General features: G+C 36.4%; 1 protein-coding gene and 1 pseudogene across 7 annotated transcripts; one reads left to right on the forward strand and one right to left on the reverse strand.

The window, feature by feature from the left end:
• Positions 1-9,819: 9,819 nt before the first annotated feature.
• Positions 9,820-215,287, reverse strand: NUBPL (NUBP iron-sulfur cluster assembly factor, mitochondrial). 7 transcript variants are annotated; one of them, XM_055309318.1, is made up of 11 exons: positions 214,931-214,995; positions 214,147-214,294; positions 210,515-210,549; positions 157,923-158,013; positions 131,869-131,908; positions 131,688-131,778; positions 54,573-54,666; positions 38,637-38,722; positions 22,176-22,296; positions 18,517-18,599; positions 9,824-11,867 (listed from the first exon to the last, which is right to left on the reverse strand). In XM_055309318.1, the coding sequence occupies exons 2-11, from the start codon at positions 214,244-214,246 to the stop codon at positions 11,805-11,807; spliced, it is 804 nt and encodes a 267-aa protein (XP_055165293.1). In that variant the 5' UTR covers positions 214,247-214,294; positions 214,931-214,995; the 3' UTR covers positions 9,824-11,804. The 7 variants fall into 7 exon arrangements, with proteins under 7 accessions (XP_055165299.1, XP_055165298.1, XP_055165296.1 ...); XM_055309317.1 differs by having other exon boundaries at positions 214,854-214,982; XM_055309319.1 differs by lacking the exon at positions 214,931-214,995 and adding an exon at positions 215,178-215,287 and having other exon boundaries at positions 9,825-11,867.
• LOC129499543 (cell division cycle-associated protein 3-like) lies at positions 70,793-71,568 on the forward strand (annotated as a pseudogene).
• Positions 215,288-279,069: the final 63,782 nt, after the last annotated feature.

The raw sequence follows: 279,069 nt of genomic DNA on the forward strand, positions 1-279,069 counted from the left end.
TTCAAAACATCAGCTTTTGATTTCACCGATTTTCTCTACTGCTTTTCTTCTCAATTTCATTTGTTGCTTCTTTTTTTCTGTTTGTTCTAGATTTCACATACTTTTTTTTATCTCGTTTCTTTTTCTAAAAATTAGTTTTTTAATTGAAGTTTGATTTGCCAGTATACAGTATAACACCCAGTGCTCATCCCATCAAGTGCCCTCCTTAGTGCCCGTCACCCAGTTATCCCACCCCACCCCACCCACCTCCCCTTCCACTACCCTTTGCTTGGTTCCCAGTGTTAGGAGTCTCTCATGTTTTGTCACCCTAATTTTTCCCACTCATTTTTCCTCCTTTCCCTTATAATTCCTTTCATTATTTTTTATATTCCTTGTATGAGTGAAACCTTATGAAGATTGTCCTTCTCCAACTGACTTACTTCACTCAGCATAATACCCTCCAGTTCCATCCACGTCAAAGCAAATGGTGGGTATTCGTCATTTCTAATGGCTGAGTAATATTCCATTGTATATATAGACCACATCTTCTTTATCCATTCATCTGTAGATGGACACTGAGGCTCCTTCCACAGTTTGACTATTGTGAACATCGCTGCTATCAACATTGGGGTGCAGGTGTCCCAGCGTTTCACTGCATCTGTATCTTTGGGGTAAGTCCCCAGCAGTGCAATTGCTGGGTTGTAGGGTAGCTCTAGTTTTAACTCTTTGAGGAACCTCCACACAGTTTTCCAGAGTGGCTGTACCAGTTCACATTCCCACCAACAGTGTAAGAGGGTTCCCCTTTCTCCACATCTTTTCCAACATTTGTTGTTTCCTGTCTTGTTAATTTTCGCCATTCTCACTGGTGTGAGGTGGTATCTCATTGTGGTTTTGATTTGTATTTCCCTGATGACAAGTGGTGTGGAGCATTTTCTCATATGCTTGTTGGCCATGTCTATGTCTTCCTCTGTGAAATTTCTGTTCAAAAAAAAAAAAGAAATGTAATCTCTGTTCATGTTTTTGCCAGGTTCTTAATAGAGATTATTTCATGATAGAAGATTTCTTCTTTTCTAGTATAGGTATTTAATGCTATAAGTTTTCCTGTAAGCACTATTTTAGGCACACCCCACAAATTTTGATGTTTTACTTCCCTTTCCATTCAGTTGAAATATTTAATTTCTCTTGTTCCTTCCTCTTTGGCATACGGGTAACTTAGAATTGTTTTATTTCCAAATTTTTGGAGGTTTCCAGATATCTTTTTGCTATTGAATTCTAATTCTTACAGTAAAAGAACACATTTTATGTGATTTTAGTTACTTTAAATGTTGATGTATGTTTTATGACTCAGAATATGGTATATTTTGGTGAATATCCCATGTGCACTTGAAAAATAATATACCTTCTGTTGTTTTGGGGAGAAGTGGTCTATAAATGTTGATCATTGTTTAGGTCTTTTAATACTGTATCTGTCCTTGTTCTATCAATTACTGAGAGAGGAGTATTGAAATCTCTTTGACTATGGATTTGTCTGCTTTTACGTTCAGTTTCATCAATTTTTGCTTCCTGTATTTTAAAGCTATTTTGTTAGGTGAACACATATTTAGGATTGTTACATCTTCTTGCCTACTTAACACCTTTACCATTATGTAATATGGATTTTCAGTTGTGGCAATGTGTCTTGTTCTGAAGTCTACTGTGTGTGATAATACTATAGCCATTCTACTTTTCTTTCTTGCTTGCTTGCTTTTTTTCCATTCTACTTTTCTTTAGAAAAGTAGATTAATGTTTACGTTATATGTCTTTTCCATTTTTTAATTTAGCTTACTTACCTTTATATTTATATTTAAAATGGATTCTTTATATTTATTTAAAAAATTTTATTAGAGTTCAATTTGCTAACATACAGCATAACACCCAGTGCTCACCCGCCAAGCCCCCCCCAGTGCCCATCACCCAGTCACCCCAACCCCCTGCCCACTTCCCCTTCCACTACCCCTTGTTCATTTCCCAGAGTTAGGTGTCTCTCATGTTTTGTCACCCTCACTGATATTTTCACTCCTTTCCCCCCCTTTTTTTTTTTTTAAGATTTTTTAAGACAGACAGAGAGGCAGAGACACAGGCAGAGGGAGAAGCGGGCTCCATGCAGGGAGCCCGACGTGGGACTCGATCCCGGGTCTCCAGGATCACGCCCCGGGCCGAAAGTGGCGCTAAACCGCTGAACTACCCGGGCTGCCCTCTCTCCCTTCCCTTTATTCGTTTTCACTAATTTTTATATTCCCCAAATGAAAGAGACCATATAATGTTTGTCCTTCTCCGATTGACTTACTTCACTCAGCATAATACGCTCCAGGTCCCTCCACGTTGAAGCAAATGGTGGGTATTTGTCGTTTCTAAAGGCTGAGGAATATTCCATTGTATACATAAACCACATCTTCTTTATCCATCATCTTTCGATGGACACCGAGGCTGTTTCCACAGTTTGGCTATTGTGGACATTGCTGCTATAAACATTGGGGTGCAGGTGTCCCGGCGTTTCACTGCATCTGTATGGGATTCTTTATATTTAAAATGGATTTCTTTTAGATAGCATATAGTAGGGTCTCACTTTTTTTTTATCAATTTGATAATCTGTCTTTTGATTTGTATGTTTTGAACATTTTCATTCATTGTACTTATCCATATGTTTAGATAAAAGTCTGCCATCTTGCAAGCTGTTTTTTTTTTTTAAGATTTTATTTATTTATTCATGAAAGACACACAGAGAGAGAGGCAGAGACCAGACAGAGAGAGATGCAGGCTCCCTGCAGGGACCCTGATATGAGACTCAATCCCAGGACCCTGAAATCACAACCTGAGCCAAAGGCAGACGCCACCCAGGCATCTCTTGCAAGCTGTTTTCTATTTGTTCTATCTGCTCTTTGTTCCTTTTATACTTCTATTTCTGCTTGCATTTGGATTAAGGATTTATGATTCAAATTTATCTCCATTACTGGCTTTTAAACTCCATCTTTTAAAAAAGTTAGTAATTGTTTAAAATTTACAGTGTTTGGCTTTAATTAATATTTCAAATAGTATTATATCTTTTCTCATATAGTATAAGAATCTTATAACAGTATACTCCAAATATATCCCCCTCATTTTTGTTATTGTTTTCATATATTTTATTTTTATATATGCTATAAGTCCATAATGTATTGCTATTATTTGGTATTTAGATAATTTTCTTTTAAGATGATTAAAATCAAGGCAATAAGAACTTTTTAAAAAGATTTTAATTTTTTTGAGAGACAGCACAAATGGAGGAGAGGGGCAGAGGGAGAGGGAGAAGCAGGCTCCCAGCTGAGCATGGAACTTGATGTGGGGCTTGATCCCAGGACTCTGGGATCATAACCTGAGTCAAAGTTAGATGGCTAATTGACTAAGCTACCCAGGCACCTCAAGACAATAACTACTTTTTAATGTTTATCTTTATTTTAACCATTTTTCAGAGATCTTTAGTTCTTTGTATAGATCAAAGTTTCCATCTGGTGTTCTAATTCCCTCTGCCTAAAGAATTTCCTATGGCATTTATTGTAGTATATGCTGTTAATGAATTCCCTCAGCTTTTGTCCAAAAAAAAGTTTTCCTTTTTCTTTTTAAAAAGATTTATTTGAGAGAGATGAGAGCGAGCATGAGTAGAGGGAAGGGCAGAGGGAGAGAATCTTCAAGCAGATTCTCTGCTGATAACAGAGCACAGCATAGGGCTACATCCCAAAGCCCATGAGATCATGACCTGAGCCAAACCCAAGGGTCAGATGTTTAATCAACTGAGTCACCTACATGTCCCAAGTTTTTCCCTTGTGAATATTATTTTCACTGGCAGAGGTTTCTGGATTGGTAGTTTTTTCCCCTAATTTCAGCACTTTAAAAATCTCCCTTTGTTGTTATATGCCTTACACAGGGCTACTATATATTCATATTTTTGTTTCTGTATGTAATGTGAATTTTTCCATTTACTGACTTCAAGACTTTCTTTTTATCTTTATTTTTCCTGCAGTTTCAAACTGTTATTTGTTTTAAAAATTCCACTTGGGGCCTTCTGAGTTCTGTGAATTTTCCAGTTTGATACTACTCATTTTATCAAGAGAATTCTTAGCAGTCATCTCTTCAAATATTTTGTCTGTCCCAGTGATCCTTTCTTCTTATGAGGTGAGATGCCAATTTATTCCCAACTTTTGCTCATACATGTGGCATATGTGTATAATTCTTTATTCTCTTTGTCCTTCAATTGGATAAATAAGAACTACCTATATCTAGGTTCATTGATTCATCTGTCAAGTTTTACTGATGAGTCCAAAGACATTCTTGATCTCTGTTAGTTTTCTTTTTCTTCTAGTATTTCTATTTTATTTGTTCTCATGCTTTCCATCTATCTGTGAAATTCCCCATGTGCTCAAGCATGTTTCCACCTTTTCCTTAGACCCTTTAACACAGTAATCACAGACATTCCTTATTTGATAGTACAAACATCTGAGTCATCTCTCTGTCTGGTTCTGTTGAGTGCTTTGTCTTTTGTTAAGGGATTGATTTTTCTTGTTATGTATTATAATTTTTAAAATGTTGGTTTTTAAAACAATTATTGAAGTATAGTTAAAATACGACATATTAGTTTTAGGGGTACACCATGATGATCCAACAATTCTATACATTACTCAATGATCATCATAAGTGTAGTCACCATACAAAATTATTACAATACTATTGACTATATTCTCTATGCCACACTTTTCATCTCTGTGATTATTTATTAACTGGAAATTTTTATCTCTTACCTTTACCTATTTCACCCAACCCCCACTCCCAAGCCCCTCTGGAAATCACCAGTTTGATCTTTTTATCTATGAGTCAGTTTTCTTTTTTGTTACTTTGTTTTTCAGATTCCACATATAAGTAAAATTACCTAGTATTTGTCTTTCTCTGACTTATTTCACTTAGCATAATACCTTCTACATCTATCCATGTTACCACAAATGGCAAAAAAAAAAAAATTCATTCTTTTTTATGACTGAGAAATAGCCCAACTCACACACACATACACCCACATCATATCTTCTTTCTCCATTCAGATATCAGGGGACACAAGTTGCTTCCATATTTTGGCTATTTTAAATAATGCTACAATAAACATAGCAGTACATGTATCTTTTTAAGTTAATGTTTTCTTTTTTTTTTTTCAGGTAAATATCCAGTAGTGGAATTACTGGATCATTTAACATTTCTATTTTTCATTTTTTGAGGAACCTCAGTTTTTCATGGTGGCTGCACCAATGTGCATTCTCAACAGTGCACAAAGGTTCCCTTTTCTCCACATCTTTGCCAACATTTGTTATTTTTTTTGTTTTTGATACTAGCCATTGTGACAGGTGTGAGTTGTTATGTTGAGCATCTTTTCATGTGCCTATTGGCCATCTCTAAGTCTTCTTTGGAAAAGTGTCTATTCAGGTCCTTTGCTCATTTATAATCAATTTTTTTTGGAGGCTGAGTTATATATGTTTTGGATATTAATCTCTTATTGAATGTATCATTTGCAAATATTTTCTCCTATTTAGTAGGTTGCTTTTTTTGTTTTGTTGATGGCTTCCTTTACCATGCAAGAACTTTTAATTTGGTGTGGTCCCATTAGTTTATTTTTGCCTTTGTTTCTCTTGTCTGGGGAGATATATCCATAAATACATTACTAAGACCAATGTCCAAGAAATTATTGCCTATGTCTTCTTTTAGTTTATGGCTTGAGTTCACATTTCAGTTGTTAATCCATTTTGAGTTTATTTTTGTGCGTGGTGTAAGAAAATGATCCAGTTTTCCCAACACCATTTATTGAAAAAAACTTTCTTTTTGTCATTGTATATTTTTTCCTTCTTTACCATAGATGAATTGACCATATAAGTATGGATTTATTTCTGGGCTCTTTATCCTGTTCCATTGATCTATGTGTCTATTTTTGTGCCAGTACCATACTGTTTTGATAACTATAACTTTGTAGTCTATCTTAAAATCTGGGAATGTGATACCTCCAGCTTTGTTCTTCTTTCTCAAGATTTCTTTGGCTATTTAGGATCTTTTGTGGTTCCATAAGAATTTTAGGATTAGGGGGATCCCTGGGTGGCTCAGCGGTTTGGCTCCTCCTTCAGGCCAGGGCCTGATCCTGGAGTCCCGGGATCGAGTCCCACATCAGGCTTCCTGCATGGAGCCTGCTTCTCCTGTCTGTCTCTCTGCCTCTCTCTCTGTGTGTGTCTCTCATGAATAAATAAATAAAATATTTAAAAAATCGTTAAAAAAAGAATTTTAGGATTATTTGTTCTAGTTCTCTTATAATTGTTTACATTGAATGCTGGACATCATGTGTAGGGCAGCAGAAATGGAGGTAAATAGTATTACGGCTGAAAATGTGCATGACTTTTGTTAGAAACAATGTACAGTTCTGAGTTAATTTAGTCAGGAGTTCATCTTATTTAGGTTTTGTTGTTATGATTACCTTCAGTACACTACTGGCTTCAGATCCCTCTGTTATTACCTTGTGCTTAAGTTGAAGGATAGGTTGCTCTACTCTTAGCTTTTGATCTCTCTATTCATATTCTTTACCCTCCTCCACCAGTGGACACTGCTAATATTTGATACTTAGTGCTTGCTAGCTTGCTACGAGGCAGGGGATTCTCTGTTGTCTGATCCAGCCTTAGCTTAGGTAAGCCCTATGTCCCTGAGTCTTGGTGAATGGGCTTTCTCAGTGATACCACCCTCCCTCAGTGATAGGATGTCTTTAATGGCCAGGGTCAGGATGACCTCCTGTTCTCCTCCATAATTAGAGGGTTTTTCTATTTCCTCTCTGGCAGTCATAATGGGTTTTCATCTGAGGACAGGTTTACTATCCTCCCCTAGTGACTTATTGGTGTTTGTACCATAGGGAAGGAGAGTTAGGCAAGGTTTGTGCTTTCCTCAAAACATCAGCTACTCTCCTTCTCCAGGCCTGTACTACTTAGGGCTGTCTCTAGTCCCTTGCCCTAACTAAGCTCAATTCTTCTCTTGGGCACCTTGTAAGATCCATAGAGAAAAGCTTATAAGTGGGTGCAAACTCACCTCCATTAGCAGTTTCCAGAGGTTGTGTTTTCTCTGTTATCCCACACTCAACTTTTAGCAATTTGTTAAAAATTTTCACTGGATTTTTCTAACCTGTTTGTAGGGAGCTTGTCATCTCTTCTGTGTTTTGCCAAAGGTATACTTGCATCCTGTCTCTCCTTGAAGGAGTCTGTCTTTTCATACATGTCAGATGACTTGGTTGCAATGTAACTTAAGATCTCTGGTGGGTTTAAGAAAATCTATGATTTTGTAGATTATACAGTTTTTTTCTTTTTCTAAGAGTAGTATGATGCTCTTCCTAGTCTTCTCCATCCTAAACAAAATTGAAACTCTCTAGTAGTTTGTTGTTGTTTTGAATGTCACAAGCTGGCCCCAAATTTATATGAAAATGAAAAATATCAAGAATTGCCAAAGCATTCTTGAAGAACAACAAGGTGATGGTGAACAAAACAGTAAGTTACTGATGCAAAGGCAGACAAATAAACCAATGAGACAGAATAAAAGGCCATAAACAGAGTAACAGAAACACAGACATTTAGTTTACAACAAAGGTGGTACTGCAGAAGAGTAGAGGAAACAGAGAGTCCCACCGGACAATTAGATAACCATAAGAAAACAAAACAAAACAAAACAAAATACTTAAAGGGTACCTCACCTAATAACAAAAAAATAATTCCAGCTGGATTTAAAAACGAAATATAGAAGGCAAAACAACGTTAAAACTTCTAGAAATTAATATAGGATAATATCTTCATGACCTTGGGGCACTGCATAAAAATCAATATCATAAAGGAAAATAATAAATTTGAGTATGTTCAAATTAAGGTTATTTGGTTGTCAAAAGACACCATTAAGAGAGTGAAAAGCAAATCATAATACAGTGGGAAAGACTTCAACATAAAACTGACAAGGATTCATAAAGTGCTCCAACAGCATAATAGAGAGATGGGCAAGAGATTTGACTGGGCAGTACACAAAAGAGGAAATATAATTAGCCAATAAATATATGTAAAGGTACTCAATTTCACTTGTAACACGGAAATGCAAGTTAAAATCACAATGAGATACCACTAAACAACTACCAATAATTCTAGTCTCATAAATAACTCAATAGAAATGGAACACCAAGAAGTATGTATAAGAATGCTCATAGCAGCACTATTTCTAAGAATAAAACATTGGAATCAATCCAAATATCCATCTACAGTGGAATGGGTAAGTTTGGTATATTCAAACAACATAATATTCTACAGCATATAATATGAACTGCTATATGCAGTTAGAGGTGGAACTCAGAAACAATAAAGAGCAATTATATAGAGCAAAATAAAAGCAATTAATACACAGCAAAATAATGTATCATTCCATTTAATATAAGTTGCAAAAAATAGGCAAAACTATAATGTTGAAGGTGTTAAGACATCAGTAAATAGTTAACTTTGTAAGGGAAGAAGAGGGCAGCAATTGTGAGAGAAAGTACTGAGGCTTCTGTGATGTTGATGTTCCTTCTGTGATGTTCCTTCTTAACCTAGTGTTGGGTGTCCACTTTGCAGATAATTGACCTATATGTTTCCCATGCTTTACTGTATATACCGTATACATTATATACAGTATAACTTCCTCCCATTGTTCCCCATCCCCCCACCCCCCACCCAGAAAGCTTCTGGCCATTGGTGAACTTATTTTTTTAATTAGAAGTGTTTCCAATGGAGTGATGCAAGTCTCTGAACTCTAATGTACTCTTTGGTTCTGATTTTCTAGGATTCTAGAAAGGTATTGGTATGTTTTTTGGAGTGTGGTGTTTAAGGGAGAAAATTCTTTTCCTATTTGGAACTGAGAGGCACAATTCAGATAATGGTAAAAAATATTAGCTCTATTACTGACAAAAAGCTGGAGTAGAGGGTATGTGACTCCAGTGGACTACCAAATACCCAACCCTCAAATTAGATGAACTTGCCCACCCATGTCCAGGGCAGGGATGGACAGGCTTCCCTGTAGCCTGCCTCAGGAAGCTCAGGATCTGGCTGAAATCAAAGAAATGCAGACAGGAAGAAATTTACCCATAAGATGTATTACTCCTGCTTCCCTGGCATGGAGTGAGTGGGGCAGCTTGCCTTCATCTCCTGGAGATTGGAATGGAAATTCTCTATACTCTAGGGACATGTGAAGAATAAGGAACAAATATTACCCCTAACAACAGGTGGACTAGCTGTGCTTGACAGTCTATCTTTAAAGTCAGCTCTTTGAGACTTAGCAAAGGCTGCCATAGGCTAAATTTTAGAATAAGCTTCATTCTAGCTATTACGGTTACTTTTTCTTCTTCCACTTATGAACCTGTATATATACTCCAACCACCATCTTTTCTGTGGCTTTCCTGGAAGCATCTGCAGAGACTTGTACACAAGAATAAAGGAGAAGAGAGCGGGTAATTCTATGTGTAGCGCTAAGCCATGTATTTATGAGAAAAAATGAACTTTCGCCTTTCTCTACGAGATGCATAAATTGGCACACAACTTTTAAGTGTCTCTGGAGCTTATTTAAATCATTCTTTTTCTAGGTAAAGCTAAGCCTGGTTCAAGTACCTGCTTTTTGGTATTTAGAAGTGCTCAATGATTATTTATACCTGTCTTCTCTCAAAAAAATGATAAAAACACTAGTATAAATCTACAACTTAAAGTCATTACTTCCTTCTCACAATGATGATGATTACTGTGTGTTCACAAATACTTTTATTCATGATTTTAATTAGCATGGATAATTTGGCTCAAGTCCTTTTAGTGCAGTCACAGCAGTGTGTGTTTAATTAAACTTTTATTTTTATTTTGAAGTAATTGTAGACTCACATGCAGTGTAAGAAACAATGCAGATTTCACTGTGCCCTTTTATCCAATTTCCTCCAACAATAACATCTTGCAAAATTATAGTACAATTATCTCCCAAGATACTGACATTGATATAGTCACAATATAGAACATTTCCATCATCACAAGGATTCCTTATGTTGCCGTTTTATAGTCACACAACTCTCCCCCTTAAACTCTGGAAACCACTAATCTGTTATCCAGTTCTATAATTTTATAATTTCAAGAATGTTCCATAAATGGAGCCAGATGGCATAAAACCTTGTAGGAGTGGCTTTTTCATTCAGCATAGTTCTCTGGAATTCATACGCACTGTTGCATATGTCCATAGTTTGTTCTTTTGTATTGCTAGGTAGTATTCTATGGTATGGATATATCACAGTTTGACTATTTGCCCATTGAAAAACTCTGCATTGTTTTTTACTATTACAAATAAAACCTCTATGAACACTCATGTAGTTTTTTATGTGAACATAAGTGTGTGAAAACATGTTTATAATGACATGCAACTCTTTGACTAATTTTCTGGCTATTTAAGCCAGACACAAAACAAAAGATGTCAAGGTATTTGCCAAAGGTCATAGACTGCTTCTTTATCAACTACTGATTCTTATCAGTATTTGCAGCTTTGTAACTATCTTGCTACCTAAACTTGGAAAGCCCTCTGAATTTCTCTGAGCCTCAACTAGACAAGACAAGTGTTTTTCAAAGTGTATCATTTGAAATATGAACTCCACAAAATGGTCCTAAATGGGGAAAGGGTCAGTTTCATGGTCTCAGAAGTTTTAAGAAATGCTGAATACCATGTTTCTCTCTTTTGAAACAAATGAATGTTCTTTGTGTAAAAAAGGAAGGATCCAGTATCCTACCACTCAAGTTCAAATTCCAGCTCCATCACTTGCTGAAATAGTAACCTTCAGCAAGACACTTAACACTCCCATATCTCAGTATTCTCATCTATATAGCAGAGATAACACATTACCTCACTCATATGAATGGAAGATTAATTATAAGGACATAAGAAAACACTTGATAAATGTTACCTATTATTCTATTTCTATCAGAATCAGAATCAAAATCATTATGATCTTGTTAAAAATACACATGTCCAGGCCCCACCCCAGCAGATTATATTTAGTAAGTCTAGGGTAAACTTGGTCCAGATGAAGTAAAGGTTTATTTATATTATGAATGTGTCCAAGATAGTCCAAGGCAGGATTTAAATCCAGACCAAACTGACAGAGTGTTGTCATACTTTTCTTTTTAATTTTTATTTATTTATGATAGTCATCAGAGAAAGAGAGAGAGAGGCAGAGACATAGGCAGAGGGAGAAGCAGGCTCCATGCACCGGGAGCCCGACGTGGGACTCGATCCCGGGTCTCCAGGATTGCGCCCTGGGCCAAAGGCAGGCGCTAAACCGCTGCGCCACCCAGGGTTCCCGAGTGTTGTCATACTTATATCAGCACACGAATTTAGTAAATCCTTTAAATGACTACTCTGTAGTCCCGTAAAAAGAACACAGTTCTTTCCTGACTGGAAGATTGGGCTTCTAACACAAACTCCTGATTCCCCAAGAGGTAATTCATTAAAATAAAATGCAGTCTGTGCAGTTGGTACACACCAGCTTTCAGTAAATTCCTAAATGTAGTGGTTAGCATTGATATATAAAAATTTTATTTGTGAGTTACTGCTTAGCAAATCAAATCTGAACATAAGACATTATTTCCTTAGAAGTACAAGAAAACAACTATGATTACTACTATTCCTGTACGTTTCATAACCACATTGCTGACTTCCAAAGGTCTTCTTATTGTTAAGCACCAGGCAAAATTCCAGAACACTTGCGGAACTCACTTTAGAGGTGGCGGCAATCTTTTTACTACTTCTGCAGCAATCCTCAGGTAAGCTTTGGCCTGGAAAAGAAGAGACTCATTTGTTCTGTATTTCTCCCCAGCAGACATCAAATGACTCATGAACTGTTTGCCAGAGCTGTCTACTGAACTGAATAGTGAAAAGCCTGAGTGAGATGAGGAAATTCAGCAGTGAGAGGATGCTGTTGTATACACTGCAGGTGTACACAGAGGGAAGAAAGAATTTTATTGAGGGGGCAGATACTTAGAAGGTGACTTTCTGAAAAAATATTTAATACCAGCAATTACTGTTTTTAAGCTCTAATTCCAAGTCAGCAAACTAGCAAACCCAATCTAGTTGTAGAAAAATTATATCTTCCTCTTCTGACAAATTGATATCTTGAGTTAGACACTGCCAAAACTTTTGTGGCATAAGAGCTGTTAGTCATTTTAAATAGGACTGTTTATTATCACCCTATGGTTTATCTTTGGAAAGCATTTTCCTCATCTCTCTGAGAATGGCATCCAGTACCAGCAGCGAGCACCCTGTAAGGCTCCTTCATCTGCTGAATTTTGGGTACCAGGCAAGAATTTCTGGGATCAGTTGTTACACTCTTCATCTGTGGGCTCCCCAGTGCAGCCAAATAATAAGAACAACAAGCCACTGTGGGCCACAAACTAACCAATGCCTACATGGTCCAGTTAGAATGAGGGTCATGACATTTGCATTCTATCAGTTTTAAATAACTGCAGTGCAAATCTTATTTATTTACCCTATCTAATCTATGAAACCTGTAAGATACAATAGTGGATCTTCTAAAACCATTAATCTATACATTTATATACTTAGACTTATGAATATCTGCTACTTTAACTACTACAGCTACTATGACTGATAATAGCTAAAATTTACTTGAGTATTTAATATTTACCAAGCATTGTTTCATCTAAATTCACAGCCACCCTAAGGGAGAAATTCTGTCAGAAACCCCACTTTATAGATAAGGAAACCAAGAACCAGAAAGGTGAAGAGTCTTGCCCAAAGCATTACAGCTGAATGGGATGAGCTAGTCTTTGAACCTAGACTGACCAACTCTCTGCACGGTAAAAGAACAATTTGAGGTCTGTTTATTGCAACTTGATGAGTGTCTTAAGTGTTTCGCTCATTTTCACTTTTAAAAATCATGCTTGAGCCCTAACAGCTGAATTCTTTTGTTTTACCAGAAAAATGTTAAAAAGCTCACCTGAGTCCATAAAAAAAAGTTTCAAAATATGAATAAAGCCCTAAATTTTTTTAAATTTAGTACCAACTATACCAAGTATTTGGCATAAGTAATTTCACTTATGTAAAACAAGCATCATCAACTCAACTTGGATAAGGTCACAAAGGCAGTAAGCTGGAGAATATTCAAACCTGGGTCCATCTAACTGCAAAGCGTAGATCCTTCTACTACATATTAAACAGTAAATCCAAAGTACCAGCAATTTTAATCATAATGCTTGATCTAAAAATGGTTTCAGGGCAGCCCAGATGGCTCAGCGGTTTAGCGCTGCCTTCAGTCCAGGGCCTGATCCTGGAGACCTGGGATCGAGTCCCATGTCGGGCTTCCTGCATGGAGCCTGCTTCTCCTTCTGCCTGTGTCTCTGCGCCTCTCTCTCTGTCTCTCATAAATATTAAAAAAAAAAAAAAAAAAAAAAACCTTAAAAAAATAAAAATAAAAATGGTTTCACTCTCTGTAGTTAACAGAAACAATTTTGCTTAAAAATGGAAATAGCATGTACTTTGTAAATAAATATTTCTCTTAAACCTAGTGTGCTGATTTTCACCCATGCATCTTTGTAAATACCTTTTATCTCTATTAGCTTTTCTGAGTATTTAAGCCTAAAATTATTGTGATGAAAATTTAAAGTTCACTAAGGCAAGCTGAGAGAAGGCCATCATTCTCTCATCTTTACATTCTTACTTATGTTAAATTAGAGACATAAACCTATCAGACTACACAAAATACCGAATGATTCCAGAATAATCAAATTTGCTACATTTAACCTTTGCTTTTTAATGGACTATCTCCAAGCTTAAACTTTCAATATATCACACTCAAAGTAATGCTTAGATTGTCATTTGCTAAGAAATCACTAAAAGTGCTTAGTTTCACAGTTTCGATTTCTACAGAACTGTTGAGATAGAATTTTTTCAGCCAATGCAGTATCACTTCAACAAATATGTTTTGATTTTTATCACGTGCAAGTCACTGTTTTGGGAAATTTCTAGGATGTAACAATATAAAAAGGAAGCCAGAATAGCTCATTTGTGAAGACCTGGGGCTCTGAAGTTGGACAAGCATGGTTTAAAACTTAGCTCCATCACTTATTAGTATGAGGCCTTGAGCCAGTTACTTAACCCTTCTAAGACTCAATTTCCACATCTCTAAAATGGCTGAAGTAATAGTATCTACCTCAAAGAGTATGGGGTAATATTAAGTAATAATAAAGTATGTGTCGTACTGGCACAAAAGAAGTAAATATTAGTGGCTGCTATTATTCCTATTATATCCTTAAGTACTTTACAATCTCATTGAAAAGCTCACATGAACATGTATTCATAGATACTTCTGGCTGAGGAAATAGTAAACTAAATCCCTCCCTTTCATTTAATCCATAACTAGCAAAAAGGCAAATATGTGTATCATATACCAAAAAATGATTTATATTTCTCAAACTATTAATACTCTTTTTTCATCACCTCAAATATACATAGAATAACACTTCTACCGGAGATTTTTTATTGGGTCATCCAGAAGCATGGTTAAGATAGCTGGATCCTATTTACTCTATATTAACAAGTTAAAGGAAATGGACGGCAATCAAAGTGCAAGCAGTTTTATGGAGAACTTTTTTCCTTTGTCTTTGTTTTTAAAGATTTGAAGTTCTACTTTATCATACACGGTGATTTCATATTAAGATTATGTGGTAATAATTTAGAAATTATAAGATAATAAAATTTCCACTTATATTTGAAAGTCTTTACCAGGAATAACTTATAGTACACCTTTCTGTATGTCAATATTAACATTCTTATTTGGCAACAAAAGGATGAAAATTATTAGTCAGTCATGGGTCCATTACTTGTGTCCTGAACTAAAGCAAAGGCAAAAAGTAGATAAAATTGAATTACAATTATAATCACACAAACAAGAGGCAATGCTATTGAATTTAAGAGTTCTGAATCCTAAGTGTCTACTTCCTCTCCCCTCCTCTGTGGCTTTCTCTAGCTATTATCTACTACTATATTTGGAGTTTCAATTATTCCCCTTTTGTCAGCAGTGCACATGTTCAGAGAGTTGCCCAATGACTGGGAAGGCAGCAGCTTGATGGTGCTTTTTAACTGGTACTGCAACTCTTTCCATCTTTTCTGATGATGCCTTAAATTCAGCATGAACCATATTTTAAATTAATCACTGAAGCATTTGTGTCCTCCAAAAGTTAAATGTTACTGGGAGAGTGAAGTCTCTAATGTCCAATTTTAAAAGTTCTGATGCACAAAGAATGACAGCCCTGGAATCTGGTGTTGAGAGGAGGGAGTGATGGGAGATGGTGAAGGTGGAGTTAGAAAGAAAACAAAAAGCTTGGGATGCCTGGGTGGCTCAGGGTTGAGGGTCTGCCTTTGGCCGAGGGCGTGATCCTGGGGTCCATGATGGAGCCTGCTTCTCCTTCTGCCTATGTCTCTGCCTCTCTCTCTTTCTCTCTCTGTCTCTCATGAATAAATAAATAAAATCTTAAAAAAAAAAAAGAAAAAGAAAACTTCATTAAAAAAAAAAAACAACTGAAGATGAAACCTTTACTGATTAATAATTTTACCTTAGGTCAACCCCTAAAAGCAAACAATAAAAAGTGTTGATCTAAGGGGCTATTGATTAACAAATAATTTTAAAGGTTCAGTCCCATTAACTTTTGCAGAAGTTTACCATGTTGGCAAGTATAAACTTTATTCTTTAAATGAAGACACGCAAGTAGAATGGGCATTAAGCTTCCACAAATACAACAGAATTCGCTGAGAGGGCTGTTACTAGCTATTTCCATTGGAGTTCACAGGGGAAAAGAGAAGGGGGCTATCAGAGGAAATATTCATCACAAGGGTTAACAGAAGGATACTGTGATATGAACAGAGGTGAACTAAATTCCAATCTAAATATACATCATAGAAACTGAGCTAATCTTGCAATTTATTAGGAAGGGAAGCAGGTATTGCATTGGGAGGAGAATGAATAGAATATGGTGTCACAGTTGTGAGGGGAAATAGCCTCTAGCACTATCTTGGATAGTTCCTTTCTTTAAATAAACTTCTGCTTCTTCATCTGAAAAATGGGAGATTATTGTATTTTATTATTATACATTATTATTATACATATCTTATACATATACATACAATTATTATATATGTCTCACAAATGTGTTATGGGAATCAAATAAGATAATGTATTTAATGTACCCAAGTATTGTACTACTTCTTAAAACAAGTTAAAGAAAGCATAGCTATTAGTATAGGACCTGGAGTGATATAATGGAAGGAGGCCAATGTTTGCAAGGAAGACTTGTCTATTAATCACATTTTACTATTTATCAGTTCTGTAACCTTGGGAAAATTAACTTCTCTGAACCTCAGTTTCCTCATCTGTAAAATGGGGACTTTTTATACATTGTACTAAGTTGTGAGCACAGAAATTATGTAAGTAAAATGTCTGGCAGTGTCTGGTACACTATAATTGCCATTATTATTAGGAGGATATTTAATGAATGTCTGCAATCTAAGAGTCGGAAGTAATAATTTCCATGGAAACAGAATAAATACAAGGCACTATTTTTCCCCCCTTTTCATGGCCATGTCTAAATCTTAAAATTGCTCAGAAGTCTTCAGTTTAAGGTTGGCAATCTGGTACACGAAATTCTCACTACTTTTGCCAAGACCTCACCAAATCAAATCTAGCACAAACTATAATGGGTCAGGCTGTTCTCATTCAGCCAGCAACAGTGAAATGATAGGTCTAATGTTTATGTAAATGTAAATGATATTTTAAAAAACAATTAACTCCAAAAATTAAGATAATGGATAGGTGGAGAAAATACTTAAAAAATCTAAACTTGTAATTGATATAATCTAGTAAGTAATTATTCTTAGTCACTAGAAATCACCATAGAATGTTTTTAGTTTATTCTCAGGAGACATCTAAAAGTGTGTAATTAAAATACGCTTTATTTTCATAGAATTTTCATCCACTGCATAACATAAAGTACACCTATGGTAGCTAGGTTGCTAGACTTAAATTATGAGAGTAATAACTTGTTTTTGCTTATCTGAAAGATTTCTAAGAAAAGATTGAAAAGGAAATTTAACATTACTTACTTACTACCTTACTACCTAAAACACAGAAAAAAGAAACACAACGATATGCTACATACTATACTCTATTTTCTCAGAGATCATATCCCCAACAACTCAATCACCTATACTGTAACTACTCTTAATAAAGGCTAAAAGAACTTGGGCCCCTTGAAAGAAAGAACTCGAAATACTTTATTTATCCAAGATTCCTGACTGTCGATTTACCCTTACTTTTTTTTTTTTTTTTACAGCTCTAAGCTTGGCTCTTTTATTTTCCATTTCACGTAAGATAAAAGAAAAGAAAGAATGAGAATAGTAGTACTAATTATAGATAGCCAAAATAATAGTACTAAGAAGTATATCCATTAGCTAAGGAAGAACAAAAAGGAATAACCATCTGAAGGCTGACCGGGGCTTTTCGGCCAAGGAGCACAAAACTACATCAAAACTGATGCACTCAGATGATAGCTGAGCTTCTAGCTTACATAGCAAGTGTTACTTAGGACAAAAGAGATATACATGATTGATTTTATTCCTATCTAAAAAAGAAAGTAAAATAAAAGATTTTATTCTTGAAGTTGTAAAGCTTCAGCAATCCTGAAAATCAATCAACTGCATCCCCAATGACATTGGCTAATGAAACACAACTAGTTTTCGACCTTACTTCCTCAATCATAGTTATTAAAATAAATGTAGTGAAAATCCCATCTCTAAAGCATTATAACAATTTCCCTATATCCAACTCAATTCTTTAAAAAAATAAAGATTTATTTATATATTTTAGAAAGAGAAAGAGCATGAGTGGGAGGGGTCGAAGAGGAGGGAGAGAAAATTTCAAGCAGGCTCTGTACTCAGTGTAGAGCCCAATGTAGGGCTGGATCTCATGACCCTGAATCACAACTTAACCTGAACCAAGAGTCAGATTGTCAACCGACTGTGCCACCCAGGCACCTCCAACTCAATACTTCTTTACATTAGTCTCCCTTTTCCTAATAATCAGCTGAACTTCTAATACTGAAATATGGTAACCTGGGGCAGTTAGGTATGGCTAGCCAGGAAAATAGGAATTTTACAAACACTCATTGTTTGTGTTCTTCATGAGAAAACTGGCTAGGTTTTCATAGGTTTATCTATTCAGCTGATAATTCAGAGATAGCACTGATATGCTTACCATATAAAATAGTTATTTAAGGATGCTTTAAATAAGTTAACTAATCTTTGTTTAACACACGCACTGCAAATGAACTTGATCTTCCCAATTTTCTAAGTATCAAAAAGTAAATATCTTTACTTTTAAAGATACAAAAATACATATTTAAAAACATCACTTACCTCATCACTTTCAGGCTGTGAAAACACAATCGGCTGGCCTGTATCTGAAGTTTCCCTTATATTAAGATGTAAGGGAATGTCTCCTAAAAGAGTCCACCAGACATCCATTAACACTACAAAAATTTATATAGGCATTTGGAATTTCACTATTTGAACTTCAGAAAAAAACCCTAAAATATCAATTAAATTCATTCAAATCAACTTGAATTATGACTATCCTCAAGTGGTTAAATCTCTAAAAAAGGAATTTCAAATAAAAATCAGGGGTAATATATTCCATTGAGGGCAGTCCAGTGATTGTATATGTACATATGAAAGCTATGTGGCAGCCAATCAAGGGATAAGGCCCCTGATTTATTCTTTGCTGGAGGTCTTCCAGCAAGAAATGGCTTGGAAGATATTTGTAAAATTATTTCTCCCTATAATGCCTGACATAAAAATACCATACCAAATAACAACAGGAAAATGAAGAGGAAAAGATGAGGAGACAAAGTTGTCCAAAAAAAAGTATAATAAAATTATCTTCCTGATGTTGGCAGATGAGTGAGCTAAGAGAACTTCTGAAAAGTAAGGCAGATATGCTATCTCCACTACCTGCCTCTCTATCAGACAGAACTATTTCTCTTTAATTTTTTAAAAGATTATTCATTTGAGAGAGAGAGCGAGCGTATGCACACAGGCAGGGTGGAGGGGCAGAGGGAGAAGACAACACCTGGATGAGCTGGGAACCTAATGTGGGACTCGATCCCAAGCCCGAGATCCTGATCTGAGCAGAAGGCTGATACTTAACGGACTAGGCCACTCAGGCGCCTCAGTTTTATTAGGTGTCAATCTATATAGCATTACATATAACTTGTAAACTTTGATGAGATCTCAGGAAGTATATAAGAACCTCCACTATTTAGACAGGAGGTTGGAAAGGTTGTGTGTCTTTCCTGAGAATGTGTTACTATTAGGTGGTAGAATTGAGGGGAAAAGTGCTCTGATCTGTCATCCAATTGACTCCACCATCCCTTCACAAATGAAACCTTTCAAAAGGTTAAGACTTAAAATGCAGTAAATGGAGTCATAGGTAGGAGAGTTGATTTATCATAGTACTGAGCATTCTTAGAACTACTTCAAATTCATGCAACGGTTACTGAATGTGTGTATGTATGGGTTTATAGAAATAAGTCATGTAAATAAAGCAGAAGTATATGTTACAAAATTACAAACCTATTACAAGTTACATTATAAAGTACATAGAGGAACATATTTCAATCTCCTCTTGTCAGCAAATTTGGGGATTTTAATCAACTCTTTAAATCTTTTCTAAAGGTTCAATAGCCAACTGACAAAATACCTGGATATTTCAGTAGTCATTTAAAGAGTAGCTTTTGGGGTGTCTGGGTGGCTCAGTGGTTGAGCATCTGCCTTTGGCTCAGGTCATGATCCCAGAGTCCTGGGATCAAGTCCAGCATCAGGCTCCCCTGAAGGGAGCCTGCTTCTCCCTTTGCCTGTGTCTCTGACTCTCTATGTCTCTCATGAATAAATACACAAATCTTAAAAAAAAAAATTAAGATTAGCTTTTCAGTAAATTTGAGGATCTATTCTATAGATCAACAAGACTATAAAAAACTGTCACAGGAGTAAGGGAAAATATGTTAAAGAGAATTCTTAGAAACCTATAAAGGTTTTTCTTTGATTTATGCCATTATAGTAAGGAATCCTGAATGCTTTAATTTCTACTGCAGTAATGGAAGAAAAAAAAGCAAAACCTTCTCCTTTCCATAGCCACCTACCAATATAGTTTCTGCCTTCTAGAGACTCCTAATCCTATATATAAAAGCACAGAAAAGCTGATCAAGAAAGAGGAAAACCTTTTTAGAAAATAGGTGGCACACCATAGTAAGGGTGGTAATGGGCTAACAGCTGTATGACAGAGAAGGATAAAAAGGAGTAATGATACGGAGAGTGGGTAAAGTGCTGCCTGGACTTGAAAAGTATCTCTGAGGGGCTAGGTCTGAAGGAAGCAAGGGCGTATTTCAGAGACATAACTACTACATACAATCTGTGTCTATAGGTAATATGGAGAAAGTTCTGAGAGCCATTTTATCAAATAATTATTTAACATAGCCAAATGGATGAAAATAAATTAAGAGACAGCCAGGGAGTCAGTAATGGACATATAAGCCTTCCTAGGGAGTTCAACCAGCCAGGAGGCCATAACTGGGAAGCTCTTACTCTGATTTCAGGTCCTCCTTCCTGACTCCAACTTCTTTGTTATTGGAGCCCCTGCTTCAGATCATGAGATGTCTCACAGGGCCCCATGACTACATTAAAAAGAGGAGACGTGCCCTGAGTTGAAACTCTGAATTATTTTTCCCATAACACTGTTAGTTACAGCAATCTACAGGCACTATCCATTTTTTGTGATCAATAATCTGTTTCTGACACATTTTTAAAGTAACTATACATTTGTGAGCTGTTGGCTAAAATGTAACTTCCATATGTGAGATTGTTTCTCCAGGAGATATATTTCAAATTCTAAATAAGTTATTTGCAATATCATACCATCCATTTATAAATCAGGAAATTATAATATTGTCAGCATAATTCAATAATGCCATTATAATTATACATTTACTTTATTATAGAAGTGAATGTCAATCTGTTGTTGCTATGCATATTTGGGAAATTGAACTTTCTAGGTTAGTTAAACAAAAAACAGTTGCAGAATATAATTAGTGGCTATAATTATAGCAATGTATCAAAATATATCATTAGTATTCACCTGGTGTGGTGGCTGCTATAGTGCAAATGCATAATAACAATAATGCATTTAACATCAACTTTTAGAAATTTAATTATAATAAAGAATGTTTTAAAATTCCTTTATTTCTAAGGGATCTTAATTGTTAACTACCTAAAACTAATAATTCACTCTATTCTTCCCTATTCAGCTTTTAACATCTGCCTTTGCCCAGAACAGACACTCATTCATAAGGAAAATACCAACACATGTTTCCTAAAATGTCCATTAAGTTGCTTGTGGATTTTTCAAAAATTATGTTTTATCTAAAATCTGTGTTTTGCTCACTCACCACATGATTTTACTTCTCATAATACTAATTAATCCTTCAGTTCAGTAATGTGAACAGTATACACAATATAAATTTCAGGTGCCAAAGCTCAAAGACATGGCAAAAATATATAAAAAATTACAGAAAAAAGAATATTATTTTTCTAGAGCAAGGCATTTTTTTCATATGTACCAAGAACTGACACTTTCAAAGGTTGCTACAACATATTAACCAGGTGTTTTCACATATCTGTTTATACTGAGATATGTGCTCCCAACTTAGCAAACAGACAACCGTTATTTAAAATAAGGACTTAAATTACAGTAATCAGACCATGAAACTCTTCTCAAATTCAAGTTATAGGCAGTTTTTACCTACAGTAAAAGTTATAATTGGCAGAATAGGTCTCCTCTTCAAAAGCTTTCCACTAGTGAAATATTATAAAAAGCAAAGAAAGGTTAACATGTACAACTCCCTATCTTAATTTAAAATACAAAACTGAAGACAATCATCATTTTCTGAGACACTTCATCATCATGCCTTATCCCCACCTTCCCTTCTGCCATTTCCTCTGCAAAGGAATATCTTATGGTTTACCTAGAATATCAAGATCAAGGGTCTGTGCTAGTCTTCTTGCACCATCAGCACCAAAAATATGAGTTCTGTGTTTACATTTTGGACACTGGAAAACACTCATATTTTGGATAAGGCCCAAAACCTAGAATAACAAGAAACACTGAAATTAAAACAAAGTTAAAACCAAATCTCAATCCATTATTTCAACAAGTTTTTACTGAGTGCCCACTGGGTTCTAGTGATACAATGATGAATAAGTTATGGTCTCTGCTCTAAGGGGAACTCACAAGCTAGTGGAAGAGCGAGACACACGTAATTAACTTTAATAATGTGATAAATGCTAAAGATAAAGAAATGACAGGGATCAAAAAAATTCTGTCTGGGAAGAATAAGAGGTTATCTCTGGGCTGCCCATATTACCCAGAATTGCTTCTTCGAGTTGAGGGTGAGAAGAAGGGTTAAAGCCTATAACAGGAATTCTAGGCGGAAAGAGGAACACAAGCCAAGGCAGTTAAATATAACTGTACACAGACTATTAGGGCTGCACACTAATGGGGGGCCAAGGCAGAAGCTCATTGGATAAGGAGGTCAGTGTCAGATGGTAAGGTACTAAATGCCATTCATGACTTATTCTTGTGACAACAGAAAACCACAAAAGGTTTTAAAGTTGAAAAGATGGTCTCAAGAGGTAATGTTACACAATCAGATCTGTTTTAGAAATTTAGCTCTGATAGCAATACAGAAAAAAATAAACAGAAACAAACACAGGAAAATAAATTGTTAAGAGGCTATTGTGTTACGAAGTCTCATAGTAAATGACAGCTAACAAACACTGAGTGCTTCTTATTATATATCAGGCACTGGGGTAAGTGTTTTAAATGAACTATCTTATTCACTCCTATCAAAAACTTTACGAGATGGGTCTTTTATCATCCCCATTCCATAGCTGGGATAAAGGACAAAGCTAATAAAAACTAAAACTAAAAACTAAACTAAAACTCACCTCTTATCAGAATGTTACCACTTGAAACAAAAATTTCAAGTCTTATAGAAAGTGTCCATCTATTTCTGAGTTTCCCTAGCTTCTGGCACAAAGTATGTACTTTATGAACATCTGCTGAATAAACAGGCTCTGCAAATATAATCCTTATTCATGTTTCTTTTAATCCTATTTTCTTATTAATGCAAAGCAGTGCATCTCTTCTAGAACAAAAATAAGAAATACAATTATCAGAGGCCTAGAGATAACATGTCTATATCATCCCATCAATTCCACCAAAAAGATCATCATTATAGGAGGTATCTCTATCAGAACATTTTCATTTTAAATGAAGAATGGCACTGACAGTCCACAATGAAACATACAGACATGAAGGTGATGAAATTTGTTATTTTTTTCTGAAAAGAGAAACAGAACAGACTAAAATTTCCCAGAACATATGCAAATGAAGATAAATTGTGAGGGACATAAATTTGTAGCTAAGCATTTTCCAAGCATCTAATATATGCTTTTTGCTGATGCAAAGTATTATAAAAATAAATCATATTGTACTTTGGTAATTCAACAGAATCTCCAAAAAGGCAGAAGAAAACACAGCTAAAGATCACATACCTTATTTGTTATTCAGCATGTCTATATCATACACCCATTGCTTGGTCAAGTTTTACTGCCATTTATGTTAAATGTGATATATTCTCTTCACTGTAGAGCTTTCAACTTACACATAAAAATATCACTCAAGAGGGATGCCTGAGTGGCTCAGTGATTAAGCATTTGCCTCCCGCTCAGGGCATGATCCTGGAACCCCGGGATCCAGTCCCGCATTGGGCTCCCTGCATGGAGCCTGCTTCTCCCTCTGCCAATGACTCTGTCTCTGTGTGTGTGTGTCTCTCGTGAATAAAAAAAGAAAATCTTAAAAAAAAGAAAATCACTCAAGAAATGGGAAAAGGAAAAACACTTAAATGTTGTGAAAATCTAGGTGAGGGTATATTCTAATCCAGAGAAAACCGGAAAAGCATCCCTATTCCAGAATTTCTTAGACTCCCAAAGACATAGAAAAGTATGGAGCATAATGTATTTTCAACATATATGATTGACTTATTATCAATATCTTATTATTGTTCTCCATGGCTTATATAAATGTCTCAGACATGGTAATGCCTGGGTGGCTCAGTTTGAGCATCGGCCTTTAGCTCAGGGCATGATCCCGGGGTCCTGGGATTGAGTCCTACATTGGGCTCCCTGCAGGAAGCCTGCTTCTCCCTCTGCCTAAGTCTGCCTCTCACTCTGTGTCTCTCATGAATAAATAAATAAAATCTTTAAAAAAATTTTTTTTAAATCTCAGACATGTTCTCTATATAGACTGCAAAATGTCACCAACATAAAACTGTAAGCAAGCTCAGTATTTAATGAGTTCCTATTATATGCCAGTAACTGAGCTAAACAAAAGGAGTAGGATACAGTGGTAAGCAAACAGACTTGATCCTTGCCTTCCTGAAGCTTGCACACTAATTAGAGAAACAGACTGAATAAGTAATAGAACAAAAATCTACTTTAAAAATGGAAGAGTTTCTCTGGAAGCAAAGCACAGAGGATTATGAGAGCACAGAACAGAGAGGACTACATCTACCCTGAGAGTCACAGAGGAGTGCCTTGAGGAAATATGTGACCTAAAAGTTAAAGAATCAGCAGGTAAAAACAAGAAAAAAAAAAAAAGAGAGACAGAAGTAGGGAGCACAAGTCTCCTTTAAGGAATTGAAAGACCAACATGGGTGAGGTATGGTGTGAGTGATGTGAGATTTTTCTAGCAGGACACAAAGAAATAAAAACATAAATAAAAAATTATTTTGTTAAACTGGACTACATTAAAATTAATAACATAATTGGAAGACACAAGAGAGTGAAAAGGAAAGCTAAAAATCGGAGATGGTATTTACAATACACATCCACAACAAACGGCTTTTATCTGGAATATGTGAAGAACTCCATAAACCAGTAAGAGAACATCAGAAATTTAAAAATAGGCAAGACCTAACAGGCATTCCTTAAAAGAGGATATCCAAAGACCAACAAACTTGAGAAAAAAGTTTTCAACTTCACTAATCATCAGAGGAATGCAAAACAGAACCACAATGAGATACCACACATTTATGTTTAAGAACTGATTAGAACAAATGAATGTCCATACAATTATAACAACGACAACAAAAACAACAAATACCAAATCTTGGTGAGGACACAGAGCATGTAAAACTCACAGTTTTAGCTGAGTGTAAACCGGTACAATCATTTTAAATTGATACAACCATTTTGGAAAACTGGCAGTTAATGTAATTAAATGGATATATGTTCAATTTATACTATGGCACAATAATTCTGCTCTAAGTTATATATTAAAAGAAATGCAAACATAATATTCAACAAAAGACATGTACAAAAGTATCCATAAACAACACTAATTATCCCCAAATAGAAACTGACCCAAAGACCATCAAGAGTGAAATAGACAAATAAATTGTGGCATTTTCACATGATGGAATGCTACACAATAATGAAAATGAAAAAACTTTAGCTACAATCAACAGTAGGAATGAATCTCTCAAACATAATTTTAAGCAAAATAAGCAACACAAAGTATATACTTATTATTCCATTTACAAAAATTTATAAACAAGCAAAACTGATCTATGGTGTTAAAATTTGGGTTCCACTTTGGAGAAACCATTATAAATAATACTTCTATGAACATTTTTACACGTTTCTCTCTCTCTCTCTCGCTGAATATTTAGGTTGTGCATATTTAAGAAAATGCTAAGAAGCTTTCCAATAAAGTTTACCAATTTATACTTGCATGAGCAATGTATGAGAATTCGAGCTGTGCCATGCTTCACCAACATTTGATATCATCAGTCTCTTATTTTAGAAAGTTTGGTGAGCAAGTAGTGGTATCTCATTGTGCTAGGCTGTTCAGACCATCAATCTATTTATACTGGGAACTAAATTTCCTAGAATCTTCCTTCCTTCCTTCCTTCCTTCCTTCCTTCCTTCCTTCCTTCCTTCCTTCCTTCCTTCCTTCTTTCCTTTCTTTATTTATTTTTAAAGATTTTATGTATTTATTCATGAGAGACACAGACACAGGCAGAGGGAGAAGTGGGCTCCATGCAGGGAGCCCGATGTGGGACTCGATCCTGGGTCTCCAAGATCACACCCTGGACTGAAGGCAGCGCTAAACCACTGAGCCACCCAGGCTGCCCCCGAATCTTCCTTCCTTTATTATTCCCTGTTAAAGTTCCCTAAAAGTAAAGTGACATGAGATTTGGGAGGTGGAAGTGAAGCTATGGGTATTATACTCTAAAGTTTACTTTGGTTACAAGTGGGGAAAGAAACTTGCAGGAATGCAGATGTATTTCAGTTTGTCCTCTTTCTTCCTGATACTAGGCCCATCTCCCCTCTGCACTGTGGCTTTAAATTGCATTGCCATAATTACTAATGAAGTCGAGCATATTTTAACATATTTATTGGTCATTTGTATAATCTTCTCCGTAAAGTGGTCAGTTCTCTTTGTCTATTTTTCCACTGATTATGTGTTTTTTAATTGAATTTTAAGAATTCCTAGTGTTTTTAATATAATTCTTTTGTTGAATGATTAACTTTGCTAATGATTTTGTACTAAAATAATATTTTTTAAAGATTTTATTTATTTATTCATGAGAGATACAGAGAGAGAGATAGGCAGAGACACAGGCAGAGGGAGAAGCAGGCTCCATGCAGGGAGCCTGATGTGGGACTCGATCCCGGGTCTCCAGGATCGCGCCCTGGGCCAAAGGCAAGCGCTAAACCGCTGCGCCACCCAGGGATCCCCACATTTCCTTTCTATTAGACAGCACTTTGTAGACAATTGAAGTGTGACTATAGAACTAATTTTGGTAATTACCTTATTTAATGCTGTTTCAAGGTCCTAAAGATGCACAAAAACATTTATGAGGGCCAGTGATTTATGAGTACTTTTAAAAATTGAAGAAACATTTACCTTCAAGACTATATAGGAAAGATAAACTGTCAAGTCTCTGCTTTTAGTTGAAATTATATCAACTGAGTGTGATTAACATACATATATTTATTTGATTAATTAGAAAACAAATTATTAAATTATGCAGAGTATGTGTCAGACAACTTTTTCAAACCACAGGGTTAGCTGGAAGAAAGTTTAGAAGAGAACCTTGAGTATTAAAAAGATTAGAAAACACTATACTAGTTTTTAAAAGAGTTCTATAACCAATACTATAGTTTTAAAAGTGTTCTATAATCAATGAGTTTTGAATAGGAGCCAATAATAAGAACATCAGAATATCCATATGACAGTTTTATTCATAAAAATTTTCTTAAATATGAAAGAGTTCATGTCCACGTGACCATGTCCACATGTCACCTCCCAAATGTTTTATGCTGTATGAATACTTTATGTGTTGTTAAGCTGTTTGTTTATTATAGAGCTATTTTGTATATCTTTGATAGTAGAAACATTAGAAAACAGATGCTTTGCCAGAGCCTAATTTACATAATACTATTGAGATGCAGCTGTAAGCATGCTCAATCATTTTTTAATGTCTCATCAAAATATAAGATCCTTTTTTGTGTCAACGAAACTAAAAAAAAATTTTTTAGAGAGGAAAACATGTATAAGATCCTTATCTCTTTTTACTTCAGCTATTTTACTCAAAGAATGTAAATGCCAAATGCCTGCTTAACATCAGCCACCACAAACCTTTTACATGTTATTTTTACGTTATTCCAATCCATCATTGGCTCAGAAAGGTACTTCTTTTATTAACTTTAAAAAAACTGACTCTCTTGAAATATCAACATTGCTCCGAAATATTGGATTTTTGTGTCCAACTGAATTGAATTATGCAAGCTCAAATGGCCCCAATTTTAATTTCTTCTTGGCATTTAAATCCAGATTCAGGTAAGTAACAAGCAAGATTTTCAGATTACTATATAATTCAATTTCTCAAGGTTAAATTCTTGTTGGTTGGAATTTGTCACAAGGACTAAAACTATGATTTAAGAAAAAATGAGGAGAAATTGTTAAATAGAAAATGAATAATAACAGAAATAGATTAGATTCTTAAATGTTATTCAGTTCTCCATTAGCCTTGAACCTGTTTTCAGTATATTCCTTGAAGCAAGTGTCCAAATACTATAATTTTTTTAAAGATTTATTTTCATTTATTTTAGAGAGCATGTGCAATTGTGAGTGCAGTGGGAAGGGACAGAGGGAGAGAGTGAGAAAAGGCCCAAGCATACTATGCACTGTGGAGTCTAAGGTGGAGCTGGATGCCATGACTGAATCACCACCTGAGCCGAAATCAAGAGTCAGATGCTTAAATTGACTGCACCAGCCACGTGCCCCCAAATATTGTAATTTTTAAAACTGAGATGGTGCTGGGAAAATTGGACATCCACATGCAGAAGAATGAAACTGGACCACTCTCTTGCACCATACACAAAGATAAACTCAAAATAGATGAAAGATCTAAATGTGAGACAAGATTCCATCAAAATCCCAGAGGAGAACTCAGGCAACACCCTTTTTGAACTTGGCCACAGTAACCGGAGAAGGACAAACAGTGTATGTTCTCATTCATTTGGGGAATATGAATAATAGTGAAAGGGAATATAAGGGAAGGGAGAAGAAATGTGTGAGAAATATCAGAAAGGGAGACAGAACATAAAGACTTTTAACTCTGGGAAATGAACTAGGGGTGGTGGAGGGGGAGGAGGGCGGGGGGTGGGGGTGAATGGGTGACGGGCACTGAGGGGTACACTTGACGGGATGAGCACTGGGTGTTATTCTGTATGTTGGTAAATTGAACACCAATAAACATTAATTTATAAATTTAAAAAAAAACTGAGATGGGTGTTTCTGTTTTCTCTTTCAGAAGAAGTAGTCTGGCATGGAAAAAACAATGAATGGGGAAACCTGCGTTCATATTCCTCTCAGGGACCAAGTAAACAGCTGTGGGTCCATGAGGTGCAGCTTCACTTCTTTATGTCTTGAATTCTGAAATGAGGGTTTACAACAAATGATGATTTCATAATTATGACCCCTAAAATCTACCACTAAAACAATAACATTCAGAGCCACCCTTTACAGTACTTGGTGCTAAGGTCTATCTATGCTAAGTACTGTATATATAATCTTATTTAACTGCCCTAATGACCTATGAGATGGTTCACAAAACACTGAAGCTATATTATTTGCTCAAGATCGCAGTTAGTATAAAACATAGCCACAATTCAAACCGGCTAGGTCACTGGTTTGTATGTGGAAGTCACTAAACAAGATGACAAGTAAAAGGACTCAAAAGGATTTTGTTCATGGGAACTAGGTGGCCCGAAACAATGAGTCAATATGGGTTAGTAGAGGGGTTTAGCATAGTAATTAAGAGCACAGTTATAAGGGAAGGCCTAATTTGAACCATCTTCACACTAATTGCAGCAATCAAGGCTTTAGACTTCACTTCCTTCCCCTGGTTATGGAGCTCCACTTCCCCAAAACACCTCATTATACTTCTCTTGACTACACCTGAACCTATGGCCCCTTAACTCCTTATTTTTCAATACACCCATTTCCTGTTTCACTTGCCCACCTGGACAATCAGAACCCTAACGGTAAGCAAATTTAAAGGAGACTCCTCTTGTTCCCTAAAAATTATCACCGTGTGGTATATTCTACTGTGTTCACATTACTAAATTCTGGACTACTCAGTTTTGGATAATCTACAGAAACAGCCGTTAAAATGTAGGCTCTGGAAAGCAAACTGCTTGGGATAGGAGCCCAGATGCCCACTAAACAGATAGGTGACCTTATGTGAGTTATTTAATCTCTATACTACAGTTTCCTCATCTGTAAAATGAGAAAAACAATGTTATCTATCCCACAGAGTTGTTAGGGTTATATTACTTTAATTCATGTAAATCACATGTAATTCATGTAAATAGAACTGCATTCTAGTTAAAAGCATTCATAGACTTATGAGAGATTCCAAGGAAAGACACACCTGAGCATACAAATTGGTCTCTGAGATGTAACTATGGCCAAGATGCAGCATGCTACCCAGTTTTATAAAGAAAAGCCACTTTTCTAAAAGTGGAAAAGCTAACCAATTGTGAAGTAGGAAGCCACATGTGATGTCATGGGCATACTAATTAGTGTGTTCCTAGAAAGAATTCAAACAGGACTTCATAAGGCCTCTATAGCCAAAAATGAAAGATTCTTCAAATACATCAAAGGTATGAAACTTCCCAGAGAACCAAATGAGACTGGTTGATAATCACAGAGTAAAAACTATGCTCAAGGAGGAAAGTAGAAAATAAATATGTCACTTGCCTCAATTTTCATGTAAGATCATCTTTTTCTAAATTGTTTTTTAAGGTAGGTCAGCTTGAGGTATTACATATAGGACTTTTGGGGTCTAAGAGACAAACCAGACAGATGCTAAAACAGATCTAAGACAGGTATCATGAATACTTGGGTTTTGAAGACATTCAGGGGTGAAGATATGGAACTCTGAGTCTAAATGGTTAACCAAACTACCATAAATGGCTACTCTGTCAGAAAAATAATAAACCACAACTCTGATCCTCATTGCTCAGAACATTACAATCTGTGACAATGAAAATGAAAAGCAATGGAACATGGAAAGAAAACATTGATAAGAATCCTCTATTTTAGGTTCTAAGATCATCTAACTTTTCTTAGAAGAAAATATAATGATTAACCCTTTATAAATAAATATTTAAAAGCTCCACACAACAGTAGTATCTTTTTCTTTTACTTTTTTGTTTTTAACCAGCAGGAAAAGTAAACCACAGGAAGAACAAGATTCCTATTTCCTTTTTTAAAATACTTGCAAGGCTAAAACAGTTACAGAATTTTCAGAATTATTTACACAGAAAAAAAAAGTAAGTTCAATGACTAGCATTAGGCTTTAATCTATACTTTTGTTTCCAGATCAGCTGTAGCAGACATGCAGCTGTTGACCTAAGTCCACGGTCTCATCTTCCTTGGCACATAGCTAACCTACATTTCTTGGGCTCCTTGAGAAATGTGACATATGACCATACATGAGTTTAGGTGAAGTGTGAACAGAGATGTATGTATGTTTGGTTCATAAAAATCTCCACATGCATGCCTCTGTGCTGTGTTTTCCCTTCTGGCTGGCTCAAATGAGGATGGCCCCAAAGGTGGGCTGATACTCACATGTGAACATGGCAGAGACTACAGTGGCCTAAGTAACTTCCTGGAAGATCACCCTGCTCACCTGTTCATCTATGAATACTATTACATGAGCAAGAAATAAACTGCTATTCCATTTACATCATTATGTATTTTGAGATTTACTTGTGACAGCAATTAACTGTATTAAATAATGCATATTTTAAATAATTTTAGATTCTATATACTTAGCAATTTAATCTATATTAAGAGAATGGTTTAGGCTCAAGTAAAGTACTCAAGGAAATCTCACAATATTCATATAAATTTTTAACAATTTCTTGTTAAAATTCTTTTTTTTTAAGATTTTATTTATTTATTCATGAGAGAGACAGAGAGAGAGGCAGAGACACAGGCAGAGGGAGAAGCAGGCTCCATGCAGGGAGCCCAATGTGGGACTCAATCCCAGGATCCCAGATCATGACCAGAGCAAAAGGCAGATGCTCAACCACTGAGCCACCCAGGTGCTCCTCTTGTTAAAATTCTTTTTAGCAAATATGGACTAGTCAAAATATGTAGGCCAAATACATAAATATCTATAAATTATAAATTTATCTGTTTCACAATATTCTAAAAGTTTGTAATAAGCAACATTAATTACATTGACATTATTGGTTATTCAGTTTGTGCCAAACACTGTGCTACTAAGCCCTTTGTGGGCATTATCTCATTTATTTCTCACCTCAACCATATGAGGGAAACAGTAATGTAATTTCTACCTTATGAATTAAGTAACTTGCTTAGGTTATACAGCTACCAAGTGACAGAGCTAGGATTTGAACTCTAGCCTTCAGACTCCTGAACTCACTCTCTTCACCACTACATAAGAATGCTTGTGCCAGTAGCACCCTATTGCTTAAAAAATTATTATAAAATTTCTGAAGTAATATAATTTGCAACCATGAGAGGTTATATACTTACTAAAGAATATAGCTTTCTCAGTGCTAAAAAGATCAATCTGGGTATAAAAGGCTACAAATAGGGCAGCCCTGGTGGCACAGCGGTTTAGTGCCGCCTGCAGCTCGGGGCGTGATCCTGGAAACCCTGGATCGAGTCCCATGTCAGGCTCTCTGCATGGAGCCTGCTTCTCCCTCTGCCTGTGTCTCTGCCTCTCATTCTCTCTCTGTGTCTCTATGAATAAATAAATAAAATCTTAAAAAAAAGGCTACAAATATACAGATTAATAAATCTGTTTCTGTGCGGAGATGGTCACATACATCATGTGATGTGAATAGTACTAAAAAGGCCAACACAAAATCATTTTCTCTACCAGTCTCTTCCTTGCCAAACAGTTTTAAATCATAATCCTCATAGAGAATAAGGGCAGGGATTTGTGATTGAGGATCTAACCTCTTATTTCTACTCATTGTCAACCTGAGCAAAAAACTAGCACCTGGTAGATTTATTAATGGCAGCCTAACTCTCAAAATCCCTTAGATTTTTGTCATTTTTTTTCTAACCACCCCTACCCTATGTAATCAATTGCCAAGCCTGTCAATTCTTCCTTCAAAATGTCAACTATATTTATTCCCTTTTCCATTTTCAATGCTGTCAGATCCCTATTCCCTATCACCTACATCAGTGTTGTTCCAAATTATTAAAACTGTCTTACCATAAGAGAAATATTTTAAATCTTGATCCAACACAAAAGCCCACTTTATGTACGTATAACTGAGACCAAATCTTTATAAAGCAATACTTTGTCTTCCTGAGAGTAATTTACCCTATATTGTTTACAGGGTTTCATTTCTCACTGTATTGGTTTCATGACTCATTGGTGGGTCACAACCTGCAGCGTGAGTAACTCTGAGCATTGCAAATCCTTCCTTAATGTTTTCACTCTCCCAGCTCCTGCCCTTTCTATTAATTTCCACCAAATTAAGTATTTTTAAAGCTCCATTCTAATTAAGTCTATTTCTCAACCAACATTTTTTATGGACTCCTCTAAATCTCAAGAAGAAAGTCCAAATCCTTAGCTCAGTGGTTAAAACTCTACCAAATCTGGGCCTAGCAGAGCTACACCAAAGCATATTACTTCAACTATAGACAAACTGAACAACCCTGAACACAACTTGTGATAAATTCTGTCCCTACTCAAGTCTCTGGATATGCCTATGAAAATCCTACTCCATTCATTCATTCTGTATTTATTTAGTGAGCCACTGTATGTTCTTGGCACAGAGGGAGGTAAGGGGTCCCTTCACTCAAAGCTTATAGCATGGCATGCACAAATGTGAAAAGTACTGACAAATATGAAAACAGCTACAAAAGGGGAATTAGAGTCTTACTTGATTATGCACCAGAACAAGCCCACCTAGTTAACAGGGACAGGGCAGTCTCCCAGAGAAACAATCATTCAATCTAAGTACCAAAGGATAAAAAGGAGCTACCAAGTGAAAAATGAAGGTAAAGGGATCTCATGCGGAGAAACAGCATGCTCAAGGCCATGAAGAAAGAAAGTCTGTGGAAGTCTAAAAGAAGTGGAACATGACCAGTTTCACTGTGGCAGAGAGAATGCAAGGCAGAGTGGCCTATGAGCTGGGGATAAAGACAACAGCAGATTGTGGCTGCCATTATATACCAGGCAAATGTCTATATAATAGGTACTTATATGCCTGCTATATACCAGGTAACTGAGCATTTAAGAATATTTAAAGCATGTTTTCTTACCTTCCAGGATTCTTCTTCTGTGGAGACTGACAGGTAAACTATAGTGGGATAAGGGCCAAACCAGACATATGTTCAAGTAGTTCAGAGAAAGATTAACCTTTTCCGGGAGTTTGATAAAAGCTTCCTAGGAAAAGTAAAGCTGAGCAGGGATTTGAAATGTGAATATGAGTTCCCAAGCTAACGATGGTTTATCAGGAAAGGGACTATATATACAAAATAACAGGGATGTGAAAAAAATCATGACTTTTCCATGACAGCCCTACTTATTAGCACAAAGAAGAAAGCGTCCTCATGTTCTTCAGAAATTAGGGCCCCTTGACCATAATGGAGCCAGTCTATAGGATGATAAGGTATTTGGCAAAACAAAAACAAAAACCTTCATCCTTCTTTTTTTTTTTCTTCTAATTAATAAGAGAAACTTATCACAGTACTTTGCTTATGGAAGGCACTCAATAGGAGTAAATATATATTTGTAAAATAAACTACTTATTGAATTAAAATTAACTAATGGATCCCTATGTATAGATGCTGTAAGAGGGGAAATATACTTTAATACACTTTTCAGGAACTGGGAAGGAGATTGCCCAAGAAGTTGGGGCTGGATAGTGAAATCCCTGAAACTCTAAGTTCAAATGGTAGAAGGACTCCAAGTTGAGGTGCCTGGGCCTCCTTTGAAGAAGAAGCAATAAAAATGGTTAAGAGTGACAATGCAAAAAGTACTCACAGTTCAAAATGTGTAAGATTGAAAAAAAATTATTATTTAAAAAAAAAAACAGTCTGTAAACACTGAGATAATCAAGGATTTGGCAGAGCTGATATGATTTCAGGCAGAGAACAAAGAATTTAATAGTTCATCTCTTCTCCTTCCCCTAACCAAGCCTTAAGTTTTATTTATTTATTTATTTATTTATTTAGATTTTATTTATTTATTTGAGAGAGAGAAAGTGAGTGAGAGAGAGAGCATGAGCAGGGAGAGGGCAGAGGGAGAAGAAGGCTCCCTGGATGAGCAGGAAGCCTGATGATGGATGAGGAGGTCTGATTCCGGGACACCGGGATCTTGACCTGAGCAGAAGGCAGACATTTAACCGACTGAGCCACCCAGGTCCCACAAGCCTTGAGTTTTAGGAAACCATTTAAATTAACTTCAAAATATTCTTGTAGATATTACTAAACTCTGTTCAAACCAATGAATTCCAATGACATCATTGTTTCCATGGGAACTAATGCACTTCAAAAGGGGAAAAAACAGAAAGCAAGACTAAAAACTAGGAAAAAAATGAAATATAAATGGCATCAACAAAGCATAAATTACTCCTTTGCATTTATGGAACACTTTCTAATTTCAAATGCTTTGCCTTCACTTAGATTCCAAGGCTCTTAAGTGTCAGAAGGATCTCAGAGGTCATCAAATCCACATCCTACTTATAGCCAGGATTCCCTTTACAATGTAGCTAGCTGTACCATGGTTGCCCAATTGTTTCTAGAGCTCATTGTTGGAAAATTCTCTCATTCACTTGCAAACATTACTGAGCACGGATCTTGTTCTGCAGGCTTAAGAGATGATTAAGATATTCTACCTCCTTTAAAAATTTTTGCTGTTTAGAGAGCAAATAATTGAAACATAGGAGTGAAAAAAAGAGGGTTATAATAAGGATGATGTCAAAAGAACCAATTTGGAGGGATTATGCATTTCCAATGACTTTTACTTCTATTCCACTTCAGCCCCACACACCCATGACCAATCACATTCTGGTGCAAACTTAAACTTCAACATTAACTTTCTGGATCACAAACAGCTCTTTCATTCCAAAACTAATCTTGCACTAGTCTATGAGCTTTATGCAGCCCAAGATCCTTCACTTGAAATATTTCCTCACTGTATTTCCTTGCTGGTATCTTCAACTTTCATTTTCAGTGGCACCCACCTAGTGACCATCCCTCTTTCCCACTGTTATGTTCCATAGGAGTCTCTGTCTCACCTTTTGTCCCTTTGTCCTACCTAAAGTGTAGAGAAAAATCTGTCAGAACAATTATAAGATTGCCTCTTTACTTAGATGGCAGTACCTATCAGGTGCTGCAGGTAAATGAAAATAACCTAGAGACTAAAAAGGTGCATGGCTGAATTTGCCATCTATGGTCATTAGACTCCCAACTAGCAAAGTGCATGTAAAACCCGCCCCATAGCCATAGTCACATCAAGTGACAGCATTCGTTAAAATAGTCTCTTGGTGTACAAAATGGTAATTTACAGAATGGGAAATAAAAAAATGTTGGTTTCTGCTTTTTACCTTTTTTTTTTTTTTAATTTATGATAGTCACAGAGAGAGGGAGAGAGAGAGGCAGAGACACAGGCAGAGGGAGAAGCAGGCTCCATGCACCGGGAGCCCGACGTGGGATTCGATCCCGGGTCTCCAGGATCGCGCCCTGGGCCAAAGGCAGGCGCCAAACTGCTGCGCCACCCAGGATCCCTGGTTTCTGCTTTTTAAAAAACTTTTTCCTCAATAATTTCATGATACTTTAAAGTAAACTGGACATATGCCTCTTACCCTCATCTTACAGAATGAGAACTTAAGCATTCACTTGTTTGTATGCTGATAGGATGACGATTAACCTTGAAGTGGCAGGAACAGACAACTGGCTCTGTCACCTAATTTCTGCTAGAAAGAAGGATTATGTATTACTTGCTCTCATAATTTTTGGTAGATAGACGTCTCTCTTACTTTTTGCTGATTTATATTTTAAAATCCCATGTAAGTATTCTTACTTAGTTATTTGGGTGGGTAAGTATTACTTGTACCTAGTTTATTTTGGAGGGCATAATTGCTCAAACTATGTGCTTTGAAGATTTTATTTATTTAATTTTATTTATTTACTTATTTGAGAGAGAGTGAGTGAGCGAGTGAGAGAGTGAACACAAGCAGGAGGGAGAGACAGAGAGAGAAGCAGACTCCCTGCTGAGCAGGGAGTCCGATGTGGGGCTCAATCTCCAGACTCTAGGATCATGACCTGAGCTGAATTGACTGAGCTACCCAGGCGCCCTGCAAACTATGTGCTTTAATGAGACATTTTTCTGAGGTGTGCACTTGATTACCATTGCTTTCAAAATTTTCCAAGCTAAAATTCACAACACATAATACCATGGGGGTTTTATCATTCATTTATCCATATATAAAGATAGGCCTTAAATATTTCTGATTGTGGGAATACCCTCAGATCATCCTTATTAGGCTCCTCAATTTTCCTAAGTCAATCTGGACCCAGTCCAGAGCTCCACAGCTTGTTAATGCATACAGCTCTGCACTAACTGGCAAGGGAGAAGAGGTACTTGTCAAAGAGGATCATCTCAAGTCCACTACTCTATTATTTTATACTTTTCAGATGTGCTCCCCTGGGAGAAAAATATTTGTGAAAGAGCCCATTCATGCTAGTACATCACTGGCTCTTATACTGTGTTAGTTTCATTGAAGAATTCAATGAAAGTTATGAATTCTCTCCATACTAAAACAAACTCAAGTGAACATATGATTTGGGAGTGGGGGAGGGGTGGAGGGAGAAAGAATCATGAGATTCCTGAAGCTAATTTATGGGCTGAAGACTAAAAAACTCTGCTCTATAAGCTCTAAAATCTATCCCTGAATTAAGCAAAGCCACTAGATAATCATATGGATGGAGGCATCACATTGGCTTTGTACAAAAATGCTTGTTCTAAACTATACTCTGGCCTAAGTCCGCTTGCTTTTGCTGATGCAGGCTAGGAGGATGAACCCTCTACTTATAGTTTTAAAAAAAGGCAATCAGTGTGTTCATTATATAAACAGTCTTTTCTAAGAACCTAGGGGAGATTTATGCCTCTCTGGTCTCAGTTCTTCTTCTCTTGAATATCATGTTCTTTCTAATCTCATGGAAATGGACAGTTTTATAAAGGCTCTATGTGATTGCTAAAAAATTCATGGATTACTTCTAGCATGTATTTAAGTTCCTTAATGGCATGTAGTTTGTTTACAGATTTGCTTCTCATTCTGATTTTAATTATCCTTTTTCTTAATATTACTACATTTTAGATTTATTTTATTTCATCATATGGTGTAGAAAATCCTTAGATACTTTTTAGGAGATGGTGAGCTACAAATGACTTAAATTGGAGACAGAGGAAAAAAGTCATCTTTTTCACCTTGTCTTCCTATCAGTGCTCTATTCTAGTACCTCCACCTAAACACTCATGGGGGGATTTTCTGTTGGTAATATCTCCAAGTATTTGGAGAGATAGTACTTGGTCATAGAACTCATACCTGATGTTTTAGAATTCTTTAAAAAAATATTTTAATGCAGTTAGAATTTTTCCTGATTAATATATATATAACATATACACATTAGCACCTATGTGTGTTGTTAAAGTAACCATAAAGATGAAGTAGTGTTTTCATATAGGTTTCTGCACAGAAATAAATTAAGATTTGGACTGTATTTCTCCATGACTTGCTTCTTCAGTTAGAGTGTTCCATATTGTAACAATGAAGCCGGAAATGCTTACAGGCACATGGACTTTCCGAAACATCTCAGCACCCTTATGTGCGTCCACCAATGCAATGTCCTGGGGCGTAGAGACGATCACAGCACCTAACCAATAGAAATGACACCATCATTTAATTCTTTATGGAAAGATTACTTCCAAAATTATATTGCTTACATGCTAAAAGAGCCTACTACTACATTAACTATTTAGGTCATTTGTACAAATTTTACATACATGAATGGGAGAGATGAGGAAATGTCTACTTTGTTCTTGACTATTTTTGACTCCTCACTTCTAAAATAACAACTGACTGACCAATGATTCAAGATCACAGCTATGTCATCAAGACTTTCTTCCTATTCAGATAATGTGCTAGTTAGAAGATGCACAAGGTAAGCTCTGCTTTCAAGAAGCTAATAATCTACTTGGAAAATCCAAAAAAAATTAAAGATTACAACACAATGTGCTAATAAGCATTGTAACAGAAGTATGCCTCTTCAATATTATGGAATTAAAAAGGAGAAATAAAGGAAAGATAACTAACTCATTCTAGGGGTCAGAATGGTGAAGGTGATAATGGATGGAGTGAAAAAGCAGGAGACAAGGAGAAACAATAGGGGAAAGGTTTCAGAAAGGGGTGATTCCTGAGCTGAGTCCTAAAAATCTATATTATAGAAACTCACTAGTACAGAATGCACCATAAAGTACAGTTTGGTGGGGGTAAAACTAGAGGCTGTGGTAGAAACTGAGATGCAAAATAGTGGTGGCCTAAATGAAGGCAGCAACAAAGGTAGGTGAAGATAGATGCTTTCCTGGGTCTCCACTATGACCCTGCAGAAACCAGATGGTCCTATGATATAGCATTTTGAGAGAAAGTGCAGTGTAAATTTTTAAGTGGAAATATCAGAGGGCTGGTTATGATCTGCAGTTTGTGATTTCCTAAATTTTGTGGGTTTTTCTAGATGATAACCTGAAAAATAATTAATATAAACCTATCCTACATTACCTAGATAACCATCATCTTCTAACTAAATATACACTGACATGACATTTCAGAGCTCCAAACTATTAAACTGGCACTAAAAGGTAGTATTTCATCACAACTAATGGAAACAGATGTAGGATCAACAATAAATAATGGACTGCTTCCAAATGAAGGTCAAACGGTACTACAAAGTATAGTTGAAGGGGCATTTTGAAGCAGTCCAAATAAAGACAAGTGGCAGGGAAACCAAGTCATCACAAAGCACATGGCAATATAGGCATACCAAATTTAAAAGAACCTGCGCCATAGGAGCTAGCTACAAATTCATCTTGCAATCAATATTTTCATTTCAGCAAAAAAACACTTCATCTTTCACATTAAATTAATGTCATTAATTTGAATTGTATTGATTTTTTTAAGTTTTGCTTGTATTTCCTCTAATATTTTTTAGTTTTTAAAAAATTACATAAGGCCTATAAGCTTAAGGAATTTATATTTACACCTAGCTAAGAAGTCTTATAATAAGAGTAAGTCAATATGGGGTATGGGACAGATTATTTTTCCTTTAGAAGGAGGGCCTATTCATTACTCAAGTTTGAGAAACACTAGCTTTGGAATTCCAACAGAATCAGAAATCAAATTTTCATTCCATAGCCAACTTCCTATGTTAGTAGGGCAATAATCTCTCTGAAGTTGCTGTTACTATGCCATTTTATAGATGAGGAAACTAAATCTCAGAAATAATTAAATGAAACTAATGTATGTAAGGTGCTTGACATGATGCCTAGACACAGGGTAAACATTCAGTAAAAGGTAGCTGATGTCGTTGTTGCTCATATTATCACATTATTTTATTACTGTTATTAATAAAATGTCTTAGAAGTTGCTGGAAAAGTCACTTTTATATGTACCACCAGGCAGCTCACCCTACTTTTCAAACTGTTTCATGGGTCACCACAACCTTCTATTTCTATTTGCTCTGCCCAAGGAACCAAAAACTAGTTGACTGTTTTCTTTCCTGTCTTTCAAAGATTGATGGAAATCACATCTTTGAAAAAAATTATACTCGATTCTACTCCACAGAGCTAATATACATCTACAATTTGCCACCTTCTAGGTTCTATTATCAATCTATTTCACTGCTTTTTCATATCTAGGCATTTGGAAGGAATCTGATTCCAGTTCTGTGCCCATCTAGCTGTGTGATTGACCTCCAGCAAGTAACTCAGAATCACTCTAGGTCTGTTTCCTTAGCTACAAAGTTAATGCAAAGACTAGATAGTCTCCAAGGTCTCAGGTAGCTCAGATTATATGCTTTAGCACTGCTTCTAAACTATAGTTTCCAAAACCACTCCTGTTCATCCTGACCACTCAGTAAACCTATTTAAGTGAATGTGAAATGCTACCCTACTCTAAGAATAATGACTGTTCAATCTCAGAGCCACTCTCTTCACATGTAAATAAAACCTCCTTGGCTATTTCTACCAAATTCTCTCTTAATTATATAACAGTATACAGGGGGTTTTCTATTGCATTAGCCCTAAAAAGCACTTTCAGCTTTCACATGATACAATCATTTTATTATTTTAAATAGACTTTGTTTACTATTTGTATTACCACTATATGATATAATTTCATGGGCAGTTATGATTTTTCTCATTTGTTACTCAAATAAAACAGACACAATGTCACGCACAAAATAGGCACTTAACAAAAAATAACAATTTCTTATATTTTCAAATCATCTATCCTGGACTACTGCTACATGAGTTCTTAGTTGGTAACTCCTTGAATTAGCAGTTAAGAGCTCTGAATTCTGGCTATGTTTACTACGTTTTTGTAACTATATAACCTTGAATAGCTCACTAAATCTCAATACATCTCAAGATGTATTATACAGAACTCTTCTGTTAAATGCACCAATATCCATTGTTCCTATTTAACTCAAAGAGATGTTCCATTAAAAAATGTATAAGTGTTACAAAAATGTTTGGCAATATTATTTTGATAGCTATAAGACCCTAGAGAGAAGGCTGAAGTACCTTGGTTTTTGCTGTACTTAACCCTAACATAGTATCACAAGTAAACATCTACATCATCTGAGTTTCTTTGTAATCTAAATAGCATCATTCATAAATCAATTAATAACAACTTTTTTTTAATTTTTTTTTGTTTTATTTATTTATGATAGGCACACAGTGAGAGAGAGAGAGGCAGAGACACAGGCAGAGGGAGAAGCAGGCTCCATACACCGGAAGCCCGACGTGGGATTCGATCACGGGTCTCCAGGATCGCGCCCCGGGCCAAAGGCAGGCGCCAAACCGCTGCGCCACCCAGGGATCCCAATTAATAACAACTTTTTGACAAGGACACTGATCATTTTCTATCATCAAATGCTTACAAAATGTAAACATTCCATTAGAACTACCAGCCACATTTATAAAAGATTTTTGGGGAGTAGCCTGGGGTGGCTCAGATGGTTAAGTGTCTGCCTTTGGCTCAGGTCATGATCCTGGGGTTCTGGGATAGAACCCCATCAGACTCTCTGCTCAGTGGGGAGCCTGCTTCTCCCTCTCCTTTCCACCTACCACCCCTCACGCTTGCACATGGTGCTCTCTCTCTCTCACTCTCAAATACATAAAATATTTTTTAAAAAAGATTTTTTCGTGTAAGAGTTCTTTTGCTGAAGTACATGTTCTTTTTTTTTTTAATTTTTATTTATTTATGATAGTCACACAGAATGAGAGAGAGAGGCAGAGACATAGGCAGAGGGAGAAGCAGGCTCCATGCACCGGGAGCCCGATGTGGGATTCGATCCTGGGTCTCCAGGATTGCGCCCTGGGCCAAAGGCAGGCGCTAAACCGCTGCGCCACCCAGGGATCCCTGAAGTACATGTTCTTAAATAATTAAATTCTTAATCACAATGTAATCAGTCTTTAGGACTATTCTGAGAAAAATTTTCTAGCCTTCTTTAAAGAATACAAAAACATAACTAGCCCACACAGAAATCACTACTTCTTTTGTCATACCAAATTTTAATACATCAAATAAGTAACCATTTCAGACAGCCCTACAATGACCTTTAGCATGTATAAGGAAATAAAACAAAACCTCCATTAAAATTAAATCAATATTAATCAATCTATACATTATAATCTAGAGTTTTAAATTTTAAAAGATTTATATCAAGCTTTTTCTTGTTACTGTATCTCTTTTCTGAAAACATGGTTTCCAAATCTGCTATTACATTTATCTTTATTATTTTTGGCTATCTACCTAATAAATTTTCATTTTTATCAGGGCATGAATAAATATAAACTAACTCAAAATTTTCCCCTTTAATACCATCACTGATGATGCCACTTTAGTTTTCTGATGGAGGGTTAGTTCGGAAACTTGTGCTCCCTCTACTGATCACAAGGAATGCTAGTGCGACAAAGAGAATTTTCAATTTGCAATAAATAAGAATATTTTCTAGGGGTAAAATATAGTATTATAAAAGAATAGTATCTCAAGAATTCCAGGGATAATTTGATAGAAAATAAATGTCCAAGTCCAAACAATTAAACAATATTTTTAAACGTTATTTTCCAAGTTGTAATCTTTTAAAAAGGCTTTTTATCAATGGAGATTTACTAAAATATTATCTGGCAGATTCTGGCAAATATGTAAACATTCTAAACAATACTTATTTAGAGTATTGTTTTAATTGCTAATTCTCTTGACTATTAAAAATAAATTCTATAACTGCATATATGAATTTGGGTCAGAGTTCAGAGTAGTTAAACATTTAAAACTGATTATTCCAGATGTTAGGCTGATCATAATTATACCAGTGTGGAACTACTCAACTATGTCATTGTGCATCTCAGGGCATAAATTGGATCTAATTCCCATGTCTGATTGAGAATTTCAGTGTAGGAAACTACTATGTGCAACAAAAACTGCTCATAATTATATCTAGATAAGTAACTCCATACCTTACAACTCTTGAGTACATCAATGTAAAGTCAACTAAGACTTAAAAGAACAAATTAACTGCTATTCTCTCTTTTTAAAAAGTAGGCTCCATGCCCAACACAGAGCTCAGTGTGGGGCTTGAACTCATGACCTGGGCTGAAATCAAGAGTTGGATGCTTAACCAACTGAGCCACCCACGTGCCTCAAATTAACTGCTCTTCTTAATGTTCATAGTACTCTAATAAAAAGTGCTGCTGATTCTCCTAGATTTAAAGATACTTGCAGTAAAATAATCATTCAACTTCTGCTAGCTTAACATAAATAAATACCAAATGTATCATTGTTTAGTAACTATACAATATAGATTGGTTTTGGTATTTTTTAGTTCTTCCTGTCTTTCTCCTCTGTAGCCCTGAAATTTCCTTAATTATAAAAATTATTTGCTATAAGATGAAGAAATGTCCACTAATATTAGTATATGACTAAGCAAAACTAAATATTTAAAAAGGTAAATCTATCTCAAATGTACCCTCAGACTGTGTTTCAACAGAAAATATAGATAATTCTTTCATGAGTCATAGTTTTGGACTCTGCACCATTCCAACAGAGAACTGACTATAGTCACAAAAGGGATATGTTTATTAATTTAAAGATCAATCATTATTTTCACTTTAGAAATGAATTACAGTACAGGAAATTTGTCAATGGCTAACAAAAATTATACAAACACAATAATTAGTGGAAACCACAGTATTTCAAATTCACTAGTTAGAGAAAGAGCGTGCACTCTGGAACTTTAATGAGAATTCAAGTTTGTCAAAGGAATCTAGATGTGTATCTGCTACTTAGGGACAAAGACTGGCTCTTCAATAATGGAGTTAACAGGTAATGGGCTTCTAATCACTTCACCTTATTGATGCTGATAAAGAATTCACCAGGGCTATCCAGACAGCTGGTTACCAAGGAACCACTCGGGACAAGTGAGACTTTCAGAGATTTTAAAGAGCTTGAGCTGGAAACAAATAGCTCATATTCTTCACTCATGCTTGCTTGCTCTCTTATTCTCTTCCTCCTCTCACCTCTGATGTTTCCAGTAAAGTTAAAATACTTGCTTCTTTGCAGTCTTGATTCCATCTTTAATGTTGATCAGTAAACACCTTGGGGAGCCTACTTGTAGTATACCTATGTCTCTACAACTCAGAAAGAAAGCTCTTTTGCTCTTCTATGAGAGTCTGTTCATGTTGTATTCTTAGATTTAATATTTTGCATTTCATATTCTGTTAGATGCATATATAGCTCAACCTGCCCAGGCTCACAGTGAGTCACCACCAAAGGCCGTTTTGTTTAATAATGAAACACATTCCTTTTATATATATTCTTTCTCTAATATGAACTCCAGAGAGAAGAATTACTACTCCCTGACTACCCTAACTTTAGTTAACCAGATATGTCTTAGGAAATAGAGACTGAGATTTTATATGGAAAAAGTTTACTACATTTCCAAATACTATCATACTTAAGATGTGAAAACATTCTTCAGAGCTAAACTTCTGATTCAGATCAAATTTCTAAAATCTATGATCAAGAGCAAAAATTTTTAAATGACAGACTGTGGGACTTGTACTTTTCTACATACAAGTGCTTAATGAATTTAAAGTAGTTTTTAATATGAATTTGACTACCCACTGGCCATTATACTAGTCACTGAATTTTAAGACATTAAGGAATTTTAGCTGTCAGGCATATATCATGAAGTAAGTGCCCAGAAATTCTCAAACAATGAAACTGAATGAACTACTTCCCATCCAAACATAAGCTAAATGATCAAGGAATTCAAATGTCAGATAGGTTGGTAGAGACAAAGTGATTCTGAAAGCTGATTATATAAGAATCATTTGAAAAAGGTTTTAGAATCCTGGGTCTTAAAAAAAAAAAATCCTGGGTCTTTCCATGTCATAGTTCAGAATTTGTTAATTCTCAGGCTATTTCTTTAAACTTGTTAATTGATTGCTATAAATTCAACCTATAAAATACAGTAACTCAAATACAAGAGCCCAAAAAGCTTATTTCTTTAAAATTTAGATTAGAAAATACTGTTGTTCATTAACCAGTTGATATTATATTTAGTTTTATAATTTGATTCCCAATGTAACAAAGACTGAAGTTTCAGACTGAGTACCAGGAATGCCCTAAGTGATAAAACCCTGGAATACAGTTTCTAGCCTTTAACACCTGGCTACAATTTATATAACAAGACAAATTTATTCTGAAAAGAATTTTTATAATTTGATAAATAAAACAATAATTCTTTTCTACACAATGCAATTCTCGCCAAAAAGCCGTTAATTATAATGCTGCCTAGTTTTTGCATAGAAACACAGTACATATGGAAGTCGTCCAAAATTGACAGTCTCCTTCAAAGTTCCATTCTGCAAGGTGAAAACATAAATGAAGATTTAGTATCTTTGAATACTAGGAATAGCTATGACCTAAGTCTTCTATCTTTAAAGTATCAGAATGTTTCTAGCTTTACAGTTTGAGGTCATTGTAAACTATAAAACTGTAGGGGAAACAAAGCACTAAAATCCAAAATAGCCAAATGTTTTTCTTTGAGTTATCAATGGTTTTCCAAAGGATTAGTACTGTATCTTTAAAAAATTACTCTTTTAAATTTCAAAACAATTCTAAGGGGAAAAAATAGCTATTCAAAAAAAAATTAAAGACTTCATTTAGGTTATCTAAGTGAAACCACTATGTTCCTTTTGTTTTGAGAGAGAAAATTCCAGATAACAAGGTAACTATTTCAAAGGATGGCCTAAGGTAATTCACTTATTCAATAATAGCAACAATAAGCTTCTGATCCTTCAAAACCCAATAGGTTTTCATATTATCAAAACTACTGTCCAAATTAGCAATCAAAGAGTATTACCTGAAAAGAGATCACTGATTAGGCCAAATAAACTGCTGGTGGAGGGGAAAACACTAGTATGGAATTGTACAGCTTTTCCTCCTGTATCTTTGATGAATGGAGTTCAGTTACTGTAGCAATAGGCCCAATGCCTTTCACAAGCAATAAATGCTTTTCATTTTAAACAATGACTGAAATATTCAAGTGGCATAATTTCAAATTCCTACCTTGACTCATTTAAATGAATGAGAGGCAAAAAGGCCTCTGGCTTTCCTTCTAACCACAGGGTCCAGACAGAAAGTGTCATAGACAGGAAGAAAGGGCATCACCTCATTTTTGTAATGTCATACCAGTCTGCTAGTGTAGCTTCTCTTGGAGTCCATATTTAGCATATCATCTAGCTGACTACTCTACCATATACAGTAACTCCTTCTCTAGGAGAAAGGAATCAAAGCAGGACCAACACTAAGACTGTTTTCTGTTCCATTTCTGCCCTTCCCTGAAAGAAAAAGAGAGAAAACCAAGAAGGGATCATGATGGCTCCCCTCTCAACTTTGTCCCTTCTATCAGAAAAATAGTTTCCAAGTTTCACTCCTATATCAATTTTACTTAACAAAGGGCAACTTTTTTCATAACTCTATCCTATCAAAATAAATTCTTCCATCCATTACTCCACACTATACAAAATGTACTTATTTCATTACTTATCTACAAATAAATTTTCTGTTCATAAATTTGATGACTGTACAATTTTGCCTTGTGATAGTATGGATTTTCACTACTTTGTACTACTACTGGTATCTGTATTAGCTCGCAAACTTTTAGAGGGCACAGGTCTTTGCTTTGTATTTCAGCTACTGCAAGTTACTAATTCACAATTATAATGAGGACCAGAAGAAGAAAAGAAGCTGTTTTAGTTATTTTCCACTTGCTGCACTTCACTTCCTTCCCCCCACCAAGCTCTGCTTCATTTTCCACCCCTCTCTATCCTGATCAATGCCTGGGTAGCTGACCTCTGTGGACTAAACCACCTGAGTTTTCTTACTGGCTTTCAATGGGGATCTGCCAGTAGGAAGAACCTGCAGGATATGAGACTCAGAGGAAAAAGAGGCTGCAGGTTTATTACCTACCTCGTACACCACTCACTCCCTAACTTGCAACCATTCTGGCCTTGGCTAAGTTCCTCTGTGGCCACCATTCCCAAATGGCAAACCCTTTTTATGGCTCTAGCGGTTACCAGGTTCTACTGCCACAGTTCATTCCCAGGCCCCGTTAGGCAGAAGGGACAGTAATAACTTCCTACGCCACTAGTTTGTAGGTACTTCACCCTCTCTTGCTGGTTTCCTTAATGCTGCCCATCTCTCTATTACCAGCCCCCTCACTAACTTCATTCTGTTAATTCCTTTTAAGGTATGTCATCTATTTCCTGCCAGGACCCTGACTAATATAGAATCTTAATACAAATAAGTTACTAAAATTCTCCAGTCTCATGAAAAAGCACTGACTCTTCATATTCTAAGAGTTAAAGTCAAAGTCAGATAGTCTATATAGTCATACAGAGGACTTTAGTTAAGGCAAAGGAGGAGAGAAAAAAATTTAAGTAACATCTATTAGAATTCAAATACCAGCACAGTGCATATATTTTCAAAATATTCAAGGTATTCATGATGTTCCTCAAAGAAATATTAATCCTCTTCCATTATGGAAGAGCAGATAAGTGTTCAAAAATTCCCAAGAGCTCATTGCTATGTCTTAAAAAACCCAGAAGTCAACCCTAGGATTTACCTGACTCAGTATATGGCAACAACTAATTTAAAAGCTTAACAAGCAACAAGCAAAAACTCAGCAAACTGTATCACTTGGGGGGGGGGGCGGAAAGAGTAAGAAAAATAAAACCAGCACTGATAACTCTGCCTCTGTTCCTTGGCAAGTTCAACAAGAGCAAATCCAAAGGCCATAATTGGTTATTTCCCATCCTTTATCCTGTCCTTTTCCCACTAGCAATTACTACAACTACTAGCTATTTGTAGCATGTAATGATTCAATAGCCCATGTATGCTCAAATTTAAATCATTAGCCACTAATACTGCTATCAACATATTTATTACTATTGTTGGTACACAACACTTTTAACACATATAAAAGGATGATTTTTTTTCTTTAAAGTTTCTTCTTATGAGCTTGTCATTCATTTAATGGAATAAAAAAATGTAACACACACAAAGAGCTGCTAATTAGCATTCAGAAGAAGGATTGTTTTGTTTATACAGGTCTGCCTCCATAAATTTTCCAAAAGGAGGTCCCTTTCCAAATACAAAGCATTTCACTTCATTCTCAACATGCCTTGGATAGATGCAAAGTTGATACAAAGGCTCTTTCTAATTGACGACATATCACCACCAAAACCTCACCAAAAAACTCAAAGTAGTTTCTAAAAAAATATAATACATTTAGATAGAGGTTTTACATGATCCTTTAATTGATCCTTACAAGTCTGTGGGGTAGACAGTTACTCCACAGGTAAGAATAAATAGAGAGCGAGTTAAGCACCTTGCGTAGCATCCCTGGAAGTAAATGAGAAAATTTATTATTGTCTTACAATGGAGCAATGCTAGTGATTCTCTCTACTAACTTGGTGGAGTCTGTATGTAACCAAATAGCAAGTGTCCACATGCACATTATTTCCCAGACACCAAAACAAAGTTAATACTAAAAGGTATCATCTAACCACAAGGACATGATATACAGAACAGGAAAATGGATAGCATAAATAAACCCCTAAAATGAAAGTATTTTTCCCTCAAAGGGAGAGTGAAATAAAATGTGTGTTTTTAATAAATACTTTTTTAAACTTATACAGTAAAAACACCTGGGGAAAAGCATTTAGGGTGGAGGAGATCACAGGAATGAGTTAGTAGATGGTAAGAAAATAAGGAGGCACAAATTTCTTTATATAAACAGTGATAACTAGTCAACTAGCTTTGTTATTTATTCAATCAATATTAATTGCATAAGCCACTGTCCAAGGTACTCTAAGAAATATCATGATAAATAGGAAAAAGTTCTTGCATTCATGTAACTTACATCCTAGTTGAGAAGATAATACGGACACATAGATAAAACTCATTCACTGATTCAACATTTCCTGAATGGTTACAGGAAGGCACGGAGTTTGGCACTGTGAAAAATACAAGGATGAATTAAACAAATCCTTAGCCCTCCAGGGAGTAACAGTCTGGTAAGAAAATAGTTTTGCAGGCTGTAAAGGGAGAACATAAGGAGTGCTGTTAAGAGTGGTCTGAATGAAACGCTATGTGAATTCCAAAAGAGGGAGAAATGATTCTCAACTAGGGATTTGAGGAAGATGACAGAAAATAGACATTTGAAATAAAGGGTATGCAGGATTTGGGTACCCACTGATTAGAGAAAAAAGATAGTCTAAGTAAGGGTGAAATGCATATAAAGACAGAAACTTTGGAAAGTAAAGGGAAGATGGAGGGGGCAGTAAGCACCTAAGGGTTTGGGGAGGGGATTCCAGATTATGTATAGGAGTTTAGGGGGAAGGCGAGGGAAGTCAAATCACAGGGGGGCTCAAATGGGAGTCTAAAAAGCTTATATGGTTTATGGGATATAGGACATAAGAAAAGGTAGAACAGAATATCTTAAGAGAGTTCTAAAGATATTAAAGTTAAGAGGAAAGGAAAATTAGGTTCGTAACTAGAGATCATTCATTTAGGCTTAGAAAGGCTGATATGAATCTGATAGGCTGTTCCAGATAATATAAATTGATGAAAGCCATGATTCAAGCAAGTTCAGCAACTCCTTGGTCAGTACCCTTCCTGGGAGAGAGCTCAATTTTGATTTCTTCAGAAATATTGACTAAAATGACATTGGCCTGAATAAAACCAAACCTCAGGAACTAAGCCTTTTTAATACACATGGGCACACCATGCACACACAATCCCCCCCCCCCCCCCACACACACACACATCATTTCGGTAGGATACTTTTATTGCTGGATTTTTTTTCTAAGTTTAAAATTAAGAGATGTTCAGTGTAGAAAATCTAGGCTTTTCATTGCTGCTAATTTTAATACTGACATAATAACTGAGAGTACGAATGTACTAACACTGGCAGCTACAATTCTGTATTGGGAGCCAGTGTACCTGGAAACTAGCCAACTGTCCAAGACCAGTATGATTAGCCCAAAGATGACAATGGTCTTTCCAAGAATCATTTGGAGCTCTACTCCTAAAGGTCAAAGGAGACTGCTTCTAGTATCTCCAGATCTTCCCTTGAATATATGAGTCAAAGAAGCCCAAAGCAATCTCTCAGGAATCAAAACAGAAACAAGACTAAACATAGTAAACACTAGCACAGACTGTTGGTTGGACACTTATCATATAGGGGTGTACAGGTTTAAGCATATATTCTTAAAAGATTTTATTTATTTATTCATGAGAGACACACAGAGAGAGAAGCAGGGACACAGGCAGAGGGAGAAGCAGGCTCCATGCAAGGAGCCCAATGTGGGATTTGAACCTGGGAATCCAGGATTACGTCCTGAGCCAAAGGCTGACGCTCAACTACTGAGCCACTCAGGTGTCCCAGATTTAGGCATATTCATGAATAAGTTTATTTTTTATCAGAAATCATCTAGATCAGAATAATTTCAATCTAACAAGTTTGAGTGAATTAGAACTAAACTCAGAAAATAAGTGAGTCAAATGCTGTTGGGCTTTGTGTTAGAATAGCTTTATGTAGAGGGTGAAAGCATGAGCTTTTTTTTTAATTTTTATTTATTTATGATAGTCACAGAGAGAGAGAGAGAGAGAGAGAGAGAGAGAGAGAGACATAGGCAGAGGGAGAAGCAGGCTCCATGCACCAGGAGCCTGACGTGGGATTCGATCCCGGGTCTCCAGGATCGCGCCCTGGGTCAAAGGCAGGTGCTAAACCACTGCGACACCCAGGGATCCCCGAAAGCATGAGCTTTAAACTCAATCAGAACTGATATAAGCCTCAGCTATGAACTACTGTAACAGTGTGACCTTGGGAAAGCTGCTTAACTCTTCAAAGATATAAGAAAATAAGGATAATATCTGTGATAATTAAATATAAAAATTAATATATGAGATACTGTCCTTAAATGCCAGTTTATTAATAATGGGTAATTATCATGGTACCAATTTATACAGAAATCTGTCCTTAAAGAATCAATGCTTTCTATTTAGTTTTTAAATTATAAATATATACATGCTCATTCAAGAAAATTTAGAAAATACTGATAAATCATAACTTTACTTCCACAGTCCAGAAATCACTAAATTTATGAATTTTCAAAAACATTTTTTTGGCACTTGGCTCTATTTTTTTTAATGGATCAGACTTGGGAAGTAAAATAAATGTTATGTTTCTATAACAGAATTATATAAACACCCAAAGTTTCATTTTTTTTTATTTCTTCCCCTTAGGCTGAAAAAATGCAAAGCAAACAAGGTATGGTGCTATATATATATATTTTTAAGAGACAGAGAGAGAGTATTCAAGGGAAAGGCAAAGGGAGAGGAGAGAGAATCTTAAGCAGACTCCATGCCCAGCATGGAGGCCCAATATGGGGCTCAATTTGCGACTCTGAGATCATGACCTGAGCTGAAATTAAGAGCCAGATACTTAGCCAACTGAACTACCCAGGTATCCTCATATTTATTCTTTAAAACCTCATCTCTAGGGATCCCTGGGTGGCGCAGCGGTTTGGCGCCTGCCTTTGGCCCAGGGCGCGATCCTGGAGACCCGGGATCGAATCCCACATCGGGCTCCCGATGCATGGAGCCTGCTTCTCCTTCTGCCTATGCCTCTGCCTCTCTCTCTCTCTTGATCTGTGCGTGTGTGTGTGACTATCATAAATAAATAAAAATTAAAAAAAAACTCATCTCTATTAAGTGTTTTACAATTCGATCTCTTTGTCCTGTGATCTCTGATATCATGGGGTTTATTAGATTTCTCATACAGCAGGTTTTCACACTGAATTGTAGTTCTTTTCTTAGCAGCCACTTGTTCCCCATGCCCTTCCCCTTGGCTCTATCTTCTAGAGCTGGGGCTTTTAACCTAAGAACTGTGAATCTCCTAAAATGCACATTAAAATAGTGTTTCTGTAAATACAAATACATCTTCCTGGGGAGAATCCATATATTAATTAAATCTCAAAAAAGTTCTGAGTATCAAAAAAGGTACAGAACTCTGGTCTAGAGAAAACATTTGTGATTTAATTATCCTTGGATCCTCTACAGTGCTTATCATCTATCTTTATATGCATAAATATTTGTTGATTTAAAATTTTATTAATAAAGTAAATTGTAGATACATAAAAATTTACCTATTCTTCAAAATATATTTCCTCATATATTTTTCTCATTCATTTCCTCATCTTAACATAAAAAATACTGCTTCTGAAAGAATGGTGGTTACCAGAGTTTAGGGAAAGGAGGAAATGAAGAGTTACTGTTTAACAGATACAGAGTTTCAGTCTGAGAAAATGAAAAAGTTCTGGAGTTGTATTGTGGTGATGGCTGCACAACAATATGCATGTACTCAATATTACTGAATGCCATGTTTTACATGACACTACAACAAAAAAATACTGCTTTGTATTACCATATGATATTAATGACTTATTTATTTAGGGCAGACTCTTCATCAAAGTAAAGGAATAAAGAAATATTACTGGTTAAATTTTAGCATATAAGAAAGAAATCTTCAAAGGAGAAGCAAATCTTAACCTCAATCTACATATTTTTGGTTTTAAGTACAAATAAAAATAGGGTGATATAATCATAAATCCTATACAAATAGAGGGGCTGTTATCTTAGTAAACAAAGGTAAATTGCTTGGGGCTATCAGTTTTATCTGTGTGAAGTAAATTAAACTTTTCAAGGTACTAAATCACAATTCAGGGAATACATGATAATTTAGCCCAACTGTATCAACGAATTATCCATATAAATAATATAAACATTTTGGGAGTCTGCAACAGACATTTCAAGATGCCAGGAGCACATTTTATTCAATAAACATCTAGCAAGTATTCCTAAGATTCAGAAATACACAAGTCCCATAAATATTTAAAAATACCAAGAACAGACTATCTAGTACACTGATTACAAAACAGATGTATCCAACTATTTTCCTATGCCACTTCACTTTACTCCCATCTCATATTGTCTAGATTGCTTCACCAAAGAAAGAGTCTCTGACTCAGTAAGGTAGCAAATATATTTAAATATCAAAAATATTCATGTTACTGCCCTTTGGGGCAATCTCAAAAAAATTCATTTTAATGATGCTATGTTGATATTTCCAACCAATGTGTATGACTTATCAAAAATCTAGATTCTAAACCTTTTGGTGATTAAATGTCAGTAGTATTTCTTGGTTATTTATTACCAATACATAACTGATTTCTAATGACATTCTAAAATTCAATTATTTTCCTAATGCCCTTATGCATAAGAGAGATTTACAATTATTTCTCCACTGGAATTTAGGAAAATCCTTGGAAACAGATTCAACATAAAAGCCAACTACTTATATTTAAATTCTCTACCATAGACAAGATAGCTACTATCATAATGAAATATTGTATAGTTGATGTAAGCTAATATGCTATTGCCCTCTTAAGGTTAACATTAAATAATTAGCTGAATATAAATTTTCCCATACTTGCATACACCAAAAAAGCCAAACTTTCCTTATATCTATTTATATTCAGTATTTGCTCAATAAATATTTGCTGAGCGCTACTATGCTGTCACTGCAGGACAGCTATGAACCAAACAGCCACATTCTACCTAAACAATATTTGTTATTGTTTTTCTAGAATACAGATTTATATCACCTCCTTTTCAAAGTGTCTTTATGTTTTTGTAAACACAGTCATTTTGGTAATATTTTGAAAAATTCAATTTATGAATCTGATCTCTAAAGAAAAATTTATAAATGACTGTTTTGAAGACATAAAAATGTTTGCCTATCACAGAGTTTCTTTTTCTGTATGGGAATAGCATACACCAAAGACAGCACAAATTACTTTAAAGTTTAAGATTACCTGAAATGGGAATATTCTGTGAGATGGATAACTGCACATCTCCAGTTCCTGGTGGTGTGTCAACAACTAAATAGTCAAGTGGACCCCAATCTACCTAAAAACCAAGATGACACAAATATCATTGTATGACAATTACAGTGAATAGTGATACAAATAAAAACGAATGTATTAATAACAAATCCAAAGTAACAGCTTTCACTTAAGCCATTACACTAATTGTCAGGGATTGTGCTGAACGCTAAGGATAAGCGAATAAGTAAGAGACTTCCTAGCTTTAACAGACCTATGAATGAAAAGGTTAAATTTCCAAATGAACCCTCCTCTTACCCCACCCTCCAACACACACACACACACACACACACACACACACACACACACACACACACAAAGGTGAACCTATTCCACAGTGGGCTTCTTCTATTCAGGACCAATAATTTATTTTCGTTGGGGATAGCCTATACCTAGGAAGGCCTCAGTTCTGTGCTCTTTGGTTTTTCGGTACAGCATTTTCTATGGCAGATCCTAATATAATTTTTTAAAGTTTATTATTTTTCCTTCTTAAAACACACTAATAATGAAAACTGAAATGTATGAAGAAAAATTCAGAAACATAACTAGACTTCCAATACTATTAATATTTTTATTATTTCTTTCCAGGCACCTCTCTAAGTATCTATACCTAGAAAATATCAGCTATGTTACCAAGTTCTTAAGGCTCAGCCTCAATTTAGACAGGTCTTAAGGGTTCCTCACACTCTTTAGTCCTTGGATGGCTCCCCGCTCTGAGTACACAGTTTCAGTGAATACCCCTATGATCTTCTCATTTGCCTAAAGTGGAAGCTTGGAATCATCTTTAACTCTTCCCTTACCCTCACTAGCCTTGGTCACTTATTTTGCCTTCTAAAAAGCATATATCCACTTCTCTCTTTTCTCATTGCTGAGAACCCAATGGAGATCACAGGCATCTATCACTAAAGCCTTCTAACCAGTCTCTGCTCTGACACTTCCCATCCTGTCTGTTCCTAACACTACTGGAAAAGGTCTCCTCTAAAATATAAGTCTAATAGTGTCGCTTTTTTGTTTAGAATTATTCTATTGCTTTTAGGATAAAGTCTGAGCTTCAGCTCTAGAACATTCTGTCTGGTCTTCTTCATCTGCTAATTCATCCTCATGCTTCATAATCCAGCTTGAAATTCACTTCCCCTTATTCCCATTAGATTAGATTTGGTGTTCCTAGTAGGTACTTCTCCTAATTGTTCATTCATTCGTTCACTTGTAGAATGTTTTAGTGTCTCCTACATATTAAGTATCGAGCTAGGTATTGATAATTAAATGGTACCATGGTCCTTAGCCTCACAGAATTTATAATATAGGAGGAGACAGAGTAAGCATATAATGAAATAACCTTTGCAAAGGAAAGAGTTTAGTAAATGTAAGCAAGTGAAAGAAGATCAACATAGCTAAAGAGCAATTATTCATTCACCTATTAACACATATATTCAACACATATTTACTGAGAACTGATTAAGTACTAGGCACTGTTCCAGGGGATGGGGATAGAGCAGTGGACAAAACAAAGTCCCAGCCCTTCCCAGCCACTGTGAAACTAATATTTTAGCATTAGGCAGACAAACAGATAGTAAGACAAATCAGAGTGTAAAAAGGGCTATGAAGAAAACACGTATCCTTTACTATACAAATTACTTGGTTCCTAATTCAGATATCTAGGTCAAATAATAGCAAGAGATATTTTAAAAATCTCTTCAATTTTTGAATTTCTGAGAGCAAGTAGTAAGAGCTCATATAGCAAAGGATTTATCAAAGAATTTTTTTTTTTTTTTAGGATTTTATTTGAGAGAGACAGACGGATAAGCAGACTTCCTGCTGAGTGGAGGGGCTGACATGGGGGTTCATTTCCAAAATCCTGAGATCATGACCTGAACTGAAGGCAGATGCTTAACTGACTGAACCACCCTAGTGCCCCAAGAATTTCTTTTAATCTCTTTGATTCCCAAAGTCAAATGGTAAAGGATATTTGTAGAGTAGGGAAAAAGAATAGCACGGTAGAAGGTACTACTTTAAACTGAGTGAAGTCAAAAAATAACTGCAGCAGTCATCTGAAGGAAACAAAGCTCTTCAGGAAGAAGCAACAGCAAGTGCAAGAAAGGTTCTAACCAATGGGGATATGCTTGGCAAATTTGAGGAATAGCTAGGAAGTCAGTATAGCATTTCTAAAATAGCATCCCACCTCCCACCATCAATCTCTCTCCTTCTCTGACTTTGTTTTGTTTTTCTTTTTTCAAAATACTTATCAGTACCTGACATTATACATTAACTTGTCTTTTAGGAATTTTATGATATTTCTCAAACACAAGTACTTGATACTGATTGAATGACACATTTTAAAAGAATGATGAAATGATGAACATAAAGCAGTTCATTTTCAATTTAGGGTTCCTTGGTTTGAAAAATAGTTACCCCAAACTTACCCAGGGCCATCATCTATGAAACTATCTACAGAAAAGATCAAAGATACTTTTCATTTTGTATCCTCTGCACTGAAACTCCTAGCACTGGCATACTGACAAGTCTCTTTGTTTCAGAGAACATCAAAGGATTGCTGCCAACAATTTATCATTGTTGTTCCCTGGCATTTAATCATATTTATCACATTGGCTCCAATTTCTTATTTATTTAAAGAGAACTGCTATTAGGTTTCCAAGGAACTAAAAATACTTCACTGTTAAGACAATTTCAAATGACTCTTAAATTGCATTTAAACTAAAAAATGGTTCTGGCCCAGCACCTTGATCACACACAGTAGGCATTCCACAAAAGCCTGCTGACTTAAAATGAACTAAAGTCGTCAGTATCTGAGTTCTAGTCTTACAGCATTCACTAATATTAACACTGAAATATACTGGCTGCCAGCAAGTTACAGATCTTTTGTAAAACAGTCAGTAAAGCATTGATTTTAGAGTGATTTGGGTATTCTCTAGATTCTACTTAGTGTTTGTTTATTCTTATAAATAGTGCAGATAAATAAGGACTAGCAAAACACCCACGGTCCTCATTTAGTAAAAACCAGTGATAGATCCCACTGGGATTTTATGTGGCCAGAAGCATATACAATTTGTGTGATCCTTTCTAAAAATAAGAATACAAAATTATGAAGGCAAAATTAGGCACAAAAAGTAAATATTAAAACAAGTAAATATTAATTTAGACTGTGAAAAGAAATCACCCTAAAATGCTGGAGCTTTAGAGATTCAAGTTCCTTTCTCTGAGATCTCTTGAATAACATAAATGCTTACAATGAAATGCTGCTTGACTGCAGCTTGTTTCCTTTTTCCACCTGGAACATTCTACAACTCCCACGACATCACAGGAACCCATGTGAGCACAGAATCTGGAGTTTAAACTTCATTAGCGTCATGGTAACCTCACCTCTGGTAAAACCCTCTCAATCTCCACACTATAAGGACAGACTAAATCCGTCTAGAAGTAGAGTTACCAAGGTAGTTCAGAGATGCTCTGTGGATAAAGAGACAGCACTACAGCAGAGAATTCACTAATATATTTAGGAAGTCAAACATGTGCATCAAATCTGAAGTGGAAGGTGCCTGGGTGGCTCAGTTGGTAAGGCTTCTGACACTCAGTTTTGGCTCAGGTTATGATCTCATTCAGGGTCATGGGATTGAGCTCCACATGCGTCTCAGCAATAAGCTTGCTCGAGATTCTTTCCACTCCCTCTCCATCCCCCTCTGCTCCTCTCCCTGCTCATGCTTATGTGCTCCATCGCTCTCTTTCTCTCTCTCAAATAAATAATAAATACATAATAAATAAATAAATAAATAAATAAATAAATAAATAAATAAATAAATAAATAAAACCTTTAACAAGTAATCTGAAGGGGAATATACAACAGCATAAAGGGAGGATCAAAAACAAATGCCACTGGTTAGAAAGATGGGATGAGGTACAGATCCAGGGGAAGAATTCAGACCAGAGTGTGTTGAGAGAGGCTCTGTGCAGTACTTTTTTTTTTTTTTTACACATAACATATAACCTTTATTTTCCTCTAAAGGGTTTGAGATAATAGGATTTTTGGTATCCAAATATAATACAGTCACTGAGCTTTTGTCCAAAGCCATTTAAATAACATTAGAACATTGTTTTTTCATCTGTCCTATAGACACATATGCATTTGTGAATTGCTATAACATCACCATTTAAGCAATTGTCTTTCTATTATTGCTCTTTCACTTTGTGAAAGATATCCAAAACATGAAAGTTATGCCACCAGGAATAATGACTAAATCTGTGTTTTATTTATTTATTTATTTATTTATTTATTTATTTATTTATTTATTTATTTTTGGTCAACCTTATGAAGGGAAACTACTCCCAACTAGCACCGATTGGGTCATTTTCAAAATAATGCCCAATAATTTGAAAGTAACTAAAAAACTAAATGAAGGCAAATCCCTTCTTTCGGAGGAGATAAAAGTGTATCTTCTATCTAGGCAGACAAAGTAAGTTATCTTTTCCAGGACATTAGTTATGAAGATGTGGTGCTATGTATGGGAAAAGAACATGGGCCAGTTTCTTCCATGGACACTCCTGTTAAGAAGCTGACTAAAGCAGCAGCAGTCAGGCCTCACTCTAGAGGATACTGGGAGCACAAGTGCAGGCAGGCTGAGCTGTAAGTGTGAAAAGAAAGGCCCAGAGATGCATTCCATTTTTCGCTTCACAGCTGGCTCAAGTAGTTTATCACAGTCAGTCTCTAGGGTAGCAGTTTCCATCAGCATCACTACACAGGCCACATTTAAGCATATAGGGTCAATATATGCTTCTCCAAAGCAAAGGTAAAGAGTCCCAGAAACCTTAGGTCTCCTAGCAAGGCCAATATGAGCCAGATGAAAATAACATCAGTGGGGTAGGTCCTGGGCCTGTGGAATCAAGAAGAAAATCACTGCCAAGAAAGAGGCAGAGCTACAGCCTGCTGGAGGCAAAGTAGTAGCCAAGAAGAATTAAACTCCTAAAGGCAAGAAAAGGGGGTAACTAAAGAATAAATAGAGAAATCATGAAACAGGAGAAATGGTGCTTGTTCCATCAGTGATAAGGCCAATTCTTAAAGGAAGTTGAGTTGGGCCTAAGATACTGCCTCTTTCATTCCAGTTTATTCTTAATTACTGACTGAAGAGTTGGTTTTGACTCTTATGCCTTTAATTCATAATTAGTAGATCTCAAGGTAGTGTCCCTGGGTCTGATTCTGGCCATGTATCTGTTGCTACTTCTGTCCTATGGCTACGTTCTGCCATCTGTCTCTGATTTCCTGGTCCTCCAACTCTAGTTAGGCACAGTCCTACCCAAATAGCAAACAGAACAGTACTTGTGCTTTGCTTGGAATCCCAGACATAAAACCATGCCACTATGAGGAGATGCAGCTAACTTTGTCCCAAGCCCATTGACAAATTTGACAGGCAAATTACCAAGCTCCTAGGATTTTCAATTCAACTAACTTCCAGGTTTTTAATGGGTCTTTGAGTTCTAAATATTCTAGGGTACTTATTTTTTTATATGTAACTATCCGCCCAACTTCAATGTAAGAAAGTCTATTTATTAATCTCTGGACTCCCTCTCCATATCTAGACTCCTCCCTAATGCCTAGCCAGTGTTCCATCAACATCCACTGAGTGCTTCTATAAGTCAAGTTGCCCCTTACAACTTTATACTACTAAAATTAAAATTTTGCCATGTGAGGCATTTTTTTGTATACAATATAAATCTAAAACAGAACATAAAGTGGTTCTCTTTAAATGTGAACCATATTTTTGCTCTGCCTAGTGGCCTATTCATCAAATCATAAATTATTTTATTTTGGTTACAAGAAGAATGCTACAAAAGTGAAATTATTTATATATAAATATACAATTTGAATAGCAAAAGATTTCTACTCGAGTTGCTGGTTTACTGAATTGTGGAAAGAAATGATAAGACAAAATATAATAAATTTAACCATGAAGACTGTTTGATGAGACAGTGACCCAATTATAAAATGAGAACAAATTATTCAAGTTATCATGATATATTTTCTCTGATATACTCATCTTTGAGATGATAAAGTTCTCTAATCCATTTTCAAATATGTTACTTTCTATAGGAAGAAGTATGTATGTATGTGCGGGGGAGCTGGGGTGGGAACCCTGAATAAATCCCTCCAAAGGTACTACCAACCCAAGTGATAGTAATGTTCTGAGAGTGAAAAGAAGAGAAACTCAACTCTTTATTTTTCCCTTTATCATCATCTCCCGTTTCCTCAGTTGTTCTAGCAGAGGTAGACTGGCCCTAACAACCTGGAGATAGCCTCAATTCACAGAGGACTTCTCATCTAAAAGTTGATATATGGATGAACCTTTGGTAACTCTGTATCTAATTTCTGAACTAATATTTAAAAGATTATTCAATTCCCAGGTCAGCCTATACATTTAGACATGTAGTGCTTTCTTTAATATGGAAAACTATAAAACTATAATATTCTTTAAAAGAATATCCTTAGGAAAAAAATATTGTATTGGGGAGAATTCAGGGTCCTGAAGAAGCAGGGTTATAGCTGTCATAAAGGCTGAATGGAGCCTCACTAAGAGAATCCACAGTCATTGTCCAAGGGTTCTAATGCTATTAAGGGTATTACAGAACTTAAGAGATACTTGCTCCAGGAGACCAGCCTACCCAATCGCACCAGCCAGGAATGATGTGAAGAGCTGGCCAAGTTGCCATTTATTTAGTTCTAGCTACTTGCCATATGAAGTCTTACTTTAGAGCTTTAGGGCTTTAGGTCCATCAGGTGGAATAGGACTAGTGAAGAGGGAAGAGGTAGAGAGTGGGTCCACAGGTAACAGGTAAAGGAGAGCAGGAAGAAAAGAACTATTAGTAAGGTAGGCACTAAACACTTTTTATATACATGATTACATCACATTGTAAAACAGGCATTATGATCACTATTTTACAGATAAGAATACTGAGAACTAGAGAAGTTAAGGAAGTTGCTCAAGGTCAGGCTGTTGGTAAATGGTGGAGCAGTGATATAAATCTTGGTCTGTGTGACTCAAGTCATATTCCCAATCTCCCAGAATAGGGAGTGTACCATCACTCTTCTCCAATCCCCTGAAGAGTTCTGCTAGCAAACTTCATTACCACAAGAACATATGAGCTTTACTATATTACATTTTCAGTCTAAAATAAAATCTCTGCGTCTACAGACCCAGAGAAAATTATTTACTTAGATAATATAAATAAGAAATAGAAGAATTCATTCACTTCCCTTATTTTTTCCTTTTCTGGTTAATTATAATGTTTCTTTTACTTCTGAGAATTTTTTATGGTATGTCATAGTTGGTATTCTTTCCTTATATGATCCTTTAAAAGTCTTTTATATTGCAGAGCAAGAATCCTGGTAACCATGGAAATGTTAACTGTCAATTTCCTGACTTTGTGCTGTTAAAGAATATTTTAGTTTTCAATAATCTACTATTAAATTCTGGTTTTGTTTTAAATCAATAACCATAATTCTACCAACCACTTCTACAAAAGAATTATCTGGAATTATTATTTTAATCAAAGTAAATAACTTATAAAGACTAAGAATAGAAAATAAATACCTTAAGGATTTTTTAAAATATCTATAGCTTTTGAACATAATATTTTTGAAACTGGCTCAGATTTTATTCTAAAAATTTAAAGATCTAAATCATATCAAATAGGAAACCAACTGTGAGAAACTATAATTCCATATGCCGTTACATTTTAAGTGTGAGCTATTATAATGCAGCTTTTGGATTTTAAATTCTGGTTCAGAAATTACCGTTGTTGTTTTTTTTTTTTAAATATAAAAACAGCACAGGAAAAAGAGAGCTTGGCAAAAATCTAGACTATGACTCTAGCTGAATACAGACAAGAATCCAGATACCTATTCATCAAATAGAAGAGTTTTACTCAGAAATTGCATATCTAAATTCCAATCATTATTGTCACAATTAGCTATATAACCATGGGTCAGAGAATTAACCTCACCGGACCTCCGTTTTCTCAAGTGTAAAATAAAGTATTTTAGATAAGATGATCACTTTCTTTCCAACTACCTAAAAAACAAAAGTGTGACTATGATTTCTTTGTGTCAACTGAAAAATATTTGTGAAGAATTTTACAGGAAAAACTGAATAAAAGCTATTTTTATACAAAAGCACCAAAGTAGGGATCCCTGGGTGGCGCAGCGGTTTGGCGCCTGCCTTTGGCCCAGGGCACGATCCTGGAGACCCGGGATCGAATCCCACGTCGGGCTCCCGGTGCATGGAGCCTGCTTCTCCCTCTGCCTGTGTCTCTGCCTCTCTCTCTCTCTCTCTGTGACTATCATAAATAAATAAAAATTTTAAAAAAAAGCACCAAAGTAAAACAAGCTCCTTTATTTTCCAAAATGGGGATACTTTATGTTAAAACAAAAAAACTAAAAGTTGGGCAGCACAGGTGGCTCAGCGGTATAGAGCCGCCTTCCGCCCAAGGAGACTGCTTCTCCCTCTGCCTGTGTCTCTGCCTCTCTGCCTCTCTCTCTCTCTCTCACGAATAAATAAATAAAATCCTTAAATAAAAAAACCCTAAAAGTTGATTTGGTATATTGAATAAATTTTATAGAGTGATCAGATTTCCTTTCAAAAATTTAGCTTTTTTTTTAGAATTTTTCAAAGAGCTTATATTTAAATTTGTATTGAACTACAATCTACTCTGACTACCATCTTAAAATGCCTCATCCTAGCTCATCTAGAAATTAATGTGTTATATCTATATAAAATGTCATAATTTGCAAGATTGATATAATCCTGAAAAGTTATTGAAGGGATTGCCACTGAGGTGAGGAATAGGAAGGAATTCAATCACAAACCCTTAAAGGTTGAGAAGTCTAATCTAACTTTCCAACTAATATAAAACATCTTTCTATAAACAGTCATGACAGGGATATATATACTCAGCCAACAAAAGAAAGCTCAAATCATTCCAATGCTTATCAAACACTCAAATACAAATTTTGGATCAAGAAAAGGATGGAAGAAAATTGTCACTTAAGAACCTTTCCTGTCCACTGACAGACAAACAGATAAGGAAGACAATATTGTGCAGCTAGAAAAAAAAAAAGATATTGTACCATTTGAGACAACATGGATGGGCCTAGAGGGTATTAATGCTAAGTGAAATAAGTCAGACTGAGAATCACAAATACCATATGATCTCACTCATATGTGGAATCCAAAAACAAAACCAAAATAAAATACAAAAAATAAAAACAAATGAATAAACAAAAAACAGAATCAGACTTATAAATACAGGGAACAAATGATTGACAGAGGGGAGGAAGGTGGAGGGCTGAGCAAAATAGGTAAAGGGGATGGGGGTTACAGGTTTCCAGTTATGGAATAAATAAGTCATGGAAATAAAAAGCATAGCATAAAGAATATAGTCAATAATAAGTAATATGATGCATAAAGACAGATGGTAACTATACTTGTGAACGTAGCATAATGTATAAATTTATTGAATTATTATGTTGTACACCTAAAAGTAATGTACGTAACATTTTATATCAATTATAATAAAATTTTTTTAAAGAATATTTCTGGGGTGCCTGGGTGGCTCAGTCAGTTAAGTGTCTGCTTTCAGTTCAGGTCATGATCCTGGGGTGGAGCCCCACATCAGACTCCCTGCTCAGTGGGGAGTCTGTTTCTCCCTTCTTCTGCCCTTCTCCCCCACTCATGTTCTCTATCACTCGCTTGCTCTCTCTCTCAAGTAAAAATATTTTTAAAATCCTTTTTAAAAAAGTATCTTTTCTATTTATTTCTTTTGCTACAGGTGAGACTGCTCTACTTCTGACCTACTTATTATACCATACTACAAAATTTCAGATATGCTTTTCTGACTTGTCTTTAGTTGCTATGGGAATTGATATTTATAAGACCTTCTCCTTTTAAAAATATGAATGAGCACCTACTAAACTATATAAATTTAACTTGAAAATTATAGAATATATTTGAGTTTTTAAAAAATATTAAATCTATAGCATAATTTTTATAAACTGCTGAATTTTCAATAAGAAGTCAGCAAAACTTCAGTAATAGGCATAAGGACTGTGTGAAAGTGTCATTTCATAGTATATCAGAAAGTCAGATGTGAAGATTTCATTATTAATTCATTATTTGCACTTATTTGAACAAACATTATTTAACGCGTCTGTGTTTCCGTTCCCTCATTTTACAATGGTATAAACAGAGAACTGTAGAGCTCAAAAGGACCTCAGAGATTATCCTCCCCAATATTCTTATTTTACAGATAAAGAACTGAAACTCAGAAGTCAAATGACTTGCCCAAAACTCACTCTGCAAAATAGGGATAATAAAAACAACCGTTGTCTGCTTTATAGGGGTTTTTACCCAAAAAGGAAATGAGATCATGGATTTTTAAAAAAAGGCACTAGGTAATCAAGCCATAATATTAACACTGAAAAAATCACTTCAAATACAAGCCTGAAAACAAAAACAAATACAAGCCTGTCCTGTCATATAAGTCAAAATTAAAATTTCTCTCAATTAGCATACCACGTTTATTCTTCTAACCAAATGCTAAGAAAATATTTGCCCATTTTTGAGGTCACCACATTCCAAAATGATCGAAACAAGTAACTTAAAAATATCTTTGCCATATGCCTACATGACACAAGCAAAGTTAAATGGCTTTTTGCAAATTAAAGGGAAATTTCTCATGAGTAAAACTAAGTATGAAAATATTCAATCAGAATATAATTTAATGACTAAAAATAAGGGCTAAGAAGTGAGAAGTCACACATTTTGGTTGAATGTATTACTTAGATTTCTACATTTTAGTGATGTGTACCTTGTTCAAACTTATAAGTAGACCAGTCATCCACAAAACTAAAGAAAAAACAATAAATTTACTGTTATAAGTGACTTCCTAATAAAAACTAAATAATGCAGCAGGTTTTAACTATAACTACTTTTAACACAAAGGATTTTGAGAAAGATTAAGGAATACATACATCTATGAGAATAGAGATGGAGGTGATACAGATAATATATGGGAAACAGATTTGAAGACTGGGTAAAAATAAACACATAAAACCACCTAATTCCCATCACATCAACTTCAGCAATTTCCAACTTCCTAAACTACATAATTACTTCAGAAGTACCCAAAAGACATCTAAGAAACCTGAGATCACAAAATTGCAAAGAAATAGAAAAATGGACTGAATTTTATGCATCTCATTAAAAGACCATTAAATGAGCAGCTGTTCCTTCATTCTCATTTAAGCACATTGGTCATTATAACTAGGCTTGTTCACAATAGTCTTGTACCCTGAAGAGCAAGTGAACGTGGTAATGTATCTAGAAGTTGTTCTTGCCTGAAGAGGTATCTAGTGTGTTCATATTTATTTTAATATTACAGATCACACATTAATGTACATGCTTAAAGCCAGACTGTACAGAGGACAATCATTACAAAGTTTAATTACATAGAAACTAATACCAACATTTACATGTGCCAACCACCATTCTAGACACTGAGAATATAGCAATGAACAAAACATCTGAAGTTCCTGCCCTCATGAAGCTGGGAAAATAAGACAATAAACAAAACACTTAGTACATTACTTGTAATCTTCATGAAAGTCATCTTTCTAGACCTCACTTTGCTCTCTATACAACTAGAAGAGTAATATTACTTAGGTAAGTATCATCATAACCTTCTCAAACAAAAATTATGCCAAAAACCTATGGATCAATAGGACTTGTACTCCAATTTTCCCTGATCTATCCCTCCCTCTAGTGGCACATACATAACAGAATGTAGGCTAGAGTAGGGGCCATAAGCCATGCCATGAAACAGAAAAAAAATAATTGGATCATAATGAGACCCAACACAAACCCATGTTCTATATATAAACTAGCTACTTTGTAAGCTATGGTTTCTCAAATAAGATAATAATAATAAATATAGACTATTTGGAACATATTTTCGCAGCCTCAGTTTCAGTACCAATGTCCAGAGAAGTAATTTTTATTCCAAATATAATGGCTGCCAGTTTAAAAAACCTTTATTATCAATTAGACTAATATTAATAGACTGATTTTTTTAAAATATTATCTTTATTTATTCATGAGAGGCAGAGAGAGAGAGAGAGAGAGGCAGAGACACAGGCAGAGAGAGAAGTAGGCTCCATGCAGGGAGACGGATGTGGGACTTGATCCCGGGACTCCAGGATCACACTGAAGGCAGACGCTCAACCACTGAAGGCAGACGCTCAACCACTAAGCCACCCACCTGTCCCCAGACTATGATTTTTAAGTCACATTTTAATATAATTCTTTTTCTCTTCCAGTAGAAGAAATAATTTTATTTCATATGATGAATGCACACTTTTGCAGAATTGCATCAAAACAGTCCAATGCTTGAGTCTTATATTTAAAACAGTAAACTAGAGGGTTGGTTCAATCAGTTAAGTGACTCCTGGTTTTGGCTCAGGTCATGATCTCATGGTCGTGAGACAAAGCTCTGCATCAGGCTCCACATTCAACATGGAGCCTGTTGGAGATTCTCTTTCTCCCTCTCTCTCCCTCTGCCCCTCCCTCCACTCATGTGTGCATGCTTGCTCTCTCTCCTCTAAATAAATCTTTAAAAAAAAAACAATAAAATAGTCAACTAGTTATGAATAAACAAACAAAATTAAAGGTTGAAGTTCTAACCAAGCTATTTTGGTACCAGCAAGGAAGATATACACAATTAACTCCTTGAATCAAGTATACTCTCAGTAATTCTGCAATATTAATGTATAGGACAATAAATCAGAGTAAAGAAATATATATAGATTGTCAACATATGTTAGCTAATGGCTTAAATCAATCAATCAATCACTACCCCTTCTCTTTCTCTCAATTCCCCAGTCAATACATGAAAAAACAGATAGGGGGTAGGGGACGTGCGCACACTCACTCACACACACACACACACACACACACACACACACACACCCTACAATGAGAAAACTAAAGCTAAATCTTGGATACAAAAGAAAAAAAAAACTGAAAGAAATGTGGATTAGCAATAGGGTCATGCTGCTGTCTTATTATTAAAATATTGAATCAGTCTTTTAAGGGAAGAGGACAAGTCTTACTTACTTTTGTACGTTCAGGCCAACCAAAATGCCAGGAACATATTGATCTAATAAATGTCTTATTTTGTTGGAAAACACAGAGACAATTAAAAGAGACTTTCTACATACTCCCACCATCAGAATTACTAACCTCTGACACCAGAGCCCATATTCCTTTCATATAATGTACTGCCTTTCAATGTTACCTCTATCCTGTCTATTCCTCTTCCACCACTCTCCAAAAGAAGTACAGATGTAGATGTTTCTTACACAGACTCTTGATGAAAACTCATAGTATAAATTTCATGGTTTTGTGAAGGGGAGCTACATAAGTGATTCATGAAGGAAACTCAAGAATAACCAGTTAAACATTCCTCAGCCAGATTCTTTCAATCAGCAATCATCTTAAGCTTGTGACAGATATCTAGCCAAACACTATATATATAAACTAAGCTCAGCAGCAAATATCTATAAACCAAAAAATCATGCGTTCCAAAATCAGATGTTAAAATGCAAAAATTTTTGCAGTAAAAATAAAATATTGACTGATATTCTTGCCTTCGTGGAGAGCTATCCACACCCATTAGCAGTAGAGGTCACAGATGTTCCTATACACAGAATCAACACATCTGTAAAAACTGAATTTGGTTGCATTTAAATTACCAAATAATTGTGGCAAAAAAGTTCTGCACATAAACTTCCATCAATACTCTAAATTTGTCCTCTTCTTTTCAAAACAAAGGAAACCATTAAAATCTGTCATCTGACATATCATTCACAGAAATACAAAGCACTCAAAATCAACACTGACAGTTATTGGGTGGTTTGCAGGCTCTGGGTTCCACACTAGGAGGTGCTATAGGCATGGCCACCATAGGAGAAGCAGCCTTGTCTACTGATGGCCATCAAACTGAAAGAAAAACCAACTACTAATAAAGCTAAAAGTAAGGTGTCTGACTCTTTCAAGAACTACTCACTCAAAGATTTTTTATACTCAATTTCATAGGTCCTGTCACATCTTAAGAACCATTCAGAGTTCAGTTAAGTTAGAAACTTCCTTAAACATGAAATATTAAGCAATTATCTTTGCCTAAAGGCCTATGCATAACTTATGTTCTAATATACTTAGGAAACACTTTTACAAAATACTTTCACCCTTTATTTTGAAAACACAGGGCCTCTGTTCTCTAAAAAAACTATGGCAACAATTCAATTTTATTCTTGGTAATTATAGGATGACTAAACTTTCTGATATGTTTGGCAAAAAAGAAAAGAAAGCAAAGCAAGAAACTGGTTCCCCAAGAATAAACAATAGGGAAAGGATAGTTTCTTTAATAAAAGGTGCTGGGAAAACTGGATGGCCACATGCAGAAGAATGAACCTAGACCACTATCTTAGAGTCAATTTAAGATAGATTAAAGAATTGAAAATAGATCTGAAACTATAAAACTCCTAGAAGAAAACAGGGGTATTAAGCGCATTCACACTATCTGTATTTAACACCAAATGCAAAGGAAACAAAGGCAAAAATAAACAAGTAGGAGTACATCAAATTAAAAAGCTTCTGCACAGAAGCACCTGGGTGGCTCAGTTGGTTAAGCCTCCAACTCTTGATTTCAGCTCAGGTCATGATCTCAAGGTTGGGAAAGCCTCAGCTTTGGGTCCATGCTGGGCATACAGCCTGCTTAAGACACTCTCCCTCTCCCACTGCCCCCTACCCCATTCCATGCCCTCTGTCTCTAAAAAAAAGTAAAAAATAAAAAGCTTCTGCACAGCAAAGAAAACAATCAACAAAATGAAAAGATAACCTATTGAATGGGAGAAAGTATCTGATAGTCATCTCTAATAAGGGGTTACTATCCAAAATATATAAAGGGCTCATATAACTCAACAGCAAAAACAATCCAATTAAAAACTGGACAGAAAAAAAAAACTGGACAGAAGAACTGAAAAGATATTTTTCCAAACAAGACATAATAAATGGCCAAAAAGTTCATGTACTAAAAATAGAATTACCATATGATCCAGCAATCCCACTTCTGGGTATATATTTTCCAAAGAAAACGAAAACAGGGTATCAAAGAGATATCTGAACTTCCATGTTTATTGCAACATTATCCACAAGAGCCAGGTCAACCTAAATGTCTGTCAATAAACAAAAGGATAAAGAAAATGTGGTATGAATTATATATATATATATATGCAATAAAATACTACTCAGCTATGAGAAACAAGAAGACCCTGCCATTTGTGACAAAATGGATGGATCCTGAGGGTATTCTGTTAAGTGAAAATAAGTCACACAGAGAACGACAAATACTGTATGGTATCGTATATGTAAAATTTGAAAAAAGTCAAACTCAGAGAAATAGTAGTAAAGTAGTTGTGAGAGGCTGGAATGTGGGGGAAATAAGGAGTGGTTATTAAAAGGATAAAAACTTTCAGCTATAAGATGAATAAGGTATGAGGAACTATTGTGAAACATGGTGATCATAGTTGGTAACACTGTACTGTGTAATTGAAATTTGCTAAGAGAGTAGAACTTAAATATTCTCACTAAAAAGGGAGGAAGGAAGAAAGGAAGGAAGGGAGGGAAGGAGGGAAGTGGGATGGAGGGAGGGAGAAAGGAAGTAAAGAAGAGAAACTGGCTCTCAAAAAACTTGGTACAATGTAAAGGCACCTAGGAGAACATCAAACTAGCAAAGACAAGAATTTGGTTCACTTAGCCCCCACACACATCTATGTATACCATAATCTGTGCTTTAACAGGTTAATAAACACAAACCATATATCCAAAAACAGTACTATCTCATATATAAAGATGCTCAGTACAATATTTTTCAAAATGAAGAAATGGCTCAAACAGCAATATCCTTTAATGAGACAATAGCTAAATTATCAACCAACAAACTGGAGTTGTTATGTACGCAAAGACAGAAGTGGAGTCCAGTATCCTCTCCTCACCCAGGCTGGACCTGGCCCCACACTATTCCTCCTGGTTGAGATGGGCTCACCAAAGAGCATCCCAGTCACTTCAGTGCAGCCTCCACAGCACAAGTATCTGGCTGGGATGGCAGATCTTCATACACTTAGTGCAGGCATCCTGTGCACCCTCATCCAGATGCAAACCCCACAGCCCAACCTACCCACAGAGGAGCACCTCAAAAGTCCTATTCAGGCCCAGGATTCAAATCCCCATTCTCCTATCCTGCATGGATACCATGAAGACTAGTAGTGGAGCCCACCCCCTCCCCCAAGCCCTCTGGTAAAAGAGCTGAATAAAGTATATGAGACAGAAGCCCACAAATCAAATCTTCCCCGAGGGCCTGTTATAACCTCAGAGGCACCTTCATCTGAATTGGACTTGCCTCCGAACACCCAGTTATTCCAGATGACACACTGAAGCCAGACTGAGCTTCCATCCAAGCAAGTGTTTTCCAAGGAGGAAACAAGACAGCTCACAGAAAGCCCTATGGCCAGCCAGGGCTCCAACAACTTAAGAGATCTGAGACTCCTCAATCTTCAGGTTCTAAGCTCAACAGAAAGAAATCAAATGGCAAGGTACTAGAGAGATCTCATTTCACCATCCAGCAAGATGACAATGCCTCTGGGATCCTAACACAAGAGGGTAAGCAGTCTTCTTCCCTAAGTGGAAATGTTAGGGAACTAAAGGAAGGGGGCATTCTGGGAACTGCACTTCTAAAAACTAGAGGCTGAGCAGAGGAGCAAAGCTGGGACCATGACAAGAAAAATCAGCACTTTTCCTTGGTAGAAAACTAGGCCCCTGAGACTCCAGCATTGGGTTCATACGGGGCCTAGTGTAATTCTCTCTTCTCACCCTTCTGTTCCTAGGAGACTCTAAGGAAAGGCTCATTTTCTCTGACTCCTCCTAAACTAAGATAAATGTGTGGGCATTTAAATAACTTAGAGATTCATTCTAAAGGCAATTCCAGAAGAGAAGTTCCAAAAGGGAAACTACCAAAGGAAATAGCCCTGGAGTAAATATATTATGCTTTGTTCAATCTCTATAATTCCTTACAATCTCTAAGCTCGTGTTTTCCACATGACAAGCTACAATAAACCTGTGTTGAAAACAGACTTAAATGAGGAAATGAGTAAAAGAACAAACAAGCAAATCCACTTAAAAGAAAATGTGTCTTGGCACAGAGCCAAATCTGAAGAAGTTCCCAGATTTGTACCATTTAATAGAATGCAGTGAAGAAGAGAAGCAGATAATGGCATATTTCTGGTGGAAAGGCCATGATCTACAATTCCCATATGCCACATGGATAATGATGAAAGGAACAACCTCTGCCATGGCCCAAATGAGCCCAACTCTGCAGCACATACTATGCTGTGGAGAGAAAGCTTCCTGAGGACACATGGAGGGAATCTACCAGCCTGCATCACATATGTATCTCTAATAAATATTATAGTAAAATTATTTTGTCAGTGAAACATATCATTTTATTCTAATAAACATTATAAACAACTTCCCAAAAGCCATTAAGTTGAATGACAATACTTACTTAGATTTATTTATGTATTTATATATCATACATACATATATTTGTTTATATATCTTACATACATTTGAAAACAAATATATTATTTCTTTGGGGTTTTTTTTTTTGTTTTGTTTTAAAGATTTTATTTACTTATTTTAGAGAGAGACCAAGAGAGAGTTGAAGAGGGGGAGGGAAGGAGGCAGAAGGAGAGAGAGAATATCAAGTAGACACTGTGCTGATCATGGAGCCCAATGTGGGCTCAATCTCATGACCCCGAGATCATGACGTGAGACAAAATCAAGAGTCAGATGTTTAACCAACTGAGCCACCCAGGTGCCCCTTCTATGTTTTTTTTTTCTATAAAGAGAAGATCTCAATAATTTTATAGTTTCATCTCTTCTAATGCATTTATCTATAAAGTAATTCTCAGTTCCTTCTTGATGGAAGATATAATTATAAGTGTTTCATTATCATTCACATGAACCAAGAAATGTATGCCAAATTTTCATATCACATATATAAACATATCACAAATTTTAACCTCTACTTATGTAGATACAAAAAACAGCTCTTAGACAAAATGTGACATTACCCAAAATACAAATATTTTTAAACAAATGCTAACAGAAAATTTGACATTTTGTGAATTTTCAAAAATCTTTCTGAAGCTTTGCTACAAAGCTAATTCTCTTGCACATGAGCCTTTGAAAACACTTATAAATGAAAATGCCAGTTGAATTTTAAATACTTTCACTAAGCAACAATATACTGTTGATATTCTAAAAGTAAAAGATTAATAATGTTAATCTTCTTAGCATTCAACAGCTTCATAAACATTTAATTGATTCACCCTAAAAAAATTTTTTTATTTTTTTAAGATTTTATTTATTTATTCATAAGAGACAGAGAGAGAGAGAGAGAGAGAGAGAGAGAGAGAGAAAGGGAGAGAGGCAGAGACAGGCAGAGGGAGAAGCAGGCTCCATGCAGGGAGCCTGATGTGGGACTCAATCCTGGGACTCCAGGATCACGCCTGGGCTGAAGGTGGCGCTAAACCACTGAGCCACTTGGGCTGCCCTCAAAAAAACATTTATTGAGTACCAATCATATTTGCCACCTATTTGTTGGTAAAGTCCTGGAAACTTAAAAGTGAACAAGAGAGTCAAGTCTTACCACCACCCACCTGTAGTTTATACTCTAATGGGTGGAAACAATGAATAAACAAATAAATACAAAAGAAAATGTCAAATCAGGGTAAGTGCTCCAATGAAAATAAAACTAGATTAAATGATTGTCACAGGTAGCTGTTCTAGGGTGACATTAAAATGAAGCCTGAAAAAAATAAAAATAAAATGAGACCTGAATGCCAACAGGGGACAGACACTGAAGATCTAGGGGACGAAGGGTCCAGATAGAACATCAAGTTCAAAGGCTCTAAGGTAGGAATGAATTTGGGGTATCTGAGGAAAAGGAAAAAAGCAAATGTAATGAGAGCAAGGGTGAACATGCTAGATATGGGCTAAGTAGAGGTCAGATTGGGTAGAATCTGTTAAAATAAAGAGTTTGAATTAGAATCTAAGTGCAAAGGCTTTTTGTTTTAAATTTAATTATAGGAAGTTTAAATGTGTATGAAAAAAGAGAACGGAGCAAAATAGATCCATATATATTTATCATTCAGTTTCAACAATTATCAATTCATGGCCAGTCTTGTTTAATTTGTACCTTTACTCATTCTTATCTATTCCTCAGATATCGTATCACTCCATCATATACATTTCATCGTATACATTTTACTATATATCACTAAAAAATAAGGACTCTTCTTGCAAATATAACCCCTATCAACATTACTATCATTAAATCTAAAGATTTAATGTTCAAGAATAATTCATTAAAATTACCAACTCCCTAGCCAGTGTCCAAATTTTCCTGTGTATTAATTTTTTCTAAAGCTCACTAGTTCAAATCAAACCCAAATAAGGTCCAGATGTTGCAAATAATAAGTTTCTTGGTCTTTTAATCTATAGATTATGATTCCTTCACTTTTTTCTTCTTACAATTTGTTGGGAAAAAAGAAACTGGGTTATTTGTCCTATAGGATTTTCCACACTCCAGATTTCCTGATGGTATCCTTATAGTGTCATTTAACATGTTCCTCTGTCTTCTGTATTTCCTATAAACTGATAGGTAGATCTGAATGTTTAACCAGACTCAAGTTCAAATTTCTAGCAAAACTACTCCATAGTTCATGTTATGTACTCCAACTGGGAGGCATATAATATGTTCTCTCTACATGGCACATATTAGCAGTTAGCAATAATTAACCTACTATAATACTTAATGAGAGGGGTATAAAATATTGATACTATAATTCTATAATTCCTTCTTTACCTATCAACTGAAATACTTCAGTAAAGGAAAAACCTCACTTGTCAACCATATGCTCCACAGTGTAAGAAAAGGATAAATACTTGATTCTCTTTATTTTCAAGTTTATCAAGTAATAAATTGGCTGCTTAGTATACTGGTTAGTTTTATTAGCAGGGAAGTTTTTAAAGATCATTCCGAATACTGTCAGGATAATCCAGTGGTATATAAGAAAGCAAGAGTGAAAGCATAGACACCACTTATGAGGCTCTTGCAGTCATCTAAATAAATGATAATGGGTTATACTAGGATGGTAGAGAAGATGAAGAGAAGCAGATAGATTAAAGACATGTTTGGAATGTAAAGTCCAGAAGACTTAGTTGATAGATTATATATACGTGGTAAGGAAAAAAAAATCAAGAACAAGTCCCAGGGTTTCAATCGAAGATTCTTGGTTTATGGGAAACACTAAAGGAGGAGCAGATTTAGGGGGAAAAAATCATCTAGGTAATGGAAAATTAAGTAAATATTTACCAAAGCCTTACTTACTTACTGGTTTTCTTTTTCTTTATCCTGACTGAAAATAATTAAAAATTTCAGGAAGTAGAAATAAAATAGTTTTATGATATTTTTCAATAATAATTTTTTCCCCAAGAATAAAAATAACACAAATAAGATAAATTTCTACTTTCCTTCTTAGAAAATTAATTTTCTCATCTTTTCCCTCAAATATATTAACAAAGGATATGGTAGGTAAAAAGTTTTACACTTTATCTTAGCCAAAAGGCCGAGAAGCAATACTGGGTAAAGAATTTTAAGATAGTAATAAATATTATTTTTTTAAAGACTTTATTTATTTGAGAGAGAGAGAGAGAGCGTGTGCAAATGGGAGAGAGGGGCAGAGAGAGAGAGAGAGAAGCAGACTCCCTGAGATCATGACCTGGGCTGAAGGCAGATGCTTATTAACTGAGCCACCCAAGCACTCCAGTAATAAATATCATTTTAACTCAGATTGATTCTCAATCTCTCACATCAGCTAACAGATCACTACAAATACAATGGATATACAAACAGCTGGGGTACAGGAAAATTAGAAAAACAGCTTAAAAACATTAACCAGCTAGTTGTTACTAGCCAATTAATTTTGGAGGAAGATGGGAACTCCAATTCATCTATTAGAAGCTAATTTTCCATTCTCTCATTTCTAAGTGAGTACTAATCATTTAAATTGTCCTGTTGGGTCCCTTGTCTCTCCCTACAAAGTAAAAGGGAGAATATGGAAGGTTTACAACCAGAAGGAGCCTAACCCGCAACCTATTATTAACAGCAATAAAAACAGTTAATATCACTTTCTGAATGACAAGATTTCTAAAGACATAATACTTATATTTTCATATTCAAAATGAATATCAGATCATCTCTGCATAGAAAAATTTCATGTTACCCTATTTTGATAATATATATTTACAAAATATCTTATTAACTGGTAAGATAACAATGACAAATGAATCATTTTTATATGTATTATACTTATGGGTAACAGCTAAACAAATGCTACTCATCACCATTAGGTCTTATAACTATACTTATGTATAAGTATAGCTTATTTAATAGTAACCGGGTTCTAGGACACAATGTCCTTTTAATATGCAATGATAGCTCTGGGTTACATTACCCTACATCAACACTGCCCCTGTTAATTGGACTCTACTAAACTACTCAAAGCAAAAGAAGTACTTCTGCCACCTAAAAAACCCTGGGTGGCTCAGCGGTTTAGCGCCTGCCTTTGGCCCAGGGCGCAATCCGGGAGTCCCGAGATCAAGTCCCGCGTCGGGCTCCGGCATGGAGCCTGCTTCTCCCTCTGCCTGTGTCTCTGCCTCTCTCTGCACCGCCCCCTGCCCCGTCTATCATGAATAAATAAATAAATCTTTAAAAAACAAAACTACAAAGTGAAAAAATAAGATAAACACAAATAAATTCTAAATATCACAAATACAGATCAAATATTTTAATAGATATCCTAGACCTATAGGAAACTGTTGAAAGAAAGAAGTCTGAGTTCATTTGAAAAAGCAATTATGTCTGAAGAATTTTTTTAAAAAAGATTCCATAATATCTTTAACATATACATTAAAATATATAAAATTACATTACCCTGTGTATAATTATAAAATATTTTGAATTCTGAGATAGAACTTTCTTTAAGCACTATATTTTATCTTACTTTAAATGTTTCTCTTGACATTTATTTTAAAAGAAAGATAATTAACTGTTTTGTGCATCTGTGTATTTCTCTTACTGAGAATCAAGAATGTTTTAATGCAAATCAGCTCCACCAAACATCTTCATAGATAACAAAATGTATTCTGAATATCAATTATTCAAAAGTGCATAGTCAGAAGATTTCCAAATCGTTTGTTTAAACACAGAATGTACAAACATCAAACACTTTATCTATTAACATTCTCTGTAATACAAAATAGATCCTTTATATTTATATATATGACATAAGGCTGACCGACTCTTAGCCTTAAATCCTTTTGCTAATCTACATTCTCCATACAAAATAGCACATTTTTATTCTCATTTCCACTTCATTCCCACTGCCTTCCTGTACCCTTGATAAAATTTTCCCTATTTCTCCTTTCTCATTCTCCCTATCTAGATGCTAAGCAATCCCCAAAATAAATGACAGTTTGTTTCTCCACCAATCTTCTAATATACTATCCTTACCCTGCATATGAGGTGAGAAATAGAGCTATGGCTTAGCCTGACAATAGCAAAGCACATATTTTCATTCCCTTAACCTTTCTCATTGCTATTTCTGTGACCTCCTCTCAAAAACACTTTGTCCTACACTCAACTATAAAAACTAGTGTAATATAGTTTATAAAGAGTTGGTTAGAATGTCACTTTAATTACTTTAAATGAGTTAGAGATATGCAGACCCAGAATTTCAAGGATTATCTGGTCCTGAAGAAAACTGTTCTTGCTGTTTCAGGCTGATTAGTACCAAGACAGCAATGTATTCTCATGAGGTATACACCTTCCAAGCAAACCAGACATTACACCATCAATGAAACAGGATATTCACTCATCGGAAGTATTTCATATTCTTAAATTGCATAGTAAATTCAAAATTGAAACAAAGGAGCTGACTGAAAGAAGATATTAACATAACCTGTATTTAGAGTCACATGCTTGTACAAGAGCCACATAAACCATCCACCACTAATTACTTAGGCCATAGGCCTCTCTGGAGAATCAATGAAAACTTTTAGCAAGACATTAGTACTTTTCATTTTACTTTATTCAGCATATTTTCACAATAGTTTATAATTTCCAAACAAACACCTTAAATTATGTCAATTATACTTTAACAATTTCTATACACTTATGGAAATATTACTGTGATCAATAAGATATGTATAAATTAGATTTTAGGATGAGAAGGAATTCTGTTCTGTATGCAGAAATTCTCACTTAAGTACGTAGTCTTACTAAACTTAAGACAATGACTTTTCTAACTTTTCTTTCTCATACCTTTTCCCCATTTTTAATGTCAAAGCAATGAAAGGAGGTTATCAACCACTGGAAGATATTGGAGAAATGAGGAAGATATGAGATTACGAAAACAAAAATTGAGCTCTTAATAAGAAAAGGAACCAGGAATTGAGAACTGGTGCAGATACGCAGGCAAGTGTTGAGGTGGGTGGGGGGAAACTTAGTTTTCTGCCATTCTCACTCTTGATACTCTGGATACCCTGAGGAACAGCATTGCAGAGGAGTCTGGGTTCTTGTATTTGTTAACTACTCTGACACACCAAACAAGAGTGTCTCCTTTCAGGAAAACTCTATCCTTATTCCTATATGGGCTCTCACAAAAAAATCCTTTTCCAGTTCTTCAAGGTGTTTTTCTCTAAACTTTGTAGGCCCAGGCAAAAGAATGCCTTCCTCAGGCAGGAAATCATTGGATCATTAAAGAGCAGCACTGAGGGTGCCTGGCCGGCTCAGTCAGTGGAATATGCAACTTTTGATCTCAGAGCTATGGGGCTGAGCCCCATGTTAAGTGTAGAGATTATGTAAAAATACATTCTTAGAAGGAAAAGGAAAAGAAAAAGAAGAAGAAAAAAGAGAAGGAAAAAGAAAAAACAGGAAAGAAAACAGCAACATTAAGAGCCCGGAGGAGTATGGGTACCATAAATATGAAATGGCACCAATCTAGATAATATGTCATTTCCTTCAGGTAGATTCAGCAACTTGACCATGGAAACATAGAAACTGCAATTCTGATACAGGGATGGGCATCTGAAAGACAAAGAGGACAATGGTGAGAAAATCTTTTAAAGAGTGATGATGAACTTCGGGTTCAGCAAAGAAAGGACTGATAGAGAAAATAAAGAGGTCAAGATTTAAAGGTCTTGGTGAGATTAAACAGAGAACAAGGTGTACTAAGTTAGGGAGTGAGAAAGCTAGAAGGTTAAAGTCAGAGTAGGACACTGAAATATAATATTCAGAGGTATAAAAGTTCTCATAATAACAAAAGACTATGAAAGGATTGCTGAAAGAGAATGGAGTCAGAATAAAATTTATAGAAGTTGAAATGGAAGAATTAAAACAGATGACCCAGGATGATGTCCTAAGTCAATGTGGAAAGAATGCAAGCCAAATGCCAAAGCTCTTGATAGGTAATGAGGACTGGTCTAAATTCTTGGTGGTACTTCCTATATGGTCCACTGATATGTACACTCTTGTACATCTCTTTCTCTAATCTAATTTCTTGACCAACTTATTTTAAAAAATTCTATGGATATCTACCCAATCTTGTTAACATATCAGCTCCATAGAAATATTCTTTGCCTAACCGCCAAAGTTTTAAAAATGAACATAACTGACCAAATATTATATAACAGAGTTTCCCCTCACTTTCTCCCTGAAACTTTACTTTCTGAGACCAGGAATGGATATACCTACATAACAAAACACAATTCTGAAAATTCATAAATCACAACAAAAAACTGAAAAGCATAGTTAATTTTAAGACACTTCTTCACATAGGAAATTAGAAAAACCAGGCAGCCCAGGTGGCTCAGCTGTTTAGCGCCGCCTTCAGCCCAGGGCGTGATCCTGGAGACCCAGGATTGAGTCCCACGTTGAGCTCTCTGCATGGAGCCTGCTTCTCCCTCTGCCTGTGTCTCTCATGAATAAATAAACAAAATGTTTTTTTAAGAAAAGGAAATTAGAAAAACCTTACTCCCAATCAACTAATCAACTAACAAATACCTTGTTACCAGAAATATTAAAATTTGAAGGTAATTCCTCTCCTCAGACATCAGGTGACACATTCTTGCCTTGGGCTGTCCAGATTATCATTACCTTTTTGGCAGAAAGAAAATACATGGAGACCTATTTAAATATATTCCTCAAAGTACCTAGAAGCATACCAAATAACACAGTATAAAATTAAAACAAGAGTGGGAAGATAAGGAACTGATGAGAGCTCATCCCAATCATCTGAATCTGAGAATCAAGCTCACAAAATTTAGTCTATAAAAAAGCAAAACTCACATGACAAAATCCCTTATCACAAGCTCTGTAAGGTTGTAGCCTCTGGTGAAAAAGACACCCAATGATTGAACAAACCATCCAACTGGCCGTCTCTTATCTCAGTTCTTCAAATAATTTTATTTTCAAATTATTTTTTCCTGAGTAATTAAGCTCCTGTTGCATTTGTGACATATATAGCCTGGAGGTAAAACAAATCACAATAATTTAGGTGAAACTGAGCATATCAAATACCTTGTTCAAAATATGTGAGTTACAAAGAATTAAAAATAGACCTGCCCTACGACCCAGCAATTGCACTGTTAGGGATTTACCCCAAAGATTCAGATGCAATGAAACGCTGGGACACCTGCACCCCGATGTTTCTAGCAGCCATGTCCACAATAGCCAAACTGTGGAAGGAGCCTCGGTGCCCATCGAAAGATGAATGGATAAAGAAGATGTGGTTTATGTATACAATGGAATATTACTCAGCCATTAGAAACGACAAATACCCACCATTTGCTTCAACGTGGATGGAACTGGAGGGTATTATGCTGAGTGAAGTAAGTCAATCGGAGAAGGACAAACAGTGTATGTTCTCATTCATTTGGGGAATATGAATAATAGTGAAGGGGAATATAAGGGAAGGGAGAAGAAATGTGTGGGAAATATCAGAAAGGGAGACAGAACATAAAGACTTTTAACTCTGGGAAATGAACTAGGGGTGGTGGAAGGGGAGGAGGGCGGGGGGTGGGGGTGAATGGGTGACGGGCACAGAGGGGGACACTTGACGGGATGAGCACTGGGTGTTATTCTGTATGTTGGTAAATTGAACACCAATAAAAATTAATTTATTTAAAAAAATAAAATAAATAAAATGAAAAAAAATATGTGAGTTATGACATAAGTAGTAACAGTACTTTTAAAGTTGGTATTGAAAACTTAAAAACACTCAAATTCTCAAGTTTTGTATTTAAATATAAAAGTAACCATGTAAAATTTATAGAAGGCCAGCAGTGAACCATTATTTTTATTTATTAAGTAAAAAGTGAGCTTCCAAATGAAAAATGAACAATTTCAAAGAAAAAAATTAATAAAACAGAAAGGTCAGAGATAGAAGGGTTATGGGTTCAAACTGCCTATACTCTTTTCTATTAAGAAAGAAAGAAGTAATTCAACTATTAAGTTCAACTAGCAAGACCAGAAAATTTTACTCATTATTGTAGTCCTGCATATATACCCTAATGAAAAGATGTATAAGTAGGATATATATGGAGATCACTGTCAAATCTGAGGGTAGTGATAATATATATGGTCACTTGATTTACAACCAAAGTGCCACTATAATTAAGTATTGGAACAACTGGATATCCATATGAAAAATATAATTAGGGTCACCTGGGTGGCTCAGCGGCTGAGTGTCTGCCTTTGGCCCGGGGCGTGATCCCGGTCTGGGGATCAAGTCCTACATCAGACTCCCTGCTGGAAGCCTGCTTCTCCCTCTGCCTATGTCTCTGCCTCTCTCTCTCTTATCTCTCATGAATAAATAAATAAAATCTTGAAAAAAAATAAATATAATTAACTTCACTCTTATTTCACACCATATTAAATATTAATTTGAGAGGGATCATAGACCTAAATGTGAAAGCTGAAATAACTAAGCTTCCAGAAGAAAATATAGAAGATTATTTTTGTGAGTAGGGTAGGAGAAATTTCTTAAATAATACGTAAATCTACAAGAAAAACATTTGATAAATTATATTTTATCAAAATATTTTATATCAAAAGTCACTACTAAAGAAGTAAAGATACAAGCACAGATTAAGAGATTATTGCAATACATCTAACAAAGGGCTCATATGCAAAATATATAATGAATTCCTATTAGTAAGAGACAAACAATGCAATTTAAAAATGGACAGAAAACATAAATAGATCCTTCATAAAAAAGGAGATACAAAGAGCCAAAGAGTTTCATTTCCTCAATGAGGAAATGAATATTAAAGCCACAATGAGATACCACAACATATCCAAGAGAATTGCAAAGAGAGAAATCATACCAAGTGTTGACAAGGATGTAGAACAACTAGAACTCCCCTATATTAAAGGTTGGAGATTAAATTGAAACAACTACTCTGTAAAATCCCTTGGCAGAAAAAAAACTAAAATTTAACATATATTTACTCCAAAACCCAGCAATCTCACATCTAAATATATACCAAAAATGAAATTAATGCATCTGTATACCATAAAGCATGCATAAGAATGTGTATTGCGGCATTACTCATAATAGCCCCAAACTAAAAACAATCCAAATAGCAAAGAGAAAGGATATATTGTGGAAAACTATATAGCAACAAAAAGAACAAAGGAACCACCAGACAGATCTGGAAACATTGAAGGCTCCTGAACTTCCTGCCTGCCATCAGCACACCAAGTGTATAGCAACACACAAGGCAGTTCCTTCTGAGTGAAATCCACAAAGTAGTTCGGTGATATGGTTTCACTTACATGTAGAATCTAAAAACAAATTAACAAACAAACAAAATAAACAGAAACAGATGTACAAATACAGAGAACTGATTGTTGCCAGAAGGAAGGGTAGTGGAAAAATAGGCTAAAGCAGGTAAAAGGGATTAAGAAGTACACACTTAGAATAAGTCACAGGGATGAAAAGTACAGCACAGGGAATATAGTCATTACACTGTATGACGTGTATACCGTGACAGATGGTAACTACACTTATAGTGTTAAGTACTGCATAATGTATAGAATTACTGAATCATCATGTTGTACACTTGAAACTAATATAACATTGTATGTCAACTACACTTCAATAATAAAAATTTAAAAACATATTCCAATGGTATTTTTTTCTTTCAAGATTTTATTTAAATTCTAATTAGTTAACATATAGTGTAGTATGTTTTAGGGGTCCAAGAAATAGAATAAACAATCCTAAAATTTGTATAAAACCATAAAGACCCTGAATAGCCAAAGCAATCTCAAGAAAAAAAGAACAAAGCTAAAGGCATCATACCTCCTGATTTCAAACTGTACTATCAAGTTAAAGTTATCAAAACAGTATGACATTGGCAAAAAACAGATGCATAGATTAGCGGAACAAAATAGAGGCCAGGAAAAAATTCAAGTATATATGTCCATAAATTTTCAACAAAGGAGACAAGAGGATGCCTGAGTGGCTCAGTGGTTGAGGGTCTGCCTTTAGCTCAGGGCGTGATCCCAGAGTCCCAGAGTATGTCTCTCATGAATAAATAAATAAAATCTTACAAAAGAATCAAAGGAGACGAATATAGAACAGGGAAAAGATAGTGTCTTTAATAAACGGTGCTGAAAAAACTGGAAAGCCACATACAAAAGAATGAAGTGGGGCCTCTATCTTACACCATATACAAAAATCAACTCCAACTGTATTAAAGAATTGAAAGTAGACTTGAAACTATAAAACTACTAGAAGAAAACACGGGGTAAATTCCTCAAGTCAGTCTTGGCAATGATTTTTTTGGATGTGACACCAAAAGCAGAGGAAACAAAAACAAAAGTAAACAAGTGGGACTACATCAAACTAAAACACTTTTAAAAAAAATATATATTTATTTATTTATTCATGAGAGACAGGGAGAGAGAGAGGCAGAGACACAGAGGCAGAGGCAGAATCAGGCTCCCCGTAGGGAGCCCGATGTGGGACTCAATCCCGGACCTCAGATTACACCTTGAGCTAAAGGCAGATGCTCAACCACTGAGCCACCCAGACATCCCAAAACACTTCTGCTCAGCAAGGGAAATCATCAACAAAACAAAAATGCAACCTATAGAATGGTAAAAAATATTTACAAACCACATATCTGACAAAGGGGTTAATATCTAAAATACACACACATATAATTCAATAGCAAAAAAACAAAAACAAAAACAAACACCCACAATCCTCATTTAAAAATAGAAAAAGGATAAATCTTTAAAAAAAAAAAAAAAAAGAGGTGGCTCAGTTGGTTGAGCATCTGCCTTTAGCTCAGGTGTAATCTGGGGCCCGGGATCGAGTGCTCGATCTTGGTTTTGGATCAGGTCATGCTCGGGCTCTTGGTTTTGGATCAGGTCATGATCTCATGAGTTAGGAGATGGAGTCTCGTGTCAGGCTTCATGCTCAGCAGGTATCTTCTTGAAGATTCTCTACCTCTGCCCCTTTCTCTCCTCGCTTTCTCTCTCTCTCAAACAAATCTTAAAATAAATAAATTACTTAAATAAAATGGGGAAAGGGCTTGAACAGACACTTTTCCAAAGAAGATATACTAATAGGCAATAGGTACATGAAAAGGCACTCAACATCACTATTACCAGGGAAATCAAACGATTTTGCATTTTGCATTTCCACCTGTCAAGATGTTTATTATACAAAAGATAAAAGATAAATGCTGGCAAGGATGTGGAGTAAAGGGAAATCTTATAAAATGTTGGTAGAAATGTAAATTGGTATAGACATTATGGAAAACAGTATGAAGGTTCCTCAAGAAATTAAAAACAGAACTACTATCACTTTTATGTGGAAATATTTGGGGAAAAAAAGATGAATTAATAAAACAGAGTAGAATGGTGGTTACTAGGGGCAGAGGGATAGAGAAAATAGGGAAAGGGCAGTAAAAGTATCCAAACTTTCAGTTACATGATAAATAAGGTCTGAGATGTAATGTATAACATGGTGACTACTATTGATAATATTGTATAATTGAGATTTGCTAAGGAAGAACTTATGGGTGCACACACAGAAATATGTGAGGTGATGGATATGTTAATTAACTTGGTGGGAATTCTTTCACAATGTATATACATATCAAACTATCATGCTGTACACTATAAACACATTTTAATTCTATTTATCAATTTGCCTCAAAAAAAGCTGAAAATGAAGAAAACAACAAGAATTCATGTAAAAACATGGACGGGTCTCACAGCATTATGTCAAAAGAAAAAAGTAAAACATAGAAGATTCTATTACATGAAGTTTAAGGACAAGTAAAACTTATATTTAAGAAAGTAATATACTAAAGTAGACCTCAGGTTCTCGCCACACGCAAAATAAAGAATTCTTAACTATGTAGGGCAATGCATGCATTAACTAACCTGTTTGTAATAAACATTTAAAAGTATATGTATGCCACCTCATCACATTGTGCACTTTATACAATTCTATTCGTCAATTATAACGCTAAAAAATAAACATGCACATATAAATAAATAACATTCAATCATATACTAGTTACCTCTAAAGCAAGCACTGAGTGGAAAGGCACGAGAGGGTATACCATGGGGAATTAAAAATGTTCTAGATCTTGATCTGGATAGCAGTTACTCAGATGTGTATAATATATTAATACTAGTGCATCCTATACACTTCACTGTTAAATAGTTTTTAAATGGTGATTTTAAAGTTAGGGAGTTGGAAAAAAGGCAAAAATAAGTGTCAAAAAAATCTGAAGGGAAAAGTAACATCACAAACGGCTTGCCCAGTCCTTTGGGGAAGTAATATGGTTTTTTATACATACATATATGTATATTCATAAAAGAAAAAGTCTCTGCCATATACCGAAAATATTTTTCACACAAATACTTATAATGGGGAAGGCAAACACAACACGAAATTTCTAGTTATGAGGAAAAGTTGGGAAGATTGAGTCATATATACTCACTCTGAAATACACAGGTATCATAATGGTGTCACCATTTATTAAAAGGAGGTTTTACCTGCCACTGTAACAGTTTGTAAAGCAGACTTCACCTATTCATCACACAGGTGAAATATAAACAAGTGTTATACTTGTCTGACTGTTGAAGATTATGAATGGATACTTACTCTAGCTTTAAAACCAAGGAAGCAGTTCTGCTTCTCAGTTAAAAGAATTAGTAGGAGACATCTAAAGAAAAGGCACAGACTAGAGAGATACTGTTCTCCCAGTCTCGAACCATACATTCAAATGCTCTTAGTCCCTGGTTCACATAACATTCGTGAAAGCAAACAAGGTAGAAGTCACAGCATATATTCCATAATTTTCCTGCTGTTTGAAATAGCTGCCTTTGCCTTGTATTCATTCTGCATGGAAAGCTAGCTCTACAACAATAACAAAATGAAACAAAGAAACTGACCTGAGCAATAGTTCTTAACCAGGTGCAATTTTGACCTCATCCCCACCACAGGACATTGGTAATGTCTAGAGAAAATTTTAATTGTCACAAAGGAGGCTGCTATGGACATTTAACAGACAGATGTCAGATGCTCTTCCAGTGCCCAAGCCAGCCCTATGCTTCCCCAATAAAAAAAATCACCCAGTCTAAAATGTCAGTAGCAAAAACTGTGAGTTGCCTGACTATAAAATGTCATCAGATTACCCCGACTCATATTCTTGCCTATAATCTGGAGGTCAATGGCCAGATTTAGAGACAATACTGCATTCACAGAAGACAGGCAGAAAAAAGAAAAAAAAAAAGAAGAAGAAGAAGACAGGCAGCTAGTAGAAACACTGAGTAGATACAAAATCATTCTTAGAACCTATCTGTGACTGAAGTACATGGTATTCCTGCTGCAACATTTCATATCCTCTATTATAAATAAAATCCAACATCTATTTAAAATGTGGTAGCTTGGGATGCTTGGGTGGCTCAGCGGTTGAGCACCTATCTTCGGCTCAGGGAGTGATCCCAGGATCAAGGATCGAGTCCCGCATAGGGCTCCCTGCGAGGAGCCTGCTTCTCCCTCTGCCTGTGTCTCTGCCTCTCTCTCTGTTGTCTCTCATGAATAAATAAATAAATATTTTTTAAAAAAATAAATAAAATGTGGTAGCCAAAGCAATAGTCAGAGAAATATTTATACTATATTTGTGATTCAAAATGATATTCGATTAAAAATTTAGAAAATAATAATAAACCTTGAGAAAACAGAAGAGGAAAGTAATTTAAAACTGAAGAAATTCATGCTCTACAAACCAAAAGCTGGAGATTTAACCTTGACAGTAAACCATTACAAAACTATATTTAACAGAAGAGAATTATAGACCAGCATTCTTCATGAGCGCTGAAAGAAAACCCTTTAAGTATTAGAAAAAGAAATCCAACAAAATATAAAAGTGAAATACATCATGACAAAGTAGGATTTAATCTCAGGAATACAAGGCTGGTTTAATTTACAAAAACCAACATAGTTTATCAATTGGCAGAATAAAGAAAAACTATTTGATCATCTCAACAAATGCAGAAAAAGCATCAAATACCCGTTATTAATAACTTTTCAGTCAAATACGAACAGAACTATCTGAAGCAGATGGATAGTATCCATGAAAAAAGTACAACTAACAATATATTTAATGGTGAGATACTAAATGCTTTTCCCCAAAGATCAGGAACAAGGTGAAGAAATCCATTCTCATCATTTCTATTCTATTATGTACTGGAAAATCTTAGTGCATTACAACAAGAAAAAGAAACAAAAGCCATAAATATTGAATTTCTAACAATGAGGAAAGCTGGAAGATTGAATTATATATTCTCACTTTATTTTTTAAAAGATTTTATTTATTTATTCATGAGAAACATAGAGACAGGCAAAGAAAGGGAGAAGCAGGCTCCCTATAAGGAGCCCGATGCAGAACTTGATCCTAGGACCCCAGGATCATGACCTGAGCTGAAGGCAGACGCCATTGAGCTACCCAGGTGCCTCTATACTCACTTTAAAAAGTACAGCTATTGTAATGAGTTTCCATTTGCTGAGAGGATGTTTTATGTGCCCCTGTAGCAGTTTGTGAAGCATGCTTCAGATATTTATCACACAAGTGAAATACACACAAGTAATATGCTTTTCTGACCAAGATTCTTTATTCCTAGATGACACAAATGTATGCAGAAGACTGTATGAAATATACAAAAGTTACCAGGTTAAATAATTTAGTTATGTAGTAAGATGCAAGATCAATATATAAAACTGGATTGTGTTTCTACATACTGGCAGAATGAAATTAAAAACAAAACTACTGTTTTAAATATTTTTAAAGTCTAACAAATGCAAGAAATGCAAGTTTACTAAACTACAAAATATTACCAAAATTTTTTTACAAACCTAAATAAATGACAAGGTATATGATGTTTAGAAGATTAGAAGATTCAATGTCATTATGTTAGCAATTCAATCCAAACTGAGCTAGAGATTCCACACAATCCCTAGCAAAATTCCAGCAAATGTTTATTTTGAAGATTTTGACAGGCTAATTCTAAAATTTCTATGGAACTGCACGTGATCTAAAATTTCCAAAACAATCTAAAAAGAAAACAAATCTAGAAGTTTTATATCACAGCACTCAAGAACACACAGCATTGGTGTGAGGCAGATAACAGAATAAAGAATCCAAAAACAGATCCCACCACATACTCACATGTCTGTCTGTCTATCCATCCATCCATCCACCCACACATGGACAATGTGGAGGTTAAGCACAATGACTCCTTTATCCACGCAGCCAAAAATCCACATATAATTTGTGACTCCCCAAAATGTAACTACTAATAGCTACCACTGTTTGGAAGCCTTAATTATAACATAAACAGTCAATTAACACATATTTTGTATGCTATATAATGCATTCTCACAATAAAGTACGCTAGAGAAAAAAATTGTATTAAGAAAATCATGAGGAAGAGAAAATTTAGTACTGTACTGTATTTACAAAAAAAAAAAAAACATGTATAAGTGGACCCATGTGGTTCATGAGCCAATATATTGTAAATATATTAAATAAAAATCTTTAAAAATATATATCCTGGTTTACTTCTCCAGTTGAAACCTAATACAGATTTTAAAAGATGTTAGAAACATATGAACCAGTTGCAATTTATTTATTTGGGTATAGGCTTGAACAAAATGTAAAAAAAACTTCATAAAACCATTGAGAAAATTTAAACACAGACTAAATATTTGATAATATTAAGGGGTTTTTGCTGATTATTTTCAATGTAATAATGGTATTTTGGGTATTCTTTAGAAGTCTGTAAGATGCAAATGTAAAACATAAGATATTCCTATATTCTTTACAGAATGGCTAAAATAAAAAAGAATGACAATATCAACTACTGACAAGATTGTAAAGCAAATGGAAACCCATACTGGAGAGGACTAGTATAGAATGTTTTTAATAGCAGCTTTATTCATAATAACCACACAGAAGAAAAACAGACAATCCAGCTGTCCATCACTTGTCCATCAACAAGACAGTAAATAAACAAGTTGTGGCAATTCATATAATGAAACATTACTCAGCAATAAAAAAGACCAGTTTACTAATACGCATGGCATTGACAAATCTCAAAAACTTTATATTGAACAAAGGCAAAACTAATCTGTGATTTAAAAAATTCAGAAAGTGATTGTCTTCAGGGGTAGGGGGAGAACTGAAAAGGAACACTAGGGAAGTTTCTGTTGTTATGGAAATGCTGTTTCATTTTGGATATTGAATACATGGATGTACTCAATATCCAAAATTCACCAAAGTGTTCACTTATTCTGGCATCTTATTATATGTCAAGTATACTTCAATACTTACAAATACCTACAAATTTTGTCAATAAAACCAGAAGCTGGGATGCCTGGGTGGCTAAGCAGTTGAGCATCTGCCTTCAGCCTAGGGTGTGATCCTGGGGTTCCAGGATCGATTCCCACATCGGGCTTCCTGCAGAGAGCCTGCTTCACCCTTTGCCCGTGTCTCTGCCTCTCTCCCTCTCTGTGTCTCTCATGAATAAATAACTAAAATCTTTAAAAACAAAAAAACCAGAAGCTTTTTTTCTCAAAAAAGACCAGTAAAACAAAATAACATCCTGACAAACCTCATTACAAAAGCATTAGAAATAAGAAAAGGGATTTAACAGCTATGAAAGAAAGTTTTGATGTTGTAATAGAAGTACAACATACCAATAAAATTTTCAAACTACATAAAATGGATCATTTCCTAAGAAACTAGAAATTAATAAAACTGACACAAGAAGAGGTAGAAAACCTGAATGAATAAATAAATAATACAAGAAAATAGAAAACAGTCAAAGATCAATTCATAAACCTGTGAAAATAAATAAAGGAAATCTCATTTAAAATGGAGTTGGGAAGCCCTGAAGAAAGAGCTTTTGTGCATTTACCATCCATTGTAGCCTACATAACCAGCAGGAAGAAGGAAGTTAAGAATTATTGGAAGCAAAAAAAAAAAAGGAACCAAAAAAAAAAAAAAAGAATTATTGGAACAAAGAAGTATGGTTTTCACACAGTAATTTTATCTCCTGCCTTTAAGGAAGGAAGACCCCTCCTTGCCCTAGCAACAACATAAAACCACTGATTGCCGCCAATGAGAAACCATCACTACCTCAAACTCTTGTTTTTCATCAATAAACCTTTGTTCAAACAACTTTCCCCAATTTCCTCCTAAAACCTAATAAAAGCTGATCTTTCCATTGTCTCTTTGAACCTGGCTATGGTTCACTACAGCTTGCTTGTCCTGAATTGCAATTCCTCTCCTACTCTTGAATAAATTCATTTTTTATTTAAATAAAACTTACTCCCTGCTCTATTTAAAGTTAACTCCCCAAAAGGCATTTGATGCAGAGTTTTGAGGAAGAATTCTTCCAATAAGGAAACTAATACTCCAAAAAAAAAAATTATTGTAATCCTACATTTAAAAACTGGTACACTTAATCCAGCAGTGCATTAAAGGAATATGATCCTAAAACTATAAAATTTGTTGAATACCAAAAATTTATTAATGTAGTTCATTAAATTAAGCAATTAAAAAATGTTTAAGGGGTGCCTGGGTGGCTACGTCAGTTAACATCTGTCTTTGGCTCAGGTCACAATTCTGGAGTTCCAGGATCAAGACCTGAATTGGGCTTCTTGCTCAGCAGAGGAGTCTGTTTCTCTCTCTATTCCTCCCCACTGCTCGTGTACTCTTTCTCTCTCTCAAATAAATAAAAATCTAAAACAAATGTTTAAAAATCATTACCATTAGTGTCAAACGAAGGGCTTGATAACTCTCATTCCTCAGTTTTTTAGAATTTGCAATATACAGCTAACCCTTGAACAATGTGGAAATGAGGGACACCCATCCTCCATACAGTCAAAAATCCATGTGTAACTTTTGACTCCATAAAAATTTAACTACAAATAGTCTACTGCTGACTAGAAGTTTTACTGATAATATGAACAGTTGATTAACATATATTTTGTATATGTATTGTATACTGTATTCTTAAAGTAAGCTAAAGAAAGGAAAATGTTAAGAAAATCATATAGAACTTTTAATTGGTGGAGCCTGAGCCAGTATGGTGGTGCCCATGTAACCCAGTTGGTACCAGGAGTGCCCACACCTCCCTCTGACCAGTGGGTCCTTCCCTCACCTCCTTGTGGTATCATCCTCCTGATCATTTTTGGACATGCCTTCTAGAAACCAGTCTGGCCCAGTAAAGATGGTGATCCACCCCTTTCTACACTGGAATTTAGAAGGTTGAGGATGTCATAAAAAGACTTTTGTCTTTGGAAATGGCCAGTGAGAAGAAGTAGCTAAAAACTGAGCAAGGGCAGTTATTGAACAAGATCGTGGCAAAGTATGTGAGAGTATGTGAGAACACCATTTCCCTGGTGGCTCGAATTGTTGCCTTTAACTGTCAAGCTCTGCAATTATAAAGGACACATGCACAAATATTGAAAGAACAAGCCCACAAACACTATCCACCGACGAGCATTGATCAGAGGAAAAACATGCTCAGAAACTCCAGAAGACCAACTATAATGTCTTTGAGAAGACATGCAAGGAGCTGGAGATTGAGTGCACCTTTCCCCTCTGTACTACTGAAAAGCCCACCACTGCTGGTGACCAAAAAGGCTCTGGGCATTTAGGTTTTCCAGGAGGCCAAAAGCTGAGAAAGCAGGGGGGGGATAAAAGGCCTTAAAAGCTGAAGCAGAAACCTGGAAACAAGGTCTGAAGAATCTAGAGTGACAATCAAAACAAACAAACAAACAAACAAAAAAACCCAGTGAGTTTTATTAGAGTTTTAGAAAAAATCATAAGGTCAAGAAAATACATTTACAGTACTGCATTTATTAGAAAAAAAAATCCACGTATAAGCAGACCCATGCAGTTTAAACCATGTTGTTCAAGGGCCATCTGTACTTCAAGTTTTTAAATACAGTAAAGCTTTGAGAGTATGTGAAGAAGGTGCTATCTGTTTGTGATAGGAAGAATCTGAAATATAGAATAATTAAATGAGTTGCACAGAGCCTAATCCAACTTCTTAAACTAAGAAAGTTAAATAAGGAATGAAATAAAGTCAGCATAAGTAATAAAAGAACTACAACTGGGGTTCAGCTTCCTTTCAATACAAACAACCAGAAATCTGGAATCAGCTTGAATTTCAAATCCCATCCTTAATTTATATTATGAATCTGACTAAATTAAGACTCAGATTATCTACCAGTGATGTTTTTTTCTAAGTTTTTTCTAAGAAGGTCTCAAAAAGGAGGTAGTGCCATTCCTGAATGTTACAACAATGGATAGTTGCCACAGTGCTGAGTATTTGACTCTGGGTTTCAGAGCACAGGGCATTTCCAGGAATCAGTCTCTCAGCTATCCACATTGAGACTTGAAAGTACTCTTTGAGCATCTCATGAGCAAAGTGTTCTTTGATTCCATTCCTGACACCTAAGTGTACTGACATTAGTACTTAGTAAATGTTTTTGTTAAATGATTGAATAGAGGGAGGGAGAAGTTATAGCAAAAAAATGAGCACTCCATGGACTAAAGTAAGTGAAAATTGCATTAGCATAATAGTATCCATTTTAGAAGTAATAATAAAATCCATAGGTACAAAAAAAACTAATGTATCTAAGTCAAACTTATTATATATACTAAGTATGGAATTTTTAATTCAAGGTGGCTCTCAATTTCCTGTTATCTGTGTTGAATGTCTATGTCTCTTACCTTCTTTGTATTTTCCATTTCTCACATTCATTTCACTGTGGATTGTTTCTTCAACCTATCTTCTGGTTCACTAATTCTCTTTTCAGTTTTATCTAATCTGATGTTAAAATTAAAGATGAAGTTTTAAATACTATTTTTTCAGTTTTAGAATTATCTAGTTCTTTTTCAAATCTGCTAGGTAATTTTTTCTAGCTTCCAGGCCCTTGCTGAATTTTCATTCTGGGCTTTAGTTCTTTGAACGTAGCAAGCTTAGTTGTTTCTATTTTCTGTTATATCTGCTAATTATTCTTACTCATATGCTTTTTCTCCTTTTATGCCTGATTATTTTGCTTGCATTTTGGACAATGTAACTGAAAAAAATTATTTCAAAAAAATAACCTGATACATTGGATATCATGCTCTTCAACAAAGAATTTTCATTTACTTACTTCTCTATCCATCCAAGACCATTACAACCCAAGTTCTAGACTCAAAATTCCCTGATCTAGCAGATGTTTAAAAGTTGTGTTGCAAGTTTTTAGGAGGGCAAATTATCATCAATTCACTCCTACTCTGAGACCAGTATTTTGCAGTTCCAGCTCAGAGTAAGGGCAGATGGCTCTTAGCAGACTGCATTCAGTTTTTACTTATATCCCTCAGTTTTGTGAAACACCTGAAAGCAGAAATCAGTTTCGAAGCTGGTAGGCTCTGATCAAAATATGCTTAGGAAAGAAAAGTACTTTTGAGAAAATGGGGTTATTCATCCTCTCCCAGATTCTTCTAAGAACTTATGTTTCATATTTTACCCAGCTTCTTTAGTTGTCTTTAGCAGGAGTTAGTCCAAATTACCTAGACTGCCATAATATAGACAGAATCTTGTTCTAAATCATTAAATCTATATAAACTAAGAATAAAAGGAAATGTCCTTAACTTGATAAAAAACATGCAGCAAACCCTACATACTAGTGAAAGAGGAGAAATACTGCCGTCAATATATGTGAGACAGGATGACTACTGACACTATTATTACTTAGAATTTAACTAGGGATGCTAGGCAATCAATTAAGAAATATAAACATTATGAAAGAAAGGACCACCTATCTAGAAATTCTTTTTTTTTTTAAGATTTTATTTATTTATTCATAGAGACACAGCTAGAGAGAGAGAGAGGCAGAGACACAGGCAGAGGGAGAAGCAGGCTCCATGCAAGGAGCCCGATGTGGGACTCGATCCCGGGTCTCCAGGATCACTCTCTGGGCTGCAGGCGGTGCTAAACCGCTGCGCCACCGGGGTGGCCCTAGAAATTCTTTTTTTAAAGATTTTTAAGATTTATTTATTTTAGAGAGAGCGCAAGCAGGGGGAGGAACAGAGGGAGGAGGAGAGAGAGAGAGAATCTCAAGCAGACTTCCTGCTAATCACAGAGCCTAACACAGAACTTACTGTCATGACTCCAAGATCCTGACCTGAAACGAAATCAGGAGTTGGATGCTCAACCAACTGAACCACCCAGGTGTCCCTACCTAGAAATTCTGTTGAAAAGCTATTACAATAAATAATACTGTTCAGATGGGCAAGTACTGGAAAAATACACAAAATGAATTTCCTAGACAAGAGCAATTACTAATTAAAATATACACACAAGCAAAAAGGTTCCATTTGTTTAGAAATAATGAGTTTAATTTTTTTTAAGATTTTATTTATTCATGAGAGACCAGAGAGAGAGAGACAGAGGCAGAGACACAGTCAGAAGGAAAAGTAGGCTCCATGCAGAGAGCCTGACATGGGACTCGATTCCGGGTCTCCAGGATCAGGCCCTGGGCTGAAGGCGGTGCTAAACCGCTGAGCCACCCGGGCTGCCCTAGAAATAATAAGAGTTTAGATGTAAGTTAAGTAATATGATGCTTTCATCTTTATGTTCCAACAACAAAAAACTTGTACATTTAAATATAGGTTTCTGTGTTATGGATCATTTATAAATAGGTAAGAGATTTGGAATATAAACTTCACTGAAATAAATTGGTCCTTTTTTACTTTTATTTTTTATTTGCTTATTATCTAACTCCCTTACTAGATTATGCAAGGCAGAATGGACTGTGCCTGATTTGCTCATTATTATATATTCTGGATATAGTAAGATATATGTACTTGTTGAATAATTATAAGTGAATAAACTCAATTTTTGATAAACTCTTTAATGCTTTTAATTTTTTTTATAAAGTTTACATTAACTAAAGCTGACCTTTTATACAGGTAATCAGTTTCAGAGGATACTAAAATCTCAAGTTCAAAATCAGATGATAAATAAGTCATACTTTTGGCTTCCAAGTATTTAAAAGCAATTTGAAAGAACGATATTATACAAACATCTACTCAAAGCAACAGTAATATCTCATAAAAAATAGGGAGGAGCAGAAATAAACCAGGTTACTGACTGCAAAATAATACCACTTGCGAATTCCACAAGGAGAGTAAGAATCTCAATTCTTGATCATTAAAAAGTTACTGACTTTTGCAAGCATACAGCAATCTCCAGAATCTATTATAGCTAATGCTTTTGCAACTTTCTCCGTTCCTGAATTTGATTGTATGGGCTTTATAAAGATACTTTCATGTTCTAAGGTAGTTCTAACAAAATACTTAATGCATCTACTCAGTAAATACTTTTCAAATAAATCTTTCAAAAATTTTACAACACAACACAGGAAAAGAAGCCACTTAAAAGGCTGCCAGTTTCCATTTCTCACTTAAGTTAATGAGAAATAAATAAATATCAAGTAAAAAGCACCTGAATCCACTAAAAATAGCAGTGTTTTAAATGCTGTGATGCAAAGTAGTCAAAAATACTAGCTTCAATTTTCCCTTTATAATACAACAAAACTTGAATTTCAGCTGACAACTTCTATACTAGGTTTCAGCCCAAAGCAATTTAGTAATAGACAAGTCAGAAACTCCTTAAAAATAAATTAGGGTTTATAATGGAAATGCTGAAAGATGGTTTCTTTATAATAATGCCTAGTGAGTGTACTGTATTTTAGAAATGACTACATCACAATACATATGCAAGTGTTATACATTAAAATGCAACAATGTCTACCTTATAATTAAATCAAGACCATGAATAGTTTGGTAAAATATGTTGTAAAGAAAGTGTGATGTGACAAGAAAATACACTGAGTTAAAATATAATGCAAGTAAAGATTTATTAGAACTTGCCTTCTAGAAGATTTAAACAGGAAGTATCAACACAAATACTAGGGAGAGAAGTAAAAAAGTAACTCAGTAAGGCCTAAAAATAATTGACTTCCAATATGAATGGTTTATACCATAATTACTTATGAAACCATATCTATCATGAGATGATCATAGTCTTAAACTAAGACCAAAACATAAATTTTTAAATATATATAACCAAAAAAAAAAAAAAGTTAGTATTCCTGCCTCTAGAATCTTTGATCAGGGCTCAGCTTTCTGCTGTTGCTACCTTTCTACTCACACTTCATGCAGTCTTTGATTGTTCAAACCACCATTTCCAACAACCCCTATTTTTGAACTCTCCACATCTGTACTGGCCATATAATGGTTGCCAAAACAATTTGGAGCTAAAAACATAAATAATTCTACTACCATCAAAGAAATATAGTGAGCCTTTCTTTACTGAGACGCTGAAACTAAAGAATCAACTTCACATTTCAAAGCAAAGTAGGAATGCAGGAGCATTACACAGACAACTTCTTCATTATAAAGCTACATACAGGCCTCAACATACATCTCAATACATCAATGTATAGGTCATCTTTAAAAATTTGCAATGAGGGGATCCCTGGGTGGCTCAGCAATTTAGTGCCTGCCTTCAGCCCAGGGCGTGATCCTGGAGTCCCGGGATTAAGTTCCTTGTCGGGTTCCCTGCATGGAGCCTGCTTCTCCCTCTGCCTGTGTCTCTGCCTCTGTGTGTGTGTGTGTGTGTGTGTGTGTGTGTGTGTCTCATGAATTAATAAATAAAATCTTAAAATAATAAATAAATAAATAAAAATTTGCAATGAGCTTTCTTAAATGACAAACACCATTTTCTATAACTTCATATAATGAAAATATTGGATTTTTCCTTTTTTAAAAAAATATGAAGACCTAACTGGTTTTATTAAACAAGCAGGCATCATCCCATCTAGCATGCAGAAGGATCTCCCTGGATTTGTCTTTTGCACGGGTATGTTCTAGTGGGTTATTTGCTAACTCAGTAGTTCCCAACAAGGGACAATCTGCTCCCCAAGGGATGTTTGGCAATGTCTGGAAACATTTTTCATTGTCATGAGTGAGAGGAGGAGGACTACTGGCACATGATGAGTATTTAGCAGCCAGAGATGCTGCTAAAAATTCTATAATATAAAGGATAGTCCCTCTCTAAACAATCACCTGACCCAAAATATCAATAGAGTTACTGTCACTGCTGAGAAATCTTCCACTAACTCCTTTGTCTTACCAAGCAGCAATTCCCTATATCCTCATCTTTAACACAAATAGTCAAACCATCAACCAAAAATTAGAACTGAACTGAAGGCAAAGAAGTGTGAAGGATGCAGATGAGTTCTACGAATAACTGACTCATTCACTCATTCAGCAAATAATTAGGCACTGAAAATACTTTAGTGGCCAAGAAAGACGAGATCTCTACTTTTTTTTTTAAGATTTTATTTATTTATTCATGAGAGACAGAGAGAGAGACAGACAGAGAGAGAGAGAGAGAGAGAGAGGCAGAGACACAGGCAGAGGGAGAAGCAGGCTCCATGCAAGGAGCCTGACGTGGGACTCAATCCCAGGTCTCCAGGATCACAACCTGGACCAAAGGTGGTCCTAAACCGCTGAGCCACGGGGGCTGCCTGACGAGATCTCTACTTTGATGTAGCTTATATTCTAGTGATTCTTAGGTGAAGAAATCTTCAAACTAAGTAAAAAAAACTTCAGTGGCTGACACATTCTGAAAAACTGATGTAGCTATGTGCAAACAGTTCCCACTGATAAAGCATTAATTCTACTTTCAGAAATGTCTTTATTTTAATGAGACAAAATAATCTTTCCTGGTTTTCACCCTCTGATCATAGTTCTGCTCTATTGAGTCATAAAAAATAAAAATCCCTGTTCCATATGATAACCGTTTACAGATTTAAAGACAGCTATCCTGCATCTCTGAATTTTGTCTCCTACAGGCTAAAATAATTCCACCAGTATCTCTAGCAGACTTTCATAGGACATGAGTCTTAAGATAGGAGGCAAAGGAGTAAAAATATTAAGGTTTTATAAGAATTTAGGCTATTAATTGGGAATTTCTAATGTTTTTGAACAATCTTTCCTGAACCCACAATACTGATTTTAATAGGAATATAACATTTACTAACCCTATGTACGAAGCAATATAGCTGACATTGTAGATGCATTATCACATTTAATTATCACAACAGTCCAATGAAGTAGATAATACTATCTTCACTTCAGATGAAGAAATAGGTTCAGAAAGATTAAAGAAATTTTGCAAAGATTATATTCTTGCCCTAAGTCCATGTTCTTTTTGCCATACCATGTTACTTAAAAATTGTGTATTTTAATCCAATCATTGAGTTTTCATTGTTTCCATGAATCAGTTTTACTGATTAGTGAAGCTAAATCTCATAGTAGTTTATGTTTACATAAAGAAGAAACTTGTTCTAGTAAAAAAGCATTCTAATGAGTGCCTTTTAATAAGAATGCATATATTCTTGTATACTTATCATGATGGGCACAAAGCAATGTATAGAATTGTTGAATCACTCTATTATACACTTGTAACTAATATAACACTGTATGTTAACTATATAGGAATTAAAATAAAAACAGAACGTATGTATTTTTATCCTACCTATGCAATTCTCCATATAGATACAGGTAAGAGAGAGCTCTCAGAACTGATAGACAAATGGTAGCTATCTATTCTTCATTCATTCTGGTATGAGTAACAATTAACGAATATAATAGGATTAACAAATTCTATGTAATATATGCTTTCACAATTTGCTATCTATTAAGAAAAAAATCTCACTAAAAAAGACAACATTTGGTGGAAATTTATATACATATTAGCTATACTGGATTAATATACCATGCCAAAAATTCTTAAAAGTCATTTGTGGAAGTCAAGCAGTATAACATAATAGCACAGATTATATAAAACAGACACAGACTAGATTTGTAGAAATGAATAGCCTCTTCGACTCTCTGGACTCTGGTATTCTAACCTAAAACTGGAGGAGGTAATAGAATCTATTTCATAGGATTGTTGGAGTTCTGTAACTACTTCCATTCTTCTTGCCCCTTTCTTCCCGCTCCGCATATTCTGTTCTCTATACAAGCTGCCAAAGTGATCCTTTCAAAACAAACCAGATTGTAGAACTCCACTCCCCAAAAACCTCCAAGGGCTTTCATCATATGTGGAATAAAATTCAAATTCCTCACCACAGCCTATGAGATCCTAGATAATCTAGTCCTAGCTTCCTTGCTCACTTTTACACTTACTTGTTCCCTCCACTATAAATGTTCTAATCCCAAATACCTTGGATGACTCATTCTCTTTCCTTCCATTCCAGTCTGCTTGAAACATCACCTTCTCAGATAAGCTTTCCCTGATCATTACCTATTTTTTTCCATAGCAATGATCACTAACCAATATTATATTAGGTTTTTACTTAAGTGTTTATTCCTGTATCTCCACCAAAAAGAATGATCCATGAGAGCAAGGTCTTTGTTTTACCACCAAATCTCCATCACCAAGCATGGTGCCTATAGCATATTGTAGGTGTTCAACCGTCAATGAATGAAGTGAAATAATGCAAGTAAAGAGCTTAGCACAATTCTGGGCAAAGAGAACACATTCAAACAATGTTAGCTATTATTACTACCAATTACCAGTATTTCTGTTATTTGTCATACATTCATTAAACAAACTATCACTGAAAGCTAACTTTGTGCCAGGCACTGTACTGTGTAATTTTTTAAATGTTGATGTTGAGCTTTGGGAAGTATTTTTGAAAACTAGCTAGATAGCCAGAGGCATGACATGATAATTGCAATTCATAAAGTAGTTAAATGCCTCCAAAAGGCTTCTGGAATTCTACTCCTTACAGAATTTATGGTTACTCCTTTAACCTGATCTGGTTAGATCCTATTAGCCCAGGCATGATACCAGACCATAGCAGTCAATCACAAAATGTTAACAGGAGGCCACTATAATTTCTTTCTTTAATATTTTTTTCAGGCTGTTGGTTTTTCTTAAAATCAGAAACCAAGAGACACAAACTCTGGCCATGAACAATTACAAAATATATAAATCACCAAAGCTACCCAGAGGCAGTGAATGTATTAACAGTTCAAATGAGAGGTAGCTGAGGTGTAATAAAAAGTTCCTTCATGGCTATATGTGACCTTATGCAAACTACTTAGCTTCTCTCTATGCTTGCTTCCTTATCTGCAAAACAGAAAAAAAGAGTACCTCATCAAAATATTATAAAAAAGAAATAAAATTAAGGAGGTGAGAATTCCATGCACAAACTAAATGTCTGCTCTCTCAGCTCATGGAATATAAACTCAAGCAATAGTGCAGAATTTACTGAAACTGCTTTACACTTTTAGGTAAGGTCCACAATATCTGGCATAGAGTCAGTAAATGTTGGCCTTACATTAAACTGTATGGGGAGAAATATATCTAATTCCCCAATGTTTCCATGATAAAAGAATTAGAGAAACTGAGAAATCTATCTAAGGTTTTGTGAGGCACTAATGAAGTGAAACTGATAACCATGCATTTTTACAAAAGGGAATCAGCATTTCTCTATACTTGAAAGACCCCTAAAATTGTCCTAATTCATATGATTTCTGAAAATCATGTCATTTTTTTTTACTCATTTGTTCATTCAGTCAACACATCTTGAAATTCAATTAGATGCCAAGCACTATTCTAGATGCTAGAGATGAAAAGAACAAGGCTTGGTCCCTTCCTACCCATAAAGGAATTCAACAGCTTTTTAAAATAGTTAATCTTAAAGGTTATAGAAGCTCTGAGGAGAAAATCAATTATTTTAGAAAAGGCTTTGTAGCAGTCCTGTCCAACAGAAGTTTCTGCAATGAGGAAAATGTTCTTTAACACGTGCTGCCCAATACAATAGCCACTAACTACTAGCTATTGCACACTTAAAATGTGGCAATATGACTGAGGAGCTGAATTCTATTTTTTAATTAATTTTAATAGCCACACGTAAATAGTGGTTACTGTACTGGACAGCAGAGCTTTACAGAATAGGTAATATTTGAGCTGACATCTTGAAAGAAGGGAGCACGGAATTACCAGGGATGAGGAATAGTACACAGGAAATGGAAAGAGGCCAAAGTACATGAAGGGCTATGAGAACATTAATGTGATCAGCAAAGGCTGCCTGTGATATGCTGAATGTGGAAAGCAGAGAGAAATGAGGTTAAAGGGTTAGGCAATATTAAAATATGAATGCCCTTGAATATTAGGCTAAGAAGTTAAACTTTATGCAGCAAACAGTGATGAAAATATCAAAGATTTTAAAGCTAAGTAATATATGACCATATCTATGCCTTAGAAAGACAATTTTTGCCATAAGTAATACATTGGAAGAAACCAGCAGTAGAAAAGATCAGTTAGATAGGAGACTACTGCAATAATCCAACTTAGATGATGAAGACGCAACAACTGCAATCACAGTGAGAATGGAGATGAAAGAATGAATTCAAGAGGCTCTTTGGAGATAAAATTAGTAAGGTTTAGAGAAGTATGAGATATGGCAGACAAGAATAAAACAAAATAAAAACTCCTGAGGTACCAGCCAGGAAAATCAGATAATTTAGGCACTTTCTACATCAACTGAAGGGATATAGAAAGTTTATAGGCTCCTGTCAAAGAAGTTTATAAGAAAAGTTAAATAAATTATGGAATCATTTGTGATAGCATATTATGTATTTCTAAAAATCATTTTAAACACTTATTTATTTTTTTAAGATTTATCTATTTATTTGAGAGCACATGTGAGAACAGGGGTTGGGGGGATGGGGGAAGGAAGAGCACCTCAAGGAGACTTCCCACTGAGTGGAGAGCCCCACACAGGGCTCAATCTCATGACTCTTGAGATCATTACCTGAGCTGAAATCAAGAGTCAGATGCTCAACTGACTGAGCCACGTAGCGCCCCAAAATCATTTTTTAAGACTATATGATACTATATGATACCAGCATAAAATGTTCAGGATATGGTAAATGACGTCCTAAAAAGCAGCACATACAGCATTATCCCATTTTTTTTTTCCAATTTTGTCTTATATATTGGTAGAGTTTTTCTAAGTGAAAGAAAAATGCCAAAAAATCAAGAGGCTTACTTTGATAACAGGGTAGTGGGGCATTATAATTTCTTTCCGGAATATTTTTTTCTGCTTATCTACAACAACTATAGACTATTTTTTACTTAAACATTTGTTCAAAAGCACTGTATCTTAAGTACTGGGGCCTGTGGTAGATTACACAATCAGCAACTGTGTCTGACACTACCAGACCTCAATTCTACTGCAAGTTCCTTTTGGGAGACTAAATTCACTGCAAATTAAATAAAGAAGGGTTTTTTAACTTTTCAAAAAATTACCACAATTACACACTGTAATATGGATTACTCCCCATTTAATTTATTAATAATGTCTTTTCATGTAATATCTGTACACATGCAACTACAAGTGGGACTTTGGTATAAAGTTGTATTTTATTCTGTGTAGTCATGCAAAAAGAGATTTATTCTGCTCATACTCAATTTCAATTACTCAAGTTCATTTGATATAAAGCAGACACTATATGCTGAAGAAGTGGCTCAGCAATACTAATCTCTTTTATATGTTCATGGCAGTCCCTTTTTGCACTTAACAAAACCTAGCTTTCCAAGTTCTAAATTTAGATTTACAAGGAAATCCTGACCTGGCATAGATTAGCCTACTATAGAGGCATATGGCTGTGGCAAATCCTCCTACATCCTGGATGTGAATAAAATACAAATTAGATAAGCAATGTAATAACTTTCTTCATTAAACAGGAAATGAACAGAATTTTTCAACTACAAATTTAATCACTTTACTTTGCTATAGGATAGAATGCATGTGTCCTAAGAAAACACATGTACATTAAAAAGAGAATCTCAAGCTAATATTTCTAGCTATACGACAAGCCTTATTCTAACCATTTTACAGAAATAGAGCTGGAATTAAAAGCATTTTTCCATTTTAGATGTCTAGATGTCTGGTTTGATTTCCTTAACTAAAATTAATTGCTTATTTTATTTCTATGTTTTCTATTAAAGCATCCTGGTAGAGAGGCAGTCTTTTCTCTGGGACCCTTGTAAATAAGCCACAGGGCTAAGTAGCAGCAATGGGTTCATTCAATAAATATAACAAAATTGACTAAGGTCAAACAGTGAGACAACAGCAGGTCTGGCACTAGGGCCAGATCTCCTGGTTTGAAATCTAGTGCTCTATTCTGACAAGATTACATTTCTTAAATTAAAATACATTTTCTCTAAGAGCTGAAATAGGGAATACATTTTAGGATACTAGTTAGTGACTCTTGGGAAACATCATTTGGCTTTCAAATCCAGAAACTATCTTAGATATTTTGGCTAACTACCACATACTGCAGAGTGGGCAAGAGTCACTGAAATAATCACTCCACAAACAAAGAGAATTCAGAAATCTGCAATAGCAATTAGCCACCAGTATCTTACTATGTTTCTCTGATCTGATGTCCATTTCCATGGAAACAGAAAAAGAAGTAAGAGGCAGCCAAGAGAAGAGATGTCAGAACTTGTCAGGTTCAGTGGCTAGAGCTGAAAGCTGCAAATGCCTTTTTTTTTCTTTTTTTTTTTTTCCAAACAGCATCAGCTGACTTCTGGCACATAATCGATTCTCAAGTTAGGCAATGTCAGCTTGCTTGTAGAAGCATAAAGCTGAAGAACAGACTTAGGTTTCTATTTTGTTTTTGAGGGTTTGGATTAAGGGAGAAGGAGACACAAATTAAAAGCAAACTATTCAATATTTTAAATTCCTAGGAATGCAACAGAATTATTTCAAATTTCACAAAATGAACAAAAGAATTTCTTAGCTGTGATGGGGGAAAATGTAGGACTACCACTGAGCATTATCTGAATGAACAGCAACAGGGATCAGGGAAAGGACAGAGGCAGAGGAAGCAGCATGTACAAAGGCCCTGAGACAATAGTGCGTGGTCCTTTCAAGGCACTGCAAACATAACAAGAGCTGTTGGGGTTGGTGGGGGGGAGGCTTATCACAGAAGGCTTTCTCAGAGGAGGTGACATCTAAGCAAAACCTGAAGGACAAGATGGGAGTTACAGAAAAGAGAACAGTGGCACAAAATAAGAGCATGAGGGAAGTCCTATGGGCAAGAAAGTGCAAGATGAATCCAGGAATAGCAAATACTTTAGGACAGCTGGAACAGAGAGTGGAAGTGAGGGAGTAAACTGTGATCAGATCAAGAAGGGCCTTATTTCCCAAATTAGGTTTTGAACTTTTGTCCAGAAAACAAGTTGTCACTACAGAGTCTAAATCAGGAAAGTAACATGATGTGATCTGCATTTAAGAAAGATTAGTCAGACTATTACAGATTATACAGAGACAGAGATACGGAGTCTGTTCCAGCTTTCCTGGGGGAAGAGATAAAGGGGACTGCACGGTGGGAGGGGCATAGCAGAGATGAGAGAACAGGACACAGTGAATATGAGCAGTGGTAGAAACAGAAGGATGAGTCAAGGATAACACTCAAGCTTTCGGCCTTAACAGCTTACGTGGATGATAATGCCCATCAGTCTCTGTCACAAGGAAGGCAGGAGGAAGGTCATATGTGTACAGGACAATGAATGAAGAGTTCTAATCTGGACTTCCAGACTTCGGGGTATCCATAGGGCTTTGAAGCAGAACTACCGTAGGCAGTTGCATATGTGATAAGTAACTAGCTCAGGAGAAAGCTGGGGGATGAACATATGTAGCCAGGTTTCAGGACTGAATGACATTGCCCAAGGAAAGCACAAGATCAGAGGAGATTCCAAGAGATGAATTTTCAAGGCTTTAGACTCTCTTCTAATGTTGGCTGCACCATCTACTAATTATATGACTTAAGGCCACTCAGTCTCTAGGCCTGTAAAACTGGGATAGTTATACCTGTGCTGAGGGCTCATATTTTAAAAATGAATAAAGGAAAAAGAAACTACAAGGTAGAATGAGAAAGAAGACAAAAAGTACACAGCATAGGAGAATACAGTATGATGTAAACTAATGAAGAAGAATATTTCAAGATTAAGGTTAACTGATCAAATACTATAGTTCTTATTAAAATAAGAACTGAAAAGTACACAAAGCATTAAAAAAAAAGAACCTCTGGTGACCCCAGCTAATGCCTGGTAAAGATGAATAGAACAGAAGTATATGGTAGATAAGGGAATAAGAATAAGAGACAGATTTAGAAATTTCTTTTAAGAATTTTGGCTACAAGAGAGAAGGAAAATTAGACTAGCATTTAATAGAGTCAAAATAGAGTTGCTTATTCTTGTTTTTTGAGAGGAGAAACATGCATAGTAAAGTTAAGATGCTTCTAGCAACAAGTAAAAGAAAACATAACAAACAATGCTTAAACCACTGGGACATTCAGACCTTTACCAAGAGGTCTGAAAGTAGACACCTCCAGGGTTTTGTCAAAATCTCAGTGATGTCATCACACCAAGCTCTGCCACAAAATGGCTACCACTGCCAAGCATCATGTCCACACAACATATTTCCAAAAAAAGAAGGGGAATACAAACGTTGGTCCTCTGGTAAGAAGCAAAACACCTTACCCAGAGTTCCATACCCCCAATCAGACTTTCCTTCATAACTCATTTGTTAGAACTAGGTCACATGGCTGGCTACTCTTAGCTATAAAAGAAGCTGAGAAACTGAGTTTCCAGGCTCTATTTTGAGCCAGTAATGGAAATGAGGGTGGAAATGACTTTTACATTTGCAGTCAATACTGTCTGCCACATGTATGTATAAGTGTGCATGCTGATGTGGAAGAGTTAATAAAGAGAAAGAAGCAAAGACACAAAAAAGAAGAGGGCAAGAATGAGCTCAGCTGCAGATAAGTTTTTAAGAGGGCTGCACAGAACCTGAAAGAGTTTGTACCACATAAATTTAATTTTCTTTGTGAAGCAGAAAATCAGATCACACAATAAAAAGTCGAGGAGGAGGTATAAGGAAGGATAGAGGTCTTCAGAGTAACAAAGCAGATTTTTCAATAGTCCCCATGAAGATAACGTGTTTCTAGGCAAGAGAGAGAAAAAAGAACAAGAAAAAACATCCTAGGAATTATTGGACAACAGAGGATTCAATGTTAGAAATCATTAATTCAGAGTGCCATTTATAAGGACTTCTCTAGCAGCACCCAGCAGCCTGAGAGGAAGAATAGAGAAAAGGAGAATGTTGAATCCATTCTAGACTAGAGTTGAGGTAGGTAGTACAATGGAAAGACAAGGGTACAAAACTGCTGAAGTTCTCAGCAAAGCAGTACAATAACAGGTCATATGTATCTCTGTTAGGAAAGAAATGAAAGATATGAAAAGACAGGCAGAGTGGGACAACCAAGGAACCTAAGGTGCATAATAAGAGGGTAGAAAGGATGAGAAGATATGGTAAGATGAAGACAATGAATTTTACCAGGGGACAAGATTGAGGGTGTACCATGAGGACAAATGACTGATGTAGAACAAAGGTTGAGAGCACTCACACTAAGAAAGTGAAGAAATTGAAAGGCTGAGTTAACTGGAGTGTCTATATAGAGACTGAAGTCATACAAGATGGTAGCAAGAACTAAAATGAAAAGGAAGTGTCAGTGTCTTTAAGAAATGAAAAAAGGAGATCAAAGAAGAAAAGAAGGTGATTACCTTTAATAATCATGATTATCAGAAAGAATATAATTATGGAGGAGTACTAGAACAGAAGCTGCCCTAGGAATATCCCAAACCTTACCCTCAACCCTTGGGTAGACAATGAGTCAAGAGTAAAGGAATGAGCTGCATCCACTTAAGAAGAAGACTGTGAAAAGCAGTGTCTACAAAGAATAGCAGTTTTCGGTGAAGGCAAGGAGATATAGAAGTTTTCAGTTAAGGTTATTAAGTTGAATTAATTTAATATAAACCGGAGTTCAAAAAACACATAACAACAATTTGGGAAGAAGAGGAAGGAAAGTTTAGGTTTAGGAGAAAGGAAGTCCTAAACAGCACAAAGAAGAGAATTTTTTTTTTTTTTGATGACCAGGCAGGCTTATATTTGGGCAATTATTAAGAGTGACAGGAACATGGGGTATTACAGAATTAGTAGGCCTCAAAATAGCCAAAGCAATCTCAGCAATCTCTCTGGCTAGAAAACTCCACAGCCCAGACCAACTATACTTTCCAGGAATTCCCATTTTTAGTTAAAATACTTAGAAATTCTCAGTTTTTCCAATATACTAGATTAATATCCAAATTTAGTCTCAGACATAGATTCATTGGGGAAAGCAATATTATTCACACTGTATCTGTATGGTAAAGAATTTAACCCTGCCCAAAAGGCCCTCCAAAAATTGGCCTTTGATCAGCTTCTGGGAAGTAATCTCTAAGGTCTTTGTTTGCCTGAGGCCGTGGGCTACCCACACAGTAACAATGTAATTTAGTGAGGGGGCTTTGGGTCATGCTTGGAGCAGCTACAGACCAGAGACTGAGATCAGTCACATAAACAATCAATCATGACCATATGACAAATTTGCAGTAAAAATTCTGAATATGACAAAGTTGCAGTAAAAATTCTGAAAACCAAGACTCTGATGAGCTTCCTCAGGTGGCAATACTCTATGCATAACATCACACATCAATGCCAGTTAAAGTAATGTACCCTCACTCCACAGGAAGAAGACAATGGATGCTCTGCATTTGGGAATTACCCAGCATTTGCTGCCCTATGGACTTCTTCCCTTGGTTGAATTTAATCTGTTTTTTTTTCCCCCTGTAATAACCATGCACATGAGTATAGACCTTTCGGTAACCAAATTAGTGAACCAAAGGGTGGTCTTGGAAACTCCTAAATTGGGCACCTGAGTGGCTCAATGATTGAGCACCTGCCTTTGGCTCGGGTTGTGATCCTGGAGTCCTGGGATCTAGTCCTGCATCAGGGTCCTCACGGGGAGCCTACTTCTCCCACTGCCTATGTCTCTGTCTTCTTCTCTGTGTCTCTCACAAATAAATAAATAAAATTAAAAAAAAAAAAACCCTAAATTGTAACTGCTGTCAGAAGTGAGGTTAGACCTCACTTCTCTAACCTCATATTTGGTCTACTCTATGCAATATGTGTTCTATCTAAATACATTTGTTTGCAAAGGGAAAAAATGATTTGAAAAGAACTCACTACCTGAGCTTTCAATAGCTGACAATGTCTAACTGAAATTACTGGAACAGTAACTAGTCAGCATTAAAGCAATCACAACAAAAATAATCACTGCATCTCATCAAACAGAAAATACCACAGATTATAAAATATAACATTATTTTATTATAAAATATACCATTATTTTATACACCAACAAAGAGAAAAAGTTATTAAACTGATATGATGCCAAGATGTTGCTGACTATAAAACATACTCCAGTGTCAGAGATATTAAAATCTGAAATATATGTATCTTAAAATCAATTAAATATATTATCTGCCTAAATAATAATGGGTTATAATCTTATGAAGTCCTCAGTTAGTATCCAAAAATCTCCCGCATAACCTGCTTGGGATCTGTTCAAACTTTTGTGGAATTTGAATGGCTCTGGCAGGCTTCTATGATTCCCCATCTGTTCCTGAAGAGACGGGGTAACCCTTGCCCAACTGAAGGAGACCACAGCTCTAAGAATCTCTCATAAGGGCCCAATAAGTAATTTTATGTGACCTTAATTAAGGCTCCTTAACCATGACTATGGAAAACAAGGCCCTTCTTTTAGAATTACTCTTATCCTAGACTCTAGGTAGGTTATTCTTTAAAGTCTGTATCAGTAAAACAAAAGAGTGAAAAAGATAGGAATTCTAAAGTGTTCAAGGTAGGTATTATAAGGGCTTGGAAACTGGCCTTTTTATTTATTCATTTTCAAAGGCAAATTATTTTAGCCTTACCAGTTTTTGCTAATGAATTGCATCTATCATCCTTTTATTCCGTTTTTATCAATGTATTTCACTGACTTGGCACATTTTTCTGTTAGTACTTCCTTTTGCACTAATTTTGATTGCTGACTTGAATTAAATGAGACAGTCCATTTTATCAGTTCTCTTATAAACAAGTCAGCATTCTTCCATTTGTGTCAGAGCAAACCGTTTGAGCCCACTTAGATGAACTATCCCAGGACCTTTATTACTTTCCTCTGGTAGATAGTTCTCTCTGGTAGATACACAAAGAAGGAAATGGGAAGAATTTCTCTGTGTTATCACGCACAAAAGAATACTCAAGTATCTTTGCTTTATCAATGAAACATTGGCCAAGTTTAAATCACAAGGATGACTTGAATTTCCAGATACCTGTCTATTCTTTCTCTTTCTTGTTACTTCCTTTCCTGCTCTCTTTTCAGATTCAGGCTTAGAGTTAAACCAGAGGCTCTGGTTTTCTAATTGTCCCTACTTCTTTATTTAGTTGCCAGAGCAATCATAAATGAAATCTGTTGTTATATCCCATTTGAAATCTGTTATACCCCATTCTATGTTCTACAGGTAAGACTCCTGATTCGCTATGCTCACTGCTGAGAATGAAAATTAATATGAAGGGACAAAATCAGGGCAAGGTCCCATCTCTCCTAAGGAAGCACTTGAGACAATGACAGGGAAGTAAAACTGGTAATCTTAGTCCACAGCTTCAATCATTCTTAGAGCATGGGTTAGCCTACAAATGAGCTGAGAAGTTTTTTTTTTTTTTTTCACTCAGATGAAAAGATCCATCCAAAGTAAACAAAACCTTTGAACTGGGAAGAAAGAGAAAGATCAGAGATGAGAAACCCAATATCATATTAAAAAGTTCTGGGTAAGGAGGACATGTGACTAAATAGGTAAAGAAGCCTAACCTTGCCAAAGCAGAGGGCTAGTGTGAATAGCTAATGATATACCAAATGGGAGAAGAGGTGACATGCTAGTTCCTGCAACCAGAAAAGAGCAAGATGTAACAGAAAGGCCTAAAACGTAAGGAAGAAATTCAAGGAATTCATGATCAAAAAAATACCTTCATCTTCCAAAGGTACCAGGACTAGGGCTGAACCAAGAAGGCCAATCACTCTTGTAGAGCAGAAGATAGTTTGGGCTATATATAATCAGAAGGCTCTAGCAGGAGGCTTTCCCTGGGTGTCAGGTTAGAAAAGAAGTTCCAAGAGTCATGGCCCTCCCAGCCTTACAAATTGCTCAAATCTAAAACTACACCAAGTAAGAAAGGAGAATCAATTGTTGACAATGAAGAGCAATAACTCTCCTTTTTAAAAATTCTTTCATTGCTTTGTTTTATTTGTTTTGTTTTGTTTTAAATAAAATTACCCACTTAAACCTTCAGGTCACTAAGGTCATTTACACCTGTGCTAATAGGAACAGAACAGAAGAGTAAATTAATAATGACACTGACCAGACCTACACTAACTCTTGAGACCCTTGGCATAAGGACTGGGGATAGGGAGTTGGGGACAAATGGTCCCAGTCTAAAAAACTGTAATAGCTTTTTCTCTTAGATAAGTACATAAGCAACATGTGAAAAAAGCGCATTACAATATCAAAAGATGCATATGTAAGTACTCAGTCATCACGGTGAGTTGGAGGTACTCATGTAGGTCATCTCTGATTACTGGAAAAAAGAAGAGCATTTTAATAAGAAGAAATAACCAATTAATATTCATAAATTGTGTCTAATTCCTCAGAACTTGTTCTCTTTCACTGCTGACATGTTTCTGTCTATGGCATGGAACCTAATGGATCCAGGAAACCTGGTATCCTATACCAATACCACCAACCTGAATGGTCAACACTATGTGATGCTCAGCCTTTATATCAAAGTTCCAACTTTTACTGCCTGATATAAAATATTGTTAAACAGTACCTGAGAATCATCAAAATTTCTAACATATCTAAACATCTTGCTTATGACTACAAGTCAAGAGTAGGTCTGTAACTAAAAGCTTCATTTTACAATTTTGAACTATGGCTTATATATCCTTATATCCTCACCATCTAACCAATGCTCCATGGTATATAATTGCTAAATGTCTGCTGCTGAAGATGACAAAAAGCCCAATGACATTTTAAAAGTACAGCAGTAATTATCTGATGCCAGCTCATAAATTGTTAAATGAATGAATGAATGCATGGTGATCAAGCTAGATTAATCAAACTAAGCTATTTACTAGATAATACTGCCTCATAAAAAATATTTCAAAGAACTGGGCTTTAGTTATATCTCTATTTCCTCCTTCAATGGGAAAGGAAGTTTTAAAGGGGGAAAGGAGAGAGGCTTAACATACTTGACTCTTTATCTTTAGATGACGGTTCCTAAGAAATCTAAGAGCAATAATTGACTTACACGTTTCGTGTGTGTTTAAAAGAGTTTTTTTTTAAATAAATGTTCTTTATTCCTTAATGCTTCATGAAGGTCTAATTAAGTAGTTTTACTTATTAAACATTTTTAAATATGAGACCTGCTAAGTATCTGATGATGCAAACAAGACTCATAGGGAGCAATGAATAAGAAGGCGAGATGCCTATAACTGACAATGAAGACATTCAATAACTTCATCTATATGCAGTTAATGCATAGTCTATGAACCTTTTCATGCAAGGTAATAAATTTCTTTGGTATATTTAGATATAGTTAACTTAATTATCTTAAGAACATCATTTAATATTTTATCTCTTTGCCTAAGCATCTGGGAACCTCTGAAATTTAATATACTATTATAAATCTGGATGAGAAAGGTAATTTATATCAGTTATGTTATTTCAAAAGAGAAAAACGTATAATTTCTTTAGAAATTGTTTAAACTATGAATGACTAAAAGAAGGTCATTGGAAGTAATTTTCTCATGCCTCCATTTACCTTAAGCATCAGAAGATCTCTGGATTTAGTAGTACTGCTAAATAAGGATTTAAATAGAATTCAGTTAAGTACCTTACAACTTCTAATATTTAAAAACTGAACTGTGGGATCCCTGGGTGGCGCAGCGGTTTGGCGCCTGCCTTTGGCCCAGGGCGCGATCTGGAGACTCCGGATCGAATCCCACGTCAGGCTCCCGGTGCATGGAGCCTGCTTCTCCCTCTGCCTGTGTCTCTGCCTCTCTCTCTCTCTCTCTCTCTCTCTCTCTCTCTCTCTCTCTCCCTCTGTGTGACTACCATAAAATAAATTTAAAAAAAAATTAAAAACTGAACTGTTCAACAGTTTAAACTAAAATGATAATAGGTACAATAGCATTTTTGTATTGAATACTCATTGAAATCAAGTGGGTTATAGGTTAGAAAACAGAACTGTGTTATGCTGACTTTATATTGAAATAGTACTGGTAATAAAATTTCATATATATTTTTTCTACAACACTTTGGCCAATACTTAATAAATCTGTTACCTCAAACATCAAATACAGAAAAAAAAATTGGTTGTTGATTACCTAAACACTGGGAAAAATATACTTATTATAGCTTCTTGTATAATCACTTGCCATTTGAAAAATGATGTATCAAACTCCTTTGGCTCTTCCCATGAGAGGTGCTTAGGAAGCTCAAATCTTTTTTTTTTTCACTTTATACAGGATTAAGCAGAGCTTAGCCCACACTCAAAAGCAAAATTCTTTAGGAAACCAAAGGCTGAGAACATTCCTTATTCAGAAGTGAAATTCCATTGTCAGGGAAATCACTAATACCATCTATCAAGGGAAAATGTCTCATTCCTACTGCAGGATCAGCTAAAGGAAAACCGCTTCTTTAGTTGCTAGGAAACAACCAACTCATTATATGCCATTATCAGAACCCTAGAGAAGAAAACTGGCATCTGCATCACATTTGGGGATACTGGAGATTGAACTAAAAAAGCACTGAAACTGCTGCCAAAATCCCTGCTCTCCCGGGTTTACACTGTGACCACAGCAGGAGCTGACACCAGACCAGCCTTTGAAGCTTTTCTTTCCATAGCTCTCCTTCTAATAACTAAAATTACTTTTTCCCAATATCCCACATTTTCAAACTCAAAGATTCTAAAATAAGACTTCCTCGTTTGAGTTAAACTAATGATATGTATGTTGAGCACAACTTAGGAGAAAAAAATCCTACTCAATTTAAAACATTATTCATTGAATGAAATGTATTACACATCTATGTCTTTCATTATTTAAAGTCAAAATGGAAAATAAAAGGAAATTGTTTCAAAACTCAGGAGAATAAAAAGGAAGACATACTGATAAATCCAGTACTCAAAATGACTTTCTAACGTTTATCTGCCTAGTTATTATCATAATTGATCAGAAAATTTAACTTCTGTTTTTATAAACTGACATGCTTTCATGAAACATGATGCAATCCAAAAAACATTCGTGAGCATATAACATATTTATTCATCAACCTTTTCCCTTTCAAGCAAATGAGGTTAAAAGGAGGTAGAGTAAAATTATGAGGATAAATTACTAGACACTCACAAACTGAAACCGAGACTCCCTATACCACTAATTCTGTACGCAGAAAAGTAAGTTATCCTCTAGAAGAAGCTCCAGATGTTGGTAAAAGAAGTTGACAAAATATCTTCCTTCACCAAATTACAAAGAATGGTCCCAGTAGGGTTCCCCTCTCCCAATATAATTCTTTGTCTCACCTCCCATTCCAATGGGCACCTCTTTCAATTACTTACACCTGCCACTCTCCAATGTTCCCTTGACATTAATTACTTCATACTTTGACGGTCAGACAGCTAAGCTCCACTTCACCACAATGCCTACTTTCTCCCAACCGGACTCTTAGACACCTTCCTGTGTGTCTCACTTCCACTTAGAGTTGCCAGATTTAACATATAAATGTAGAAGACCGGGCAGCCCAGGTGGTTCAGCGGTTTAGCACCACCTTCAGCCCAGGGCCTGATTCTGGAGACCCAGGGCCTGATCCTGGCTCCCTGCATGGAGCCTGCTTCTCCCTCTCCCTGTGTCTCTGCCTCTCTCTCTTTCTCTGTGTGTGTCTGTCTCTCTCATGAGTAAATAAATAAAAAATTAAAATTAAAAATTAAAAAAATAAATGTAGAAGACCCTCATTCAGTTAAGTTGCAATATCAGATACACTACAAATAACTTTTTAGTGTTTGTCCCAACCAATATTTGGGACATACCCATACCAAAAATAATTCATTGTGTATCTAATAATATTCAAGTTATTTGGGTATATCCTGAATTTTTTTCTGGCAACCCTACTATCATCACTCCATCATGAGATACCTTGATACTTGACATTTTTTTCACTTGAATACAAAGCTGCCTTCCCTCAATAATATCTCATTTCCCAATTCCATCTGAACAAAAAAATTAGACTAATTTCTAAAGTCCCTTCTCTGAATAAAATCAATTTATCTGTCACTTTTTACACCTGTTCTTCCCAAATCACTTCTTCCCATCACAGGTGATTTTCTATTATTCAATCACTCCAGTTTTATGCAGCCTCCCAATTCCTCCTCACTACCTGTCTGCCTGGAAATCAGGCCCTGACTTCAATGTTTCTCTCATTAAATGCCCTAAGTAATTTTCCCCTTTGGACTTTCTGTCACGCTAATCCTGAATCCAACCACAAGTTTGCCCAAGTCGGCTTCAGATTTCAGAGATTTGCTAGACAATTATAAAAACTTAGCAAAACTAAAAAATCAACATCAGTGGACCTTTACCACAACACAGGGATCCTATCATTCATCTCTTCATCTCTCTCTTTCTTTTTTAATTCTAAAAGCAGTTAAAAAGCACTACCCCTCTGGACTGTTGTATTCCTAAGTCTGACCTTTGACAAACGCTAGCATTAGTAAGTCATCTGGGATCATCTATTAAAAACACAAACTCCTTGACTCCCCTGGATTTACTAAAGGAAAATCTTCAACTAAATTTTCAATTAGCTCCCCAGATAATTTTTATGAATACTAAAATTTGCAGATCAAATTTGCTCTATTAACTTTCTTTTTTCTTCCACTGAAAAGATCAAGGAAATATAACTTTTGTATTTTTAGTGCTTATTTTCCAAAAATAATTCATTTACACAAATTTTTAATCCTATCCCCTTTCACTCTTTCATAGGACTCTTCCAGTAATCCTCTCATGTTCTAGAATCTTCAGTCCCTCTTCACTGTATCCTCTCTGCCTTGGAAAAGGTATGGCTGCCTCTTTTGGAAAGCAAATGAAAAGGGCTTTCATTTTATACCATTCCTCCTTAGGCCTTTATCTTATTTTCCTTTCCTTTTCCACATCTCCCAAACCTCTGCATGGCCAATTTTATCTAAAAAACAGAATATACTTCTACCACCATGGTCTTGCTATAAATAACCCTTCTTAAACTCCTAAAATATGACTTTTCTTCATTCACTATTCTACTAAAGGATTACAAGTAACCACCTAACATCTATTATCTCCTTGTCCGTTGTCAGGCCTCATTCTCACTGACCTATCATTCTTAAAACTTTGCAAACCAGTGGCTCCCAAATTTGTCTATACAATGGTATCAGATGAACTCCCAAAATGCTGATGCCTGGGTTACGTAACAAGAATTCATGAATAAACCAGTCTAGAGTATGACCTGAAAACTGAAATTTTTAAGATTGCCAGATGATTTGAGGTGCTTCAGTGGCTCAGTTGGTTAGGCATCTGCCTTCAGCTTGGATCATGATCTCAGGGTTCTGGGATCAAGTTCCACATCAGGCTTTCTGCTCAGTGGGAGTCTGCTTCTCCCTCTCCCTCTGTGCACTTTCTCTCTTATTTTCTCTTTCAAATAAATAAATAAAATCTTAAAAAAAAAAAAAAGGATTCCCAGATGATTCTTATAGATATGTTGGAGAACCATTGCTCTATTTAATTTTCATGATACTAGTATCCTTAATTGTTTACATACTTCTTGAACTACTTCTTTTCCTTTTTACAAATTCCTTTAATTCCCAAAAAATCATCTACTCCAAACTAGGAATGTCAATCAAATGGATGTCCTCAACCCCATTACTTTTCTCTTACAATAATTAATATAACTGAAGCCATGAAAGTAGAAGAGATGTCTCAGGGAGGATGATGGTGATAGTAAATTGATGATACCTAATATTAAATCTAATACCACAATGACTATATGATGTATCATTATTTTATGTAGCACTGAAAGAGGAAAAAAACATCTAAGATGAGGAGGAACCTATTATAAGAATCCTATAGGGAACCCTGGGTGGCCCAGTGGTTTGGCGCCTGCCTTTGGCCCAGGGCGCAATCTTGGAGACCTGGGATCGAATCCCACGTCGGGCTCCCAGTGCATGGAGCCTGCTTCTCCCTCTGCCTGGGTCTCTGCCTCTCTCTCTCTCTGTGTGACTATCATAAATAAATAAAAATTTTTAAAAAATTTAAAAAAAAAGAATCCTATATACAGCTGGGACCCCAAAGGACTATTCTCTCTTAAACTAAAGAAAAATGAAACACAAATCTACAATTCAGAAATATATTTCAAGGAAATATACATCTCTCAATGTACTGGCTGGCATAAGGCAGAAAAACACCTCCTTAAGAAGATAAATCACAAGTTGTTAACCATGCAGATTTCCAACTGAATTCATACCACCATTGTGGTCCCAAAAACCTATAACAGAGAAGTCTATTTAAAGTTGCCTCAGGTTGAAAGTGCCCCAGGTTACTGAAGAAACACAAAACCTCTGGGAAAGACTCTGAGAAAAGCCAGGAATAAAGAAGCCATCACCATTAGATACATCCTGATTAGAAAAAAGTTAAATCACACACCAAAAAACTAATTTGTGTTATGAATGATAAAATACAATCGAAACAGGGCACATTTATAGTTACTTAATATGCTTTTTAAGCATATTACACATATTAACTCCTTTAATCTTCACAACAGCCATAACTACCATAAGCCCTATTTTATACTTAAGGAAACTATAGCCCAGAAAGGTTTTTGCCCAAGGGCATACAGCTAATTAGATGTGCCACTGAGATTGGATTCAAGCAGATGTGGCTCCAGAGTCCATGCCCTTAGCTACTGAGCTATGGGTATATTTCTGGAGAACATCAACATTTAAGTGGTAACAGAGAAAATGACCTCAAAGATAAATAAAGAAAATTATGCAAGCTGCCAGAAAAAAAGATATTTAGCATAGGGAAAAATTATAAAAATAATTACAGATTTCTCACTGGAAATAACGAAAGGCAGAAGAATGGAACAGGACCTTTATTTTATTTTATTTTTAATTTATTTTATTATTTTTAAAGATTTTATTTATTTATTCATGAGAGACAGAGAGAGAGAGAGAGAGACGCAGAGACACAGGCAGAGGGAGAAGCAGGCTCCATGCAGGGAGCCCGGTGCGGGACTCGATCCCAGGTCGCCAGGATCAGACCCTGGACTGAAGGCGGCACTAAACCACTGATCCACCCGGGCTGCCCGGAATAAGACCTTTAAAGAAAGGGCAGCCCTGGTGGCCCAGCAGTTTGGCGCTGCCTTTGGCCCGGGGTGTGATTCTGGAAACCCAGGATAGAGTCCCATGTCGGGCTCCCTGCATGGAGCGTGCTTCTCTCCCTCTCCCTCTCCCTCTGCCTGTGTCTCTGCCTCTCTCTCTCTCTCTCTCTCTCTCTGTCATGAATAAATGAAAGAAAGAAGAAAGAAAGAAAGAAAGAAAGAAAGAAAGAAAGAAAGAAAGAAAGAAAGAAAGAAAGAAAGAATTGAAGAAAAATTGCCAACACAGAATTCTATATATAGTGAAAGGAGGAAGAGAAAATAAAAACATATGCAATAAATGAAAGTTGAGAAAATTTGTCACCAGCAGACCCACAAAAGAGACTAAGCAAAGTTCTTCAGGATAAAGAAGACTGACATAGAAACTCAGACCTAAAGAAATGAAAAGCACAGATACAGCAAATTATGGGGGTAATTACAATAGACTATTTCTTTAGTTTCTTTAAAGAATGACTATTTAAATAAGTCGGTAACACCGTATTGTGAGATTTATTTTATATATATATATATATATATATATATTTTTTTTTAAAGGTTTTATTTACTGGGGTACCTGCGTGGCTCAATTGGTTAAGCATCAGCCTTCAGCTCAGGTTATGATTCCAGGGTCCTGGGACCAAGCCCCATATTGGGCTCTCTGCTTCTCTCTCTACTCCCCACTTGTGCTCTCTTGCTATCTGTGTTGTTATCTCTGTCTCTCTCAAATAAACAAATAAAATCTTTTTTCTTAAAGTGCCACCCCAGAGCTTCAGTAAGCAAAATCTTTAAAAAAAATAGATATAGGTACATTATAAATCTCACAATAGAGTGTTATCAGTTTATTTAAACAGTCATTCTTCAGAGAAACTAAGGAAACAGTCTATTGTAATCTTTTTTTAAAAGATTTTATTTATTTATTTGAGAGAGAAAGAAAGAAAGGAGAGTGAACACATGAGCAGGGGAAGGGCAGAGAGAAAAGGAGACTCCCTGCTGAGTGAGGAGCCCAACTTGGGCTCAATCCCAGGATGCTGGGATCATGACCTGAGCCAAAGGCAGACACTTAACCCAACTAAGCCACCCAGGTGCCCCAATAATGTACATATATTTAAAATAAATCACAAAACGGATGTCTGGTGGCTCAATGGTTCAACCTCTGACTCTTGATTTTGGCTCAGGTCACAGTCTCTGTACTGGGTGTAGAGCCTGCTTGGGATTCTCTTCCTCCCTCTCCTTTTGACTGTCCCCTCCCTGAGCTTGTTCTCTTTCTCCCTAAAAGTAAAAATAATAAATCACAATAATACACAAAGAATGGAAGGTGATTAAGTGAACTATGCTGTCATAATTATTTTTATATGAAGTACACCACAATCAAGTGGGACTTCTTCCCGTGATACATGGTTCAATATTTGCAAATCAATCAACATGATATATCACATCAATAAGAGAAAGAACAAAAATCGTATGATCATTTCAATAGATGCAGAAAAAGCATCTGACAAAGTACATCCATCATGATAACCCTCAAAATAAAGAAGATTTGGAAGGAACATACCTCAACATTATGAAGGCCATACATGAAAAACCCACAGCTACTATCATACTCAATAGGGGAAAACTGAGGGCTTTCCCCCTAAGGTCAGGGACAAGATAAGAACTTCCATTCTCATCACTTTCACTTAATACAGTACTGAAAGTGCTAGCTACAAGAATCAGACAAGAGAAAAAAATAAAAGACACTCAGCTTGGTAAGGAATAAGTAAAGTTTTCATAATTTGCAGATGACAGGATACTCTAGAAAACCCCAAAGACTCCACCAAAAAACTACTTGAACTGATAAATGAATTCAGTAAGGTCACAGGATATAAAATCATTGTACAGAAGTTTGTTGTAACAGAAAGAGAAATCAATTCCATTTATATTGCACCAAAAATAATAAAATACCTAGGAATAAACTTAACCAAGAAGGTGAAAGACTTGTACTCTGTAACCTGTAAAATACTGATGAAATAAACTGAGAAAAATACAAATAAATGGAAAGACATTTCATGCTCATGCATTAGAATAATATATAGAATACAGAATTAGAATAATACTGTTACAATGTCCATACTACTCAAAGGAATCTACACTTAATGCAATCCCTATCAAAATATCAACAGCATTTTTCACAGAACTAGAATAAATAATCCTAAAATTTGTATGGAATCACAAGAGACCCCTGACTAGCCAAAGCAATCTTGAAAAAAGAAAAACAAAGCTAGAGTTATCACAATTTCAAATTTCAAATTATACTATAAAACTGTAGTAATCAAAACGGTACAATAATGGCACAAAAAGGACACATATATCAATAAAACAGAATAGAAAGCCCAGAAATAAACCCACAATTATATGGTGAATTAATCTTTGACAAAGAAGGTAAGAATATTCAATGAGAGAAAGACAGTCTCTTCAACAAATGATGCTGGGAAAACAGGACAGCTACATGCAAAAGAATGTAACTGGACCACTTTCTTACAACATACACAAAAATAAACTCAAAACAAATTAAGTATCTTTTTTTTCTCAAATTAAGTATCTAAACATGAGATATGAAACCATAAAAATCCAGGAAGAGAATTCAGGCAGTAATTTCTCTGACATTGGCCATAGCAACTTTTTTCCAGGTAGGTTCCCTGAGGCAAGGGAAATAACAAAAACAAACTATTGGGACTACATCAAAATAGTAAGCTTCTGTACAACAGGGGTACCTGGGTGGCTCAGTCAGTTTAGACAGCTGCCTTCGGTTCAGGTCATGATCTCAGGGTCTTGAGATTGAAAGCCACGTCAGACTCTCACTCAGTGGGGAGTCTGCTTCTCCCTCCATGCTTTGCCCTGCTCATTCTTGCTCTCTCTCTCTCTCAAATAAATAAATAAACAAAATCTTTCAAAAAAAAAAACAACCTTCTCCACAACAAAGGAAACAATCAACAACACTAAATGACAACATATTGAACGGGAGAAGATATTTGCAAGTGACATGTCTGATAAAGGGTTAGTATCCAAAATATATAAAGAACTTAGCAAACTCAACACACACACACACACACACACACACACACACAATCACCCACAAAAAACCCAATGAAAAAATGGGCAGAAGACATGAACACACATTACTCCAAAGAAAACACACAGACGACCATGAACATATGAAAAAAATGTTCAATACCACTTATCATCAGGGAAATGCAAATCCGAATCACAATGAGGTATCATCTCACACCTGTCAGAATGGGTATAATCAAGAACACAAGAAACAATAAGTGTTGGCAAAGGTATGAGAATAAGAAATCCTCGTGGACTACTGGTGAGATGCAAACTGGTGGAACCACTGTGGAAAACAGTATGGAGATTCCTCAAAAACTTAAAATAGAATTATCATATGATTTAGTAACTGTACTACTGGATATTTACCCACAGAATATAAAACACTAATTCAAAAGCATATATGCACCCCTATGTTTACTGCAGCATTATTTACAACAGCCAAATTATGGAAGCAGCCCAAGTGTTTATGAATAGATGAATGGTTAAGAAAATGTTGTGTATATATACAATTCAGCTATAAAAAAAAAAGAAAAGAATGAAACCTTGCCATTTGCAACAAGAGGGATGGAGCTGGAGAGTAAAATGCCAAATAAAGTCTGTCAGAGAAAGACAAACACCATATGATTTCACTCATATGTGGGATTTAAGAAACAAAACAAATGAACAAAGGGAAATGAGAGAGAGAAATAGATGATGGGATTAAGAGTACAATATCTTAATGAGCACTGAGTGAAGTACAGAATTATTGAATCACTATATTTTACACCAGAAAATACCACTGCATATTAACTACATCAGAATTAAAATAAAAAGAAAAATAAAATAAATAAAATAAAATACCTTGAAAAAATTTTTTATATCAAGAAGCACAATATAAAGCTTAAAAACAATGTGAAAAGTTAAGAAAGCTTATTATAATTCCTAAGTAGCCACAGAATAATAATATGTAAAGGTATGGTTAAATAAGATCCAATAGTACATTAAAAGGATTATTTATCACAACAAAGTGGGATTTATTCCTGGTCTGTAACGGTGGTTCAACATCCTCAAATCAATCAATGTGATATACCACAATAATAAAAGAAAGGAGAATAACCATATGATCCTCTCAACAGATGTAGAAAAAACATTTGACAAAGTACAGCATCCTTTCTTCATGAAAACTCTTCAAAGTGTAGAGATAGAGAAAACATACCTCAATATCATAAAAGGCACATATATAAAAAGCCCACAATGAGTATCATTTTCAGTGGGGAAAAATTGAGAGCTTTTTCCCTAGGTCAGGAACACGACAAGGATATCCACTATCACCACTGCTATTCAATATAGTACTAGAAGTCCTAGCCTCAGCAATCAGACAACAAAAAGATCCAAATCACCAAAGAAGTTGTCAAACTCTCACTCTCTGTAGATGATATGATATTCTTCATGGAAAACCCAAAAGACTCCACGTCAAAACTGCTAGAATTCATACAGGAATTCAGCAAAATGGCAGGATATAAAATCAGTGCACAGAAATCCGTTTCTACACACTAACAATGAGACTGAAGAAAGAGAAATTAAGGAGTCCATCCCACTTATAATTGCACCCAAAACCATAAGATACCTAGGAATAAACCTAACCAAAGAAGTGAAGGATCTGTACACTCAAAAAACCATAAAATACACATGAAAGAAATGGAGGAAGACACAAAGAAATGGAAAAATGTTCCATGCTCATAGATTGGAACAAGAAATATTGTTAAAATATCCATTCTACCTAGAGCAATCTATACATTCAATGCAATCCCTATCAAAATACAATCAACTTATTTCACAGAGTTGGAACGATAATCCTAAAATTTGTTATGGAACCAGAAAAGATCCCAAATAGCCAAAGGGATGTTGAAAAAGAAAACCAAAACTGTTGGCATCACAATTCTGGACTTAAGCTCAATTACAAAGCTGTAACCAATAAGACAGTATGATATTGGCATAAAAACAGACACATTAGATCAATGGAAGAGAAGCCAGAAATGGACCCTCAACTCTATGGTCAACTAATATTCAACAAAGCAGGAAAGAATATCCGATGGAAAAAAGACAGTCTCTTCAACAAATGGTGCTGGGAAAATTGGACAGCCACATGCAGAAGAATGAAACTGGACCATTTCCTCACACCATACACAAAAATAGACTCAAAATGGATGAGAGACGTAAATGTGAGACAGAAACCTATCAAAATCCTAGAGGAGAACACAGGCAGCAACCTTTGTGTGACCTGGCCGCAACAATTTCTTGTTGGATATGTCTCTAAAGGCAAGGGAAACAAAGGCAAAACCTTAACTATTGGGATTTCATCAAGATAAAAAGCTTTTTGCACAGCAAATGAAATAGGTGACAAAACCAAAAGACAACAGACAGAATGGGAGAAGATATTTGCAAATGGCATATCAGATAAAGGACTACTATCCAAAATTTATAAAGAATTCACCAAAATCAACACCCAGAGAACAAATAATCCAATCAAGAAATGGGCAGAAGACATGAACAAACATTTCTCCAAAGACATACAAATGGCCAACAGACACATGAACAAAAATGTTCAACGTCACTTATCATCACGGAAATACAAAACAAAACCACAAAGAGATACCCCCTCACACCAGTCAATATGGCTAAAATTAACAAGTCAGAAATCAACAGATGCTGGTGAGGATATAGAGAAAGGGGAATCCTCCAACACTGTGGGTGGAAATACAAGCTGGTGTAGCCACTTTGGAAAACAGTATGAAGTTTCCTCAAAAAGTCGAAAATAGAGCTACTCTATGACCCAGCAATTTCACTACTAGGGATTTTCCCTAAGGATACATATGGAGTGATCTGAAGGGGCACCTGCACCCCAATGTTTATAGCAACAATGTCCATAATAGCCAGACTATGGAAAGAATTCAGATGTCCATCGACAGATAAATGGATAAAGAAGATGTGATATATACATATATACAATGGAATACTCTCATCCATCAAAAAAAAAAAAAAAGAATAATGAATCAATGACCTCTACTTCTGAAACCAATAATACATTATAAGTTAATTAACCAAATTTACATAAAAAATTAAAAATATTTTTAAAAAGAGGTATAGGTAAAGTCAATAGAAATGGGGTACCTGGGTGGCTCAGTCAGTTAAGCATCCAACTCTTGATTTTGCCTTGGATCATGATCTCAGGGTTGCAGGATCAAGCCCCACATTGGGCTCCTCACTTAGCTAGGAGTCTGCTGGAGATTCTCTCTCTCCCTCTCCCTCTGCCCCTCCTCCTACTCCCTGTGCACATGTGCATACACGTGTGCTCTCCTTCTCTCTAAAACAAGTAAATGAATCTTTTTTAAAAGTCAACTGAAGAATTCAAACAGAATTAAAGAAATATTTCATTTACGCAAAAGAATACACACCAAAAAACAGGAAGAAAAAATAGATGAAATAAATGAGAAAATAAATTAAAATGGTAGACTTAAAACAAGCCATATCAATAATTCCAGCAAGTGTAAATGGACTAAGCACTCTAATTAAAAGCCAAAGATTATCAGGCTGGATAATATCATCAAGATACAACTAAATGCTGTCTACAAAATATCCACTTTAAATATAATGAAACAGAAGGTTAAAAGTAAAAGGATAAAAAAGATATTCTATGGAAATGGTATGTGTAAGACAACTAATGTTGCTCTATTAGCATCAGATAAAGATGAGAGTTTATCACCGATAAAGAGAAACATTTCACAACAATAAAAGAGCAATTCACCAGGAAGATATAACAAGTCTAAATGCGTGTTTAGAGATTCAAAATATATGAAGTGAAAACCAAATAGAAGAAAATCAGAATCAGAGTTGAAGATTTTAACCATCCTCTTTCAGTAGATGACAGAGTAACTAGATAAGTCAGTAAAGATATTAATGAATTGAACAATACAGTCGACTTGACCTAAGTGTAATTAACAGAATATTAATCACAAGAGCTGCAAAATACAATTTCTTTCTAAAGGCATATGGAACAATTACAAAGACCACGTGCTAGTCCAGGAAGTCTCAAAAAAATTTTAAAGATTAACATTTTACGGAGTAAATTCTCTAATCAGAACAAAATTATACTAGAAATAAATATCAATGTTATTAAAAGGATCCCCAAATGTTAGGAAAATTAAACACACTACAAAAATTTTAAAAAGGAAATTAGAAATTATTTATTTTGAACTGAATAACAATGAAAACACAACACATCAGAATTTGCAGGATTCTAAGAAATGACTAAAGATAATTTACAGTCACAACTGCTTATACCAAAAAAAAAAGAAAGAAATATTTAAAATCAATTATCTAAATTTCTAACTTATGAAGGTAGAAAAAAAGAAGAGCAAATTAAGCCTAAAACTTTAAGAAGGAAGAAAGAAGAAATAGCAGAAAACAATGAAATAGGAAACAAAAATAAAATAGAGAACATTTTAAAGGCTAAAATTTGATTCTTGGAAAAAAATAATAAAATTGATAAACCCTAGCAAAAACAAATTACCAATACTAGGAAGAGGAAACACTGCATCTCATATACACTGCATCTCATATTCTATTTCAAAAAGCAGTAGGCTAAATAAATAAATAAAAATTAAAAGGTTGCAGGCATTGTGAACAATCTTATGTATATGTTCTGTAACTCAGGTGAAATAATAAACTCCTATAAAACACAACAAAACTGAAAGAAGATGAAATTAAAAGTCTGAATAGAATTAATCCTCAGAAACCTGTTCCCTCAATCAAGGAGAAAAAAACAAACACTCCAGCCCCAGATTTCCTTGATAAATTCCACTAAATACAAAACATTACACCAAAGCTAATAATTTTATACCAACACTTTCACAAAAGATAAGAGGAGGAAAGTACTTCCAAATTTATTTTACAAGGGCAAGATAGCTCCCATACAATACCAGAAAAAAGATATTACAGGGAAAAAAAATAGGAACTATTAATATTAATTAACATTAAACTATTAATATTCCTTACAAATACTGATCTAAAACTCCTTAATAAAACTCCTTAAACTCCTTAATAAAATATTAGTAAATTTTAATCTAGCAATATATTAGAAGTAATTACAATATTACTTATTATAATTAAAATAAGATTAATCTATCCCAAGAATATAAGGTTGGTCTGACACAGAAAAGCAATGTAAAACACTACATCCATAAAATAAAAGAAAAAAAGTAACATCATCATTTCAGTAAATGAGGAAGAAAAAGCATTTGAAAAAATTCAATGCCCATTCACAATAAAAACTCTTAGTAAACAAAGAAACAGGAAAGAGAGAGTGCATCAGTGAAAACCTACTATCATTCTTAAAAATGAAATACTTATTGTTCCTCTACCCTACAAATCCAGATTAAGACAAGGATGCCTGCTCTCCTCTTTTCTGTTCAACACTGTACTTGTGGTACTAGGTAGTGCAGTAAGAAAGCAAGAAAATGAAATGAAAGAAATAGACTGGAAAGGAAGCAGTGAAGCTGTTTTACTTGCAGATAACATAATCATGTGCATATAAAGTACCAAGAAAGCTACTAAATGACTACTTTAAAAAAAAATTTAGCAAAGTCACATAACACAAAGTTATTATACAAAGATAGAGTATATTCTATGTCCTAACAGCAAACAACTTGAAATTAAATACAAAAGACAATTCCAAAATCATCTCAGATATAAAATACTTAGAATAAATTTAACAAAAGTACAAGACCAATACACTAGAAACTATATATTACTCCAAGAAATTAAAGAAAATCTAAATAAGTATAGAAACATACCATGCTAATGGATTAGAAGCCTCAATGTTGTCAGAATCTTGATTCACAAAATATTGATCTAATATATTCAGTAACATCTTAATGAAAATACCAACATGCTTTTCTGTACAAATTGACAAGCTGAATCTAAAATTTATACAGAAACGGAAAAGACCCTAATGTAGCTAATACAATTCTGAAAAAAAAAAAAAGTTGGAAGCCTCACCCTTTCTGACTTTAAGATTTCTACATAGCTACAATTATCAAGATAGTATGGTTTTACTGTAAGGCTTAAATCAGATAGACTGAACAAAATACAGTGTCCAAAGATAAACCCATAAACATACTCAACTGATTTTCATCTAATGTATTAATTCAAGGGGGAAAAGGAAGTCTTTTAAACAAATGGTGCTAGAACTAGATAAACTACTATTTGTTTTCCCCTCCACCAAGCAATTAGTTTGATTCGGACACTATCTACCAGTATACAGCATCAGATTCCACAAGTTACTTAAGGGCTTAGTCTCACCAGACTACTCCCATCAATCAGACACCAATCACAAGTCCAAGTTATTACCTGTGCTTCTGGACTGACTAGCTATAAATCAGAGGTTTCCATGACCCTCTCCTTCAGGTTTGATTAATTTGCTAGAGCAACTCACAGAACTCAGAGACACATTTACTTATGTTGACTAGTTTATGATAAAGGGTATTAGAAAGGATATAAATAGCTAGATGAAAAGATACAAAGGGCAAGGTCCAAAAAGGCTCTCAGCATAGGAGCTTCTGTCCCCACAGAACACAACCCATCACCAATCAGCAGCTCATCAACAGTTTTCAGAGCTTAATATGCACCCCACCCTCCATTCCCTTCCCAAAGGCTAGTGGGTGGGGCTGAAAGTCCTAACCCTCTAAACAATTGGTCTTTCTGGTGATCAGTCCCATCCTGAGAGACTATCCAGGGGCCCCCACCCTAAGTCACCTTACTAGCATGAACTCAGTGTGCTCAAAAAGGGGCTCCTCATGAATCACAAAAGATACTCCATCACTCAGGACATCCCAAGAGTTTTAGGAGCTTCGCACCAGGACTCAGGGACAAAGAACAAATATATTTGCTATTATACCACAGCTGTGAAAAAATATAAACCCTTATCTCACTTCCCACACAAAATTTAATTCAAGATGTGCAGGCCAAAACTATAAAGTGTTGAGGAAAAGTATATAAGAATATCTTTATTACCTTGGGGTATACAGGCAAACATTTCTTAGGACACAAAAAGCACTCAGCATTAAAAAAAATTTTTTTTTCGATAAATTGGATTTCATGAAAATTTAAAACATCAGTTAATCAAAAGGCAAGCTACAGAGACTAGAAGAAATATGCCCAATACATATATCTGACAATGGACTCATAGCCAGAATATATTTAAACTCTTGCAACTTGATTACAAGAAGAAAAATGAGCCAATTAAAAAAAAATGAGTAAAAGACTTGAACAGTCACTTGATAACAGAAGATACAGAGATATCTAATATGCACATGAAAAGGAGCTAAACATCAATGATCATCAGGAAAGCACAAACTACAACAATGGGAAGGTATCATTTTATACCCACTAGTGAAGAGACTGACAATACCAAATGCTGACAAAATGTGAAGCAACTGTAAGTCTTATGAACACCTGTACAAGTATTTATAGCAGCATTATTCATAATAGCCAAAAAACTGGTGTCTATCCAAATGTCCATCAACAAAAGAACAAACAGTATTTGATTGTATTCATGTGATGGAAATACTACTCAGCAATAAAAACGACTCAACTACTTATATATGCAACAACAAGGATGGTGTTCAAAAGCATTAGGCTAAGAGAAAGAAACCAGACACCAAAGGCTATATAGTCTGTAGGGTTCCATTTATATGAAGTATAAGAACAAAACAAAACTCACTTATGATCTTAGAAATCACAACTGTGATGGTCTATGAGTGGAGGAGTGAATAGAAGGAAACCCAAGGAAATGTTGTAGGGGCTGGAAATGTTCTCTATCTTGATTGGGGTGTGGTTACACAGGAATATACATTTATCAAAAATTACTAAACCATACACATAAGATCTTGCATCCCGTAGCACATATAAATTTAACTCAATAAAATATCATGAGACAAAGGAAAAAAACTTTAAACCAGACTTTCAGTTCAGATGGCAGACAGACCACAAGTACTTATCTTCTCCTCAAAACAGCAACTAGGAAGAGACATGAAAGGAACTTCTAGAATACTAATATTCTATTTATCATGTCTTGAAAAATTATATAGGAATTTTCACTTTGGGATAATCCATCTATCTGCAGACTTCTGACTTGTACATTCTTCTGTATGGATATTACACTTAATTTTTTTCAGCAGCCAATGAATCAGGTAGCCTCCACAACCCAATGCTGTACAGAACATCTATCCAGCTACTAAACTTTCACAAAGGATGTTAAACTTACCAAAAACTGCTTTCTAAAGCAAAGCAAAAAACAAAACCAAAACACTCCTTAATTAGCAGTTGAGATAATCAGTACCGGTCATAGTCAAAAAATATCAGCTTTTCAGTTACAATTAAAATGCAGAAACGATAACAGTAACTTTTCAAAAGACTGTAAGATAAATATGTAATGACCTAATATCTTAGAGGATATCTAGAGTATACCAATAAAATAAGTTATGGAGTCATTTTCTCACCCCATCTTTTTTCTGATATTTTATAGCATATTTGCTAAAAACATACTTTCAGCACTTATCAGAGTAAATTGATTTTTTATGATTTATGTGTCAGAGAGCCAAATATCCAAATCTCCACTAGGTTCTCTGCCAGACTATCAAATTCCATAAATATTTTTTAAACTTAGCATTTGATGAATATTGAGGTAAACATGAATAATGTCAGATGACTGAAGTGAAGAGAGGTAGCTGAATTCAGAGACCAAAAATGTATAATGCCAGCAATTAACACAATTATTCTATATTCTCTGACAGTATTCAGCAGTAGATAAAAAGGCTGGGTTATTGGAGGGATATTGACTGAGACTATGGAATGGGATCCTATGCTTCCTCTCTTCCCCAGTATCTCACAGAATGAAAAAACAATATATTCTGGTTCCTTCAGACTTTTGATCTTTCACTTCTGGTCTCATAAAGTTTTCTTCATTTATAAAAGCAGTTACTAAATCTAAGTTTCAGGTGCAAATTTTTTGCATCATAATCAATTTGCACTGTCAGGTTTACTCTCAATTCTACCGTGAGACATTCCCTTTGCCCCTCTCCTGAGGGCATGTGCACACCTATCTCTCTCTTTCACCTTCAGGGGCTCCTTTGCAGAGATGTTTTCACCACCTGTTGCAATCTGGGGCTCAAGTGGATCTTACTTAAAAAGGACACTTAGAGGCAGGATCCTGCATCACTCAGAGGGGAGCACCAATACTTGGCTTATCTCTGTGTCTCTTATCACTGATTTGGATCTCTAAGTCTTTGTTCACTGTGGAAAGCAGAAGTATTTTCATCTTCTTGTGGCCATCCATAAGGCTTAGGTGAAAATCTGAATCATTTCCTGTTGAGAATTACAACACTAATAGAGGAGGGGAAAAATTAGCATTTAAAATATTCTGATAACAAAAATCAGAGTTTTTCTTTTCTGTTCCTAAATTTCTATTGACTCTAACTTTAAATATAAGATGAATAAAGACTGTTTTATAATTTCCTTAAAAAAAATAGAGGCTGAGTTAATCCACACAAATAAAGGATAAAGATTAAGGTCACAAGGAATTGGTAAAGAAGAGGTATTGTTGGGAGTATAACTGAAATAGCCAACTATGAGATCTGAGTATAAAAGAGGAGGTAATACAGCAAGACTTGAATGCACTAGGAAAGGAGGAGGATTCTGGGACCAGAGATCAAAGAGCACATTTATTAGAACTCAAGTAGCAGAAGAAAGACAAGATGTGACAATCAAAAAAGAAGAGTTCAAGACATATTTCATCTACCAACTCTTGCAATTAGAAATGAATATAGGAATATCTATGAATAGAATTGTCAACCAATGACATGGTGCCTGACCCAAAGTGAAATCTGAATAAATAAGTGGTAATTGCTGTAAATAGTGGAGAAAATCCAAATTACTTATAATATTTACCTAGAACATAATTAACTATATATTCACATCTACTAGAAAAAAAATCAAAGTTATTTCCATAAATAACATATAGCCCATCTGATATTTTTAGGTTACCCAATCAACTGTTCTCTTCCTTAAGGATAAATTAAGTTGATTGGAAAGATATTATATACATAAATATAGAGCCAGATGTACTCAAAATAAAAAAAAAAATTTCATTTTGTCCTAAAGCAATTTTAAAATGAGCATGATTTATAGAATTTTTTCTATACCCCAAGAACATCTACACTGCCCTTATAACTCAATATTGGCCATAATGAGATTAATCATAAATTTAAAGACGGCAGATTACTTATAAAATAGATTTCTTGATCTCACCGCAGATGAAACAAAGCAAAAGAACAATATAAAATAAGACATTAGGATTTTCAGTAGAAACAATGGGGAAGATTAAATCACAGACCAGTGAAATTGGTCTTGGCGCCACATAAGTCCTTATATACTCAGTCTATCAGCTGGATTCTTTTGCAAAACATCTCAAACCTGACTGAAAATTTTAACAACTCCCCAATCAGCAAGTGCAATAACCACAGTGTGCCAATAATAAAATGATATTCAATGCAATTTTCTTACCTGCCTCAACAGTTTCTCAATGGCTGACATTACCATAAGGCCTCTCCAAACAACTGGTGCAGTCTCTTCAATCAAGAAGCCCAAAGACATACTGTAACAGTAAACCAAAAATATAACTAATTTACATATATTAATCAATATTACTCTGAAAAGTAGCATAAAGTAAAAAAGATATACTTACCAAGCAATACCATAATTCAAAAGAGGTCTCATTAGGTTGTCTGAAATTAAAACAAAAAATATACATATATAAACATACTGACCTATTTTCTTATCAAAAAGTGTCAAATTAACTCAAAAAAGTGTCAAATTAAAAATATAAATGGCTACTCATATGTTGCTCTTTAATTTTCAACTGATTCACCTCAATCTGCAACAGTTTAAATATTATACCAATCATACAACCAATAGTTCCAATACCTACAAATAGTTGGAATATAGTTTGATTAAGAAGCAATCCATCTAGGGGCATCTGGGTGGCCCAGTCAGTTAACTGTCTGTCTTTGGCTCAGGTCATGATCCCAGGACCCTACTAAGCAGGAAACCTATTTCTCCCTTTCCCTCTGACCCTCTCCCTCACTTGTGCTTCCTCTCTTTATCTCTCACTCTCTCTCAAATAATTATCTTTCAAAAAAAAAAAAAAGAAACTATATATAATTTTCAAGTGTTTCTAAAAAATAAGTAATTTATCCACCAATGCTATTCATATATAAATAATAAAAACTACATACATATTATGCATATACATGACAAGTACACATACAAATACGCACATAGGCATCTAATAAGTTCTCTGAATTTCTTCTTTTGTCCTTACTTAAAGAATTTGTAAAGTATAAAAAATCCAAGAATAGAAAAATTCTATTTTGTATTTCAACGTAATAAAAGCAGTATATGAAAGACTCATAGCAAACATCTGACTCAATGGTAAAAGATAAAGTTTTTCCTCTAAGATCAGGAACAAGACGAGGATGCCCACTTCTGCCACTTCTATTCAACATAATACTGAAAGAGCCAGAGCAATTAGATAAGAAAAAGAAATGAACAGTATCCAAATTGGAAAGGAAGAATTCAATTTTCTCTGTTTACAGATGATATTATCTTATGGAAAACCCTAAAGATTCCACAAAAAAACTATTAGAGCTAATAAATGAACTCAGCAAAGTAGCAGAATATAAAGGCAACACAAAAAAATCCACTGAATTTCTATAAACTAATAATAAACAATCTGAAAAGAAAATTATGAAAACATTCCCATTTATAAGAGCATCAAAAAGAATCAAACACTTTGGAATTAAGGTAACAAAGGAGGCCAAAGACTTGTACAATGAAAACCTCAAAATATTGCTGAAAAAGTCAAAGAAGACATAAATAAAAGGAAACACATACCATGTTCACTGACTGGAAGACTTAATATTCTCAATACTGCCCAAAGCAATCTACTGATTCAATGCAACCCTATCAAAATTCCAATGACATTTTTTGCAGAAATAAAAAAATCCGTCCTAAAATTCACATGGAATCTTAGAGGATTCAAAACAGGCAAACCAATCTAGAAAAGAAGAACAAAGTTGGAGGATTCACATCTCCTGATTTCAAAATTTATTACAATGCTACAGTAAGCAAATCAGAGAGATACCAGCATAAAGACAGATAAAGAGACCAATGGAATAGAACAGAAAACCTAGAAATAAAACCATCACATATACAGTCAAACACTTTTTGATGGGAAGCCAAGGTCATTCAATGGGGTAAGGACAGTCTTTTCAAAAACTGGTGTCCACATGCAAAAGAATGAAGTTAGACCCTTACATATAGAAAAATTAAGTCAAAATGGATCCAAAAAAAAAGTCAAAATGGATCAAAGACCTAAATGTAAGAGCTAAAACTATAAAACTCTTAGAAGAAAACATAGAACGCTTCATGTCAATGGACTTAGCAATGTTTCTTGGATATGACATCAAAAGCACAAGAAACAAAGTAAAATAGGACTTCATGAAAAATTTTAAATGTGCATCAAAGACAGTAAGTAAAAAAGCATGCCACAGAATGAGAGAAAACATCTGTAAATCATATATCTTATAAGGAATTCATATCCAGAATATATTAAATCTTAAAACTCAACAAAAACAACAAAAAATGAAACACAGACAATAGAATATTATTCAATCTTAAAAATGAAAGAAATTCTGACATATGCTAAAACATGGATGAATAATGAGGACATTATGCTAAGTGCTAGTCACAAAAAGAGAAATACAGTATTATTCTCCTTATACGAAGTACTTAAAGTAGTAAAAATCATATAGACAAAAAGGAGAATGGCAGTTGCCAGGGACACAGAGTAAGAGCAATGGGGAGTTACTGTTTGAAGGATATGAAGTTTCAGTTTTACAAGACAGAAAGAGCTAAAGAGATGGATGGTGGTGATGGTTGTACAACATTATGAATGTGTAATGTCACTGACTTACATACTTAAAAATGGTTATCATGGTAAACTTTATGTTATGGGTTTTTACCACAATAAAAAAATTATTTTAAACTCTACTTTGTAATATGAGGCAAGAAGTTGCATTAATCTCAAGGGAAAAACAATCTACTGATTATGTCTAAGTAAAAAAAAATTACACTTTACACAATTAACTAACAAGTTTATATTACTATAAAATATAGTTTATCAAACTATCTGTGCAAACATATTCCCATTCATTCTTCTATTATATTCTACTTCTCCACCATAACAAAGTATAATAAAAGCCTTCTAGATATTTCATGCAATTTGGACTAGTATTAGGACAGATCATAAAAATCTAGCAGGATTATGTAGTCAGATTCCATAAATGTTTCTCCTTAAAGAGACTGAAATTGAGAACTGTAGATAAGACATATAGGCACAGTTAATATGTCAGTTCTTTCCCAACTTAAAATTTCAGAGAAATAACCTTTCTTCATTGTGCTCTGGACTTTTTTACTTCTATATTCTTCAACTTTATATGCATACAGATTAAAGAGTCAAGTTCTTACCCTACAACCCAGGAACTACACTACTAAGTATTTATCCAAAGGATACAAACATAGTGATTTGAAGGGGAAAAGGAACTCCAATGTTTACAGCAGCAATGTCCATAATAGCCAAAATATGGAAAGAGCCCAGATGATCACTGACAGATGAATAAAGAAGATGTGGTGTGTATACACACACACACACACACACACATACATACACAAACACACATATATAAAACACATATATAACAGAATATCACTCAGCTATCAAAAAGAATGAAATCTTGCCATTTGCTATGACATGGATAGAGCTAGAGGGTATTATGCTAAGCAAAATAAGTCAGTAAGAGAAAGACAACATAGGACCTCACTCATGTGGAATTTAAGAAGCAAAACAGATGAACATAGCGGAAGGGAAGGAAAAATAAAATAAGATGAAAATAGAGAGGGAGGCAAACCATAAGAAACTCTTAACTGTAGGAAACAAACTGAGGGTTACTAGAGGAGAGGCAAGTAGGGGGATGGGGTAACTGGGTGATGGGCATAAAGGTGGACACTTGATGTAATGCACAAGGGTGCTATATATTCAACTGAAGCACTAAATTCTACCTCTGAAACTAATAACACATTATTAAACTGAATTTAAATAAAACATTTTTTAAAGACTTTATGTATTCATGATAGACACACACTGAGAGCCAGACAGAGGCTGAGGGAGAAGCAGGTTCGATCCCAGGACCCCCAAGTCAAAGGCATACACTCAATCACTGAGCCACCCAGGTACCCCTCAAATAAAACAATTTTTTAAAAGATTTATTTGTTTATTCATGAGAGACACAGACTGAGGAAGAGAGGCAGAGACATAGGCAGAAGGAGAAGCAGGCTCCTTGCAGGGAGCCTGATGTGGGACTCAATCCCAGATCCCAGGATCATGACCTGAGCTGAAGGTAGGCTCCCAACCACTGAGCTACCCAGGTGTCCCAAATAAAACAATTTTTAAGAAAATAGTCAAGTTGTACTATAAAATTGTTACCGAAAGTCAATATCCTCAACTCTTTCCCATGTCTTACTCCCTAGAGCCAACAAATCTCAACTCGACTGATTTTTTTTAACTTCTTTTTTGAATTAATCTTAGGCTTATAGAAAGTTATAAAAACAGTACAGAGTCCTCATATCCCATTTACCTAGCTTTCCCTAATGTTATCATCTTCCATAACCATAGTACAATTACTACAAACAGGAAATTAACAAAATAGTATGATTAATTAATCTGTGAACATTATTCAAAGTTTCACAGTTTCTAGTAATCTCATAGAATATTATAGGATACAGTTCTTTTTCATGAACATGGGCACACTTTTTATGCACTCATTCTCTCAATGTAATTATACATTTTTATTAGATCATCACATGTTATTAACAGCTGAGCAATGTAGCATACAATATGATTATTTTTCCTTTGACTCCCTGAATTGGTGGTAGGAAGACCTTTGTGGTGCATTTATGTGTTTCCTTCATTTTCTATGTATTTCCGAGTAATCTGTTCCTAAACTACTTTCTAATTGTATAAATATCAAATACATTAATCAAATGTACTAGGCATTCATGTTTATTATCTTGAACAAGCTTCTGCTGAACTCTTTGGTGTCTTTTGAATAACACATTCTTACTTTTTTTAATATTTTTTATATTTTATATTTTTTTATTTTTAGGTAATCTCTACACCTCACCTAAGTAGTAGACATTCACACTTATCTGGTATTAGCAATATGCCGGAAAAAATCTCTGTACTTACTACTCTGTTCCCTGGCTCCAGAAATCAAAGAAGAGTTTTAAATATACTGAACACCAAGGTTCAGGAATATATGTCTAAAAAAATTCTAAGTTGAAATCATACAATAAAGGCATTAAATCCAATTTTTTTAAATGAGGACAGAGAATATACATCCTCATTTCATGAATTTTAAAAATATTTAAAGATAAAATAAAGAAAGTAGTTTTATAAAAACAAGGTTTTATGCACATATTCATGACAAGAAATTCAAAGGTACAAGAACCTCCAGAAAGTAGGAAAGGACATCCAGTACAAAGTTAACAATTTCACTTTCTCACCCTCTACTTTCCTATTCCTTCTTTTCTTTCTAAAACCGAGATCCTTTTTTATGAGATATCAGATGCAAGAAAGAAGCTGAATCTGCTAGTATTCTTTCCGGAGAACTTCAAGTGGCTGGGTTTGACAAAGTAGTTCCACCAACTTAGTACCCAGTAAAGGTTTAAAATACCCTACTTGTTTACCTGGAAGAAAAGGATTTAGAGAAAGTTGAGTAAAGACAGGAAAATGGAGTGTATCAAAATTCAAATGCCAACCTGGACAACCTAAAGGCAGTATAATAAAACTGTATCCACATCGAAGCAAATGGTGGGTATTTGTCGTTTCTAGTGGCTGAGTAATATTCTATTGTATACACATACCACAGCTTCTTTATCCATTCATCTTTCAATGGGCACCAACGCTGGATGGAACTGGAGGGTATTATGCTGAGTGAAATAAGTCAATCGGAGAAGGACAAACATTATATGGTCTCATTCATTTGGGGACTATAAAAAATAGTGAAAGGGAATAAAGGGGAAAGGAGACAAAATGAGTGGGAAATACCAGTGAGGGAGACAGAACATGAGAGACTCCTAACTCTGGGAAACGAACAAGGGGTGGTGGAAGGGGAGGTGGGTGGGGGGTTGGGGTGACTGGATGACAGGCACTGAGGGCGGCACTTGACAGGATGAGCACTGGGTGATATGCTATATGTTGGCAAACTGAACTCCAATAAAAAAATTAAAAATAAAATAAATTAAATTAAAAATAAAATTAATTAATTAAAAAAATAAATTAAAAAAACTGTATCTAGTAGTGGAAAGGAAGGATATCTAGAATATTAGAGTAGGGAGAGGAAAGACCATAAAGAAAATTCTTCAATGTTTTTACGATTTTATACCTATCACTTTTAATATTAAAATTTCATTTATTGGAAAATAAAATAAAATAAAATTTCATTTATCGGGGTGCCTGCGGGGCTGTTGGTTAAGTGACTGGTTCTTGGTTTCAGCTCAGGTCATGATTTCAGAGTCCTGGGATCAAGCCCTGTGCTGGGCTTCACACTCAGTGTAGAGTCTGCTTGAGGATTCTCTCCTTCCCCCCTTGCCTCTCCCCCTGTTCTCACTCTCTAAAATAAATAAATAAATAAATAAATAAATAAATAAATAAATAAATAAATAAATAATAAAGTCCTTTATATTTTTTTTCATTTATCTTCAGCATACTTTACCTTTTTGTACCAACTTGGAACCTCATAGGCATCCATTCATCTCAAAATTGAAAGCCATTCAGGTATCTTTCTTAACATCCAACCTCTTTCCCAGGAAAAGGAACTGTCCCTTTCTTTTCCAATTCATTCCTTCCTTAAACAAAATTCTCCTTTTCTCATGTGGGTGATTTCCATTAGGAAAAGGACATGAAACAAGTGCACCAGTCTTGAGAGCTTAAGCTTTGTAGGAAATACAAGTATTTTTAAATGGAATATGCTCAGTAGATTATAAACGGAAGGGGGGCACCTGGGTGGCTCTTAGTTCCAGCTCAGGTCATGATCTCAGGGTTATGAGATCAAACCCCATGTGGGGTGTGGAGCCTGCTTAAGATTCTCTCTCCCCCTCTGTCTCCTGCCCCTGCTGGTGTGCACCTTCTCTCACTCTCAAAAAATAAATAAATATATACACACCACACACACGGGAGACTAAATAAGGGATATTTTAGAGCAGAAGTGGTAACTTAGACTCTTGTCTACTATGAGGCTAAAATTTTATTCATTTACTTAATCACTTGGCAAATTACTTACTGAGTAACTAGAAGTATAGATAATAAACTTGACACACTACCTCTGAAAATCTGCTGATTTATATTGTTGAGTGTAACAGGAAGAAATGAAAGAAAACCTAGGTGATAATGGAACTTTAAGATGATAAATACTTGATTTACATGCTCCTACTTCCACAAACCACATACCACCCTTCCTGGCCTCCAGCTCTTTATATCTGCCTTGGCATCATAAGTTATCACTAACTAATCACTAACTGATCACATTCTTTCCTGCTGAAACAAGTTAATGGACTCAGAACAATGTTCCAGGCTACCAGTTGATATTTAAGATGAAAACTATGCATGATCTCTGAGTTAAAGGAGTAGTCAGGCATCTGGGAAGGAAAAATTTTAATTTTTTTTTATTTTATTTTACGATAGTCATACAGAGAGAGAGAGAGAGGCAGAGACACAGGCAGAGGGAGAAGCAGGCTCCATGCACCGGGAGCCCGACGTGGGATTCGATCCCGGGTCTCCAGGATCGCGCCCTGGGCCAAAGGCGGGCGCCAAACCGCTGCACCACCCAGGGATCCCTGGGAAGGAAAAATTTTGAAGATGGCAGAATGAACCACTTATGTTCACTAGAAGAGTAACACAATAGGAGTTACATTTTATGTCATGAGGCACTGCAGAAGATACTTTACAGATACCGTATTTCACTGAATCCTAACAACAATCCTATGAGGCAAGTACTATCTCCATTTTACAGTTGGAAAGAAAAGTGGAAGCCTATCCCCAACCTCCTCCCTGCTTTATCCCTTTCTTCCACTGCAGCCTCCAAACCAGCTCTCCATAATCATTTCCTTTCCTGATCTTCTCTAGGATCTAACACTTAACAAATGTTATCCTGTATGATTATTTATCTTTTTTATGGCTCTAACCCACTTCCCCAACTAAATATCACATTCCCCTTACTTAGTATAACTGGTGTTCAAAGCCTATGGTTATATAATAACCAAAACAATTTTCTAAATAGTTCAATAGTCAAAAGTAAATAGATACTGAAGGAAACCTGCACACCCTATATTTGGTCATCTAGGCATTTGTAATGCAGTAAAATATTATTTATTATCAGAAATTAGCCACTTAATAGCTGTGAACAAGTTGTTTTATATGACATATAGATTCTTCAAATGTCATGCTTCATATGAAGTAGTTTAAGATCAGAAAACTAAACTAAGTGGCCCAAAGTTAAACGGCCAGCAGCAACAAAAGCAGTAAGTTCCATATTATTTACATATGTTTAAGTTTCATATTTTTTCCACACACATATCCAAAGAAGCAGGAAGCTTAAGATCATGCAAACACATGAGATCAGAAGATAACACACAGTTGGATAGTTAGCTAGTATAGATTTTCCTTCAACTGCTTGAAGACACCCAGACAAGTTCCACGAAACGATTTAACAGTGCTTCAGAGCACAATACACCAAGTTATTCCATAAGTAATGTGAATTATGTTTTAAGTCAATTGCAAATTCTTAGGATTACTAGCTATAGCATTACAGTTGACTGTTTTGGTTATTTTGATATAACTTTTAACTAAATTTCTATAATCTCCACAATTTTTCTGTTGATAATGGTGACATTTCCAGTGTTCTTATCTAATTTATATTCCAAGTAAGACTGGTTTTCTTCTCTTAGCTCTCTTGGCTTCTTAAAAATCTCAAATTCCTTTTTATTTTTTTTTTTGAAGATTTTATTTATTTACTCATGAGAAACACAGAGAGAGAGAGAGAGGCAGAGACACAGGCAGAGGGAGAAGCAGGCTCCATGCAGGGAGCCCGATGTGGGACTCGATACCAGTACTCTGGGATCACACCCTGTGCCGAAGGCAGATGCTCAACTGCTGAGCCACCCAGATGTCCCAACAAATTCCTTTTTAAACAGCAATAGTTAACTGTAAATAAAAAGGGTTCCGGAGCAGGGATTTGAAACATACTAAAAATGCATGCCCATAACACAGTGACAAAAAAAAAAAAAGAGAGAGCATTTAGCAGCAAGTCAGCAAAACAGGAGTGAAATAGTGGGACTAGAAAAAGATATCTTAGCCATATGACAAGGCCTTAACACAAAACTGCACTTCTAAGAGTAACTAGAACACCTGTTACTGTGTATATACTGTGAAGCAAAGAAAAAAAAATTCTAAACACAAAAAAATAAAGACAAGGGGCACCTGGATAGCTCAGTCAGATAAGCAGCTAACTCTTGGTTTAGCTCAGGTAATGATCTCACGAGGGAAGGGCTTGAGCCACACGTCTGCATCTGCATCTGGGCTCCACACTCAGCAGGGCATCTGTTTGAAGATTCTTTCCCTCTGCTTCTCCACCCCCCGCCCCCCACGGAGGCATGTGTATGAGCACACTATTTCTCTCAAATAAATAAATAAATCGTTAAAAAAAATGAAGACAAAATGATGACTGTCATTATAAAAGTCCCAATTAAGAACATAAACAAAATAGAGAAAATAACCAGGTGTACTACAAAGACAAAACACTGACTTCAGTGTGGACTTTATACCACGATGGTTAAAAGACTTTCATAGACTCAACTTGTTTTAAGAGGAAAGGAAAAGATACAAAGCCTAGAAATGAAAAGCTATTTTAAGAAGACTACTGAAAAAATTGATCTAACATAACAAAAACAATGTAATAAAAAGACACAGCTGTGGAATATAAATAAATTATGATAAAAATATAAAAAACATAAAGTAAATTTACAAATACTTAGGGGCCAACTCTCTTCCATAAATATTTTGTATACACAATAAAAGCCTTACTACATTACCCATTTAGTTATACCAAGGGTTTGGTGGCTCAAATAGTCCATATATCAGAGTATATATACAAGAAATCAAAGGAAAGAAGTAATAGCAAGTACAGTCACTAATGTCTGTGACCCCACAGTAAACTGGACACTGCACAGAAACGTAATGAAATACTGCAATGTCAGATAGTTTTGTGATTCTGGCTACCACTCAAGTACTTCTAAAATAGTGCTTTCAAAACTCCACTCTGTGCCATCCAGGATTAAAAGTCATTACCTTATAAAATAGGTGTAACCCTAACAAAGGCTAAACATAAATTACCATTCTTTAAAAATTAATTTTATTTTAAATATTTTTAAATAAAATATTATTTTTAATAAACACTAATTGCTTAGAATTCTATCCCTTCACTCATTTAACATACTTACTGAGCATCTACTATATGCTTAGTATATAGTATCAAACATTTCAAAATTTAAAATCATTTAAAAATCATAGTTAATGTCTCAGATTCTCTAGTATGTTTGATTTTCTTAAACATTAAAAGCACCTTTAAAAACACAGATATATATTATTACAATGATTATAAAACTTCTTCCTAAACTTAATACAAAATTATTAATGATAGATTTGTTTCATAACTAAAGGTAGCATGTTTACCAAGATATGGTTTAGGGATAGTGATCATCAGAGAGTCAAGAAAGGATCACAGGACCTAGGGGCTCCTTCTAGGAGAGCTCTACCTGTCTAGGATGCCAAATTTCTTCTGACATTACCAGGAATTTTCAGGCCCATTACTTTTCCTGCATCTCAATACATTCCTTCAAATTTTTTAAGCAGCCTCCTAACACAACATTTAATTGCCTGCTTTAAGCTGGTGGTATTTTGTTCACTATACTCAAATTCAACTAATATCTTTACTGACTGATTAGATTTTGCTTTTTCTCTTATCTTTCTCATCTGACTCAATGCCACAATGCTACATTCTTTTTATTGACAGGAAAGATGCAACAGAGAAATTACTTTGTAGTTTACTGCAGTTCTCAAGAGTGTATCATTTTACAAAATAACCAACAATTAGGTATGAGATAAATTATGACTATAAAGCAGAATCTTACATGCCCACCATTATTTATTACTTAACTTCCATGCTGGCTACTTATACAGTCATTAGCCCTAAAAGGCTGAAGGTAATCTTTTCAAAGGGTGATCAGATATCTTAGTAAGGTCAAGAAACTGTCCATGTTTTCAAGGACCAGCATGAACTAGATAGCAAACAAGGAACATAAACATCACAAAAGTCAAATTACCAAAACTTTGAGGGCTCTTGATAATGAGTAAGCCTAAATGAAGTGTCAATGTGTACATTCAAGTATCTTACAGTGAATGCAGTTTGTCTACTCCTTAGAACTAAGGAATTTAGATGGTGGGGCGGGGGGGGGGATCACAGACAAGCAATAGGGAAATAAGAGATTAAGGGAATCTGATGAACCTAGATGTTTCCTTACTTACTTCCATAACTATGGGAGTTGAGTAAGCATACCATAAAAAAAGTAAAGTGTAAAGAACTGATTTTATCCCTTTTCACCCTTATTGCATTGCTCACCATTTTGTACTAGGTAATTAAAAATGTATTCATTACAACACTTCAGAATATGCCAAGAAATAATATTCAACTTGGGCAACTTCATTTAAGAGGCATACTGACATGACCCATGGCCAGAAAAATAACTAGAATGGTCAGCATACTCGAAACTGCATTAATATATGAGAAAAAGCTGAAGGCTGGAAATTGCATAGCTGAGAAAAAAACGTAAGGCTGTGATCATGGTATACAAATATTTCACAAGTTATCAAAAGAAAATAGATTAGGTGGTTCTCATGAGGACAGAACTAGTAAAAGTATGTCAAAGTTATGAGGCAGATTTTTATTCAGAATAATAACATTAAATAGACCTGTCATGACACAGCAAAATCTCCCTTACTGGAACTGTTTAGGCAGATCATCACCTATCACACTTCTGTGGATTCCGTAATTTTATAATACCACAAACCAAGAGTTTCAAATACAGCTTACGCTAGAGAACAGCAGCCATTTTAATTCATGTTCCTAATTTGTCGGTAATTAAATGTTCTCAGTCTCTGTTTATAATAAGGAATGCCTCATTTCCACCAAGGTTCCTTTTAATGACTTACAGAAAGACTGAATTAATTATCTATCTATGTCTATTAATAAGTTAAAAGTAGAAGGCATGGAACATACAGCTGACATGTAAATATAGGTTACATATAAATAATCACCACTACCATGTTTCAGAGTTGAATAAAGTACTTTGATATACATCAAAATATTTCCTTCTCTTTCCCTCTGGTAATTCTCTTTTCCTCTGGTAATTTTCTTACACACAAATACATTGTGGGTTACGGAGTATCTAGATTCTGGCCTACCACTCTGGGCAAACTTTATTATTTTATTACCCTCCTTACCTGTAACGTAAATTTGCTGATGAACTTAATGGAATCTAGATAACGTAACATTATTTCTTCCTCCCTGCTTTCATCAATTCTTCAGTGCACACACAGAACACTAGTTAGGAGTAACTATATATATAGAAAGGCAAGCAGATGACAATATATAAGATGGATTTTCTCTCGTTTCAAATCCTGAGTTTGTGTCTTGAAACAAACACCTCTGCTTCTGAAGGAAAAGGCCAGGCAACTACTATAAGCCTGTCCTTCTTGATATCTGTCATTCTTCCTTCCAGCTCACCCTGTTCTCAGAATTAGGGATCCCCATATGGATTACATCAAAAGCAGAGCAGAATGAGGAAGGAGAGGGAGGTCAGGGTATTTCATTTCCTGGTTTTTCTCTCGGGGGCGGGGGGGTGCGGTGTCTTGGGCTGGCTGGGTCCCTCAAGTGAATCTCACTGTTCCTCCCGAGAAAGACATCCCTACAGGACTGTCTCCTTCCAGATCCGGATATGTTCCCTCCCCTCACCTTGAAGTGGATAGAGTGTGTCAAGATATTCATGACAGTTGAGGCTGAACAAAATCATATCCAATTAAAGAAGAAATAAATACTTAGGGAGACTCTACCAATATCTTCCCAAAACCATTCCCATTCAGTATATAAATAAACTAAGGCTATGAGAGTTTAACACAACTTGCCCAAAGTACACAAAGGTAATAAGTTATAGTCAGGATCTGACTGCAAGTCTCTCAGATTCTAAAACCCTACTGTATCTTATTGACTGCCTTGTAATAAGTCTTTTGCGGAGTCTAAGAAATAAATTTCATCAAACCATGCTATCAACTCAATTGATGCATCCTGTGTTACTATCAACCACTTGTAATAATGGGGATAAGCAGTTAACATTTACTAAAAACCCTTAAATTTATTATCTCACTTCTTTTTCATACTGCCTTCAAAGTTGTGGAATTTGCCCACGAGTACACAGCAGTAAGTAGTGCCATGGGAACTGGGGTTGAGTCAATCTAAACCAAAGCCCAAGATCTGGGGATCCGTGGGTGGCTCAGCAGTTTAGCGCCTGCCTTCGGCCCAGGGCATGATCCTGGGGTCCCAGGATTGAGTCCCACATCAGGCTCCCTGCGTGGAGCCTGCTTCTCCCTCTGCCTGTGTCTCTGCCTCTCTCTCTCTCTCTCTCTCTCTCTCTCTCTCTCTCTCCCCTCTCATGAATAAATAAATATATATATATATATATATATATATATATATATATATATATATATATATATATAAAGCCCAAGATCTTTCCATCACATCACACTGTCTTAACAGAAGCACAAATGACAGGCCTCAGAATAGTCCAAAGAAAAGGAGTACATGAAAAACTATGTCCCAAACCACAGAAAGGGAAGAGAGAATATTAAAGGGAAAAGGGAATGGAGTTTGAAAAGGAAAAAAGAAGTATGACATGTTCTCTTTGTATATTGGCACTATCATTTCCCCATTTCCATAAGATATGATTTAATTCTATCATCATCATGGAGCCATTCTCTACCTCCCCTGCCCTCAATCTTACCCTCTCACTGGTCTCCTATATATATTTAAATCAATTATGTGACTGAGCACATTATAAATGTATATAATGTACATTAAAGGACATTATATTGCTATTTCTGAGTGTTTTATTAATCAGGCACAAGCAGCTTGAGGACAACTTTTGTATCTTACAATCCAGATTCCAGGGCAGCCCTGGCGGCGCAGCGGTTTAGCGCCGCCTGCAGCCTGGGGTGTGATCCTGGAGACCTGGGATAGAGTCCCACATTGGGCTCCCTGCATGGAGCCTGCTTCTCCCCCTGCCTGCGTCTCTGCCTCTCTCTGTGTGTGTGTCTCTCATGAATAAATAAATAAAATCTTTAAAAAAAAAAAAAAAAGAAAAAAGAAACAAAGTGTTCAAAAAAAAAACAAACAAACAAAAAAAAAAACAATCCAGATTCCAACATGAATGCAGTGTCTGTGTTGAGGATAATCATATTCAAACATTACATTTTTAAAAAATTATTTAGAAGTTTTTCAAAACAGGTTATCAGCTCTAGGTACCTTAACACCAGTAGAGTAAACAAAATAAATGGAGAGAAAAGAACTAACTCAAATCTCTACAGGACTTGTTTACAAAGTGCCACATCTAAATTATTATTTCCAGACTTCAGACATAAACTTTAGAGCATTCATTTCTACATCATTTTTAAGTAAGGAAAAAAATGAGGCCAAAAATTTCATGAAAGCCGTAATAAGAATTACTAAACTAGAAAGTAAGCCTTCTGACTTCTGGTTGAAGAACTTTCCATTAAACCAGTAGTTTTCAAGTGTTACTGGTCCTCTGGAGATCCCAAGAAACTTTCAGATAATCCAAAAGGGTAAAACTATTTTCATAAAAATATTAAGATATGATTGGCTCTTAACTGAAGTTGTCTTTCACACTGATGGTCCAAAAACAATAGTAGGCAAGACTATCAGCACCTTAGTAAAAAACAAGGCAGTGGCGGAACCAAACCCTATTTTATAGTCACCATATTCACCATCACATACAACAGTAAAAAAAAAAAAAAAAAAAAAAAAAGCCAGTTTCACTGAAGAATGTCTCAATGAAGTGGCGACAAGTATTTATCAAATCCTGACCCTTGAGTACATGTCTTTTTAAACATTCTGTGTGACAAATGAGAAGTACACATAAAGCACCTCTGCTGTATACTGTATTACATTACAATGGCTCTCAAGGGAAAGCACTTATGTAACTGAGTTGTAAGCTAAACAAGATATATTTTTTCATAGAACATCATTTCTGCATAATGATGGGTGCTCAGATTTGGATATTTAGTATACAAAATGAAATGAGCCTGTCACTTCACATCATCCAATTGACAATATTTGTTTCTATGACAAAATTAGAACTTTCATGTAAAATTAGATTTTCTGAAAAAACCTTTATCTGGTCACCATGAGTTTAATAACTTCTGATACTTAGAGAACCATCTGATAATACACAATATAGTACTAATAAACGGATTGTTTATATTATATAATTAAACATGTAAACAACTGGAAGACCAGCATAAATCAGTGAACTAATATTTTCTAAATGACAGTGCATGATGTTATAAAATCCAACTCAAAGTCTAAAATAGACCAAAGATTTGAATATAACAGACTATGAAAAGTTCGCTGATACAGTCTCAGATTCCATACTGCAACTAATCTCTAAGAAGCCACCACTTATCAAAATTGTGGTATAATATCAAAGAAGAGAATCCAATAGTTACTTGAAATAACTAGTAAAATATCCTTCCTTTCTCCAACTACATGTCTATGTGAGGTTATATTTTCCTCAAATACCTCAGCCAAAACAACATATTGCAACAGACTGAATGCAATGCCAAAGTAGATATGAAAATCTAGCAGTCTCCTATTATGCCTAACATTAAAATGATTTACAAAAATGTAAAACAATTCCATTTTATCTTGGTAATTTTTTACTTCAGAATACATAATGTTATTTATGTTATTAACAAGTTTGTGTTTGTAATTTTTAATGAATTAATAAATGTTTTTAATTCTCAGTTTTAATTTCTAACTTGGTAAATATAACCTACATTAACAAAAGCAGTGTGGGATATTTTTAAGAGCTTAAGAGTCTCCAGAGGCCAAAGAAGTTTGAGAACTACTATACTATGTTATGCTATAATGGAACACTCAGAAGTTGAAGATGAATAGAGTAAAAAGATTTATATCTAAAGTAGGAACCCTGAAAACATTCAAGTTTATGAGAAAAAGTCCCACTCTCTACCTCAGGTCAAACCTGGAATTAGGTGATAGACAGTTATTGTTTGTTTTGGAGGAAAGAGACATATAAGAGGACAATCTGATACCAGGACAAACCGACAGATTCTCCAGACAACCTTCAACTCTCCACAGCCCCCTGTCACTACTACCATTTCCAGTCTCTATCTGAAATTACAAAGAAACAAAAGTCAATAGAGAGGAAGGAGGAAGGTTATAGAGCAGACAAGGCAGGCCTCAGGTACTGAAGATAAAAGACCATTTTGGGGTAGAAGTAGTAGTAGAAGGATGATAGATTAAACTGTGATTTTTAAATAAAACATCCCATATATATATTTTGTTCATGACAGATGGAATATATCACCCATAGTTTAAATGTTCATTTTTTGTTTAATATGAAAATTTAAAACAAAATTTAAAGGTAAACATAATTTCTCTTTTTAATATGACCAAGTCTCTTGCTCTTTTTCATGCTTTATAGTTGAAAGCCTTATCAGATCCAGGGTTGGCAGGACTGCATCACAGAAAGATTAGAAGTTCTTCTGTTTCCATGGTCCTCTGTTCATACCTTCCCGGAGTACTTAGTGTGCTGACATTTTCCATCTCCCTCACTGGACTGCAAACTTAAGTACAGAGTTTTCAACTTACTTGTCTTTATTTCCTAGAACATAGCACAGTACCTTTATAGACATGTTCAATAACAGATTCCCAAATGACTGATTTCCCAAGGGTCATATATATTTTATAAAATATATTTCTTCAAGAAGTACAGCACAAGTTGTACTGAGATATCTTCAAAATAGTGGTTGTAACATACTATTAAACTTAAAATATAATTTTCAATTATTAACTTATTTAGCCACTTTGAAAATATTTGCTACTTCCTCCTAAAACTTCCTCTTGGCTTCTAATGTTCATATTTTCCTTGTCTTCTCTCTACTTCTCTGGTCAGCTCTTCTCAGTCTTTCCCTGATCCCTTTGGGTTCTATCCTATCAAATTCTATCCTCAGTCCTACATTTGACTCTCTCTATAACTCTTTTGGGCTATCATAGCTAAGTCAGAATTTCTCAACCACAACCTAACTGACATTTTGGACCAGGTAATAATTTGTTGTAAGGGGATGCCTTACAGGATGCTGCAGGATGTCTAGCAGCATCTCTGGCCTCTACCCACAAGATCCCTCAACTGTAACAATCAAAAATCTCTATTCATTGTCAAACGTCTCCTGAAGGAAGAAAATCACTCCAGGTTGAAAATCAGTGATCTAAACTAGCAACTTCAAATATACACACATGCACACATGCACGCACACACACTGCTAACTCCCAAATCTGTACTGTTAACCCAAACCTCTCTCCTGAACACAATATATTCCAATCACCTGTTGCCTAACTCTCTTTGGACATCAAATTCAATAAACCTTAAATCATTACTGCTTTCCTTACATTTATTCCTTTTCCTTCTCTGCTCTATCTTGATAAATGACACATTTATCTACACAATCACTCAATCCAGAATTCCAGGAGCCATCGGAGACACCTTTTTCTCATTCAAATTCAATGAATTACCAAATCCTATTATTTCAATCTCCTTAATATTTTTCAATTAGGTCCCTTCTCCTCCATTTCTACTGCCATATACTTAAATCAGGCCTTATAACATCCCACCTGGATAACTATAGTAGCATCCCAACTGGCCCTACCCCACATCTGGTCCTATTACCTTTCCTCCACAATGTTGCCAAAATGATCTTCCTAGAACACAGAACTGATAGTATCACTCCCCTACCTAAAATTCATGAGAGTTTCTCACAGCCTGAGTTACACGTCAGTTCCTCAAACTGAAAGCACAAAAAGGCTTTTATGGTAAGACCATCACCTATCTTTCTTGGCCCAATCTTACTCTTGCAACTAACCCACAGAGATTCTTCACTTACTGCCATACCAAACAATTTGCATTCTGTAGGCTTTTAACACATGATAATATTCCTTCTGCCTGGAATTTCCTCCTTACTTTCAATCCTCAACTCCTTACCACCAACTCCTGGCTCATCTATTTTTTAAAATTTAGCTCAAAAATCATTCCTCCAAGAAGACTTCTCTAAATTTCCAGTTTGACTTATAGTCCCCATCTCAGTTCACAAAGAAGCATGCTTACCTTCTATTATAGCATTTACTTATGCTTATTATGCTTTGATCACTGGCTAGTATATCTATTATAAGCTCCAAGAGAATGAGCAACAAAACTTATTTGATCTGACAGCCAACAAATCAAATATTTTTCATACTTACTAACTACTAACTATAGGATATACCCAATAAGCATTTGCTAAGTAAATGGAAATAATGTTTCCTTTAACATTTCACTTTTAATACATAAGCAAATTTTAAAACTAGATTTAAAATAAGCATAATTTATTTCTAAAGCAACCACTTTTATTTTAAGTCAGTGTTAGGTTGCAAGTAACAGAATTTTAAAAGATGCTTTACTTAAATATATGTGTGTATGTACATATGCATGTACATGTGTATTTTTTTTCCAGCTATGGAATCTGTAATAAACATTTATAAGTAAAAAGCCATATTGTATCCAAACACAGCCATCTAAACTCAGATTACCAAGACTGTTATCTCAATTTTAGTTACTATTCTTGCCAAAATCTGACTGAACATTCTTGCTTATTGTGAGGCTTTGGTCAAGTGTACAACGTGAAATATCAAATTTGCAATCAGTTGTTTGAAATAAGAAAGTGGCTTACTGAAGCACCCGTCTTTATCTCAAACATCAGTTAAAACTTAGCCCTTATACTCAAGTCCCAATCCCCACAATATTATTATACTTAAAACTGATAAGCATTACAAGTCCCCCCAAAAACCTCAATCACAAAGAAACCAAGTTTTTAGATCTAGAGTTTGATACTATCAAATTTTATATTTTAAAATTAAAAAGTATATGTTATGTACATATACAACACGATGACTACAGCAAATAATACTGTTATATTTTTAAAAATCAAAAATTATCAAATTGAAAGAATAAAATGACTAAAAACACATAAAGCTATTTTATTTTCTGTGCATATCTTATGAAAGACAACTATGAAACTGAATTTCTAAATATTACTCCAATATCTCTTTGAGGCATGCACTCTCTTGAGAAATAAAACTTTGTTTTGTTTTGTTTTAAAGATTTTATTTATTTATTCATGAGAGACAGAGAGAGAGAGAGAGAGAGAGAGAGGCAGAGATACAGGCAGTGGGAGAAGCAGGCTCCATGCAGGGAGCCCGACGTGGGACTCGATCCCAGGTCTCCAGGATCATGCCCTGGGCTGACGGTAGCGCTAAACCGCTGAGCCACCTGGGCTGCCCAAGAAATAAACTTTGAAATGTATTGGTTTAATAGATTAGAGGGATCAATTTATGTTCTCTTAAGAATTCAGGATATCAAAATAGGAAAGAATCCTGCAATTTCTTGATTCCCTGCCATTATGTCCTAGCATCAGTCAATAAGGGATTCACTGAAATAGCTGTCTGGGTACAGAAGAGCTCAGCTCCCCACCTCCATCCCCATGCATTGAAAGTCCCACATGACCTCTCTACACCCTTTTAGCCTCACTCTCATTCCAGCCACCAGCTCTGCATGGGCTCTGACCAATGTCACACAGGGGTTCTCTGAAAGTACTTCACTTCAGGCCTATATACTATGTGCCTTTCACCTCCCACCCTCCTAAAAAAAAAAAAAAAAAAAAAAAAAAAAAAAAAAAGACCATCCTGATGCCAAAGTACAGGATGCCTTAAGACTCTGGTGGGACTCACTCATACAGAACTCAGAAATGCAGGTGAGTTCCTACCTACTGAGGTGAGGCTTTGGACAATGGGAGATGTATATAAATTCTTCCCCTTTCCTCCCACATACACAGTCCCAGGCAGTCAAGCAATCTGTCACATTAAGGGACAGTTAGCTATCTGATAGCACAATTTCATATTAGCTCTTCCTCCTTGTCTCCTTCCTCAGTCTGGGTTTGTACTTCTAATAAATTAGCAATCCACAGGAATCTGTTTTCTGGAGAACTCAGTTCAAGGCACTCACTCTACCACTTCAAAAGAAAGTCTGTGGTTTATATACTGCTAGGGATATCTCAAAGCCAATGAAACTGCAAGCTGCTATTTCTGCTTTCTTTTCCTTAACTGAAAGACCTCAGGGAATAAGATGAAAACCTTACTGTCACTGCTTCCTCATTCACCACTTCTCTTAACCTATTATAATACCAACCTCCAGAAAAACAGTAACAAGTAACATCTCTGTTTTAGTGTCCATGCACTATTTTAGTTTGGCAATACAGATGGTTAGAGGAAAGAATGGTGGTGTACAATGACCTACTAGTTCCTTCCTTTTTTTCCAGGTTGCTCAAAGTCCCAAAGCTGGCATGCTGAATACTGTCCTCTCCATCATGGCTCAAACACTGTCAAACATTTTGGAAAGTAAACATTCACATGTTAGAAATGGTAACATTTATGGTGATGGAAAATAAAACTCACTGTTCACTGAATTAGCAAAGCAAGCTTGTTGGAATTGGGACTATGGAAGTAGACAGAAGGTGGGGATCACATCATACAGAGCTTTACAGTGCTGGTAATGTTCCAAATGGTAATACTGGTCATGATAACATTAAGGATTTTAAATGTAATAAGTTTTTTACATGAGATGAAAATAAAATTTTAGGCTCCAACTCCTACTATCTGGTAGACTAGTGAAGTTTCCAAACTGGAAAGTAGAGAAGGCTTAAAACTAAATCACTAAGTCTCCCAATGAAACATTACTATTTTATTTTCCTCCAGTGATGATTGCTCTTTTAAAGAACGAACAGAATCACTGGGTCAATACCATGGACACTATTGAAGAAATCCTATATTGTGGTAATATTGCCAGGGCAAATCTATTTAACTTTTTTTTCCAATTTTTGTCATTATAGTAAAATATATAAAACAAAATTTACCATCTTTTTTTAAGCCTATAGTTCAGTGATATTAAATAGATTCATAAAGCTGTCCAACCATCATGACTATCCATCTCTATAACCTTTTTCATCTTGGGAAACTAAAAGTGTACACCTATTAAACAATATATTCCCATTCTCCCCTTCCCTCCAGTTCCTGGCAACCACCATTCTACTTTCTGTCTCTATGATTCTGACTATTCTAAGTACTTCATATAAGTGGAATCATACAACATTTGTCTTTTTTGTGACTGGCTTATTTCACCTAGGATGAACTATGTCTTCATGGTTCATCCATGTTGCAAAGATGTTGCAAGACTTCCCTTATTTTTTTTTATAATAATGAGATACCATCTTATGTCCTATGTAAAAAGGATGTGGATCTATGGTGTCTCTCATATATAACGAACAGAGCATAAGGTGATACAAACATCTTGGAAAGTAATGTAAACATTCACAAACTCATGACCTGGATATTACACTCCTAGATTCATAGCAAGAAGAAATTCTTGCTGATGTGCAATGGAAGACAATGTCCAGAATGATCACTTTGTTGACAGTGGCAAAAACCTTGAGTGGAGGGGATCGAATGGTGGTATGATATGAAGAATGATGGTCCTCCAAAGATGTCCACATCCTAATCCCTGCAACCATATTACCAGCTTATTATAAAAGAATATAACTCATATTATTGGTTAGCTCTCAGTGTTGGGAAGCAGGGAAAGGATGAGGTATGGGTGCTGGAAAACAAATTAAATTAAATTAAATTAAATTAAATTAAATTAAATTAAATTAAATTAAATTAAATTAAATTGATATAACTCCGAAACAATCAGAGAGATGAGATACATAGGAAGATACATGAGGAAGAACAGATAACTTCATGACCTCTCCAAGCACATCACTCTCTCCAAATCATATGTTTACCAAGTGGGAAGCTCCTGCTTTCCTTTCTAACACTGATTAACATTCCATTTTACGTATATACCATGTTTTGCTTATCTATTCATCTGCTGAGATATGTTGAGTAGCCTCCACATAATGGAATAATGAATAGTGAATTCATAATAACAACAGTGAATAATGCTATGAACATGGGTGTATGAAGTCTGTCCAATTTTAACAACAAAATATCATTTCAGTCCATTACCCAGTATAGATGCATATCACATACACAAAACCTAGAGTAGAGGTACAGAAGGGAAGTGAAAAAGATCACATTTCTTTCTTTCTTTTTTTGGTAGCATACCTAATTTCTTCTAAGTTAGCCTCACCAAATCTAGACCGTCAAAACTTTTCATGCCTCTTAGTATAGTGTTATTTTTTGTCTTTTTGCCTTTTCCTATAGTCTGCAATTCATATATGTATATTCCCCACATCCTCCACCTTCAAAACTCATTTTACATCCTGCTTTCACCAAACTACTTTCCTAATTGCTTTATTTTCTGTTAACCTCAAAAAAAGAAAAAAGAAATAGTGACATTTATGGTATGTGAATTATATCTTAATGAAAAATAAAAATAAAGCTCTGTTCTCATGTAAAAAAGGAAAAAAAAAACATGTTTTATTAAAGTACCCAGTAAATTATTAAAGTAACTATGAATCAGCAATAATGAAATCTATTTTAAAAAGCAAAAATTTGCAAGGCACATAAGTTAAGATAGAGTATTAAAAATAAAATTGCAAGTTAATCCTTCCACTATCTAACAATAGCAAGTTCTTTTAATTTTTCTCATCTGAGAGAAAATACTGAAAATGTGCCAATAATTTTGAAAAACATTAGGAATGATCAGAAGATTAGGAAATAAGAAATAAAGTTTGTGCTTTTTTAACCTAGAATTAGACTAGAAAAAAATGTGAAGTACAGACAGCCCTAAAAGATATGGCCACATTATAAATGTACCATACTACTAGTCTACACACCTTAATGATAGCTTTCTGATATAACTCAAAAAGGGAAAGAAGCACAGAATACCCATTTGTCTTGAAGTAGGTGCTAATTATAAACACAAAGATTTATGACCTGCTAAAAACAAATCTTTCACAGTTTTTCCTTATCAATTAGATAATTTCATATTACATTTTGTTTTCTGCAATAGAGAATACAACAGGATAATTAACATGTTAAAATATAGAAATGTCAAAATGATGCCAATTAGTATAATGGTGGCAGACTTACCTAAGATTCCAAAAATAATTTATAAGTTGGGCTTTCAAGAATTCACATTCTTTAAAGTGAATGCCTTAATCATTCAGTTCATTTCTTGGGTGACTTAAGATCAGCTTGTCAACACAAAAGAAGTATTCTTTTAAGGCTTCCCAAGATTTCCAGCATCTCATCTTTACCAGAAAGCCTATTTAATGGCAGCCAATTTGCAAATATCAAATTTAAGATTACAGCTTCAGTAAAACAAGAAGAAAGAAATTATAAAGTTCACTTCAAGTATATTGGCATAGACTGAACAGACTGCTTAAGAAAAAAATGACACCAAGGGCTCCATTTTGCCATCACTCGTATGCTGCATGCACCAGTTTTCACATTACTTTAATCAAGAGATAGACATAGTAAGTCTATCATTTAAAGTACGCAAATTCATTACTCCTTCTTTGTGAAAGTTTGACATCTTAGCATATGTCACATATTTACAAACTAAGTATACATTCCACTAAAAGGACAAAGAAGAAAAAACTAGAATAACTTCACTTTCTAAGTTTTATTTTCATCAAACAAGAAAAACTAATTGAGTGCTTACAATGTAAGACTGCTAGGGTCAATTTTATCATCACTACATCTTCAAATTTCCTATAATTATTCAGAACTTAACATTGCAATTGACTCCAACAACTAAAGCACAAACAAAAGTACATTAGATAGCAGATAGTGCCTAATTAACTAACATTTGATGACAACAACAACAAAAAATACTTCTATTATTTACACAGATAATCCAACAAAAATCCTACAGTAAATACAGTCATTCTGTCCTAGATCTATGGAAAATAAAAAGCCCAATAAGAAATGAAAAGAAATTATTCAATTATATACCCTTATTACAATTTGAAATAATTTTTTTAAAGATTTATTTACTTATTTGAGAGAGAGAGCATGAGCATGAGTGACAGGAGGGACAGAGGGAGAGGGAGAGAGAATCTTTAAGCTGACTCCTCATGGAACATGAAGCCTGACACAGGGCTGGATCCCAGGACCTAAATCAAAAGTCAGCTATTTAACTTAGGCATCCCTATAACTTTTTTTATTAGGCACCCCTATAATTTGAAATAAATTTTAATAAACTAATTTCACTTAAAACCATTTTCAAGAAGTTAAAAGTTTTCCCAATACTTTTTTTTATTTTTAGTATTTTTAGTATTTAAGTAGTCTTCATGGCCCAACATGAGGCTTCATGCTCTACTAACTGAGCCAGCCAGATATCCCTTTCCAATACCTCATTTTTTGATCACAGCATTTCCTTGTTCTTAATGTTTTATATTTGATAATTTTGCAAGAAAGTGTAATAACGAGCATAATAAATATTAAAGATTTATTCAAAAAATTACTGTCCTATTGATAGCAGTGAAGGCTGGGAAAAAAAACTAGTATTTGAGGGGTTTTTATAAATACATTAAGACAAATACAACAGATATAGGATTAGAAAAAATAATTTTCACATCTTCTAACACAAATATATACTTTTTATTAAAATACTTCCATACATCCACACATTTAATGTGAAGAGATAATGATAATGATCACTGACTATGTGCCAGGCATTGTGTCAAATGCACTACACTTACGAGCAATTTCTTTTTTTTTTTTTATTGGTTTTAGGTTTTTTATTTTAAAAGCTCAGGTTTTATATACAATAGAATGTTTTCTAGTACCCTCTTGTTTTAATATCTTAAAATTTTGCAAAGCCCTTTGAGCTTTGGTCCACCCAGGGTCACTTTGTTATGAGGTAGAGGATTTTATAATCCCCTACACAAAAACCTGTCAATGCCTGTGATGGACACAGGGCCAAGAGTTGTCCCATTCCTGTCCTCTGAGGGCTATGAGAAAGGCCAACTGCTCCAAATCGGCAAGGAAGGCCCATCAGGACTGCAGCAGCAGTGTATCCAATTCAAACCAGAAGAAAGCTTAATATCCTCCAATCAGTCTAGGAAGAAAGCCATCCCTCATAATATGAATATGTGTAACTTCCTCTCTAGCCCCAAGGATTGGGATTCTCTCCAACCCAGTTGTCCCTGCATTGCTCCCGACCTCTGCTCCAGGCTCCAGGGTCCAATTAATTGCAAAGTCCCTTGGTTTCTTTAAACAAAAACAAAAACAAAAACAAAAACCCAACCCTTAGGACTCATATACACTGCCGAATATGACAGGCCTATTATCAAGCTGCTGTCAGAATGGTGTGAATGCTCCCCCCCCCCATGCACATCAGGGAGGTTTAGAAACCCCCATGGCAGCCTGTCTTGCAACTTGAGCTTTTTGAAAGTTCTCCAACTTCCTGAGGGAGTAGGCAAATACTGCTCTATTTCACCATCAGAAATGTGCTCATCTCTGGTGACTGTGGAGATAGGGGAGAGGGGACAGACCTGCTTTAGGGGCATCAACATACAAGGTGGGAGGAAAAAGGGCAAAACTAGCTAGTCACTTGCCCTCAGGCAAATCTAAGGAACTACTTACTCTCCATCCCCTCTTTTCCCTGCCCTGGCTCCTTAACAGCAATTTCTTTTTTTTTTTTTTTTTTTCTTAACAGCAATTTCTAATTGAGTGATTTCTCACAGCAGCCCTGGTAATTGTTAGCCTTATTTTACATAGGGGGGCAGAGGTGAGGTACAAAGAGATTAAATAATTCACCTAAAGCCACACAGTCAGTGAGAGAGCTAGCGTTCAAACCCAGACAGTCTGGCTCCATATCTGATTTCAAAAGGACTATACTACACTGTGGATAAGGTATGCATGGTACATTGCACAACACCTGACATTCAGGAGGTAATTTAAAAAGGATATCTATTATCATACTGTCTCTTTTTTTTTAAGATTTTATTTATTCATTCATGGGAGACACACACACACACACAGAGAGAGAGAGAGAGAGAGAGAGAGAGGCAGAGACACAGGCAGAGGGAGAAGCAGGCTCCATGCAGGGAGCCTGATGTGGGACTCGATCCTGGGTCTCCAGGATCACACTCTGGGCCGAGGCGGCACTAAACCGCTGAGGCACCAGGGCTGCCCTGTCTCTCTCTTCTTTACTTACTCTGTGATAATTCTGGATTTCCTTTCAGATTCATCATTTTTGGAATCGAAGGGCCATACACATCCACATCTAGCAATCCAACGGCCTTTGACTGTAAGGAAACAGAATCTGCTGTAAGATTGTTTCCACTCTCTGTCAAAGATAACATAGTGATAGTAAATCTAACTATAAAAAAGAAAATTTGCAAAATATTCCAAAATCCTAACATAAACTTTCAAAGCAACATTAAGGTAAAAGATCATAAACGATATAGATAAACACTTTTTTGTTGGTTTACTAATTTCTTCTAGATAACTGAGAAGCCCCCTGAAAACACTTTACACATTGCAGTTCAGATCTCCCATATAGTCTCTAATAGACTGAGACCTTTCTGATCTGAAGACTAACAAATTACACATAATGTTTAAATGATGACTTACAATGGCAAAACCCCCAGGAAAATGGAACAACAGCCTTACAAAATGAAAAAAAAAAAATCATAGGAATAAGACTGTAATAAAACAAGTGACAAATTCTAACACAGATTCAGCATGGAAATGCTAATGAGGACCATGGCAGACAGAGACATGGCAATCTTACATTCAAGTCCTAGTTAAACATCCAAGGTCTTCTGAAGAATTCATAAACAACTAAAACTGTTTTTCATTGATGATCTGTCAACCTACCCAAGAGGAGAATATCCTGATTGTTCTCTTTACTAGTTTCCAGTTTATCAGCAACATAGCCAAGTAAAGGAAAACAAAATTCACTATTTCCAAATATGTCTCTTTTTTTCTTCTTCTCCCCTCCTATTTCTCCTTTGATAGGTTAAATCAATCTGTTACTGGTTTTTCCATATACAAGCAAAAAGAATGTTAATACTAACTATATGTCCTGGAACTATGTTTCACAGAGACTTAGAATTCTCCTCCCTCTCTCCCTTTTTCCTGGCAAGATAAAATTCTTAACTCCTCAAAAAAATATTTTTTTAATTAAATAATCCCTCATCTTCCATGTTATCTACCTATTTCCAGACACAAAATTACTTTTTAAACCTTGCTGTCTGGTTCCTATTAATACATAAAATAAAGTACATTCAACATTTATGTTTCTAACTTTATACTAAAACTGTAGTTCTAAGAAAACCATTTAATGTCCCTGTGTGACTCATGGAGCCTTAGAGGACTAGGGATTAAAATCTTCCTCTACCAAAATCTCAGTTTACTGTAAAATAAATGAGAGAATAGGAAGAACACTTTAACAGAAAGGTAACATATAAAATTTAGGTTTAATGCATTTAAGTATTAGCTTTAAAAAAGTAGGAACTTTCAATGAGAAATTCTGACCTGTTTTTAACTTCTTTTTAAACCATAAACAAAATAATTTAGTTAAACTAATACAGAATTAAATTTACTACAGATAAAAAGATTCTCAAGTGAGGGAGATTAAAACCTTAAGAAATGCAGATAATTGTTCATTCTATCATCTAAGGGTCTGCTAATGCTATTACTATTGAGGTAAAGAAGCTGAAGGGACTCCATTCTAGAAAAGTTCCATTTTTCTGGCAGTCCCCATTTACTCATAATCCATATTTGTCTCTGAATAAGCCAAAGAAGTTATGTTCCCACTTAAAGGGAAACGAAAGTTAATCATTCTCTGAGCTTTGTCCTAGGCCCCAAACAACTGATAACATCTAAGAAAAGCTAGATCCCAAACATATTCCAGGACATTAGCTTTGAACAAACCTCAGCTGACACTGGCAGCAATACTGCTACCTTTGCTAATTTATGAAATAATGTTTATTGTTCACCTGACATTTGCCTTTGATGGGACCCTACCCTGGATTCCCAAAGGAACACATGCCCTAGACCTCTTTGCAATATAAAACCCTGAGCCCCAAGCAACATTGAGACTCATTCTATTTTCCTTTCCAAATTTCCCAGACAGACCAACAGCTATTCTCTGTCATTCACACTATTCAATAAATTCTGCTTTTACTTTCTCCAGGAGTTTGATTTCTATCCTAGGCAAAGTCAAGGATCCTGTTGGCTTGTCCCATGAGGATCCCCCCCACTCTGGATCCTTGGACCCAGGCTGCCTACATTAATATCGTCCTAGAATTTCACCTCTTTTCCATATTTTTTTCTCATGATACTTACAAAAACTTAAAGCTACCACAAAATGACAAATGTCAATAAAAACAAAAAATATTCTAAGATTTTTTTGTTATTTATATTAATGTTGGTTTTATAATAACTTGAAAAGGTTAGGTCCCAGGTTTTGAACTGATTTCCTAAAAATAAAATCAAGTAAAATAATTTAGCTTTAATTTTGTTTTCATGAAACAAGGAAACAAGTAGGTGCTTACAAACAAATTGACTAGAGTGAATTTTTGTATCACTAGATCTTCAAGGTGCCCTCAAATGCTAAGGAGACTCTATCATCTATTTGCCCTGTCCCCAGAAGAAAACCATGCTGTCTAAAGCTGGCATCAAGGCATCAAGGTTCAAGACAAAACTGATCTGCCCTAAAATCTGCTGTGGTAAAAAACAGATTTTACACATACCTAGATGGCTGTTAATATACATAATCACATGAGAATACAGGGAGCAGCCACTTGCATGCTCACACTCTCTTAAAAAAAAAAAAAAAAGAATAAAGAGAGGGAGATTACAAGATTTTAGAGTTCCTGTTTCCTAGAAAATAGAACTACAGATAAGAGAGAATCTTCTATGTGTTAGGTTCTCTGTATACTCTCCGTAGTTGTAGTTACTACTCACTGATCTAAATTTAGTACTAAGGCTTACATATATCAAAAAGGAAACAGAGAGGAAAGTATGAAAATAAGGTAAAAGAAAGGACAAGAGGACAAAGGCAGGGATGGAGGGAGGGAGGAAAAGATGGAGGGAGGTTATTCAGCAATGGTTTATTAAGAACCTGGATAAACTAGGCCTCTATAAAGCCAGCTTTGTGGACAAATCAGAGTTGAGATTTTTAGAAAGAAAAAAAAAAGGAAAGAAAGCTTTTAAAAAGCATGCCATCCTAAACTACCCAAATAAACATCTAAACTTCCTTTAATTATACCTCCTCATTGCTTGTACTCCTTGATGCCACGCACCCTAAACATTTTATTTACATTTCTTCTTGACTCCTCATAGCAACCCTGCAAGGTAGTATTATGCCTACCTATGGATGAGAAAGCTGGGAAACTGCCACTCAAATTTTTATATATATGAGTATTCTATCTTAGAATGAAGCAGAATAAGAAATTAAACACAAAAATACTAACTTCATAAATCTCCACTAGAACTTTATTTAACATGATCAGACTAAAAAAGGCTTAGATATAGAGGCAAGGGTCAGCACATTTTTCACTAAAGGGCCAAACTGTACTATTTTAGGCATTGTGAATCATATGATCCACTACTACTCAACACTACCACTGTAGCACAGACAATATGTTCATGAATGAGCATGGCTGTGTTCCAATAAACCTTTATTTACAAAAACAGGCAGGATTTGGTACACAGGTCACAGTTTGCCAACTCTGATTTAAAGAATAAACTTTTTCATGACCAAGTTATTCCATCACCCCACAATCTAATTTTGGTTTTGCCAAGAGCAGGTATGACATAGTCATCTCTTTTAATGTCAGAGGAGCTATCTCATTAAAGATTTACTTCCATAACTTAATTGGGTAGTTTTTAAAAACAATAAAGAGCACATTTTTCATGCTGTTTCACTGGAACTAAACATGTATTACTTAGATTTTATATATCATGAATAAAGTTGGTGTCAATTAAACAAAACATCAAGCCTATATTAATTAAAATGTATTGTACTTAGAGTTGGCATAGCTCCTGAACAGTAAAATTACCATAGCTACAAAAATTAGCTTAAACATATTTTCAACTCTAGAATTGAATAATGTTCAAAAGGTCCCAAATAAACTTCATTTGTTTTTCATAATTTACTCCATTATTTTTAAATAGGCTCCTATTATAGGTATATAAATAGTCTTTTAATTTAAATTTTCAAAGATGGGGACGCCTGGGTGGCTCAGCGGTTAAGTGTCTGCCTTCGGCTCAGGGCGTGATCCTGGAGTCCAAGGATCGAGTCCCACATCGGGCTCCCTGCATAGAGCCTGCTTCTCCCTCTGCCTGTGTCTCTGCCTCTTTCTTTCTCTCTGTCTCTCATGAATAAATAAATAAAACCTTTAAAAAAAATTTTTTTTTCAAAGATGGTTTTATACTCTCAGAACATAAATGAGCAAGACAAAAGGCTATAAATAAATAAATGCAGCTGGCTATCTAGCTAAGTTTTATGAATCCCTTCTACCTCATTCCTCCTGAAATAATTGTATTTAGTCAAGAAAAGTTCTATTAGGACTTTTCTTATATTTAATTTTGCCAGGCTTAAAAGAATAATCACTACAAAAGCCTCACCAAATATACAACATATAAAATATTAGCAAAAATAAATATAAACTATTATAAAGCATGATTGCTCAATATTCAACATTATCATAAATGTAACCTAATATGTGGGTATCCAACATTATATTCTTTTTCTGATTCTCCTGAAGTTCTCAAAGTCTAACAGATGACATAAAATAAGATAGATCAAACACCAAAATACTATTTAGATTTTGGGATTTGTTTCTTTATAATTCATATTACCCTGTGAAAGCTAAAAGGTGGTAGATATACTCAGAGTGATTATACTATACTGTTTCATTATCATCTGCTAATAGATATCACCAAAAAATGTCAGAAGGATCTCATCAAATTATTTCTGAGCAAACACTCATTTAAGACGAAGACCTACCTAAAGGTTATTCTTTCCAGGGAAGTATCCAGTTAAGAATCAGGCAGCCCCAATGGCTCAGCGGTTTAGCGCCGCCTTCAGCCCAGGGCCTGATCCTGGAGACCCAGGATCGAGTCCTGCGTCAGGTTCCCTGCATGGAGCCTGCTTCTCCCTCTGCCTGTGTCTCTGCCTCTCCGTCTCTCTGTGTCTCTCATGAATAAACAAATCTTTAAAAAAAAAAAAAAAAAGAATCCCATGATTCCCTGCACATTACATTTCACTTAATCTTGAACAGGCATTTGGAATTTAGAGTTGAGTCAAGGCTCTTTCTTTTCTTCCTGCCTCGCTTTAAGTCAAACTGCCATTCATAAGAATTTCAATCTCTTGGTAGAGAAAAATATGTTTCTTAACTCTATTAGCTAAGATTAAATAAGAATCTGTGACAAGAATGAATGGTTAAACAAGGTGACAAGAAAACAATTTCCTACTATTTATCAGAGGACTGTCTAAATCTTCAAGTTCAATAAAGAAAGAAGAACAAGGGCACTGTCCACTTTTTACTGATAAAGAAACAGATCCAGAGATAATGGCAGAGCTGGGCCTAGAATCCAAATCTCTCTCCAATACACAATAAAACCTAACCACTAACAATCACCAGCCATTCCCTTTTATCTCTCTCACCTCATCCTCTACTCTTCTACCCCTTTTCACTCCACTCCACAGACACTGCCCCCTTAAAATATCTAAAATAAAGCACACTAGGCATGCACCTGCTTTCTGCAGTTGTTACTTCAGTCTAGAATCCTGTTCCCACAGATAGCCACTCGATTCTCTCCATTACTTCCTTCCTTTAAGTCTTGACTCAAACATCACCATGTAGTGAAGCCTTCACTGGCCACCCTATCTAAAAATGCAATTCCTTCATCATTATACTGGACATTTCCCATTCCATTTCTGGATTCTTTCTTCTTAGCACTGACCAATATTTAACATCCAATATAATTACTTATTTGTCTCATTTATTGTGTCTCCCCAGTAGAATGTTCATTCCATTAGCATAAGGATTTCTGTATGTTTTGTTCTACTATACCTAGAACCTAGAACACTGTGCAGTCATAGAGATACTGTGTTCCACCCCAAGAAATTCTAATTCTTGGGGTGTAAGCTGGGGTCCAACAAACTGTATTTATAACACTCTGAAGTATAGGATGACCACAATGTAAAAAACAGTAATACAGATAATACAAGAAAGAGTAAGACAAAATTTATTTTGCTGTTAAGGGCCCAAGCCTTGGAACCAGCAGTATCATGGTAATGGTAATTTATAGTAAGCAGCAGTAACACTGAAGAGTTTAAAGCATATGTATATATAAAAGAGTAGCTAACATTCTGCCATATGGGTGAATAGTCACATACTGCATGAGATATATATATATATATATATATATATATATATATATATACACACACACACACACACAAATTATTCATTGTTTATCTGAATTTCAAATGTAACTGAGTGGGTGTCCTATATTTTAATTTTCTAAATCTAGCAACCCTACCCTGGCATCTCTCCTCAACAGTACAGTCAGAATGATTCAGTTGAAACATAAGTCAGATCATGAGTGCTCAAAAGCCTCATGATGTCCCTTCCTTCCCTCATTTCACTCATGCAAAAACCAAAGGCCTTATAACAATTCACCAGACTCCACATCATCTAGCCAATTCCCCATCTCCCTATCTCCCAATGCTGTTAATTTCATCACCTATCATTCCCTCCACTTCTTACTCAAAGAGTCAATTGCCTTCTTACTATTCCTTGATTAAAAAACTAGACATGCTCCTACCCATTAGCCCTTAAACTGGCTGTTCCTTTTGCCCAACATATTCTTCCCTCAGAGAGTCACAAATGCATTCATTCATCTCCTTTAACTCTGCTCAAATATCATATTTTCAATGCAGCCAGCCGTATTTTAAATTGCAAATCCACTTTCACCCTTAAGTACACTGCAATCCCAGATCACTTTTACCACTTTCTACCTTTTTTAGCTTACTTATGATGTTTATTATCTATTTATTGTAAACTCCTTAAGGGTAGGGATATCCAAAAGCACCTAAAATAGTAAACATTAAATAAGTATTTGTTCAGTGAATGGAAGGATGGATGGATGAACTAACAAATGAATGAAGAAACCTCCACTTACTCCTCTGCAGAATATCAGGATGGTTACTATATGATCCCTAATGTCCCTCTTAAGTTTTAATACTCTATGAGTTCATAAAAGTCCCTCCTCTAATACTTCTATACAAACATTTTAACTTACAGGATTTAAAATTAGATAACGTATATAAGGCTAAAAATACTCTGGTGTCGAAAAAAAGAGTCATATTTTTGCAACCTATTCCTAATCACTTTTCCCCATGAAAATCTATGTCATCTTCATTTTTCTATTGATCTCACAAAAGCCACAAACATGGTATAAAAGGGCTCATTCAAAAGAGGGAAATTTTTAAACTTTTAAACCTGCTCACTAACAAGATTAGGTTTAATAGAGTTTCAAATATAAAAGTGCTGCACTAGACTTTTGTTGTGCTTTTTTTTTTCCTTTCCAGAACAATATAAGTAACATTATTTTTTTAAAGATTTTATTTATTTATTTGAGAGAGTGAGAGAGCACAAGCAGGGGGAGCAGCAGAGGGAAAAGGAGAGGAAAGCTCCCTGCTCAGAGAGGATGTGGGGCTCAATCCCTGGATCCCGGGATCATGCCCTGAGCTGAAGGCAGACATTTAACTCACTGAGCCACCCAGCACTCCTATAAGTAACGTATTTTTTTAACAAGAAGCAATTTCCTTACATTCCACATTTTCATTTATTAACAGAGACAGTAAATCAGGGGAAAAACAATTAAGATTAAGGAAAGAAAAACCTGGGGCAGGCCGGGTTGCTCAGTGGTTTGGCACCGCCTTCAGCCTGGGGCATGATCCTGGAGGTCCGGGATTGAGACCCACGTCGGACTCATGGAGCCTGCTTCTCCCCCTGCCTGTGTCTCTGCCTCTCTCTTTCTCTCTGTGTCTCTCATGAATAAATGAATAAAGAATCTTGAAAGAAAGAAGAAAGAAGAAAAGAAAGAAGAAAGAAAAGAAAAGAAAGAAAAGAAAAAAAGAAAAGAAAAGAAAAGAAAAGAAAAGAAAAGAAAAGAAAAGAAAAGAAAAGAAAAACCTTAAATCTTTGGCCTATGTAATTCAAGGGGAAAGAAAGTATTAATGCCCTTAGTAAAGTCTTCAAATAGAAAAATTAGCCTACTTATCAGCATAGTAATTCATAAAATGCAGAAAACGATACTTCTACACTAACCCTAAAAATAAATCATCTTATCTGTGACATCAACCAATCAGTTTTGTACCAAACTCCAAGCCTACCAACCTAGAAACCTGATCAAACAAGAACTTTTCCCAAACCAGATAAAGTACTGCAGCAAAAGCAGTGAAAACCAACATCAATTCCTTTAGAATGTACTTAGCAAAACTGCAATGCAGGGAAAAGCATTTACAATTCTGAAAGCAGCTCCTCCAAAGAAAAGCAATACAGCAATCACAGGAATTGGATGTGAACAAAGCACTCGATCCAACCTCCAGACTCAAAATCACAGGAGCCAAGCAGCTGGTTTAGAAACCCATTTCTTCACATACCCACTGCTCAGTGGCCCTTCTAACTGCCCTACTGAGGATTAAGGGCCCTCCTTAATTCCTCAAGGAGATAGGATGGGGGAAATAATTTACTGAGAAAAAAAAAACTGAGAGAAGTAAAATGAACTGGTGAGAGCCACGTTAGGGAGGAGACAGAGGAATAAGAGGAAAAAAACAGATTGTTCTATGAGAAAGATCTGGATAACTTCTTATTGGACAGAATCAGATCCTGAAATTTAAAGGATGTGCAGCAGTTTTGCCACTAGTATGTTATATGTGAAATGAAAGTAAGGAAGAATATGCCAAATGTAAAATTAGGGTAAGAGTTCTCTAACTTATAATCAAATTCAGCAACTTCCATGAACAAAGTGAGAGAATGAATTACTGGCAGCAAGCTGCATTTTCCCAAAAGAAATTTAAAAGGTAGGCCAAAGCGTACTGAGGAGGAAACACACAGCCAATAGGTTCCTTAGAACTATTCAAAATAAAATTGCTACTGCTTCTAATTGAAAATCTCAAAGCATGTTATGCATAAAGCTTTCTGAAACCATGTAGAAAATAGAGAAGAAAAGCAGTTTGAGGCTTTTTACCTATCTGAAGATCATTTTATAAAACAGTATTTTTATTTTATCTTGGTGTGTGAGTGTGCTGTGTTTTGTCTGTGCTTATGGAGGAAGGGAAAGAGCAAATAAGGAAGAATTCCTAATAGAAGACTGGCTTTAGGATCTAGTTTAACATATGTCCACTCCTTTGTTACACAATTAACTTTTTAAAATTGCCTTATCTTTCTTTTTTTTTCTTATCTTTCATTTCAATATTTGATGCTAAGTTCCTTACTCAGTACTCTGAATTATTCTTATAAAAGATACTACAGAAGTAGACACACACGTCTCAAGTCAGCGAATACTATTAATATGCATTAGTGGTTATCATTAGCAAACATTATTGTTTCTATTTTCTATAAAATGTGTGAACCTTGGGGATTTAGATAATTTACTTAATCACAGACAACATCAAGAACATGAGTGAAAAAACAATTATGAAAAACCTTCAAGGTACCATTATGATCATCACCTAAAACAGTGATGTTACAAATTAACAGATATGCTATATTCTTATACATATATAGTTTAATTATATTTAAAATTATATAGCATATTATATAAAAGTTACAAATTAATTTGAATCAAATAGCTGTTGTAATATCTATTTTTAAATATCTGTTACCTCTTGGTGCGATATTTTAAAGATCAATAACAGATTTTTTTCAAAATATTAACACCCTATTCCAAGTTCGAAATGGTTAATTTATTAATTCTACTGCCAAGCAGCAAAGATGTTTTTCTGATAAATGAAAATCAACATTACTTAATACCATATGAATCACATAAGTGATCACTATTTCTAGGATTTTTTAAGTAACTGACATATTAAAACTATAATAGAGGGGATCCTGGGTGGCTCAGCAGTTTAGCGCCTGCCTTCAGCCCAGGGCGTGATCCTGGAGTCCCGGGATCGAGTCCCACATTGGGCTCCCTGCACGGAGCCTGCTTCTCCCTCTGCCTGTCTCTCTGCCTGTCTCTCTCTCTCCCTCTCTCTCTCTGTCTCTCATGAATAAATAGATAAAATCTTAAAGAAAAAAGAAAAGCCATAGTAGAATGCATGAAGAAGCAATCTAGGATTTGCATCATTAAATAAATGGGTGGTTGATTATAGATAAATTGCTAACCTCATTGAACTTCAGTTTATTATCTGTAAAATAAAGATTAAGAAGACACCAACCTTACAGGAATGTTGTGAAATTACAGAGCAATGTGAATTTGTAAAATTTAAAGAACAGCTAACAATTATACAGTACTACAGGCCAGGCACTTTCTAGAGACTTTAGGTTAGCTTATTTAATCCTCACCACAACCTTTTGAAGCAAGTTTATAATAATCTTCAATGAAAAAACCCAGGCACAGAAAGGTTAGTGTCTTGCCTGAGGTCAGGCAGCTTTAAGTACAGAACTAGGACACAAACTCAGGCAGCAGGCCTTCAGAATTCACGGCTAATACTACAACATGCAGTCTCTATCCAACAAGACAAGTCAAATTCCTAGTGCAAAGTAGTTCTCAATGTTAGTACCTTCCCTCCCTTCCATGAAGACCCCTCTGCACTGAAACTGTAAAAATAAGCATTCATTCTCAGCAAGTAGTTCTTCCAAAGACAACCATCCAAAACAACATTCTCATTATTAACCCAGGCAACTATATAAGCTTTGAGAATAACAAAATGATCTTTAATATACAATTATTACTTTCATCTGAATTGATACTGTTTTTTGCTTTATAAGAGGAAGAATTTTGTCTAGTGTCAAGTTTTATATGAGAACATTGTGAAAAATAGCCTCTATTAAATATTAAGTAACATATTTCACAGAAATTGGATTTAGGGTTTTTGGTGTATTAGCTGATTTTTAAGTTATATACTGATATAGATTGCACAGAACAGAAGCAGTCAAAAATGCAGTTAAGAAAATAAACAAAGGTTCATATGCTCAAGACTGGAAGATACCAAAAAAAAAAAAAAAAAAAAAAAGACTGGAAGATACCTGGCTGGGCCAAAAAGAAATCAGCTATTGATAACAATGGTTACTAAGCACCAAGAGAAGCAATTTATTGTCATCTGCTTTTTGTTGTAGCTGTACAGAAATCTGTGTTCTTTTGCTAATTCAAATGTGTAGTACTAACACACAAAAATATAATGAGTTAATGAATCTTTACGATGTGCCAGTTATTATGCTACAAACATTACATATATTTCCCTATATTTTACAACAGCTCTATAAAGTAACTATTAATGTTAGCAAGCCCTGTTCCTCCACTAGAGACCTCAACAGTTAAAACCAGAAATAGGCAGGACTGCTTAACCCCTGATCTAACTAAAAACCATTGTGCTTATTTCTAACTGCATTTTCTTGAGGCATTGACAAGACATTGTGCAACGACCAGAACATTCCAACCACCAGACCAGAAGAGCCCTGATAGAATGGAATGCCTAAGCCACACACCACACGTCCTCTTCCCATGTACATAACTGTGGGCTGAACACAAATGGATGCCCCCCCACCCCCGCCATGATCATGCACCTCTGCCTGCTCTCTTGGCATAGCCCCCCGAGCCTCTAGATGTTCATCTTGCCGGCAGAGGTGGTTAAGGCTTGAGCCTGCCACCTATCCTGGCTGCCCACCTGAAATAAGTTTCTCCCTTTCTCTTTTCCAAATCCTCATCTCTTGAGTGACTGGCTTCTCTTGTGACAAGTTTCTCTGAGTTTCTTCAGGAACAGTGTTGGCAAATCCACCCAGGAGCTATACTTTCAGCTTGTCCAGCCCCATCAGATTACCCAGGATAGAATGGATAGAGCAGGTTACCCAGGATAGAGCAATTTTCTGAGTTAGCGACAGTGGTATATCATTAAGTAATGTTAATATTACTTTATAATTATTATTACTACATATTTCACAGGTGAGGGGCCTCACCTCTGAGAAGTGCCTTGCCCAAGTTAACATAGTTAATAAGTGAAGAGCTAGGATTCAAATTCAGGTATGCCTGAAACCAAAGTCCACACTTTTCTTACCAAATATTTCAAACCTAGCAATGTATCAGAATTACCTGGGGATCTTGTTAACAAAATTGATGGTCAAATCCCAGACCTAAAAATATCAATTCCCAGAGATTCTGATTTAACAAGCTCCCCAGGTGATTCTTATGCTGCAAGCTGGCACTGGTCCTAGCAGTAGCACTTAAAAAAACCACCATGCTACCTCCACTGCCTCCTCCTTGTTCCCTTCTATTAGTGATTAGAAAGTGAGACTAAAGGGTCCTAAGCATCAAGTCTTATGGTCAAGAAATGTTATTAATAGAGTAAGGACTCAATTCAATTTCAAATTGTGAAATACATTTTGGCAAATGGCATCACCATCTTTTCATTCACCACCAAAACCTAGAGTTGTCTGTAATCTCTCCTTTTCTAATCTGTCTCTTAAATGTGTCTTGTTCTTTGTCTTTTTTACTACTAACTAGAGAATATTAGCATCTGCAGACACTATCTGGTTACTAACCCCCTGAAAACCCCTGCTCCCCCCCGACTCCACCCCCATCTTTTCAAAGGCAGAATTCACCTCCCACTTTTAAAGTGGAAGATGTCAGATTCCCACTTTCCCTTGCAGCTAAATCACAGTCATGAGATCCAGTCCTGGTTAATGAAACTTCAAAGTGCCTGATGAAAGTTTTCTTCCTTAACAACAACAACAACAACAAAAAAAAAAAACAGTAAGAAAGCACACTCTATTTCTTCCACTTGATGACTGAGTGAGACAGCCATCTTGTGACCACAAGGATTAAGCCAAGAGAAACGCTACCTGATATAGTTGGGCTGCCTTTTAACCAACTCTATAACTTCCACATTTCTTGTTATGTGAAATTGTTTTTAAAAAAACTATTTTTTAAGTCAATTTTAGTTGAAAAGTCAACTCTCACTTTGGCTATTGTGACAGCATCCTTGCCTCCCATCCCTTGCCTATCCCCATTGGATTCCCCATAAGCCCTCTGGTCCCAGTATACCATACACTGTAGCCATACAGATTACTTACAATCCAAACACTTTAAAATTACCTCCTACCATGACCTTGCTCACAAAATTCCCTCAACATAGAATTTTCTTCTTTTCTGCTATTTTTCTACCTGCCAACATTCTACCTAATTTCCAAAGTACTGCCTCTGCTTAAAACTGGAATTAATTTCTCTCCACTATGGTATTTTTTTAAATTTTTTTTTAATTTTTATTTATTTATGATAGTTACACACACAGAGAGAGAGAGAGAGGCAGAGACATAGGCAGAGGGAGAAGCAGGCTCCATGCACCGGGAGCCCGATGTGGGATTCGATCCTGGGTCTCCAGGATCGCGCCCTGGGCCAAAGGCAGGCGCCAAACCGCTGCGCCACCCAGGGATCCCTCTCCACTATGGTATTAACATACTGTTTATACCCACCAACTGCTATGCTTGCTGCATTCTTCCTCATATGTAAATAAATATGTATATCTGTCTTCCCCAAAAGACTAGAAGCTTTGTAAGGGTAGCATCCATGAGTAAACACAGTGTCTGATATAAAATGGTCCATGGATTATTCAACTGAATTTGTTCAGAATTATTTAACATTCTCAACTATGTTGTTTAGGAGCCAAAAGGGATGGACACTGTATTTTAAAGGGAAAGAAAAACTGTAACAAAAATCTTTGGGGTATTTGTCAAGATTATTTTTTGTGGAACCTCAAAACCTTTTGAACTTAGATTCAAAATAAAATGTTTTAGCTATTAATTGCTAAATAAGAACCAAAAAAAGAAAGTAAAGTCTTAGAAAATGCTTAAAATACTTACTCATATATGCCAAATCATCTCTACTCTTTTATAATTAAAATGACTTCTTAAATTCTGTTAGCCAGTAACCTGCCCAGCTTTAATCTCATTATTGTTTTACTTTTATCATTTAGTTTTAGAAAAACTAGTGGGAAACACAATTCAAAACCACAATGGGAAACCACTTCATATCCATAAGTATAACTATAATCAAAAAGAGAAAGTATTGACAAAAAGGATATTAGAAAATTGGGAATCTTCTATCACTGCTAGAAGAAATGTAAAGTGGTATAAATGTAAAGTTTAGAAATATTCTGGCAATCCCTCAAATGGTTAAACATAGAGCTGTGACATGACCCAGCATTCCTCTGCTGGGTCTATCCCCAAGAGAACAGAAAGTATATGTCCATATAAAAACTTATAAATGAATATTCATAGCAGTATTATTCATAATAGCCAAAAAGTAGAAACAACCCAAATTTGCATCAAATGATGAAACAGATAAATAAAAAGTGGTATATCCATACAGCAGACTATTATCAGCAAAACATAGAAATGAAGAACTGAAATATACAATACGGATTCATCTTGAAAACATAATGCTAACTGAAAAAAGCCAGTCACAAAAGACCATATATTGTATGATTCCATTTATATGAAATGTCCAAACAGGTAAATCTCTAAAGACAGAAAATAAATTAGTAGTTACCTAGAACTAAGGGTACATTGGGAAACAGAGGCTAAGGATACAAGGTTTCTTTTTCAAGTAATGAAAATGTTCTAAAATTAATGGTAATAGATGCAATTCTGTGAGTATACTAGGAGCCACTAAATTATACACTTCAAGCAGATGAATTATATGGTATGTGAATTTTATCTCAAACCATTAAAAAAATTGGTAGGAATGAAAAATACAATAGTCCAAAATCCTTGGGATGCAGCAAAAGCTACAATATAGGCCTACCTCAAAAAGCAAAAAACCTCAAATACCTAACCTGACACCTAAGGAGCTAGAAAAGAAAAAAACAAACCCCAAAACTAGTAGAAGGAAAGAAATAATAAAGATTAGAGCAAAAATAAATGAAATAGAAACTAAAAACAGAAAAGAACAGATCAACAAAACCAGAAGCTGGTGCACTAAATGATCAACAAAACTGATAAATCTTTAGCTAGACTCATCAAAAAAGAAAAAAAAAAAAGATGACTGAAGCAAAATGAGAAATGTAAGAGAAGAAATAACAATACCACCACAGAAATACAAACAATCATAAGATAATATTATGAAAAAGTATGTCCCAACAAATTGGATAACCGAGAATAAATGGATCATTCCTAGAAACATATGACCTTCTAAAACTGAATCAAGAAGAAATAGAAAATGTGAATAGACCAATCACCAGTAATGAAACTGAATCAGTCATCAAAAAATTCCCAAAAAGCAAAAGCCCAGGACCAGATGGCTTCATGGATGAATTCTACCAAACCTTTAAAGAAGAGTTAACACTTATTCTTCTCAAACTATTCCAAAAATAGAAGAGGAAAAAAATTTCCAAATTCATTTTACAAGAACTGCATTACCCTGATACCAAAATCAGATAGACACTACAAAAAAAAGAGAAACTACAGGCCACTATCCCTGATGAAGATAAATGCAAAAATCCTCAATAAAATACCAGCAAACTAAATCCAACAATACATTTTAAAAAATCATTCACCATGATCAAGTGGGATTTATCCCTGCAACACAAGGGTGGTTAATCTATCAATGTGATACATCATATCAATAGGAGAAAATAAAAACTATATGTTTATTTCCATAGATGCAGAAAAGGCATTTAACAAAGTAAAACATCCATTTATGATTAAAAAAAAAACTCTCCAAAATAGTAGTAGAGGGAACATACTTCAAGATAATAAAGTCCATATGTGAAAAACCCACAGCTAACATTATATTCAAGGTTAAAAAAAACTGAAAGCTTTTCCCCTAATATCAGGAATAAAACAAGAATGTCAGGGCAGCCCAGGTGGCTCAGAGGTTTAGCGCCACCTTCAGCCCAGGGCCTGATTTGGGGACCCAGGATTGAGTCCCGTGTCGGGCTCCCTGCATGGAGCCTGCTTCTCCCTCTGCCTGTGTCTCTGCCTCTCTCTGTGTGTCTCTTTCATGAATAAATAAATAAATAAAATCTTTAAAAAAGAAAAAAATAATAAAATAAAAATAAAACAAGAATGTCCACTCTCACCACTTTAATTCACCATAGTACTGTAAGTCCTAGCCACAGCAATCAGAAAAGCAATAAAGGGCATCCAAATTGGTAAGAAAGTAGTAAAACTTTCATTATTTGCAGATAACATACTATGGAAAACCCTAAAGAAGGAGGAGTGAAGATGACAGAGTAGTAGTGGGGACCCTGAACTTGCCTCATCCTTCAAACACAGCTAAATCAACCAAATCATTTTGAACAACTAAGAAATCAATTAAAGACTAAGGAAACAATCTGCACAATTGGAGGGAAAGAAAGTGGCAGATGAGAGGTTGAGAGATGTTAATTAAGAGAGAGAAAAGTCGTGGTGCCTCAGAGGGGTGGGAACCCTTTTCACAAAGTGAAATCAGGAATAGAGGGAGTAAGAGGGAGAGAGATGAATGAGTAGAGTTCGCACAAGAAGCCAAGGAATGGGAATCTCCTGGGTCACATGCGAAGAGAAGGTTCCCCTTCCTGGAGCATATTGGAAGAGGGTATTTTGCCTCTCCAAGGACAAAAGGCCCATCCGGTGTACTGAGGGGCCATTCAACAGCAGGGGACAGAAGGCACATGCAGAGGGCAGATAATCTGGTTGCAGGCTTTTGCTGTACTTCAACATAGCACGAGCACTCGTGAAAGTGAGTGACTGCTTTTCTGGGGCAGAACAGTGCCAGGAGTAGCACTGCAAGGCTCTCCGCCAGAGGAAAGGAGTGGATTCATGCGCTGCTGAGTACTTTAAGATTAGTTGTTTTGAATGCCAGCCACTGACCAGAGATAAAACAGGAGAACTGTGGCACCACACATGCTGACAGCCAGGCACAGACAGGTTGAGGACAGGGACGTGATGAAAGCCTAGGACACAGAAAAGGAGATTATTCGCTTTTCTGTAAGGGCCTCTTGAACAAGTTCCCATCTTTAGGGACAGGGGGTGATACCATCTTACACTATACACACATACACACACCCACATACCAGCACAGCTGGACTTCAGAGAGAAACAGCACCTCAGCAGAGGTTGGAGTCGCTTACATAAACCCTGCCCCCAGCACCCCGCAGGGGCATCTTTACAAGGGCTTGTCTGACTGTGAGCCAGTACAGAAGGCCTCTCCCTCAGAAGACTAACAAAGGCCCTCTGCATGCATCAAGGCTACCAATCATAGAGTGCTCCAAAGCATCAGCTTTCGTTCTGGTGGAAATAAGAACAGGTTTTTTTTTTTTTTTTTTTTTTTTAATATATTTTCTTTTTTATCTTTTTTTTTCTTTTTTTTTCTTTGACATCAGGCTTATAGTTTTTTGTTCATTTGTTGGCTTGTTTCCTGTTCTTTTTTTTTGATCAGGCTTTTCTTTTTTTTAATCAGCCCTATCTTCACCAACAAATCAAAGCAAACCTAGTTAAAGGTCCAAATACTCCCCAATGCAAGACAGAAGGAAATCTGCAGAGGACTGACCTGTGGGAAAGAACAGTCAAAACGCAACAGCAGAGTGCACACAGCATATACCAGAAACACCTCCCAAAGTGCCAAGCCCTGGACAGTGTAGGACCCCTTCTTAATACAATATTACTCTTAGGAGCAGGAAATATAACAAGCTTTCATAACATGCAAAAGACAGAAACCTATATATAATGACAAAATGGAGGAATTCTCCCCAAAAGAAAGATCAAAAAGAAATCATAGCCAGGCATTTGCTCAAAACAGATATACAAGCAATATATCTGAAAACGAATTTAGTACAACAGTCCTAAGAATACTAGCTGGGTTTTGAAAGAAGCATAGGAGACATGAGAGAAACTGGCTGCAGAGATAAAAGACCTGAAAACTAGTCAGGCCAAAAATAAATGCTATAACTGTGATGCAGAATCAACTGGATGTAATCACAATGAGAATGGAAAAAGCAGAGAATCACATCCGTGATATGGAAGATAATTACAGAAAATGATGAAGCTGAGAAGAGGAAAACTCCCAGATCATGAATACAGACTTAGGGAACTCAAAGATTCCACAAAACACAATAATATCCATATAAGAGAAATCCCAGAAGAATAAGAACAGAAAAGAAGGGCAGAAGGTCTATTTGAACAATTATAGCTAAGAACTTCCCTAATCTAGAGACGGATATAGCCATTCAAGTCCAAGAAGCAAGGGAAACTAACCAAAAAATCAACAAAAGCAGGTCAACACCAAGACATATCATAGGGAAACTTGGAAAATATAAAGAAAAAGAGAGAATTGTGAAAGCAGCTAGGGACAAAATATCCTTAACCTATAAGGGTAGACACATAAGGTTAGCAGAGACCTGTCCACAGAAACACAGCAAGCCAGAAAACAGTGGCATGATATAGTCCATGTGTTGAATGAGAAAATATGCAGCCCAGAATACTATATCCAGCAAGACTGTCATTCAGAACAGGAGAAAGTTTTCAAGATAAGCAAAAACTAAAGGAATTCATGAACACTAAAACAGCTCTGTTAAGAAATATAAAAGAGGACCTTTTGAGCAGGAAAGAGAGACCAAAAGCAACAAAGACTAGAAAGGAGCAGAGATAATCTACAGGAACAATGACTTTATAGGTAATATAATGGTACCATATTCATATCAATAATTACTCTGAATGCAAATGGTCTAAATGCTGAATCAAAAGACATAGAGAAAGAAAAATACAAAAAACAAAAGACATAGGGTATCAGAATGGATTTAAAAAAAAAAAACAAGGCTCATTGATATGCTGCTTACAAAAGACTCATTTTAGACCCAAAGACACCACAAGATTGAAAGTGAGGGGGTGGAAAGCCATCTATCAAGCTAATGGACATCAAAATAAAGCTGGAATAGCCATACTTATATCAGATAAACTAGATTTATTTTTTAAACTAGATTTTAAACCAAAGAATATAATAAGAAATGAAGAATGGCACTCTATCATAATAAAGGGGTCTATCCAACAAGAAGATCTAACAATTGTAAATATTTATGCCCTCAACTTGGGAGCACCCAAATACATAAATCAATTAATAACAATTTAAAGAAACTCATTGATAATAATACAATAATAATAGGGGACTTTAACACCCCACTCACAGCAATGGACAGATTATCAAAGCAGATCAACAAGGAAACAATGGCTTTGAATACACTGGACCAGATGGATTTAACAGATATATTAAAAGCATTTCATCCTAAAGCAGTAGAATACACATTCTTTTCAAGCACACATGGAACATTCTCCAAAACAGATCACATACTGGGTCACAAATCAGAATTTTGTGGGGTTGGTTTTTTTTTAATTTCTGCTCTGATCCTAATAATTTCCCTTTTGCTGGTTTCAGATTTTATTTGCTCTTCTTTTTCTCAGCTCCTTTAGGTATTAGGTTAGGTTGTGTATTTCAGAGTTTCCTTGCTCATTGAGAAGAGCCTATATTGCTAGATACTTCCCTCTGATGACTGCCTTCCTTCCAGACAGGTTTTAGACTGCCATGTTTTTATTTGCTTTTATGTATTTTTAAAATTTCTTATTTAATTTCCTGATTAGGGCAGCCTGGGTGGCTCAGCGTTTAGCACTGCCACCCAGGGCATGATCCTGGAGACCCGGGGTCAAGTCCCACATTGGGCTCCCTGCATGGAGCCTGCTTCTCCCTCTGCCTGTGTCTCTACCTCTCTCTCTCTCTGTGTGTGTATCTCTCATGAATAAATAAATAAAACCTTTAAAAAAAAACAAAAAACAAAAACCAGTAGAACAGATCAATGAAACTAGGAGCTGGTTCTTTGAAAGAATTAACAAAACTGATAAACCCTTTGCCAGACTTATCAAAAAGAAAAGAGAAAGAATCCAAATAAATAAAATCATGAATGAAAGAGGAGAAATCACAACCAATACCGCAGAAATGCAAACAATTATAAGAGAATATTATGAGCAATTTTATGCCAACAAACTGGGCAATCTGGGAGGAATGGATACATTCCTAAAAGATATAAGCTACCAAAACTGAAACAAGAAAAAACAGAAAATCTGAACAGATCCATTACCAGCAAATAAATTGAATCAGTAATCAAAAATCTCCCAACAAACAAGAATCCAGGGCCAGATGGTTTCTCAGAGGAATTCTACCAAACACTTAAAGAAGAATTAACACCTATTCTTTTGAAACTATTCCAAAAAATAGAAATAGAAGGAAAACTTCTAAACTCAATCTATAAGGCCAGCATTACCTTGATTCTAAAACCAAATAAAGACCCCATCAAAAAGGAGAATTACTAATATCCCTGATGAACATGGATACAAAAATCCTCAACAAGATACTACCTGAATCCAACAATACTTTAAAAGGATGATTCACTATGATCAAGTGATATTTATTCCTGGGCTTGAGGGGTGGTTCAGTATCTGCAAAACAATCACCATGATACACTACATTAATAACAGAAAGGACAAGAACCAAAAGATCCTCTCACTAGATGCAGAAAAAGCATTTGACAAAATTCCTTTCTTAATAAAAACCCTCAAGGAAGTAAGGATAAAAGGAACATACCTCAACTATCATAAAGGCCATATATGAAAGACCCACAGCTAATTTCATCCTCAATGGGAAAAAACTGAGTGCCTTTCCCCTAAGGTCAAGAACACGACAGAGATGTCTACAATGATTGTAGACAACCACTGTTGTTCAACATAGTACTGGAAGTCCAGCCGCAGCAATCAGACAACAAAAAAGAAATAAAAGGTATTCAAATCACCAAGGAAGAAGTCAAACTTTCACTCTTCGCAGATGACATGATACTCGATATAGAAAACTCAAAGAACTCCACAAAAAAATTGCTAAAACTTATAGAAGAACTCAGCAAAGTCCAGGATATAAAATCAACATACAGAAATCTGTTGTATTTCTATACACCAATAATGAAGCAGCAGAAAGAGAAATCAAGGGTTCAATCTCATTTATAATTGCAACTAAAACTGTAAGATATCCAGGAATAAATCTAAGCAAAGAGGTAAAAGATCTGTATGCTGAAAACTATAGAACATTTATGAAAGAAACTGAAGAAGTCACAAAGAAATGGAAAAATATTCCACACTCATGGACTGGAAGAACAAATATTGTTAAAATGTCTATGCTACCCAAAGCAATCTACACACTCAGTGCAATTCCTACCAAAATACCAATAGCATTTTTCACAGGGCTAGAACAAACAATCCTAAAAACTTTGTATGGAACCAGAAAAAAAAAAAACGAAATGCCAAAGGAATGTTGAAAAGGAAAAGCAAAGTGGGAAACATCACAATCTCAGACTTTAAGCTGTATTACAAAGTTATAATCAAGACAGTATGGTCCTGGCACAAACACAGACACAAAGATCAATGGAACAGAATAGAGAACCCAGAAATGGATCCACAACTAAATGGTCAACTAATCTTCAACAAAGCAGGAAAGAATATCCAATGGAAAAAAGACAGTCTCTTCAACAAATGGTGCTGGGGAAACTGGACAGCAACAGGCAAAAAATGAAACTGGACCACTTTCTTAGATCATACACAAAAATAAATTCAAAATGGATGAAATACCTAAATGTAGAAAATATCAAAATCCTAGAGGAGAAAACAGGCAGCAACCTCTTTGATCTCAGCTGTAGCAACTTCTTACTAGACACATCTCTGGAGGCAAAAGAAACAAAAACAAAAATGAGCTACTGGGACCTCATCAAGATAAAAAGTTTCTGCACAGTGAAGGAAACAGTCAACAAAACTAAAAGGCAACCAACAAAATGGGAGAAGATACTTGCAAATGATACATCTGATAACGGGCTAGTATTCAGAATCTATAAAGAACTCACCAAACTCAACACCCAAAAAATAAATAATCCAATTAAGAAATGGGCAGAAGACATGAACAGACATTTCTCCAAAGAAGACATACACATGGGTAAAATACACATGAAAAAATGCTGAACTTCACTCATCATCAGGGAAATTCAAATCAAAACCACAATGAGATACCACCTCATACCTCTCAGAATGGCTAAAATTAACAACTCAGGAAACAACAGATGTTGGCAAGGAAACATAGAAAGGGGAACCCTCTTACACATAATGCATACTGGCGCAGCCACTCTGGAAACAGTATGGAATTTCCTCAAAAAGTTAAAAATAGAACTACTCTATGACCCAGCAATTACACTACTAGGTATCTACCCAAAAGATACAAAAATGCTGATTCATAGGAGCACATGCACCCCAATGTTCATAGCAGCACTATCAACAATAGCTAGAGTATGGAAAGAGCCCAAATGTCTATGGGTTGATGAATGGATAAAGAAGAGGTGGTGGTGGTGGTGGTGGTGGTGGTGGTGTATGTAACAGAATATTACTCAGCCATCAGAAAGAATGGAATCTTGCCATTTGCAACACCAAGGATGGAACTACAATGTATTATGCTAAGTGAAATAAGTCAGTCAGAGAAACAAATACCCTATGATCTCACTCAAGTGTGGAATTTAAGAAACAAAACAGATGAACATAAGGGAAGGAGAGGAAAAATAAAATAAGATAAAAACAGAGAGGGAGGCAAACCATAAGAGACTCTTAACTAGAGAGAACAAACTGAGGGTCGCTGGATGGGAGGGGAGTGAAGGGGGAGGGGCTAAATGGGTGATGAGTATTAAAGGAGGATACTTGTGATGAGCACTGTGTGTTATATGTAATTGATGAATCACTAAATTCTACTCCTGAAACCAACACTAAACTATATGTTAACTAAACCAAAATTTAACTAAAATTAAATTTAAAAAAAAAAAAAAGCCTAGGGGAAAAAAAAAAAGAAAACCCTAAAGATTCTACCAAAACACTACTAGAACTGATAAATGAATTCAGTTAGGTCACAGGATACAAAATCACTGTATAGAAGTTTGTTGTATTTCTAAACACTAATAATAAAGCAACAAAGAAATCAAAAAAGGATTCCATTTATAATTGCACCAGAAATAATAACTAGGAATAAACTTAACCGAGAAGGTAAAAGACTTGTTCTCTGTAAACTATAAAACACTGATGAAAGAAACTGAAGACAACACAAATAAATGGAAAGATATTTCATGCTTATGCATTAGAATAATACAGAATATAGGGGCTCCCTGGGTGGCTCAGCGGTTTAGCGCCTGCCTTTGGCCAAGGGCGCAATCCTGGAGTACCGGGATCGAGTCCCACGTCGGGCTCCTGGCATAGAGCCTGCTTCTCCCTCCTCCTGTGTCTCTGCCTCTCTCTCTCTCTCTCTCTCTCTCTGTCTATCATAAATAAATAATAAATCTTTAAAAAAAATACAAAACATAGAATTAGAATAATACTGTTACAATGTCAATACTACTCAAAGGAATCTATATTTAATGCAATCTCTATCAAAATACCAATAGCATTTTCACAGAACTAGAACAAAAAATCCTAAAATTCACATGGAATCACAAAAGACTCTGAATAGCCAAAGCAATCTTGAAAAAGAAAAACAAAGCTAGAGTTATCACAATTCCAGATTTCAAGTTATACTACAAAGCTGCAGTAACCAAAACAGTGATACTGGCACAACAAACAGACATATAGATCAAAAGAACAAGCCAGAAAGCCCAGAAATAAACCCATGATATACAGCCAATTAATCTTCAACAAGCCAAAAATATGAAATGAGAAAGTCTCTTCAAGAAATGGTGCTGGGAAAACAGGACAGCTACATGCAAAAGAATGAAATTGGATCACTCTCTTTTACCACACACAAAAATTAATTCAAAATGGATTAAGGATCTAAAGATAAGACCTGAAACCATAAAAATCCTAGAAGAAAGCACAGGCAGTAATTTTTCTGACACCAGTCATGCAACTTTTTTCCTATATAGGTCCCCTGATGCAAGGGAAGCGAAAGCAAAAACAAACTATTGGGACTACATCAAAATAAAAAGCTTCTGCCCAGCAAAAGAAACAATCAACAACACTAAAAGAAAACCTACTAACCGGGAGAAAATACTTGCAAATGACATATCCAATAAAAGATTAGTATCTGAAACATATAAAGAACTTACACAACTCAACACCAAAAAAAAAAAAAGAAAAGGAAAAAATAGGCAGAAGATATAACCAGACATTTCTCCAAAGAAGATATGCAGATAGCCTACAGGCACATGAAAAGATACTCAACATCACTCATCATCAGGGAAATGCAAATGAAAACAATGAGATATCATCTCACACCTGTCTGAATGGCTAAAATCAAAAACACCAAAAACAGTTAAGTATTCATGAGAATGTAGACAACAAGGAACTCTCTTGCACTGTTGGTTCCAGGAATGCAAACTGGTATAGCTACTGTGAAAACTGGTATGGAGGTTCCTCAAAAAATTAAAAACAGAACTACCCTACAAACCAGTAATCACAATGCTGGGGATTTACCCAAAGAATACAAAAACATTAATTTGAAAGAATATATAGAACCCCATGTTTACTGCAGCATTATTTACAATAGCTAAATTACGGAAGCAGCCCAAATGTCCATCAATGGATAAAAGGATAAAGAAACACACACACAAACACACACACACAAATATTACTCAGCCATAAAAAAAGAATGAAATCTTGCCATTTGCAAAAACATGGATGGAGCTAGAGTAAAATGCTAAGCAAAATAACTCAGAGAAAAACAAAAACCGTATGATTTCACTTTTATGTGGAATTTAAGAAACAAAACAAATCACCAAGGGGGGGGGAAACAGAGAGACAAACCAAGAAACAATTTCTTAATTATAGAGAACAAACTGATGATTACTGGGGTGGGGGGTGGGGGATTGGTGAAGTGTGAGTACACTTATCATAATGAGCCCTAAGTAGTGTATAGAATTGCTGCATCATTATATTGTACATCTAAAACCAATATAACACTGTATGTTAACTATACTGGAATTAAAATTAAAAAGATGCAGTGAAACACCAGAACACCCGCACCCCAACGTTTATAGCAGCAATGTCCACAATAGCCAAACTGTGGAAGGAGCCTCTGTGCCGATCAAAAGATGAATGGATAAAGAAGATGTGGTCTATGTATATAATGGAATATTCCTCAGTCATTAGAAACGACAAATACCCACCATTTGCTTCAACATGGATGGAACTGGAGGGTATTATGCTGAGTGAAATAAGTCAATCGGAGAAGGACAAACATTATATGGTCTCATTCATTTGGGGAATATAAAAATTAGTGAAAGAGAATAAAGGGGAAAGGAGAGAAAATGAGTGAAAATATCAGTGAGGGTGACAGAACATGAGAGACTCCTAACTGGGAAATGAACAAGGGTTAGTGGAAAGGGAGGTGGGCCGGGGGGGGTGGTGACTGGGTGATGGGCACTGAGGGGGGCACTTGGCAGGATGAGCACTGGGTGTTATGCTGTATGTTGGCAAATTGAACTCCAATTAAAAAAAGTTTTTTTATTTTTTAAAGTTTTAAAAGCAGTAGGACTCCATCCAATAATAACAATTAGCAAACCTTAAGCAAGGCTATATATTACTTATTAGTAGGTGAAATAATAGACTAACAACTATTGTGCTCTTCTATCCTGACCAAAAGTTGACTGGAAAAGTTCAACACACTTACTGAATTTTCACAATCAGGGGCAATTCTACTATATACCAAATCTGAAGAGGGGGATTTTTCAAATGCGTTGGGAAAATGTATCTGGTATCAATTCAGCTGAACAATCAAGAAACACGGAATGGAGGTCATCGCTGATCCTTCCTTTCCTCTCCCATATCCAGTCCATTGTCAAAACCTACCAAAACTCCACTTCCATTTCCACTGCCAACACCCTAGTTTAAGACATCACCATGCTCTCCTGCTTAGCTTTGTGTAACAGCCTAAATTGGTCTCCTGTGCCTACTCTAATATCCCCCCTCCATTCTCCATGTGGCAGTAAAGCAACTTTAAAGCAAATCTGATCATGTCTATCTACTGTTTAAAATTGCTTTCCACTGCCATTTAGGAAATTCTAAAATTCTTGACAAGGTCACTAAGGTTACTACTCTCCCTCTCACAATGACTCACAACTACCTCATCGGCCTTTTCAGTTCCTTCATAACACCACCCCACCCATGCTTCTTTCCAGTCAGGGTTTCCTGGCACAAAGGCCCTTGCTCTCCAGGAGTTTTCATTTTCACTCGGGAGAAAGGAAGGAGAAGGAGACATAGAAGGAGAAGACAAATAAGAATTACCTTTAAAAAAGTAAAACTAACTAAAAAAAGACTAATGTGATAGAGTAATGGTGCTTGTAGGAAAGCAGCTACCATTACTTCCTCTGGGAAGTCCTCCCTCAACCCTCAGGTTAGGACCAGTATTCTGTTAAATGCTCCCCTGACAATGGGATTTCTTCTTTGTGGCACTTATCACAGATGTAAATAAACAAGTTGACTGTCTTGTTCACCACTCTATCCAAAATTCCTACTATATAGAACAGACATATAGCAGATAGTTAATAAACACACTGTAGAGGAATGCCTCAGGTTCTCCAGTTTCACAAACTGAGTCATAAAACCACAGGCCATGTAATATAATTAGCTAACCTATCCAACTCTGCCAGAGCCAAAACCAAGAGTCACCAAAATAGGTTATCTGTCCCATTCCATCTGTTCCATGACCCTCAGCAATACCCTCTCTGCCACCTTTGATTTATTACTGCCTATGTCGCATTCTCTGCAATGTTTCATAAGACACGCACTTCAACAACAGCTGGCTTCCATTTTTCCTATTTAATCATGTATAAAAATAAAACATCATTTATATTATCACAATCATTTCCATGGCAAATATGAAAATATCAGAGCCCTAACTCAAGGACTACAAGGAGAAGTAGCAGCTTTGCAGGGGATTTTGTCGAAGGCAGATGTTAGCTACTCAAGTTCCATTTATAGGGCTTGTTTCCAAGCAAATCTGTTCTTTCCTGACTTCAATTTCCTCTTTTAAAAATGACATTTGATAGACTTTCAAGATTCACAAATTTTCCTTTTTCTTTTGATTACTTATAACATCCTTTGGTAACATGAAATCAAATCCCTTTTTTCTCCCTTATAAAAACAATTTCTACTACCAGACTACTTTTACAAATATTTGATGCTCAAAACATGTATTATTTATAATAGGGAAAATTCTTTTAGAAGAATTGATATTCACAAGCTCTGTGGTGTGACCACTGTAGGAACAAAACTGAGAGCTAATTAAGCTGAGCAATTCTCGTTAAATGAAGAAAAACAAGTAATATTAAGATTTGGCTCTTAAGTACTTGGTCAAATGCCTAAGAACCACGGTACCTAGGGAAAGTTCTACCCCAGTATGTTGCAAATCCTTCTTATTCCAAATATGTCCTCTACCCCATCACACCCCACCAGAGTGGTCTGATCCTTCTTTTGAAACCTAATCCTTTGGAAAAGAAGAGATCAGCAGTCTAACTAAAAAGCCTCTCTGCTATTAAAGAAAGAAAAGAAAAAACCAAGACACCAATTTTCCTCAAAATGTCCTTCCCCTGGATGAATAGCCACTCTTAGTCATGTGCAGCTGGTGTTTGCTTACAAAAATGCATCATTCATAAACAAGCCCCCTCTATCCTATTATCACTGTCATCTATTAATTTTCAACTGTCCCTACCATGGTAAAATTTCTATGCTATGCAGTTTTTGGAAATAACCATTCTTGTCAATACCCACGTCATCTTGACACAATTTTTTAAGTCCTCAGAGAACTCCTAAAATATCACAGTTTACTACCATTTTAACACAAAGAAAGGAAGCGAATTAGCTAATAAAATAATAAGGCAACCACTTAAAACCAATGTGCTATACCAAGTAGAACATTTTTTATAAATATCAATTTTTTAAACTCTCTCACAGTTGCTTAAACCAAAATCAAGAAACCTAAAAAGAAATGAATTTCTGGGGGACACCTGTGTGGCTCAGTGGTCCTGATCCGGGTGTCCTGGGATCAAGTCCTGCATTGGGCTCTCTGCAGGGAGCCTGCTTCTGTCTCTGCCTCTGTCTCTGCCTCTGTCTGTGTCTTTTATGAATAAATAAATAAAATCTTTAAAAAAAATAAAAGGAAATGAAATTCTGATACATGGTACACCATGGATAAATCTTGAAAACATTATGCTAAGTGAAAGAAGCAGACACAAAATGACAAATATTGTATGATTCTGTTTATATGGTTTTGTTATACCTAGAGTAGCCAAATTCATAGAGAACAAAAGTAGAATGACAAATGCCATGGGCTGGGAATAGAGGAAATAAGGACTCCACTATTTAATGGATACAGAATTTCAGTTTGGGATGATGAAACAGTTCTGGGGATGGATCGTGGTGATGGTTGTATAACACTGTGAATGCACTTAATGCCAATGAACTATATAAAAATGGTTAAAATATTAAATTATATAAATTATTTTACTATATAAAAAAACAAGAAACCATCTATTTCCTTAAACATCCACATCCAATTCATCAGCAAATCCTCCTGTCTCTATCCTCAAAATATTTTTAGAACCTAAATACCACTACACCCACTACACCATTGGGGATCACAGTCTAAGCTATCATCTTTAGCTTAAACTAGGCAAATCTCCCTGCTTCTATTGTTATTCCCTTATATCTACACTCTATAATACGGCCACATCCTTTTAAGGAGTAAATTCAATCATGTCACTGCCTTGGTCAAAAATCCACCACATCATTTCTAGAAAAAAAATCCAAAATTTCCACCATAGCTCATAAGGGTTTGCATAACAAATCCCTGACTACCGCTCCCTGGGTCCACTCTAGTCACACTGACTTTCCTGCTATTCTCTATAATAAGCCAAGTTGAGTCAACCTCAGGGCTTCTGCTTTTCCTGTGGCCCAGTTTCTCAATTCATTTAGACCTCGATTCAAATGTCTTAAGAAAGACCCTTCCTGACAACCCCATCTAAAAATACACCTTCCATCACTTCCATCCTTACACTGCTTTACAATCTTTCACATCTCTTATTACCACCTAAAAGTATATGTTTATCTATTATATTTCTTGTACTAGAATATAAACTCAGAACATAAAAACACTAGAAAAAAACAGAAACTTAGACTTTTTTACCACTATATCTTCAGGACTCAGAAAAGTATCCAGTAAATGGTAAATACTCAGTATATACTTGAACAAATGAAAGTATATTTGTAAAAGCATTAAGTATTACACCCTTCATTTTAATTTCATACAAATAGATGCTATTAGACATTAAAGGAAACCATGTTATTTGAAATAACCAACAGGAACCCTCAACCACCCAATTTCCCACTATGCCTTTTTTTAAAAGATTGTATTTATTTGACAGAGAGAGAGAACACAAGCAGGCAGAGGGAGAGGGAGTAGCAGGCTCCCTACTGAGCAGAGAGCCTGATGAAGGGTTTGATCCCAGAACTCTGGGATCATGACCTTAACTGACTGAACCATCCAGGTTCCTCCACTATATCTTTTTAATCACAGTTACCCCTTGAAAATTGAACAAATTCTTGAAGTGGAACAACGCAATCAGTGTGTCCCATAACACAAAACTCTTAGTCAATGTGAATTTTACCTCAGTTTTTTAAATTCGCTAATTAAAAAAAAAAAAAAAAAGACTCTTCTATCAGCATCAGGCAATTCCTCAGATAATTTCTGCTCAGATCTTCCTCTTCTGTTCACCTGTCCCACTAAGGAAATAAGAGAGACTAGCTAGGTTCAAACTTCTAATCACCATAAATATAAAGCCTTCCCTAACTTTAGATAGGCTGGTCATTTTGGAAGACGTACTATTGAATATCTATAATATACTTAATTATCTCAATTGCTCACAGGCACTTTTAACTTTCACGTCTCTGCCATCATCACTTAAACCCCATTTCATTTGGCAATGGTACGATAAAATAATACCCGTCTTCATTTCTATAACAAGTTCCCTTCCATCATTAAGCAGGTAAATGGAAATTTAGCATTTGCTATTCTGTTGCACATATAAGCACAAAAGCCAATAGACAAACTCACAAACCAATGGAATTATGCCCAACCAAAATGAAAATTTTCATTCATGTTTCTTGGCCAGAATACTCTTCAACTGCATAGAATATTTTAAATAGCCTAATAGAAATGACACAGGTGTCCTATTCTCTCTTAAGTAAGCTATATTTTTAATCACTTTTAAAGAAAATATATATATAAAGAGTAAGATTCGATATGTTGGTCATCTTTTATTTAAGCCACCCCCAGTAGCCCAAAGGACAGAACTAGATAGAGCCTGTTCAGTTTCCATGGTGACTGGCAAAGAGCCCCATCACACTCCAGATAACATTCCAACACAGATTTCAGAGCAAAGGCTGTTCCAGAGTTTGGAGAAAATTGTGTGTCTTATTCTATTCAGGAAAAATCTAAACAGAGAGCAATCCTATCTCCATGCAGGGGATCTAGACTGCTTTTAAAGACTACCTGAGTACTTTCCTACCTTAATTTAAGAATGTTACATTGTTTAAGAGCCACAGGCAGAAACCAACTTGTCATTTATTGCTCTTAGAAAATCCTAGCTTGTTATCTGTCCTGACAGTAATAAAATCATCTTTTAAAGCAACAGTAGGATAGAATTCTTCCTTCCAACTCAGTTGAAAAATAGGCAGTTGTACTTTACCAAGCACTAAAGTAGAACATACTGCCTGCTCTCTTTAAGTGACCATTTAAGATTTTTATGAAAGTACAAAGGAAACTTATGTCCTTTTGGAAAACAAGAGAAAAGAGGAGAGAGACTTTCTGAAGAAGCTTCTTAAGAATAATAGCTAAAGAACTACTTAAAACAGCAATCCGTTTTCTATAAAATTGGTTGATGTGGTTAATTTGGCAAAGCATTTGAGAGGCAAAGGAGAAAGCAAGAACATGGTGAGAGGTTCAAGCTTATAATTGTTCTGTCTTATTACACCAACAATAAATAAAGACTCTTTAAAAGTTTTTCCCCTTTCATCTGAGTGCTCAGTGACCTGTTTCTGCACAGCAGTGCTGACCCTAGCCCTTTCACACAGTGCAACTGCCAAAAGTGAACTATCACATGTTCTGACCAAAAAGAAATAAGCTGTGATGAAATCTGTAACATGAGATATTTCAAGGCCAAAATTAAAACTTTAAAATGCCACAACTGAAAACAATACTATTCTGATTTCAACTTTATTCCCCTAGCCATTAATCGTATCAAAGCTTGTTTTAAATCTAATACTTGCCCCACTTCCCTAAATTTTCTGGCATACAAGAATAATATTTCAAATATAAGTTTTTTGGGTTTTGTTGTATATGTTTTAAATGAGATAAAATTGTTGAAGCACAGAATGTAAACTCCCTTACTTAAAAACTTTAACAGATATTTAATAAAGTCTAGTGACTCCATCAAACCTTTGAAGAATTCCACCCAAGTGTACTCTGTTTTCAATCAACCTCACAAGCATTTAACAAATATGTATGACGGGCCTGGGAATAGTGGCAGATGATTTAAGACACAGTCCCTGACCTCATGGAAGTTATAGTTACCATCCTGGCAGGAGATAAATATATGAACCAAAAGAGGAAGAAATGACATTATTTGAAGCCACTAGGAAGACTCATCATATAGGAAGTGATAGCCAACACATGAGACCTGAAGGATGAAGAGAGGTGGCTGAGTAAGGCAAAGAATACAAAGTCAAGTGTAGAGTGGAAATTTAGGTAGAGTCAACCTTGAAGAACTAAGCAATTTGGACAGAGACCCGCATGTAGTAAAAATTATCCTACAATCAATATGAGGAATTATTATTTAATTCAAGATGGGAGAGATTATATAGATCAAGTAAGAGGTTACAGAAAACTCTCAAGTGAAAGGTAGTAAAATTCTTACCAAGGTTCATGAAAATGGAGAAAAGGAGATATTTCTCCAAATTAAAAAGGTCAGCACTTAGTGACTGATACACAAAAGCAGAGTGTGATTGGAGAAATGAAACACAAGGTTAATATCAAGTTATCCAAGTAAGATACCAGCAGATCTAGCATGGTAGTTTTAAAACATAGACATGTACTTTTTGATACCCCTCCCATCATGAAGCTAGGTCAATGCTTCCTCCTCCTGAATCTGGGAAGGCACAGGACTACTTCAATCCAGAATTTAGGCTGACTATTAAGGTTAGGTCAAAGGAGGCCATATAGCTTCCTCCTTATTCCCTGGGACATTAACTCTTGGAGCCCTGAGCCACTATGTAAGAAGTCAAACGACTACGTTGAGGCTGCCATGCTGTAAGGAAGCTCATGTAACATGGAAAGGCCATGAAAATGCACTCCAATCAACATTCCCAGCTGAGCTCAGCCTTCAAATCATTCCCATCCAAGTATTAAGCATACGAGTGAAGAGCCTCCAGATCTAGTTATTTGAGACTTCCTTGGTAAAGCTTCAAACACTGTAGAATAAAGATTAGCCATCCCTGCTATGTTGTGTCCAAATTCCTGTCTCACAAAATCTGTGAACATTATGGCAATTGCTTTATATCACAAACTTTAGAGTACTTTGTTATACATCAATAAGGAACTGAAATGGGTGATAGTAACATAAAAGTGAATTATTAAAGAATATAGGAACAGAGGCTCAGAGAGAAAGATGTTCCATTTCAATCATTTAAATCTGACATATCTGCAGAATGGCTAAAATTAACAATTCAAGAAACAGATGTTGGCATGGATGCAGAGAAAGGGGAACACTCTTACACTGTTGGTAGGAATGCAAACCGGTGCAGCCACTCTGGAAAACAGTATGGAGTTTCCTCAAAAAGTTAAAAATAGGGCAGCCCCAGTGGCCCAGTGGTTTAGTGCCACCTTCAGCCTGGGTTGTGATCCTGGAGACCCAGGATCAAGTCCCACATCAGGTTCCCTGCATGGAACCTGCTTCTCCCTCTGCCTGTGTCTCTGCCTCTCTCTCTGTGTCTGTCATGAATAAATAAATAAAATTTTTTTAAAAAGTTAAAAATAGAACTACTCTATGACCCAGCAATTGCACTACTAGGTATTTATCCAAAGGATACAAAAATGCTGATTCGAAGGAGCACATGCACCCCACCCAATGTTTATAGCAGCACTATCAACAATAGCTAGAGTATGGAAAGAGCCCAAATCTCTAAGAGATGATGGATGGATAAAGAAGAGGTGGTGTGTGTGTGTGGGTGTGTGTGTGTGTGTGTGTGTGTGTTGGAATATTACTAGGCCATCAAAGAGAATGGAGTCTTGCCATTTGCAACACCATGGATGGAACGAGAATGTATTATGCTAAGTGAAATAAGTCAGTCAGAGAAAGACTAATAAAGTATGATCTCACTTGAATGTGGAATTAAAGAAATAAAACAGATGAACATGGGGAAAGGAGAAGAAAAATAAAATAAGATAAAAACAGAGAAGGAGGCAAACCATAAGAGAAACTAGAGAGAAGAAACTGAGGGTTGCTGGAGCGGAGATGAATGGAGGCATGGGCTAAATGAATGATGGGTATTAAGGAGGGTACTTGTTATGATGAGCACTGGGTGCTATAGGTAATTAATGAATCACTAAATTCTACTCCTAAAATTAATACTACACTGTTTGTTAACTGACCTGAATTTAAATAAAATCATGGAGAATAAAGAAAAAAATAAATTAATTAATCTGACACATCTGTAGAATACCAAATGGAGATGTTGAGTAAAATACTAAAAATAAGGATTTTAAAAGAGATAGACAATGAAGAAGCAGTATTTGAAAACAAAGGGAGGACATGTTTGTATAAGGGAGAAAAACCAGAAAGTATGGAAATGGAATCATATGAAAAGTTAGAGAGGAAACTGAAAGGGTCAGAGAAAGAGGGAAGAATTAAGACAATAATGCTGTGAAAGCCAAACAAATAAATTCTCGAAGGTGTCAGCCCCTTTGGTCAGCAGTATCAAATGCAGTAATCAAGTAGAATCTAGAGAAAAGGAACGAATATATTTGGCAGATAGTTGGTAACTAGGAGGGGAAATTCAATAGTATGGTGATAAGAAGTCAAATTACAGAAGTTGGGAAATAAGTGAGAATTGGGTAAACTGACATAGATAATGTAGGCTACTCTCTCCAGTATGAGTATGGCTATAATGGCAAATTACAGAGGGCAGAAGCTTGGGGAAAACAGGGGTAAAGAAGGTTGGCTGTTTTATTCACCAACTCAAAAAATACACATTTATATTGTTCAGTGTGTATGAGTAAAATAAGCAAATCTACAGACCAAGGGGAAGGAATTAGTAAAGAGAAACTGATGATAACCAAGGGGAATTTATGAATCAAAGTCTAAGAAAAGGTAAGAAATGAAGGATAAAGAGTCCAGATAAAGTATCTGTCTGATATCTCTTTCTCTAAAGCAGGAGGAGACAAGAGATCATGATGACTATAAAATGATACACTGGATGGAAGAAGAAAATAACAAATACATTACCAATGAAAATCGATTTTTCATGTGGAATGGGAGTAAAAAACTAGAATGGGATAGAAGGTAAATGGGAAAGAAAAAAGACTGGAAACAAGAATCATCAAGTTTACAGTGATCCCTGTTCTGAATGGAAATAATCTCTCAGGCACTCACGCTATAAATTAACTAAGATGAGGACAGAGGCAGGGCTTTTTCAATTCTGCATCCTCATGCTAAGCAGAGCACCTAGGAGATGACAGGCCTTCAATAAATGGTAGATGAATGAATGAATAAATCTATATATGAAGAAATAAGAAAAAGTAATTCATTAGGAATCTATTCATTCTTTTCACTGATTATAAAGTGAATATCTCCCATTTATGTATCAATGTGTAGCCATCACAATTATCAAATATCTGCAAGAAAAGTCATCAATTATCGTGAATATCTCCATTTATCCTAAAAGAAATTCTGGGTTTTAGTAAAGACTTTTGCTCTAATTGCAAATACATTTTTGGAGTCTCTTTCTCCTTGGTAAACGTTAAAATTTCTGAATTCAAATGCACTTGTAAAATACACTTCTTACCAAGAATTACCTTTGAATTAAAGGAAAAAAAATGATAATTTTGAAATTATTCCTTATGGATCTCTTGCCCCAGTTTCCCTCTAACTTTAAAATAATTATACTTTAAACACCCATTATGTACCCTTCCTCCAAAAAATATTTGTCATAAGAAATGTATCTGTTATATATACCACAAAACTACAATTTTAAAAAAACATTAGGAACAGGTCAATCTAAAATAGTGCATTCCCCTCACAACACTGGCATTAAAGAAGAGATCCAACCTTACACACTTGAACTTAAGTAGTATACATCAGGATTTCACATATGTAATTGTGAGAAACAGTTTCATCCATATTTAATCCAAATTCACATTGTAACTAATAATCCAGATTTCCAGATTATAATAACAGGTCCAGGTTGGCATGTGGAATATTATACTGGCTAATAAAAATAACTCTTATTAGCACTTATTATAGGCCAGACACTGTACTTTATGCTTTATATACATTATCTCCTTTAATACTTACAACTTTAGGAGATAGGTATAGGCAAAAGTCATAAAGTTTCCAAGAGGTAGAGTCAGAACCAAGCCCAGTTCTGTATATCAAAAAGCTACACACATGACTATTAACTGCTATACATGTAACTGTTAAGAAAATCATAGTATTCTAAGTGGTGGTACATAACACATTCCAGGATCACTGAACTTTTCAAAAACTGAAACCTAAATCTTGAACTAAAACTTCATAATTTTTCCTAACATAATCACAGAACTTCAAAGGCACAAAATAAACTTAATTACATTTAAAGGACCACTAGTGATAATTTGTGAAGAAGAGAAGTATGTCTGGACAGAGTAAGTGTAAACACATTATGTGACCCTGGAAAAAAAAAATATTTTAAGATAAACATCAATGAAAAAAAACCAAAACACACTCTGAAGATAATACTGCTTCATTTTCCATCTCTAAGGGCAATTAAAATTCTAATTAATGATTCATTCTAGCACTGGAAAATAAGTAAAATCTAAAACAAGTTTTGTGAAAATAGGTAAGTAAAACATGTATCAACTTTTATTTTGAAATATTACTTACAAAAAGCTTCTATTTAGCCACCCATACTAAAAAGCGATTTAGAACTTACCATGTATCAGCCAGTGTGCTAAGCCCTTCACATATATTATCCCATTTAAATTTTAATTATAATTATTTCATTCACTGAGGGAAAAAAGGCATAAATTAGCAGTGAACAAATTATAAACTTATCCAACACTCAGAATTTGCCATAGAAATGAAATATAAATGTGTGTGTGTGTGTGTGTGTGTGTATATATATATATATAACACTTCACTTAACATGTTCCACTGTCATTACCAACATTTACCAAGAATCTACCATATACCATCACTGGACTAAGCACCTAGGATTTAAAAAAAAAAAAAAAAGGAATAAAACCAACATCATTGCCCCTAAAAGGTTCACAGACTAGCATAGGAGATAAACAGATTCTTTTAAAATAATACGGAAAGTGTTAGTCTCTTCCTCAAAACATTATAGCAGAGAAAATAGAGAGCAGGAATCCTCTCACAATTCCTGTGAGAATACACAGTAAGAGTCCGAATAAGGCAGCAACATTAAGGAATGAAATGAGAGGACAAAATCTAGAGAACTTTAAGTGGTAGAAGCAGCAGGAAGAGGTGACTAATATGAAGGTGGGCAGGAATCAAATGACCCCACAGGAAAAAGACAGTTATGGGATAAAAGAGTTTGGTTTTACACACACTGAGTTGAATGCCTGTCAAGCATTCAAGAGGAGGTCTACAGAGACAACTAGACAGGTTTGGTACCCAGGAGAGAGATCCAGGCTGGTGATGAATTTGGAATCAAGGGTACATAGGTAGTAACTGGAGCAAGGGGAAAAATGAGATTAGGAGATAAAAAGTATAAAATGAGAAGACAGTTAAGTTGAATTATAAAATGCACCATCTTTTAAGAAGAAAAAAAAAACAGTGAAAAGCCCACTAAGCCACAAAATGTCCTCCCACCCCATACCACTTCTGAAAAAACAAAACATTCTACTAAAATACGGTGAAACTATTCTATATGCTCAATTCATCCATGCAGCAAACATTTACTGTGAATTCCCAAAGTCATAAAGCACTGTGCTAACTGCTAAGGATAGCCAAGGATGAAGACAACACAATCTTTAATCATAAGAATCTAGCTAAGACAGAAGCAGCTGCATAAATACGATAGGAGCACAGGATCTAGGTTGGCATTCAAATCTTGGTTCTACCATTTACTCCCTCAGTAACTCTGGGCAAAATAGCCTCCAGGTACTTCTGTTTCCTATCTACAACAGGGATCATAATAGTATCTACTGCCATATGGTTGCTATGAAACATAAATGAGTTAAGAACTATGTCATGAGGAATAGTGCCTGACATATATTAAATGCTCCATAAATGTCAGTTACATCATTTGTTATTGTAAAAATTACCAGAATGGTTGCATGGGCACAATAATCATACAAATAAATAGTGCTACTGGATTTCCCAAGACAGAAAAAGAGGAATTCAGGGAGCACTGCACTAAGCTGCCCCTCAGGGCAAAGCTGGCTCATACAGTGTCTCTGTATGAGTAAGAATGCAGCCTGCAGGGATGCCTCGCTGGCTCAGTAGGAGGTACAGCATGTGACTCTTGATCTTGTCCCAAGTCCCAAGTTGGGTCTAGAGCTTACTTTTAAAAATAATAAAGTGAAAAAAAAAAAAAGAATGCAGCCTGCAGTTGTCTAAGAAGAGGGTAGTCTGGATTTCTGTCATCACTCAACGTCCTTGACAAGCACCCTTGTGCATAATATAATCGAGCACAGCCATCAATGGCAGCATGGAAGACAGGACATGTAAAGCTGAAGAAAGGTGAAGAGAATACTCCAGGAGAAATGTACAAGAAAGGCTGTAAGCTAGCAAGAACGTAGTATATCCAACTCCAAATTGGCAACTTCAAGTAATCCAGGTTGGCCAAAACACAAAGATCAGCCAGATCACTGAGGATCCTGCATACAGCAAAGGCATTCAGTAGTGACACTAAGCAGGGAGTGAAGTAATTCCAATAGTGCTTCAGTAAGAGTAATCAGGCATTATGCACTGAATGGATTTGAGCATGAGCAGGTAATGGATTTGACCACTGCAGTGGTCTGCTAGTCTGAGTTCCTCAAAGGCAGGGACCACGTGTCCCGTTCATTTCTGTACCTTCCAAACAAAGTGCCTAAAACAGAATAGGCACTCAATAACTGAAGTATAAATTAATAAATGAACCCAACAGTAAGGCTCACAGTGAGCTTTAGTGAGAGTGGGAATAGTGACAATAGAAAGATACATATTGGAAAAACATTGCAGAGACAGAAACAAGAGTATTTGCTGATGTTGTGGCCAGGATAGGGCAGAATCAATACATTGTAAAACTGATAAATACTACGGCATTGCAGTACAGGTTTCTGTGAGAACCAAATACAATTATGTTCATGAAAATGCCCTATGGGGGGGGGGGAAACTGCCTTCCCTGGAATAAAAGCTACTCATCCTGTAACTTTTTACACTGCTATATTTGATCTTGAATATATCTCATCATTTTAAGACATTTATCTTCCCTTTTTGTTCACAAGATTCTAAAACCTTCAAGAGTACACACAATGTGTCTCTCTGTTATCAAGCACAATAAAACCTTAACTGTTGTCCTAATTAGCACTTTCTCACAGAAGAAATGATTATTAAACCTAATTCATCTAAACACCACCAAAACATACACACACACACACAAATATTTACACACTTGTATAAACACATATACCCAGACACAACACTGTCTTGTGAATGTAGTCTTAGCAGACTGTGAACTCCCACAACACATTTATTTTTCTTTATAATCCCAGGTTGTCTGGCAATGAGTGTTATAGGTACTCATTTGTTGGGCTAAAATGAACTGAACTGACTTAGGAATCTTATAGAGCTTATCAATGATTTCTGGTAGTCTTTATATTTCCCTCTCCCAGTCTCAGTGCTCTTCTCACTGTTTATTAAATTTAAATACTGTAGAAGAATGAGATCCATAATATGGTTAAGAAAATGAAAAAAAGGAGATACCTGGGTGGCTCAGTCACTTAAGCAAGTTTGATTTAGGCTTACTTAGGTCAGGACCTCAGAGTTGTGAGATCAAGCCTCAAGTTGGGCTCTGAGTTGGGTGCGGAGCCTACTTAAGATTCTCTCTCTGTGGAGATCCCTGGGTGGCTCAGCAGTTTAGCGCCTACCTTTGGCCCAGGGCGCGATCCTGGAGTCCCGGGATCGAGTCCCACATCAGGCTCCCTGCATGGAACCTGCTTCTCCCTATTCCTCTCCCTCTCTCTCTCTCTGTCTCATGAATAAATAAATTATATATTGAAAAAAAATTCTCTCTCTGTGCCTCCCCATGCCCTGCCCCTCTCCCTCTCTAAAAAAAATAATACTAATAAAAAAATACTGAAAAAAGAAAAATCAAAAAATTGTCAATATATATGATCTGTGGTGTGCTGGGAAATGTTTAACAAGTGGCTCCAGGTGGGGTATGGTGTCTGATTTTCAATATTTGCCAATTTCCACGGTTTAAATACTTCCACCATGGCCTATTTTTCTGGTAGCAACATGATATCAACTAATTCCAAATTCCCAAAATTTTAACATTGGCCCTCATAAATGAGAATGTGCCAGCTCCACCAAACCACTGGATGCAACATTTAGATTCATGGTACACATGATCCCAAACTCTGCTCTGCAATATTACCTTCTACATCCCCAAAGGAAAGTACGTAAGACAAGCAAAACGGAAAATCCATACCCTATTCCTGTAAGGCCTTTACTTCAATCTACAAAGTAGTCTTCTTTTAAACTGGGCATATGATCCAACCCAGAAATTCCTTTTGCCTAGGCTAATGACATCTGAAATTTTCTGATCATGCACTTCAAAGCAGTAAAAAATGTTTAAGCATATATCCCCTATACATGTTAGTATATTTGTTTATAAATTACATTGTGGCTACTACATATACTATATATGTATACTAATATAAATCATAAAGCATACGTAAAAACATTAATTTTAAAAGATAAAAATTAATACAAATGAAAAAAAATTTCCCTCCCACATCCCAATGGACTATCTTACACATACCCCTGGGGTTTATATAATCTAGTTTAGACATTAATAAGATGAATATCAAAGTAAAACGAATAGCTTCCTGGGCCTGTTTCCCTTTGCTGGATCTAGATCTTCCCATCCAATGCTGAAAAGGGACAAGCACTAACCCATGGAAAAGACAGGAAGTAAGAATTAGCAAAGTCTTAAATAAAGCTGGCCTACAGAAAAGCAAATCAGAGACCCCTTTTACAATACAAACTCCGCAGAATTAAGTCTCCCTGGGAATGAATCACTGGAAAGGCTCCAAAGACACCATCCTAACTGGAGGTTTTAACCCTATCAAGTGACGTACCCTGGCCATCTATATCTATCTACTCAGGCAAACAGAAGAGCTGTGAGGAACCATGAGTTCCCCCTAAGGACTAAACATGTCCTCCAAATAAGTGTAACATTAATAAAATCTTAAGTTGGGAAATACAGAGCATAAAACAATGCCAGATATGTATAAATCATATAGAGCACATACAGCTCTTCTTTTCTATATGCAAACTGTCCTCTGGCAGAACACAGTTTAAGCCAAACATGCTAGTTCAAACATCAAAAACACTAACTTTGCTTAAAAAAAAAAAAAACGAAGGGAGGGGCAAGATGGCGGAAGAGCAGGGTCCCCAAATCACCTGTCCCCACCAAATTACCTAGATAACCTTCAAACCATCCTGAAAATTTACGAATTCGGCCTGAGATGTGAAGAGAGACCAGCTGGAACGCTACAGTGAGAAGAGTTCGCGCTTCTATCAAGGTAGGAAGACGGGGAAAAAGAAATAAAGAAACAAAAGGCCTCCGAGGGGGAGGGGCCCCGCGAGGAGCCGGGCTGAGGCCGGGGCGAGTGTCCCCAGGACAGGAGAGCCCCGTCCCGGAGGAGCAGGAGCTGCACCAACCTTCCCGGACGGAAAGGGGCTCGCAGGGAGGTGGAGCAGGACCCAGGAGGGCGGGGATGCCCTCGGGCTCCCGGGGACACTAACAGACACCTGCGAGCGCAGGAGAGTGCTCCGAGCTCCCTAAGGGCTGCAGCGCGCACCCATTGACCCGGGAGCAGCTCGGAGGGGCTCGGGCGGCGGCTCCGCGGAGGGGGCTGCGGGGCGGGAGCGCGAATCCCACAGCGCAGGCCCCGGAGCACAGGGCGCCGGGACACAGCCCAGGATCCGGCCTCCCCCGGGACAGGCAGAGGCCGGGAGGGCCCAGGACAGCGAGGACGCTCCTGCCCCGAGCTGAGCAGATCAGCGGCCCCGCCCCGGAGCCTCCAGGCCCTGCAGACGGAGAACCGAGAGCCCCGAGCCCCGTAGTTCCTGCGGAGGCTGAATCCAGGCTTCCAGAGTTGCCATAGCAACTGCGGCTCTTCCTCCTGGGGCCCCACGGGGTAAACAACCCCCGCTGAGCCCTGCAGCAGGCAGCGGCAGAGCAGCTCCCCCAAGTGCTAACACCTGAAAATCAGCGCAACAGGCCCCTCCCCCAGAAGACCAGCTAGAGGGACCAGTGATACTCCCCCGTCTTCCAATACAACTTGTTTTTGGCCACTCTGCACTGAGCAAAATGACTAGAAGGAAAACCTCACCTCAAAAGAAAGAATCAGAAACAGCCCTCGCTTCCACAGAGTTACAAAATCTGGATTACACTTCAATGTCAGAAAGCCAATTCAGAAGCACTATTCTACAGCTACTGGTGGCTCTAGAAAAAAGCATTAAGGACTCACGAGACTTCATGACTGCAGAATTTAGATCCAATCAGGCAGAAATTAAAAATCAATTGAATGAGATGCAATCCAAGCTAGAAGTCCTAACGACGAGGGTTAACGAGGTGGAAGAACGAGTGAGTGACATAGAAGACAAGTTAATGGCAAAGAGGGAAACTGAGGAAAAAAGAGACAATCAATTAAGGGACCATGAAGACAGATTAAGGCAAATAAATGACACTCTAAGGAAGAAAAACCTATGTTTAATTGGGGTTCCCGAGGGCGCCGAAAGGGACAGAGGGCCAGAATATGTATTTGAACAAATCCTAGCTGAAAACTTTCCCAATCTGGGAAGGGAAACAGGCATTCAGATCCAGGAAATAGAGAGATCCCCCCCTAAAATCAATAAAAACCGTTCAACACCTCGACATCTAATAGTGAAGCTTGCAAATTCCAAAGATAAAGAGAAGATCCTTAAAGCAGCAAGAGACAAGAAGTCCCTGACTTTCATGGGGAGGAATATTAGGGTAACAGCAGACCTCTCCACAGAGACCTGGCAGGCCAGAAAGGGCTGGCAGGATATATTCAGGGTCCTAAATGAGAAGAACATGCAACCAAGAATACTTTATCCAGCAAGGCTCTCATTCAAAATGGAAGGAGAGATAAAGAGCTTCCAAGACAGGCAGGAACTGAAAGAATATGTGACCTCCAAACCAGCTCTGCAAGAAATTTTAAGGGGGACTCTTAAAACTCCCCTTTAAGAAGAAGTTCAGTGGAACAATCCACAAAAACAAGGACTAAATAGATATCATGATGACACTAAACTCATATCTGTCAATAGTAACTCTGAACGTGAATGGGCTTAATGACCCCATCAAAAGGCGCAGGGTTTCAGACCGGATAAAAAAGCAGGACCCATCTATTTGCTGTCTACAAGAGACTCATTTTAGACAGAAGGACACCTACAACCTGAAAATAAAAGGTTGGAGAACCATTTACCATTCAAATGGTTCTCAAAATATACCCTAAAAACTATAGAACACTTCTGAAAGAAATTGAGGAAGACACAAAGAGATGGAAAAATATTCCATGCTCATGGATTGGCAGAATTAATATTGTGAAAATGTCAATGTTACCCAGGGCAATTTACACGTATAATGCAATCCCTATCAAAATACCATGGACTTTCTTCAGAGACTTAGAACAAATTATTTTAAGATTTGTGTGGAATCAGAAAAGACCCCGAATAGCCAGGGGAATTTTAAAAAAGAAAACCATATCTGGGGGCATCACAATGCCAGATCTCAGGTTGTACTACAAAGCTGTGGTCATCAAGACAGTGTGGTACTGGCACAAAAACAGACATATAGATCAATGGAACAGAACAGAGAACCCAGAAGTGGACCCTGAACTTTATGGTCAACTAATATACGATAAAGGAGGAAAGACGATCCACTGGAAGAAAGTCTCTTCAATAAATGGTGCTGGGAAAATTGGACATCCACATGCAGAAGAATGAAACTAGACCACTCTCTTGCACCATACACAAAGATAAACTCAAAATGGATGAAAGATCTAAATGTGAGACAAGATTCCATCAAAATCCCAGAGGAGAACTCAGGCAACACCCTTTTTGAACTTGGCCACAGTAAACGGAGAAGGACAAACAGTGTATGTTCTCATTCATTTGGGGAATATGAATAATAGTGAAAGGGAATATAAGGGAAGGGAGAAGAAATGTGTGGGAAATATCAGAAAGGGAGACAGAACATAAAGACTTCTAACTCTGGGAAATGAACTAGGGGTGGTGGAGGGGGAGGAGGGCGGGGGGTGGGGGTGAATGGGTGACGGGCACTGAGGGGTACACTTGACGGGATGAGCACTGGGTGTTATTCTGTATGTTGGTAAATTGAACACCAATAAAAATTAATTTATAAAATTAAAAAAATAATAAATATATCCCAATTTCCTAAAAAAAAAAAAAAAGTCAAGAAATGAAAAACAAAAAAAACACTTTCATCAAGATCACAGAATACTAAAGACCTTCCTAAGGATGATTTCACAAACATGGTGAAAAACACTTAAGGATACTAAAGGCTTCTGAAGAAATGAGCAGGGAAAAGTGTTACTGTTTTTCCTTTCTTGTTGCCAATTTCCCTGTCATACATATAAAGCACTAAAGATGGATCTGCCCTGAATCCTGCTCCCCAAAAGAAGAAAAAAAAAGTAGAGGGCGGGGCAAAATGGCGGAAGAGTAGGGTCCCCAAATCACCTGTCCCCACCAAATTACCTAGATAACCTTCAAATAATCCTGAAAATCTACGACTTCGGCCTGAGATTTAAAGAGAGACCAGCTGGAATGCTACAGTGGGAAGAGTTCGCGCTTCTATCCAGGTAGGAAGACGGGGAAAAAGAAATAAAGAAACAAAAGGCCTCCGAGGGGGAGGGGCCCGCGAGGAGCCGGGCTGAGGCCGGGGCGAGTGTCCCCAGGACAGGAGAGCCCCGTCCCGGAGAAGCAGGAGCTGCACCAACCTTCCCGGGCGGAAAGGGGCCCGCAGGGAGTTAGAGAAGGACCCAGGAGGGCGGGGATGCCCTCGGGCTCCCAGAGACACTAACCGAGCACCTATGCCCAGGGAAGAGCAGGCCACACCCCCCAGGCGAGCTCCCTAAAGGGCAGCAGTGCAAGCCGGAGCCCGGCTGGAACCAGGAGCAGCGCGGCGGCGGCTCAGAGGCCCGCGCAGAGGGGGGCTGCGCAGCCGGGAGCCCGAATCCATCAGCGCAGGCCCGGGAGCACAGGGCACGGGGGACACAGCCTAGGATCCGGCGCTCCCCCCGGGACAGGCAGAAGTCAGGAGGGCACAGGACAGCAAGGACACTCCTGCCCCAACCTGAGATCAGCGGCCCCACCCCCGTTGCATCCAGGCCCCTACAGACTGAGAGAGCTCCCTAGTTACTGCAGGAGCTGAATCCAGGGCTGCACAGCTGGCCACCGCCACTGCTGTTCCTCCGGGGCCTCACCGGATAAACAACCCCCACTGAGCCTCACAGCTTAAACATCTTTCACTGAGCCCTGCACCAGGCAGGGGGCTGAGCAGCTCCCCCAAATACTAACACCTGAAAATCAGCACAGCAGGCCCCTCCCTCTGAAAACAAGCTAGACTGACAGGAGAAAAACAAATTATTGACCAAGCAGCTCTGGAAAGTTCCAGGGGAAGCTGAAGGATTTACAGTACACAGAATCAGAGGATACTCCCCCTTATTTTTTGTTTTTTGATTTGTTTGCTCCCCCTCTTTTTTCTTTTCTTCTCTCTTTCTTTCTCTTTCTTTTCTTCTTTTTTTTTTCTTTTTTTCTTTTTCTTTCTCTTCTTTTTCTCCTTTTCCCAATACAACTGTTTTTTGGCCACTCTACACTGAGCAAAATGACTAGAAGGAAAACCTCAACTCAAAAGAAAGAATCAGAAACAGTCCTCTCTCCCACAGAGTTACAAAATTTGGATTACAATTCAATGTCAGAAAGCCAATTCAGAAGAACTATTATAAAGCTACTGGTGGCTCTAGAAAAAAGCATAAAAGACTCAAGAGACTTCATGACTGCAGAATTTAGATCTAATCAGGCAGAAATTAAAAATCAATTAAATGAGATGCAATCCAAACTAGAGGTCCTAACCACAAGGGTTAACAAAGTGGAAGAACAAGTGTGTGACATAGAAGACAAGTTGATGGCAAAGAGGGAAACTGAGGAAAAAAGAAACAGACAATTAAAAGACCATGAGGTTAGTTTAAGAGAAATAAGTGACAGCCTGAGGAAGAAAAATCTACGTTTAATTGGGGTTCCCGAGGGAGCCAAAAGGGCCAGAGGGCCAGAATATGTATTTGAACAAATCATAGCTGAAAACTTTCCTAATCTGGGAAGGGAAACAGGCATTCAGATCCAGGAAATAGAGAGATCCTCCCCTAAAAAAAATAAAAACCGTTCAACACCTCGACATTTAATAGTGAAACTTGCAAATTCCAAAGATAAAGAGAAGATCCTTAAAGCAACAAGAGACAAGAAGTTCCTAACTTATATGGGGAGGAATATCAGATTAACAGAGACCTCTCCACAGAGACCTGGCAGGCCAGAAAGGGCTGGCAGGATATATTCAGGGTCCTAAATGAGAAGAACATGCAGCCAAGAATACTTTATCCAACAAGGCTCTCATTCAGAAGAGAAGGAGAGATAAAGAGCTTCCAAGCCAGGCAGGAACTGAAACAATATGTGACCACGAAACCAGCTCTGCAAAAAATTTTAAAGGGTACTCTTAAAATTCCTCTTTAAGAAGAAGTCCAATGGAACACTCCACAAAAACAGAGACTGAATAGGTATCATGATGACACCAAACTCATATCTTAAAATAGTAACTCTGCACCTGAATGGGCTTAATGACCCCATTAAAAGGCACAAGGTTTCAGACTGGATAAAAAAGCAGGACCCATTTATTTGCTGTCTACAAGAGACTCATTTTAGACAGAAGGACACGTACAGCCTGAAAATAAAAGGTTGGAGAACCATTTACCATTCAAATGGTCCTCAAAAGAAAGCAGGGGTAGCCATCCCTATATATGATAAACTAAAATTTATCCTGAAGACTGTAGTGAGAGATGAAGAGGGACACTATATCATACTTAAAGGATCTATCCAACAAGAGGACTTAACAATCATCAATATATATGCCCTGAATGTGGGAGCTGCCAAATATATCAATCAATTAATAACCAAAGTGAAGAAATACTTAGATAATAATACACTTATACTTGGTGACTTCAATCTAGCGCTTTCTACACTCGATAGGTTTTCTAAGCACAACATCTCCAAAGAAACGAGAGCTTTAAATACACTGGACCAGATGGATTTCACAGATATCTACAGAACTTTACGTCCAAACGCAAATGAATACACATTCTTCTCCAGTACACATGGAACTTTCTCCAGAATAGACGACATACTGGGTCACAAATCAGGACTGAACCGATACCAAAAGATTGGGATCGTCCCCTGCGTATTCTCAGACCATAATGCCTTGAAATTAGAACTAAATCACAACAAGAAGTTTGGAAGGACCTCAAACACGTGGAGGTTAAGGACCATCCTGCTAAAAGATGCTAATTTTCCTGGTCAACCAGGAAATTAAGGAAGAATTAAAAATATTCATGGAAACTAATGAGAATGAAGACACAAACGTTCAAAGTCTTTGGGATGCAGCAAAAGCAGTCCTGAGGGGGAAATACATCGCAATACAAGCATCCATTCAAAAACTGGAAAGAAAGAAAAAAAAAAGAAAGAAAAAAAAAACTGGAAAGAACTCAAATACAAAAGCTAACCTAACACATAAAGGAGCTAGATAAAAAACAGCAAATAGATCCTACACCCAGCAGAAGAAGAGAGTTAATAAAGATTCGAGCAGAACTCAATGAAATCGAGACCAGAAGAACTGTGGAACAGATCAACAAAACCAGGAGTTGGTTCTTTGAAAGAATTAATAAGATAGATAAACCATTAGCCAACCTTATTAAAAAGAAGAGAGAGAAGACTCAAATTAATAAAATCATGAATGAGAAAGGAGAGATCACTACCAACACCAAGGAAATACAAACGATTTTAAAAACATATTATGAACAGCTATACGCCAATAAATTAGGCAATCTAGAAGAAATGGACGCATTCCTGGAAAACCACAAACTACCAAAACTGCAACAGGAAGAAACAGAAAACCTGAACAGGCCAATAACCAGGAAGGAAATTGAAGCAGTCATCAAAAACCTCCCAAGACATGAGTCCAGGGCCAGATGGCTTCCCTGGGAATTCTATCAAACGTTTAAAGAAGAAACCATACCTATTCTCCTAAAGCTGTTTGGAAAGACAGAAAGAGATGGAATACTTCCAAACTCGTTCTATGAGGCCAACATCACCTTAATTCCAAAACCAGACAAAGACCCCACCAAAAAGAAGAATTATAGACCAATATCCCTGATGAACATGGATGCAAAAATTCTCAACAAGATACTAGCCAATAGGATACAACACTACATTAAGAAGATTATTCACCATAACCAAGCAGGATTTATTCCCGGGATGCAAGGCTGGTTCAACACTCGTAAAACAATCAATGTTTTTCATCATATCAGCAAGAGAAAAAACAAGAACCATATGATCCTTTCAATAGATGCAGAGAAAGCATTTGACAAAATACAGCATCCATTCCTGATCAAAACTCTTCAGAGTGTAGGGATAGAGGGAACATTCCTCGACATCTTAAAAGCCATCTACGAAAAGCCCACAGCAAATATCATTCTCAATAGGGAAGCACTGGGAGCCTTTCCCCTAAAATCAGGAACAAGACAGGGATGTCCACTCTCACCACTGCTATTCAACATAGTATTGGAAGTCCTAGCCTCAGCAATCAGACAACAAAAAGACATAAAAGGCATTCAAATTGGCAAAGGAGTCAAACTCTCCCTCTTTGCCGATGACCTGATACTCTACATAGAAAACCCAAAAGCCTCCACCCCAAGATTACTAGAACTCATACAGCAATTTGGTAGCGTGGCAGGATACAAAATCAATGCCCAGAAATCAATGGCATTTCTATACACTAACAATGAGACTGAAGAAAGAGAAATTAAGGAGTCAATCCCATTTACAATTGCACCCAAAAGCATAAGATACCTAGGAATAAACCTAACCAAAGAGGTAAAAGATCTATACCCTAAAAACTATAGAACACTTCTGAAAGAAATTGAGGAAGACACAAAGAGATGGAAAAAGATTCCATGCTCATAGATTGGCAGAATTAATATTGTGAAAATGTCAATGTTACCCAGGGCAATTTACACGTTTAATGCAAGCCCTATCAAAATACCATGGACTTTCTTCAGAGAGTTAGAACAAATTATTTTAAGATTTGTGTGGAATCAGAAAAGACCTCGAATAGCCAGGGGAATTTTAAAAAAGAAAACCATATCTGGGGGCATCACAATGCCAGATTTCAGGTTGTACTACAAAGCTGTGGTCATCAAGACAGTGTGGTACTGGCACAAAAACAGACACTTAGATCAATGGAACAGAATAGAGAACCCAGAAGTGGACCCTGAACTTTATGGTCACCTAATATTCGATAAAGGAGGAAAGACTATCCACTGGAAGAAAGACAGTCTCTTCAATAAATGGTGCTGGGAAAATTGGACATCCAAATGCAGAAGAATGAAACTAGACCACCCCCTTTCACCATACACAAAGATAAACTCAAAATGGATGAAAGATCTAAATGTGAGTCAAGAGTCCATCAAAATCCTAGAGGAGAACACAGGCAACACCCTTTTTGAACTCAGCCACAGTAACTTCTTGCAAGATACATCCACGAAGGCAAAAGAAACAAAAGCAAAATGAACTATTGGGACTTCATCAAGATAAGAAGCTTTTGCACAGCAAAGGATACAGTCAACAAAACTCAAAGACAACCTACAGAATGGGAGAAGATATTTGCAAATAACATATCAGATAAAGGGCTAGTTTCCAAAATCTATAAAGAACTTATTAAACTCAACACCAAAGAAACAAACAATCCAATCATGAAATGGGCAAAAGACATGAAGAGAAATCTCACAGAGGAAGACATAGACACGGCCAACATGCACATGAGAAAATGCTCTGCATCACTTGCCATCAGGGAAATACAAATCAAAACCACAATGAGATCCCACCTCACACCAGTGAGAATGGGGAAAATTAACAAGGCAGGAAACAACAAATGTTGGAGAGGATGCGGAGAAAAGGGAACCCTCTTACACTGTTGGTGGGAATGCGAACTGGTGCAGCCACTCTGGAAAACTGTGTGGGGGTTCCTCAAAGAATTAAAAATAGACCTGCCCTACGACCCAGCAATTGCACTGTTAGGGATTTACCCCAAAGATACAGATGCAATGAAACGCCGGGACACCTGCACCCCGATGTTTATAGCAGCAATGTCCACAATAGCCAAACTGTGGAAGGAGCCTTGGTGTCCATCGAAAGATGAATGGATAAAGAAGATGTGGTTTATGTATACAATAGAATATTACTCAGCCATTAGAAACGACAAATACCCACCATTTGCTTGGACGTGGATGGAACTGGAGGGTATTATGCTGAGTGAAGTAAGTCAATCGGAGAAGGACAAACATTATATGGTCTCATTCATTTGGGGAATATAAATAATAGTGAAAGGGAATATAAGGGAAGGGAGAAGAAATGTGTGGGAAATATCAGAAAGGGAGACAGAACATAAAGACTCCTAACTCTGGGAAACGAACTAGGGGTGGTAGAAGGGGAGGAGGGCGGGAGGTGGGAGTGAATGGGTGACGGGCACTGGGGGTTATTCTGTATGTTGGTAAATTGAACACCAATAAAAATAAATTTAAAAAAATAAAAAATAAAAAAAAAGATTAATGGATAAAGAAGATGTGGTTTATGTATACAATGGAATGTTACTCAGCCATTAGAAACGACAAATAACCCACCATTTGCTTTTACATGGATGGAACTGAAGGGTATTATGCTGCGTGAAATAAGTCAATCAGAGAAGGTCAAACATTATATGGTCTCATTCATTTGGGGCATATAAAAAATAGTGAAAGGGAATAAAGGGGAAAGGAGAAAAAATAAGTGGGAAATATCAGAAAGGGAGACAGAACATGAAAGACTCCTAACTCTGGGAAACGAACTAAGGGTAGTGGAAGGGGTGGGGGTGGGGGTGGTGACTGGGTGGTGGGCACTGAGGTGGGCACTTGACGGGATGAGCACTGGGTGTTATTCTGCATGTTGACAAATTGAACACCAATAAAAAATAAATTTATTTAAAAAAAAGAGGATGAAAAAAAGTTTCTGAGCTAGGAAGACTAGCAATATTTAACATGAGGGAATCAACCCCTTTTTAACTATTCTTTTCATCCTTTGATCTCTTATTACATAGTGTTTCACACTGACTTAAGATTCAAAGCTTTGGCTGAAATAACCAATCTAAAAGATCCTCACACCTACAAAGTATCTACCTTTCCCATCCATTGGATCTTCCTTGTTTCCTCCCGTCTTTAAGGAAAATGAGGTCTCTTCTTCAAGGTAATTAAGTATAATTTTTAAAAAATTATTTTTAAAAATGTATTACTGGCTCTTACTTCAATAAGGTTGCCTACTAAATACATGATTATTTCTCTTTGCTCCAAATTCCCACTGAAACAACAAGGGGAAAAAAATTAAATTAAAAATAGGTTGTATTTTTACACACACACACAGATTGCGGGATTCCACCCTCATGGTTTCTGATTTAGTAGGTTTAGGATGGGCTCAAGATTTTGTATGTCTAACAAGTTCCCAGGTGATGATGATTCTACTGCTCTGAAGACCACATTATAAGAACCACCATGGTAAATAAATAGAGATCACTAAAAGGAACAATTTTTTATTAATTTTAATTAGCATCCTTAGATATATTTAAATGAATGATACAGCCATTGTTTTTCCAGTATTTGTAAAATAAGAGTTCTAGAAAACTGGAAAAAATACAATCTCTGAATTTTTTTTTGTTTTTTTTCTTTTTATTTTTTTTCTTTTTATTTTTTTAATAATCTCTGAATTTAAAAATAAAAATCAAAAGGGCTAAATAACAACTAAAACCCAACAAAGCAGTGTGGAAAATAGTCTAAGACATCTTCCAAAACATACAGCAAAGACAAGGAGATGGAGAACATGAGAGAAAATTTAACAAGCATAAAGTGTTAATATCCATTTAATAGCTTTCTGGAGACAGAAAAACACAACAAGGAAGAAATTTCAAACCTTCATATTGCCTAGTTAATTTCCAAGCAGGTAAAAAATTTTAAAGTCACCAATTGGACACATATTTGCAACATTTTTAAACTTAAAAGAAATAAAGAAAACTCTAAAAGCTTTGAGGGGAAAAACACAGGTTATTACAAAGCAATATGAATCAGACTAGCATCAGACATTTCATTTAGCATGTGAGAATAAAAAGGAATGTTGTTTACAACATTCAGAGATGCAATTATTTTGAACCTGGAATTCTACATTTAGTGAAATCAAAGTCAAATCAAATACGAAGGCAAAATAAAGACATTTTTGGAAATTTAAGAACTAAGATAACTGACTTCCCATCCATATTTATTTCCTACTTCTGCTGTAAGAAATTATCATAGAAGTCCAAAATGGGTTTCAATGAGCTAAAATTAAGGTGTTGGCAGAATTACACATCTTTTGGAAGCACTAAAGAAATCCATTTCCTTGCCTTCTCTACCTTTTAGACACTGCCTGAATTCTTTGACTCCTTCCATTTTCATCATTATCATTAAATATAATCAGTACTTATGGCAGATTTTTTAGTTCCTTAAAGAAATGCAAGTGACCAGAGCTACAATATATAGACTCTGACTGAGTAAATGAAAAATATGCTCTTTATTTCTTTAAAAAACATTTTAATCAGGTAATAATTGTTATTAATAAACACCTACCGAATCATTCGCTGCTAGTCCAAGTGCAAGGTTCACTGTAAGAAACAAAAGGTAATTAAATTTAGTAACTTAAAAAAAAACTTAGTAACTTTCCTTCTACTAAAATTCAGTTTGCCTTTTAATATTTTCAAGGTAATAACCAAAGCACAGAATTTTTTAATATCTCTCCTTTACTTGTAAAAAACAAAAACATGGAGAGAATACAGAAAGTAAAAAAGACAAAAAAAGATAGTAATATTCCAACATAAGCAATATATTCCTGCCCTATAGGAATAATTAACATTTTAAATAATTCATTTTTATAATCTTTTACATTTTGTTAAATAATCTTTAAAAAAAAAATGTTACGGGCAGACTCAGTGGCACTGCAGTTTAGCACTGCCTGCAGCCCGGGGTGTGATCCTGGAGACCCAGGATTGAGTCCCACGTCAGGCTCCCTGCGAGGAGCCTGTTTCTCCCTCTGCCTGTGTCTCTGCCTCTCTCTCTGTGTCTCTCATGAATAAATAAATAAAATCTTTTAAAAAATAAAAATATAAATAAATAAACAAATAAATAAAATGTTACGGATATATACAGTTCAATTATTTTCAAAAACATTCTGCAGAAAAAGTATGTACCTTTTAATAAATAAAAATGTGTATAATCTTCTTGCCTTTTAAGAATAAATGCTGATAATGCAGAAATTTCAAATACCTAACTCACAAATATCCCCATATGAAAGACTGGACCACTGTGCAGACGAAAAGGAAGAGAGTCAAAGGTAAGGCAGTAAAACATGTTCCCAAAACTGTCAATTGCAAATGAATCCTAAAGACATAAAGAAGGAAAGTAGTCCCAAACCACCTTTAGCCCAGCAACAGAGATATGCTACATCTGAGATGAAGAAAGGTCCAAAGGTAACAAATTTCCAAGACTGATAAATAGACTCTCATACTGTGAATCACATTTCTTTAATAGAACAATGTTATAAATGATGCTGAGATGGTTTCATTTAAAGTAGTTAAGAGCATAAATTTTCAAGGCAGACCTGGTTCAAATTCTAGTTCTGCCACCTTCTATTACATAACCTTGAGTAGGATATTTTACCCCTAAATCTATTTTCCTCCTCTATAAAATGAGGATAATTCCTATTTCATAACGGTTTTGAGAATTAAATGAAATACTCATATAAAATACTTAGCCTAGGATATGGTACTTGACAAATTAATTTTTATAAATTATAAAATAATGCTGAATTTCAGGTACATCATAGGTTAAACAGTCTAACTATTAAACAGAAACTTTTAGAGAATACTTCATTTCATTGTCAGAGTCTTCTCAGTTTACACAATGGAATCACAAAGCATGTTTGTATTAACCATGTATCATCATTCTAACTGAAAATATCTCTAGTACGTATATTCAAATGGGAAGAATTCTGAGATAGTTCAGAACAAAAAAATATATATATATATAACACACACACATATTTAAAGAACACACACACACACACACACACATATATATATATATATAAAACACACACACACATATGTGAAAGAAATATTTCTAAGGCTTATGTATACAGATAGAACTGTTAGAAAAAAGTAAAGGTCAATTGTTTTGGACAGATGGTATAATACTAACAAATAAAAAAAAAACAAGGAAGGGGCATTTGCAGAAACATCTACTATGTGTCACAACTGTGTATCTTCTCATATATTTTCCTATTTAAATGCTGCCACATTCCATGGCAATAGATGATCTGCTAAACAAAAACAATGTTTTAAACAAGCATTAGCCTACAGATTCAACAAATTATATTGCATAAAATTCAAGTAACTTCAGGATAGCATCATGAAAATACTTTTATCTTTAACCAGTTCCAGTAATCACAGAGCATGCAAAGGAATTCACATTACTGAAAACAAATAAATGTACTCTGAATTTTCAAAAAACAAGAAGAGGTGGATTCTAGAACCAAAGACTAAAAGCTTCTAAATTTTACAAAATATTAAATAGATGGATTATAGCCCCTTAGGAAAGAAAGTAAAAATGGTTGCATATAGCATTAATTCATTAGAAACAATTACTAATCATTTTTTAATAATAATATAGTATCTGTTGGGACACCTGGGTGGCTCCGCAGTTGAGCATCTGCTCTCGGCTCAGGGTGTGATTCCAGAGTCCTGGGATGGAGTCCTGCATCGGGCTCCCTGCATGAAGCCTGCTTCTCCCTCTGCCTGTGTCTCTGCCTCTCTCTATATATCTCTCATGAATAAATAAATAAAATCTTTCAATAATAATAATAATATAGTATCAAGTAGTAATAACATTTGAGGTCTATTATAACTATAATACTTGGTAAATCTTATTTTCTTTAAAATATCTGAAAAACTCTTCCACAATTACCTTCAGGTCAAAGTGAAAAAAAAAATTGAGCTAATAAACTATATAGTTGAATTTGTAGTTGATTGTACAACCATAAAACTGCTATACTGGGAAATTACTAAAAATAGCTTTAAACAAACACAAGATCTTTAGTCACAGAACTCTGTACTAGCCCTTATTTCAAAATGTCATTGATTTCAGTGGAAGTGAAGAATTTCATGGCACGTATATCTCCCAACTTTAATAGTCTGAAAAATATTTTTAATCTAAAATATCTTGTCAGAAAGAAAATAAATAAATAAACAAAATATCCTGTCAGTCTAGAACTACACCAAATCAACAACTAAACATGGTGAAGATAGTCATTTTTTTAAAATCATGTGCAAACGATAAACGGGATAGAGATCTGAATTAGCAGCCATTCCTATTGAAATGACTGAATGTTAAATAACAAGGCAGCAATAAGATGACTCCAAGGGTGCCTGGGTGGTGCAGTCAGTTAAGCACCCAACACTTGATTTGGGCTCAGGTTGGGATCTCAGGGTTGAGATCCAGCCCTGAGTTGGGCTCTGCACTCAGTGTGGAGTCTACTTGAGATTCTCTCCCTCCCCTCTGCCCCTCTAAATCATGCTCTCTGTCTCTCTCTAAAATAAACATATCTTTTTTTTTAAGTGTTTTATTACTCCCAATTAATAATACAAGTTACTTCTGTTGTGCAGGATCGGAACAAGGGAAGCCATTACCCTTTTACATAATTACACTGGAACCATCTTCCTAGAAATAAAAAATTTCTGGGGCACGTGAGTAGCCGCCGGTTAAGCAGCCAGCTCTGGATCTGGGCTTGGGTCATGATCTTGCGGTTCTGGGATAGAACGCAGGATCCGGCTCCACGCCCAGCAGGCAACCTGCTTAAGGCTACTCTCTGTCCTTCCCCCCTGCCCCCTCCCGTGTTCCTCTTTGTTTAATTTACATGCCCACCCTATGAAAAACCTTATCATCATTACCATTTCACAGTTAAGTAAACTGAAGATCTGATGGGCAATGTGACCACCTTTTCCTCAGTTAAGGGGTCAAAGACCTGGGCCATCTCTACCTAGTTTTTTTGAACTGTAAATCTAAGCTCCTCATCACTACTAACTCCTGATACCACGGAATCAGCGATTGGGAATTTCACAAATAACTCTAAAAATCAAAACTATCCTTTTAATGCTGTGCACCTTCCAGTTGGCATAAATTCCTGAGATCAGAATATCCTATAATACCTGCTGTAGTAGACTTTCCAACTCCACCTTTTCCAGAAGCCACAACTATAACTTGCTTTACACCTTCTATTGGTTTCTGCTTTGGAAGTCCTCGGGACATGATTTGTGTTCTTCTTTGTTTTAGGGCCTCACTGTCAGCTCCAGACAACTTTAAAAAAAAAAAAAGTTTTAAAATAAGCCATCACTATTAGCATGCTGTTAAAGTAAAAAAAATCAGAGTCTTGAAAAGGGCTTGCTTTTCTAGGCTAATGCTGCTGATCTCCATTAGGTAGGTCTTTCGTGCTATCTACTTACTGCTATTGATCACAGTCGTGGAAATAACACTGTTTAAGCTGAAATTTATCTGCCAGGACGTTAAAAAAAAAAAAAAGCAAAGTAAATAAACTGCCTCTTTACGGAGTTAAATCCTCCACGTGTTTCCTTCTCTTTAACCCATTTTCTAAATAGAGAAAGCAATGCGCAAGTCTCACATCCACGTTCTAGGCATCCGTCATGCCCGCCACGCCCCGGCCTGGTCCTATGGGGGCCTGCTTGGAAAGTGGAGACGTCCAGACGACTGGGGTCTCGCTTTGCCGCCGGCTGGCGGGGGCCCGTTAAGGTCTGAGGCGAGCGCTCGCCAGGAGGTGATGCCTGCGCACCTGCGGCCCTGCCGCCCTCGCATCTCCGCCCCACCCCCCCGCCTCCCCCCGGCCTGCAGCACCACGAACCTGGCGCCCACAAACCAACACTCGGCTTCCCCCAAGCGGGACGCCGGCCCCGCCACCACCCCGAAGCGTTACCCCACCAAAAAGCAGCAAACGCTGCCAACACCCCATAGCGCGGAACATAGCTTTAAGCCCAGCCCGGAAGCCGTCGCGGCCGGCGCGGGGTGATGACGTCACGTAGTAACGCTTGGCTTCCTCTCCCTAGAGACCAGCCGCCGTGCGTTTCCTCAGCCCGGGAACCCGGCTTGTTCATGCGGTGTCGTTCGTAGCCAGGTACAGAGCTTTTACAAAGTTTAACCAAACGTTTGTGAAGCGTTTTCCACATACCTCATCTGTTTAGTCCTCGCAGAAATCCTCGAGTAGGTAGATAGGAGACTCTTAACGGTATTCTCTTTTCAGTATTGACAAGAGACTTAAAGCTTAGAGACTTGACTCAACTGGAAAGAAGTAGGAAATTGTAGAACTTGAAAATGACTCCAGGTGTTCTCATTGCGAAGAATACGGTATCTTAAATAGTCTCCGTGTTAAGGATTTTACCTTTTTTTTTCTTTTTTTTCTTTTTTTTTTTTTTTTTTTACCCCCGGCGTGATCTACAATAATAGTATGTATTGATATTTACTGCTGTGTTGCTTACAGTTCCCTGAAAGAAAAGTCAGGTGCTTTGCTGGGCTCGAAAAAGTTTAGCTAAATAAGAAAGCAGGTCTAAAGAAGCAAGTTTCGCTCAAGAAGAAAGTTAAGTGAGACAAAGCTTGAGGAAGAAGGTGGAATTTATTTTGGTATGAGGAATGAAGTATTCCTAGATCCAAAGTGGATGAGAGGGAGGGAAGCAGCTGTGAAAGAAGACGCTAGAAGGCTGATAAAGAAACCCAGACCCAGCAAAAGAATCAATTAGGGCGCAGGTTGGCTTATTCTCACGTATTCTTTATGATATTTTCTAAAGTTGATTTTAATTTCTTTTATTTGCTTCTTCTCTGTAGAGAATTTGTTGTATAAATCATTCAGTTTATTTTGCTCTAATCTGGTCTTTAATTTTCCTGACTTTACTACAGGCATAACATCTCAATCTCAAACAATTATTGTAAGGATTAGATTTTACCAACAAGTACATTGAATTAATTTTTTTAAAGATTTATTTATTCATGATAGACACAGAGAGAGAGAGAGAGAGAGAGAGGCAGAGACACAGGAGGAGGAAGAAGCAGGCTCCATGCAGGGAGCCCAACGCGGGACTCGATCCCGGGTCTCCAGGATCGTGCCCTGGGCCAAAGGCAGGCGCTAAACCGCTGAGCCACCCAGGGATCCCCAGTACATTGAATTAAATAAGCTCTGGGAAAAAAATCAGTTCTTTGCTTTTTCTCCCCTAATCTCACATTATTACTTCCTTTGCCTTATCACTTTCTTATTTTGCAATGTTTTCTCAGTTAATTTTATCAATTTTATCTGCTCAATTTTTATAAATCATAAGCCAAAAGAATAGGGATAAGGAGAATGGCTATCAGAATACTCCATTCACTAAACAAGAAATGCTGAGTATTTGTTTGTGTCCAGGTAGCTTTTCAAATTCTTCTAGACTTATGAAGATATATTCATTTAACAAATATTTGCTGAGCAACTACAATACACCAAGCAATGCGCTAATCATAGGGTTTTCAACACCCTATGGTGTTATGGTCACCCAACGGTCTGATAATAGGGATTATCAGATATAATCCCTCCACTCAAGAACTTTACCAACAAGTGTGAGAGACAGAATAATAATTCAACATGGTGTAATAAGTATAGGAAGAAAGCACTGAGAAATAGAGAATTACAAAGAAAGGGCACCTTAATTCATTCAAGAAGGCTTCTGGATAGGGTAACATCTAAGCTGAATCCTGAGTGTGGGTAATGTGTAGGCATCAGCTCTGAGAATAGCTAGAGGGTTGTACAGAGATAAGAAATGAACTGGTAAGAATTTCAAATAATCTTCATGGCTTGCAGAGTGTGAGGTGCAGGTCTCAGAGAGATGAGGACGGAAGATGGCAAAGATGGGAAGGGTGTGTAGATCATAAAAGACTTTATATATCACTCAAAGGAATTTGGACTTTATCCTAAGGGAACCACAGAAGGTTTAAAGTGATAAAATAATGTAATTATATTTATATTTTAGAAATACTACTGAATACCAGGTTTAAAAAAAATGGTTGTGAGAGGTGTGACCAGAGTTAGGGAGATAGAAGGTTACTGTAATAATCCAAGAGACATGTTTCCTTATAAAATAGATAATACCTACTTGTAGGGATGTTGCAAGGTTAAATTTAAAATAATGCATGTAGAAAATCAATTAATAAAATAAAGCATGTAGAATACCTATCGCAAAGTACATATTCGCAATAAATGTTAGCTATTGTAATGATATTGGTTATGTAAAGATTTATGATATGGGCAATGAGATAAATGGTACTGACATCCTCTGAGAGAGAAAGTAAAGGAAGGAACAAGTAATATCAATGTTTGTAGAATGAATAAATCATTAATTTGATTTACCTTTCATAATAGGATATCAGCAGAATGGAAAAGATGTCCATTATTTCTTACTACTGCTACACACACACACACAAACACACACACACACACATACACACATACACACGGCTCCTTCTCAAAAGAATATTCTCCCTTAGCTCCTAAGAATTTCTAAGCCATTTGGCCCTATCCCCTTGATCATTAATTGGGTTAAAGATGGACACACAAACAAAATTGGACCAATTAGATTCTTTCTCCAGAAAACTTTTAAAACAAGAGATGTTAATCTTAATTTGCATTGGAACTGGTAAGACTGAAGTGACTAATTTCTTCTTTGTGCACAGAGAAGCGGAAAAAGATAATGCCAAGAGAGAAGAATAAAGCAGACCATCAGAAATTGTGTGTGCAGAGAAGGAGGGGAGAACCACTACTACACTGATTCATAATAGCTTTCCAATTCCTGGTTCTAATCCATAGTGAGGTTCAGCTATACTTCCTATTCGTAGATCCATGAGATCTACCTGCAGCCATCCAGTAAATTCCCTGTGTGCCTTGGCCTAGTTTGGATGTGATTTTGTGTACCTAAAAGTATGGTAAGATATGTTTTATAATTATCAAGACATTCCCCCCTATAATTTCCTTGTACCTTATATATCCTTTCACCATTTTAATAAACTGTGTGGCATTATTTTATGATACCTAAAAATGTTAAAGAAAATAGATTGTTTTCTTGGTTTTGAATTTTGAAAATCAGGACTTTTAAGGAGAATGGGGACAGCTCTGGCAAAGACAATACATTTGGGAGAACTACATGATATAAAAACATGGTTTCTCACCTATATAAGTTAGGATTACATTTGGCTGCAAGTAGCAGAAAACTCTATCATTGTTTTAAATAGGTAGGAATATATTAGTCTCCTATGAAAAGTTCACAGGCAGACTCTTCAGGTCTGATGCAGGGGCTCCACTGTGTTATTATGTCCCAGATTCATTCTTTTGGTTCCATCATCTTGTTGTCCTTATTTTGCTCCAAGATGGTAGCTGCACCTCCAGGCATCAAGGCTATGTTCCATACAGGAAAAGAGGAGAATAACAAAGATAAAAAGCTTTCTCTGGTGTTTGTCCCTGTTTTGGAGGGAGGTGGGGAAAGGGAGAGAGAGAAGCCACATACACAACAGACTGCCTAGAACCAGGTCACATGACCACCCTTAAAAGCAAGAGAAGCTGAGAAATAAAGCATTTACATATTCTTAACCTATAGATTAGTAGAAAGCAATGAAAAAAATTATTGGAAATGGATATTGAATAAGCCAACTCAATATCTGTCCTAGAAAGACTATATAAAATTTCGTGGAATTATGGGGAATCAAGAGAGAAGAAAAATGAGAACTTAGATATTCACAAGTCCTTAAGCCAGATATTGGTAGTTGGATAGCCCAAGAACATTCTTAACCCCCAATTTCCTTGCAGCATTCAACTATAAAGGATTAAAGTCCAAATACTTACTTTTCTAGTCTCACTTGCTAATTCTAGACATAGATCTTGGCATGTATGGTATGGTTCCGGACAATGTGGTGTAAGAGAAATTTCCTGGGGAAGCTTCTGAGAAAGCTTTTGTTTTTCTCATAAAATAGAGCCTAATTGATACTACTCCTTTTCCCCCATCTTAACCATGGATATGACACCTGGAGTTGTGGCAATCAATTGTGTGAACATGAGAAGCACAAGGGTGACAGATACAATGAGAAAAGCCAACAGTAAGGGTAATGAAGTAGAAATATATCAGGAAGATGAATTCTTGGTTATAGAGTTAAGCTGCTATGCCAGTACTCACCTGCATCTCCATTTCTCTTGTTGGGTGAGATAATTAATTGTTTTTACCACTGTTAATTAGGATTTTTGTTATTTGAAGTTAAAATAATCAGTACCTATTACAGCTCCAAAGAAAGAACCAGATATACTGTGACTACGTCTCTCCAATTGAATCCCAGTAAAGAGGGGGAATATCAGAGCCCCAAATCAGTGTAAGGGATGTAATAACAACAGAATCAATGTCCCCACTATCAATGTAGTGTCAGGACCACAGAATAAAAACAGTTGAGTATTGTGTGTAGGCAGACAGGCTAAGAGAGTTCCTGCAAGGAACCACAAGAGTGGCTAAGAGAAAAAGCTGATCTTTAAGAAACCTTAAGGTCAAGAATAAAGGAAGACTTGGCAACAATGTGCATGGTTAAGTATGTGGAATCTCATTCAATGCTGGTATAAACAGATAAAGACCTTCCGGATTAAAGGTCACATCACCATGCAGACATCTGGACACTACATACGCACAATACTGGTTTCTACCAAGAGAAATTAATAAATAAGTACTATTCAAAACACACAGGATTCTTTTGAATGTCTCCTATAAATAGGGGAATACTTTGTATTATTGTCTTGGAAGCATATATTGTATCTGCTAGATTCCCACCCCTCCCCCCAAAAAAAGATCCTCAGGTGACCATGGGCTTGCTGGGAGTTCAGATTCCTACACAGAGGCAGAGCCTGCCTCATCCCCATCCATAAGCTTCACTTATCAGCTGAGAACATGCTTCATTCCTTTGTTCAATTCACTAAGGAATAAGAAGGTATGGACAGTTTCCTGTCTCTGTTAATATATTAACTAAAGCTTAGAACTAGTGCCAGTTCCTTCAGTTTAAGGTTATTGTCCCCAAATGAACCTTTTGTCCTGCCCACAAGGCTTGCTGAAATGAAAATCTCACCCTATCAATGGACTTGTCTAAATGACAGCCCCATTAATATACCCTCTTTTGTCCTATGGTGCAATTTGTTTCCAAATATCTCTGCTCATAACTAAATGTGACACTGTCTCTTACCTATATCTAATAGGGGGATCCCTGGGTGGCTCAGCGGTTTAGCGCCTGCCTTTGGCCCAGGGCGCGATCCTGGAGTCCCGGGATGGAGTCCCACATCAGGCTCCCAGCGTGGAGCCTGCTTCTCCCTCCTCCTGTGTCTCTGCCTCTCTCTCTCTCTCTCTCTCTCTCTCTCTCTCACTCTCTCTCTCTCTATGTCTATCATAAATAAATAAATAAATCTTTTAAAAAAGAACACCTTTACCTATATCTAATACAAATTTTCACATTAAACTATTAAGTATTTCTGGCTTAGGTAAATAGTTTCTCATTGAATCAGTCTCTCTGTAGGAAACCTAGTCTAAGAAGTTTTCTCATATCAAAGACTTTCAGTACCTTCACTCATGTAAACTAAGGTGCTATCAAAGAAAGTCCCCATTCTTCTTTTTAAAAATTATATAAGGCAAGTGTATGTATATTCTCAGACTAGATAGGCTTCTGAGAATAGGCCTCCCACTGACCAAAAATTCACCTCTAGAATGAGACAGGATGGGTTTCTAAATGCCAGTATTCAGAGCTGGATAAATCATGGGTGATTTGACATTTGAATTTCTGATTTATAAGATTGAACTGAATCCGTGGACAAAGGTCACAGGGCTCGAGTTATAGCTGAATTTAGTCTCTATTTATTGTTTAAGGCTTCAAAGAAGATCCTATCCTGAATTAGAAGCCACACAAGCAGAATTTAGAAAAAGTATCGTCACCCAAGGCAAATACTTGCTACACATACAGGGCCTCAGTATTCTCATACTTTTGCTTTTTTATTTCATTTTCTCCAAGTACCAAACCTGTATTCATTCAGCCAAGTTCTTCCTACCCTTCAATTCTATTCTAGATATTAGAAGACTTAAGTCTCTACAAGACTGTGCTAACACCTTACTTCATTCTGTATTCAGAAGAGAATTTTCCTGTGCACTTTAGAGAACACACCAAGGACAATGACAAAGCAGAGCCCCATCAAGATACCAAACCTTCGCATCAGCTAATTTGAAGTTCTATTTTCTTCAGGGAAAAAGAGATAATATAGATTTTTGTCTGTTATACACTGCTACCAAAATGTGAGGATGTCCTCTATAATCATGTGGCTTACATAATAATACCTTAGTCTACTTGGTGTTCTGATACCAAATCTTGTCAATTCATTTATTAACCGTTTCTATTTAGGATGTATTAACCATATTTACAGGTATTATACATGATATGTTATAAATGTTGCAGGCAAAAATTGTGTTCAATCCATTTATAAAAGTTAAGAGCTCCTACCAAACCACTATAATCTCTCAAAATACATCTGTGTGCTGATTTAGAGCCATAAAGTGGAAATACCATCATTAAGGGTAATAATATCAATTTGATCTAGGATTGACTGGCAGACTTCAAAGTCTGAAATATATCTTTGTCTAGCCTTCTACACAGCAATTAGGCTCCCTAAAGTGCTCTAATTCATACCAAACAACATTTTAAGCAGTATTTGGGTCCATTTTCCACTGCATCCTAAATAAAATAGGATTTTCCCAGGGGCCCCTGGATGGCTCAGTCAGTTAAGCATCTGACTCTTGATTTCAGCTCAGGTCATGATCTCAGGGTCAATATATTGACCGCTGCATCAGACTGTGTCAGCATGGATCTGCTTGAGATTCTCTCTCACTCTCTCTCTCTTCCTCCACCCCTCCCCCTGCTCAAGTGTGGCTCTCTCTCTCTCTCAAATAAATAAAATCTTTTGTAAAAAAAAAAAAATTAAAAATAGGATTTTCCTGACCACCAATGATTGAGGCTAATGAACTTATTTTCAATCCTGTTAGAGGCGATCTACTAACCATAACTCAGCACCATTGAAGTGATAATCACTAATTGCTTCCATCTCAGCTTTTCCAGTCTTTGCTACTCTTTAAAACAGATAAAAATATTTTTGCATAGAAAATATTCATTTGGGGCATAATTATTCTGAGTAGTTTAAAAACTGGTATTTTGATTTGATTAGGAATACAAAGAGCTCTTTTAATTACCAGAAGAAGTTTTGTCAATTACTCAAAAAGTTTATTATATTAATGCCACATTGAATCTCTTTTGCAAATTTCTAATCATGTGCAATAATTACAGTTTTATTTAACCAAGGTTATTTATGTGAAAGAACATGCTGGCAAGGTGCTGTTGAGAATGACATTTTTAATAGGTATCAGTTACCAGTATAACAAAATAAACACCATTTGCTGATGCAGTACACTGTTTGCTGATGAAATATATATATATATATATATATATATATATATATATATATATAATTCTATATTTCTATATTTCTATAATGCTTTTCCAAAGTACAACTATTTGCCAGTTTTCCAGGGTCCACTTTCCAGTTTTCTAGAGCTATCTTATATTTGACAATACTGGACAAAGAGCAGCATAGTGGAAGAAAATAGTGTGCTTAGTAGTTGATGCTTATTAGTTTGTGATGCTGTATAGTTACTGTGATTTTTTTTAATTTTTTTTTATGATAGTCACACACACAGAGAGAGAGAGAGAGAGGCAGAGACACAGGCAGAGGGAGAAGCAGGCTCCATGCACCGGGAGCCCGACGTGGGATTCGATCCTGGGTCTCCAGGATCGTGCCCTGGGCCAAAGGCAGGCGCTAAACTGCTGCACCACCCAGGGATCCCTGTGATGCTGTATAGTTAACAGGAAATTCTATTAAGCCCACCCCACCAATCCCTTCTGGATTATAGAATTAATTGAGAATATTTTCTTAGTGGGTTCCCCTCTCTTTGTAGGTTATGAATCACATTAATCAGTTTTTTCCCAACAGACTCTAAAATGGCCCAAGATTATCTTTGTCTCTTGGTATTCATCCCCTTTATAAATCTGCTCCCTTTAAGTGTGACCAGGACCCATAAATAGGTTCTAACCAATAGAATACAACAACAGTGCTAGAATGTCACTTCTGTGATTACAATATGTAAGATTGTAACTTCTGGCTTTCTAGGAAACTTCCTAGCTGGCTTTGACAATGCAAGCTGCATGGTATGAACTGCTTATGGAAAAGGCCATGTGGCATGCAACAGGTGACAGCAAAGAACTGAGGTCCTCAGTCCAAAAGCCTGCAAGGAACTGAATTTTGCCAACAACCATATTAGATTGGAAGTATATCCTTCCCAAGGTAGCTTTCAAATGAGACTCCAGCCCTGGATGACCCCTTAATAAGTATGTGTTCTTTGGGGCACCTTGATGGCACAATTGGTTAAATATCCAACTCTTGATTTTGGCTCAGGTTGATTTCAGGGTTGTAAGATGGAGCCCCACATCAGGCTTCATGCTTAGCTTGGAGTATGAGATTCTCTCTCTCCTCCTCTCCCTTTGCACCTCCTCCCTCCCCATGTTCTCTCTCTCACTCTCAAATAAATCTTTTTTTCTTTAAAAAGCGTATTAAGTTACCAAGTTCTGATAATTGGTTATGCAGCAATAGATAACTAATACTCAGTAACCCAGATTTTAGTAATAATATAGTCAAGGTAAAGGTTCTCGTATGGAATTTTTTTTTAATTACAGAGATAGAATTGATGTGTAATGGCAATCTTTTTTGCCATATAAAAATATGCATATTTTGTTAAGAAATTAAACCCTTTGTGTATTTTGAACCTATGTTGATAATTTTAAGTGTTATTACTTGAGTATTAATTGTTATATTAACAAACTACATAGAGTAATATTTTAATATGAGATACTGGAGAATAGACACACGGAGGTAGTAAAATGAAGACGATCTTTGCTTCATAAATCAAGTTCTGTTTTTCTTAGTAACAACTAAACCCACCTTTTTTTTTAAGCAGGCTTCATGCCCACCGTGGCGCTTGAATTCATTATCCTGAGATCAAGAGTTCCATGCTCTATGTACTGAGCCAGCCAGGTGCCCCTTGAATCCACTTTTGGTAACAACTGAATTTACTTTATAACGGAAGAAAAACGCTGTCTAGCATTACAGTTCTACTTTTTTGCTCTTCTATCATGAGCAAATACTTTCCCTTCAGCTATGTAAGAAATTAGAGTTGCAACTTCATTATCTACATTAGCAAATCATCATCATTCTTAAATAATTGCACTAATCTGGATACAAGTATAAAGAAAGCAATTTTTGTACTTAATATTTATTTTTTTTTATATAAATTAATTTTTATTGGTGTTCAATTTACCAACATACAGAATAACACCCAGTGCTTATCCCGTCAAGTGTCCCCCTCCGTGCCCGTCACCCATTCACCCTGTACTTAATATTTAAATAAAAAGTAATACAAACAAGAATTTTCCAATGATACTCTAAATAACAGCTCACTGCAAAAATGTAAATCAGCCCAGTTGATGAAAGATGATTCAATATCTTTGAAGCATTTAATCATATTGCACATATATCATATGGTTATCTACACCCCAGGAAAAATATAATAATACCCATTAGAATCTTTGGAGACAAGCCAAGTCAATACTGCAGAGAATTATGCAGAATTTATCCCTAAAATACTTTCATAGAATATTTCTCCATTGAGCCATATCTGTACAATTATTATTATTTACTGAATCTTATATCTGAAAGGTTTTCAAAGCATTTTCACACATATTATCCTTTCAGGTTTCACAACTGCCATGAAGTTGTCAGGGAAGTTATTAGTCCCATTTCTAGACAAGAAAATACGATACTGGAGATGTTAGTATATTTGTTTTAGGATAAATTGTTGAAAGCAAAATGGAAATACAGGTCTCTCATTAGCTTTACAGGAATATTGTTTTAAAAAAAAAACAGTATTCCATTTGGACCAGCTATCACAAAAGAAGCAGTTGGGTAAAATAGCACCACCTCTGTACAAAGAAATCTAGATACCTACTTGACTAATTCAGTAGGCATTTCCACCTCTAAGCTTCTCATACAAATTTGGGCTTCACTAGCTTTAGTTTAAAGTAATTTATTTCAGAGACACATAAACATATTTAATGGCCTTCTCCTGAACTGCAATGAAATCATATTTTAATTTTAAGGTATTCAAATTTTCATTAAAATATCATTCATGTCCCATTTATAATAGTTTATAATCCTTTGCTGTTCATAATTTTATCATTCCTTGAAATTCTTTTTCAATCCCTACTTCTTCTATTAAGCCTTCTCTGATAATTTCATCAAATATTAATCTTCACCTTCCTTAACAGTTGTTAACATTTTGTTTAATAGAGCGTGTATTTAAGGTGAAATTTGATTGCTTTCATGTTATACATTTAAGTTATTAGCAAAGCTAGCCTATTTCAGGTCTCTCTTATACAACCTGCTCTCTTTTTTTTAATTTTTATTTATTTATGATAGTTACACACACACACACAGAGAGAGAGAGAGAGAGAGAGAGAGAGAGAGGAGAGAGGCAGAGACATAGGCAGAGGGAGAAGCAGGCTCCATGCACCGGGAGCCCGATGTGGGATTCGATCCTGGGTCTCCAGGATCGCGCCCTGGGCCAAAGGCGGGCGCCAAACTGCTGCGCCACCCAGGGATCCCACAACCTGCTCTCAGTTACAATCTTACATTGCCATAACACCACCATGTTTATTTAAAATGAGGCACAATATTACTTCTATGTACATCCATACCACTTTATGCTAAATTCTGTCCAATTTGGAACATTATTAGATATTGCCTTTTACTGTTTTCTAATTGTGTCTTCTCTTACACAGGACTGTATGGTATTTGAGAACCAGAGCTATATCATAATGGTAATTTAAATCCTCTAATCATAGCCTAGTGCCAGGCACATGGTAGAGGCTTGGGAGTTACTGATTTGTTAGTTATTATCACAGCAATACATGGTGGAAATACCAGTGGAGTAGAGAGGTTGAAAAAGGCTGAAATATTGTCAGAACTATGCTACTAACTAGCCCTCTGATGTTGGACAAATCATTTAACTCTATTTCTCCACATATGACATGAAGAGATTAAACTAAACAATCCATAGATTTATTTTCCAAGCTTATACTGAAGAGAACAAGGTTGTGTAACTTCACTTTTCCTAAAATAATTTTGAGAAATTCAAGGCAAAATAGTTTAGAGACGCTGCAGACCAGAAAAGCACAAAATTTATTGCCTTCCTTAAATAGGACATAAATCAAAGAGTTATATAGAGGTTTTTCACATTTAGAATCACTAGTTCATCTTGGAAGTGGTTTCTATTCTGTTTCTTGGGACCTAGATTTTTGACTTCTCATGCTCCAGAGAGTCTGCAACTCTAATCCCACATTCTGCCAAAGAATTATTGTCCAAAGTTCCTTCTAAGTAAACAATACAAAATGGGAGAAATGGATTATTATAGGCTCTCTTCTGCCCTAGGTCATAGAAGACTGATCAGACCCTATTTCCCTTCTTAACAAAGTATTAAAATATGTCAACCCTATATAAATATCCACTTTCAGAAATATCAAATGTTTCTTCCATTACATCTAAATCATCAAAAGCCCGGTCATAATTCCAATTAACAAGCTGACTCAAGTTTATATGGAAATTCAAAGGACCTAAAATACTCATAACAATCTTGAAAAAGAACAAAATCAAGGATCCCTGGGTGGCGCAGCGGTTTGGCGCCTGCCTTTGGCCCAGGGCGCAATCCTGGAGACCCGGGATCGAATCCCATGTCGGGCTCCCGGTGCATGGAGCCTGCTTCTCCCTCTGCCTGTGTCTCAGCCTCTCTCTCGCTCTCTCTCTGTGTGACTATCATAAAATAAAAATAAAAAACAAATTTAAAAAATTGTAAAAAAAAAAAAGAACAAAATCAGAGGGCTCACACTTCTGACTTTAAGACTTACAATAAAGCTACAGTAATCAAAACAGCATAGTAATGGCATGAGGCTCAACAAATAGATTAATCTAAGAGAACAGAGAGGACAGAAATAGATCCATACAGGGTTTTTGTTGTTGTTGTTCTTCAAAAAGATTCCAAAACATCCAATCAGGTAATGAAGGTCTTTTCAACAATGTTACTCAAATAACCCCGACTCTCACCCAACCTCACCAAGGTTGATCATAAACCAATTGACTTAGAAGTAATCACAAGTTTCTTAGATGGACCATAGAATTCAATAGCCATTAAAGAAAAAAATTGAAAAATTAGACTTGATCAAAATTTGAAACTTCTGTTCATCAAAAGATGCGGTCTAAAATGAATAGCCAAGGGGTGTCTGGAGGGCATAGTCAGTTAAGCAGCTGACTTTTGGTTTTGGCTAAGGTCATGATCTCAGGGTTGTGAGATTGAGCCCTCCGTTGGGCTCTGCACTCAGCTCAGAGTCTGCTTGAGATTCTCTCTCTCTCTCTCTCCCTCTACCCCTCCTGCTCCCGCTCTCTCTCTCTCTCTCCCCAAATAAATAAATAAATAAATAAATATTATTTTTAAAAATGAATAGCTAAGCCACAGAGTCAGAAGGACTGGTATTTTGAACTGCACTTTTCAATATGGTAGCCATTATCCTATGTAGCTATTTCAATTAAAATTAATTAAAATTAGGGATGCCTGGGTGGCTCAACAGTTTAGCATCTGCCTTTGGCCCAGGGCATGATCCTAGAGTCCCAGGATTGAGTCCCATGTCGGGCTCCCTGCATGGAACCTGCTTCTCCCTCTGCCTGTGTCTCTGCCTCTCTTTCTCTCTGTGTCTCATGAATAAATAGTCTTTTTTTAAAAAGTAATTGAAATTAGGGGTACCCGAGTGGCTCAGTCAGTTAAGCATCTGCCTTTGACTCAGGTCATGATCCCAGGCCTGGATAGAGCCCCAAGTCAGGCTCCCTACTCACTGGGGAGTCTGCTTCTCCGTCTCCCTCTGCCCCCACCTCCGCTTATGTGCACTATATCTCAAATAAATAAATAAAATATTTTTTAAATTAATTAAAATTAAAAATACACTTCCTCATTTGCACTAGACACTTTTCACAATAAACATTGGATTGTGCAGAAAATTCCATTGAACAGCACTGATCACAATAAAAAGACAATCCAATAGAAAATAGACAAAGGTTTGAAAAGATGTTTCATAAAAGTTCAATAAGTACACAAGTACAATAAGCCAATAAGCACATGAAAAAAGTACTCAACATTATTAATCAATAGGGAAATGGAAATTAAAATTGCAATGATATATCAGTCACTACGTACCCACTCAATGTCTAAAATTTAAATGAGTGACAAAATTAAACATTGATGAGGCTGTGGAGTGACTGGAACTTCCTTACATTATTGGTGGAGATTTAAAATGGTATAACGGAGGAGGGGCAAGACGGCAGAAGAGTAGGGACCCCAAATCACCTGTCCCCACCAAATTACCTAGATAACCTTGAAATTATCCTGAAAATCTACGAATTCGGCCTGAGATTTAAAGAGAGACCAGCTGGAATGCTACAGTGAGAAGAGTTCGCGCTTCTATCAAGGTAGGAAGACGGGGAAAAAGAAATAAAGACACAAAAGGCCTCCGAGGGGGAGGGGCCCCGCGAGGAGCCGGCTGAGGCCGGGGCGAGTGTCCCCAGGACAGGAGAGCCCCGTCCCGGAGAAGCAGGAGCTGCACCATCTTCCCGGGCAGAAAGACCTCGCAGGGAATTAGAGCAGGACCCAGGAGGGCGGGGATGCCCTCGGGCTCCCAGGGACACTAACAGACACCTGCGCCCCGGGGAGAGCCCACTGAGCTCCCTAAGGGCTGCAGCGCCCACGGCGGGACCCCGAGCAGCTCGGAGGGGCTCGGGCGGCGGCTCCGCGGAGGGAGCTGCGGGGCGGGAGCGCGAATCCAACAGCGCAGGCCCCGGAGCACAGGGCGCCGGGACACAGCCCAGGATCCGGCCTCCCCCGGGACAGGCAGAGGCCGGGAGGGCCCAGGACAGCAAGGACGCTCCTGCCCCAAGCTGAGCAGATCAGCGGCCCCGCCCCGGAGCCTCCAGGCCCTGCAGACAGAGAGCTCTGGAGCTACTGCGGGAGCTGACTCCAGGGCTCCAGAGCTGGCCGCCACCACTGCGGTTGTTCCTCCTGGGGCCTCACGGGGTAAACAACCCCCACTGAGCCCTGCAGCAGGCAGGGGCAGAGCAGCTCCCCCAAGTGCTAACACCTGAAAATCAGCACAACAGGCCCCTCCCCCAGAAGACCAGCTAGACGGACCAGTTCCAGGGGAAGTCAAGGGACTTAAAGTATACAAAATCAGAAGATACATCCCTGTGGGTTTTTTTTTTGTTTTGTTTTGTTTTTTTGTTTTTTTTTGTTTTTTGTTTGTTTGTTTTTGCTTTTTTATTTGTTTGCTTCCCCCACCCCCCTTTTTTTCGTTTCTTTCTCTTCTTTTTTTTCTTTTTTTCTTCGTTTTTTCTTTTTTCTTTTTCTCTTTTCTTTCCTTCTTCTCTCCTCTCTTGTTCTCCTTTTCCCAATACAACTTGTCTTTGGCCACTCTGCACTGAGCAAAATGACCAGAAGGAAAACCTCACCTCAAAAGAAAGAATCAGAAACAGTCCTCTCTCCCACAGAGTTACAAAATCTGGATTACAATTCAATGTCAGAAAGCCAATTCAGAAGCACTATTATACAGCTACTGGTGGCTCTAGAAAAAAAGCATAAAGGACTCAAGAGACTTCATGACTCCAGAATTTAGATCTAATCAGGCAGAAATTAAAAATCAATTAAATGAGATGCAATCCAAACTAGAGGTCCTAACCACAAGGGTTAACAAAGTGGAAGAACAAGTGTGTGACATAGAAGACAAGTTGATGGCAAAGAGGGAAACTGAGGAAAAAAGAAACAATTAAAAGATCATGAGGATAGATTAAGAGAAATAAGTGACAGCCTGAGGAAGAAAAACCTACGTTTAATTGGGGTTCCCGAGGACGCCGAAAGGGACAGAGGGCCAATATGTATTTGAACAAATCCTAGCTGAAAACTTTCCTAATCTGGGAAGGGAAACAGGCATTCAGATCCAGGAAATAGAGAGATCCCCTCCTAAAATCAATAAAAACTGTTCAACACCTCAACATCTAATAGTTAAGCTTGCAAATTCCAAAGATAAAGAGAAGATCCTTAAAGCAGCAAGAGACAAGAAATCCCTGACTTTTATGGGGAGGAGTATTAGGGTAACAGCAGACCTCTCCACAGAGATCTGGCAGGCCAGAAAGGGCTGGCAGGATATATTCAGGGTCCTAAATGAGAAGAACATGCAACCAAAATATTTATCCAGCAAGGCTCTCATTGAAAATGGAAGGAGAGATAAAAAGCTTCCAAGACAGGCAAGAACTGAAAGAATATGTGACCTCCAAACCAGCTCTGCAAGAAATTTTAAGGGGGACTCTTAAAACTCCCCTTTAAGAAGAAGTTAAGTGGAACAATCCACAAAAACAAGGACTGAATAGATATCATGATGACACTAAACTCATACCTTTCAATAGTAACACTGAACGTGAACGGGCTTAATGACCCCATCAAAAGGCGCAGGGTTTCAGACTGGATAAAAAAAGCAGGACCCATTTATTTGCTGTCTACAAGAGACTCATTTTATACAGAAGGACACGTACAGCCTGAAAATAAAAGGTTGGAGAACCATTTACCATTCGAATGGTCCTCAAAAGAAAGCAGGGGTAGCCATCCTTATATCAGATAAACTAAAATTTACCCCGAAGACTGTAGTGAGAGATGAAGAGGGACACTATATCATACTTAAAGGATCTATCCAACAAGAGGACTTAACAATCATCAATATATATGCCCTGAATGTGGGAGCTGCCAAATATATCAATCAATTAATAACCAAAGTGAAGAAATACTTAGATAATAATACACTTATACTTGGTGACTTCAATCTAGCGCTTTCTACACTCGATAGGTTTTCTAAGCACAACATCTCCAAAGAAACGAGAGCTTTAAATACACTGGACCAGATGGATTTCACAGATATCTACAGAACTTTACATCCAAACTCAACTGAATACACATTCTTCTCCAGTGCACATGGAACTTTCTCCAGAATAGACCACATACTGGGTCACAAATCAGGTCTGAACCGATACCAAAAGATTGGGATCGTCCCTTGCATATTCTCAGACCATAATGCCTTGAAATTAGAACTAAATCACAACAAGAAGTTTGGAAGGACCTCAAACACGTGGAGGTTAAGGACCATCCTCCTAAAAGATGAAAGGGTCAACCAGGAAATTAAGGAAGAATTAAAAAGATTCATGGAGGGATCCCTGGGTGGCGCAGCGGTTTGGCGCCTGCCTTTGGCTCAGGGCGTGATCCTGGAGACCCAGGATCGAATCCCATATCGGGCTCCCGGTGCATGGAGCCTGCTTCTCCCTCTGCCTGTGTCTCTGCCTCTCTCTCTCTCTCTCTCTCTCTCTCTCTCTCTCTATCATAAATAATTTTAATTTATTTAAATTAAAAAAACAAGATTCATGGAAACTAATGAGAATGAAGATACAACCGTTCAAAATCTTTGGGATGCAGCAAAAGCAGTCCTAAGGGGGAAATACATCGCAATACAAGCATCCATTCAAAAACTGGAAAGAACTCAAATACAAAAGCTAACCTAACACATAAAGGAGCTAGATAAAAAACAGCAAATAGATCCTACACCCAGCAGAAGAAGAGAGTTAATAAAGATTCGAGCAGAACTCAATGAAATCGAGACCAGAAGAACTGTGGAACAGATCAACAAAACCAGGAGTTGGTTCTTTGAAAGAATTAATAAGATAGATAAACCATTAGCCAGCCTTATTAAAAAGAAGAGAGAGAAGACTCAAATTAATAAAATCATGAATGAGAAAGGAGAGATCACTACCAACACCAAGGAAATACAAACGATTTTAAAAACATATTATGAACAGCTATACGCCAATAAATTAGGCAATCTAGAAGAAATGGACGCATTCCTGGAAAGCCACAAACTACCAAAACTGCAACAGGAAGAAATAGAAAACCTGAACGGGCCAATAACTAGGAAGGAAATTGAAGCAGTCATCAAAAACCTCCCAAGACACAAAAGTCCAGGGCCAGATGGCTTCCCAGGGGAATTCTATCAAACGTTTAAAGAAGAAACCATACCTATTCTCCTAAAGCTGTTTGGAAAGATAGAAAGAGATGGAGTACTTCCAAACTCATTCTATGAGGCCAGCATCACCTTAATTCCAAAACCAGACAAAGACCCCACCAAAAAGGAGAATTACAGACCAACATCCCTGATGAACATGGATGCAAAAATTCTCAACAAGATACTAGCCAATAGGATACAACAATACATTAAGAAAATTATGCACCATGACCAAGTAGGATTTATTCCCAGGACACAAGGCTGGTCAACACTTGTAAAACAATCAATGTGATTCATCATATCAGCAAGAGAAAAACCAAGAACCATATGATCCTCTCATTAGATGCAGAGAAAGCATTTGACAAAATACAGCATCCATTCCTGATCAAAACTCTTCAGATGTAGGAACAGAGGGAACATTCCTCGACATCTTAAAAGCCATCTACGAAAAGCCCACAGCAAATATCATTCTCAATGGGAAGCACTGGGAACCTTTCCCCTAAGATCAGGAACAAGACAGGGATGTCCACTCTCACGACTGCTATTCAACATAGTATTGGATGTCCTAGCCTCAGCAATCAGACAACAAAAAGACATTAAAGGCATTCAAATTGGCAAAGAAGAAGTCAAACTCTCCCTCTTCACTGATGACATGATACTCTACATAGAAAACCCACACCCCAAGATTGCTAGAATTCATACAGCAGTTTGGTAGTGTGGCAGGATACAAAATCAATGCCCAGAAATCAATGGCATTTCTATACACTAACAATGAGACTGAAGAAAGAGAAATTAAGGAGTCAATCCCATTTACAATTGCACCCAAAAGCATAAGATACCTAGGAATAAACCTAACCAAAGAGGTAAAAGATCTATACCCTAAAAACTATAGAACACTTCTGAAAGAAATTGAGGAAGACACAAAGAGATGGAAAAAGATTCCATGCTCATGGATTGGCAGAATTAATATTGTGAAAATGTCAATGTTACCCAGGGCAATTTACATGTTTAATGCAAGCCCTATCAAAATACCATGGACTTTCTTCAGAGAGTTAGAATAAATTATTTTAAGATTTGTGTGGAATCAGAAAAGACCCCGAATAGCCAGGGGAAATTAAAAAAGAAAACCATAGCTGGGGGCATCACAATGCCAGATTTCAGGTTGTACTACAAAGCTGTGGTCATCAAGACAGTGTGGTACTGGCACAAAAACAGACACTTAGATCAATGGAACAGAATAGAGAACCCAGAAGTGGACCCTGAACGTTATGGTCAACTAATATTCGATAAAGGAGGAAAGACTATCCACTGGAAGAAAGACAGTCTCTTCAGTAAATGGTGCTGGGAAAGTTGGACATCCACATGCAGAAGAATGAAACTAGACCGCTCTCTTGCACCATACACAAAGATAAACTCAAAATGGATGAAAGATCTAAATGTGAGACAAGAGTCCATCAAAATCCTAGAGGAGAACACAGGCAACACCGTTTTTGAATTCAGCCACAGTAACTTCTTGCAAGATACATCCACGAAGGCAAAAGAAACAAAAGCAAAAATGAACTATTGGGACTTCATCAAGATAAGAAGCTTTTGCACAGCAAAGGATACAGTCAACAAAACTAAAAGACAACCTACAGAATGGGAGAAGATATTTGCAAATGACGTATCAGATAAGGGCTAGTTTCCAAGATCCATAAAGAACTTATTAAACTCAACAGCAAAGAAACAAACAATCCAATCATGAAATGGGCAAAAGACATGAAAGAAATCTCACAGAGGAAGACATAGACATGGCCAACATGCACATGAGAAAATGCTCTGCATCACTTGCCATCAGGGAAATACAAATCAAAACCACAATGAGATACCACCTCACACCAGTGAGAATGGGGAAAATTAACAAGGCAGGAAACCACAAATGTTGGAGAGGATGTGGAGAAAGGGGAACCCTCTTGCACTGTTGGTGGGAATGTGAACTGGTACACTCTGGAAAACTGTGTGGAGGTTCCTCAAAGAGTTAAAAATAGACCTGCCCTATGACCCAGCAATTGCACTGCTGAGGATTTACCCCAAAGATACAGATGCAATGAAACGCTGGGACACCTGCACCCCAATGTTTATAGCAGCCATGTCCACAATAGCCAAACTGTGGAAACAGCCTCGGTGTCCATTGAAAGATGATGGATAAAGAAGATGTGGTTTATGTATACAATAGAATATTACTCAGCCATTAGAAACGACAAATACCCACCATTTGCTTCAATGTGGATGGAACTGGAGGATATTATGCTGAGTGAAGTAAGTCAATCGGAGAAGGACAAACATTATATGTTCTCATTCATTTGGGGAATATAAATAATGGTGAAAGGGAATATAAAGGATGGGAGAAGAAATGTGTGGGAAATATCAGAAAGGGAGACAGAACATAAAGACTCCTAACTCTGGGAAACGAACTAGGGGTGGTGGAAGGGGAGGAGGGCAGGGGGTGGGGGTGAATGGGTGACGGGCACTGAGGGGGGCACTTGATGGCATGAGCACTGGGTGTTATTCTGTATGTTGGTAAATTGAACACCAATAAAAAAATAAAATTAAAATAAAATAAAATTGTATAACCACTTGGAAAAATAGTCTGGCATCAGAAGACATGAATATATACCTACCCTATGACCAGCAATTCTACTTCTGGGCATGTACCAAGAGAAATGAAAACATGTCCCACAAAGACTTGAATGCAAATACTCATAACAACTCGATTCATAATAACTCTAAATTGGAAATTGCCCAGATATACATCAATAGAAGAATAAATTTTTAAATTGTTGTATATTTATAAATAAAAGGCAGGAAAAGGAACAAATGTGCAATGACGTAGATAAATCTCAAAAACATTATCATCTAATAATTTATTACTGTATGATTTCATTTATATGAAATTCTAGAACAGGCAAAACTAATCTATGGTAGACAAAAAATTAGAACAGTCATTGCCTCTGGAGGAGGTAAGGGCAAGGATTATTTGGAAAGGAGCATGAGGGAACGTTTTGGAGTGATGGTAATGTTCTACATTGTCATAGTGGTTTGGGTTATTCATATGTGTCAAAACTCAGCAAATATACACATAAAATTTTCACATTTTAATAAGTACATTTTCATTTTAACAACTATATTGAACTTTAGTTATTGATATGTATGCTGAAATATTTAGGGAGAAGTAATGATGTCTGCAATTTACTTTACATCAAAAAATAAAATGGATTTTAAAAGGGATGATTAGATGGACAGGTATGTGGTAGAGCAAGGAGAGTATAATTTAAAAGTAAAAATCTAGGTAGGGTGAGTATATTGCAATGTAAAATTATTTCACTCAAATTCTTTCAACCTTGCTATGTCTTCATTTTTCATAATAAAATGATGGTGAGAAAAAAAGATATCCTAGGCTTTTGAAAGATAGAATTCCAGTGTTATATCTCCAAAATACAAATTGAGACAAAAAATCATGAAGTCAAAATCATGTTTTCTCTTGCTCTTTTCCACAGCTTCATCCTACAGTTCCCTGAATACTTCTCTATCTCATATGAGATAATTCCATCCCTCAGGGATGCTGAATATTATCAGAAAGGAAACACTCAGGATCCTTACAACTGCAATTTTTACTTAAAGTTCTGTTTTTATCTCCTATGCAAGAGAATAGGCAGGCTCTGATTCAGAGTTTCCAGATCTTGGTAATCTCACTGAAATTGAAATGGGAATGAGCAGTGACTGGTAATATCATTTCCAAAAATAAATTTAAAACAAAGACTCAGGAGAAAAGAAAATGGTTTCAAAGAATTTAGGTAACACTATTCTCCAATAAAAAGAAACCACTAGTCCTTGGAGAAATGGCTGATGCTAGGACTGATGCAGAAAATATACAAGATGAGTTTGGAGCATATTATAGTGCCAGAAAGTAAGGAACTCCTTTTTGAAAGAAAACAAAAAACGAAAAATAACAGTGATAGTGGTATGTCAAAGGGACGCAGGATCCAACTGAAAGTGCTCCCATGGCCAAAGCTGGAAAAACTTGATCAGTAAAATAAATAAAGAACTGTTAGATTATAATTGAAAGTATAAAATAGGCATAAAGCCATAGTGATGTAAATCATGAATAAATAAATGTGGGGAAAGAGACAAATCTCCCTTATCAAAAACTCCGAACAATTTAGATAATAGATAATTCCCTCTCAAAGAAATTGAGTATAACTCCCTAATACCTTAAGTGCACATAGTGACTTTCTTCCTACAAGGACACTATGAAAAGAGCTCTGTGTTTTGTATCTTTATAATAAAGCTGTAAATGTAAGTATAGTTCTTTCCTAATTAGGTGAGCCATTCTTGCTTGGGACTATACCCTTAATCCAGAGTCTGTGCTAACTCCAGGTAGTAAGCATCAGAATTATATTGCAAAACTGCAATACTCTTGATAGGATGTGATGAAAATGGCACTTTATCTCCATGGTATTCCTCTCAAAAACTATCATTTCAGTCCAGTTGTGAGAAAAACATCACAGAAATCACAGTTGAGGGGCATTCTATAAAACAGCTAATTAGTACTCCTTAAAATTTCTGAAGTCATGAAAAAAAACAAGGAAAGTGTAAAAAACTGTCATAGCCAAGAGGAGCCTAAGGAAACATAATGATTAAATATAATGCCATATCCTGGATAGGATCCTGGAATAGAAAGAGGATATTAGGTAAAAATTTTGGAATCCTGAATAAAGTATGGATTTAAAAAATATGTATCAGGGCACCTGAGTGGCTCAGTGATTGACTGTCTCTGCCTTTTACTCAGGTCATGATCCTGGAATCCTGGGATCAAGGCCCACATAAGGCTCCCTCCAGGTAGCCTGCTTCTCCCTCTGCCTATGCCTCTGCCTCTCACTCTGTTTCTCTCATGAATAAATGAATAACATTGCTGGGATCCCTGAGTGGCTCAGCGGTTTGGCACCTGCCTTCGTCCTGGGGTGTGATCCTGAAGACGCGGGATCGAGTCCCATGTCAGGCTCCCTGTAGGGAGCCTGCTTCTCCTCTGCCTGTGTCTCAGCCTCTCTTTCTCTCTGTCTCTCTCATGAATAAATAAATAAAATCTTAAATAAATAAATAAATAAATACATACATACATACATACATACATACATACATAAATAAATAAAATCTTTTTAAAAAAATAATGTATCAATATGAGGTGCCTGGGTGGCTCATTCAGTCAAGCATCTGACTCTTTCTTGCTTTCGGCTCAGGTCATGATCTCAGGGTGGTCGTACTGAGCCCCACTTTGGGCTCTGCATTCAGTGGGCAGTCTGCTTCTCTCCCTCTCTCTCTCCCTCTGCCCCTCTCTCCACTCACGCATGTACTCTCTCCCTCTATCTCTCTAAAATAAATAGTTTTTAAAAATAATAATGTGGGAATCCCTAAGTGGCTCAGCCGTTTAGCGCCTGCTTTCAGCCCAGGGCGTGATCCTGGAGTCCTGGGATTGAGTCCCACGTCGGGCTCCCTGCATGGAGCCTGCTTCTTCCTCTGCCTGTGTCTCTGCCTCTCTTTCTGTGTGTGTCTTTCATGAATAAATAAATAAAATCTTTAACAAAAATAATAGCAGAAAAGAGGGGAAAATTGTAAAATTTAAAATAAAAATAAAAAAATAATGCATCAATATTGGTTCATTAATTGTGAAAAATGTAGTGTACAAAGGTTAAGATATTTGTAATAAGAAAAAGTGGGTATGGAGTATATGAAAACACTGTACAATCTTTGCAACTTTTCCATAAATCTAAAACTATTCTAAAATTTTAAATTTATTTTAAAAAAGAACATAGAAGAAAAATCAAAGTGGATATCTTATAGCCTAAAAAAAATAATATATTAAATAAATCATTGGTTAGTGAAGTCCTATTAACTGACAAAGTTTAGTTGCTACTGCAGGCATCCAGGAATCTTAAGTCAATTCAATAAATTTTATTTTGTTATTTTTTTAAAGATTTTATTTATTTATTCATGAGAGACACACAGAAAGAGGCAGAGACATAGACAAAGAAAGGAGCAGGCTCCCTGCAGGGAGCCTGATGCAGAACTCAATCCCGGGACCCTGGGATCATGCCCTGAGCCAAAAGCAGACACTCAACCACCCAGGTGTCCCAATTCAACAAATTTTAAATGTAATATTTATTGTGCTCCCTTCCAATTAAAAAAAATTAATTGAACACACTTATTTATCTGCTCCTACCAAAAAAAATAGGAATAAAAAAGTTGTAAGCCCGCAAGAACAAAGAAAATGGGAGAGAAGATAATAACAAGTTATGTCAACAACCTCTTAGAAGATAGGAAGCAGATGGAATAGCAACAACTGACCCAGCAGAGCAAAGCATCTGCTCTTACACACTAGCAGAGAAGTTTATTTTGCTGGCAGAGCCAAAGAGAGCTTAGGACTTTGTGGCACCACGTATCATAAAAGGGAAGAGTTATGTATGGTACTGAAAATATTAGGATTTGTTGAAAGCCTGTACAACAAGCTGAAGATCCTTGGTTTATTTACTCACAATCTATGCAGTTCGGCCATCATTCTTTATCCTCCACCACCACCCCTTTGTAGGATACCAGAACAAGTCTTTCAAAAGAAAATTAATAATAGAGAGTCAGAAAAAAACAGACACAGTAAAGTGGGCCTAGGACTGGAAACAGCAGTGATGCTCCAGAGCTAGTTTGTACCAGCTCACAAGAACTGATTATTAAATATTCAGTAATTTTGCAAGGCAGTTATTAAACACAGCCATTTTTTAAAATTAAGTTATAAAAGCTCACAACTAAATAAATTGTATTGAACAGAGTAGATACTTAAAGATCATAACTTCCTAATTATTTTTACTACACTTTACTATTACCTATGCTCTTGAAGTTATTGATATCTATTCTATCTGTATGTTAGAAATACTATATAATGCTGAGCTACTGGGCATATCTTCGCAACTCTTAGTGATATCATGTTAGTAGCTTGAAATTGGACATAATGAGAATATTTACACTTCAAATATTGGCAAGTGCTACCAATCAGGGGTTTTTTTCTTTCAAAGAGCTACTGCTAATAATTACCAGCAAATCATTGAAAAGGATTAAGTGAAAATCTAGGTAGTGAATTGTAGAGCCCATAATCACTTTCACTGGCACCACCACCTCTCCTACAATGCTAGCCAATATGCACACCTTTTTGATGGTCCTTCTTTGGACAAATTAAAATCCTAAAAGAAGATATCTACAGATACTTTTATTTTAAGCTATCTTAAAAAAAAATTAAAGCTTACTGGCTGCCCAATCACCCTACAAGGAAGTCCACCCACACACATAAAGCTTCCAATCAACTTTTTAGGACCTTTTGCAAGTATAAAAAGACAACCTAGTATCATCCTACAATTGAGGAAAGCCTTCAACTCAAAAGACAGCAAACAGAAAACAGTAACTCAGAAGAAGTAGAGACAATGTAGGTAGCAGAGGAAAACTTTTCAAAGAATAATTAACAGCCCCATATTTACAAGAAAAGTTTCTATCCATGAAAACAGGACAAAATACATTTCTCAGAAACTATCAGAGGAGAGGTCTTGGAAATTAATCCAATAGCTGGTATTAACAATTCAGTAGAATGGCTGAAAGCTTAATTCAGTAGAATGGTTAAAATTGGGGAAGTTTCCTGGAAAATAAAAACACTGAAAAAAGAGAGGTGGAAAAAGGGGTTAAAAAATAATAATTCAGGACCTCCAACTAATAGGAATCCCAAAAAGAGAATAAAGAAGTTGTACAGGGAAAACTTATCTGTGAAGTATGTGTTAGTTGGAAGTCATTTGGCTAAAACTACCAACCAAATGAAAAGTGGCTAAAGTAGTAAAAGTATTTATCTCATATAACATGAAGTCTGGAGGTAGGCTGTCCTAGGTTTGGTGCTTTGATTTAATTAACTCTCATATTTCTCAGTATTATGGCATCTTGTCCTTAGGTTTGTCACCTTTCAATAAAAAAGATGATTATTACAATTTTAAAGTGACAGCATGCCCTTTCATAATCACATCCACAGCTGGAAAAACAGATAATGAGCTTTTTTTTTTAAGATTTTATTTATTTATTCATGAGAGACACAGAGAGAGAGAGAGAGAGAGAGAGAGAGAGAGAGAGAGGCAGATACACAGGTAGAGGGAGAAGCAGGCTCCATGCAGGGAGCCCGATGTGGGACTCAATCCTGGGTCTCCAGGATCAGGCCCTGGGCTGAAGGCGGTGCTAAACAGCTGAGCTACCCGGGCTGCCCGAATGAGCTTTTCCCACACAGCTGACTCATATCAGAAAATAAAACCATTCACTGAAGTTCTCCCTCCCTCCAGCAGACCTCTTTTATTTCATTGACCAGAAAAGCATCACAGTTACAAGGTAAGCTGGAGAAACAAGTAGTGTATCTGGCAAGTAAGAATAGGATTGCCATGACAGGCTTTGGCAATCATGGGCACATTGCTGCCTAAATAAAATCAGAACTCTGTTAATAAGGAATATGGGGAGAATGCTTATTGACCAGGCAGCTAAGAATGTCTTCTATAATAATGAGAGTAAAGTGTCAAGACTGAAGGACACAGATATTCAGAGTGAAACAGTATATCAAAAGCTAAGCACAGTCAAAACATCAAAAGACCAACATAAAGATACATCCCCTAAACACTTCTTAACGCCACATTCAAAATTAGGAAATTAGAATGATACTGCACTTCTCAACAAAAACACAAATTAAAAAATAATATAGCAATGCCTTCTAAATTCTGAGAGAAAAGTCATTTTTAACCAAGAATTGTATACCCAATCAAATTATCAAAGACTTCTTTAGGTATTCAAAGCCTCTTAAAGTTATCTCCCATGTGTCATTTCTTAGGAAACTACTAAGCATGTGCTTCAGAAAAGCAGAAGGGTAAACCAAGAAAGAAAAATTCATAGGATTTTGAAGATAATGATAACTGGTCCAGACAATTCTAAACATGATTGAACAGAAAGATGGTAAGGCCCATGGGGGAAGTTTCCAGGAATAAATAGAATTTATAGAATGTCTGATGTATTTATTCAATGTTTTCCTGGTAAGAAATAGAATTACATAGAAAACTAAGCAAATGGGCAGCCCGGGTGGCTCAGCAGTTTAGTGCCGCCTTCAGCCCAGGGTGGGATCCTGGAGACCCAGGATCGAGTCCCACGTCAGGCTCCCTGCATGGAGCCTGCTTCTCCCTCTGCCTGTGTCTCTACCTCTCTCTCTCTGTGTGTGTCTCTCATGAATAAATAAAATCTTAAAAAAAAAGAAAACTAAGCAAATGAGATAATAACCAATTGGGGGCGGGGGTAGGCTATGCCAGAAAGAAAATATATTTAGGGAATACTAATGTTTGTAATGTCACAATATTATAAACAATAAATTTTCACTTAACCCAAAATGTTTATTTAACCAAATTGGGAGGATGGAAGGGAGAGCATACCTATCATCAGTCAGATCCTAACAGGAAGCAAATGGTACACTCAAATTAGGATAAACCAGAAAGATATCTAAAGGGATTATTCACACAGTTGCGTGCAGAATGTAAAAGAATCACAAGATTAGACTCCCTAGTCCTAAAGGAGGAAGGAGGGAGCAGTTATCAAAACTCAAAGGAAGAATGTTGTAAGGAGGAGGCTACTTTGAAAAAAAACAATGACCTTTGTTTGAGGGATACTGGAAGGGAGTTGGGTAATAACCTAACCTCTTTCTCTTCCCTCCCTCAGACTTCCTATCTGCTCCTCATTGACCAAACCCAACAAGAAGCCAAGAGTATGGAAGCCATATATGTGGTCAATACAGGTGAGACTCCTGGGAGAGAGTGAGCAGATGGTTAGTGGAACCAGAGGGACAAACAGGAGATACTTGGCACAGAGGTGAAGTGTGATAGTGTAAAAGAGCTAAATCCTCATCTACCACAATAAGTCAGTTGTTAAAACTAAGGAATCAAAAGATTGTAGGGATGCCTGGGTACCTCAGTCAGTTAAGCATCTGACTCTTGATTTGGGGCTCTTGACATCCTGGGATGGAGCCCTGAATTGGGTTCCATGTTCACTGGGGAGTATGCTTGATGATTCTCTCTCTCTCTGTCTCTCCTTCACTATGCCCCTCCCCTTGTTCTCTCTCTCTCTCTCTCTCTCTCAAATAAACAAATCTTTTTTTAGAAAAGATTGTAGAATATGGATATCTTTTAGCTTTACAAAAGCAAATACCACAGGAAACAGCTGGTAATGAACATCCCTGAAATAGGCAGCATGAGAAGGGTATATAGAAAGAAAAGTTCAAAGAGTATCCAAAGAACAAGTAGCCCAGTTTGTTTGTACCATAAAGAATCTATAAAGGAAAGTGGGAGATAAAACTGAAGTGACAGATTGGGGTCATATTGTGGCAGTTCCAAATACCAGGCTGAGGATGTATTTAAACAGTGCCGAACCTCAAGCAAGGAAATGACATAATGAGAGCTGAGCTCCAAGTAAGATTGATCTGGCAATGATATGTAAGATTAATTACAGTAACAAAAACCTGGAGAACATAAGCCTTAGTAAATTTCTATATCATAGTCCCAGTTAGAGTTTTCAAGTATCTAACTTATAATGGTGGCAAGGAGAATAGAAAGTATAACATTAACCTAAAAGATATTTGGAAACAACATGGAAAGAACTTGTTTACTAAATGGATATTGTAGGAAGATAATAGGGAAGAGTCAAAAATGACTACAAGGATTTGAGTCTGAATAGACTATAAAATCATAGAGCTCTGAACACTAGTAAGGGCCTTAGTCCAGGAAAGGAGCAAATTTGGCATAAAGGTTCATTTAACAAATATCCACTGAATATTCACCTCATGCCTGACACTTTTATAGGTAGTGGGAATACGGCAGTGAACAAAACACAAAAACTCCTCCTCTTATGGAGCTTATATTCTGGTGGAGGAAGACAACCAGTGGGTAAAACAAGTAAATGCTACAAAGGCTAGCTGTCCTATGAAGAAGTCCAAAGCAGAAAGGTGGGACTAGGAGTTTGAGGTGATTAATTTGCATTTAGAAATCAGTCTGAGGGGACGCCTGGGTGGCTCACTGGTTGAGCATCTGCCTTCGGCTGAGGTTGTGATCCCAGGGTCCCGGGATCAAGTCCCACATGGGGCTCCCTGTGAGGAGCCTGCTTCTCCCTCTGCCTGTGTCTCTGCCTCTCCCTGTGTGTCTCTCATGAATAAATAAATAAAATATTTTTTAAAAAATCAGTCTAAGATGGACCTGAGATATCCAGATGAAGGTGTTCAGATGACTGGAACTCAAGAGCCAGAGATATGAAATAGAGATTTCAGAATGAGAGACAGGAGAGCCCTTTTGTTGAAGGAGTCCACTTTCTGTTGATCATAGGGTGACATCTCCTTGATGTAGCCACTACATTCCCCAGTATAACCTCCAGCTTTTAGGTCCAAGAAATTCTATTTTGTCAGTGTATCGGGAGATAACTGAATTTGGGAAAACTAACCCATGCTAAAACTACACACTGATGTAAAGTCAAAATTTTAATTTTAAAATAAAAAACATAAACTACCAACTCAATGGTAAAGCTCGCTTTGCTTAGTTAATACCTGTAGACAAATCTATGTAACATAGGCAGAATATCTGACTCCTTCTTATCACAGAATCAGAACTAGAAGAATGAGCTGAATACTGTCAATGACTGTGCTAGCCTCATGCATTCATTAAGCCACAGAGAGACTTTTGCCAAGAGACAGTAATGCTTCTGCCTGGTGATTTATCAATTGTCTTCCCAGAAACATGATACCAAATGACTCCCTTTCTTCTAGGCTCCTTATAGGCCCTTCCCTACCTTCCTTTTCTTTTTATACAATAATATATAGTTCTTTTGGAACTAAGCCACAATTAGATGGTATTGTTATGACTTATGGATATTTGATGAAAATTAAAATAACAATAGCTTCGTCTCTAAGGTATCTGCAGCCATCAAGGAACTTTTCCAGGACTCATGGGTGGGTGCTATATGTTATAATATCCCTTGAGAGCCCAAGAAAACTCTCAGGACAAACATCTTCATCTACAGTGAGGTTCTTCCCACCCCCACTGCCCTACTCATTGTGGCATGAAACGTATTGTGGTATAAGGGAGGCAGAACTGAGAAGTGGCTGAAAATGTGTTGATGTTGAAGATGTTCTACTCTCTATTTATCCTTTTAGTACCTATTATGTGTCAGGCACTTTGCTAAATGCTAGAGATACTATAGAGAGTTCCTCATGGGGATTGTAGTTTATTGAGGTAGGAAATATAAATGATTGTCAAAGTTAATTCCTTTGAATCTGATCATTGGCCTCTATAAAGCCAAGATTCATTATGAAAATGATAAAGTTTGCTAAGGTTTTGCAAGCCAGATCTATCTCTCCTGCTACTCTAATGAGTCCATGGACACTGAGAGGGAATGAGTATCTGATCATGCTAACAACTACTAACTACAGGGAACACATACAGAAAGACATCAAGCGAAATCATGAGCATTTATAGGCAAGAAAAGAGAGCCAGGAATACAATCATGAAATATGTCTACACCTAGGGGACAAATAAGAAGAAATGGAGCCGGCAAAGGAAATAGGAATAGTTTGAGAAGTAGAAAAAGCAGTTTGACATTATGCCACAGAAAGTAAGGAAGAATGGAGGAAAGGATCAGCAGTAGACATAGGTGAGTTATTGGGTTCAGAGACAAGAAGTCATTGGCCATATCCAAGAGGGCAATTTCAGTGTGGTGGTTGGGTTTGAAGTCAGAGGACAGAATGATAATGAGTGAGGATGCGGTAGAGACATAGCAACAATATCAGTGCTCTTCTAAATTTTCAAAAAAGGAGAAATGAAATAAGCACTCAACTGGATACAATAATGTATTCTTCTTAAAATGACTAAGTAAATGAAAAAGTAGGGGAAAGAATATTTTAAGTATTTTTTGTTTTGAATTCCAGTGCCAAATTCTAGAACTTAGATGGATTTTTCCTCTAATATAAATGCAGTATAGTAATTATCTTGCTAGGGAAATCATAATGTATGTCCACATTTTGCATGAAACCCTGCTTCTGATTATACAACAATCCTACAAAATAAGAAAGTATAATTTTTAATTTTATACAGATGCATAAATATTTCCTTTGAATGTGTAAAAGGGATTGTGTCAAGATTCAAATCTTCAGTCAGGTTTCCAACAGTCTTTAAATGCTAAAATGTCATTGATTTCTGTGTAAAATGAAATCGTCTTTTCTATAAATGTATTATTCTCTGATTCCAAATCAATTAAAGATACCCTGCTATATCCACAGGAGAGTCCCTAAAAAATCAATGCTAATTCCAAAAAAATATTTTAGCATTTTATTCACTAATTTTATTCACTGGATTGATTCATATTGAACAGAACTGGCATCCAAAAAGAATACATTACTTGTAATTATTATTATTTATACCTACTAATTGTGAGTGAAAAATATCTATTTAAAATTACTTTCATGATTAATAATAGTACAGTGATTAGAGTCAGTTTCCAATCTAATGAGGAATAAATATAATTTGGTTTTTCTATAACTTAACTGCATTTCTTTTTCAAATCCTAGTTCTACCTATATGGAACCATAGTCAGGCTTTCTTCTTGGATGCGTCAAACAGTTATCCTCTCTCCTTAGGGCTTTGCCCAAAAGGCAGGACAAAAGACCTGCAGTGTCAGACCCACCAACATCTATTTTTCCATTGCTTCCTTGCTGTCTCTTCTCTTTTAATGCACTCCTAATAAAGGACACCCATGAAAAACCCACAGCTAACATCATATTTAATGGTGAAAGACAGAATACTTTTTCCCTATGATAAGGAGCAAGAGAAGGATGTCTACTTTAGCCACTTTTCTTTAACATTTCCCTGGAATTTCTAGCCAGGGCAAGTAGCCAAGAAAATGAAATAAGAACAATCCAGATTGGAAAGAAAAAAGTAAACCTACTATTTGCAGATGATAATGATCTCACATACAGAAAAATCTTGATTAATCTACTGAAAACCATTGGAGATAATAAAACAATTCATAAGATTTCAGGATACAAAAATCCATTATATTTCTCTATGCTAGCAATAAACAGTCCAAATTGAAATTAAGAAAAAAATTCCATTTTCAATAGCATGAAGAAGAGTAAAATATTTATGCAAGTAAATGCAATTTAAAAAGATAAGATTTATACTCTGAAAACTACAAAATATTGTTCAAAAATATTAAAGATCTAAATAAATGTAAAGACACTCCATGTTCATACATCATAAGACTTATTGTTAAGATGGCAATCCTCCTCAAATTGATCTACAGACTCAATGCAATTCTGGCAAAAATCCTAGCTGGTCCTTTGCAGAAACTGACAAACTGGTTCTACAATTCACATGGAAATACAAAGGACCCTGAACAGCCAAACAATCTTGAAAAAGAAGAACAAAGTTGGAGAACTCACATAACAATTTCAAAGTTTCCTACGTGGCTACAGTAATTAAGACAGTATGGTACTGGCATGAGAATGCAGATCAATGAAACAGAATTGATAGTCCAAAAGTAAGCCTTCACATTTATGGTCAACTGATTTCAACAAGAATGCCAACGCAATTTAATGGTGGAAAGAAAAGTCTTTACAATAAATAGTGCTGGGACAACCGGATATCCCCATACAAAAGAATAAAGCTGGATCCCAAACTTACACCTTATATAAAAATTAATTTAAAATGGATCAAAGATCTAAATGTAAAAGGCAAAACTAAAAACTCTTAGAAGAAAATACAGAAGCAAATCCTGACCTCAGGCTAGACAAAGCCTTTTTTACTCAAGACTCTAAAAGAACAAGCAACAGAGGAAAAAAGAGATAGATTGGACTTCATCAAAATTACAAATGTTTATGCTTCAAACAACAAGAAAAAAAAATTTTTAAAAACCACAGAATGAGAAGAAACTTTGCAAAGTATATACCTGATGAGGGGCTGTATCTAAAATATATAAAGAACTCTTAGAACTCAATAGTAAAAAGACAATCCAATTTTAAAACAGGCAAAGGGAGAAACAGGAATTCTCATTCATTACTGGTGGGAATGCAGAATGGTACAGCCACTTTAGGAAACAGCTTGGTCATTTCTTCCAAACTAAGTATATTACTATGATCCATCAACTGTACCCCTTGGTATTTATCTAAGTTGAAATATATGTCCACACAAAAACATGCACAAGAATGTTTATAGCCACTTTATTTATTTTTTAATTATTTATTTATTTTAAGAAGACTCCACACCCAGCATGGAACCCAATGTGGAGCTTGAACTCATGATCCTGAGATCAAGACCTGAGCTGAGATCAAGTCAGACACTTAACTGACTGATGCATCCAGGTGCCTCACACTTTACTTATAATGGCCAAAACTTGGAAGAACCAAAATGACCTTTAATAGATGAATGGATAAAATGTATATCCATACAATGAAATAATATTAAGTGATAAAAAGAAATGAGTTATTATGCCATGAAAAGACATTGAAGAACTTTAAATGTATATTGCTAACTGAAAAAAGTCTATTTGTAAGGGCTACATACAATATGATTCCAGCTGTTTGAAATTTTGGACAAGGCAAAACTATGGAAATAGTAAAAAGATCAGTGTTGCCAGAGGTTTGGGAGAAGGAGTAATGGGAGGGATAAATAGTGGGATGTGGGATTTTTAGTACTCTATATGTTACCATAATGGTGAATACATGTCATTATAAATTTGTCAAAACTCATAGAAAGTACAACACAAAGAGTGAAACCTAATGTAAACTATGGACTTTAGCTAATAATAATGTATCAATAGTGGCTCATCATTTATAACAAATGTACTACCCTAATGCAAGATGTTAATAACAGAGGGAAACTGGGTGTGGGGAGAGTGGTCGCTAAGGGAGTATGATAACTCTATTTTCTGCTCATTTTTTCTATAAACCTCAATAAACTGCTCTAAAAATTTACTACTTTTTTAAAAATGGCCAAAGATCTGAATAGACAGCTCTCCAAAGATATATTAATGGCCAATAAGCACACGAAAGGTGTTCAATTATCATTAGATATCATAGAAATGCAAATTAAAACTGTAATGACTATCATTTCACACCCAGTAGGATGATTATTATCAAAAAGAGGGGATGCCTGGCTGGTTCAGTCAGTAGAACCATGTGACTCTTAATCTTGGATCATGAGTTCAAGCCCCATGTTGGGTGTAGAACATACATCAAAAAAAAAAGAAAGACAGATGAGGATGTGGAGAATTTGGTACCTTCATAACTGCTGATGGGAATGTGAAACAGTACAGTTACTTTGGGAAACAGTCTGTCAGTTACTCAAAAGGTTAAATGTAGAGTTACCATGTTACCAAGCAATTCCACTCCTAGGTATATATCCAAGAGAACTGAAAACATGCCCACACAAAACCTTGCACACAAATGTTCATAGCAATATTATTCATAATAGCCAAAAAGTATCAACAATCCAAATGTCCGTCAACTGATGAAATGTGGATAAGTAAAATGTGGTATATCCATACAATGTACTATTACTCAGCAATAAAAAGAAATGGGGGGTACTTATATATGCTGCAACAGGGATGAACCTAGAAAACAATGCCAAGTGAAAGAAAGCCAGGCATGAAAGATAACGTATGATTCCACTTATATGGAATATCCAGAATAGGTAAATCCATAGAGACAGAAAGTAAATCAGTAGTTCCCTAAGTTTGGGGTTTGGGGTATAAATGAGAAATGACTGCTAATGGTTATAAGGTTTCTTTTTGGGTGACAAAAATACTCTAAAAGTGATTGTGGTGGTTGATGCATTACCTGTGAACATATGAAAAACTACTGAGTTAAACAGTTTAATTTAATTAGTTGTATGATATGGAAATTATGTCTCAATAAAGCTATTATCTTTAAAAATAAGGGACTGATTGCGGATATTTGTGAAAACAAGAATCAAAAGTGGGAGATTTAAAGCAACACTTTTTTTTAATTCTAAAAATTGTCAACATATTTGAATGCACTGGATCAAGAGTCTAAAAATCTTAGAATGTAATACCCAGATAACCACAACTTCATATGAGACAGAAAACGTCATTTAAACCAAGACTTAAGTTTCTACCATAGATTTAATCTCATTGCTCTAGCAGAAAAATTGTTTACATTTTGATAGCCAGCTTATCAGATAGCTGCCACAATTCCAAACATTCCACCTTGACATGGCAATAGGCAGCAGAAAAAGCGGGTACTTTGTCCTATGTGCCCTTTATGAGTAAGGAAATATTTTCCAGAAACCCTCATTGCAGATTTCCCCTCATTTCCCATTGGCCAAAACTGTCTCATGCCCCTTCCCAAATCAGACTTTGTGTGGCTGTTGGGATGGTTGGGAGGGGTTTACCATCACTGACTTAGACTAATCAGGATTTTCCTGTGCAGGGCACCTGAGTGGCTCAGTGGTTGAGCATCTGCCTTTGACTCAAGTGGTGATCGCGGGATCCTAGGATTGAGTCCCGCCTCAGGCTCCACGCAGTGAGCCTGCTTCTCCCTCTACCTATGTCTCTGCCTCTCTCTGTGTGTCTCTCATGAATGAATAAATAAAATCTTTCCAAGAAAAAAAAAAGGATTTTCCTGTGTCAAGAGGGTACAAAATGAATACCAGTACAAAATCAAGACTTTAATGGCAAGGAAGAAAGGGGGAAAAGGTGTACCACAGCACACATTCTAGGAAGTCATCAGAAACTTACTTCCATGTTTTTGCAAGCACATCATTAGCATAAACCATTGTTCCCTACCTGTGGTCCTTCACCATACAATTTTGGATGTATGCCTAATTATAGAATGCCACGTTTCTTACTACTCATAATCAGTCTCATTCATTCATGTAACAAATGTTTATTAAGCAGAACAAACCTGGTACTATACTAATGATGATTAATACCTACTGAATGCTTACTGAATGCCAGATACTATTTTAAGTACTTTACATACACTCATTTATGTAGTCCTCAAAGGAACTTTTATGAAGTAGGCAATTTCTATTCCACAGACGAATGAGTTATAAAATGGTTAAGTATCTTGCCAGAGAACACAAAGGTAAGTATAGCATGAACCCCTATTTTATAGACAACAAAGAAAACTGGGACTGACAATAAGCCACAGCCTGAGAATAAGCAACAGAGGAGAGAACCAGGCAGAATGGGACTTGAACCAGGACAGTCTACTTCCAAAATTGGTGCTAAGAAAGTACTTCACTGTATGTTAAAGACTGTAAGTGAGTGTAGTTCATGCAAGGCCATCTCATCGAGTTAGACAATGGCTTCCCAAATAAGATTTTCAAAAATTTATATTGATTTTTGTAGAACGACTTCAAGAATGTCTTGATTATTCTAGACACCATTTAAGGCACAAACTTCTCAGAGTTCTGCTGCAAAGCTTGCTGTTCTAAGCCATTTATCTGTAACACAGTTTACCAGATTTGTTTCTAAAAGTATGTACACATATGAGCACCATTTAGGTTCATTGGATTTAAAGATGAAAACTCTGCCTGAACTAACACCATTATAATTTAACTCTCTCAAACAAGTGGTCAAGCCAAAAGGATGGTGAAGTCTCTTAAGGAAAATCTGAATTAGATGACAATTGTGCGTCAGAAAAGATTAACCAATTTAACTAACAAGATTTCTCATCCCTCACCAAATCACTCTAGACTCCAATAATAGGAGACTGTCCTAATTACAGTGATACTTTTATTCCACCTGCTGACGTCCTGTCAAGAGTCTCCTTCCTCCAGATCCCTCTCATCAGAGTTAAATAGTATTAAAGCTATTTGTTTTTGTTCTCTTCCTATTCTGGCCTAAATTGTGTCTCCCCAAAATTCATATGTTGAAGCCCTTAGGATCTGACTGTATTTGAAGATAGGACCTTTAAAAAGGTGATTAAGTTAAAATGAGGTCTTCAGGGTAGACCCTAATCCAATCTGAATGGTGGTGTTATATGAAGAGGAAGTTTGGACACACAAAGAGACACCAGCAATGTGCATGCACAGAAGAAAAACCACGGAAGGACAAGGGAGAAGTCTACCACCTGCAAGACAAGGAGAGAGGCCTCAGAGGAAACCAATCCCACCAACACCTTGATAGACTCCTAGCCTGCTGAACTGTGAGAAAAGAAATTATTCTGTTTAAGCCACCCAGTCTGTGGTAGTTTGTTATGGCACCTAACACACTAATAAACTTCCCTTGTTTTATTGAGCCTCTCCAAAGAAGAGTCCTTGACATGTTCACCTTTATACCTTTACAAAGCCTAGAGCATTAAATGCATGTTTTCAATGTTTATCTTATTATTATTGTTTCAAGACTCATTTCAAGTCTCTTTCACCAGATGTAGGTGATAAGGCTCTACCAAGACCAAAAAAAACAAAAACAGCAACATATTCTATTCAAAAATGTTATGTAATATCTGCCATGTTCCACGTGTTTCATATACCAAGAGGAAGAAAACTATCCCTATCCTCAAGATATTTATTCCCAGTCATCTAGAAAGGCATGGAAACCAAGAACTGCAGTATTCAATGATGGGATTGGGGAGGGGAAAATCACGCCTTAGCAGATAGTTGAAGGCCATTTTGTCTTTTGTTTTTAAATTTTATTTATTTATTCATGAGAGACACAGAGAGAGGTAGAGACATAGGCAGAGGGAGAAGCAGGCTCCTTGCAGGGAGCCCAATGCGGCACTCAATCTCGGACCCCAGAATCATGCCCTGAGCCAAAGGCAGATGCTCAATCACTGAGACACTCAGGCATCCCAACCACTTTGCTCATAGAACTGTCTTCACTCATTTGTTTCATGACAAGCATGTATCTTATCATCTCTAAATGTAAAATGGGTCAGTGGAAGTACACTAGCCTGTTCTGCTATAGATCTTGCCATTCCTGGTTGACTGGACAACAATGGTCCCACTAAAAACAGTCCCTCTAGTACCATCTGGTAACACCCATGTGGATCGTATTTCATAAAGATAAGAATAATTCTTTTTGGCCACCACAACCATTCAGTTGGAGTACCTACAATCTCTACATCCACCCTTATAACATAGAGGCAAGCTCAATTAAAAAAAGGCAACTACCTTGCTGGTTCAAAGTTTTGTTAGCTCAGCATGAGGGAATCTTATCAATGCCAGAGAACTCTGAGCTTGCTTTTGTTCTTTCTGTGTTTCAGCATGTGTGTGTTGTAGTGATTTGGTGAAGGAATGGTTAGGTCAAAGAAGTTGTCATCTCAATGGAGAACCATTATTGAAGACTTTGGTTTTGCTGCTACCTAAATAGCACGTTGTAGTCATCTACAAAATGAGAGAGCTGAACAAAATCTCAAAGGTCCCTTCCTGTTTTCAAATTCTATGATTCCATAATCAATAGCCTGACTTTTTAAAATGTGAACAAGCCTCAAGAAACTTTTAAGATAAGCTTCTAGCTTGTTTATGCACAATTTATTCATTCAGGATTGCATTACATAACAGTAGTAGTTACACATGTTCCTAAAAATGAATTCATTCTTGAAATTCATTTTCTTTCTATTACCCTTTGAATATTTTTAATGTTACATGTTAAAGTTCCTCAGGTATAGCCTAATATACAACATTAGTCTCAATGTCTAAATATGTCATTGAGAAAAATGTACTTTATTGATTCCCAAAATGATGCCTCTATATAAAAATACTCAATTTTAAGAGGAAAATTTCTTTGGAGGAAAAAAGAGTTTTGGTCTCTACTATAAAATAATTCATTTTGAAAATTAATAATAGAGGGGTTTTTTTTAAATGTTAAAGCTTCCTTTCTTTAATGAGAATTACTATGCAGTGTTCACTTCATTTACAATAAAATATCAGCGGAATTTCTCAAAGCCAAATGAGCTTCTCCTAATGCTTTCAACTCCCCCAAAAACTCAGGCCCTTATACCTGAGTGGAAATATCACTAATTTCCGAAAAAAAAATTATGTATAATTCAGATCAACTGTATTGGTTTCAAAATGGAAATCAAGGTATATGGTTTACATTCATAGATCTCCTCTGTAAAATCTGACATTAATGTGTCCCTTAATTCCTTCCTTTTTCTTCTAACTCTCACTGTCCTCTCTTCCAGGTATCTTTTTTCTTCTTCTTCCTTTCCTGGATCCTTACTAAACAAGTAAAAAATTTAAGTAGTTGTGACCAATGTAGTTCTATTCCAGAATGGTGTTATCAAAAGAACATAATCCAAGAACAAAAAGCACTTTAAAAAAAATGCAAATACCTAGAAGAGAACACACAATTCACTTCTTAAAAACCCCTGTATTACATCCACATGCAGAAGAATGAAACTAGACTACTCTCTTTCTCCATACACAAAGATAAACTCAAAATGGATGAAAGATCTAAATGTGAGACAAGAGTCCATCAAAATCCTGGAGAAGAACACAGGCAACACCCTTTTTGAACTCGGCCACAGTAACTTCTTGCAAGATACATCCACGAAGGCAAAAGAAACAAAAGCAAAAATGAACTATTGGGACTTCATCAAGATAAGAAGCTTCTGCACAGCAAAGGATACAGTCAACAAAACCAAAAGACAACCTACAGAATGGGAGAAGATATTTGCAAATGACGTATCAGATAAAGGGCTAGTTTCCGAGATCTATAAAGAACTTATTAAACTCAACAGCAAAAAAAACAAACAATCCAATCACGAAATGGGCAAAAGACATGAACAGAAATCTCACAAATGGGCAAAAGACATGAACAGAAATCTCACAGAGGAAGACATAGACATGGCCAACATGCACATGAGAAAATGCTCTGCATCACTTGCCATCAGGGAAATACAAATCAAAACCACAATGAGATACCACCTCACACCAGTGAGAATGGGGAAAATTAACAAGGCAGGAAACCACAAATGTTGGAGAGGATGCGGAGAAAAGGGAACCCTCTTACACTGTGTGGGAATGTGAACTGGTGCAGCCACTCTGGAAAACTGTGTGGAGGTTCCTCAAAGAGTTAAAAATACATCTGCCCTACGACCCAGCAATTGCATATACCCCAAAGATACAGACGCAATGAAACGCCGGGACACCTGCACCCCAATGTTTATAGCAGCAATGTCCACAATAGCCAAACTGTGGAAACAGTCTCGGTGTCCATCGAAAGATGATGGATAACGAAGATGTGGTTTATGTATACAATGGAATATTACTCAGCCATTCCACCCACTCCATTTACATTGGTCTCCCTTGTTAGGCTACATGTAAACTCTTATAGGGCACAGATTATACACTACTCCATTCCCCTCATGGTGACTACTCAGGTCCTCATATACAGTAAACTTTCAGCAAACATTTGTTGAGTTCATTTGATTTTTATGCAAGACAGCTTTGTTTTTATTGCTTATAATATATCTTGTCAAAGTTAATACTCAGAATATATTGTATTGATTTGCTTTTTTAGACAGAATGAAAAGAATGCTTTCCTCGCTATAATCTTGTTTGATTTTGGAGTAGTCTTGAAAAAGTCTGAATTCTAATAAAAGGTCATTTTATTTTTGATGGGTAAAAATAAGTAAAATCCAGATGCAATAAGAAAAAATAAATAAGCTTTTCACTTATAAATATGTATAAATCTGAAAGTTCTCAGTAAACATCAATGCATAATACTTAAAAATAAATCTGAAAGCTGAATACAGAGCCTGACTCCTAATATAAACACAAACTAATCAAAGCCAAGGATTTAGAATTTAAAACAGCTTGTGTTGTTGAATCTCAATCTCTATCTCACATATAAGGCTTTTTGGAAATTAATTCCTTCCTAATTCTCTATACAAAATACTATTCTTATTATCTAATAGGCGTTATCTGTATATAGATCTAATATAATTATACAGAATATATAATTATATAATAAGTTTATACATAAATTCTAATATATTATTTATATGGAGAAAAAAGAATGCATATGTGGCAAACATATTTAAAGATTTATTAGCTCGGAGGGGCTCGGGCGGCGGCTCCGCGGAGGGGGCTGCGGGGCGGGAGCGCGAATCCAACAGCGCAGGCCCCGGAGCACAGGGCGCCGGGACACAGCCCAGGATCCGGCCTCCCCCGGGACAGGCAGAGGCCGGGAGGGCCCAGGACAGCGAGGACGCTCCTGCCCCGAGCTGAGCAGATCAGCGGCCCCGCCCCGGAGCCTCCAGGCCCTGCGGACGGAGAACCGAGAGCCCCGAGCCCCGTAGTTCCTGCGGAGGCTGAATCCAGGCTTCCAGAGTTGCCATAGCAACTGCTGCTGTTCCTCCTGGGGCCCCACGGGGTAAACAACCCCCGCTGAGCCCTGCAGCAGGCAGGGGCAGAGCAGCTCCCCCAAGTGCTAACACCTGAAAATCAGCACAGCAGGCCCCTCCCCCAGAAGACCAGCTGGACGGACCAGTGATACTCCCCCGTGTTCCAATACAACTTGTTTTTGGCCACTCTGCACTGAGCAAAATGACTAGAAGGAAAACCTCACCTCAAAAGAAAGAATCAGAAACAGCCCTCTCTCCCACAGAGTTACAAAATCTGGATTACACTTCAATGTCAGAAAGCCAATTCAGAAGCACTATTCTACAGCTACTGGTGGCTCTAGAAAAAAGCATTAAGGCCTCACGAGACTTCATGACTGCAGAATTTAGATCCAATCAGGCAGAAATTAAAAATCAATTGAATGAGATGCAATCCAAACTAGAAGTCCTAACGACGAGGGTTAACGAGGTGGAAGAACGAGTGAGTGACATAGAAGACAAGTTAATGGCAAAGAGGGAAACTGAGGAAAAAAGAGACAATCAATTAAGGGACCATGAAGACAGATTAAGGCAAATAAATGACAGTCTGAGGAAGAAAAACCTACGTTTAATTGGGGTTCCCGAGGGCGCCGAAAGGGACAGAGGGCCAGAATATGTATTTGAACAAATCCTAGCTGAAAACTTTCCCAATCTGGGAAGGGAAACAGGCATTCAGATCCAGGAAATAGAGAGATCCCCCCCTAAAATCAATAAAAACCGTTCAACACCTCGACATCTAATAGTGAAGCTTGCAAATTCCAAAGATAAAGAGAAGATCCTTAAAGCAGCAAGAGACAAGAAGTCCCTGACTTTCATGGGGAGGAATATTAGGGTAACAGCAGACCTCTCCACAGAGACCTGGCAGGCCAGAAAGGGCTGGCAGGATATATTCAGGGTCCTAAATGAGAAGAACATGCAACCAAGAATACTTTATCCAGCAAGGCTCTCATTCAAAATGGAAGGAGAGATAAAGAGCTTCCAAGACAGGCAGGAACTGAAAGAATATGTGACCTCCAAACCAGCTCTGCAAGAAATTTTAAGGGGGACTCTTAAAACTCCCCTTTAAGAAGAAGTTCAAGTAACTCTGAACGTGAATGGGCTTAATGACCCCATCAAAAGGCGCAGAGTTTCAGACTGGATAAAAAAACAGGACCCATCTATTTGCTGTCTACAAGAGACTCATTTTAGACAGAAGGACACCTACAACCTGAAAATAAAAGGTTGGAGAACCATTTACCATTCAAATGGTTCTCAAAATATACCCTAAAAACTACAGAACACTTCTGAAAGAAATTGAGGAAGACACAAAGAGATGGAAAAATATTCCATGCTCATGGATTGGCAGAATTAATATTGTGAAAATGTCAATGTTACCCAGGGCAATTTACACGTATAATGCAATCCCTATCAAAATACCATGGACTTTCTTCAGAGACTTAGAACAAATTATTTTAAGATTTGTGTGGAATCAGAAAAGACCCCAAACAGCCAGGGGAATTTTAAAAAAAGAAAACCATATCTGGGGGCATCACAATGCCAGATTTCAGGTTGTACTACAAAGCTGTGTTCATCAAGACAGTGTGGTACTGGCACAAAAACAGACATATAGATCAATGGAACAGAACAGAGAACCCAGAAGTGGACCCTGAACTTTATGCTCAACTAATATACGATAAAGGAGGAAAGACGATCCACTGGAAGAAAGAAAAATTCATCTTAAAAAAATAAAAAAATAAAAATACATCTTAACAAATTCCATTGCCATAGATATATACAATCAACCCAAGAAATTCATGACTAGGTAGCTTTTATTAACCTTAATTAAAAAGGAGAGATGAGCCATGGTCCATGCATAGCCGCTATACATGACCAATATACCTCTGCAGACTCCTGGACATTGATGGAAGCAGATACAACCTGGGAAAGAATTCTCTAATGCAAGAAATATAGGCCATCCAATATAAAATGTTATATGAGATACTATCTATCATGGTGCCCCAAATTCTACCAGTGGGGCATTCTTTTGAGTTAAGGAGACTTCTCTATAAGACTTCTGTTACAATGCATGTATTCAGGAAAACTGATAATGCAGCTACCTGCTGATAGCTATAAACACATTTTCATGCTTAGTTTTAGTAGCTCCCTATCACCTAACAGAGAACCATGGTTTGGCCTTTTGACCCTACCTAACTTCTCAACCTCATTCTCCTCTTCCCAGCAGACCTCCTCCCACCCCCACCCCCATGACTTGTGCCTTCTCAGTGCCTCAGGTTTCAAATTGAATGAGATGTCTCATAAGCCTTCCCTCACTACTCTAACCTAAGTAGAGTCCCACTCTATCAGAGCTTCCTTCAGAGCACTAGTAACAATATATTATTCTTTTATTTGTTTTTTTTTTATTTACTTGTTTATCTGTCTCTCCCTAGAAGCTTAAGGTCAAGGATCTTAAATAAATTATCCTTCATTATAATCCTAGCCCCTACACAGTATCAAGGACATAGTAAAGACTTGTTATTTCTGTGAGAGAGTGAATAAATGATAAAATAATATAACATTTCTGGGGTACCTGGGTGGCTCAGTTGGTTAAGCGTCTGCCTTCATCTCAGGTAATGATCTCAGAGTCCTGGGATGGAGCCTGGCTTTGGGCTCCCTGCTCAGTGGGAAGTCTGCTTCTCCTTATCCCTCTGCTCCTCCCCCATCACTTGTGCTTCACTCTCTGTGTGTCTCAAATAAATAAATAATATCTTTTTTAAAATAATGTAACATTTCTAGAAGTTGATTTGTCTACAAATATCAAAAGACCTTAAAATGTTGACACAGATTGCTCAAATAAGTTTTTTTAGAGGGGGGAGGGGCAAAGGGAGAGGATGAGAGAGAGAGAATCTTAAGCAGGCTTCAGACCCAGCACAGAACTTGACCTCACCTCAGTGCCCAACCCTGAGATCATGACCTGAAATCAAGTCACACATATAGCCAACTGAGCCACCCAGATGCCCTAATCAAATAATTCTTCTACTAACTTACCTTAAGGAAATAATTAGAAATTTTCAGATTTATCACAGAATTTTCATCACAGACTTGTCTATAAAGAAAAAAACTGGATCTGATTGTCCATAAATAAGAAAAATATTAAATCAGTGACATTTTAAAAGAATACTTAATACCATGATAAAATGGTCATGATATAATGTTAAATGGAAAAGTAGGATAAAAGAATTTATAAAGTATGATCCCAATTTTGCAAAAAAGAAGAGTATATATGCATAGAAAAGAACTGTTATATGTGTCGATGTACCAAAATATTGATGCTGCTTATCTATAGGTGACAAATATGTGATTTTTATTAGTAACCATATTCCATATTTTTAAAAATTCTCTACATGACTATATTACTTTTATGAATGGATAAAAGCAAGACATTTTAAATCTAAATAAACACCTAATGTGTAATTCTGCTAATTACTGAACAATTCAACGCTTTTGAATGGATGATCATCAACACTTTCCCATTCTCCAAGTTTGTAATTTATGATATAAGTAAACTTATCTCCAAACCTAGAAGGGAGCTGGTAATAGGAACAATTAGCAAGTCAGGAAGAGAATGGATAAAGACATAAAAATGATAAGATGGAGTGAGGCAACTGGGGCACTATAAAGGAAAAGAAGGAAAACAAGTAGGGAGAGGAGAGGATCCCAAAGATAAACTTCAACTACTTTCATCCTTTCAACAAACACTTTCTGAGTGTCAACTGAGGTATTTTGAAGTATACTGAGGTATTTTGCTAGGCCATAGATGAATTAAACACAGTTGCAGCCTCCCCTGAAATTACAATGGGGCAGGCAGGTAAGAAAAGCAATTATATTAGAGCTTAGTTACATGATTATGTACAAGATGTTCTGGGGGTATAGACGAGTGGCACCTAACTTCTGCTGGAATGGGAGTGGTCTGTAAACACAAGAGAACATACAGTCAAAAAAAAAAGAACATACAGTCATGCTAACTCCCAAAGGACAAAATATAGAATTCCAGGCAAGTGAGTCAAAACATAAAAACGTATAAAAGCAGGAAATTATATAGATATCAGGATGCTTTAAGCTGCATATAGCCCTAACTAGGACCCCAGGTATCTGCTGGAAATTAAATGTCATTTGCAATAGGCTCTGTATAAAATGCATTTGTCTAAATGGCAAGTTTGCAAACTTCCCTGAACAAGTCTCTACTATGCAAGTCCTGATATAATTAATATTTATGGACAGATAAGTTTGTCTAAGATATTTTTACCTGTTTTTTTTTATACTCTAAAAGATTTTTAAAAAGCTCTTTCTCAGCACAAATAGCATACCAGGGTACATGACTGCAGGTGGCAGCTGGTCTGGAGCAGCAAGACACAGCAGCAGATCTGAAGGGCACAGAAGACTCTTTCAGTTGTATCACCAGCTGTTTTTCTGGAAGGAAGAGGGAAATCCAGCTGATTTAATATATTGGGTACACGGTATAATCAATATGTCTCAACTGTCCCTCTTTTGAAGGATATTTAAATTCAGTTGGGTGGGGTGGGGATGGATGGGTGATAGAGGTGAAGGGAATTAAGAGTACATTTGCAATGAGCACTGAGTAATGTATAGAATTGTTGAATCATTATATTGTATGCCTAAAACTAATATAACACTGTATGTTAATGATACTTGAATAAATAAATAATAAATTCAGTTTGGTGGGATTATGTGAGCAAAGCTATACACAGTGATGACTTGGTTTTTCACCCCTTTGCCTCATGCAATATCTTAGAGCTACCCTTATGTCAAAGCCTGGAAGTAAAGAATAAAAGAATCTGCCTCCACTGCCTCTGCTGTCCAAAATCATAAAATCTCATGTGGTCCATAACAATATGTGAAATGACTGCCATAGACACCAACTGCATGAATATTTAGTAAATTTAAAAAGTAATAAAGTATTTATAGTTTACCAAAAGATCCTCTAGGCTATTTGAAAGAAAAAAATTGCTTTCCTTTTATGCCTTAATCTAAAGCTTAAATCATGAATGCACTTTTAAGTCTTATTTTCAATAATTCAGAGTTTGGCGGAACAACCCATAATGCCAGTATACCAATGAAATAGCTAAAGATGTATTCTTACAAAGTAATATATTAAAATAAATTCTGTTGGCTTCCAAAAGTAAAATCTGATATATTTTTTAACTCCCCATACTTAATATTACATGACTCAAGTACACCTATTGATTAAATTTCTGTCTAGAACCACTGCTACTGTTCTCACTATATTTAGTGCCTTTAGAATACATCTACATAGACATCAAAAAAGATATATTTTTCTAACTAAAAAAAAAATAGAACACATCAAGGAAACCAGGAGATAATTCTTTGAAAAGATCAACACAATTGCCTGAGAGAGGATTCAAATAAACAAAATCAGAAATAAACACTAGAAATAACAACCAACACCAAAGAAATACAAAGAATTATAAAAGAATATTATGAAAAATTATATGCCAACAAATTGAATAACCTTGAATAAATGGATAATTCCTAGAAGCATATATCCTTTCAAAACTGAATCAGGAAGAAATAGAAAATTTGAACAGACCAATTACCAGCAGTGAAGTTGAATCACTAATCAAAAAAAACTCCCAAAAAACAGAAGTCCAGGACCAGATGGCTTCACAGATAAATTCTACCTTACATTTAAAGAAAACTTGGGATGCCTGGGTGGCTCAGCAGTTGAGCACCTGCCTTCAATCCAGGGTGTGATCCTGGAGACCAGGGATTGAGTCCTGCATCAGGCTCCCCTCTGCGAGCCTGATTCTCCCTCTGCCTGTGTCTCTGCCTCTCTCTCTCTTTTTCTGTCTCTCATGAATAAATAAATAAAATCTTTTAAAAAAAATAAAGAAAGAAAACTTAATATCTATTCTTCTCAACCTTTTCCAAAAATTAGAAGAAGGAAACTTACAAATTCACTCTATGAGGATGACATTACCCTGATACCAGATCCAGAAAAATACACTACAAAAAAAGAGAACTACAGGCCCATATCTCTGATGAATATAGATGCAAAAATCCTCAACAAAATATTAGCAAACCAAATCCAGCAATACATTAAAAAAATAAATAAATAAAAAGAATCACCACAATCAAGTGGGATTTATTTCTGAGATGCACGGTGGCCCAACATTTGCAAATCAATCAAAAGAATACATCATATCAACAAAAGAAAGGATAAAAACCATATAATCATTTCAACAGATGTAGAGAAAGCATTTGACAAAGTACAACATCAATTCATGATAAAAACTTCAAAAAAGTTGGTTTATAGGGAACACACTTCAACATAATGAAGTCCACATAGGAAAAATGTACAGCTAACATATTCTAAGGTGAAAAACTAAAAGCTTTTCTCCTAAGACCAGGAACAAAGAAGGATGTCCACTCTCACCACTTTTAATTTGTTTTATATTTACTTATTCATTTGTTTGTTTGAGGAGGAGAGTGGGGGGAGGGGCAGAGGGAAAGAATCTTCAAGCAGACCCCCCACTGAGCACAAAGCTTGAATAAAGGCTCAATCTCATGACCCTGAGATCATGACCTGAACTGAAACCAAGAGTTGGATGCTCAACCAACTGAGCCACCCAAGCACCTCTCACTCTCATGACTTTTTTTCAACAAAGTACTAGAAGTCCTAGCCACAGCAAGAAGACAAGAAAAAGAAATAACAGGCATTCAAACTGATAAGAAGAAATAAAACTTCCACTATTTGCAGATGAAATGATATTATATATAGAAAACTCTAAACATTCCACCAAAAAGCTACTAGAACTGATAAAGGAATTCAGTAAGGTGGCAGGATGCAATATCAATATACAGAAATCCATTGCATTTCTACACAATAATAATGAAGCAGCAGAGAAATAAGAAAACAGTCCCAATTACAGTTGTACCAAATATAATAAAATACCTAGAAGTAAACTTAATCAAGGAAGTGGAAAATCTATCCTCTGAAAACTATAAAACATGGAAGAGGAGAGTTCCCAGGGAAGACAGTGGAGTAAAAGGATCCTAAGCTCATCTCATCCCAACGATAACTAGATACCACCCATATCAGTGTAAATAATCTAAAAATAAGACCTAAAGACTAGCAGAATAAACTCTACAGTTAAATGTAGAGAAGAGATCACATTGAAAGGGTAAGAAAGCAATTGGGAGCTAAAAGGAACTGCAGGACTCTCCAGGAGGGAGAGATGCTGAGGGCATGGAGAAGGGAGAAAAACAGACTTTCACACCAGGTACTCTATATGGCAAATCCCCATAACATTTGTCTTTGAAAATCAGAGGGGGGCAGCCCGGGTGGCTCAGTGGTTTATCACTGCTTTCAGCCCAGTGCATGATCCTGGAAACCTAGTATTGAGTCCCATGTCAGGCTACCTGCATGGAGCCTGCTTCTCCTTCTGCCTGTGCCTCTCTCTCTCTCTCTCTCTCTCTCTCTCTCTTCTCTCATAAATAAAATCTTAAAAAAAAAAGAAAATCAGAGGGGCCAAATTTCATCAGTTCTTTAAATCAGTAGGGATTAACACCTGGAACATTAAAAATCAGCAGTTCAGCTCAGAGAGAGCCAGGAGGGTGAGAGGAAACCAAGTTCCCACCTCTAAAGAGACAGCACAACAAACAGCCCCAGGAGATACAACATAGAAACAGCAGTTTGAAAAACACCTGGGGTATACAAGAGAGAGATTTGTTTATTAATCTCTGAGTGTATGCCAGAGGAGTAGGGATCTTTGGGAGACTTCTCCAGGAACAAAGGAGCTGTCACATGCCTTTTCACTCCCGTGGCCACCCAACCTAGACACACCAACAACTACAGGAACCAGCCAGAGCCAATACCCACTACCTAACTTGCTAACAGTGTACCCAACCCCTGTGTCCTCTTGCAGACACACTCCACCATCCAGGCCTCCTCTCTAATCCCCTCCCACAGCAGACCCTCAAAAACATTGCTAAAACTGCCCACCCTGCCCCTGCATCCTCTTGTGGTTTTACCCCCTACAATATGCTCTTGACCACAGCCCATCCAAAGCAGTGCCACAAGCCTGGCAGTGTGCAACAGCCCCATCAGGGGAAGCTCCCTTCCAAAGTGACTTCTGCTCTGGGGAGAGGGGAACATAACCACAGACGTCCGTCTGTGGCCCCAGCAGTGGGCAGGGGCAGATATGTGGTCCGACTGCAGACTCCACCCACCAACAAAAGTTTCATAGGTAACAACACAGGGAATGCACCCTGCAGTTTGGTGCTACTGCACTCTGGCAAACACCTGCATTGACTCAGGTCAAACCCACAGTGGCCCCAGACTGGCTCATTAACAACACAGGAGGGACCAAACTCTGCCCACTACAGGCAAAGAGACAAATTGCAAATAACTAAAAGGCAAGAGTGGCTCAGCCACAACATCAAGGTACATCCAACACATATAAAAAATATCCCTGAAGCATTCTGGGGAGTAGTGGACATTGCATTGCAGGGCACTCCAGGACCTCTTCTTCATAAGGCCACTAGTTTGAAGAACAGGAGACATAGCTGACTTTCCTAACACATAGAGATAGACACAGAGAGTTAGACAAAATGAGGAGACAGAGGAATATGTCCCAAATAAAAGAACAGGACAAAATCACATCAAGAGAGCTAAACAAAAGAGAAGTCATATGCCTGATGGAGAATTCAAAGTAATGGTTATAAAGATACTCACTGGATTTCAGAAAAGAGTAGGGGACCTCAGTGAGACCCTTGACAAAGAGACAGAAAACAAAAAAAGAAACAATCATAAATGTTTGAAGAAATAATAGCTATAAACTTCCTGCATCTGGGGAAGGAAACAAATCCAGATCCGAGAGGCACAAAAAGCCCCCAACAAAATCAACCCAAGGAGGTCCACACCAAAGCACGTAGTAAGTGGCAAAAAGTAGTGATAAAGAGAATTTTAAAAGTATCAAGAGAAAACAGTTACACAAAAAAGAATCCTCATAAGGGTATAAGCTGATTGTTCAGCAGAAACTTTGCAGGCTGGAAGAGAGTGACATGATATATTCAAAGTGCTGGAAAAACAAAAAACAAAAAACCCTGCAGCCAAGAATCCTCTATCTGGCAAGGCTATCATTTAAAATAGAAAGAGGAGATAGTTTCCCAGACAAGCAAAAGTTAAAAGAATTCATTATCACTAAACCAGTCCTACAAGAACTGTTAAAGGGAACTCTTTGAGTGATAAGGAAAAATCATAAGGAGTTAAAAAAAGAAAGTAAGAGGCACAAAAGCGATAAATAAAAATAAATGTCTCTAAAAACAAGTCAAGGGATTCACAAAATAAAAGAGGTAAAGTATGTGACCATATACCTAAAACACTTGGGGGTGGGGGGTTGGAAAGAATGAGTTCAAACTTAAGCAACCACCAACCTAACATAGGCTGCAATATGCAGAAGATGTTGTATAAAACTTAACAGTAACCTAATGGTTACCTAATGATAACCAGAAACCAAAAACCAGTAATAGATATGCAAAAAATAAAGAGAAAGGAATCCAAGTATGTCACTAATGAAAGCCAACAAAAAGTGAGAGAAAAGAACAAGAAAGGAACAAGAAGAATTACAAAAACAACCATAAAACAAGTTTTAAAAAATGGCAATAAATATATACCTGTCAGTAATTACCTTGCATGTAAATGGATGAAGAGCTCTAATCAAAAGACATAGGGTAACAGAATGAGAAAAAAAAAAAAGCAAGACCCATTTATGGGTCTACCAAAAGACTATCTGCCTACCAAAGACTATCTGCCTACCAAAGACTCATTTCAGACCTAAAGACACATAAAATTGAAAGTAAAGGGATGGAGAAACATTTAGCATGCAAACGGAAGTGAAAAGAAAGTCAGGGTAGCAATACTTAGACAAAATAGACTTTAAAACAAAGACTGTAACAAGAGACAAAGGAGGACACTATATAATCATAAAGGGAAACAACCAGAAACACTAAAAGGCAACCTACTGAATGTGAGAAGATATTTGCAAATGACATGTCTAATAAAATGTTAATATCCAAAATATATATAGAACTTATACAACTCAACACACAAAACCCCCACATAATCAAATTTAAAATGGCAGAGGACATAGACATTTCTCCAAAGAAGACATACAGATGACTAATGGGTACATGAAAAGATGCTGAACATCACTCATCATCAGGGAAATGAAACTCAGAACCACCAGGAGATATCACCTCACAACTGTCAGAATGGCTAAAATCAAAACACACAAAAAATAAGTGTTGGTGAGTATGTAGAGAATAGGAACCCTCATGCACTACTGGTGAGAATGCAAACTGGTGCAGTCATTGTGGAAAATAGTAAAGACTCCTCAAAAAATTACAAATAGAATTATTATAGTAATAGTATTAATTCCACTACTAGATATTTACTCAAAGAAAACAAAACAAAAATGCTAAATCAAAAAGAGATTTGCAGTCCTATGTTTATTGCAGCATTATTTACAATAGCCATATTATGGAAGCAGCCCAAGTGTCCAATGATACATGAATGGATAAAGAAGATCTGGTAAACAGAGAGATAGAGATAGATACATAGGCATATAGATATACACAAAGGAATATTATTCAATCATTAAAAATAATGAAATCTTGCCATTTGTAACAACATGGATGGATCTAAAGAGTATAAAGCTAAGTGAATTAAGTCAGCCAGAGAAAGACAAATACCATATGATTCCATTCATTTGTGGAGTTTAAGGAACAAAAAAAAGGGGGGGGAGACAAACCAAAAAACAAACTTAACTATAGAGAACAAACTGTTACCAGAGGGGGTGGGGAATCAGTGATGTAAGTAAAAGGGATTAAGAGTGCACTTCTCATTATGAGCAGCAAGTATTGTATAAAATTGTTGAATCACTATATTGCATACCTGAAACTAATATAACACTGTATGTTAATTATATGTATATATACATATAATTTTAATTCCAGTAAATGTGTGAAATATGTGTGTATGTGTGTCTGTATGTGTGTGTATATATATATATAATATATATATATAATATATATATATATATTTCCATATTTTGAACATGGCATTTCAGGTACAGAATATTAGATTACAAGCACAAAATTAGTATCATGTTCAAAATAAAAAGAATATTCAACTCTCCAATTTGTCAAGTATAAACTTATGCTGTCAATGAACAATCAACGTCTTAAAAGAGGGAATTTTCTTTTTTTTTAATTTTTATTTATTTATGATAGTCACAGAGAGAGAGAGAGAGAGGCAGAGACACAGGCAGAGGGAGAAGCAGGCTCCATGCACCGGAAGCCCGATGTGGGACTCGATCCCGGGTCTCCAGGATCGCGCCCTGGGCCAAAGGCAGGCGCCAAACCGCTGCGCCACCCAGGGATCCCAAAAGAGGGAATTTTCAAAAACAAAATTAATGAGAAGACAAAATTCTCAACTTCAAAAAAAGGTAAATTAGAATAACAAAAAGAACACTTTATTAGTAATAGATGGTTATTGGTGATAGGTGGTTTTAGCCTTTATGCCATGTTACAATGTTAACACCCAACTTTTTCTTTGAAGAATGGCCCCTATTAAAGTGATCTTGGTGGAATTGATAGTCACAGCTGTCCTGTCTCCCGCCCTCCTTGGATGAGCATGTGACATGAGCCTGATCAGCCAGAGTCTTTCCCCAGGATTGATATTTTAACAAAAGTGGAAGTACCCTCTTCTCATACTTTTCACTGATATTGAAGCAATAAGCCTGGAAATGCTTATTGGCAGACTTCTCCAGTTGTGTGAAAGAAGTCCATTTCATTAGAATCAAAGAGCCCAACAAGGAGAGGAATGCACAGGAGATATAGTGTAAGGGTGAGAGAGAGAAAAAGGAGAAAGAAGAAAGAGATCTAACCAAGGGTATTGATGACACTTAGTAAAGTCCAAAGCTAGTTCAACCCCTATATTTCCCTTGGTATATGAACCAGTAAATTTCCTTTTTTTTTTTGTTTAAACTAGTTTAGGTTAGTTTTCCTATTTGCAATCAAGAATATCAATATAGTGCCCTCCTCCCAATTTTACCTACAATTTTAGTGACCCATTATTTTGGAGAAATAATTATGCACAAATATTACTATTAGATTTTCTTTTGGTTTCACATAACAGAAATATGACTATGATTTCTTAACTAAATATGGATTAATTTAAGCATTTAACAAAAATTCCACAGGAAAGAGTCCAGAGCTGGTATAGATAGATGTTCAAGAAAGTTTCAAGTTAGTAGCTTCCTGTTCTACAATCTTAACTTGTAGCTTTCGTGCTCAAAGTTTCAGGAATTCTGCTCTAAATTTCATTCAAGAAGAAGAACTGAAAAGAGGGAGAGATGCATGCCAGCTGGAGCCTTTTAATTAGTTAAACAAAAATGTTTCTAGAAACTCAATGTGGAAGCCTTCATATACCAGAACATAGTCATATGAACATACCTAGCTGCAAGAGAGTCTGAGGAGGAACTGAGGTTTTCATAATAAGTCAGATTCCTACTAGAGAAAATCTTTTATTAATGAATATGAGAATCAATATTAAGTAAATGTACAGTTTTATTTCAGTAGCTTTATAGGTTGATACAGTATTTCTGGAAAGTAATTTAGACTAACTATATAAACATTCACCCCTGCTGATCTATACTACCACTTCTGGGAATTTATTCTGAAATAATTCAAAATATGAAAAAGCTATAACTACAAAGATATTTACATTGATGAGATTAAAAATTAGAGAAAAATTCTGTGTGACAATCTCAATATTCAAAAATAAACAAACAAAGACAGAGTCCAGGTGCCGGGGCTAGGGGCACAGCTGGAAGAGTGGCTCTGGAGTGGCTCACTGGTTGGCATTGGTATCTGTCTGGTCCCAGGCTTCCCAGAGCAGACCGAGCTTGTTCCTTTACTTTAATAATAAAGTACAACATTTGTTTCTAAATTAATTAGTTTTATCAACTGTATGTCTATCCCTCTTTGAAGTAACTCTCAGATTTATAAGAATTATCTGTAATTTGATGCTATTCTAGTACTTCTTCCATTGTTCAGCATAACATTGGGATCAAAATGGTACCAAATAAATATTTGTTGGTAGATTAACAGATGCTCGTTTTTAAGCAATATTAACAATGTATTAGAGTTCTCCAGGAAAAGAAAACCAATAGGATGTATTTACAGAAAGGAAAAGAGATTTATTATAAGGAATTGGTGGGGCGTGTAAGTGGCTCAGTTGGTTAAGCACCTGCCTTTGACTCAGGTAATTATCTCAGGGTCCTTGGATCAAGCCCCAGATTGGCTTCCCTGTTAAGCCAGAAGTAGGCTTCTTCCTCTCCCTCTGCTCCTCCCCACTGCTCGTTGTCTGCACTCACTCTCTTTCTCAAATAAATAAATAATTTTTTAAAGGAATTGCCTCATGCAGTTATGGAGGCTGGCAAATCCAGAATCTGCAAGGTTGATGTCCCAGTTTGAATCCAAAAACCGTAAGTTAGAACTCTCTCTTACTTGAGGTAGGCTCAGTCTTTTGTTCCAGTCATGTCTTCAACTGACTCAATGAGACCCACCCACAGTATGGAGAGCAATCTGCTTTACTCAGCCTACTGATTTAAGTGTCAAATCAGTTAAATCTCCTCCAAAAACACCTCACAGAAATACCTAGAATTTCTGACTAAATATCTAGGCACCTCATGGCCCACTCAAGTCAACACATAAAATTAACCATCACAGTTACAGTCTAAACCAAATATATTCCACATGTTGGACTAGATTTATGTCTTTTTAGATTATCTATCCTTTTCTGTTTTATATTTATGTGCTTACAAATTTTGCATTTCCTCAGCAGGATTTTACCGCGATGTCTTTGCTCATGCTGTCCTGTGAACCTAGAATGTTTTTCCTGTAATTGCCACATTTCTAAATCCTAAATATTTTCAGGCCCTGCTCAAATGCCACAGCTTTCAGAAAGCCTTCTCTGATTCCTCCTGTCTGCCTACCACTCACAGACACATCAAATCAGGAGTAATTCTTCCTTTCCAATACCCATTGTGCCTGACTCTGCTTCTCTAGTGGCATGCCCCACAACTATCTTGTTTTACAAATTCTTATGAATAGGCTTTTTACACTATAAATTTCTTGAGAAAAGAATTCATGTCCAAGTCAGTCTTGAATCTCCTGAGTATCTTACACTGAGTAGATGTTCAACATAATTGTTAAATTAATAGATTTTTTATCTTTATATCTTTTTCAAATAAGAAAGGAGTTGGTAATTTTTTGGATAACAAATAACTCAAAGATGTTTTCTTATGAAGTAAGAGTTTAAGAAATGTCTCTTGATAAATCCATGTATTGAGTAGTTTGAGATAACCACACCTTTAGCTGATTTGGTTTTCAGTCATTTTATAACAACTATGTTCTACATATGTAACTATAATTTTAAGTATTAATTGTCAAATTTACTTAATGTAAACTATAGGGAAATTGTCATGGTTATAATAGTATTTCTCCTTTTTTAAAAAAAGATTTCATTTATTTATTCATGAGAGACACAGAAAGAAAGGCAGAGACATAGGCAGAGGGATGACAGGTTCCATGCAAGGAACCCCATGTGGGACTTGATCCGGGAACTCCGGTATCACACCCTGAGCTGAAGGCTAACACTCAACTGCTGAGCCAGTCAGGCATCCCAATAGTATTTCTCCTTTACTGCCACTTTTCCTTATGAAGCCTGAAGCAGCTAATCCTTTTATTATTCATCCTTAGATATGTTTATTTACTGCACTTACTCTTTGGTCTAAGGCACACATTGAACAAAACTATAATTTAGCTGGTCAACCACAATGTTGTTCTTCATGTTTTAAAGAAGCCACATCATCTTTCTGTTACATTATTTCTATAGGATCCCATAGAATTGACAGATCTCCAACAACCAACAATATCTGTTAATGCCTCCCTTGAATCTTTATTCACTACAATTAGTACATTTTACCACTGGCATATAACTAATCTCTCGGATTTGTCAAAATTTTCAAAGCCTTTCTTGTTTCTCCCTCTAGTGGTCAATAACATTCATTGAAATGGAAACCCAGACCAGGGTGATTTTAGATGTGAGTGAAAGGTGGAAATGAACATTCAATTTTGTTGTAAACAAATGTAAAATTATCCAAATCTATGTCCCATAATCTGAAGAGGTTTATTTGAAATATAATTTCTTTAAATCCACAGGTACTCTCTATATTCTTTGAATAATCTATACTTCAATTTCATACTAATCATTTTTTAGACATTCTGTATAATTAATTTCCTATTCATAAAAATGTGATTTTCAACCAAATTATTTAATATATTTGAGTAATAAGCACATCATTAGATAATTTTAATTTTTTTCCTTAAAAGGATAATTCTCCCTCTTCCCTCGCTTAATTTACATTAGATCTCTGCCATATGTATCTTCTCTGTTTCAAATTCTAATTTCTTGTTTATAAAATGTTATGAAAAATGTGTTTAATTAGAAGTAAATTTTAAAATTCATGATACTTTTGTGAAATAATGAGATGGTGGAATATGAGTGAGACAGAGAGAATATGTGTATAATAAATTTTGATTTCAGAGATGGAACTATGGTCAAGCACTTCAAATAGAAAAACTTAATTTTTAAAATTTAATTTATTAGGAGTGGTAAATAGTGAATCATCTTAAAAGGAACACTGTCAAACATAATGACATAAAAATTGGCCTGCTTTGCCAAGATTCACAAAACAGTACTCTGAAGAATTAGACCATTTTATTAAAGACAGAATGACCATGCAATTTGTCATTCAAATCAGGACACTTCTGAGACTGAAAAGGACACTATTAATAACATGAGACAATAGGTATAAGCTGGGATCATCCCAGACAAACTAGAATTAGGTCACTTTAATGATCTCCAATTTATTAAAAACAAATTATTTGATTAAAAACAAATGGTGATCATCCTTTTACTAAGAAAGTTATGATGAGTGAATCATGCAGCTTTATTTGCTGTAGACTAAAGCTTTTTCTTCTAAGACCACTTAAGGACCAAGGATCCTGGATCTATTCCAATCTTTTCTTTGGGTAGCCAACTCATAGAAGTTTTCCCAGGACATTCCTAGTTTTAAAACTAAAAGTCTTTCACCTCAGAAACCCCTCTGGCCTAGGCAAACCAGGCAGACTGGTCATCTTAATTCCCTATAGCTGACTTTTAGTAAGGCTGTATCTCTTCCTTGGCCCTTGAAGTAATGTGGGGAAGGGCATTCAACAAAACACTGTCTTCTACCAGAACTGACCCAGCTCTTCCCTGACCTCTGATGTAGCTCCAGTCTGCCTCCAGCTGCCCCAAAGTTCAGCCTTTATTTCAAGGATACCACTAACTGTGACCCTGATGCCAAAGCCCATGCTGACTCTTAACACTGCCTTTCTGCTCCCCATCTACCACTAACACCCTTCTTCCCACTGCGGGGCCTCCAAGTCCCCACAAAGCTGTCCTGCCCCACAAAAACGCTCTCTGTTCTACCATCTACATCAGAATTTTACAGACTTCATTTTTAGCTTAAGACTTCATCCTTTACTGAGCTCTGGCATGCAAGAAGGAAATGAAAAGATTTGTTTTATCCTTAAGAAGAGAGTACAAACATTAGGCGCATAGGAGCTCCTGGGTGGCTCAGTTGGGTAAAGCATCTAGTTTCAGCTTATCCATGATCCCAGGGTCCTGAGATAGAACCCTGCAGCCAGCTCCCTGCTCAATGGGGAGCCTGCTTTTTCCTCTCCCTCTGCCTCTCCCCTTGCTTATACTCTGTTCCCCCTGTTTGTACTCTCATGCTCTCCTCCCTCTCAAATAAATAAATAAAAATATTTTTAAAACAATTAGGCAACTTCTTTAAGCACATTAAGTCACAAGTCAAGCTAAGAAAAATTATTAAATATTCCAGGGGGCGCCTAGGTGGCTCAGTTGGTTAAGTGTCTACCTTCAACTCAGGTCATGATCCCAGAGTCCTGGCATTGAGCTCCACTTTGGACTCCCTGCTCAGCTGGGAGCCCGCTTCTCCCTCTCTCTCTCTCTGCTTTGCTCTCTGTGTCAAATAAATAAATAAAATCTTTAAATTAAAAAAAGAAATATTCCACAATATTGACTATAAGAAGCTACTGAACCCTAGTCTAGCAAACTCTGAGAACAGATTCCTAAGGATGCCAAGAGCACATTTTCTTAAAAGGCTACAGTTTTTTCCATAGAAAGTAAAATAAGAGCCAGGTAAGAGCAACTTTATCTATTATAGATGTTGGTGTATATAATCATCAGCTCTGTCTGTTACAAAGACTGATTTCTTCTCCAGCAAACCACTCATCATCTCCACTTGATGAATGACAGGTACCTCAAATTCAACATGAGCAGAGCTAAACCCATCATCTTCCCTTCTTCCCCACTGTTCTATTCTTCCACTGTTCTTTATCTAAATAAAGTGCATCACCATCTAGCCAGATGCAAAAGCCAAAAAATGTAGATGTCATCTTTGACTCCTCCCTCTCTCTGACCCTCAGATCCTATCAATCCCCCATCAAAAGGCTTCTCAGATTTGTTGCCCTGGCTCTATCTTCACAACACACACCCTGGTCAGGCCTCTATCATTCTTTTTTTTTTATTATTATTCTTGAGAGACACACAGAGAGAGAGAGAGAGAGGCCGAGACTCAGGCTGAGAGAGAAGCAGGCTCCATGCTGTGGGACTCAATCCAGAGACTCCGGGATCACGCCTTGGGCCAAAGGCAGACGCTCAACCACTGAGCCTCCCAGACATCCCAACTATCATTCTTAATAGTCTCCTATAAGTCTCCACTACTACCCCCTCTCCTATCTATTTTCCAAACTACAGGCACATTATTAGTATTATGGGCTGAAATGTGTCCCCCCCACCCACCACCAAATTCACATGTTGAAGCCCAAATCCCCAGTACCTCAGAATGTGGCTGCATTTGGAGATAAGGCCTTATAGAAGTATTTCAGTCAAAATGCATTTGTATGGTGAGCCCTAATCCAATCTGAGTGTGGTATTATAGGAAGAGGAAATTTCTACACGCAAAGAGACCCTTGGGGCATACACACACAGAGAAACACTGTATGAAGAGGCATCAAAAGGGCAGCCATCTGCAAACTATAAAGAGAGACCTCAGAGAAACTGATTCTGCCAATACCTTGATCTTGGACTTCCAGACTCCAAGCCTGTGACAAAATAAATTTCTGTTGTTCAAGCCACCCAGTCTGTGGTATGTTGCTATGGTAGCCCTAGCAAACGAATACATATGGTATCTTCCCTCTTCCTATCACCCTTAAAATAAAATGCAGTTTAACATGCATGGCCTATAAAACCCTAAATGATTTGGCTCTGTGCACATTTCCTGTTTCATCCCTCTCCCTAGCTCTCTACCCTCTAGCCTTACTGAATTTTCTCAGTTCTCATACATGCCTGGAACTTCTCACAGGTGTTTCCTCTACTGGACGTGCCAATCTCCCACTCCCATTACCCACCTAAATTCAAGTCTCAGTTTATCTTTTTTTTTTTTAATTTTTTTTTTTTATTTTATGATAGTCACAGAGAGAGAGAGAGGCAGAGACACAGGCAGAGGGAGAAGCAGGCTCCACGCACCGGGAGCCCGACGTGGGATTCGATCCCGGGTCTCCAGGATCGTGCCCTGGGCCAAAGGCAGGCGCCAAACCGCTGCGCCACCCAGGGATCCCTAAGTCTCAGTTTAAATGTCACTACCTCAGGAAAATCTCCCTGACTTCTGGTCTAGGTCAATTTCCCCTAAACACAGTCGTCATTATTTGTCTCATATCTCCTGTTTTGTCCTCTAATTCAGAAGATCCACAAGAACTAAATTACTTTTATCTTGTTTACTTCTCTATCTACAGTGCCAGCACAGTACTTGACAAATAGGGGGGCTTCAATAAATATTAACTGACCATATCATAGGTTCTCTCTTTCATTATTTACAACTACCTCTGTTGAGGAATTGAGACCTCAATGGGCTTAGTTGGAGCCACTGAGGCAGCACCGTGAGATACCAAATATGCAGCCCTTTTTCCCATAAGGCTTTATTTTCACCAGTACTCATAGCTCAGAGTATCCTTCTCGAGAGACATAGTATTAAGGAGGAACGGTTAACAACAGACCTCAAAGTTCCTCTCTCAGACCCAGCCACATGCAACCTAGGAGACATCAAGCAGCTCAGCCCCCAGGATCTGTGTCTATCCCAGACTATCTGAGAGTTCTTCTATAAAATGGTACTCAGAGGAGGACTATGAACTAGGCTAGCAAATGCTACATACAGTGTTTTGAATTGCAGCCAAGATCATTTACAGAAATAATTCTTGGAATGTTAAAGAGGGTATTTTAAAAACTAGAAATGTAGTAGGAGGAACACATATTTTTGAATAGAAGTCTGGGGTGTTCTTCATGTTCTGATAATCTTGCTGAAGTGGGAAGGTCATTAGCTGAGCTTTGTTGCATAAGGAAGGTTAACAAACATTTCCAGAGTGCTGGAAATAAGACCTTCACAGAAATGAAAATTAATTTTCTGCACTAAGAAATGATCTCTTAGAAAATCTCTGGGGGTCTGCTGGCTTTCCAGGTCTTGAACTAGTTATAGCACATATTTTCTTTCTTTAAAGAGCCTCAGTATTATTCTATTATTCACCAACAGACATTCAAACATCTTCTGTGAAGGTCCCTGAGCCACCTTCATTCTGGTGCCCACAGTGATGTCTGAGACACATGAATCCTGGTTATGATGGATGAAACAATTCTGTGTGGAGGTCTTACTATAAGGTGGCTGGAGACCACCTGCACAATGGTCTAGCAAAGGTCAACCACCAGGATGATTAGATGAAATCTGAGTTTCAATAACATTTATATGCTGTAGTTGATTTTAAATTATTATATGATACTTATATTCATATATTTTAGTACATTTAATCCTCAAAGTAGTTTGAAATTGACTATTAATGATGATACAGATGTATATTTATTGCCACACTAGTTTACTGATATGTCAAACATTTACAACATATAATTAAAAATTACCAGACAGGATGCATGACGTGGTCCCATTTTTATACAAATATACATATATACTTAGGGGTATAAATCACAGCAACAAATCTAGTGAGTTACAGACTTTTTTAAAAAGTTATTTAAGATAAATAGGGGGCATCTGAAACTTAGAGAATCTAAGTAAAAGAACTGAGGCCACATCTCATAAAAAGTAAAGCCAGGATTTGAATCCAGGTATATCTAAAGCCAAAGATCCAAAGCTTGTCTTACATTTTGTTAGGCTACTTTCTTGGCCACTTTTTAAGTGGTGACCCAGGCTTCTCAAGGGATTCCTTTGTTTATAAAATAAGGAAATCTACTCCACACTTCCAAAAGAATTCATAAAAATGAGATTTTGGTAACTAGTACACCTACAATCTCCAAATTAGGTAGAGACATAATGACTCCTTAGGTTGATTAAGCTACTCTAGGTTTGAGTTGCCTTCATTTCTGTACTGTCTATACACACAAATTGGGAGAAAAACATAAATGAGCCACATTTAACCATGGCTGTCATAAAAGTATCTTAAAGGATGCAATTGTTTAAGTGTAAATATATTAAAATATTTAATTCCATTCATCTCAGGATCTCTGGCCCTCTGGTAATTAGATCATAATCTTACTCAAGGACCATTTTATATTGTCCTAAGTTATTTCACTGACCTCGCAATAGAAATTTCTTATTCCCATCATGAGGAAAAGGAACATGATTCATAAGACAATGAGCTCTGAATTCCAGCCTTATATTAACCTGCTGATAACTGTGGTTCTGAAATGAGGAAAGGAAGAGAGGGCTTAAGAGACATGAAAGGACAGTGAGCTGTAATAAGGCTCATTCTGATGTCAAAAACTTAAAGAGGACTTCCTGTCCAAGGACTTCCTTGTTTTACAGCAAACTATAAGGAAAATTTATCTTCAGGAAGTTACCCTTACTAGTTATTTTAAGGTCAAAAGGTTTTGTTAAGAAAGTCATCACTCTAGTTGTCTAGTTCTCATGTGTAGAAACTTAAACTGAGTTTAAAAGTTCTATCTTTCACTTGATCTGGAAGTATAAAAATAATATATGTGGAGAAAAGTCAGAATATTATTATATTGCCTGCTTTATTTTAGTTTTAACATTCAATACTTAAATGCAAAATGTTTTCCTTCTATTAGGTAATGGCTATTTATAGCACACTATAAAAGAACACATTTCTTAAACAAGCCATATCCTAGACCTATACTGTCCGATATGGTAACTAATAAGTGTGGCTAGTTCAAATTGAGATGTGCTTTAAATTGTAAAATACACAGCAGATTTTAAAGACTTAGAACAAAGCAAGAATGTAAACTGTTAATAATTTTTGTATTGAAAAAAAAGGGGGGGAGGTGCCTGGGAGGCTCAGTTGGTTAAGCATCTAACACTTTGGCATAGGTCATGATCTCAGGATTGTGAGATGAAGCCCCACATCCATCTCCTCACTGGGCATGAAATCTGTTTAAGATTCTCTCTCCCTCTCCCTCTGTCTCTGCCCCTTCTAAAAAATAATAATAATTTTTATGCTGATTACATGTTGAAATGATAATACTTGAATATGTTGGATTAAATCAAATATATTGTCAAAATGAACTCTACATAATTCTTTTTATTATTTTAATGTGACTTCTAGGGAATTTTTAATGAGGCTTGTATATTTCTATTTGGCAGCATTGCCTTACATTTTTACCTAGTATTACCATACTAGTTTACTGATATGGCAAACATTTACAACATATAATTAAAAATTACCAAACAGGATGCATGTTATTAGTATCCTGAGTTAGGAATAAGAATATCAGACTTTATTCTGGTCTTTTGGAGATATCTTGGGCTTACAATTTACTTTAGAGGATTGAAAATGTAAAACCTTTACCAGTATGGAACAAAATAGAGAGCATGAAACTAATGCACACAAATGTAGTATACACACAGGGCACCTGGGTGACTCAGTTAAGCATCCAATTCTTGATTTCGGCTCAAGTCATGATCTCAGGGTCATGAGACTGAGCCCCACCTCAGGTTCCAAGCTTAGCACAGAGTCTCTGCTTGAGATTCTCTTTCTCCCTCCTTCTCTTTCTCTCACACATGCGTGCCTGTGTGCATGTGTGCGTGTGTGTGTGTGTGTGGTATAGTAGTAGTAGTAGTAGTAGTAGTAGTAGTAGTAGTAGTAGTATACACATGTCTTAAATCCTTTGTCTCTCTTTCTCTCTGTCTTCATCACCACTACCCAAGTCCTACCTTTGTTTCTTGCCTGGACTAATAAATTAGCTTTCTTTTTTTAAAAAGATTTTATTCATTTGAGAGAAAGTGAAAGAGAGCACAAGCAGGGGTTAGGGGTGGGAGGAACAGAGCAGAGGGAGAGGCAGAAGCAGGCTCCCTGATTAGCAGGATGCCTCATGAAAGGCTCAATCCCAGGACCCTGAGATCAAGTCCTGAGCCAACAGCAGACACTTACTGACTGAGCCACCCACGCACCCCTAAAATAACCTTTTAACAGATGTAGAAGATCCTCTTTGATGCCTACCCATAACTCCTTGACTTTACCATATCAGTCCTTGCTAGCCAGAATTCCTTCGCCAGAATCTACTTTCTACTTTTTTTCCCCCAAAGCTTTCTCTGGCCACAGGATCCCATTCTGCTCATATGTGTGATAGAGGAAGTACCAAGAAATTAACATCCTCCTCTGACAGGAGTTGGGTGTATAAATACCCCAGCTCCTTGTCCTTGGATGGAGTAACCTAGCATTGTGTTCCAAACCATTTCTCAGAGTTCTACAGTGGGCTTATGTGTGAAGATACCCAAAGCTGTATCTTGTTTAATAATTCACCTTTTATTTGTTCTGCGCTTCCCTATCTCTCTTTACCCAGGTTTCCTGGGATTGGTCTGTGAATAAACTACTTGCCCTAGAATCCTGTTTCAGAACCCAAACTAAATGAATTGGTCTTCCTACTTTCACTCTCACCACCCATCAATCCATTCTCCATCTCAAAAGTCAGTTTATCTTTTTAAACTGCCACAGTGACTATATCACTTTTTATCTGAAACCTCTCAATTTCCCATCACTCTTAGAA

Source organism: Nyctereutes procyonoides, unplaced genomic scaffold (assembly GCF_905146905.1).
Source record: "Nyctereutes procyonoides isolate TBG_1078 unplaced genomic scaffold, NYPRO_anot_genome, whole genome shotgun sequence".
Lineage (NCBI taxonomy): Eukaryota > Metazoa > Chordata > Mammalia > Carnivora > Canidae > Nyctereutes > Nyctereutes procyonoides.

Excerpts from the sequence above, each read along its gene's own strand:
- NUBPL (XM_055309317.1), bottom strand. The coding sequence starts at position 214,973 with ATGTTCCGCGCTATGGGGTGTTGGCAGCGTTTGCTGCTTTTTGGTGGG. Across the intron at positions 54,667-131,687 it reads TTGAGAAACTGTTGAGGCAG|GTAGATTGGGGTCCACTTGA; the intron begins GTAAGAAAATTG and ends CTTGGTTTTTAG. Across the intron at positions 22,297-38,636 it reads TTCGGAAAGTCCATGTGCCT|GTTTTGGGCCTTATCCAAAA; the intron begins GTAAGCATTTCC and ends TTGTTATTCTAG.